The sequence below is a fragment of the Schistocerca serialis genome, chromosome 9, assembly GCF_023864345.2.
Source record: "Schistocerca serialis cubense isolate TAMUIC-IGC-003099 chromosome 9, iqSchSeri2.2, whole genome shotgun sequence".
NCBI classification, from domain to species: Eukaryota; Metazoa; Arthropoda; class Insecta; order Orthoptera; family Acrididae; genus Schistocerca; species Schistocerca serialis.
In genome coordinates this window covers 233005504-233293861 of record NC_064646.1, presented here as the reverse complement: position 1 = coordinate 233293861, position 288358 = coordinate 233005504, and the positions used below count along the sequence as shown (strand labels likewise).

The window sequence follows — 288358 nt, the reverse complement described above, 5'->3', positions numbered from 1 at the left end:
TCGTTTACACGTTATTTCTCTCTGAAAATGACGAACAAAGATTAATGTCTTGCATTTAATTCATATACCCATTAGATAAAAACTGGTTTATAGTAACATAATTGAGCATACAGCATAGCATGACAGAAAACGTAATATGTCAAAAAAATATGGACAGTGTTCATAAGCAAAAATGTACACAGTGTATCACAGTGCAGCAGCAAAAAATGTAAAATAGTCACTATGTTTAGCTATCATAGGGCAAAAATGTCAAAGTCAACTGGTGTGTGTTATATCTTAACTATTTCATAGTGCATACAAACAAAACATGAAAACAAACATACATACATAAAAGATGGTAAAAATGCACGGTCTGATGTGTAACGACAAGAAAAGCGACCTGCTAACTTTACCTTGCCGGGCACTTGCCAAGAAGAAATACGATAATCATCAGTAAGTAGTCACATAAATATAATTGCATAAGTGGTCATAAAATGTGTAAATTCACCTCGAAAAATATGCACGGACTGATGTGTAACGACAAGAAAAGCGACCTGCTAACCTTACCTTGCCGGGCACTTGCCAAGAAAAAATGCGATACTCATCAGTAAGTAGTCATATAAATATAATTGCATAAGTGGTCATAAAATGTGTAAATTCATCTGGAAAAATATGCACGGTCTAACGTGTAACGACAAGAAAAGTGACCTGCTAACCTTACCTTGCCGGGCACTTGCCAAGAAAAAATACGACTATCATCAGTAAGTGTTCATGCGAATATAATTCCATAAGTGGTCATAAAAATTTAGGAAATGGCATTACAGTGTGAAATATCATAAAGTATCTTCATTCAATAAAAGGTTTGACGTTCGACACGTGATGGTTTCCTTTCGATTTTCTGGTTCTCAAAGTTTCGACGTATACAACATTAGGGTGAGGAATGCTGCGAATCCGATATGAACCTGCGTATAGAAGTTCAAATTTACAGCACCTACCTTTTATTTTGTTGGATAAATAGTGTGTACGTACTAATATCTTCAGTCCAATGTGGAAGTCACGGCGTATACAAACCTGTTTTTGCTGTCTTCTCCGGCGCTCTGCGGCACGTTTGATGTTGTTCAGCGCAATGTCAATTATTTCATGGTGTCGTAGTCGACGAGATGTAGGAAAGTTTACTAATTCTTTAATTTGTTAGGTGGTTCAGCATTTTTCAGTATAACAGACGGAGATAGCATAGTGGATTCATTTGGTACGGAATTAATTACATCCTGGAATGAGAGTATGTGTGTGTCCCAATCAATATGTCTTTTATGGCAGTATATTCCACACAGTTTACCAATTTATTTCATTAATCGTTCACAAGGGTTCGAAGAACCATGGTACCTGGATATATATATCGGAGAAATGTTTCTAGCTCGTAACATACGTGTCCATATAGCAGATCGAAATTGTGGTCCATTGTCGGAAATTACTTTCATCACATGCCCTACATGAAAGAAAAAATGTTTTACAAATGCTTTCGAAACAGTTTTAGCAGTAGCTTTGCGTAACGGAGTGAAGGTTACAAATTTTGAAGTGAGTTCAACAGTGACCAAGATGTAGCAAAAACCTCTATTAGTTCTGGGAATCGGACCAAAAATGTCTACAGCGGCCATGTGTTTTAATTTAACAGGTACAATGGAATATAATGGAGGAATATGTGAAGTCGTGTCTGACTTAGCTTTCTGGCAGATTTTACATGACGCTAAAACTCGTCGTATACGTTTCTCCATGTTCGTAAAATAACAGTATAAGACAACATTTTCTGGCTCCGTAATGTGTGTAACTTAAATGAGTATACCAGATTAATTTGTTAAGAAGCTCGTCAGGAATGCATAATAACCAATTGTTGCTATCAGGATAGAGAGCAGCGAAACAGAATGTCATTGCGTACAGTGTAATGGTTTCTAATCGTAACATTATTCCTATCTTGCCAGAGGTGTTTAATCTCTTTCCACACGTTGTCTTTATTCTGCTCTTGTGCTATGTCCTGTAATGACGACGAAATGAAATTTTTAAATGCAACTTGTTGAATGTACATGACGCTAAAATTTGCTTTGCAGAAGTTGGTTGCGATGTCTTGCTGATTGTTGCCGAGAGAACGAGATAGTGCGTCTGCTACAACATTTTGTGTGCCGGGAATGTGAACTATTGTAAAATTAAATTCCTGTAAATAAAGTTTCCATCTACCTAATCTGTCGTGTGTAAATTTAGCCGAAAGTAAAAATTGTATCGCTCTGTGGTCTGTGTAAACCGTGGTATGTCTTCCATAAAGAAAATGCCGACATCTCGTAAAAGACCATACAATTCATAAAGTCTCAAGTTCAGTAACAGAATAATTTCGTTCAGCAGGTGACAGAATGCGACTTGCAAATGCGATGTTTTTAATTACTGTAGAACCATCTTCTTCAATTTCCTGGAAAATATGTACGCCTAAAGCGGTGTTAGAACTGTCGGTGGCAATGGAAAAATTTCTGGTAAGATCTGGGTGCGATAAAAGTGGTGCATTCAACAAGGCGTGTTTCAAATAACATTCTCGTGAACAAGATTCTGCGTGTCAAAATTATTGCTTGCGTTACTGGAATATGCAACCTGTACTGTATCTGGTCAAATTCTATCTGGCGTGTTATTATTTTCAGGAGGATGCTGTGGCATTTCAACTATTTGTACTGTTATGTTATTTCTTCCTGACGTATTACGTTCTGGATGATACCTACTGTCTGGTTCATTCATGATAATATGTTGTTGCTGATGTTCTCGCTGCTGATAAGACCTACTGTTATTATACGTACGCTGAAAATTGTGCTCATTAATTTTACGTCTGTCATGATAGTCATTTTTATACGGCGCATTTGCGATAGGGATTGAAATAATGTGTTTTCTGTACGTAGTTATTTCTTGTTGCTGTGCGTTACTATTTGTTGGAGCTGAGACTATACGTGCACGCGGCGAAACATTAAAGCTTGGTTGACCTTGTAGACTACATTGTTGGTTAGGTATGCTAACCGGCTGGCTTTCGTGCTGTTGCGGTGAAAAACCTCTATTGTTATTAAAAGTATCTTTGCGACTGCGGAAAATTTTGACGATTGCTAAAAATGCTATACATACTGATGATTAAAAAATTTTTTTTACTTTTTGTTTGATATTAAGGTTCTCGTGGTTGTCATTTCTGGAGTGTCTAAAGAAAAATTGTCACTTTCGGTAAATACTTGTCTTATCGGGTTTTCTTTAGTCATTTTTCTTAATTCTAGGTAGAGCAATAGTTAAAGAGCTGTTTTGATAGATATAAAGACTAGTAGAAGAGAAGGCAGCAGTGCAGAAAACTAAAGATGAAACAGCACTACTACAGCTCGGGGCCCTATGCACGCTACGGCACATATTCATTAAAGCGTAATGAGTCCCCTGAGGTCAATTACGCGCTGCAAATAAACTTCAGCTTTTGTGTTACAGGCAATGGCGGTAAAAATTCAGAAATAAATTTCTGTATCCATGCTAATTGTTGTTTCTTTATTACAGGCAATGCCATTGAAAGTACAAAAATAAATTGTCGTATACAGTTCAAATCGTGTATCTGTGCTCTGTCATTATTAAATTATTTAGATTTTTTTACACATACAAATGGCTTATAATCAGCGTTATCGTCTCTGAATTTGAGAACACATTCAGGTTCGTGTGAGAATTTGTTTGTCTGTGACTGTTCGGAATCTAACTCACGCACTCTTTGTAGATTACCTAAATTATACTGACTGTGTGAGTGTGAGAAATATTCGGAATTCGCCGTATGCTGTGACGTGTTATTAACTGAAATATTTTTTATCTCAGTTACTTCTTGCTGTAAACTTGACAATTTTCTACGTAATGGGTTATTGGACGAATCGATCTCATTGATTGTCTGCTGTAAATTTTGAAATTCAGGTGTTTGGTTAAACAAAATCGGTGCAGTATCGTCTGATTTGTTGTCATTATTACTTTCGATAACATCAATACGACTGGCCAATTCATCATATTTTTCAGTCAGTATTTTTACCTGATCATCGTTTTTAGTGTCAGAAGTATGAATCTGTTTTTGTAATTTACGTGTGGTTTCGTTCAATTTTTTAACGTCAGCTTTGATGACATTTGAATTCTGTGTTAGTTCTAATTGTTCGAATCTGTCTGTCACTGTCTGAATATCTGCTGTGTGTGTGTCTGTTTTCGATTTAAGATCGGAAATTTCATCACGTAATTCTGTATTCAACTGCTTGATGGTATTAATTTCGTCGGACACTGTAGCAATATTGTTGTCTACGTATGTTTTTGCTTTCGCAAACAATTTACGTTTGTCTTCCTGTCTCTGTGCAGTAATTGTTTCCATGACTGATCCTGTATAAATTTACGGAAACGCGTATCACTGTTTTGTAGGTGGTGATTAAAACGTTCGTCAATTTGACTATTCTGTTGGTCGAATTTCGCGTCTACTTTTGCATCCAGTGTGCGCGAAAGTTCTGCTGTCATTAATTTAAACTCGTCGCGTAACTGTGTTGCTTTTTCAGAGCATTGTTTGCCGACTGCACTAATTTCGTCTCTAAGTGTTTCTGTTGCAGCTGTTTGCATACCCCTTAATTCTTGAGCAACAGATCTAATTTCATCACTACTTTTTCTAGCACAAATCTCAATTTCCACACGTAATTGTTCCTCAGTATCGTGACACTGCGCGGCAACGGCTCTAATCTATTCACTCAGCTGTCTGTAATTTTTCATTAAGGTGTTTGTTCTGTTCACTAAGTTGTTTGTGATTGTTATCTTGCCTCTCATTCTGTTGTTTGGAATTGTTATCTAGTTGTTGTTTGAAATCTTCTTTAAGGTCGTCTTGTTTTTCATTAATTTCATTAACTCGTTGTAGCAATAGTGCCATAATTTGATCCAAACCAAAATTACCTACTCTAATTTCTGTGCTGTTTGATGGCGTATCAGCATTTGTCACGTTTTGTGAAACCATTTGGTCATTCTGCGATTCTTGAAAATGTTTGCTAATCGGATGAATACTGTTGGTCACTAAATCGGAATTAAATAAATCCGACGCTTTCTGATTACACTGTTCGTTTTCATTAGACAAATTTGTCTGTTCATTACTTAAATCCTGCAAACCGGGTGTGTTAAGCTGGGCAGCGCTCATTGCAACAGAACGCCCCGCGTCATCAATTGTCGTTAGATTAACAGACGACACAATTGAATTTGTCTGTTCATCACTAGGATCAAAATCAACATTAGTGGTCTGTACACACTGATTGTCTGCAAATGGAGGATTGTCATCATTATACTGCATGTCGCAAGTACTATCGGTCAAGTTGTTTAACTCGGTTATTTCACTTACTATACCTCGCGATGTACTATTAACAGTTTTTCGCGGCATTTTTACACTAATCACAATTATTCACAAATGAAACAAAGACAATGCAAAATCCAACAAACACTATTACAACAAAGAGCAACAAATTGCCGATGATCTGTGGAAAAAAAAAATTGACAAAGTTAGTAAAAGCGTCGCGCCAAATGATAATTATATTTAAGTAAATAAGAGCAGATATCTGACTACTTTTCAGAAGATTCACAAAGAAAAACGATCCTGGTCCGGATGTCGCCAAGTGTAACCTCCCCGCAAAATTTTGAAAGGAAGTGTAACCTCCCCGCAAAAATGAAAAAGACAATGATAATGAGCTAAGCGTAACCTCCTTGCAAAATTAAAGAATATTAATGGCCCAAATGTAAACTCTTCACAAACATTAACGAATGAACATTGCTCATAAAACCCACAATAATGTTAATTAAATGATGAAGCATGAACTGAATGTAACATGTGAACAGAAATAATTAAACCTGAAAATTTTATAAGGGCAACTGCGCTGACCTTCGGCCCTGTGAAATAATTAAACCTGATAAATTCTTACCTCTGTAAAACTGCATCTACATCTGCTCTTATTTTTTCGGCACAGCTCCGTGTAATGCTAGCCCATATTTAATTTTGATTCTTGGAGGGAATGCATAGGAAGTATCATTTAACTTGAAACGAATCTTTTTATTTAAAACAGTTACTTTATAAGAAAATTATTATTGGGGCAATTCTTGAACAAATTAATTACAATTAACATATGTTATTAGCTGAGCGCAATGCTGCTTCATTACCTTCGATAACAATATACCTCGTCCTGAATCGTGACCAGAGATGCAAGGAGAGCACGCCGCCGACGCATGCCGACGGCCGCTCAGTACAACCGTCCACTCGCCACACACTACTTTCGACTGACTACTACTGCAGACAGAGTGCAACTCGCAACTGCACCACACTACTACTGCCGACAGAGTGCAACTCGCAACTGACTACTCCCTCTGCCGACTCGCCACACACTACTGAACTCTCACGCGGTCAAGCGCAGACTGGCAACGATAAATAACTCTCTGGTCAGAGATTCTGTCATGCCTCGCCATCGCTGGTAATGAATACATATGAAACGTACGCGTTTCAAACATAATGTTGCTAAGAATGCACTACCTGATCTCGACTTGGAGACTTCACATTAGTATGTTCCAGATGTATGTATCTGGACTCAGTTTGTGTGCAAGTCCACTAATGTTTCCTATGGTTGTAGTGGTAGTAGTATTAGAGCTGTAATAGTAGGTTTATTGATCCGTGGATCACTATTACAGGGATGTAGGAATTGTCGTGGTGTTAAAATTTAAGAGCAAAAAACTATAATTCATCTACGTGCTCACAGGTTGGTTTGACAAAGATGTGGGAGGTAGACGCCAGCTGCCTTATAGAAGGAACCATCCCAGTATTTGCTTAAGTGAAACAGGGCAACCACGGAAAATCTAAAACAGAACGTCTGCTTAGGGATTACAATCTCCACTCTCTCGAATACCTTGTTTGTCTGTTAAAAATAGTGCAGTTCAGTTCAGTTAATCCCTAATGTATAGTGCAGTTTTTTATGCTTCTTGAGAATAAAGGTACTTTGCAATGTGAAAATTTATTTCCACACCTTTCACATTTTTTTGAGAACTAGTACAATGTATATAGTCACTGTTTTCGTTACTTTAAAGTATTTACGTAACCAGTGGTATTACAGAAAAAAATTTTCTTGGTTGTAGAAACCTATATTTTTTGTAAGAATTGTTAGATAATACCGTTACTACGACATTTATAACTACACGTTCTTAATTCTGTCACGCTGTATGTTGTTAAGGATCATTGCTGATTAAAACATCTTACTGAAATTTGTCTTTTTATGAAATGTAGCTAATGAAACTAAAGCGCTCTGGTTAATTTTTAAATTGGTGAGTGTTGGAGCGTTTATTAATTTTTTAAATTTTTTAATGAGAAGATGAAATTGCCAGTTGCTTACAATCTCTTTACGCCTTCTCAAAAAAAAAAAAAAAAAAAAAAAAAAAAAAACTGATCTCAAATATGGCAACAATGCTAATGAAGTTTATGCAGAAATGTCCGCAGAGGCTAGGGGGCATCATGTTGGAAGGCAGCATTGTTTGCTCCATGCAAATAGCACATCCCGGCACGTGTAGGCCACTTGAGATTACCTCCCGTCCAGGACGTGATTTGCTAATCTCTGACGGAGCAGCAAATGCAGGGACTGGCGCTGCTTCATTAATCACGACAGGTTTAGAACAAGGCACGTGGTCGCGTCATCGACCGTCGAGAAATGTACTGTGTGCTGGTCCTTCGCTTCGCTTCTCGTTAGTTGCCTTTGACAGCACCAGCTGCCATCAATCAAGTTCGCTTTCGAAGCAAGGGGTTTGGACGTCTGACCATTCGAACAACCGCGGTGCAATCAGTGCAGCCATAGTCTAGCAGCGTACATTGTGCACTTTAGCCAACGGCATCTCATTTGGCTCTCTGATTACTCAGGCGAGGTTGCTACTGACGAGCCGGAAACAGCTGCATCATGAAGCGGGAGGTGGAATTAATAATTTAGATTTTAATTAAATGGCGTACGTTAAAACTATGATGTTTCGTTACAAGAAAAACCGTTGGAAGGATGCCGGGACATTGTGCTAAACACGGCACCAGAGAGACATCGACTCAAGAAATTTTCATCTTGAGGTTTTTGTCGGAAAGTTCTGTTGCATAAAGGGAAAGCCGAAGCACTTTATGTTGACAGACTCATAAGATTTCCATAAAAGTTAACTCGTATATCAATCGGTGAAGCAAGTGTTTTTGTCGTCTCCAATTCATCGTACTTTATCTTTCAGTTTCTCAATCAGTCATGCAGATTTCTTTCTTCCGTGCAATCTGTATAAATCAGCCTGAATATAATCTCTCTTTGTCGTAACTCTTTTCATAGCGGAATGTAAACTGTGTTTAATTTACACCATAGCTACGACTGTTTTTCACTGTTTATGCTATAGTTACTGCTGATATATCATATATTAGATCTAAGTCTTTCTATAACATGTATGTCGTTATCATTATAACGTAAAATATGTCGATAGCCTGGTTAGATGTGAGGTAGGGCTTATTAATCTAAGGTTGCTAACATCAATAAATAAATAAATAAACATTGGCACCAACGTTTCTTTAGCATTTAAAATATATATATAAAAATTTCCCCTGAACGAAACACATATTTTTCTAGTTTACTTTTTCACATCGCTACTTCCGTGTTGGTATAGCATCGTCAATGGGTTTCCTTGTACGAGTGTGTTACGTAGCAGGAAATTTGGCTGTTAGCGATGCTGTCTTCCATTAGGATGAGATTTTAATACAGTTTAAAATCTGCAGTACGTTTTCTAAGCTACAATTATAGTTGTTCTTTCTTTTTATGTCAATTTTTGACCATATAGCTTTTATGAAAGTTATGGGTTTCAGTTTATCAAATTTTGCCATCCTACACTAAAAAATAGTTAGTTAGTTACTTAGTTGGTTGCGTATTTGCGTGTTCCATTGATCAATAGCACGGTACGGTAGCCGTTATGATGCGGAACGTGTCAAATGCACAAGAAATGCACATATGAAACAAGATTTTTTAAATATATATATATATATATAATATAGAGTTAAAGATTAATATTTCTATTATTTACCTCATTCCCTTAAGTGGCACAAAATACACATACTATATTTATAGATTTATTTATTCCTATTCAAGAAGTTATCTACGGTATAGAAGGAATTGTCAAGGAGATATGATTTCTATTTATTTTTGAAGCTATTACTGCTGTCTGTCAGACATTTTGTTTCATCTGGTAATTTGTCGAAAATTTTTATAGCAGCATATTTTACCCCTTTCTGTGCAAAAGATAGGTTGAGTAAAGGATAGTATAAGTCTCTGTTTTCTGGTATTATTATAATGAATGTCACTGTTGTTTTTAAACTGGTCCATGTTGTTGAGAGTGAGTAAATGTACTGTGAGGCTGTCGAAAGAATTCCCAATCTCTTAAAAAGATGCTTACAAGATGTACGACTATGAACCCCACACATTATTCTAACCACTTTCTTTTGAGCAGTAAATACTTCTTGTCTAAATGTTGAGTTACTCCAAAATATTATTCCGTATGACATCATAGAGTGAAAGCATGCCAAGTATGTTAGCTTACTAATTTCTGTATCCTCAAAATTGGCAATTATTCTGATTTGCAAAAGTTGCTGAACCTAGTCGCTTTAGAAGATCCAAAATATGAATTTTCCCACCAAGCAATACTGCTAGCATGTTTACTACATAAGCATCTGAAGCGTTTACCATCTGCAACGCCTTACAAAAAGAAAGAGGCACCCATAGGAGACACAATGGGTGTCCCATGACGTGTCAGTGTAACATAATACACGTACACACCATCGGTGAATATGTACACTACCGCTCATTAATTTCAGTACACACAATAAATGACATCTAGATAAGGTCTAATACCATGGGTACGGTTGAGGAGTTTTGTTTGTTGTCATCGAAATACAGTCGTATCCAACAAACAATGCTGTGCAAATAAACGTTAAGTACCTATCTAATATGTTTGTTTACCAATTTGCCAACGGACGCCGCATTTGGCGCACCTGTATTGTTCCCTGTAGTGATGTGATGTCCGCAGCGAACGGCAAGGATTGCTACGATACATAAGATGTGGTTCCTACACGTCCGTTCCTTCGTGACATTGAAGTGTGCCCGTGGCTAGTACGGCTCCTCGAGTGGAGATATCCAGAGAAAAATATGCTGTCATTGTAACACTTAGCCAAGCTGGTTTATCTATTCGCCAGATTGCGAAACAGTGTAATGCGTCTATAGAGGGAGTGCAATACGCCCTTCACCGCCAGAGGACAACAGGTAGCAATAAGGACATACCACGTCCAGGACAACCTCGTAAAACCACTAAAAGTGATGATAAATGAATCAGAATTACCAGTAAGAGAAATAGATTCAAAACAGCCCCCCAAATTAGTGTAGAATTGGTGGAAATGAACACAACAACAATCTGTGTTGCAACAGTAAAAAGGAGACTGACTGAAGCCGGCATGATAGAATATGTACCAGCAAGAAAACCCATTCTAAGGCACATAAATAAACAGAAGAGACTTTAATGAGCTAGAAAACATCGCAACTGGCCATCGGAAGAGTGGACGAAGGTGCTATTCACCGATGAATCGAAGTTCGAGATGTCGGTACCAGAAGGGGAATATTTGATCGCCGATTGTGACAGAAAAGGGTAGCCCAGCAATGTGTTCTACGTACATTTAAACACGGTGGAGGTTCAATTACAGTTTGTGTATGTTTTGTCGGAGATAGAGCTGGCAAACTTGGGAATATAGAAGGACTAATGGATCAAAACCAGTACCACCGCATACTTCACTTTCATGCAATACGAAGTGGTTTGCGCTTAATAGGGAAAGGGTTCACCTTGCAACAGGAAATGACCCAAAACATCGGTCAGCATACTGTAAGAACCACATTGCATCAAAGGAAAAACAGAAAGTGCTGAATTATATGGCCGTCCCAAAGCCCCGATTGTAATACCATTGAAATGGTCTGGGATGAAGTTGACAGCTGATATATCTCTGGGATATTGTTTAGGATGTGTGGAATCATATAGATTCACGATGCCTACAAAAGTTGATTGACCGCATGCCTCGAGTTTGTGAGGCAGTCTTTAAATCAAAAGGAGGATACTTTGATGAAATTAAAATATAATGACTGTGATTGTATTATATGTGGAAGTTAATGAAATTATATTTTGTGGGAAATAACGCTTGATTTGTGTTGTAAATCTGAAATACCAAGGCGTACTGAAATTAATGAGCGGTGGAGTCAGTGATTAGAATGGCAGTTCTCCATGACAGATAGGACGGCCACCAGAGTGCACTGGTGTTTTCAGAATGAGATTTTCAATCTGCAGCGGAGAGCATTGGTTTTGCTTGTGCTTAGTGTTGTTACAGACCTGGTATGGCATGTAAGGGCCATGAAAGATGTCAGATGTTGAATGGTCACTGTGAAGCACACAGAGACACCTCATACTCGTATGAGACAGCGTCATCAGCATGACACAGTGATCGATTGGTCGAATCCGCTTACGTGCTTAACAAGTAATTTCCAACAAACTTTAAAGATAATTTCAAATCTATTCTTATTTACATGCTTAACTCAACACATTTAATACAGCAACTCGTATGTGAAGAAATCAGAAATTTCGAACTCTTTTGTTTATGGGATTTCTATTCTTTAGGAATCAAGTGTTTACTGGTAATCAGTATTGTGCAACTCTCTTCATTTTTGCATAGCTGTTGCATCTGTTATATGTTGTTAAGCCTAGGTGTTTCTCTACAATTTTTACCTCGCACACTCTTCCATGACGCAGTTATGAAACTCAAGGTCGCTTACGATGTGTCCTATCAGTCTGTTGCTCTCTGTCATCAAGGTGTGTCATACAACTGTTTTCTGCTTGATTCTGGTCAGTACCTCATCACTAGGTATCCACTGTACCTGTCTCATCTTCAGAGTTCTTGTGTCTGAGCAAATTTCAAACCCTTGTATTCTATTCGTTTGCGTAATGTATATGATCCACCTTTCATATCCATATATCGGTGCATATCGGAGAATTACTTTTATAAGATAATTTTATAGTCATATTTAAGCTAAGTTCACAATTTTTTGACATAAGCCTTTGTTGCCATTTCAGACAACATTTCCGATTCTCTTTAGCTCTGTCGTCGTTAATTACAGCAACAGAAATATTATTGCGTCACGCACATGCACTACACCATAAAGTACTGAATAAGATACTCTAAATATGCCGTAAAGAAATATATCTGTATAATGATTTCAGTTATCGTAGCCTACGTTATCGTAACTTACGTTATTTTTCGTTGTAAGCTATTTTCGTCCGTTATTAAAAACTGACAGTTGTCTGTGCAGAGACAATATGCCATAGTCGTGGCTGCGAGTAAAAAACGCTATCCCTAGCTGACGGCACGCTGAAGATCTATAACTGATGTGTTGCTTTTACGACTTCTAAAGTAAAGTAGTGGAAAATAGTATGTAATTTTATTGAAACGGTATCATTCTTATGAGGTATTATTTATCGCGAGTACACTCTATATGCCAAACTCTCTGAACAAAGTATTTATTTACGAAAGCAAAGGAATAAAATTATTAAAGAGTTAAATTATTTCCAAAAATTTATGGCTGTAAATCTTCCAAAATCTTCGAGACACCCTGAGCGTAAAGGAAATTTTTCCTTATCAATAAAATGTAAAACTACTACAAAAGACAAAGAAGAAGTTACAGAGATTAAGGATGGGTCTATTATTCTAGCATAAAAATTGTTAATTGGCTTTAAATACATATATCGTAGAGACTGAGAGTCAGAGTTATCTTATTACATTAAACGAACAAGTCTTTCCACACAAATCACATTTGCTGACTATCTCCCGTAACACTGTTAAATGAGTTGGTCTTCAGTTGGTTTGTTCATATCGTCAGTAACTTCATAGTGAAATGAAAGACGAATTATCGAGGTTTGGAACTCTTTTATTTTCATAGAACTAAGAATTAAATATCGACCGAATTTCTCTTTGTGTGTCTGTGAAATTGGTAGATAGAATTTACTGTAGACAGTACATTTGTAAATATTACCGTCATGCCACGTAAAGTTATTCATACAAAGATGAGATTGCTGGAAACCCTTATTTGTATGTCCACGGAAGTATCCTGCTCTTTTTTATGGAAGTGCGTGTACCCTATGGTGGATGAGTTTATTATTCTTTATAACATAACCTGAGACCAAACTACACCGCTTCCGTAAACATAGCCGGCTGCTATGGCCGAGCGGCTCTAAACTCTTCAGTCCGGAACAGCACTGCTGCTACGGTCGCAGGTTCAAATCCTGCCTTGGGCATGGATATGTGTGATGTCCTTAGGTTAGTTAGATTTAAGTAGTTCTAAGTCTAGGGGACTGATGACCTCAGATGTTAAGTCCCATAGTGCTTAGAGCTATTTGAACCATCTTAAGCGTAAACATATGATACGCAGTATCAGCAGGTAAGTGAGATATGTTTATACTTTATTAACAAACGTCCGTCAACTGGCTGTCTGTGTGTATCTAGCGCTTGTATGCAAGCTAAACTTATTTCAGAGCAATAGTTCCATTTTCGGAGATCTCAAATTTCATTATAATCTGTCAAAGCTGTCAGTCACGGGGAGTATGTATTGCCAAAAACATTAAACAAACTACAATGCTATTAAATAACAGAATTACAGTTCAAAATATTTTAAAAATTTTCCATACCTTTGCTTCAATGTTTCACGTTTATCTTACCAGTTTCTGTTCTTTCTAATAATAAGTGGTCACCGTTTCGTACAACGTACATTATTTTATTTATAATATAAAATATTGTTCGCATTTATAAGAAATTTGTAGTTTCTTATCAGCAGTCTTGTTTTGTTAACGTTATTTTTTTCATAGAATGGAGCTCCTTTCAAAGAATATTTTTGGAAGAAGACAACCAAGTGCATCTATCGCGTTGATAAGAACATAAATTCCTCCAAAGTCAATAAAAATTGCCTTACTGTTAATAAATACACTAGAGTTCCATTTCTAGCTGATACGTAATAGTATATGTTAACTTGTTTAAGAAACAGGACAGTGTGTACTTCACCACCAAGTTGATCTTTATACATAATAAGAAATCTCCTTCCGACAAACTTCTCAAATCTGGAGTATACAAAATACGGCGCACTGTATGTCCGAGCTTTTATACAGAACAGTCACGGAGGGCAGTCAGGAGCCGCTTTCGTGAGCACTTGCTCAACCAAGACGGCATGAATTCATAAAAATCAACGTTTGCTGAGCATCTCAAAATCGAGAGACGCACTCTTCCTCCTCAAATCTTGCTTATTATGGGGTTTTGCACATACTGGTAGTCGACAAGGGATACAAAGTGACCATCATAGAAGAATCAGAAATACATGAACAGTCCTCTCAACATTGAAAATATTTCTGTAATGATCAACTTGCATTAAGAAATACACACTATTTAGATTGCAGAGAATCCCTTATAAAATCCGAAAAAGAAACCATACCTTTTATATATTAGAATTATATGCCATATGTTTCAAATGTATTACGTATTACTTCTTTATATACGTTAGTTATACTTTCATAGGCTTTTATAAATGTTCCTTACTGTTGGCAAAACTGCTTGACCGGTAGACTTTTGTGATTCAGTTACTGTAAATTATCTATCGGTCAATCTGTGTTTACAATAATCACATACGGAATGTAGACTTTTGAACATATCAAGGCGTTATGCTTCTATGGAAATGAACGAGCGTTTGGCGTCATTGGCCGGGGAAGCCCCTTGCGGGGCAGGTCTGGCCCCCTTGGTGCAGGTCTTACTTATTACATTCGACGCCACATTTGGTGACCTGCGCGCCGGATGGGGATGAAATGATGACGGAGACAACAAAACACCCAGTCCCTGAGCGGAGAAAATCCCCGACCCTGCCGGGAATCAAACCTGAGCCCGCAGGACGGCAATCCGTCACGCTGAACCTTCAGCTATCGGGGCGGACTATGCTTCTATGAAGAAGTTATTGACACTTGCTAAACCAATACTAAGAAAGTTTCTGTCGTATATGTCCTACGATTTACATAAATGTATAATCAATTTCAATGGTGCTATAATCAAGATTTGTGATATCCCGAATTCTGTAGGCTTCTGAAGACAGGATATTAATTTGTGAAATCAATAAAGGAAAATAAAATTTCATCTTATACTCCAGAAGTTGATAAAACACATTGCAGATAAAAACAGAAAAAAGTTTCAATCTATTGCCGGCGTTTAATAGCACTGTAGCTTCTTCCACATTAAAGTTCCATGTCCTTCCAGATTATTCATCAACTTAATCTTCCATACATGCTACCTAATGCAGTTAACAGGTTATTGTGATGACCGCAAATATTTAGTACTTTAGGTTCATTAAAACATCGAAGCATAGAAAGATGATGGCCTTTATGTTTGTATATGTTTTATATGGTCAGTGCACCATACATGAATGTGTATGTGTATGTGTATGTGTATGTAAAAGTGTGTCTAGTGAATACGTAAATGTTTCTTTCTCACGCCAAAAAGAATATATTTTTGTGTCGCACGATCAACATACTTTGTAGAATATAGAGTAACGCTGAATTGCACTCAGCTAAGTATCAGATCTTGTCTGCAGTCCTTTAACAATAGTAGGAATATTTCTTGGAGTATAGTAACATTTATAGTATAAATCATCTCACATTTAGTCAAGTGGTATTCAAAAATAAATTGTTCTAACACAGCGACCGCAAGCGGTATTGTAAGAAGTTTCTGCTCGGTTCATACACCACACTAAGACGTTTTCAACCTTCCCCGTCTACCTACGACATTTCGGTCACCCTCGATGGGTTAGTAGGTGTTCGTTAATAATGGCCAATAATTTTGTGGTCAGAGTAGACGGTGTTTCACAATAGTTCACGGATTAAAGTTACATGACTTAGTTTAATTAATCATCAATGTAGAGTATCGCAATGAGCTATGAGTTATACTTGAACCACAAAACGTTTCTGGAAATCGCTTATTAATTTTTCGACATGAAACAACCATTGTCAGTCTGCGCTAATAATTTTAGAAATTATATATTTGAGATGCTGTGAATGGTGCTACTTGCTACACTTGCGTCCGTATAGATGATAATTTGATAAGAATGTGTCATACAATTAATGTTACATGATTCACCATTATCCTTTGTAAGTTGCTAAGATTTTGTAATTTGCTACGCCTCTGTTTCAGACATGTTGGAAATATCTTAAGTATTACAAAATTCGTTTACGCAAGAAACGAAAGAGAAGTATGCATTTGGGTATCCGTAAGTGCTGGCGGTGAGACAGTGGCGCGGATTTCGTTTTTCATTAAATTCTTCCACAGCTCGCGCAGAAGCTTTACGCATACAGACACCATATATCTGAGTGCTATACGAAACTGGAAGGTCTTACGGAAAGATTTTTATGTTAAAAGAAACGTTATATCTTAATGAATTTCATCTCTAACTTGTGCTCTTTCGAGGCTTTGTGACGTAAATGGCGCTTAGTATCCGACACAACTACTTTTGATCATCGAGTGATATTATGCACCGTGTAGTTTCTAAATCTCATGCAATCTAACCGAGCGAATATCAGCAGTGGATGAGCGAATTGGTGCAGTGGTTAACAGCAGAATCCGCAACATAGAGGTCGCCGGTTCAAATCCCTCTTCAGTCATCCAAATTAAGATTTTACCTGAATTCCCTAAACTCCGATAGCCAATGCTGGGATGGTTCCGTTGGAACGGGAACGAACAGTTTGCTTCCACATTCTTCACGAATCCAAGATTGTTTTCCATATCTAATGATCTCGTCTTCCATGTAAAATTAATTCCTTATCTACTTTTTCCGTGCACCGCTGTATCACATTCTCTCTCCTGGTGGACCGCCACCCAAATACCCTAAACACACCTACTGTAATGTTGCAAACAGAAAGCGTAAACATAAATAGTTCAAAGATAGCCACGCGCGAGATGTGGCTGACAAGTTACTGTGTAGTGGCCTGGTTGGTCAGGTAAGGAAGAGCCGCGTAGAGGTAAGGTGGCACGCAGTAAGCCGAGCGAGGAATTGGGTTGGTATCCCAACGTATGTTTAGATGGGCCATAAAAACTGCACACTGCCGACAATATATCAAGCCAATTTTGTAGGGCAACATAGCGGGCTCAAGAACTGCAGCCCATGTACGACAATGACCGGCCACTGTTACCCGAAGGTGTTGGCGGCAATGGATTTCCAGACCAAATTGTTTGCAAAATGTACGAACCAGAGCTACTGGAAGAAAATGCGGCTCTTCTGCTTTTAAAGCCCGAGATCAATAAAGTTATTAAAAAGAAAAACAAGAGAAATCAGGCATTATGGATGCGTCCTTTTTTAACTAGGCAGAACGATTCAGATTTAGAAAATTTAACTCTGAAATTGATGCTGGTTCGTACTTCTTTCAGAATTTTACTAGAATGTCGAAAAATGATTTCTCGTCCGAGCAACTGATTCCGTGAACTGCTAAAGCTGATACAAACATTAGAGACTATATACTAGTTGCAAAAAAAATGGTGCTGAGCACTATGGGACTTAACTTCTTAGGTCATCAGTCCCCTAGAACTTGGAACCACATAAACTTAACTAACCTAAGAATAACACACACCCATTCCCGATGCAGGATTCGAACCTGCGACCGCAGGGGTCGCGCGGTTCCACATTGTAGCGCCTAGAACCGCTCGGCCACCCCGGCCGGCTGCTAGTTACTACATGACCTGCAATCACATTTCGAATTTTAGCAGCTGCTTATTCATACAGAAGCCTGATGTACTAGAAGCATGTACTGCAATGTTTTTATAGAACAACTGAAATATTTCGTTAATGAAACCTTCAAATAAGAAAAGAGTTTTTATTTTTACTTTATTTTTGTTCATCTGCAGAGATATGGTTTACACTATCAATTCCTGCTTCAGGTACGTATCCAGATAGCACGAAAATTATGGCATCAAAAGCACACCATGCGGATGAAGAACCATCTGCGCTTCAGTTCCTCTTATGCAAATATTTTGGCTCGCATTTGGCATAGGTTCGAAGACTTGGGGAATTTTTTATGTTCTTCGTCAAGCTTGATTTCGAACTCACCGGCGACAGTATCCGTTTCTGCTTTGCGATCTTTGTGGACAATACTTTCGATGACCCATAGCTCTGATGGTATATCTATTGCATTTATAAAAATTATGGTTTTCTAATTTGTCCATTTCTCCATTGCTACTGTATACTCGATAACCTTTTGGCAACAAACTATGAAACAAAACAATCTTTCGAACAAAAGCAAAACGGTGTTACTTTCACTCATTTGTCAGACACTTGACTGCAGCACTGTCGGCGATAGTAGTTTGGAACAAAGACGAGATCGAGAGGGAAACATTACAGACAAGCATAGAGAGAAAGAGAGATCCAGATTGCCCTGAAAGACGAAATATTCTTTACTCTTGGTGGACTACAAAGCAACCGCTCGGCAATACGTCGACAGCTACCTGCAACAACAACAGCACTGCCCATCCACACTGCAGAATGGCTGTTTGCAGTCATATTGCCGCAATGTTGACGACGAAGATATTGCGGTCAAATATTTCCTTAAAATATGGTTCATCTAACGCACGTTAAAGTATCAATCTCAGTAAGCGGAAGCTTTCTTGATTCCCCGGCGATGGGAGAAGGTGGGAGGGGTAAAACTGTGCCGCCGCGTGGTTATGGACACTATGCGGCGTGATGAGATTCTGATTGTGTTAAAAATTAAAGCTCATATAGTACTGAAAAAGAAAACTCTTCCTGATGTTCCGCAAAATCATAGTTATTTGGACTCTTACCGGCTTTCAGCTTTTAAGGCTATCTTCAGAGGGCACCTGAATGTCAAACACCGATAAACATGAAGTGCGACGTACACAGGTATTACTTGTACAAAAAATACAAAAATGACAGAGTGTTTCATAGGGAAACATTGCAATAACTGCATTAACTAAAAAAGGCGGCCGGCCGCAGTTACCGCGCGGTTCTGGGCACTTCAGTCCCGAACCGCGTGACTGCTACGGTCGCAGGTTCGAATCCTGCCTCGTGCATAGATGTGTGTGATGTTCTTAGTTAGGTTTAAGTAGCTCTAAGTTCTAGGGGACTGATGACCTCAGATTTGAGTCCCATAGTACTCAGAGCCATTTTTAAAAAAGGCGTAAACATAGATTTATGTGGAGACTCATTAACAAATGATGAGAAATAAAATGAATTTACAGTTTCAATCTATTGTTTGTAGCTAAAACCTAATTTAAGAAATGTGAAAATTGAAACTGAGTCATGGTTTTCCGCTAAAACATTATCAGCAAAAGTTGAATCATTTTCCCTTAAACGCCAGCTTCTGTCATGTTCGCCACAGCCTAATTGCCACAGCTCTGCCTGACTGACGAATATACTTTTTTTCACACTGGACTTGCGAGTGATTCTGTGTACACCACTCTGTGCCAAGGGTTGCAGTTTGCCTTTCCTGTTGTATAAAAACTCTTATATGTTATTGGTATTATAAGATGCAAGTCTGTAGTTGCGAGACATTAACGTTTCTGCAAAGTTGTGTGAAATGTTGGCAATATATGGAATTTAGCACCAGGCTTTCTAATGACTGAATGACTGCTGTGGGGCAGCGTACAGTAGTAGTGTAATTTTATTCATTTCGTTTTTCTACTGATAAGATAATCCCTGAAACCTCCCAGCGCCCATACAGGCACAAACATGCAACTTTCCATTCAGTGCTGCATCGCTTCATATCTGTTCCATTATGCGAAATCAGCCCTTCAAACAGGACAACAAACTATCAACCACATCGCTTCCTGCAATGGATATAGCTTTTCGCTGATTGATAGCATTGTATGAAAAAACGAAATGCATAAAATTACACCTCTTCTGACACGCTGGCCAGCTGCAATCTGTCCGTATTTTCAAAGCCTGGTGCAAAACCGGATATTTTGCCAACATTTTAACGTTTCAGATAATCTTGCGAAAGAGATAAAGTCCCGCATCTACAGACTTGCATTTTATAATACCAATAGCATATCAAAATTTTTATTCAATAGTAAAGACAAATTGTAACCCATGTCACAGAGTGGTGTATACAGAATCACTTGCAAGCAGCGTGAAAAAGTGAATACTGATCAGTCAGGCAGAGCTGTGGCAATTAAGCTACATGAACATGACAGAAGCTGGCGATTAGAGGAAAAAGATTAGACCTTTGCTGATAATGTTTTAATAGAAACCCATTCAATTGAAGTAAAATGAGTAGTTTTACATTCGCTCAAGAAAAGCGGAAAGATGACCCTACTGGAAGCACTGGAAATCAACAAAAGGTTTAGGGAAGTCACAGAAACCCTTAATCTAGATGGAAGTTTGAACCATTGTCCTTTCGAATGTTACCCAGCGTCCTCATTCTTTCTGCTTGTATTGGGTGGCGACTTCTTCATTCTCTCTGCCAATATTGTTTGGTTATCACTCGTAGGAGCCTAGCGGGACATGTTGTATTGCCCAACTTTAACCTCCAGAGGCGATGACTCGCTTCTACCGATTCATCGACTTCCTGAATAAGCGTTCTTTTGTTCTGAATATACTTTCTTGTGAAACGCTGTTTGGGTTTGAGATTGACGCTCACCTTCACTTTGTATGTCATTTTGCTAGGAGTCGCAAGGGCTACTCATTACTCCCAGTGGAGTCGTTGTGCAGCAATCCTCCTTCATTGGAGAAATCTGATCTGCGAATTTGGATCAGTGTACGTTTCTGGACACAATTATCGCAACATGGAAATAATTATTGTAACATATGTTTTACAAATTCTTACAAAAATAAAATTTTTGCATGAACCAGACGGTCCACTGGCTGTTCCTTATTACTAAATGTCATTTTCTATAGCTAGCTGCAACTGACGGCAACTGGTGCACTGGTAGTTCCACATCGGGCAACTCCCTGCTTGAGGCAGACATGGATTAAACGCAGCAAGGTCAAAACCACTTCCGTAACAGAAACCGATCCGTTTATGGTCATATTTCCATTGTGCTGCTTAGTGTGTTACTGCAGCACGTGCTGGTACATTTGCTCAGAAGTAATACATTTCTGTGCAGCTATCATTTCATCCACTGAATGGATGACGTATGATTTTATGATGTCATTTGAGTAGACTAGGTTTCGAACTGACGATACGTCTAATAGTATTCCCGGCCAATAAATCGAGGGCTACTGCAGATTCATTATAGCTGTACCAATGATAGTAGATGGGAAACGAAGTGTAGTCCTCGCCATATCACAGGTTGTAACATCAATTAATATCTCACCACCTTGCTATTTTAGCCTTGTTACTACCTTTGTCAACCTTATTCGTATCAGTTCGCAGTCACTACCTCCAGAGTAGGCACAAAGTACAACCAGTGCGTTCGGACCATTTGGAAGTACGCATGTGAACACCTCTTCGACATACCGCTGCATCCGATATTCCTAAGAATAACAGTCAATCGCATGTTTGTGTGTCAGTCTGGACCATCTTGGTTGGATTATGGTAATACTTATTCTTTGCCATAATTGGAACTCATATGTCTACATCAAACATGTAGCTTACTTTCTCCTTGTAGACTAACTATACTTATTCTGTCTTCGCCTACAAGTATTCACCCACAGCTTCGTACTTTACTGGATAGGGTTACATCGTAATACACATGTTCTTTTCACTGGCACTAAAAACTGGGAATCGAAAGAATAAGTGAAGTCTAGCTCTGTCTGGGTTTATTTAGACTGTTGAATGTGGTAAAACAATGACAAGCTCTGTTCCATAGGTTTCACTAAGTACTGTAATTCTGCTGTTAGTTCTTCCTGCTCCTTCCACAGGCCAGCTAGGAAATGTCTTAGCGGTGACAGTGCAGGACACAATTGGTTCAAATGACTCTGAGCACTGTGGGACTTAACTTCTGAGGTCATCAGTCTCCTAGAACTTACAAATACTTAAACCTAACTACCCTAAGCACATTACACACATCCATGCCCGAGGCAGGATTCGAACCTGCGACTTTAGCGGTCGCACGGTTCTAGACTGTAGCGCGCAGGACACAATTCTCCATGCACGCTGTGGTGTTCCATCTCTAGTAATGCTGTCATATCCACTCTTTGCAATTCACTAGAAAATGCAAATGCCTTGCAGTGGCAATACTAACATAAAGTAATTTAGTAAGGTTTGTGTTGTGTCTAAATCTTGGTTGACTATGTCCATGGGTGTCTACATATATCCTGTTAGTTCAAAAGTTAGTTCCTGTACAGCCCAAGTATTGTTCGAGATGCCTTGCTCTAGGACTGTAGTGTGGTACGCCACTCCACAGTTGCCTTTTTGCAGTTCATTACCTCATCCACATTCTACAGTGTGCTTTGTAATTCCTGGATATCATCAGTATCCGTCGTTCTGAATACCACTTTCAGTCATTTCTCATCTGCATCTAGCAATCTCCTCTTTTCACACAATAGTGTGTATGATGCTATATCTGTACTTGGCACAACAGCTCCTGTAACTTCTCATATGAGAGCCTGAATTGCTGGTTCTCCTTTTGCATCTCCTTTAATACTAACTTCTACCTGACTTGAAGGTGCAATCCAGCGAACGTCTCCTCCAAACTCCAATCTTAATTCTTTAGTTTTCCTGTGTTCCAAGTATACCTAAACGTCTATTAGAGATTGGTTAACATGACACCATTCAGCTGGGAAAACAGCAGTCCTCCTTTGAGTTGTAGATACCGCGTTGCATCCACTACTGCTCCCCCTAGGAGATTAGCACTATCGGAATTAAATAACAGCCCACATCGTTGTTCTCAGTGGTAGCGCCACCTGGGGGAAAGAAATCTGTATCCCTCTCCTTTTCCCTTCCTCGAGGATGTATGTAAATGATTATCATCCTCAACCAGTGCGCCCCACTACTACAGTATGCCTGTATTCGAATTATACTGTACACCAGTCACATTACAAGAAATCGTAACAATTGATGTGAAATAAATCAACCTATACTGATAAATTGTAACTCCATAAACTAGATAATGATGTAGCCATACGATGTCTCACGACGTATACTTTCTAAAAGTAGATACTGAATGGCACAAGATGTGGGCGTATGGCACCTCGCGTAAATTCTGCGTGTCTCCTTCCATCTTTCGCTTTCGTCTTAGGTAATTGCACTGACACTTCATGTAACGTTAACTATATTCGCAATTGCGAATATGGACGACCATCAGCTGTAGAACAGAATGACAGCAATGAAAATAAAAGCTGTAACACAGCCTAAGTGTTTAGTGGAAGTTCGAATTGGTAACTGCAACTTAATTTCACAGGCGATATTATTTCTATAAAATTGTATGCGCCCTGGTACTTTGTAAGATATTTCTTTATTTAGCCTTTTGGTGTACAGGGACTTGCTAGCATGACCTGTTGGCCAATCCTGTACTCAGATAATAAAGCATTACGTTGCCCCGTTCTTTCATGTTGCTTGAGGACTTCAGCTATTGCCATTTTTTTTCACCCACTTCCGTACATCTTGTGGTGTTTTTGCAAAATGTCATACTGTTTACTTATTTTTACCTGTCTTATGTTCAGTAACTGTCATGCCCTTGTTAGTTATTTGGGCCACAGTGTAGATAAATGTTTCAGACGTTTTAGTGGCAATTAGCGTAATAACTTAATATTTCACTGAGCTTATGGTAAACATGCTCGGTTCTCCCATTTGCCTGAGGACGACAAGGGCTGGTTCTTCGCTTGCAGATTCGTAATATATGATAAAATTGTTTAATTAATTCAGACATTAAGTTTATTTCTTTGTCCATAATTATTGTGCTAGTTATACCACACTTAACATTGAATGCGCTAGAGTACTCTCTTGTTGATTTTGGGCGGAAATCATTGCAGAATGTTGAGAAAAGTGGTCTTAACAGGTAGCGGTTACCCATTGGTGTCCAGTCAAACAGACCTAAAATGTCCAGTCCCACCATTTGAAATGCCTTCAATAATTTTTAGGCAGTATTCATGTCACACAATTCTTCACATGCTAGTGGATGTCCTACCTTCGTGTCCTCCACCAAATCCGTTCTGCTATTTTACAATCCATTGTCTGTTGTCCTCCATGTCCCATTAACATGTCATTGTGAGCCTCTTTTACTACTTCTTCCTTCAGTGCTGCTGCTACCATTGTATGTGGTCCAAACCTTATCATATTATACATTATCCCATCGTGCTTAATGAACTATGGTTGCCTTTTAAATTGCTGGCAGTCTGCAGCGGTGTCCAATGCAAAGTAACACTTTTCAGTACTGAATGTTAAGTGTGCCGAACAGTATTCTTAAACATGGTTTCGAGCTGGTGTGTCTGCTCCTTCAGATCCTTATAGAAAACGATGATTTCGTCTAAACAGACCATACAGTGGCGCAGTTTCAATCCTTTCAACACTCTCTGGTAATCAGTCAGATGTGGGTGGTGCATTCTTAAGTCCAAAAGATAGCCACTAATATTGGTAATACCCCCTTGGGACAGGAAAGCTGGTCTTTGGCTAATCCTCTGGCACTACTTCTTACTTTTCTGATCTGTTGTTGAAAAAACCTATCGTTGACCCAGCTTGTCGAATGGTTCTTTGATAATCAGTGTCAGATACACATATGCCACAGGTCTGGCATTTAAGTATAGATAGTCGCAACACAATCTGTATATCCTCGTTCTGTCCAATGATTTTATTGGCACAATGACGAAACGTGCTCCAAATCAGGATCTTTCATTGCATCACGAGGATTCCTGATAATGGTCCAGGAGGACTGATCTTTCGATATGTCTACCCTATATTTTTCTTTCAAATGCTATACTTTCTCAAGTCCTACAGATGCACTGAAAGTTTGCTCATGGCAAAAGTCTGCACTTGACCTAGCTAAATCGTCCTCATCCCTGACTTCCAAATTGGATAAAAACAACCCCTCTGCCAAACCATTTTGTTGGTGCAATATTTATCCACACTGACTAGGACCATGTATACGCCATTCATTTCCTGCATTTGTACTACACTCCTGCCTATGAACCAGTACGACCTATGCAAGTCATCATTTGGTCCTAATGGCTCTGTAACACGCAATACACCACTCAGTAGATCAGTAACCTCCCTTAACCAGAGTAGTTTTCTGTGCCTTTTGGCACTTTACCGTGCGAACCTAGCCTTAACGATTGTGTACGCATTTTAAGCAGTTTCACCTTCATGTTAGGAGAACCTTGAGCCCGATTATCATTTGCAGTGGTCTCTGCCCGTCAGGAAGATGTCCCAGCGAGTTTCAAAGTTGTAATAGAAGATCAATCTCTGCATTTTGCTGAATCAAGAAATCTATATCCATGATAGCACAAAACTTCCATATGATCTCGAAAATGTCTTGCTCCAGTACAGAAACTAAGCTACGTTGATAACAATAATGCCACTTCATTGTCGCATACTCCACATTATCTATAACGTGGGTCATTCAGATTCTTCTTAAAGAAGAGGACAGGACTCGCTACCAACACATGAGCCCCTATTAAGAACCTATGTTGCGCAGGTCCTTCCAGTTCCATAAATCGCATCTTCAGGTTTCTTGGCATATGAAGTCTTCCTACCATTGATGTGACCAAGAATGGAGGAAGTCTCAAAAATGGAAAGTCCACCTATCTCACTTGTACTGCCGAAGCTGTACCCAGAGATAGCAAGAGGAGCGTCCTCTCACTGGATGACAGCAATAGATGCTGCGGATACGTCTGACAACACACAGTTGGGGTAGGGAAGCGACCCCAGGGCGGGGAAGTATTAGGCTGTTCGTAGATCGGCACAAGGTGCCACTTCCCCACCGGGGCATAGACAGTAGAATTGGTGGCTGGGACCTCTTTGCAGGCTTCTGTTTACAACAGTCATTTATTGATTTTAGTACAGAGGTGAGATTACAGCAAGAAGCAGGTTATTATTGCCCGGTGATCACATCTGCTGGCTGGGCGTCAGTGAAGCCATTCGCGAAGTGTGTCTGACACAGCTCGAGAAGCCTTGCTAACTCATGTTCACCACATACCACACGAGGACAGACGGTCATCAAACTGTAACATCCAGCACCGTTGAAGTGACATTTCCTGTTCTGGGCGATTATCAACGACGATAAAAGCCTTCAGGAACCAACGTACATCAACAGCGAGACTGGACCGCCACAAGCCGATGCACGAACATGTGTCCCAAAAGGGAAGCGGCCTCCAGCAGGAGGCAGATTTTATTTTAATTTCCAAGGTTTGTGCATAAGGCGTTATCTTATTGACACATCATTTATTTCCCTATCGTCTTCTGTTCTTGAAGTGTCCTGAATTTGGTATTTGATTCTAAGGAAACCATTTTTACAGATGAATCAGACAACTAAGTAAGTTTTTACGCACAAAAGAGTTGGGCCTTGAAAGGATAAAAATGTGGACGCTTCTTTTGCCTTCCTAGCGTCTTATGTTCACAGAATGTCATAAATATAACATCTGATGTAAATAAAGCCTTATTAAGAGTTAGGTGTAAAACGTGTGTAAATTTCACGCACAAAATAAACATTCGAATATAGTAATTTTAGACTCTTCTGCCTACAGCTGTTTCTCAAATGTTAAGGAAATTTTTCTTAATTTGCAGTCATTACTTTCAAGTTTTTTTCTTTTCCTTTTTTTCGAATGCAGACCTGACATTGGTCAATTTTATACACCATTTGTCGAATTACCACTCTTCATTTGGCTGTTGAAATTCCGACAAAAACCTATTGACAGTCGTGTTTTTGCTACGTTCCAACATTGTACGAAGAACTGAGAGTTCCGAAAAGGCACTCTATACTGTATTCGTTGTGAAATTAAATATGGAAGAAGGAAAAACCGACACTTCAAGCCCCTACTTATGTTAGGACAACGTCGTCGTAAAATTCTTTGAAATTTTCACGGTAGAGCTAGCCTTTTGACGTAAATTTTACTCACTGAGAAAAAAAAAAAAACCACCTGATTACTTCTGCCACATGACATGTAGTCCACTGTTGGCACGTGCGTTCACCGGGTGATAGTGAGGACAGGAAGGCTTTTCGTACTGCCGCACTGAGGTGTTCCATGAGGTTTGTCCCCACGAGGGAGGTGAAGCCCGCGACCTCGCGCCACGATCCGACAATAACCCGACGCCGTAAAGCGGCAGTTGCTGCCGCGAAGACAGCGCTCCCCCCTAGTGCGGTGCTAAAACATTTACGCGCACGAAAAGCCGCTCGGCAGGAGGTTTAGTACCGTTTAACCTGCGCGAGGCGTGCTGCGTGCGGAATTCGCGACTCTTCGCGGTTCTCCAGCCGCTCGCGAGGGGCTTTGCTGCCGCCGTTCGGCTTTCCGCGGAGAACGGCGCCATAAAGGCGGAGCCGCGCCACCGCTCGTGGCGGTCGCGGTCCCACACTGGGTTCGCCCGCTGTGCTCACCGCTGTAGGTGGCGCCGTGACCTGCGGCAATAGGGACGAACGTTCTTTTGAGTTACAGCCGCTGTCTGGGATGCCTATGGCGCATACCAATGAGGCTTGTAGTGCCGGCAAAAGGCACACTTTTGTTTATTTCGCCTTCTTTACCGGCGCTAAACTTTTTATGTTAACCATCTTCTTACAAAGTAATGGCATCGTTTGTAGCGGCGTACCACGGAAGCAGTTACCGATTTCCTAGCGTAAGATCAAGAGCTATTATAGATAGTGCATTAGAGTAAATGTAAAACAAACTTTATTGTCTGTCTAGGTTTCATATATAATTAAAGTTATCGCCGGCTCCGTTCCTCAAAAACTATCTTCAGATATGCCGTTTTCCTAGATTGCTCCACAGATGAAGATGGCACTGCAATTTTTCTTGTAAATCGTTGCTCAACGTCGGAAAGGCCACTGCATCCGACGGGATACCGATACGATACTGTACAGAGTACGCAAAAGAACTTCCCCTCTTATAGCAGGGGTGTACCGTAGCTCTCTGCAGTATCGAAGCGTTCCTGAATATTGCAAAAAATACCGTTTCAATGGAGGGTCCTCTAACGGACCCACAAAACTCACGTCCGTCAGTAGAATTTCAAATGGTTCAAATGGCTCTGAGCACTATGGGAATTAACATCTGAAGTCATCAGTCCCCTAGAACTTAGAACCACTTAAACCTAACTAACCTAAGGGCATCACACACATCCATGCCCGAGGCAGTATTCGAACCTGTGACCGTAGGGGTCGCGCAGTTCCTGACTGAAGCGCTTAGAACCGCTCGGTCACAGCGGCCGGCTGTAGAATCTCTGAACATGTTTTACGTTCGATTATTACGACATTTCCGGAGACTAAAAATCTCCTCTGCTGGAATCAAAATGGGCTGCGGAAACAAGATAGTGTGACAACAGCTCGCTCTGTCCGTTCACGAGACTAATAGGGCTGTAGGTAACAGTAGCAAAGTGGATGCCATGTCACTTGACTTCCGCAAGGCATTCGATACAGTTTCGAAAAAAAAATGGCTCTGAGCACTATGGGACTCAACTGCTGAGGTCATTAGTCCCCTAGAACTTAGAACTAGTTAAACCTAACTAACCTAAGGACATCACAAACATCCATGCCCGAGGCAGGATTCGAACCTGCGACCGTAGCGGTCTTGCGGTTCCAGACTGCAGCGCCTTTAACCGGACGGCCACTTCGGCCGGCGATACAGTTTCGCACTGACCTCTAGAGAACAAAATATGATCTTACAGGATGTCAGACCAGCTATGTGATTGTATTCAAGGCTTTCTGGCATACTGGATACGGCATGCCATTCTCAATGCAGAGAACTCTTCTGAGGCTGAAAGAGAGCTCTGGAGTACCGCTAGGGAGTGTTATAGGTCCATTACTTTTCACTATATACAATAGACAGCAAAGGAAGTTCCGTGAGTCTACAACGGGCGATGCTGTTGTATGCAGAGTAGTCGCAATGCAGGAAGAGCTGCATACGACTGACGCTTGGTGCAGGAAGTGGCAGTTGGACCTCAACACAAACAAATGTAATGTATTGTCTATAAAAATGACTAAAAGACTCACTCTTAAGCGATTGCGGAAAAATCGCTGGAAGCTGTTAGTTTAATAAGACGTCTAGGAGTATCTACGGGGCGATTTAAAGTGGAGCTACCATAGAAAACTAACTGCAGGAAAGGCAGATGCCAGACTGACAATGACAGGAAGAGGCCAAGAGAAATGTAGTCCACTACCAAAGGATGCGGTTTACAAAATTCTCGTTAGACCATTACTTACATTGCTCGTCAGTATGGGATCCGCGCCAGACAGGATTGATAGAGGAAATAGAGAAGATTCAAATAAGAGCAGTGTGTTTAGTTGCAGATTCAGTTAGTAAGCATGAAAGCGTCACGGCGATTATGAACTATCTCCTGGCAGACGGCAGCTAGAGAGGAGTTCCGCATTATGTTGTGTTATGTTGTGGTTTACTGTTAAAGTTCTGACAGCGTACGTTTCCAGAAGAGTCAATAAGACTTTGAAGACAGAGAGACTGGAGCCCACACGCAGACTTACCAAGAATCTACATCTACATCCACGTGATTACTCTGCTATTCACAATAAAGTGCCTGGCAGAGGGTTCAATTAACCACCTTCAAGCTGTGTCTCTACCGTTCCACTCTCGAACAGCACCCGGGAAAAACGAGCACTTCATTTTTTCTGTGCGAGCCCTGATTTCTCTTATTTTATCGTGATGATTTTATCGTGATCTATGTAGGTGGGTGCCAACAGAATGTTTTCGCAATCGGAGGAAAAAACTGGTTATTGAAATTTCATGAGAAGATCCCGTCGCAACGAAAAACACCTTTGTTTTAAAGATTACCATTCCAATTTACGTTTCATGTCTGTGACACTGTGTGCCCTATTTTGCGATAATACAAAACGAGCTGCCCTTCTTTGTACTTTTTCAGTGTCATGCGTCAGTCCCACCTGATGCGGGTCCCACACCGCACAGCAGTACTCCAGAATAGGGCGGACTAGCGTGGTGTAAGCAGTCTCTTTAGTAGATCTGTTGCACCTTCTAAGTGTTCTGCCAATGAATCGCAGCCTTGGTTTACTCGACCCACAACATTATCTATGTGATCTTTCCAATTTAGGTTATTTGTAATTGTAATCCCTAAGTATTTGGTTGAATTTATAGCTTTCAGATTTGTGTGACTTACTGCGTGATAGAAATTTAGCTGATTTCTTTTAGTACTCATGTGAATAACTTCACACGTTTCCTTATTCAGGGTCTATTGCCACTTTTGGCACCATACAGATATCTTTTCAAAATCATTTTGCAAGTAGTTTTGATCATCTGATGACTTTACAAGACGGAACAATAGTGGGCCTATAACACTTCCTTGGGGAACGCCGCATATGACTTCTGTTTTACTCGATGACTTTCCGTCTATTACTACGATTACTTTCCGTCTGTTACTACGAACTGTGACCATTGTGACAGGAAATCTTGAATCCAGTCGCACAACTGAGGCGAAATTCCGGAGGCACCCAGTTTGGTTAGAAGACGCTTGTGAGGAACGGTGTCGAAAGCCTTCTGGAAATCTAAAAATATGGAATCAATTTGACAGCCCCTGTCGATAGCTAGTTGTGTTTCCAAAGAACGATATTTTCTGGAACCGTGCTGACTATATGTCCATAAATCGTTTTCTTCGAGGTACTTCATAATGTTTGAATACAGTATATGTTCCAAAACCATAGTGAAAATCGACGTTAGTGATACAGGCCTGTAATTCAGCGAATTACTCCTACTACCATTTTTGGGCATTGGTGTGACTTGAACAATTTTCCAGTCTTTGAGTACGGATCTTTCTGTGAGCGAATGGTTGTACATAATTTCTAAATATGGAGCTATTTTATCAGCAATTTCTGAGAGGAACCTGACTGGTATACAATCTGGACCGGAGGCCTTGCATTTATTAAGTAATTTAAGCTGCTTCGTTACTCCGATGATATCTACTTCTATGTTTCTCATCTTGGCAGTTGTTCTTGATTGGAATTCATGAATAATTACTTCGTCTTCTTTGGTGAAGGAGTTTCGGAAAACCGTGTTTAATAACTCTGCTTTCGTGGCACTGTCATCAGTGACTTCACCGTTGTTATCGCGCAGTAAAGGTATTTGATTGCTCTTACCACTGGTGTGCTTTATGTATGACCAGAATCTCTTTGGGATTTCTGCCAGATTTCGAGACAGAATTTCGTTGTAGAGGTTATTAAAAGTATCTCGCATTGAAGTACGCGCCATATTTCGAACTTCTCTAAAACTTTGCCAATCTAGGAGATTTTGCGTTCTTTTAAATTTGGCATGTTTTTTTCGTTGCTTCTGCAACAACGATGTGACCCGTTTTGTGTACCATGGGGCATCAGTACCATCACTTATTAATTCATGTGGTATATATCTCTCAATTGTTGTCGATACTATCTCTTTGAAAACATTCCACAACTTTTCTTCACTTACATGATTAGATCGGAAAGAGTGAAGATTGCCTCTTAAAATGATGTTAAGATAATTTTATCAGCTTTTTAAAGTAGATGTACTTTGCGCTTCTTTTTGATGGTTGTGGGTGTTAAGGTATTCAGCCTAGCAGCAACGGCCTTGTGGTCGCTAGTCCCTCTATTCGTCACGATACTCATTATTTATCCAGGATTATTTGTTGGTAAAAGGTCAAGTATGCTTTCGCCACCATTTACGCTTCAGGTGGGCTCATGACCTAATTGTTCAAAATAATTTTCTGAGAAAGCATTCTGTACAATTTCGGATGACGTTTATTGCCTGCCGCCGGCTTTAAACGTATAATTTTTCCGGCATATCGAGGGTAGATTAAAGTCACCACCGTCTATAACTGTATGAGCTTGGTACTTATTTGAAATGAGACTCAAGTTTTCTTTGAACTATTCAGCAACTATATCTTCTGAGTCAGTGGCTCGGTAAAACGATCCAATTAGTAGTTTAGTCCGATTGTCATGTATAACCTCTACCCATACTATTTCACACGAACTATCTACTTCAATTTCGCTACAAGGCAAACTACCTCTGACAACAATAAATACTCCACCACCAACTGTTTCTTATCTGACTTTTCTGAACATTGTTAGATCATTTGAAAAACTTTCGGTTGTTCCTCACGCTTAAATCAATACTCGATGTTAACAAATATCTCTTTATCAGAAACGGTTTCCTTGCCATTGCCAGTCTACATTTTATATCTTCTCTACTTCGACCATCATCAGTTATTTTGCTCCCCAAATAGCAAAACTCCTTTACTACATTAACTGTCTCATTTCCTAATCTACTTCCCTCAGCATCACCCGATTTAATTCGACTACATTCCATGATCCTCGTTTTGCTTTTGTTGATGTTCATCTCATATCCTCCTTTCAAGACACTGTCCATTCCGTTCAACTGCTCTTCCAAGTCCTTTGCTGTCTCTGATAGAATTACAATGTCATCAGCGAACCTCAAAGTTCTTATTTCTTCTCCATCGATTTTAATACCTACTACGATTTTTTCTTTTGTTTCCTGTACTGCTTGCTCAATATAGAGATTGAATAACATCGGGGACAGGCTACAACCCTGTCTCACTCCCTTCCCAACCGCTGCTTTCCTTTCATGCCCCTCGACTCTTATAAGTGCCATCTGGTTTCTGTACAAATTGTAAAGAGCCTTTTGCTCCGTGTATTTTACCCCTTCCACCTTTAGAATTTGAAAGAGAGTATTCCAGTCAACATTGTCAAAAGCTTTCTCTAAGTCTATAAATGCTAGAAACGTAGGTTTGCCTTTCCTTAATCTTTCTTCTAAGATAAGTCGTAAGGTCAGTATTGCCTCACGTGTTCCAATATTTCTACGGAACCCAAACTGATCTTCCCCGAGGTCGGCTTCTACCAGTTTTTCCATTCGTCTGTAAAGAATGGTTAGTATTTTGCAGCTGTGACTTATTAAACTGATAGTTCGGTAATTTTCACATCTGTCAACACCTGCTTTCTTTGGGATTGGAATTATTATATTCTTCTTGAAGTCTGAGGGTATTTCGCCTGTCTCATACATCTTGCTCGCCAGATGGTACAGTTTTGTCACGACTGGCTCTCCCAAGGCCATCAGTAGTTCTAATGGAAAGTTGTCTACTCATGGGGCCTTGTTTCGACTTAGGTCTTTCAGTGCTCTGTCAAACTCTTCACGCAGTATCGTATCTCCCATTTCCTCTTTATCTACATCTTCTTCCATATCCATAATATTGTCCTCAAGTACATCGCCTTTGTATAGACCCTCTATATACTCCTTCCACCTTTCTGCTTTCCCTTCTTTGCTTAGAACTTGGTTTCCATCTGAGCTCTTGATATTCATACAAGTGGTTCTCTTTTCTCCAAAGATCTCTTTAATTTTCCTGTAGGCAGTATCTGTCTTACCCCTAGTGAGATTAGCCTCTACAACCTCACATTTGTCCTCTAGCCATCCCTGCTTAGCCATTTTGCACTTCCTGTCGATCTCATTTTTGATACGTCTGTATTCCTTTTTGCCTGCTTCATTTACTGCATTTTTATATTTTCTCATTTCATCAATTAAGTTCAATATTTCGTCTGTTACCCAAGGAGTTCTACTAGCTCTCGTCTTTTTACCTACTTGATCCTCTGCTGCCTTCACTACTTCATCCCTCAGAGCTACCCATTCTTCTTCTACTGTACTTCTTTCCCCCATTCCTGTCAATTGTTCCCTTATGCTCTCCCTGAAACTCTGTACAACCTCTGGTTCTTTCAGTTTATCCAGATCTCATCTCCTTTAATTCCCACCTTTTTGCAGTTTCTTCAGTTTTAATCTACATTTCATAACCAATAGATTGTGGTCAGAGTCCACATCTGCCCCTGGAAATGTCTTACAATTTAAAACCTGGTTCCTAAATCTCTGTGATTTCGTGAAAGTGTTACAGTTCAGGGTGAAGAAATAATAACTTGGCCGTTTGCCGATGACACAATACCTCTGTGTCAGCAAAGATCTTGGATGAGCAGTTGACTGGAATGGATAGGGAGAACAAATAATTACTTTGCGATTTGCCGAAGACATTGTAATTTTGTAAATGTCCGAGAAGGACTTGGATAAGCAGCTGAATGAAACGCATAGACCGTTAAAAAGAGATTATAAGATGAGCATCAAAAGAAGCAAAACAGGGTAATAGAATTTAGTCAAATTAAATCAGCAAACCTAAGGCTGTGAAATGAGCCAATAAAAACAGTCAACGAGTTTAATTTGCAGGGTTACAAAACAAGTAAGAATGGACGAAGTATAAGCGATATAAATTATATACTGGCTACGGGAAGGAAAGAATTTTTGAAAAAGATGATTTTGTTCATACGAAATATTACATTAATATGGAAGTCTTTTCTGAAGATGTTTGTCGTGAGTGAAGCACAGTAAGGAACAGAAACGTGAATGGTAATAACAGAAGGCAAGAGGAGAATCAGAGCTTTTGCCAACTGCCTCAAACTAATTCAAATAGTTGAAATGGCTCTGAGCACTATGGGACTTAACATCTGAGGTCATCAGTCCCCTATAACTTAGAACTACTTAAACCTAACTAACCTAACACATCCATGCCCAAGGCAGGATTCGAACTCGCGACCGTAGCGGTCACGCGGTTCCAGACTGAAGCGCCTAGAACCGCACGGCCACACCGGCCGACCTCAAACTAGCCTTCAGTCGGAAGAAAACAACAAAAGAAACAGAGCAAACCCCACATTTTTATTTTTGTTTCTTTTTTTAGTCAGCAGTATTATGACATACACCCTACATCCACAATTTTTTGTGAGATAAATTCCAATCTCTGTCTTCATCTGAAGTTTTTACCCTCTGCTGCTCTTTCTATTGCCATCCAAGTTATTCCTTGCTCTCTTAACACATGTCTAAACCTCCTGTCTCTTTTTCTCGACAGTTTTCCTCCACATACTCTTTCCTTCGTTGATTCTGCAGAGAATGTCCTCACTTTTTTTCTTATCGGTCCACCTACTTTTTAACATCATTTCGGGGTAAATGCGCAGGAAACAGTGGCGTTTTGTAGTACATTTGTTTCGGGACGCTTTCCTCAACTTATCATCAATATCGTGGACTTACAGATTTGTGTCGTGTGTGTTCCCTATGTGCCTATGGTATCAGCGCCTGTTTTGTGTAGTGCCACGTTGTGTGGCACCACGTTCTCAAATTATCCTTAATTTATGAGCATGAGTGTAGTCTCTTGTTGGGAGAAATGTGTTCGTCATCAGGGTGAGTATGTCGAGAGATTGATATGTAGACATGAAGAATGAACGCCTGGAATGTTAATAAAGTTCGTGTTATGTAAGAACCGTTAAGAGCCTTCAAATAAAAATTCGGAGGCGTTACTTCTCAGCACGCCCTCGTATCTGTGCCGCCAGCCCTGAACGCGACTAGCCGCCTCTCGTGCACACATCACCGCTCCCCCACGTGCTATTCCACCGCTCTTGCACCGTCTCCGCGAGAGACTTAGGCATTCATGCAACGCAATGAAGCGGGTTGCGAGCGGCAGGCATTTGCATGCGTTTCCTCCGCAAGTGGGGTGGCGCTAGGCATTCGCGCGCACGTCCCTGCAGAATACTGGTTAATAAACATCAGACGCGTAGCAGGGGTCTTCTCATATCAGCAAACGAGCGCCAACTTGGTAGACGGGCGCACACCTAAAGTGACTATCTGAGAGTGGAGGATGTCTCTTGACAGCGGGTGTCTACGTTCATAATCCCCAACCTAATCTGGGTTTGAGGGCGAGCATTGTTACTTAAATCCATCCTGCTTTCTAGATCAGCTGCAGCATGTCCGAAGTAAGAGCATCTGCCTCTATATTGCGTCAACGTTCTATCCTCTCGTGTATCATCTTTGAGATCTCTTCGTAGTACGTACGTAGCGGTCGTAGAGTATTCCTAGAAACCTGTATGAGGCTGAATGAATACCTGCCGGAGCTTACAGTTTTCCTGTACGTTCTACAGAAACTCTACAGATATCGGATGATTTTTCAGTATGAAAGACTGTTTCCTTTGTCAGGTTCAGTTTATACGAATTCCAGACTGATGAGCGGTGCTCAAGAATAGATAGTGTAGCTTCGCCCTTTCTGTGGAAGCTGTACTTGAAAGTAATCCCTAGTGTTTGGTACATATTATACGATGGCACGTAAGTACACCAAACAAAAAATTATCCACTTCAGTAGATACCACACTAATACCATGCAAGAGCACTGTAACCTGGATGTGAGTCTATTCAACCAGGAAGAGAGTTCTTCAGCTACAGCATACCCACATAAAATCATTCATATGTGATTAGATGCCCGTAGAGTTAGCCAGTTTCATACATGTTGATTGATAACGTTGAACCTGCTCTACCAAACAGTCACATACAATTTATTTGGAATTATGAACTGGTGATTAGACAGGCCAGTCGTGGTGTGATAAGACTCCTGAACGTTTGTCCCACCAGGTACGTATTGTAGTATAGTGTTTTGCGAACTGATATGACATAGCGTTGAGTGCGCAAATTTTTTTCATTTGTAATTAAATGTGTTTTTAAACACACTATCGTGTGTGCCAAAGACTATATGTAACTACGGCACAGCTTTTGTAAGCGTTCCGTGTGCTATGCGTCTACTCTTGTTTATTGTATCTGTTTAATTTTTTGTAAAGAAGTTCGACCTCGATTGATTCTTGGATAGGGTAAAGACGCGATATAGTCGAATCTCTAGTACCGACAGAGGGTTAATGAATTTTTATGCACGAGTCTAGCTTCCGCTATTAGCTTCAATCACTGACCCACATAGCACTAAGCGGATCCCCTCGACTGGTTAACAGTCTTTCTAGTATTAAGGCGACTGTGGATATCTGCGAGTAACTCTTTAGTACATGGTCGTACCATACCGTCACAGACTTTGCTGAAATTAATTACAAGTAAAGACACAGAGATAGTATAGTATGTAAGCAGCCTGTAACGGAAAAAGTTAAATTTCCATTTCCATAGTGTGTTGTCAGTATCTTTTGAAAGTTACTGATGATTATTCAGTCTAAGTGTGGGGAGAGAGATGATATAAGATGATTGTAAAAGTGTGCTATGATTAGTATTTGAAAATATTGTTCCATTGTTAAATACTTACGTATTTAAAAGTCGTATTTGTGAGCTCTTGTCTTTCCTGAAGGGTTAGCGTTAGCAGGTGCCTTCGTCGTTTTCGTTTCTGGAACGCCTTATCTTTGGAACAACGAGTACTGCAGATAGACTCTAGTGGGGAAAAATAAGCCAGCTAACAGTTGTTGAGTTGGTTCACGTAATGGTGCTCTATCGTGATTCTAATATTCCGTGCTAACACTGTCGCAATTTATGGAGGATGGCGACAATTAGTCCTTTGGCAGAGATAAGCTCTCTCAGGCAAGTTGTGGCCGTGATTGAAGGATATTTCCTATCAGAATAAAGATTCTGTCAGAACTGCACCATCTTTCTTAAAAAATGGTTCCAAAAGGTAGACAATATGTCATATTTGGTCTCCCTAAATTATTTCGGACATGAGGAGATCGCAGAAGCTAACTGCACCATATTTTCAGATATTGCACGCATGGCGTGGCCTGCTCGCTCTCCCAATTTGAATCCCACACAGAATGTCTGGGATGCACTAGGGAGATGGTTTGTATCATTTCAGCATCCACATGGGACTTAACATCTGAGGTCATCAGTACCCTAGAACTTAGAACTACTTAAACCTAACTAACCTAAGGTCATCACACACATCCATGCCCGAGGCAGGATTCGAACCTGCGACCGTAGCGGTCGCGCGGTTCCAGACTGAAGCGCCTAGAACCGCTCGGCCACACCGGCCGGCTTTCAGCATCCACCTACCACTTTCCAAGACTGCGAGAAGTTCTGCATGGAGAATGGGAGTTATTGCCTCAACATGAGACTGACGACATACTTCATGGCGTGCCCCACCGTTGTCGAGCCTGTGTTGCTGGCAGAGAAGGTCACGTCCTATTGTTTGGTTTGTATTATATTGTGTGGAACTGGGGACGTAGAAACGATGGAGAGGCGTCGCCCCAGCCGTAGTCCTTAGTGGTTCGTAACCCCACAACAGACTACAGCAGTCCACTCACCCCACCGCCGCCCCACACCGAACCCAGGGTTATTGTGCGGTTCAGCCCACAGTGTGCAAACACAGCCTACGCCAATATGAGGTCACCACAAATTTGCACAGTGCATTATTGAGTACCTAGATTCATGGCTTCGGCTACCATCAGATCTTACCAACTGAAATCGGAGCTCATCTGACCATGCCTTGGATTTCGAGTGTCTGGGGTCAAAAGGACGTGGTCAGTAGCCCAGGAGAGGGGCTGCAGGTGAAGTAGTGCTGTTAGAAAGGCAGTTGCGTGGTCTTCTGCTGCTATAGCCCATTAACGCCAAATTTTGCCGCTCTGTCCCAATGGATAAGTTCGTCGTACGTCCCTCATTGATTCCTGTTGCTACGTCGCGTAGTGTTGCATGTCTGCTAGCACCGACGAACTGACCATAACCGCGAACGACTGTGGCCCTGTGACATGGCCGATTGTGATCCATAAAAAATACCATAATTATCTGGGATCATGAAGCCGAAGCCGGTCGGAGTGGCCGTGCGGTTCTGGGCGCTTCAGTCTGGAACCGAGCGACCGCTACGGTCGCAGGTACGAATCCTGCCTCGGGCATGGATATGTGTGATGTCCTTAGGTTAGTTAGGTTCAAGTAGTTCTAAGTTCTAGGCGACTGATGACCTCAGAAGTTAAGTCGCATAGTGCTCAGAGCCCATTTGAGCCATGAAGCCGAACATAAGCATTTCCAGTAACTTACAGGTTTATTTGGAGCAGAGGTCAAAGTCATTTGCATGTAAACACACACGACAGCATTATGGAACAATCACCAGCTTGGACAGTGCCTTGTTGGCAACTGGGGGCAGTGGCGTCGACGGGTCTGCGCCACCCTCGAACCCTACCATCAGGTCTTACTGATCTGATCAGACCATGGTTTTATAGTCATGTAGGCAGGGAACGATATGGTCAGGAAGCCGAGGAGGAGCGCTGTAGGCGATGTCGTGCTGTTAGCCAAGGAACACACGTCGGTCGTCAACTGCCATAGCCCATTTAAGCTAAATTTCGCCGCACTTTCGTCGTACGTCCGATATTGTTATCTACGGAAATTTCACGCAGCGCTGCTTATCTGTTAGCACTAATAACTTTACGTATCTGCCGTTCCTCTTTGTCATAAGGTGAAGGTCGTCAGCCACTGCGTTGTCCGTGCAGAAAGGTAATGCCTGAAATTTGCTATTCTCGACACACTCTTGACACTGTGGATCTCTGAATATTGATTTTCCTAACGATTTCCGCGGTGGAATGTCCCATGCGTCTAGGTCCAACTACCATGCTGCATTCAGAGTCTGTTAATTCCAGTCGTGCGGCTATAATCACGTCGGAAATTTTTTTCACACGAATCACGTGGTACAAATGACAGCTCGACCAATGCATTGCCAGCCAGGGTGTCCGAGCGGTTCTAGGCGCTACGGTCTGAAACCGCGAGACCTTTACGTTCGCAGGTTCGAATCCTGCCTCAGGCATGGATGTGTGTGATGTCCTTAGGTTAGTTAGGTTTAAGCAGCTCTAAGTTCTAGTGGACTGATGACCTCAAAAGTTAAGTCCCATAGTGCTCAGAGCCATTTGAACCATTTTGAACCAATGCATTGTCCTTTTATACCATGTGCATTCGATACTATCCCCAATTGTTTATCTGCATATCGGTGTCTGATCAGTTTTGTCACCTGACTGTAAACCACAATAGGATAGTCTTCACTGTGTTGTTACTTGGTAGTGCTGCCATCATGGACGCTTTTATTTCCAATCTGTTAATACCCGGCAACCACTATAAGTACGCGGAACTTTGTTGCTGAGGCGGCGTTGCGGGCAAAGTTGTAGCTGGGGCGTTATTGGGCGGTAGCAGCGGCGCGAAGTGGCCCGGGGCTGTGACCGCAGCCAACAACCGGCAGCCGGCAGCGCCTGGGCGCGCGCCAAACTAATTACACCGGCGCGATATCCGGCGGAGCCGGGCCGGCCGCAGCCGACGGCTACGTTGCTTGTGCCCCTCTTCTTCTTCTTCTTCTTCTTCTGCTTCTGCTTCTGCTTCCCTCGTTCTTTGTGCTTTGTTGTTTGCGATGGGACAGCTGCTGGCAGCGAAACTGTTTGCGGTCGTGTGTCGCCAACCGAGCGGTAATCCTCCGCTCGTCGTCAACGAAGATCCGCCCAAGTGGCACTAATGTCACGGAGCTGCGGCCTGCCAGTCTGGGCTGTGCTGTGTCTCATGGAAACTTCCTGTGTCTGAACACATAACGTCTAAAATGACACATGTCGTTGTTTGCTCACCCGAAAAACAACGACATTTGTATATTTCTTACATACTTAGAACGTCTCTTGATGCGTCTTCCCGAACTCTTCAAGCCGGGACGACCTTAACTACTCACTCATTTTTTATTAAGTAGTTGCCAACTTACAAGTTATCTCAAAAAATGGTTCAAATGGCTCTGAGCACTATGGGACTCAACTGCTGAGGTCATTAGTCCCCTAGAACTTAGAACTAGTTAAACCTAACTAACCTAAGGACATCACAAACATCCATGCCCGAGGCAGGATTCGAACCTGCGACCGTAGCGGTCTTGCGGTTCCAGACTGCAGCGCCTTTAACCGCACGGCCACTTCGGCCGGCTACAAGTTATCTGTTACGTCTTCTATCACCTTAAGACGTATCTAGTACATCTACATACATACTCCGCAAGCCACCATGTGGTGTGTGGCAGAGTGAAACGTTACAAGCCATTTCCTTTCCTGCTCCACTTGCAAACAGTGTGAGGGAAAGACGAATGTCTGTATGCCGTCGTATGAGAACTAATATCTCTAATCTTGTCTTCATGGCCCTTGTCGACTTGTGAGGTTTATATGGCACAATATTTTAATTGATTTTATATTGCTTATTTTTGCGAACACGGCAGATCAACTACGATTCTCACTATAGTTTCTGCAGTTGAAAGAATTTTAAATTTATGCACTTTGACCTATTATGTGGGGATACACACAATACTGAACGATTTCCTGCTGAGGACGTACGATATTTAATTTTCAAACTATTATTATACAACACTGATCTGACTTGTTAGATATGGAACATGGTATCATTACTGTAACTAATTATGGAATGAAAAAGCGCTATTCGGTATTTTCATCTCTTGAATGTGCCGAAAATTACTCTTATTACCCGTACGGAAGTTCCAGTATGTTATGTTCACTAAACGTAACAGGTGCAGTGGATTTTTTAAAATATATGAACACTCTTAACTGCCACGACTAACATGAGAGCATGAAACTAAAAAAAATGAAATTTGATTTTTATGTTATTAGCTAGAATAGGTTTTGCAGAGCAGTCTTTGATCATAAACAAGTAAAATTTTATCACTCATGAATTATTTACGTAACTGATAACATAATAGCAGCTGCCCATGTCCACCGGAAAATCACATAATAAAATCCACAATTTCCCTCTGAAGTCTCCAGGAAGCTGAAAGAGATAATTTTAATGTACCGTTACCTGCCAGCTGTATTGCGGGAAAACTGCTTTCATTCAATTTAATTAGAATTTGCCACGGCAGCGGTCAACACGATCGCTGCACGGCTCTGCGTCACGAAAGATTCCTAACATGCTGAAAACAGCTGAGAATGTGGAATGAAATCTTGGGCAAACTAGTAATAAATTAGTATAGGAAGTAATTTTAACGACTTCTGTACTCAGAAAATCAACATAAATTGAAAGTACACACCTTTTACAAATATCAGCCTCCAATGCTGTCTTTCTCGATCAAAAGACAAACGAAGACTACCTTAGCATTCAAGCGAGCGTCATAGGTTCTTACACCTTTAACGGCTACAAGAATACAGAGACAATAACGTTTTAACCTCCTCTATTTATAGGCAATTTAATATGCGTCTTTGTAATTATTTTTAATTCTCATTCTCTTCTTTGATACATACATTCGCCGACCACAGATGTTATTTGTGAAATATAGATACATAAATATTGCACAAACATAAAAATGAAAAATTGTTATTTCCTTTTATACATAATCTGCAACCATTCATACAGTAATGAAATAATAATAATAATAATAATAATAATAATAATACAGATAAATGTTTATTTTTATTATATTTATTTATATTATGACGATTTTATAAATGTCTTGCCAGAAGACGTCACACCCTTAAGTTAAAATAATTTAGCAGCAGCAGAATGGTTCTGCAGTCAGCCTCAAAATACGGCTTTCTAAATTTCCTCAGTATTGTTCCTCGAAAAGAAAGTAACCTTCCCTCTAGTGATTCCCATTTTTGAGTTCCTGAAGCATCTCCGAAATGTTTGCGTGTTGTTGTAACAAATCGAGCAGCCTGCTTCTATGTCTAACTTTACTCCGACCTGCTGCGGATCCCCAACACTCGAACAGTCCTCACAAGTAGGTTGCAGTAGTGTCCTACGTGCGGTCTCCTTTACAGATGAACCACAGTTCCCTAAAATTTTCCCAATAAACTGAAGTCGATTATTCGCTTTTCCTACCACTATGCTTACACGCTCATTCCATTTCATATCGCTTTGCTGCGTTACGCCCAGGTATTTAATCGACGTAGATGTGTCAAGCAGCACCCTGTTAGTGCTGAACTCTAACGCTATGGTTTTGTTTTTCCTACTCATCTGCATTAACTTACATTCATCTACATTTACAACTAGTTGCTATTCATCACACCCACTATATATTTTTTGTCTAAGGCATCTTTTACTGTCGCCAGCAACAAACAGCCACAAATTGGTGCTTACCCTTGTGACCTGCACACCCACCGTCGTCGCGACTGCACAGATATCGCTCGCCGCCCCCCCCCCCCCCCCCCTCCTCGCCCTCCCCCGGTAGCGGAGCTGATCTCAAAACTTTATGTATATATTGTCCCGGCTACATAAGAACCATTCTCTCCCGTGTGGGTGGGGCATATAACATCTCTGAATCTCGTTGTGACTCTAATTGTGTGATCTAGCAGATGAAAATCGAAATCGATCTCGTTTCCAATTTCCAGAGATATTTCATACACTTCCAAAGACGACGGATCCAAAGAGAGTGATTTTAATTATTACACGGGAATAACGTATCATTCGGGTTCAAGTCTATTTTTTCAACTTTTTTTTCCCAAATAATTTGATTTAGTTACCTTCGTAGTCAATATGCCTTCGTTAAGTCCTATTATCTGTTAGTAACAGGTTGATCAGCTTTTCTCAATGACCCTTGAATATTCACAGACATAATTGTCTATATAACAGCTGACTTTTGGGATTTAAAAAACACGGAGAATTCTCGTATATATTCTGTTTTATTGACACAATTCACTTCTTAAATTAGTGAGAGATGACACTGGGGAATCAATGAAGAAGGTGTTGATCCTAGTGTAAGTTGTTTCAGTATAATAAAAAACAACGGGACCTTGTCATTCGGTTTGTGAGGGATTTTAAGATCAGCATCCAGGCATCTATTTCCTCAAGCAGTACGATGCAGTTCCCAATAAGGGTCTAAAATCACCATTGATGATTAGAAGATCTCCTAGCGTTCTCAAGAAAAAAACAGTTTTGTATTTTTTTAACATTTTAGTGGATAGATGAATGCGTCATCTATCTAAGATTCACAAGGATAATGTTCCCTTGAGACCTAATGTCAGTGCAATTGGTTCTCCTACTGACAAGCTGGCCAAATACCCAACAACCGGTGTGAACATCACATCACATCAAAAACTCCCAGACGTTCAGTGAGAAAATCAAACAGATTAATGTCGGTCCAAATGACATTTTAGCAGCTTGGATGGGATATCGCTGTTCATAAAAGTTCCTGTGGAGGACATTTCGAAAATGCTGGCGGATCTTTTTCCTCCCGAAACTATAAACTTGTTCCTGCATGTGATGACGACCACCTACTTCTTGTATGGTAATAAAATTTTGTGAAATGACGGACGGTATGACGATGGGCTCTCCGTTGTCTCCATCACTGGCTAACTTTTTTACGGAGAATTTAGAGGAACGTGCATTAAATTCGGCTCCCCTCCGTCCACCCTCATTTTATCGTTATGTTGACGATACATTTATGATCTGGCCACACGGAGCAGAAGCTTTCGAATAATTCATGAAACACATGAACGGCATACATTCGAACATCCGGTTCACTGTCGAGATGGAGAAGGTAGGAAGGCTGCCATTCTTAGACGTTTTACTGCAACGATAGGCAAACGGGCGTCTCGCCCTCAGTGTATACCGTAAGCTGACGCATACCGATTTATACCTGAATGCACAGAGTTTCCATCATCCTGCTCAGAAGAGAGACGTTTTGAACAAATTAGTGTATAGAGCAAAAACTATCTCTGACGAGGACCACTTAAAGTCCGAAATTTACCGTCTGAAGTACGTGTTCCGATAAAATTGGTATGGTGCACGTGATATAAAGGCAGCGTTCACCAAAAAAATTGAAACATGAAAATGCTGCACACTCACAGAATGAAACACTGATTGCTATATCCAGCAACATAGGAAGAGTCCTGGGTAAACGGGGTATAAGACCGATTTTTCGTCCTACGAAATTAAGGAGATAATGCGCCCTGTTAAGGACAGTCTCGCCCTCAGGGTCCCTGGAATTTATATTATCCCCTGTGGGTGTGGAAGCAAACATACAGGTAAGACCATTAGTACCGTTTCCGACCGCTGCGCCGAACACCAACGCCATATTAAATATAGAGAACTGGAGAAATCGGCAGCTGCGGAGCACAGCCTCGCGAACAAACATAAAATATTGTTCGATGCAACAAAAACTCTGTCGCATGCCGCCACATACTGGGATTCTGTTATTAAGGAGGCTGTTTGAAGTAAGACTGTGATAGCGGATACTATCCTAGAGGAGCATGGAAACGTGTGCTCAATGCAGAGAAGCAGCAGAGACATTCCTTCGAAGGTTTACGTTTAAACGGAAGTAGTGTTTCCACCAGCGCATACATTGGCACCGTCTGCGGCTTCAGTACGTAATCGCCGACCAATCACAGGCCGACCAATCAGAAGCCGACCAATCAGAAGCCGTCCACGAGCTATAAAAGGCTACCACAACAGCAGTGAAGACAGTCAGTTGCTCCTGACGATGACGATGGAGGCTATCGTCTGAAGTCTGAGATTTTATCCCGAACTTTCGCGGCAAGAAAACCGAGAATGTTTTACTTATTAGCTTTTTTTACGGTAGTTTTCCCACGTTTGTAAGAGATGAAATTTTATTTTTATTTTTGTTCTTGTGAAGTAGCCATAGATGCCTGAAGGCAAGCAATCAATTGACACTCCTCCAGTACCACCTGCCGACCTGCACGCGCCTAGGGCTACTGCGCAATTTCTCTCTGTAGAACCACATTTTTTTAAATCTCAATAAATGTGGGCGGGTACCACCGAGGGTGCGGGGTCTTAGAGGGACCCTTTGCTGTTTTATTATGCATGTGTCAATGTCTCAGCCCCTCCGTGAAGCAGGAGAACGTGAAACAGGAGGGCTGGGAACGCATAAACATCCTTTACTGCTTGGGAGCACGTTCAAATTTCATAGGATGGTTTTCTGCCGTGCCTGAAGGTTGCAACCTGTAGATCGGAGTAAGGACTGCGGTTCTGCTCTCACAAAGGGATGTGATGACGCCTAATGCGGGTGCAGCCCCACAGTGTCATTACAGAGGTATTGGAACGTCCGAGACTGTCATCAGCGTCAAATGTTCTCAAGGACGTCGACCAGTTGCTCATCACACTGAGAACTGCCGTTTTCGCCCACGAAATGTGGCGGAATCGACGCTCCGAAGAAATGGTCGATTTCACTGACGCTCTTTGTTCCATGCCCTGAGGCATCTTCGTGTCGGCGGTGAGCGGCTGTTTGCCTGTAATCTTTTACCAGGCCACCCATAAGGAAATCGGTTGGTTTCAACGATGTATGACGCCTTTAGACCTTCACGGCAGAGACTTCAAAAGGACTGACTTGTGCGTAAGAAGGAGAGTGAGGATCTTCCCATCGTGCGACACGTCCACGGTGCCGTTCCGCAGAATTGTGAGAAATTTGGTGCCAATCTGACTTCATTAACCTACCTTACACGCAAATGGACCTCTGAGCACTGGTCTTTTTCCCACATGTGTTGACATCGTGCTGTTTGAAACGTCGTCAAGCCCGAGGGTGTCATTGCAGGGCGCCACGCTTTTGCAACATGACAGAGGGAGATTGTACGCATGTTTGAGCCAATTTTCAAGCTTCTACTTAGCAATGGGAGTCGATTGTGAGGGTCTGAGAAACTTATCATTCCATTGTGTAGCTCAGTGTATTTTAATATATTGTACGTTTATTTTAAAAGTGCTACAAGTCCATTATTTTGAAACAACTAGATATCACATAAAATAATTTTACACTAAAATAATCATTAATTAGGTAGTAACTCACCTATTCAGAAAGCTTTCTCGTTGTCGTGTCGCAGTTGTTCATTGCGCCTGAGTTATAGGCAATACTTAACACGCTGTTGAGTTGCTTGTAGAATAATTGGTAGAGTCGAGCGTGAACCACCGGTGGTACACACTGCCCTAATGGAGGCTCTAGGGTATGCCACAGGTGGTACCTGCCAACGTGAACGTGTTAATAAATTGGTTCTCCTCTTCCGTTAAACCGTAAAATGCAAACAGAACCTTTAAAGGCTACTGGATATTTGCAATGCAATATACCAACTATACATATACTTCTTTGAATGCGTTGTATCCGGTAGATGCAATGTCACACACAAGTGCTGCGTGATCGGTAACAGACGTGTATTTTAAAAGGCATGTAGCTGCCACTCTTTATGGCGTTAGTGATTGTCCTTAGAATATGGTTAAAACAAATATGTGGTTGTTCCCTATAGTAGAGAACTGTGAATACTGAAACAGCTATATCGTATTTTAAAAAATGTGTCCCACGTAGATCGTGCATACATAATGTTACAGGTATAAGTGCAGATAATTTTATTTATACATTATCACCCCCATCACAATAGAAAACTGGGATTCCTGCCTCCATAGTTTTTCTTTAGAGATTGTAACTAATATGTGTTCATATTTGACTGAAATCGTTCCAGGGGATTATGATGAGCTTTTTAACGATGGCGAAGCCGACGTACGCACATGTAAAACGTATTTCATATATATTTAAAATATTTCACAATCACTGTACACTATTTCACCCGCATCTACAGCGAATTTCGCCCTGAAGTGTCATTTACACGCAGCTGAATGTTTACGGCACTGTATCTTCTCAACTACATGTCGCCCAATGATATAATTTTGGGGGTACATCCAATGTTATATGTTTCTGCCGTCTAAGAAATGTGCTGTGAATAGAGCTAATAGTAAAGACGTAATAAATTAAAAAGATCAAGCTTCATTGGGCTATTTTACTGCGTGAACAGCGAAAATCTAGTAAGAGATAAACTTTTTTCCTTTCGTTATTTTGTGGGGATTGTCAGTGAGACAGAGTTTCGTAAAGGTTTGAAGTTATGTTTAATGTTTATTGCAAGACAGTAAGTGCTCTCATTCTCGAATACGGAAGAATAAAAAATGTCTATATGAGCTTTTTCATCCCCACCCCTTTCGTAGGTAGGTGGTTCTTAACGCTACAGCGATTCTTTCCAGACAGTAAGTGATACGTATACCAAGTTTGGTTGAAATCTCTCCATTGGTTTACGAAAGTAAGTGGAACACTCATACAAATAAATCTACGTCCATTTTAATGATATGCATTGACTTGGGTAGCTCCCTCAACATTATCACCGCCACCCCATGATATGTATGGATTTGGATAGCTTTCCTCTTATCAACTTCTAGCAGTTTCGCTGAAATGCTAATGATCTGCATACAGCCTTGATGGAATGCCAGTTGTAATGGCCAGCAGTGCAGTAAAGTTGAGAGAGTTGTAGGGATAGGCAAATGTCAAAAGAGGAAAAGATTGCTTGAAGCCCACTGTAAGACTGATCGTCTTTCAGTAGAAAGATGAAACATAAACTGTTACTAGGAGCCAGGTAAGTAAATTAGTATTAGTTTACTTCTTCATATTCTTCTTCTGTGGCTCTACAGTCCACAGTGAACCCCCTCTTCAACAATTCTGAACTTCTTGTTAAACGATCTAGCGATCAACCTTTACATACCTTACCGTCCATTTTCTACAGGTTCTCGATGACTCCATCTATCCATCTGGTTCTAGACTTACCCCGTCCTCTTTGACAGCATGTATTTCCGTATAATACCCTCTTAGCTACTTCAGTAGAATTCATCTATTCCGCGTAACCCACTCATCTTAATCTGTTTGATTTCACTTTCCTTTTGATAGGGAGACCTTTATATGCAGTGTACAGCTAAGAACTGTACGTCATCCTCCAGTTTCCTCTTTTACAGGCTGAGTCAATTATTCTTCTACGTACGTTTCTCATAAAGGCTGCTAGAATTCCAGTTTCTTATAATATTAATGACCAAGTTTACGATCATGTATATGTTCTGGTTTCATAAGTGTTTTATAAATAGTTAATTTGGTGATACGGGTTAGAACCATTGAAAATAGTTCTTTAATGTTAAATACAATTTGTACATAAACCAGATGGCAGTTATAAGAGTGGAGGGGCATGTAAAATAAGCAGTTGATGATAAGGGAGTGAGACTTGGTTGTAGCCTTTCCCTGATGATATTCTATCACTATACTGAGCAAGCAGTAAAGGAAACAAAAGAAAAATTTGGAGTAGGAATTAAAATCTATGTAGAAGAAATAAAAACTTTCATGCTTGCCGACGACATTGTAATTCTGTCAGAGGCAGCAAAGGAACTGGAAGAGAAGTTGAACGGAATGGACGTGTCTTTATAGGAGGATGTAAGATGAACATCAACAAAAGTAAAAGGTGGATAATGGATTGTAGTCGAATTAAATCAGGTGATACTGAGGGAATTTCTTTAGGAAATGAGACACTTAAAGTAGTAGATAAATTTTGATATATGGGGAGCAAAATAACTGATGAGGTCAAAGTACAGAGGATATTAAAATGTAGACTGGCTGTGGCAAAAAACAGCGTTTCTGGATAAGAGAAATTAATTAATATAGAGTTTAATTAAAGTGTCAGAAAGTCTTTTCTGGTAATATTTGTATATAGTGTAGCCATGTATGGAGGTGAAACATGGACGATAAATAGTTTAGACAAGAAGAGAATAGAAACTTTCGAAATGTGGTGCTCAAGAACAATGCTGAAAATTAGATGGGTAGATCACGTAACTAACAAGGAGGTATTGAATAGCATTGGGTAGGAGAGGAATTTGTGACAAAACTTGATTAGAAGAAGCGATCGCTTGATAAGACACATTCTGAGGCATCAAAGGATCACCACTGTAGTGTTGGAGGGAAGCGTGGAGGGTAAAAATTGTAGAGGGAGACCTAGAGATGAAAACACTAAAGAGATACAAAAGAATGTTGGCTGCAGTAGTTACTCGGAGGTGAAGAAGCTTGCACAGGATAGAGTAGCATGGAGAGCTGCATATAACCAGTCTCTGGACTGAAGACCACAGCAACAATGCGGAATAAGCTTTGTTGGCCATCTCTGTTTAGTTGTGTAGACGTTATTTGAGGAGGTGATATTCGAGCCCTGGTTTTTAAACAGCTCAACTCTCTGGAACCAGTAATTGCCGTATCGTAATGAGGGTAGCATTTTCTCGTTGCCAATTTTCCCCGCAGCCATATATATTGTTTTCTCCTAGTGGACTTTCAGCCCCAGTTTCCTAATGGCCTGCTTAAATGACATGAATGAGTTGTCCATTGCCTTCCGAATTGTTGCTACTATATCTACACCAGTTATACAAAAAGGAGGGTGACTGATTTTATTCATGGCAAGTAAGCGACATCAGTGCAGTAACTAGGGTGGCAACTTGAACTAACATCAGTTAACAACAGATGTTGATTCGGCCAGTCAGTTGTGAGCAGGTATTGTTAATTAGCGGACGCGTGTCCGTTGTGTCTCAACGATCTTACATCGCCAATCGCAATGGACTAACAATTCATAATGCAGTATTCAAAATATTTTCCAAAATGTTTTTTAGAAGAGAAAAGTGTGTGCAAAGATTTTCACGGATGTCTAGACCTCCGAATGAAATCAAAGATGAGTGGTTGCATGAAAAGACTTTACTCCAATGCAAAATGCGAACAATTCCCTTCTGGAAAAAATCGTCACAGATGAGGATACTTAGTGTTATCAATAATAACCTGCCACAAAAATGGAAAGTGGTGAGATTCACATGAAGGGTCAACGGTCAACGCTTTGACGTAACCAGCCTTCAAGCCAATGTGTCGTTCGAGATGAACACTCCAAAGAAGGACTTCTCTGACTTAGCGTGTGTTATACTGTACTGGTAACGAACTAATGAACATTTCTGACAGTTTCGTATGCCCGTAAGTACGTTCTGTGCGCTGAACATAGCCTAATTAGTGGGGAGGGGGGAAGGGGCGGCGAGAGTGTAGAATAACTGGAGCATAAAAACCACCACTTTTTTCTCGGTCCTTAGTAATCCAGTCTCGTAGCTTTTTGAGTGTGTGGCGTGAGTCATCGGCATGACCGACTATCTGCAGTGGTTTGTAAAATATCGTATTCCTCCTCAGATGCTTTCGATCTGTTATAAGCTACTCCAAGGCAACACTACCTGTAAAAAGGAGACGCGACAGCACACCTCCTTGCCTTACAACATTTTTGATATCCACTAGCTGAGACACTATTCATTCTACTACTCCGTACCTCATCAATTGTCATCCTCAGAAGTCTTAATTTTCCAGGAGTTCCTAGTTCTGTAAATGTACGGTACAACTGCTCTCTCTGTATTGTGTCATATACTGCTTTCTAGACAATGAACAGCTGTTGTATGCTACTCCTGAATTCAACTTTCTCTTCCAAGTTTGATCTGGTGTGAAGACTTGACCTGCAGCTGATATAAACGCGAGAATGCGACAATGGTATGAGCTAGACCCTCTAGATGAACAATCTGTCGCTGAATACTTCATAGCTATTCTGCTACATACACTACGGTGACGAGTCATGGGATACCGCCTAATATCGTGTCCGGACCTCCTTTCGCCCGACGCAGTGCAGCAACTCGACGTGGCATGGATTTAACAAGTCGCTGGAAGTCCCCAGCAGAAATATTGAGCCAAGCTGCCTCTGTAGCCATCCATAAGTGCGAAAATGTTGTCCGTGTAGAATGTTGGGCACGTACTGAGCTCTCGATTATGTCCCATAAATGTTCGATGGAACTCGTGTAGAGCGATCTGTGTGGCCAAATCATTCGCTAGAATAGTCAAGACAGTTATTCAAACCAGTCTAGAAAAGTTGTCGCCCGCTGTCACGGCACGCTGTCATCCATAAAAATTACATCGTTGTTTGGGAACACAAAGTGATGATGATTTATGGTGGAGGGTGCTAAACAGCTAGGTCATCAGCGCCCGGAACACGAAGTCCATGAACGGCTGAAGATGGTGTTCAAGTAGCCGAACACTATAATTTACAGTCAATGATTGGTTCATTGGGACCAGAGGACTCATTCCATTCCAGATAAACACATTATGGAGCTACCACGAGCTTGCACAGGGCCTTGATAACAACTTCAGTCTACGGCTACTTGGGGTCAGCTCCACTTTCGAATCCTATCATCAACTCTTAACAATTGAAATCATGATTTATCTGACCAGTGCACGGTTTTTCAGTCCTCTACGGTCCAACCGGTATTGTCACGAGCCCAGGAGAGGCATAGCAGGCGATATCCTGCTGTTACCGAAGGCACTCAGATCGGTCGTCTGTTGCCATAGCACCAAATTTCGCCGCACTGTTCTAACGGACATGTTTGTCGTACGTCCCACATTTATTTCTGCGGTTACGTCAAGCAGTGTGACAGAGACAACTCTAAGCAAACGCCGCTGCTCCCCCTCATTAAGTAAAGGTCCTCCGCCACTGCGTCGTCTATGGTGAGAGGTAATACCTGATATTTTGTGTTCTCGACATACTTTTCGCACTGAAGATTTCGGAATACTGAATTCCCTATCGATTTCCGATACAGAATGTTCCATGCCCCTAGCTCCTACTACCATTCCGAATTCAGAGGCTGCGCTCATAAACAAGTCGAAAACCTTTTCACGGGACACACCTGAGTACCAACGACAGCTCCACCAATGCAGTGCCCTTTTATACCTTTCTACACGCGATACTGCCGCCATCTGTGTATGTGCATACCGCTTTTCCGTAACTTCTATCACCTCAGTAAATCACCTTTCTTGTAAACAGCGCAAAAAGTTCTTCGATCACACAAGAACAACTGCAAATGGTTCTCTGCTTCCCAAGCTGCAGGTGTCGGGTGTCCCTGAATACATTAGAGGCATTCAGGCGCACCTGGCTCTAGCGCTTTGTGGTAACCGTCGCCGCCTCTCGGCGGTGTCGCTAAGAGGCCCTGAGAGCTGCGACGGGAGTGAATGGGCCGGGACGGCGCCACTGATTAATGACGGCCGAGGAGGCGATGCCGGGGCACAGTGTTTGGCGCCGCCTGCCCTCCTCTCTCCTGCCTCGGGGTCGCCAACCACCCGAGGGCCGCGCCCGGGGATCCACTCGGTGACTAATGGACGCGCCGGCGCCGGCGCCCGTTTTAATTGCCCACAGCCTCATCGGTCTCGCCCACTGCACCCACCGGGCCCCTGTACTCCAGGCGCGTTAGCAGCTGTGTCCACACGCGTCTCTCATGTTGCAAACATCTCGATTACGTGAACAGCAAGGGAGCTATAACGAGGAGTAACTAAAGGCTATTAGGCAAAAGCGTAGACTATTCTACAAAAGAACTTTCTTCCCCGAAGACTTGCGTCTTACTTCAGTACGGTTAAACTATTCAAATTATAGACTTGAAAGCCTAATGCTTTCCACCTTTGAAGATACAGAATTTTCATTATCATTATCATCATCATCATCATCATCATCATCGCCTTCCTTTCAAGGATTAGGACTGTTGCCTGTTCCAAACGTGAAACGAAAATTATTCCCAAGTTCTTCGAGGTCTCCCAATATCTCTTTTCCCACTCGGCTTGTAGTTCAAAATCTTCTGGGGTATTCTGAGACTTTGCGTTCTCATCAAATGTTGTCTCCAATCCACACGGTATTTTTTATGTTTAATTTATGTTGAAAATATTTAATTCTATTCTAATATGTTCACTTCTAATCATGTCTCTTCTTGTGCTGCTCTCCGTCTTCCTTAGAAACTTCATGTCTGCTGTTTGAATCTCATCTTTCGGAAATTTGTGGTAAGGTCTTGTGCAAACAAACTGCAGAGATCAACGTTCCCTAAGCTTATGCACTATTTAATCTAACTGAAATTAACTTACACTAAGGACAGCACACACACCCTTGCCCCCCTCCGGGAGGGGGAGCCGCCTGGACCGTGACAAGACACCCATGACCGCGCGGCTACCCCGCGCGGCCGAATTTCATTTTCACGTGTTTTTCTTATTTTTATGCGGTAACCCAGCTTTCGCTTCCGTGGGATAACAATGGAACTGCCATCATTCTGCAGAATTTCATGATGGTCCCTTTTTGTTCTTTATGGCCCCGTGCTATCGGTACCACAGACAACTCGGAATTTTTCATTTTATTTTCGGTATCAGACTGAAAATAAAAGCGTGTAGCACAGTCTAAATAAGAGGTTTGGGTGACTTCTTCTAAAACTTACTTTTCCAAACGAATTTTTGATCCGACTGGATATTTTCCTCGGATTGCCTTTATTTTTGATTTATTGCTAGAAATTTTAAAGTTGTGTATTTCGTTCACCTGGTATGCTGATCGTTGGAGATCACCTTCGTTCTTTTGAGTAATAACTATATCATCTGCAAACAGAAGCACATTCTGGTATTCCTCATTCGATATCTAAATTCCTTGGCTTCCTTTTCTGTAACATTTACGAAGAATGAAGTCAGCGCAAATATTAAGAAGTGTACGCGATAGTCCACACCCTTATCTGACGCCTTAATTAATAATTATTTCTTGTAACCGATTCCTGCCTGTGTGTATTAAAATGGCGTATTTTTGTAAAGACTGCATTTCTGTATTAAAATTTCTCCTTTTTTTTAGTACAGCCGTATTGTCTGCACATCAGCGACCTAACCTAAATTAGTTTCATTTTCTAGAAGTAATAACTTCTGTGACATTCTTCATAATTTTATTTATTGTGTCTGAGTATAGTTTTTAGCCAGTGTTATGAAGGCTAATGACACGATAGTTTTTACAGTTTTTACGTTTCCCTTTTTTTAAAAGGGTGTCTGTACCAAAGATATGGAATCTTCACTTCGCCCATCATTCATTTATTAACTGCTCCAGTCTTTCATGTATTGATATCCCTCCACACTTAATTAGTTCTGTGTTTATTCCAACTGCTCCAATAGCTGTTCTGTTCATCATACCTTTCAAATCCTCTTGTTGCTTCTACTTAGTAACTGGACCTATTGTTCCCATGTAAGTACTTTCTGCAATGTTATCTTTGGTGTTCTGTGTACACCAGAAGCCAGTATACTGAGTTAGCCGTCGTTCTTTGGAAACAATGTTCTGTGAGGAGGGTCTCTTTCTTCCTGGCTCAGGACTTTCATGACTCGTTATGCACATTGCTGTCTAACGTATACATCGGTTCTAAGTGACTTATGAATGTGCCCCACGAGTCTACGAGTCTTTATGTGCTTCGCGCGCTATTTGTTTCGCAGCGTCCCGTTTTATTTTGTGTGTTTTCCACCTCTCTAAGGCTTGTAGGAACTACAAATATGATATTTGTTTTTGTTTAATGGATTGTTTAATTTCTGTATTCCAAATTCTGACTCGCTTTTCCCCATCCGTTTACTTCCTTTTACCAAGTGATTCTGAGGCTGCTTCGATGATGCAAATCTTAATATTATTCCATTCTACACTCCTGGAAATGGAAAAAAGAACACATTGACACCGGTGTGTCAGACCCACCATACTTGCTCCGGACACTGCGAGAGGGCTGTACAAGCAATGATCACACGCACGGCACAGCGGACACACCAGGAACCGCGGTGTTGGCCGTCGAATGGCGCTAGCTGCGCAGCATTTGTGCACCGCCACCGTCAGTGTCAGCCAGTTTGCCGTGGCATACGGAGCTCCATCGCAGTCTTTAACACTGGTAGCATGCCGCGACAGCGTGGACGTGAACCGTATGTGCAGTTGACGGACTTTGAGCGAGGGCGTATAGTGGGCATTCGGGAGGCCGGGTGGACGTACCGCCGAATTGCTCAACACGTGGGGCGTGAGGTCTCCACAGTACATCGATGTTGTCGCCAGTGGTCGGCGGAAGGTGCACGTGCCCGTCGACCTGGGACCGGACCGCAGCGACGCACGGATGCACGCCAAGACCGTAGGATCCTACGCAGTGCCGTAGGGGACCGCACCGCCACTTCCCAGCAAATTAGCGACACTGTTGCTCCTGGGGTATCGGCGAGGACCATTCGCAACCGTCTCCATGAAGCTGGGCTACGGTCCCTCACACCGTTAGGCCGTCTTCCGCTCACGCCCCAACATCGTGCAGCCCGCCTCCAGTGGTGTCGCGACAGGCGTGAATGGAGGGACGAATGGAGACGTGTCGTCCTCAGCGATGAAAGTCGCTTCTGCCTTGGTGCCAATGATGGTCGTATGCGTGTTTGGCGCCGTGCAGGTGAGCGCCACAATCAGGACTGCATACGACCGAGGCACACAGGGCCAACACCCGGCATCATGGTGTGGGGAGCGATCTTCTACACTGGCCGTACACCACTGGTGATCGTCGAGGGGACACTGAATAGTGCACGGTACATCCAAACCGTCATCGAACCCATCGTTCTACCATTCCTAGACCGGCAAGGGAACTTGCTGTTCCAACAGGACAATGCACGTCCGCATGTATCCCGTGCCACCCAACGTGCTCTAGAAGGTGTAAGTCAACTACCCTGGCCAGCAAGATCTCCGGATCTGTCCCCCATTGAGCATGTTTGGGACTGGATGAAGCGTCGTCTCACGCGGTCTGCACGTCCAGCACGAACGCTGGTCCAACTGAGGCGCCAGGTGGAAATGGCATGGCAAGCCGTTCCACAGGACTACATCCAGCATCTCTACGATCGTCTCCATGGGAGAATAGCAGCCTGCATTGCTGCGAAAGGTGGATGTACACTGTACTAGTGCCGACATTGTGCATGCTCTGTTGCCTGTGTCTATGTGCCTGTGGTTCTGTCAGTGTGATCATGTGATGTATCTGACCCCAGGAATGTGTCAATAAAGTTTCCCCTTCCTGGGACAATGAATTCACGGTGTTCTTATTTCAATTTCCAGGAGTGTATATCGATGTCTTTATTGACAGGTAGTGTAGCAAGCTTTTCTTAGAATCTGCACTGATAAAGTTTTGTAGTACAAAATTCAGACAGAAGATATACTTCGAACAACTCATGTTCTGGCTTCTTTTGGGCGCCTTTGTTTTCTTCCATTTTAATAGTAGCTTTATCTTATTGCCCAAAAGGAAATGGTCGCTACGTACGTTGCTTTCTCTACTAAGAAGTATATCTTGCACAGGATTCGTCATTTTATCATTGATACAGAACAGTATCAAAACCGATCAGTGTCTCTTCAAAATTCGTTCATAAAAAGACGTGTTGCAGGTAAAGGTTTTCGAGTCTAAAACCACTGAAGAATAAAGGCGAAACGTTAGAATCTATTTATCAGTTGCGTAATAATTGTCTAACGTAATTAGTTTGACTTAACTTTCTTCACGAAGTCCATTGTAGTCTCCTCACCTGGTAAAGTCTGTTCTCTTGACGTATCCGTCATTCCTGTTGGTTCTTGATGGATATTTCGGTTCAACTTTACTGCTGGTTTCTCATGTGGGTAACGAAAATGTTCTAAACGTATTTCTTCTACATTTCGTCAGTATAATATTTATAAACGCAACTCGACGAGTACATATAACAGTCAAACACCAGGTTTCTCTTCCTGCGAAGTAGATTCAGCAACATTCTCTTGAAACAGTACAAAGCTCAAAAGTGCATCAAAGACGCAAAACTAGCAATAAAAAATAATCATTTTCAAAGATAGATTTTCTACATTCGGAGGAATTTGTAAGTGATTAATATTTCATGTTACAAACGTATTCAAGATACTTTCCAAAAAATTTGCCGGCCGGTGTGGCCGTGCGGTTAAGCGCTTCAGTTTGGAACCGCGTGACCACTACGGTCGCAGGTTCGAATCCTGCCTCGGGCATGGATGTGTGTGATGTCCTTAGGTTAGTTAGGTTTAAGTAGTTCTAAGTTCTAGGGGACTGATGACCTGAGAAGTTAAGTCCCATAGTGCTCAGAGCCATTTGAACCAAAAAATTACAAAAATAGTAATGACATATTAATATCTTTATATGTCTCCAAAATTTAGAAAAATATGGTTATCATGAATTTGTGATATTTTCTGTGTTTACAGTTTCATAACAGAGTATACAGAAGATCGTGCGTTATTATTTGCTTGCTAAAGGGCAAGAAGTAATTATTTTTATGATGTCCGAAACATGTCTGTGTACCGTGTGGTTAGCGCCTCCCGTCGGGTAGACTGGTCGCCTAGTGCAAATCTTTTGAGTTGACGTTACTTCGGCGACTTGCGCGTCGTTGGGGACGATATGATGATGTTGAAGACAACTCAGCACCAAGTACCCTGACGTAGAAAATCTCCGCCCCAGCCGGGAACCGTATTAGGGCCCCTTAGCACAGCATTCGACCGCGCTGATCTCTCAGCTATCGAGGCGAATATCGAGTTATGTAGTTGTGTAAGTGTATCGGGTACTCTGAATAAGAGTGTGCATGGAGCAAAAGATTTGTTTTTGTGTTTCAACTGATCTCTTCTTTTTGCTGTATCGACAAGTACAGCATGTAGTGAAAATGAGCCACTGACTCGTTTCATTACAAGGTACTGAACTTCTCATTCTTTTTCAATATTAGTAACAGCCCTGCACCTTCCCAGTTTATTGACATGCATCTTAGAACTTAACAGCAAATCCTTGCTATTAGTATTAAGATTTCAGAAACATAGTACTGAAGGTCCACAGAACTTAACTTCAAAACAAGAGAAAGCTATATAATAAACAAGGGTTGCAAAATGCACACCTTAAATTAAGTGCTTTGACCACGTGTTTAGTAGTAGAGATGTGTTTGACAGAAGAGATGAAGAACAAGTGCCCGTAACCCTTAAGGTACGCGCTACAGAGCCCATTTTTACTGGTTTCTTTTTTCATTTTTTAGTGCGTAGTGCCACGTCTCAAAATATAGAAAGCAAAGAGCTTGCTGTAGAAGACATGTGTTTCACAGTACCGAAGATGAAGAAGTGCTCATAGTCTCTAAGATATGCATCTTAGAACCTGTGTTAACGAGATTTTTGTTTGATTTCAATAGTCGTTTCTGTCATCTCAAATATTGGCCATTTCACATGGGACACCCTGTATATCCAGGCTGCAGAAATTCTGGGGGCTCCGGCAACCGAAAATCCAGCGCCTATGATTAAAATACCTACCAGCACTAGCCGACGGGTGTGGATAGGTAAATGTTACGTTACAGCCCCATTCTCTTGTCAGAGATTTATGAAGTCCTGCAAGGCCATCACAAAGGTATTACACATATTCGGAATGTTTTAAGAAAGCGCGTAATTCCACGCACTCCAATTGGTATAACCACTAGCCAGAGTGAACTCGAATCTAAGGATTTCAGAAACAAAATTATCGGTCCCGAATACAGTCTAATCTAAATAAGGAATCATAGACAACCCACTGCCGACACTGCCGAGAATGGCAATGAGAGCTCACTCGACTACATCTTTTGTATGGAATTATTAGTAATTAAAAACATTAAAGTTGGTACTGATATTTCACGGCAAAAATTACACTGACTGAATGATGTAATTGCATGAAATGAATCTGGTTAACTCTGAACTAATACGGCCGCCAATTCGTCTGAGCAAACTTCACCAGCAAAATCAACTGATTACTAGAACGTCGTTCGTAATCAATGATCGCGTGTACAAGTCAGTTATATTATTTTTAGGTATGCCTGCCGATGCAGATATTCCCTGCCATTACTGAAGATAGCATGCCTGAATCACTCAGTTAAATTTTAAAAGAGCATTCTTAATATGACAAAACTTACCGTAATTCTTGTAACATTGAAATGACTTGGAATTCGACAGTGGATACACGTATCAGAACACCATAAAACTTTCAAACTACTGAAACTCATTATGAAACGAAGTTGAAACACTGCACACCAAGCGCGCAACACACAGTAACACATAAGTATAACCCAAATGCATTCAGTATTGGTTATTTCCGGAAATCAAATTAAATTGAATTCACTGTCTGACAACAGTAAATAAATAAACAAGTAAATGAAGTACTCAGAGCAGCTGATTGGATGTCGTTGTAACTTCGTACATGTACACACCATCGCGAGAAAGTAAACGACTGCAATTCTCTATGACGGTAGAACGGCAACCAGACTGAATGGCCTTGTTCGCGGTTAGTATTTTCACCAGAGATGGTAGGGTGCGTGAACAGCTTCAGAGGTCGAGTGATGAGTGCAAAGGTCACGGAGATCGCGTACACACGTGTGTGACAGCGTCATCAGTACCTGACACAGTTTGCGAGGCGCCGCATTGTAGGTCTCTATTTGGCCGGCTGGTCAAATCTCTACCCAGATTAGTGGGGCATTCTGATATGACAATGACCCGATTTAGGGCTGCGTGGGAAGTTGGTAGCAGGCCTACTCGTCAAGAATCAGATTGACCACGTTTCACCATCACAATAGAGGACTGGCATACTGTGTACGATAGTAACCCCTTCACATCTGGGCTTGCATCCGAGGACAACTAATAGACATTCTTTTTCATGCTACACCATTGGTCGGAGAAAATTAGCAGCCAAACTAAGGGATTATTATCCCTCGCATAGGCTGTCGTCAGTAGAACAATACAAACGGCGGCGTCTGGAGCGCTATTGTGACGCACAAGCATCGACAGTTCATGAGTGGCGTTGTGTTGATTTCAGCGATGAATCGCTGGGAATACACTACATGATTACTGCAGCCGAATGTGGCGACGACCTGGGCCGAGTCCCATTCTTCCAACATTTTGGATAGGTACAGCACAGTTACGTCTGGCGCCTTGATGTGAGGAGCCATCGGGTATCCTTCAGCTCACTCCTGGTAGTGTTTGAGGGAACTCTAACAGCGCAGCTGTCATGCGACATAACCATGACTCCATTTTTCAACAGGATATTCTCGTCTACACATACTAAGTGTCTCTATGAACTGTTTGTATGGTGCTGAGGTACTTCTGTGGTCAGTTAAGTCCCCAGGTCTTTCCCCAGTAGAGCGTCTACGGGAGCAGGCGTCAGCTCTGTCTCAGTGACAATATTCGAGATATCAAAGCCCAGTTCAAGGGTTAAGAGTTGAGGATACAACGGTTTTGTGTCACCCTCCTCAGCCAAATCAGCGCATGCATCCACACCAGACGGGTGCAACTTCATACTAACAGGTGGCAATATACCGCCACGTGCTTTGTAAATTTAGTTTGATTTTGTAATCACTAAAATGAGATTTCTTAATGTCTCAGCCCCTGTAGTTTTAATTCGTTGCCTCTCCTTCTTGTGGGTGCTTAACATTTCTTTCCGGAAGTTTAATTACTTCAGATAAAAGAATATTACGCTAAAGGCTTGCCATTGTGCAAACTGGCTGTTAGTTACTGTACGAAGGACGGAACTTTAATAGTGGCTACTATTTATTTACAAAAAAAAAGGGTCAAAAGGTTCTAAGCACTATGGGACTAAACATCTGAGGTTATCAGTCCCCTAGACTTAGAACTAATTAAACCTAACTAACTTAAGGACATCACACACATCCATGCCCGAGGCAGGATTCGAACCTGCGACCGTAGCAGCAGCGCAGTTCCGGACTGAAGCGCCTAGAACCACTCGGCCACAGCGGCCGGCATTTATTTACAGCTCGTATAAAATAGATACGTGTTTCAAAGTTTTACTGACCTTCAAGGTAGTCACCAGCATTGTATATAACCCTTTGCCAGCGATGTGGAAGTCGTAGAATACTCTTAACAGTGTCAAGTGTGATGACAGTTCGAGCGACGTTGTCTATTTATTTATTTATTTTATTTATTTATTTATTTATTGTTCCGTGGGACCACATTTAGGAGAAGTCTCCATGGTCATGGAACGAGTCAATACATGAAATTGTAACACGATTGTAGAAACAGATAAAATGAAATATAAGAAACATATTCAGGCGACAAGTCGTTAGTTTAAATAAAGAAAATCAAAAATGTACACTGGAATTTGCTTAATTTTGTATCTCTTCCAGGAGCTCCTCGACAGAATAGAAGGAGTGAACCATGAGGAAACTCTTCAGTTTAGACTTAAAAGTGTTTGGGCTACTGCTAAGATTTTTGAGTTCTTGTGGTAGCTTATTGAAAATGGATGCAGCAGAATACTGCACTCCTTTCTGCACAAGAGTCAAGGAAGTGCATTCCACATGCAGATTTGATTTCTGCCGAGTATTAACTGAGTGAAAGCTGCTAACTCTTGGGAATAAGCTAATATTGCTAACAACAAACGACATTAAAGAAAATACATACTGTGAGGGCAATGTCAAAATTCCCAGACTATTGAATAGGGGTCGACAAGAGGTTTTCGAACTTACACCATACATAGCTCGAACAGCACGTTTTTGAGCCAAAAATACCCTTTTTGAATCAGAAGAATTACCCCAAAAAATAATACCATATGACATAAGCGTATGAAAATATGCGAAGTATACTACTTTTCGTGTTGAAATGTCACTTATTTCAGATACTGTTCTAATGGTAAATAAAGCGGCATTTAGTTTCTGAACAAGATCCTGAACATGGGCTTTCCACAACAGCTTACTATCTATCTGTACGCCTAGGAACTTGAACTGTTCCGTCTCGCTTATAACATGCCCATCCTGTCTGATTAAAATGTCAGTTCTTGTTGAATTGTGGGTTAGAAACTGTAAAAACTGAGTCTTACTGTGATTTAGCATCAAATTATTTTCCACAAGCCACGAACTTATATCATGAACTACATTATTTGATAATGTTTCAATATTACACACAAGATCCTTCACTACCAAGGTGGTGTTATCAGCAAACAGAAATATTTTTGAATCACCTGTAATACTAGAAGGCATATCATTTACATAAATAAGGAACAGCAGTGGCCCCAGCACCGACCCTTGGGGAACGCCCCATTTAACAGTGCCCCATTGGGACTGAACATCATTACCACTCTCAATATTGCGGAGGATTACCTTCTGCTTTCTGTTCTTAAAGTAGGAGGCGAACCAATTGTAAGCTACTCCCCTTACTCCATAATGTTCCAACTTCTGCAGTAATATTTTGTGGTCAACACAGTCAAAAGCCTTCGTTAAATCAAAGAAAACACCTAACGTTCGCAACCTTTTATTTAATCCGTCCAAAACCTCACAGAGAAAAGAGACTATAGCATTTTCAGTTGTTAAACCGTTTCTAAAACCAAACTGTACATTTGACAGCAAATTATGTGAATTTAAATGCTGCAGTAACCTTGTATATACAACCCTCTCAATAACTTTAGCAAACACTGATGGCATAGAAATAGGTCTATAATTGTCAACATTATCCCTGTCTCCCTTTTTATAAAGTGGCTTCACTACCGAGTACTTTAATCGGTCAGGAAACCGACCACTCCTAAAGGAAAAGTTACAGATATGGCTAAGTACTGAGCTAACATACGTGGAACAATACTTCAGTATTCTGCTAGATACCCCGTCATATCCATGAGAGTTCTTGGTCTTTAGTGATTTAATTATTAACTCAATCTCCCTCTTGTCAGTATCATGGAGGAGCATTTCAGGTAACAGTCTCGGAACACTTTTTTCTAAGAGCGCTATATGATTCCCTGTTGGGACTAGGTTTCTATTTAGTTCACCTGCTATATTCAGAAAGTGATTATTAAGTACTGTACATATATGCGACTTATCAGTAACACGGACATCCCCACTACGCACTGATTCTATATTCTCGACCTGTCTCTGCAGACCAGCCACTTCCTTTACGACTGACCATATGGTTTTAATTTTATCCTGAGACTTAGCTATTCTATCTGCATACCACATACTTTTTGCCTTCCTAATAACTTTTTTAAGCACCTTACAATACTGTTTGTAATGGGCTGCTGCATTTAGATTTTGACTGATTCTAACGTTTTGATATAATTGCCACTTTGTTCTACAAGATATTCTTATCCCTTTAGTCAGCCACCCAGGCTGCCTGTTTGTGCTAGTACCCTGTTTTGAACGTTCTAACGGAAAGCAACTTTCAAAGAGCACGAGAAAAGTCTTGAGGAAAGCATTATATTTATCGTCTACTGTATCAGCACTATAAACATCTTGCCACTCTTGTTCCTTGATAAGGTTTACAAAAGTCTGTACAGCAACTGGATCAGCTTTCCTAAAACGTTGGTAACTATATTTAACATGTGTTGCAGCACAAAAAACTTTTAGACTTAAAATTTGTGCATCATGATCTGAAAGGCCATTCACCTTTTTGCTAACAGAATGCCCTTCTAATAATGACAAATGAACAAAAATATTGTCTATGGTTGTTCTACTGTTCCCTTGCACTCTCGTTGGAAAGAATACGGTTTGCATAAGATTATATGAATTAAGGAGGTCTACCAGCATCCTTTTCCTTGCACAATCACTTATACAATTAATATTGAAGTCACCACATATAACTAACTTTTTGTATTTCCTATAAAGTGAACCAAGAACCTCCTCTAGCTTTAGCAAAAATGTTGTGAAATCGGAGTCTGGGGATCTATAAATAACAACAGTAAGAAGTTTAGCTCCACTAAATTTAACCACACCTGCACAACATTCAAACACCTTTTCAGTGCAGTACTTTGAAACATCAATTGACTCAAATGGGATACCGTTTTTCACATACATGGCTACTCCCCCACACCGCAAAGAGCTCCTAGAAAAGCTGCCAGCCAACCTGTATCCTGGTAAAGGAAGCCTCTGAATTATCTCCTTATTTAAGAAGTGTTCAGATATACCAATAATTTCAGAGTCAACATCTATAAGCAGTTCACTAACTTTATCTCTAATACCTCGTATATTTTGATGAAATATACTAATTCCCTCATTAATCGGATACCCAAGCTTTGTAGAGAGTGGTTTCTTTGTTAGAGAGACTTCCCTTAAGCAGGAATACCTATCAGCTGACTTCAATCTAAAAAAGGTACAGCTCTAACACCCACAACTACCGGAATTTTCCCATGAGTGATCCCACCACCCCCACCTATGCTGTCACCTATAAGTTTTGCCAACCTCCCCTTCCCATACCTGTTGAGGTGCAGGCCATGTCTAGTGAAACCCGTCCTACTGATAGACTCCACCGACACCACTGAAATGTGACTCCTGCCTTCTGTCATCAGCGCACCCCCAAGTCTCATGTTATTACGCCTGACGGCTGTATTAAGATGAGGCCGATCGTGACGCTGAAACAGTTCCACGAAATGCACATTCGTGTTGCCAGTCTGAGTGGCTATCTTTTCCAGGTCACCATCTATGTCATACTCCCCATCCCTATCAATACTATTACCAGCCCCACCCACAATCACTACCTGATCCTCTTTAGTAAAATCCCTACATAACCCCCCTATGTTAAAAGTCACCTGAGCCAATCCTGCATTAGGCTTCACAATGCTGGTGACCTGGTACTCACTCCCCAAAACTTCCTGCAACTGCTGGCCTACACCTCTACCATGAGAACTACCTAACAGCAGAACCTTCTTCTTTCTCTTAGACTTTGCAACTGTCCTAGCCACCGTAACTGCTGAGGTCTGCTGCATACTTCCTACATCTACAGCTACTAGAGATTCCTCTCCACTAGACTCTGACAGTTGGTCATATCTATTACAAACACCAATAGTAAAACTATCTGAAAATCTCCTTCTCCTAGCAGATCTCTTGCCAACAGCCAGCTCCCATTCCCCAACCCCCTTCTCCCTCCTCATCCTATCTAGCTCCTCCTGTGCGTTTTTCAACTGCACCTGAAGGGCACAGATCTTACGCTCCTGCTCCTCTATCAACTTACTCTTGCTACATAACCTGCAGTTCCAGGAGAGGATCTCACCAGAATGCCCACTGGCTTCCCCACTGCATTCCCCCCAGTGAAAATACTTCGAACAAGTCTCACACCGCAATCCACTACTCACGAACCTGCGGCAAAGCCCACACTTCTCACTCATGGTAAAATTTTACAATTATTGAAACAAGAAAACAACTTTATCTAAGTTCCGCTACTACAATAAGAAGATGTTAATTACTGACTACAATAATGACAAACTTGCTCTACAAGGGAAGTAACTGCTATTATTGACAGTATTAATCAACAACAAATGAGAATATAACAAAATACTAACACAGAAAGAAAATCAAACGTCTAATGACAGTAACGAAACTGAAAGCAGTTCGCAAAAATTTCTTCTGAAGTTATTTCACCGGAAAACACCAAGAACACCGGTTGAAGACTACTAAAGTTCCTAAATAAACTACTATACACAAACAATTAATTAGTACTTAGCTTTCGATGCGCCGCTACAGCTGCAACTGGTCAGCGCGGAATGTAAACACGGGTAAGAGGTTAAGTTGCTGGATACGAAACACTCACAAATATCAGGCCACAACACAAGAAATGCAGAGGTGAATGAAGAAACCACTAATAAGTCACTTATATAGTAAATATTATCACAAAAACAGTTAAAATATATATCTGAAACCTAAAAATAGATGAAAACTTAGAGAGCGATCTCACACGCAGTCACGCGCTTATGACGTCACACCAAAGATCCTTCAATTCTATTGCCCGACGAATTTGTAGCAGTTCTGAAGCGAATGCCGTGAAGTGTTTCCTTCAGTTTAGAAATCGAGTTGAACTCGGGAGGGTTTAAGACATGGGAGTTCAGTAGGTGGTATAGCACTTAGCAACCCCATCAGTCAAACAAATCAGTAACAGCTTGCACTGTACGTGATTGAGCACTGTCCTGCAAAATGATGGTCAGGTCCTGCAGAAACTGTCATCACTTCTGCCTATAAGTGTCCATTTTTGGAACACAACCTACGACAAGCTTTGTTACATTCTGCAACATATATATGAGACTCTATCGTGCCATTAGGGACCTTGGAACCGTGGAACGTATACCACGTAATAATGACATAGACAGTAATGTGAATGACGACATGCAAGACATACTGGTACAAGGCACAAATGATTTAACTAATACGCGCAGTCCTCAATCAGCACTAACACTTTATTATACTCCAGTAAAAATAATAGAATAACACAGTTAAATCGGATGCATGTATGCACAGTCTGATTCAGCAACTGTTTACTTAGTGACTCATTCAAAGTTCCAACAATGGAATGAGCAAAGTTTACCTGTAGGTCCAATATCGGAAGCGTGATTTTAGCTGAAATTTATTATTGACACTGAATACGGGGAAATTCTTTGTGAGACAAGATCCAACTGGGGAGTTACTGTTAATGAATGCCGAACTCCACAAGGACACTGTCGTTGGTGAGTGGTGGCTATACTCAGTGACAGCTTAGCTGTTCGATGAACGTTCGGAAGGGAGAGTCCTGGACGGGATTGATCAGTGAAAAGTGGAGGTTGCACGTAACGATGGCTTGGCGGCTGGAGGACACGTTGCAGGCTAAAGTCCCACGAGGCTATGGTCGATGGTGATCGATAGCTGCATACTGCAATAGCCTGGCTGGTCGTAGAACGTAAAGATGATAGAACGAAGCGTCGAAGCTTACGGTGTTCGTGGGTGCCCGTGCAGAGCGACAGCTTCACTGCTCTGGTCTGTGAAGATTAGACCCAGCTGTAGTAGCTCCATGAACGGAATTGGTTTGTTAGCCGCCAGCATCTGTTGTAAGAACTCTCATGTGAATGACTACTTGTTCTGGGCCCATGCGGCCAAAACGGTTTCGAGCCACTGTCACATCCGAACGCCCCAAAAATCTGGACATTGCACGATTCGACCAGTCGGCCAAATGGAGATTCACAATGAGCCCTCTTTCTGTCTCTGCAAGGTGCTGATAACTCTTGTAAGGTACCCCTTCTGCTGAAGCCACATTTTATTCCCTTATTTTTCAGTTTTACAGTTTTGCGTCGCATTTGCATGTATCATGTAGCTTTCAGTGGGTAAAGAGGTACTGCAGAGCGCACACAGTCGCAAGTAAGATTTCAGTTCCCACGACGGCTGAAGGAGCCGGTGGACCGTATGGCGTTGCCAGTGTACGGTGGTGTGAGGCGCCGTGGGTAGAAATGAGAACACACTCTGTATCACGAGTTTGAGTAAGACGTACACGTTGTGCAACATAGTGGCCGTTCGCTGACGGGAGCCTACGGATTTAGAACACGCTCTCACGACATAGTTTCCAGTTAATCGTTATTAAATGCGACGATATTATCAGTTTATGGCATTGGTATTAAGTAAATGAATGCATCATTCTGGCATCCATTTTGAATGTTATTCCGAATAACATAGGCTCCCGCTTCTTCACTTGGATCGGAGGACCTAGAATTTACACTTTACAGAGAACCCGACGGCGCTGATACTGCTTCTGCGGGGGACATAAACTTCAAGAACTTCTCAGCGTGGAAATAATCTTACAAAACCACTCTTTAAGGAAGTACAAGGACGGATTATCTTAATCACCGTACAACTCAGATGCAAAAATGGCCAGACAGAGACATTTCTGAAGGTTTGGTACACGTGGGGGGCTCTTGCACTCCGTCTCACACGAGTAAGCGGCGTCATCGCGTTCTTCGCAGTGATCACTCAACATCTGAGTCCTTTCACGCACCTTATACAGGCTACAAGTCCTGATAACAATGCTACACGCACGCGCGCACACACACACACACACACACACACACACACAGGCAGCCGTTGACCTGTCGTAGTGAATTTCACCTCTTAATCGTTTACATACCTGCCGGTTGTGTGTACATGTAAGAAATCATGCCTCATGTATATGCGATTTTCCACTCAAAGTTTTCATCGATATTTACACTTAAGAACATCATTTTGTAACCTGTGAATTATTTTGTGTTGGTTTATTAATTTCAGTAGAGGCACAATATTTTTAACTGTAAAAAGAAAACCTCATGAGCTATGTTTTCTTTAAAATTTGAAGCTAACCTGTTTGTGCAAAACCAGTCAGTAACTTTCACATTACGTCATTTGCTGTTTTCTCTTTTTACGCTTCTTTGCTCTCCTTCTCAACGATCACCTGCAATTCTACCTCCTGATGGAAATTTCTACATTGGCACACGACCTTATAGTACATCGGTTCAAAAAGACGTAAAGGCTAAGCAATAGCTGTATTGCTTTCCATTCGTTTTGTCTACTAGTATTTGTGTAGTAGAGGTGAAAAACATTTAATGGGGACTGGACTTATAGGTCATTAGAGACGCACGAATTCATTTATGTTAGGAAGGCGAATAGAAGTGATGTGAGCCTTGCAGCATCTTGCTCCCCTTCCTTCCGATAAAGAATTGAGACTCCCACCTATTCCTTGCATCACTCGGTACGAGAAATAACCGAAAGGGCTTACGACATCGGAAAGAGCGCCACAAAAAAATCCTACTACACTACGAAGTTCACAGAAAATCTGTGTCGCAATTGCAGACGTACCACTTCGGATAACAGATAGGTATTCATTATAGTGAACGCTTCAGTAAGACACGAGATGACGGCAAGATTGCGGCTTGGCTTAACACGACTGAAGGAAAAACCTCGTGGCAGTGTCGCTGCTGGAGAAGCGAAGCGGCAACATCCCAGCACAAAACAAGACAGAGGAGAAAGCCCGAAAGAGGGAGTGAGGCAAGGCAGAGACGTCATCTGAAAGGAGACACTTTAATTAAACTGGGTGGCAGTGTGTGCGACTGCAGGCTACAGCTGAGCCCTGCCGGCACTCTAGTCATCTGGAACAGCCCTAGGAGTTTCGTATGAAATGTGCAACAGACGGCAGCTAGACACTTTACGGGGGTCTGCTTCAGATCTGAGACGACGACAGCCGTTTGTCACAGAGAGGCAGCTAGAGAAAATTTGGGACGAGTGTTTCATTAAGAAGACATTTTTGCAGTTTCAGTTTCACTTCTGGTTGACATCGGAGTCTTTATTGACAGGGTGCTGTGTGGTTTCTGAATTAAGACAACAAAAACTAATAAACTGAGAATGACAGGTAGGAATTTCAGCTGCATTTCGTAAATGCTGAACCGTTATAAGTGTTTTACGTCAGTTAATATGAGTAGCCGCAAAGGCAAATTTATGCTCGCACAACCTTCGAACCAACAAAGACATGTGCCCTACGCTCTCTCTCTCTCTCTCTCATACACATGCACGCACGCACGCACGCACACACACACACACACACACACACACACACACACACACGAGTGGCCGGGAACCATTGAGGAAATCATGTATCAAATAATAATACGCCAGTGAGGGACCGTTGCGTAAGGCCGTAAATCGCTCCTATAGAAATCTTGAACGATTGTTCATAAATTCCTACAGGTGATGGGTCACGGATGGTCCGTGACAGACAGTCTTTCATATGAGCTAAACAGGTCTTTTAATGTCGTAAACTATTGATGGGTGAACGGTAAAGTTGCATATTCAAATTACGGATTTTCTTTGTGAACTTGGATGTTCTTAAAAATTTACATGAGGAGAATAATATTACTGCTACACTTTAGTAAAGGAAGTTTCACACAACTGGGTAAATGTTAAGAAAAGAGAGAGTAGCAGATATGTCTACAGTTAGTTAATGCGCTCACGCAGGGTTGCAATGAATTATGAAGGCCCTGGCAAGTTGCCGCTTACCGCAACTTGGCCATATGTAGCACACGAGCAGCATCAGCCCACTCTGCTGCACTTGCTTATTCTATGCGAACCCAGCTCCACTTTCCAGAGGAGATGCTGCATATGAGACAGCACCCTTTCAAGGTGGCTCGGCAAGCGGTCCGTAAGGCAACATACATTCTTGCAGCTAAAGGAACAGCCACTGAGGCGGAAACCCGTAGTGGCTGTGGCTGGGGAAGTTACTAGCGAGCGATGAGGAGACGCGTCCAGGTGAATTTCTGTGGTGAATTAAAACTGAGCAGGGTCGCAGTGTCGGAATACTGATCTCTGGCAAAGTGCCACGGACGACGTAACGAGTTTTGGTCAGAAACGCGGTTTCAGAATTACACGAATTATCTTAAGCTATAGGCAGTTATAAAATTTAACGCAAGTACGCACCGTTGAAGCACTAAAAGGTGCCACATAGGTACCTGCTTTAATAACAAAGCACTTAAATTATACTGCTGAAATTTGATGACATATCTCGGTGCCAGACAGCGTTTCATTTCTCTACAATTTTGGTACACGCGAGACGCAGACATACGGTTATTGTAACTAACCAGCAAGGTGATGCTGTATTGCCTGAGTAAAACATCAATATTTCCAGAACAACGTCCAACGAGTTTAAATAGTAAGGGCGTAATCATCCCAAGCTTCACTCCAATCAGCTAATTCCAATCCGATCGAATGTGGTGAAAAATATCCATAATATGTGCCCGCCGAAGTAATTCCGGAGCACATCGAAAGACATCCAGCGGTAGTCGGCGAAGAAAGACAGTTATAGGACAATGGTGAGAGGTCAGTAGCTGCTTGGAACCGACTCCATGTCAAGGGGCTAATCCAAATCTCTTTTGTCACTGCCCGGGTGTGCGGTGCCTCCTGCGTTGTGTTCAGTGTCCATACCTCCGGTTTGGCAACGTGTACCACTAAGAGCTCGTGATACGAGAGAGAGAATATAAAAGGCTCACTGACGCTAGTAAACGTTAGACACCATTAAAAACAAAACAGATAGTAAAGGATTTTGTAATGGTCCAGTCGAAACTAAATAAAAAATTGATAATACTTATTCTAACGATAGAGTAACTGTACAGTACGTGACAGTTTTCTATACTTTCCTAATTTTATGTGATAGTGGTCTCGTAATTTGTAAACCGAAATTAGATACAAAGTTAGAAATTAATGGACTCGTAAGGTAACAAAATTCTTGGTTATGGGGCTTATTACGGAATAAAGACGTAAACTAGAGTGATGAACGAACAAGTTCATCGTCCTAGAAAATGAAGATTGTGTTGAAGTAGACGAAAGTGGAAATTATTTAACAAAGGTACTTACAGAAACAAGAAAAATATGTGGTAGTTTAAAAAAGAAGGTACTGCCCAGTGGGTCAGAAAACTACTACACATAATGAATACGTAGAATTAAATACAATTGTGTTAAAAATATAGTAGAAACTTAAGTTGGTAAGGTCCAAGGTCCAAATGAAACTAAGAACGAACTTGACTGTATTTTATTTTCGCCAGTTGTCGCAGAAGCATCCATGAGAGATAAAACTGCACACATCTTGGATGGTTACTTTAAAATTTTGTATTCAAGAGATAATAAACAACATAGATAGTTAATAATGACAACAGTAACACTCTGGAAGTAATACTTATTAAGCCACTAATAATTTTAAGTAAGAAAAACTACTAAGGATGGCGATGCTTCAATACGGACGTTTAAAGCTGGAGCAAGAGTCGGTTCCTCAAAACTGGATGAAAGCTGTAATTGTTATTTATCAAGAAAGGTGGGAACACGCTATTACCTGTCGATGAGTATCGTCAGCGTAATGTACAACGTATTCAGTAAAGTGTCATAGAATGAATTCAGAACATCGTTGTACTTCGGTTAAGAAACAAGTTGGCTTTAGAACTGAATGCGGCGCAGTGGACCACTTGCAACCCCAAACTAGATTCTCGAACAGAGTAATGAAACTTGCTTTTTAGAATATTTTTGACTCAGGTTGAAGCCAGTCTGTACTTAAACCTCTTGGAAAGCGAAGCACTGATTCATCCGTTTGGTACAATAGTGAAAAATACTCGTATCAGTCATGAAGCTTCCATTAGAGAGCATAAGAATATTATCTTATTCAGAGTCTGGAGTCAAGCAAAGAGAAGACGTATTACAAAAATTATTGTCAGCAGCTCTGATGAGATCCTTCTGATCCTGATTCAGGGATATATACACAGACAAAGAAAGTGAAGCACCCAGTGGACACGGTCGGGAATTAATGTAATTTTGTAGACATACACACGCTTGTTATCTCAGAGCTTCTGTACTGGTAGATAAGTTGATGCGGTTTTCCCTTATGGAATGACTGATTTACGAGAAAGGTTCATGCAGACTGGCTGAACTAAAATGAAGTCTCCTCATGCTGTGAAAATGACACCATTGCTATCTAGCGGTGAATGGTAGAAACTCCTTTGGAATAACAGTAGCTGGAGCGGTGCTCCATACCAATGTAACGTGGCAGACATTGCATTGTGCCACCACTACGTGGCGAAGGATGTTCCTCACCGACGTTATGTGACAGAGGGTACTAGGTACCAACACTGTGTGGAGGAGGGTGCTTCTTACAAATTCAACGCGGAAGAGGGCGCTTCGTACTGATGCTGTGTAGGAGACGTTGTTTCGTAAAAATGTTGCATGGTTGAGGGAGCTTCCCCGTGCCAACTGGGAAGCCTACCGGGATAACATTGATACCCAGGTCAAACGCCACCCCCTCGGCTACCAGCACCCTGATGACATCACCCATGCCGCTTCCTTTCTCCACTGGAGTTCGTCAGAGACCGTTGAGCGCACATCACCACCAAAGCCATCCAGCTCCACTGTCCTACCTTACCACAACAGGCCGTACTCCTCCACGAATCCCGTCGCGTTTATCGCTCCTTCCTCCGTACCTGGAACCGGGACACACTACTCTGCCACCAGCAACTCCAACGCCATATTAGAATCTTGCTTGCGGCCAAAAAACGCCGGGCCTGGCGACAGACATGCACCCGTCTTAATGCTCACTGCCTATCAACTCCTCCAAGTACTGGTCAGCCTTCCACCACCTTTCTTGCACGAAACCTTATCCCCACTATCCTCTCCTATACGATGACTACCCTTTCCCGGATGATACCAGTGAGGCCAATCATTTTGCCTCCCACCTGCCTGACATCCCTTCTATCCCTGACGATTCCTGGTTCCATTACTCCCTCTTCCCTGAGATCCAGAACTGCACTGACACCTCTCTTGCTCCACTGTTTCCTCGTTTCCAGTACTTGGAGGGCACACCACCATCCGATCTCAACAACCCCATCGTCACACAAGACATTGTCTTCACACTACGCACCAAACGCAACATGGCTCCCGGTCACGATCGTATTACACACCGCCACCTTAAAGAAGCCCCCTCTTCTTCCTTACAGTCCTAGCTACCCTCTATAATGTTATTCTCTTCACTGGCTTCTACCTCGACCTTCAGCAAGGTCCTGGAGTCCATCGCTACCCACTGCATTCACCACCACCTCCACCAGCACCGCCTCCTTCCCTTGACCCAATGTGGCTTTCGACCTTCCTTCTCTGCCGATGATCTCCTGCTCCACCTGACATACCTCCTTTCCACTCACCTCAATTCCCGTCGCTCCGCCATCTTTGTGTTCCTTGACCTTGAAAGCACCTATGACCGTGTTTGGCATCCCAGCTTCCTCTTCAAACTCCAGATTTACACCCTCCCCAACAACTATGTTCGCCTGATAACCTCCTTCCTCTCTCACCGCCCCTCCTATGCTACCATCCACATCTCCAACTCTTACACATTCTACCTCTCTGCAGACATGCCCCAAGGCTCCATCCTTTCCCCTCTCTTCTACATTTTATACATGGCGGACATGCCACACCCTCCACCACCCGTCCATCGCCTGCAATATGCCGATCACACTGCCTTCCTTGCTCTTGCCCCCTCTCTCCAGCGTTGCCAGCGAATCCTCAGACCCACCTTGACCTGTTCACCGCATGGTGCAACCAGTGGCTCCTTAAGACCTATCCCTCCAAGACCCAGGCTGCATCACCCCCTCTTTCTGCCTCCTAGATCTCTACCTTACCATCTATGGCCGGCCTATTGCCCTCTCTCCCACACTCAAGTGCCTTGGCATCACCCTCGACCACCGCCTTTCCTGCCCCCTCCCCCCTCCCACATCTCTTCACAGTCCAGGCCAAGCCACATACCTGTATCCATCTCGTCAAACTCCTCTCTGGTGAAACATGGGGATTAGACCCACCCTAGCCCACTGCCACGCCTGTGCCACAGTGTCCCACCTGGTGTCTATCTCCATAAAATCCATACCCTCGCCCAAGGTGGCTTCCGCCAACTCCCCCTCTCAGATGATGTCCTTGTGCCTTCCATCTACCCCTCCTACAAGATCTAATCCCTCCTCCTTCCCCCCACCCCCCTCAAGGCTCCCTCTCTCCCTCCCTCTCCCCCTTCCTTTCTTCCTCCGTTTCCCCTGCTGAACACCTTCTTTCCCCTTTTCGTCCCCCAGGCTTCTAGCTCATTTCCTTCTCCTCTTCACTGCCCTCTCCTACCCCCCTCCTGGATTTCACCCTACCGCCTCTTCCCGTCCCTTTTCTTACTCTCCCCCCACCTCCCTTCACCTGGTGGTAGGTCTCCTTCAGTGCAGTGATTTTTGTTTCCGTTGTGGTGTCAGTGTTACTCCACTGCTATGTCCAGTGCTACGTTCTACCAGCACCAACAGTGTCCCACTGGTGTTACTTTGTTTTTCGTGTCGACTCACAGTGTTCATTCTTCGCTTGTATGTGTGGCTCTCGTCTATGTTGTTTTTAAATCTACAGTTTATACTCATCTATTTATTGTTCTTGTTTTTTTCTCATCACTTTATGCCATTCTCTGTTATATGCTCTTTTGTCTCATGTGACTATGTTGTTTCTGTAACTCTCTTGGTTGAAGAGCGGTGTATTGTGCCGCTGCCAGCCCGCCCCATTTTGGGGAGTGAAATAACAATAAAGAAAAAAAAGAGGGAGCTTCGTACCTGAAATATGTGTCAGTACTAGTTTCGTACTGATGTTGTGTGGCAGAGGGCGCTCTGTACCAATATAGCACGGTAAAGCTTGCTTAGTACCAATGCTGTGTGGCAGAGGACACTTCATTTCACTGTAACCTGTCAGAGGGTGCACACCACTGATGTTGGGTGGCAGAGGGTGCTTCACAGCGGAGTAATGTGTCAGTTGGTGCTTCTTACCAGTTTTACTTGGCAGAGGAGGCTACATAACACACTGCATGACAGGGGATTTTTTTTTTTACCAAATTTGCTTGGCACAGGCTGCTTCGTGCTGATATTGCATGGCAGAAGGTGCTTTGTATAATGCTGCAGGTGGAGGGCGGGTGCTCCATATCGAATGCACGTGGCGAAAGGTAGTTCATGCCTGGGTTGCATGGCAGTGGGAGCTTTGTAGCGATTTTAAGTTGCAGAGGATGCCAGGTACGAACACTGCTTGGCCGAGGGTACTGCAGAGGCTACTTCTTACTAATTTTACGTAGCAGAGGGTGCTTCGTACCAATGTTGCGTGGCAGAGGGTGCTTTGTAACTATGTTGATAGTAGAGGAATGCTTCGTGCCTACGTTGGATGACGAGGGTGCTTCTTACCGTTCTTGCGTCGCCGAGCTTTCATCTCACCATTTGGAGAGACAGAGTGCTTAGTAGCGATTTTGTGTGGTAGTGAGTGCTTTGCAGCGATACTACAATGCAAAGAGTGCTTCAAATAAATACTAAACCGTGCAGGGTTCCTCTTACCAATTTTACGTAGCAAAGGGTGCTTCACACCAATGCTCCTTGGCGAAATGTGCTTCTTACAAATTTTACGTGACAGCAGCTGCTTCATACCAATGTTGTGTGACAGAGGGTTCTTCATAGGGATGTTACGTCCTAGAGAGTGCTTCGATCCGGTTTTGCGTTGTTTAGTATGCTTGTTACCACTTTCGCTCGGCAGAGGGTGTTGTGTGGTATTGTTTCATGGCAATTAGCTATCTTAGCTATTGAGGCATTTCGGTATTTTGGGTGTTCATGATAAGTGGAACACCCTGTCTGCTGATTTTTAATGTGGTCATATGACGTTTGGTTTTTTTTTCTGAGTGATTAACAGGAATACCATGACAGTGTAATATTCTTGGTGTTAAATATTGTATTTCGAGTTCCCGAATAGGAGAAAGTGCATAATCTGTTGTACACTGTAGGGTGGTTGCAGTGTGTTCACCTTCGTCGTTGTACCTTGAGTTTATTACGTTGAGTGAAATGTGTGTTGACTGCTAGTTACACGCAAAATGAGCGGGCTGACGGCGAAAATGTATCCTGTGTTCAGCAGTCTAGCCATCCAGGCAACTCAGATAATCGAGCCTGCTGACCGGTCTCCGGGCGGGCGAGTGGCTCAGACGATGACTCTATCGCATCGTACTGCATCTGCAGCAGCAATTTGGGCAGCTGTCAGCACCACAGTGATACAACGAACTGTTACAAACCTGTTAGTTCGATAACAGGTCCGGGTCACAGGCCCTGTAGCGTACATTCCACTGACGCCGAACCATCGGCATTTCCATCTTCTGTGGTTTCGAGCGAAAGCTTATTGGCGGACTAGATGGAGGTCTGTTGTGTTTTCTGTTGAAAGCTGGTTCTGTCTCGGTGCCACTGATAGCTGTGTGTTGGTTAGAAAGAGACCAGCTTTGAGCCTGCCACCAATCTGTCTTGGTGCTAGACACACTGGACCTACACCTGGAGTTTCTTATGACAGAAGTAGCGCTCTCATGGCTATCGCTCGGGTCCGACTGCAGAATTGTACGTCACTCTGGCAGTACGGCGTGTTGCACTGCCGTTCATAAAGAGCAATTCCCCGCTGATACAACCCATCACTCACTACGGAGTGTCGACGTGTTGCCTTGGCCTCCTCGCTCACCAGATCTGATCTCCAATGGAGCACGTACGGGACATCATCGGACAACACCAGCGTCATCCAAAACCAGCATTAACTGACCATGCAGTGACTGATCAAGTGAAACAGCCATGAAACTCCATCCCACTAACTGACGTCTGGCACCAGTACAACACGAAGCATGTATGTTTGCTGCTTGCATTCAACAGTCTGGCGGTTACACCGGTTATTAAGGTTCCAGCATTTCGCATTTACACTGGCTTATCTAGCGCTTACATTAAATTGTGATCTTGCAATGGAAATCAATTACATATTTTATTTAGACAAATGTATTCCCAAAATGTCATTAATCCAAATTAATTCATTTTTTATAGTTGCTTTTCTCTTCTTTGTGCTTGAATTCCTTGGTGGTCAAGTTTCATGCTGACAAAACCCAATCTACAAATGTGATATCCGGGGTATGCCGAAGAAGTGTTATAATACTATTACTATTTATAATATATAAAAATGGTCTACTAGGAAACACTGAGCCTTGGTGAGGATGCCCACGTATGGTTCTACTATCTGTAGGAATCTGGCAGTTGACCATGAACGTACACTACTGGCCATTAAAATTGCTACACCACGAAGATGACGTGCTACGGACGCGAAATTTAGCCGACAGGAAGAAGATTCTGTGATACGCAAATGATTAGCTTCTCAGAGCATTCACACAAGGTTCGCGCCGGTGGCGACACCTGCAACGTGCTGACATGAGGAAAGTTTCCAACCGATTTCACATACACAAACAGCAGTTGACCGGCGTTGCCTGGTGTAACGTTGTTGTGATGCCTCGTGTAAGGAGGAGAAATGCGTAACATCACGTTTCTGAGTTTGATAAAGGTCAGATTGTAGCCTATCGCGATTGCGGTTTATCGTATCGCGACATTACTGCTCACGTTGGTCGAGATCCAATGACTGTTAGCAGAATATGGAATCGGTGGGTTCAGGAGGGTTATACGGATCGCCGTGCTCGATCCCAACGGCCTCGTATTACTAGCAATCGAGATGGCAGGCATTTTATCCGCCAGGTTGTAACGGATGGTGCAGCCACGTCTCGATCCCTGAGTCAACAGAAGGGGACGTTTGCAAGACAACAACCATCTACACGAACAGTTTGACTACGTCTGCAGCAGCATGGACTATCAGGTTGGAGACCATAGTTGCGGTTACCCTTGACGCTGCATCAGAGACTGGAGCGCCTGCGATGGTGTACTCAACGACGATCCTGGGTGCTCGAATGGCAAAACGTCATTTTTCGGATGAATCTAGATTCTGTTTACAGCATTACGATGGTCGCATCCGTGTTTGGCGTCAGCGCGGTGAACGCACATTGGAAGCGTGTATTCGTCGTCGCCATACTGGCGTATCACCCTGCGTGATGGTATGGGATGCCATTGGTTACACGTCTCGGTGACCTCTTGTTCGCACTGACTACTCTTTGATCAGTGGACGTTATATGTCTGATGTGTTGCGTCTCGTGGCTCTACCCTTCATTCGATCCCTGCGAAACCCTACATTTCAGCAGCATAATGCAACCACCTAATGTTGCAGGTCCGTCCTGTACGGGCCTGGCCGGCACATTCTCCAGATCTCTCACCAACTGAAAACGTCTGGTCAATGGTGGCCGAGCAACTGGATCGTCACAATACGCCAGTCACTACTCTTGATGAACTGTGGTATCGTGTTGAAGCTGCATGGGCAACTGTACCTGTACACGCCATCCAAGCTCTGTTTGACTCAATGCCCAGGCGTATCAAGGCCGTTACTACGGGCGGAGGTGGTTGTTCTGTGTACTGATTTCTCAGGATATATGCACCCAAATTGCGTGAAAATGTAATCACATGTCAGGTCTAGTATAATATATTTGTCCAATGAGTACCCGTTTATCATCTGCATTTCTTCTTGGTGTAGCAATTTTAATGGCCAGTAGTGTAGTATCGCAAGTAGCCACGTGATGTGAACAGGAGGCAGCGTTACTGAGCGCTGGCTCGGGCTGTTGCAGGCTACGGGTCGATCGCGCCGCGGACGGCGCTGGGCAAGGCGCTGACGATGGGCTACGCGGTGCTGGGCATCCCGCTGATGCTGGTCTACCTGTCGTCGGTGGGCGCGCTGCTGTCGCGATGCGTGCGCGGCGCCCTGGCGCGGACCCTCTGCTGCTGCCTCTGCTCCAACTGCGGCTACTGCTGCTACGACGAGGCGCGCATGCAGGAGAAGGAGCGCCGCATGCGCAAGAAGCGCATGCAGCAGATGGAGCTCATACAGGTGCGCGCCTACTCCGCTCGTTACTCTGCCCTGTTCTTTTCTTCCAATTTTCCTATCTCCCTTTCCTCCTTCCATCTGTCCTTCAATCCACGTTTCCGAAAGTCACTCAGAGAAAACTGAAGCTGCTCTCTATAAGGATATTACACCGATTTTACAAGTTGGCTAGGAAACGGGGTTCCTTTAGTCGGAAGCTGCTGAACGTTCATTCAAGATCTTGGATTATTGGCTCAAAGTGCATTGTAATTCTCTTCTGAACAGTTTAACATGCCTTGGTACTCAAAAGATATATACTGATCAAACTTCAAGCCAATTGATCTGTAAATGTATTAATTTTTCAAAACCAGAACACGCAGAACTGAGAACGAGCAGAAATAACATTAATGTAGAACATAATAATGCAGTCAAAGGGAACTATCAACCTACAGTTACATATTACAAGAGAAAAATGTCGTTGAATTCCTTGGACATCGAACAATATAAGACATTACAACATTAAAACAAATCTCGATGGATCCCCAACCCGTAATACATAGTTATTAAAGGAAATGCTAAACTGTTCAGAAATTTTTATCATTGGGGGGGGGGGGGGGGAGGGGTAGGACGTCAAACGGTCCGATTTGGAGCAGGAGAGGCACCACAGGACATTTTAATTTCCACTGTCTTTACTTTTACAAGTAAATTCATAAAACTTTGTCAGCGTGACCAGGAAGGATTCAGGATTCAAACTCGTAGCAGCGGAAGTTCAAAAACATAACAAAATAATTTATTTTACGTGTGAAATTTCATCATTTTTTCACTTACTATTGGCTGCATTTGTTGCTATAGGTACACTTTTCTTCATAAGTAAGAGAGACTGCTCGATGAATTTTGCACAGTATACAAACCATACGTACAGGTGTCTGAAGCTCTAGAATCTATTTAATTTATGAAAAAATGAATGAGCTGTTACGTTTTAAACTTTATGTTTGGAAAAAAATCAATTTTTTTAGTTATTTATCTCAATTTTTACCACAGTTTGTAATAGATTTGGAAAATTCTAGAGTTTCACACACCTGGAAGTATGGTTTGTATGCTGTGCAAAATTCAACAAAGAATCTCTCTTAGTTGTGAAGAAAGATGTAACTATAACAACAAATGCAGCCAACATTAAGTGAAAAAATGATGAAATTTAATATTAAAAAAATTATTTTCTTATGTTTAAGCACTTCCACTGCTATGAGTGTGAATCCTGAATCCTTCCTGGTCATGTTGACAAAGTCTTATGAATTTATTTGTAAAAGTATAGACAATAGAAAATAAAATGTCCTGTGGTGCCTCTCCTGCTCCAAGTCGGCCCGTTTGACATCTTATCCCCCTTAACAAACGTCAATAGGTGACAGTGTAAGATTAGCTGTAACCAACTGTTTAGCAGTACATTACAAGAGATAATACGAGTAAAAAAGCCTAACTTGTAGTCTAAGAACGATACGCTGGCATCAAAAACCAATTACAGATCACTGGCAATTGGTCACAGTAAGCCTAAGTATCAAAGCAATAAAATACACTCGAAAATTTAATAGTGGAAAAATTTGTGTACTACCGTACCTGGACATCCAGCTCAAACTTTACAGGATCGGAGTCAGGATACGCAACATCCCGCCAGCTGATCAAGATCTAACATGCTCCAGGCCACTTTCACTTACAAAACACTTCTGTGCTGGCATGTAGAACTAGTGCACAGAGTATTATCACTTTTCTACAACAAAAGAGTATTAACAGTCTTCTACAACAAACAGAAAAGTGACATTGGTTAACTCAGATAACGTACACTTCAATAGGTGCGCCTAATTAGCAGTTTCAACGTGCACAATGGACAAAAACACAGAAGTTCAAAACTGTTCTCCTAAAAATGTCACACTGGGCGGAGAAATATGTCAGCTCTCCCAAAATAATTTCTTTCACCATTTCAACACCTAGCGAAGAAGCAACTACTTGAACAGAGTCTAACGTGAGATTATCACTATCAATTAAAGCTTTCAAATGCCCACAAGGACTTGAATTCAGAATCCAACGTGACTAATTAGCTGCGACGCTAGCACAGTCTCCCAAAATTCAAAGTTGCAGTTCACCGTGGAAACAGGCATCCCCAAACGCCTCGCACCTCACAGGACGTCCACACACTGTTTTTCATCGAAATGAGCCCTCTAATCCATTTCGCTGTCCTCGAGGACTCCAGTAGTCTTCACCGGCGTCCCGTGACTGCATACAGCCACAGCCACTACTCACCAACCTCCAGCTGTGTCTGCCACCGTCTTTCGTCCTGGGCGCTGCATAAGACCTTTCCCTCGCCACAGAACATGCTCCCTGCAGTAGTCCACCAGTCGTTGGAGTCGGTTGCATCCACGGCGAAATCGACGAGAACACATCAACAACTGTTTCAAAAAAATGACTCTGAGCACTATGGGACTTAACATCTATGGTCATCATTCCTCTAGAACTTAGAACTACTTAAACCTAAATAACCTAAGGACAGCACACAACACCCAGCCATCACGAGGCAGAGAAAATCCCTGACGCCGCCGGGAATCTAACCCGGGAACCCGGGCGTGGGAAGCGAGAACACTACCGCACGACCACGAGATGCGGGCACAACTGTTTCAGTTAAGAATCAGCGAAATATAGCAGGAGGGAGGTTGTTCCATCCTGTCACGGTCGCCAACTGTAACTCAAATCCAAATATATTTTGTTGATCTGTAGTTGAAAATGTTTTCTTTGCAGCAATTGGATGTGGGTAAGGGATGGTTATCAAAGACAACAGACTTCATACGAAATCTGTCTTAGCTGAAACTAAATCGTGTTTCTTTCTTGTATGATTATGAAACTTCTTCAGTTTTAGGTGAGAAAGTTGCTTTGAAAGGATAATAAGTCATACCATTTACTTCGTTTATTGAGTTCCTAAGTAACACACTAACTAGGTCAATCATTCTCATGTGAACAGTTAAATTAACTCCAATTTCGCGCTGAAGTTTGCATTGCAGTACTGCCTTTCCACATTTAATCTGTCACGCTATATCAGTTCACATATGCCTCAGTAGGTGCTCAAATAAAAATATAGTCCACCAACGAATGTTACTGCCTAATAATGACGGTAGGGATTTATCCATTTATTTCGTGTGTAATTTTCCGCACCAACCGGAAATACTCTCTGGATAAAAATTCGAGGTCAAGAACGCTAAAATTCCTTCACTGATTACTAGTTTCAGCTCACTGTAGAGTCATTTTCAGATATTTAGTAGTTTTGTAATGTCCATTAGCTTTACTTGGTATATTTAGCGATATTCACCTTGGATTATTAACCATACGTTTTAAGATAGCAGGTAGCCTGTGTTCCGATTTGACAATGTCAGTAACAACGTAAATACGTCAAGTCAGGCTAAAGGCCACTGCAGGAAACAGTGAGAGATCTGAGGATGGCTTGTCAGTGAGCTAAAACTAGTAATCAATGAAAGAAATTTAGCAATCTTGACCTAGGATCTTTATCCATACATAGTAACACGGTAGACCTCCTGCCTTCCGATTTGACAGTGTCAAATAACAGCGTAACCATTCTTATTTCCCTAACATTGGAAGGACAATTTCGAAAGTCATGTGTTGCAAAAATATGCCGATTTGTCGTACACTTTTACTGCGACTCGACTGCATACAATCGTTCCGCTCGAAAGCTGAGGAACGAGTGGCCTCGCCTTGCATGAAAAGACATCAATAGTAGTGCTTTGCAGATTCAATGAAACAGTAGAAGAGTGCGCTCTGCCGAACGAAGGCGCACTCATCTATGACTGTTCAAGAGAACCAGCGATGCGTAAGGCTACGATAGACTAATTCCTACCTTTGTCGATATTAGTATCATTTATGAACTATACAGTCCTCTCTTTAGCAAACACTGCGTCTTCTGACACAATTATAACCTGTTGGGATTGATTTGATTAGTCCCACGTTGGGAGCCAAATATGTGGTGTAGAGTTTATTAAGCATGGTTCCAGTTATTATTTTATTTACTATAATTTAATTATATATAAGTGTTTCATTTCCTACTTAATCGCAATCAAAGAGGTTGGGTTTACGAGATACAAGAATATAGACAGATTAACCCTTTAAATGCATACGGCGTATGTATCCGTCCACGCCATGCTTACTGCCAGTCTGTTTGACGGATGTATCCGTCCGAAGCTTTCTGTGGCTCGTAGCTAATGGTCATGACGAATTTCAGGATGGGAGGCGTTATAATATAATTTGATGATGTTGGATTGTACGTCTTGTCCGTCAAGATGACGTCTTCTCAGTCAGTTATAAGCTATGGCGCTTTACATTGTTTGTGGAAGTAAGGAGTTAAATTATTGCAGTCTGTCCTGAAGATTAGGTAACTTTGTAGGCTGCCGGTCTTAAGCCTCGACTTAACTTGGCGCTTTAATGCCTGATCCCGGAGCGGAGCAGCACTAAACAGACGAAGAGCCGCTGCCAGTATCCGAAGGCGGATGCTGCACATGGCTGAAACTGCTGCTAGGGTGTCCGCATCCGTCGCTATCTGAAACCAGAGGGACGAAAAACTTGGTTTCTCCACTCTACCTAGCGTCCCTATCTGAAACCAGAGGGACGAAAAACATGGTTTCTCCACCCTACCTAGCGTCCCTGTAGCGGAAACAGAGCCTGATTTACATCATCCAGTCAGAACGCTTAACCAGGGGTCACCCTATGAGTGGAGCGAAGATGGGACCTTAGAAATCACCTCTGAATAGAATTTTGAGAATAAGCAACAGGACGTGCCCATGCTGGGAGAGACAACCTGTCACTTCCTTTTATTCAGAGAACCTGAAACGTCACCGACGATAAATCTCTCCTCCAAATCAGGAGGAAAGTACCTGGGCCTGGCAGATACCAGCCCGGCGCCAAAATGTCCCTTCCACCATTTGGAGAGCGGCGATCATTCCCCTTCTCAAGAGTTAGGTGAGTAACGAACGAGGTAAGTACTTCCGCAGGACAACAAAGGGCCGCCCGGTGGCATCGCCCACGCTGGACCACCTCCACGATGCCAGCGAGGGTGACGGTCCGACTGTTCTCATGACTTTCTCCTTCCAGAGAAGTCTATCTACAAGCAGAAACTTACTGAGTTTAATAAAGATTTAAAATTGGTAATTGTCTCAGCAGGAAAATGCAATCAGGTTACTGGCGGAAGTTAGTACGTGAAAGAAGTTGTTATTGTCCTTCTGCTATTATTTTTGTTACTTTCAAGGTCCATGCTCATTCTTTTTTTTCGTCAGAGTGGCAGAAATTAATATCACACAAAACAAATCAGCCACGTACCTCGCATATATGCTACTACTTCTCTAAGTGCTTTGGACTTTTCTCATGAACTGCTCTGGGAAGATTGTGCTATCTACCTGGACAAATCGTACATTAGTCCTTACTTGATTGACAATCTAAGAAGTAAAAACACTAACACTATTGGCACAACGCGTTGAAGCAGATTGGAGGTCCTTGACGTCATTAAAATGACTAACTGGCTATTTAATTGAGCAAAAAACAGATAAATTTTGATAAAATGGAAGGAGTAGATTGTCAGCACTTTGCATGATGATAGATTTCAAGAAGTAGATTTAAAGAACACAATCGCTAAAAGCCAAGTATCGTGATGTGTTACAACAAGAATAGAATATGGGAGGTGTGGATGGGAGTGATTCCCAGTTTCAGAGCCATGTAATGGTCAGGAGTAGACTGAAATGTATTATCAGAGGAATTTTGGCCATTAAGTGGATGGTACATGCTTCTGTGTATACGTTTTGCGCAAAAAATATGGCGGCGAAAGAAGCAGATTGAAGCACCTGGCTGTGTCCTTGCCATGACAAGGTTCATCAGTTGAATGCCCTCTTTGAACACCAAAAGCTACTCGAGTTACAATCATGCATTTCCAATAAATTATGCCAAGCTCAACGAAGAAAAGGTCAATGTGAAGATGTGGAACATGTGCGAAAGGAGGTCTTCGAAAACAGACGTCTTATTTGTGTGCAGAATGCCAAATGCCACTCTGAGCAGCATCATGTTTTAAAATATTCCGCAATTCAAGCCTGTACATATGTGCAAATAACATTTTATTCTCTCCATGAATACGTACTATTCGATTTGAATCTACTTTAGATCTGGTCCGTAAACGAAAATCAACTGCGAAGTGATTTAATGAGTGAGCGATGAACTTGGAGCCAAACTGCGCAATCTAGAGCTGGGAGAAATTTTCTAATGAGGCAGAGGATCGCCTACAAAAAATATCCACTTTAGGGCTTAAAAGTCAATAGTTAAGCCGGCCGCGGTGGTCTCGCGGTTCTAGGCGCTCAGTCTGGAACCGTACGACTGCTACGGTCGCAGGTTCGAATCCTGCCTCGGGCATGGATGTGTGTGATGTCCGTAGGTTAGTTAGGTTTAAGTAGTTCTAAGTTCTAGGGGACTGATGACCACAGATGTTAAGTCCCATAGTGCTCAGAGCCATTTGAACCATTTGAATTTGCAATAGTTAAAAAAAGTTTCGCCCACGGACTGTGCTTGTTCGTGATATACGTTAGATGTTGGTAATACATCGTTGTGTTAAGGTAAAGGTAGCCGTGGGAGTATGCGTCGGCTAATGAATCAGTATTAACTAGATGCGCCTTTATGTCGCTGACATATTAGTTAATAGCTTATTACCTTCTCAGTATGCTTTTGACGAATTTCAACGCTTCGCTAGTGATTCAAACTGCCTAGCCACGAAATTAAGTCCACCCGCTGAATAGCGTGTTTAGTAATCAATACATCAGCATTTCTGAGTGACAAGGCTTCCACAAGTCCTTGGTAGGTTTCTGGGATATGTGACACCAATGTCTACGCAGAGGTTCCATAATTTATGTGCTGGTGTTGTACGGACGCGTAACTGGCGGCCGATAGCGCCTGAGTTGTGTTTTATCCGTTCCACTTCAGGTGAAATTGGTGGGCAAGACACCAACTTCAGCACACTATCGTGCTACTCAAATCACTGTAGCTCGAAGTCGTCCTTGTGGCATGGACAGTTATCATGCTGTAAGATGTAATCGCTATGGATGAAGACATGAAGAACGCAGGTGGTCCGCAGTAATTTTAACGTAGTTAACGACTTTTTGGTGCCTTCGATTCCTACCACGGTGCCACGGAACCCGGGTGAACGCCCCATAGCATAATACTGCGCCCACCGGCCAGCGTCCGAAAAAAAGTGCATGTTCCGAACAGGCTGAAAACGGCGAACGACCTAATGAAACAAGAAACCTAATTCATCTAACCAGGCGACAAGTTTCCATTGAACCATTGTATAGTCTCCATGATCACAGAAGTCGTCGATGAAGATGTCTTTGAGGCAACAAGGAAAATAGAAATGGTCGTCTGATGCCGAGGCCCATGTTCAACAATGTCCGCCGAACAGGGCGTCCTGAAAACTGGTGCCTGCATCAAAAATGTAGTCTGCCGTCACGTCTGCGACAGATCACCGCCTGTTCTGCATTACAGAGTGGACAAGCGTCTGACCTTGTCGCCCACCTGTGGTTTCACAGATCTTTCAGCCCTATTTGTAGATGCTCACGACAGTAAGTTGCGTATAACCGACCAGCTTCGCCATTTCCGACATCCTTGTTCGCAGGCGTTGGGCCAACATAACCCATCGACCTGGCGTAACACGAAACGTGATTCATCTGACCAGGTAACCCGTTTGCATTGGTCCGCTGTCAGAATTCCGTGATTCTATGCCCACTGCAGTCGCGATTATCAAAGTCGATTATGTTACTGAATATCCCAGATTGTAGCCCATATCGTTGCTAGAATGACTGCGAATTCATCTCTGCTGCACTTACATACTTTCTTTACCTGCCACGTGGTCGCAACGCCAACCGATGTCATTCAGTCTCGATGTGGACAAGTGAGCAACAATCGTAAGATCCGAGGTCATCAGTGTGTGTGTGTGTGTGTGTGTGTGTGTGTGTGTGTGTGTGTGTGTGTGTATGTGTGTGCGAGTGCGATATCTTACTCGTAACAATGCAATACCAGCCGATACTGAACTTCTACATTTACAATTGTACAAGTACTCAGTAAAGCATTATGACGTACACTGAGATGGCAAAAATCAAGGTGTAATTAGTAATACCGCGTCGCCCCTCCTTTACCCGGCGTACTCCATCAACGGGGCGCGGCAAGGACTCAACAAGTCAAAATGCTGCCTCTCTGTGAAGGGTTGATTGTGCAGGATTTTGTGCACGAACTGACCTCTCGATTAGGTCATTTATGTTCGGTGGGATTCTTGTCGGGCAATCTGGGAAGCCAAACGACTCGCTCGCATTATCCAGAATGTTCTTAAATCCAATCGCGAACAGTCATGGCCCGGTGGGATTGCTCATTGTCATTCATAAAAATTCCCTCGTTGTTTGGGAACATGAAGTCCTATAACGGCGGCAAATGGTCTCCAAGTAGCCGATCATTACCATTTGCAGTCATTTATTGATTCAGCCTGACCAGAGGACGCACACCATTGCATATAAACGAAGCCCACATCATTATGGAGCTACCACCAGCTAGCACAGTGCCTAGTTGAGAACTTGGGTCCATGGATTCGTGGGGTCTACACCACACTCGAACCATACCGTCGATTGAAATCAGAACTCATCTGACCAGGGCACGGTTTTCCATTCTCCTAGGGTTCCAAAACTATGATGACGAGCCCAGGAGAAGCACTGCAGTCGCCTTGCTGTTTGCAAAGGCCCTCGCGTCGGTCGTCTGCTGGCGTAGCCCATTAACACCAAATTTCACAGCACTGTCCTAACGGATGCGTTCGTTATACGTCTCATGTTGATTTCTGTGGTTATTTCACGCAGTGTTGCTTGTCTGTTACCACTGACATCTCTACGCAAACGCTGCTGCTCTCGGTCGTTAAATCAAGGTGCCGGTCACTGCGCTGTCCGTGTTGAGAGGTAATGGCAGAAGTTTGGTATTCTCGGCACACTACAGACATTGTGGTTCTCAGAATACAGCATTACCTATCTATTTCCGAAACCGAATGTCCCTTGCATTTAGCCGTAAGTGTCATTCCGTGTTCAAAGTCAGTTAGTTCCCGTTGTGCGGCCACAATCACGTCGCAAACCTTTTCAGATGAATCACCTGAGTAGAAATGAAAGCTCCGCCAGTGCACAGTGCTTTTACACCATGTGTATGCGACACTACCATCATTTGCATATGTGCATTTATCTATACCATGACGTTTGTCACCTTAGGGTATATTTCACAGGGTTCTTAGCATGGGACCAAATGTTAGGGTTTCTTCCCATTCCAATTGCGTATGCAGCGAGGGATGAACTCCAATCACGTACAGAATGATTACTTAAATGCATACATGCCTCTGTAGGTGCTATAAGTAGCCTTATCTTCTCCTCATTATCTTCATGGGAAACGTGCACAGCCGGCCGGAGTGGCCGTGCGATTCTAGGCGCTACAGTCTGGAGCCGCGAGACCGTTACGGTCGCAGGTTCGAACCCTGCCTCGGGCATGGATGTGTGTGATGTCCTTGGGTTAGTTAGGTTTAAGTAGTTCTGAGTTCTAGGGGACTGATGACCTCAGAAGTTAAGTCGCATAGTGCTCAGAGCCATTTGAATTTGAAGCTTGCCCAGGGCGTTGCACTATGTTTCAACTTCTACGTAGCGGCCCTAGAAGGCCTAAGGGGCCGCCTGATCGCCGTGTCATCCTCTGGCTATGGTGTCATTGGATGCGAAATAGTGGGTCACGTGGTCAGCACACTGCATTACCGGTCGTTGTCTAATTTTTTGACATTGGAACCTTTACTGTTTGGTTAAGTATCTCCTCATTTGGCATCACAAGGCTGAGAGCTGCTCATTGCAGTCCCCATACTAAAATACAGAAATCCTGGGCTTTACCTAGAATTTAACCCGGATCCTCAGCTTGGCAGTCAGACTTGTCGACCGCTCGGGTATGGAGATGGAGAATGTCACTAGATTAGCGATACGCAGACAAAAGCATGCCCTACCAACATGTTCCAAAACTCTGCGCAGCGGATCATACCTCGGGTTCTAATGGAGATAGAGAGGTAGGGTCAAGGGCTTTCGATAGTCCTTGGGCTAGGGACGAATTGTATACCCAGCAGAATGATAGTCTTCCTGTACATATCCTACACTACAGGTCAAAATTTGATTATTACACACTTCCTCCAGCCTAGGCACATGGAGAAAATCGGTTGGTTCTCTTTGCATTAGATGTGTGCTGCAGTCGGCCTTAAGGTATGGTAACTTGCCAGTGAACCGCTGGAATAACAGTAATAATTTTCATAATGTTTATGGGGGTCTAACTACATAATGTGAACTCTGAATACAAAGAAATTTTAGGACAATGAAAGTGTTTTGACGATGAAGATTTTGTTATAAGAATAATCAGAATAGCTTCTATATAAACTTAATTATATAAACATTTATGTCAGTCAATAATTTAAAATTTTTCGTACCGGTCTATGGACTGATTAAATACTTTTCCCAGATGCTTAAAACTTTGTGCACGCATTTATGACATTGTTATCTAAAAAATAGACTACAATCAAATGATTTTTATCCTATAAATTAGACAATCAAAATTAAGTTATATTTCTTATAATTAATAAGGCTATAATTTTCCTCCTGATGATAGTAAGCTGGTGTCTGTAGTCTGCTTGTCTCCAAATGGTACCCTGAAATGTCACAAAAATTTCAGACCTCTAGCTCAAATATTTTTTTCTTGCATAAAATAAACGTTTCAGAAAATACGATTCTTTGGAAATTCAGTTTAAAGGTTACTCTCCTCTGTTGTTCTTAAAGCCCTCCACTTGCATATTATTCTTGGTTTATGTGTTCCTCATCTTCTCTCTTCCTTTTCGTGCCCCTCTTTGCCATTCTAGCCTCTTCAGTTGCCCTGTAGTCTGCTTGTCTCCAAATGGTACCCTGAAATGTCACAAAAATTTCAGACCTTTAGCTCAAATATTTTTTTCTTGCATAAAATAAACGTTTCAGAAAATACGATTCTTTGGAAATTCAGTTTAAAGGTTACTCACCTCTGTTGTTCTTAAAGCCCTCCACTTGCATATTATTCTTGGTTTATGTGTTCCTCATCTTCTCTCTTCCTTTTCGTGCCCCTCTTTGCCATTCTAGCCTCTTCAGTTGCCTCCAGAACCCGTTTACCGAGCGGAACTTTTCGGTTCACGGCTTCTACAGTTGCATAATATTCTTGGTTTGTGTATTTGTCGGAAAATTTTCATTTTGCGGCTTCTCCATTCGCATAAGATTCTTGGTTTGTCTTCCTCATCTTCTCTCTTCCATTTGTTGCTGCTCGTAACCGTTTTGCTTTTTCCGATGCCTTAGAACGCGGGACCACTAGCTAGCTGTCCCCCTATAACGGGACAAGTCCAAACAAGTGACAGCGAGAGAATCGCATAAATTAAACACATCGCGAACGCTTAAATTACCCTAACTCCTCGCTGCTTTCACAAGCTTCAATATTTGACACCGCCAAGCGACCACCGACATTAGTACGTGATATCAATTTCAACTTGTACACGCTTACTTTCCCAGGGAAAAACGCTCTCAACAACGGAAATCCAAACCGATAAACGGATTAGAGGAGCTCAGAGAAAAGCCGTTTTTCGTCTCATGTAACTACAAATTAACACTTTCCGTTACTTTCCTTCACTGTGAAACCTCGTTTCTTTCCGCGTCTCACGCTTCTGAGTCAACGCAAATAATAATGATGCCATTTGACATCCGACCGCAGCGGAAACATGGTCGTTGCCGCATACCGACATATATTTAAATTTGTTTTTAAAGATGTTCCCGATGTCTGAATCGATTCATTTAACTACCATTGAGTTCGCAAAACTCTAAATGTGGATTTAAGATGGAAAAAAATTCAAATGTTTTAAGCAGATTCACTAGCAATTGACCTTAAGGGGCCTACGAAGGCACCTTTAGATCATGGACGTTACCGAATATGAACCAAAATAAGCATTTTTGCAAATTTTTTCGCGGTCTCCAGTGGATATTTAAGTAAGTAGCCGCAGAAAATGTCTAACATTTTAACGAGTATTCTCTAGCCATTTATCTAGAAGCATCCTCTTCCCGCTTTCGAAAATCATTATCCGTTATTGAGAAACACCCCAAAAACATGGTTTATGTGTACCAAATCCGAGCAGCGGCATTTAAGATGCGTACAATACGCACATAATACATAAATGAACTGACGGGTATACTTCTGAATGAGTGAATGAATGATGCATTTCCGAAAACATAGCGGGTATAACTCCTCAAAATAACGCCTGAAGTTTAAAAAATGACAGGTACTCAAATGATACATGTTGTTGTTGTTGTGGTCTTCAGTCCTGAGACTGGTTTGCTGCAGCTCTCCATGCTACTCTATCCTGTACAAGCTTATTCATCTCCCAGTACGCACTGCAGCATACATCCTTCTGAATCTGCTTAGTGTATTCAACTCTTGGTCACCCTCTACGATTTTTACCCTCCTCTCTGCCCTCCAATACTAAATTGGTGATCCCTTGGTGCCTCAGAACATGTCCTACCAACCGATCCCTTCTTCTAGTCAAGTTGTGCCACAAACACCTCTTCTCCCCAATTCTATTCAATACCTCCTCATTAGTTATGTGATTCATCCATCAAATCTTCAGCATTCTTCTGTAGCACCACATTTCGAAAGCTTCTATTCTCTTCTTGTCCAAACTATTTATCGTCCATGTTTCACTTCCATACATGGCTACACTCCATACAAATACTTTCAGAAACGACTTCCTACCACTTAAATCTATACATGATGTTAACAAATTTCTCTTCATCAGAAACGCTTTACTTGCCATTGCCAGTCTCCATTTTATATCCTCTCTACTTCGACCATCATTAGTTATTTTGCTCCCCAAATAGCAAAACTCCTTTACTACATTAACTGTCTCATTTCCTAATCTAATTCCCTCAGCATCACCCGACTTAATTCGACTACATTCCATGATGCTCGTTTTGCTTTTGTTGACGTTCATCTTATATCCTCCTTTCAAGACACTGTCCATTCTGTTCAACTGCTCTTCCAAGTCCTTTGTAGTCTCTGACAGAATTACAATGTCTTCGGCGAACCTCAAAGTTTTTATTTCTTCTCCATGGATTTTAATACCTACTCCGAATTTTTCTTTTGTTTCTTTTACTGCTTGCTCAATATACAGATTGAACAACATCGGGGAGAGGCTACAATCTTGTCTCAATCCCTTCCCAACCACTGCTTCCCTTTCATGTCCCTCGACTCTTATAACTGCCATCTGGTTTTTGTACAAATTGTAAATAGCATTTCGCTCCCTGTATTTTACACCTGCTACCTTCAGAATTTGAGAGTATTCCAGTCAACATTGTCAAAAACTTTCTCTAATTCTACAAATGCTAGAAACGTAGGTTTGCCTTTTCTTAATCTAGCTTCTAATTGCAGCCGTGACTTATTAAACTGATAGTTCGGTAATTTTCACATTTGCCAACGCCTGCGTCCTTTGGAATTGGAATTATTATATTCTTCGTGAAGTCTGAGGCTATTTCGCCTGTCTCATACTTTTGCTCACCAGATGGTAGAGTTTTGTCAGGACTGGCTCTCCTAAGGCTGTGAGTAGTTCTAATAGAATGTTGTCTACTCCCAGGGCCTTGTTTCGACTTAGGTCTTTCAGTGCTCTATGAAACTCTTCGCGCAGTATGATATCTCCCATTTCATCTTCATCTACATCCTCTTCCATTTCTATAACATTGCCCTCAAGCACATCGCCCTTGTATAGACCCTCTATATACTCCTTCCACCTTTCTGCTTTCCCTTCATTGCTTAGAACTGAGCTTCCATCTGAGCTCTTGATATTCATACAAGTGGTTCTCCTTTCTCCAAAGATCTCTTTAATTTTCCTGTAGGCAGTATCTATCTTACCCCTAGTGAGATAAGCCTCTACATCGTTACATTTGTCCTCTAGCGATCCCTGTTTAGCCATTTTGCACTTCCTGTCGATCTCATTTTTGTGACGTTTGTATTCCTTTTTGCCTGCTTCATTTACTGCATTTTTCTATTTTCTCCTTTTGTCAACTAAATTCAATATTTCTTCTGTCACCCAAGGATTTCTACTAGCCTTCGTCTTTTTACCTACGTGATCCTCTGCTGCCTTCACTACTTCATCTTTCAAAGCTACCCATTCTTCTTCTACTGTATTTCTTTCCCCCATTCTTGTCAATTGTTCCCTTATGCTGTCTCTGAAACTCTGTACAACCTCTGGTTCTTTCAGTTTATCCAGGTCCCATCTCCTTAAATTCCAACCTTTTTGCAGTTTCTTCAGTTTTAATCTGCAGTTCATAACCAATAGATTGTGGTCGGAGTCCACATCTGCCCCTGGAAATGTCTTACAATTTAAAACCTGGTTCCTAAATCTCTGTCTTACCATTATATAAACTATCTGAAACCTTTTAGTATCTCTAGGGTTCTTCAATGTATACAACATTCTTTCATGATTTTTGAACCAAGTGTTAGCTATGATTAAGTTGTGCTCTGTGCAAAATTCTATCAGGCGGCTTCCTCTTTCATTTCTTAGCCCCAATCCATAGTCACCTACTACGTTTCCTTCTCTTCCTTTTCCTACTGTCGAATTACAATTACCCATGACTATTAAATTTTCGTCTCCCTTCACTATCTGAATAATTCCTTCTATGTCATCATACATTTCCTCAATTTCTTCCTCATCTGCAGAGCTAGTAAGCATATAATCTTGTACTACTGTCGTAGGCGTGGGCTTCGTGTCTAAAAAAAATGATACATTTACTTGAGTTTTGCAGGTATAATTCGTCAAAATTATACCCCTTGGCGTCAAAGAATGTGTAATGAAAGGTATAGCCGTGATGAATTTAGGTATTTTGTGGGTAAATCCATAAAAATCTTTCCTTAGCCATCAAAAAAATGAAACTGATGGCTATACCCATGGTGAAGTTGCGTAAATTCTGCGGGTAAAATTCGTCAAAATTGTATACGTAGGCTTTAAAAGTTTTTAATATTACCGGGTACACCCGCCATGAACTCTATGAATTTCTTACGATATGACCATTAATTATATCCGTAACGGGAAGTTTTAGTCTTTTACCCGTAATGGAAAGTTTTTAAGTGTAATAGCACTTTCATTAACAAGCGCTGTTGTGGTACCGAGGTAATCGATTTTTGGAAGTACGATAATGTTACGCTACTGTACTCCCTGAACCAACCACGTACTGGCCACTTGCTAGGCAAATCTGTTTCATTCAGCATCTCTCTGTCCTTAATCATATGCTTTGTCTTACGCATGTTATGCTGAAGACCAAAGGGTCTTCCTTAGGAGCTGCTTGCTGTATGGTAGTTGTATACCACGGAAGGTGCCTCCCCGCCTGAACTGTTCTGTTAGGTATGTATCTACCCAGTACATGGTCAACAAGTCGTTTCAACACGGGCCATCGTTATTCCACCTCCTCCTGCCCAGAGGTAAATGTTTGGAGTTTCACTTCGACGTGTTCTAAGATTGCCTCTTTTGTCTATCTTACTGAACACTTAAATCGTTTTTTTTGTTGTTTTTTTTATGCCCTTTGTACTGTAGTAATCATTGTTGCTACAACTGCCTCACGGTCAGTCACAACAAAAAAAAAATGGTTCAAATGGCTCTGAGCACTATGGGACTTAACATGTGTAGTCAACAGTCCCCTACAACTTAGAACTACGTGAACCTAACTAACCTAAGGACATCACACACATCCATGCCCGAGGCAGGATTCGAACCTGCGACCGTAGCGGTCATGCAGTGCCAGACTGAAGCGCCTAGAACCGCACGGCTACCCCGGCCGGCTCAGTCACAACAGTTTCATTATGAACATCCTCAATTAAGTCGTGTATATTTGTTGACATTTGGTCTAGTATATTTCCATCAAGAGTCGACTTCCGAATTATAGGTTGTAGGTAGTTTTCAGAGGAAGCAATATTAATTTTTCGCAAGTTATCTTACTACGACAGCCACTTACAAATTTGTAAGTATCCAAAAATCGACTTTTTTGGTGATGCAAGTCTTCTCCAACGATTACTGTATGACTGAAGCCGTTTTCGGTAAAATTTTCAAGTACTTCTGGGGTTGAGTCTGGTGTTGAAGAGAAAGAGTCAATCCACTCTTGATACAGAATTTAGCCCAGAAAATCTCGCAAGCGGTTTCCTTTTCTGTACCGGTGGGTTTAAGTTTCTTGTTTACAGCGACCAAGGTCGTTCGCTCCCTATATAAGTGGGCAGAGCACGCCAGCGGAACCATTCCGCTGTGAGCTCTATCAGCAACAACATTGGAGCACTATGCTTCGTCCACGTGTGTATCGTCAACGCCGCCACCGCATACCTGTCTACAAACACATAATAAGCCTCTAAAATAAACTTGGCTCAAATGGAACTGCACAAAGTGTCATATTAAATGGACCTACTTTTTGTAGGTTCCTCATGAATATATTACATTTGAATATTGGTTGTTTGTGTGATGATCATGATATGCGCCATGTAAGAAGGAAAAACGTCCACAGGCACGTGTCGTAATTCGACAGTGTCCGGCCTGTCGACAATGCCTTTCGACGTTCCGCAATACTGCTGCTCGCTTTGGACGGATCTGCGACTTGAATCTTAAATGTAATCGGTGTAAAGCCTAGGGCATGGAGCATGAAAAGGGCAAGTCGTTATATAGTCACACACTACCTACATAATTTTTAGAAATTATTATAAGAATAATACTTAGCTGTAATGTGTAGCATTTAGTACAACTTAGGATCATTGTGTTTCCCAAGAACGAACTAATGTGGAAGGACGGCTGACCTACGATTTCCGGAGTGTGATCTTTGGAACAGTTACGCGAAATTCAAGTTTTTTGCTGTAGAAAAGAGCTACATTGAAAGAATTACTTTGATGTGAAATATGACGCAAAACATATTTTATGTGACTAAATTATGATGTATCGGACATTGTTATTTCCAAGAGCATCTTTTAATTCTGGTGTTACGTGTGACTGGGAGACCACCACGGGTGACACTGCTTTATCTTTCTGCAAGCAGATACGAACTGCGACGAGAGATGTTCATGCAGCCAGCGATGCACTAGTGAATGTAAAGCTTGCATTAGGGCTGTCTGACATCACAGTCTGGGCGGATGGACTCCTTGCTTTATACGAAATGTTTAGATTATTGGAAGGTGCAATGGGTCATCATTCGGTACGGCACAATTAGAGGTATCTGGATTATGACGCCGGGAAGCATTCGAACGTGATTTTCACGTTGCCTTGGGGAAGGATGGTGTGGACGAAACTGCCAACCAAGAGCCAGTGTTGCAACACATATGCACCATCTTGAAATACTTGAAAAAGAAGATCATATTCTGCTTTCAGCTTATATATACCATCTTTACAACGGTTTATTGTCTGTTGGTCAGATTCTAAGACGTAACCGCGCATTTCGGGAAAGGTTACTACCTGCAGGCTGTTGGTACGATGCCGAATCCTACTCTGTAACAGATTTCCTTCCTGAGAAGCCCTCAGCTCTAAAAACTATGTTAGCTACTGCAATGGAAGAATTTCTTAATGGGTTAACAGCAGACATGTGTGAGAAATTAATTGTGTAGAGACAAAATATATTTTGCATGAATAATCGACCACTAGAAGTGTAAAATGTACAACACAAGTATTTATGAAAGAAATGTGTATATGCAGCTACTTTTCGTAAGTTGTACTGTTATTTTTGTACCTGTTTCCAAGTCATGGTCTGCAGCTGAAGTAATCAGCAGGGTTTCAGAGAAAGCCAATTGTCATTTGAAATTCAGTACTTCTGTTCTCACAATTTCTTTCTCTTGAACATTTTTAATTTTTGAGAAAAATTCATGGTTCTTCGTTTATTTTCCTTCATCTTCTCATTGGCTTTACTAGCAAGGAATACTGAAACCAAAAGAAATTAGTGTCAAAAATTTAGTAATGAAACTCTAAGACAATGTGTAGTGTAATTGAATAAGACAAAAAATTGTTCCAACAAATAAAAAATACAGATGACAGGCTATTAAAGTGTATTTTGGATCATCATGGTAAAACAGAAGTTTACAGAACCTAAAAAAGTGGGGTGGCTCAGTGGTTAGCACACTGGAGGACAACGATTCAAACCAGTGTGTTACCATCCTGATTTTGGTTCTCCGTAATTTCCCTAAACCGCTTTAGGTAAATGCCGGAATGGTTCCTGTGAAACGGCATGGCCGACTTACTTCCCTATTCTCCCCCAATACAATCGGAGCGATGACCTCGCTGTTTAGTTCGCTCCCCCGAACCAACCATCCAATGACGGCTGATTGGAAACGTTCTGTATAAGAAGCGTTACAACTGCAAGAGTCTTCATAGTCAAAGATCAATTAATATTCGCTAATTTCGCACAGTAACGTAGGTACCAAATAACACAACAAATCTGTTCAAAAAATGTTAACATATAACATTCACTAAAATGATACCCTGATGCTTGAGTCTAGCTACGGAAATCCGGTTCCTATCAGATACGCCGCCAATGAGGCAAGGCATGTATAGATCATATGTTGCATACTGAAGAACATCGTTGCCGTGAAAACTAACTGCACACCATATTGCAGCAACCTAAGAAATGAGCTGTCGCATGACATTGCCTATTGGAATTACACGGAATACATGACGACCATACTAGGGTTATGACACAGGCGCCTAATTTTGGAAGTGCGTCATTAAAGAATCTATCGAGATTCGAGAAAGTAAATCACTGATAAGTTATGATTGTGGCTACATCCTTAATAAATCTTCAGAATCCCCCAATTAGTTTCATTAAGATAAGAAAGAAGATAATCCACAACGAACTGACTTCGAGAGGAAACGTAGATACAGCAAAGGTGCTGCCAATACGCATACCTGGGCGCGAACCTACGATGGCACCGGGACGCTCCCTTAGTGGTCACTTCATCAGTGCATCTCATGACGACTACATGATCACTTGCGGATTATATAGGCCCGGCGGACACAGGCATCCGGTCGTTAATCCATTAACTATTTGGTCATTAAGTACGACGAGAGGTGCTGAAGAATCAGATACCGTCATCTTATAATGATTAACTGTATTGAAAACGGAGTACCAGCTCCAGAGAGTAGAATCATTGGTGCTTAAATTATATTTCCGGCATTTGGCTGTGCAAACTTCTTTACTTTTTGTTAGTATCATGATTTAGGCCTTGCACCATTATCTAGTACGACAACTTTGGGTATAATTAAACTCTGTTAAGTGGTGGACCATGCTGCTGGTAGAGTGTCTTGCGTACCTCAGCGATACAGATAGCCATACCGTAATACAACCACAGCGGAGGGTTATTTGTTGAGATGCCAGACAAACATGTGGTTCCTGAAGAGGGACAGCAGCTTTATCAGTAGTTTCAGGGGCAGCAGCCTGAATGATTGAGTGATCTTTCCTTGTAACATCAACCAAAATGGCTTTACTGTGCTGGTACCGCGAACGGCTGAAAGTAAAGGGAAACTACAGCCGTGATTTTCCCCAGAGCATGAATCTGTACTACGAGGGCTATTCGGAAAGTAAATAACGATAGTTCGCGAAATAGAAACCACAGTGAAAATCAAAATCGTTTATTTGCAACAGTTGGGTACAACTTCCAGCTACTTATCTCCATAACCGCCGATCCAACTTAGACGTTTGTTGTAGCGTTGTACCAACTTTCCAAAACCCTCGTAATAGAAGGTAACCGCCAGTGGTTTCCGCGTATCCTCAATGCTGGCCTACAGCTCGTTGTCTGTGCCAAAATGTTGTCTTCGTTGCCAGTGGTTCATGTGAGCAGAGATGAAACTCAGAGGGAGACCATTACGGGCTGTATTGTAGGTAATCAAACGTTTCAAATTGAAAACGATGCAGGAACATCTTCACTGCCCCTGCAGCATGCGGCTGAGAAATGTTTTGAAGAGGAAAACGCACGACAGTTATGTAAAGTTGGCTGCATAGCTTCAGGTGAAATTTCTCACCAGGTCCTCGTACTTGGCGGGAAACACTATTGTTCTAGGTATGTGTTCAAATGTGTGTGAAGTATTATGGGACTTAACTGCTAAGGTCATCAGTCCCTAAGCTTACCCACTACTTAACCTAAATTATCCTAAGGACAAACACACACACCATGTCCGAGGGAGGATTCGAACCTCCGCCGGGACCAGCCGCACAGTCCATGACTGCAGCGCTTTAGACTGCTCGGCTAATCCCGCGCGGCGTTCTAGGTATCGCTATGTGCTCCCTGTGTGCTCAGAACTAAAACGAACGACGTAGCGCGATCGACGGGCATACTGGAGACACTGCCCAACGCACCTGTGCAAAATTTCATCGAATTTTCACTGTGGTGTCCAAATCGCGAGCGATCGTACTTTACTTTCCGAATAACCCTCGTAAAATGAGTAGAATCATTGGTGCTTAAATTATACGAGGCATCAGTTGGTAGGACACATTGTGAGACATCAAGGTGTCACTTGTTCAGTCTGAAGGTGTGATGGGAGGGGGGGGGGGTTTAGAAGTTGTAGAGGGATACCAAGAGATGAATATAATAAGCAGATCCAGAAGGAGGTTGCAGTAGTTACTCACAGGCGAAGAAGCTTGCACAAGACAGAGTAGCATGGAGAGCTGCATCCTATCAGTCTTCGGACTGACGACCGCAACAACAACGAAATCTAATTATTCGCAACTTTGTTGTACTTGATAATGGCTTAGAATTAGTTAATGCATGAACCGGTAGTAAACCACAAAAAAATATTTTTTCCATCAATACATATCAAAATGGACTTGAACAGTTTGTAAGTGCTCTTCCTCAAAATTGACCTTCTTTTGAGTATTCCTACATGAAAATCCCTTTCATCAGTCACGAAAAACTGAAAGCTTATCATTTTACTAGTTCTCAAATTGTACGAGTTTGAGACTACAACGAATGATAGCGAAATAGAGGCATAGACTTCTTTCACAAGTGTTGCTGAAAATTTCCTAGGTAATAAAGAAACATTGAAATTACAAGAACTTTTTCAGAACAATGTTGGACAATTTCAAGAATTTGGGTGGCACATCAGTATAAAAATGCACTTCCTACACTCACTCACAGATTATTTCCCTGAAAATCTGCGATCTTATAGTGAAGGGCATGGAGAACTCTTCCACCAGCACATCAGAAGATGGAGAAAAGGCATCAGTGAAGACGTAATGAGATTTTGATATCCGACTATTGTTCGATGTTGAAGAGGAACAGGAAAAATGAAGTTTCAGTGAGGGTGTCATATGTTAGTAACACGTAAAAAATTAAAGCAACGTTTACGAAAATTTAGACGTGAGTGGAAATTCTATAAAATAGATATGATTCAATTATTAAAATCTTTAAAATATGATATATTATTTTTGAAAAAACCAGACGTGCCAGATATTTTATGAATCAGCATTATAAAATGATTCTGCAACACCTTTTTTGAGAAATGACCAGAAAAAGTTTTAAAAATGCCGGTTTATATAATCAGGTTTGTGTAATCATGGATTATAGTGAAAATTTGAATATAAAGGTAAAAATAAACAGTATCTTTTATTGTGAAGACTGTGTGAAACTTGAAACAATTACACCATTTTATTGAGTTACATAGCTCACTGAAACAATAAAATGAGGTTGTTGTCCTATCTTTAATTAAATTTTTCTAATTTTAACGGCTCAGACGGTTCAATAAGCGGCCTGGAATCCCCATCTGTTCATTGTTTTTGTATGGAAAATGGGATTCTGAATTAAAATTTTCTCGTTAGTATTCACACTAATTAATGGCAGTAGGTATTTGAATAAATGATCACTGGAATGTATGCCTCATTCGCCGATGTGTGCCCGGAGAGCTTCGGAAGCGTCAACAATCTTAAAGAAATTGCCGATCCCTGATGAAATACGAGTATAGTTTCGACATATTATCCACGAACAAATTAAAACTATATTGCCATGGGTATACGTTGGAATAATGAGTGGACTAATGAGTGGAAGGAATTATGGTTTTAGTTCTAAAAAACCCACACAGTGTATTCGTCAAAAACCTTAGACTCCTAACTTTGCTGGATGTGACTATATCATCATGGTACGTATGCTAACCCAAAGGCTCGGGAATGTAATGCACGTAGTAACTGGTCCTTAGGAAACTAGCATGGGCAAGGATAGAAATAATACAGATAGTGTGTGATCATAGGGACGTGATCGGGAATAGCAGATGTTCTCAAATTACAATGCGCCATAATGTCACAATACTTTCAAAGGTCGTTTTGCAGAGTAAACTATCCTTACTTATTCGTAACGTATGGAGGCAATGAGTTTTTCACAACGCTTTAGCAAATTGAAACCGAAATTATTAAGCCAAGTTTCATCCTGAAACGTAAGAAATGGTCAGCTAACGAGAACATTTAACTAAAATAGTTCGTAAGATGATGATGTTCAATGTTTTGTTTTCTTTTCTTTTAGGGTGCAGAAACAACTTGAGTCAGTAACGCGCCCTTGTCAGCACCGTAGAACCTGAAGACGAAAAAGGACTTAAAAATCGACTACACGTTAATCCCAATCGACAACTACAAACAGGGACTTGGAGAAAGGTCCATAAAATCCGACATAGATACAACGGACGTCGTGAACTAAATATTAAATGTCCTTCGCCATGTTGCTACGACGGATAAATATTAAAACTCTGAAACAACAAGTAAGAGGAGTAAAAATAACTGCTCAAAATACTATATGTAGAGCGTATGCAGATGACGTGGTTATCGTGGTTACCAATGAAAATGGTGCAGAGAAGGCCCTACAAATCATTGGCCAATACGAACGGGCGTCAGGAACAAAGCTAAATAAATCGAAATTAAATCTCATGAATATTGGACTCGGAATTCATATGCAAAACTCAGAACAGTTAAAAGCCGTTTGCCATATGAAAATATTAGATACCGATTACAGATCCAACGTAAAACCCACCATTGCTGGTAATTGCAAAATTATTCGTAAGTGTACGAGCAAATGTACAAGAACATAATATGCATACACTCGACGAATTTCAGAGGGAATCCCTGAAAAATACTAACATCGTTGCAAAAATCAAGTGCGTGATGCAAGTGATACCTATTTGTCTAGGCTATCAGAATTATGTCGGCCTTAGGCCACATTGTATCCCATGGTAACATATTCAAAGATAAATTCGACACTAACTTTCCCTGCAGAATGCGCTGGAATAAAACACTTGGATGTTAGCATAAATTAAAAAGCCTTATTTGTGTATATAATGGACGAATTATGGGGAAAAAAATCATTCATCAGCTTGATATATCACTTACGTAACGAAATTACTTCGGTCAATGTGAACCCTCCTATAAACGTGTGACATACCCCAACCGTACTTCATCATCTGACAAAAAAAATTGATCGAATTCAGTTACGTATGGAGATACATTCAGGAGATGATTATGACGAATACAAGGGAAATATATCTTAAATATATGGAAAACAAAAGTAAAAATTCGATAGAAATAAAATTTCCATCCTGTGACTGGAAAAATGCCAGTTATCGGAATTTACCATCAAACGTGAAGGTAACCTGGTATAAAGAAGTTCTTACAAAAGTATCGACTAACTCAAGACTTCACGATATCCACCTAGCAAAATCCCATCGTGTTCGTCTCGTAATTTAATCGACACCGAAGATCACAAATTTGAGTTTAAAAAGAAAGATATTTTGTATGTTGTAGATAGAGGTTAGCGAGTATAAAAAGAATCGTCCTATATATATTACACCAGGAGATGTTCTAACCGAGATGATGTCCCATACCGGGTCACAAAAGGCAATGATGTGAACTGGATCAAAGAACATACTGAACACCACATTCTGACAGAAGAAATTAAAAGGAAGGACGATTTCTGGGTGTATCTCATTGCACAACCTCATAACCTAAGGGAAACCCAAAACTATAAGGAAAAGTTTGTAGGTTTCTTAAAACCTCCGATTATGAACATTAGAAAGTAACTCACTGACATCGAGCAAAAAGTTTGAATAACAGTTAATTTGGAAAGATTCAACAGTTATCCAAGAACATGACAGTTCATCGCCAATGGATGTACATTAAAAATTGATAACTTTATACACATAGATTCCGATGAAATGAACAGAAAGTGTATATCCAAAACTATCCATACATAACTAAATTGTGATACGTTACAGCGCGCACAATTCATAAACGGATTTTGTTCGTGTGATGCTGTGAAATACTTGTGTAACTTAAATTTGTTAAAGAAAGTTTTGGTAGGAAAACCATCTTTCTCCAGTTCGAGAATGCCCTCAGTTTATATGACCTCGAGGTCGGCGGGAGGTTGAAACCACATGTCCAGCTTTAATCTTACGTCTCTGGAGGAGTGTAATGTCTGATATCCTTTAATTCGCAGCGATAGACTCATTCACATGGAGGTTAGATTAACTCTCAATGACGAAACGCCTGTCAGAGCAGGCGCACGGATCTGATGATAAAGCGCATGTTTCAGTGTTCCATTGTTCAAGAATGGAACATAACTTCACACACACAGCCAGTTTTTACAGAATATGATGATTTTCGATTAATATCTCTTAACTGTCCATTTTTTACCTTTATTGATAAAGCGGTGAATGAAGCTTTACCACAGTCAACGGGCTCATATTTCCAGTTGCATAAATAATAATCGTTTCGAGTGTACTTTTCCCAGGACTACTGCCAAACTCTAGCAGTGGAAACTCTTACCCCTTGTCTAACTAGCCATAATTTCTTCATACAACGTAGTTTTAAACAGGCTCCACAATTCATGATAAAGACGAGGCAGTAGCACCGGAAATAATTCAGACGCAAAAGTCACACGATCATTACATTCTGAGATATAAATGTTAAATATCAGTTAATTAAGAATGATTCTCTTAGCAAATTCGTACATTTTCTTGCCAAGCTGAGCAGTCAAAACTTCTCTCTTAGTTCAGCGCAATGGTATCACTGTCACCGTCTTGTCAGCAATGTATAAATTCCGGGACTAAAACGTCGCTAGGTGACACATAACATTAGGCGTACCCTAGGATCCGTATTAGGTCCTATACTCTTTTTATTGCACAATAACGTGTCATCCATACTGTTCACACCAAATGTATACTGGTGATCTCCAATTATAACTAAGTGCAAAACCAATCACTTTGAGAACTTGCATAAAAAGTTCTCGGTTTACTTGCCGCGTCAAATTTGGATAAAATCCCAAGCTTTCGATGACTACCTCCGTCATCTTCGTCAAGGGTAAAACTGATTGTCGTAGACCGGTGAGGCTTCCGCTTTTATAAGCAGTGGACGGCTTCTCATTGGCTGGATGACGTCACGGTGAAACCGATGCGTACTGAGGCGGCGGCCTCAATATCCTTAGATTTTGTTTGCGCGCTTTATCCAGCGTTGCTTGCAGCGCCATCCATCGCAACAGGCGGAGAACTGCGAGGAATGTAAGAAGTCTCCCTCTGTGCTCTTTCTATATCAATTGCGCGCTTCCATGCATTGCTGAGTGCATAACCGGAATCTCTATTGAAATTATTTTCACAGAGTCTAATTTCAACTGCTTCCCTGATGACAGAGTCCCAATAGTTTGAAGCGTGAGCAAGTAGTCTTGTTTCATCGAATAAAATCTTATGTTTATTTAACAAACTGTGCTCAGCCGCCGTTGATTTTTCTAGATACCTGTATTTCAGGTGACGCTGATGTTCCACACTGCGATCGGCGACAGTTCTAATAGACTGGCCCACATAACGTTTGCACACTCGCAAGGAATGCTGTAAATTCCCGGTACTCTGAGGCCAAGATTATCTTTCACGGGTCGCAGCATTTCCTTAATCTTCCTGGGTGGCCGGAAGACTGGTCTGATTCCTTGCCGGCTCAGGACTCTGCCGATCTTGCTGGTAGTTGCACCGCAGAATGGTAGCCGCAGAATGGTCCTCTTGATCTGTTCGAACAGCGTCCTTTCTTGGTTTCTTCGCCAGAGTAGATCTGCCAAGATCTGCCAAGTAAAATTTAATTGGTTACCAGCGATATTATCAAAATAGGCCACAATATACAGTTAGTGTTTATTCCATGTGCTAGCAGCCTGTCCCATTTTACAATTCAAAACGAGGAAAAGATCTTGTCAGGCAGAGACAACACGCAAAATACTTCGCAATTCAATTCAACAAAAACTTGTTAAAGTGAATCATTACCTAAACAACGGGTTATAGCTACAATATGTGGAGTTAACAGCACCAATATATATTTCAGCCGTCAAGCAGAAGAACAAATTGGTTAAGAACTGTGGCGTTTTTGAGCTTGAACGTGCTTGTTCTTCCTCAGTGGTGGGACTCATTACACCAACAGTAAGGACACATACATACACCAGACACTTAAGAAAAGACTGCAATGCAAGAATCTGAAGAGATTGTAATTACGCGATGTTAATCAATGGAGCGAATTATTGTAATAATACAGGGATACGAATGATGCTTCACACACAATAGCCGCACTGGTTCTACATAAGCACAGACTGCCCATCGGTGAGTTCGAATTCAAAGTCGTTTAAGATCATATCATCGTCCTTGGACTCTCACGTAGTGCGACCCACATCGATTTTCAGACAAACTAAGCACCACAATATTAATTAATAAGCATTCTACATCAAAACGGCGAGCAAAACATAACTGTAGCGTTTTAACGAGACAATAAGACAATCGGAAGCCTCTTATATGGCCTGCAGAGCGTGTAGCACAACTATGACGCACGTGGTTCGTCACAAAATGAAAGTATCATTAAACTGAACAATTAAGTGACCAGTCTGCATTAAAATAATATGGAAAACATATCAGTAGCATTCTGACGAGCATTAGAGACAAGACAAAAACATTTATTCGCCATGCAGCACATTTTGCTGACTTGAGTTCCACGTGGTTCGTCATACAAGGAAAGTATAACCAAATTCAACAATTACATCAGCAAACACATCTGTAATATTTTAAAGAGAGAAGGAGACATTATGAGTGTACATATTCTGCCTGCACCACATCTAACTGAACTACAACCAACGTGATTCATCTCGCAAAGAAAGTACCACCAGACTGAACAATCAGCTCAGCAGTATGTGTCATAATAATAAGCAAAACATATTCTGCATCGCATGAAAGAAACGAAAATCCCGTTGAAGGATTCATACAACAACCTGAGATACTGGCAGCAGACGTATCAACGTCTAATGGAACAGGCAGATTATCACTGTACACGATCAGCATGTTCGCGCCGTATGTCTGCTTCCGCTTGCAGTAAACTAATAGCCCATCCAGACTGCTCCCGGTCCCCTCTCTACCTGTGTCGTTATAGCACAGAGAAGTTCACGATTACCATCATTGTCATGTTTGTCTGAGTTAAGTCTTGCCAACTTCTCTGCCCAACGACAGTGTCTGCAGAAAACAGAACTAGAGATACAGCACTCATTTATTTTCAGAATGCTGGCGGGACTTTTAAAGCCAGCACAGAGAGGATTCTAACTCAACGGACGACGGACCCTATCGACCTACCACTACTATTGTGATTTAGTCTGCTTTTACCTAAATAACAGAAAACCCTGTTGCCACGTATAACCCTCTTACTAAATTTAATTTTGTTTCCAAGTAAAGTACACTATGTAAGGATAGTCCTGTTAATAGGAAAAGCTAATCCATACCGTTACCCCTTTCACAGGATTTGACAGTGTGTTGTGTCTAATGGATAAGTATATCAGATTATTCAGTTCTTTTCCTAACATCTTACCCAGTTGTTGGATAGAAATGCAGAATGGATAGTATAAGTATTATACTGAAGGAACAATAACTCAGTTCCAAGTTCATTTAATGGTTTAAAACATGTGCTAACGGTCGCCAGCCTATCCAAGCAATGAAACAGTGAAGTACTGGGAAAGCAGAAGTATGAATTTGGCCCACTTTCTTGCTACTTTTTAACTTGCATCTTCGAATAAATATTACTCCACGTAAACAATGTTGGTGCAGACACTGGAATTTCTTTTTGACTACTACACCTTCATAAATTACGTTTTTAAAAGAGAAAAAGCCCAATAGATAACTTCAAGGAAGCTAAAAAAAATTGGCTTGTGGGGACCTCCAGAAAAGTATTTTTCGTAACCAACAAACTTAAATACTAAAATACTTAGATACTAAAGCACGCACCTTTTATGCTGAACATTTAACTTCAAAGAAACCTCTTTCTTATTAGTATTTACTTTTAAAAGCTATTGCTATTTGAAATAACTCTGTATAGTCATTCCACAAATACTAGTAACTTTGTTTCACTCTGACTGAATTTTACGTAAGCAAACTTTTACTACAACACTTTGCAATAGTTAAGAAAACTTTTACGACAAGAATAATTTGACTTTATTTCTCTGTAATGTACTAAGGCATGGACGTGTTATTACTCTAACTATATTTTTCATTATGCCTTTCAGTGACACAACTAAGACAACTTTTCACACAAAAATAATTTAAATTCTGCCTCTTTATATTAACTTAGCACTTCATAAGTGTGTAAAATAGGATATTCGGATTAATAAACCATCAGGAAGGAACCCTATAAAGGTGTATAATTAGAATGAAATAACAGGGTGAACTAGTTTCTTTAAAGTTCAGGAATGATTATTCACAAATAAAACGCAGCTTAAATTAATGGTTCACGCTGTACAATAGTAAAATACCAAACAAATCTGTAGGCTTGAGTGTGGCGAACAATTACGGTAGCTACACTACCCACTGTACGACCTGCAAGTATGTTGCTGTATAGGCTCGGTTTCTCTTCTTGGCTTCGTTCAGTTTTACGCAGCCGGCCGCGGTGGTCTCGCGGTTCTAGGCGCGCAGTCCGGAACCGTGCGAATGCTACGGTCGCAGGTTCGAATCCTGCCTCGGGCATGGATGTGTGTGATGTCCTTAGGTTAGTTAGGTTTAAGTAGTTCTGAGTTCTAGGGGACTGATGACCACAGCAGTTGAGTCCCATAGCGCTCAGAGCCATTTGAACCATCAGTTATACACACAGTAGCCCAACAACTCTCAGCCATGCCGTAGACCGTCTGCAGTCAACATCCGAGGAATTTTTGTGCAAATTTGGGGCATAGCTTCTCCTGTTCCACAAGGCTGTTGCCTCAATCACTGCTGCTCACAAACTGTGTAACTTACTTCCCGCACTAGCTCTAGGTATCGCACAAATTCGCCCTTGCCACCTTTTCCACTTCCCAGAGCCACTTTCGTTTTAAACGAAAGCGCACTGGCATCTACGTAACACTAATTTCTTACATTGTTTCTGAGCGTGACCATTTTAACAAGTGTCAAATTTACAACAACATGAACAGTTTATACTCACAAATATATTTAAATATAAAATTCATCGCAAAATTATTTAACGTAATAGACAATTTACATAGTATTATACATAATTATTCACATACAATACAAATAACTTCAGCCTTTACTATAACACACTTTGCTTTACATACATAGAAAATATAGTACCAATATGCGTAAATTTTAAAGCAAAAATTTAGATGAACCATAACGAAACAGTGTTATAACCCCATGCGCATGATACAAAGAAAAGTAAAAAAAAAAGAAACAAAGAAAAATTAAAATGGAAACATCACTGTAATCGATCAGTGAATTTAAGTCCTTATATTTTAATTTTAAGATTACAGAAATTATATATGTAGCAAACTGAAGTGATTTTAAGTTACTGATACGTTCATGAACATGCTGTGTACACAATTCTGAAAATTAGAGCATGTACTGACTGAAAGTAAGTGAATGTCAGTCCAATGTCATATTCACTCTTTCGACCTCTGACTAAACATCTACTTCCACCAGTTACTACTCAGCGTACTTTCAGATTGAACGATTAATACATACCGATATACAAATAATACTCAGTGATAAAAATTACTGGTCACCGAAATGAAACACAGCATTAAACAATGGTGACTATAGTTTCAGGCCAAAGCTGTCTGCGAGAAGAATCTACAAATTAGCAGCTATAATTCCAGCAACCTGTACTGATTCAGTACTACGAGACGCGAAGCTCAGATATGGGCCCACTGATCTGAGATTTAAAATACGAACTACAAAGACGAAAGCTAGCCCACTTTATTTAACTATAAGTAACCAGAAAAAAGAATTTAGAATCGCATTTCATTCAGTTTATAACACATCAATAATTTGGGAGCCATGTCGGTTTCATGAAAAAATTACAGCATAATATTTGAAATTCTTCTACAATCGTTTGAAATACATGTTTTGTGATACTTGCATGGAAAACATGTGTCTTGCGCGCATGGAAGAAATTCGGATGGCTTACCTTCCGGCTGCTGTTGTTTTTCCACGCTCTTGCTGTATTTCACGGATTTCTCCAGATTTTCCTGACTGGAGACGGACACGTTCATGTTGGTCGTCAGTCAACTCGACACAATCTGTTGCGCAGCAACGGCATGGATCGCTGCAGGGGCGCCTGTATTGTTGAGAGCTGCGTCATTTTACTCGAAGAATATATGCGGCAACTCATGACAGCAAAGTTTAGTAAATTATCCATCGATGATAGCAGGAGCGTAACTATGCTGGAACGAGGGGGCGATGCGCGCGAGGGTAAGTTGGTTCTGGAAAGAAAGAAAAGAGAAAAAAATTGAATGGGAAGAATAAGTGGAAAAATTAGTAAAAGAGAAGTATTTCGCTATGTTTAAATAATGAAAGATTATTTCGGATATCATTCTGATGTAAGGAATGTGAATCATTTACCTCCTTTGTCCAGGTCCCAGATTATTATGTAATGGGGTATGAGTGTCGATTAACTGAAAATATCGAACAAAAGAGACCAGGTATCAGATAATCTTTCGGACAAAGCTATGGAGGAGAATCTGTGATATGTGGCGTACACAAAGATAAGCAAAAAACAGTCAAGTAACAATATAAATTTAGTCGTTATAGGCGCTGTAGAATCTAAGGGGCTAAGCATGTAACAACTTAGAACATCTACAACAACTTTGGTCATAGCATGCTACGATGTTTAGATTTATAAAACATTTCTGTAAGTTTTTTTCAAGGTAACGTTAAAGGAACCGAATATAACACGTTGGACTGGCAGATAAGACACAATCTGGCCAATTAATGAGAGATTAGTTCACGTTCTTAGGGCTGTGACAGGCATTGTCCTTCAGTATAAGAAATACGAAGACGTGCTGAAAAGTAGTGCCTCCGGATTTTTTATCTGAGAACTCTTGAAGCTTTTTAAGTAAAATAAACATTATTAACATTCTAAATCTCTATTATTCATATTTATATATTTGAAGCCCTTTGCCGCTCGAGGTTTCCCAACTGTAGCGTGTAACACGGCGGTGTGTAATTATCTATGACAGTGTGAGATATATAGCGTGCTGTAATCGATTATCGAATTCGCATAGTTTGGCCGCACATGGAGCACCCTTTCCCTCAGTATAACAGTGCCAGGCCCCAAACGAGCACTGCGACATCTGCAAATTTCGACGCCCTTGGTTCAGTGTCATCGACTATCCTTCATACAGTCCCGACTTGCCCCATCTGATCATCTGTTTCAAAAACTTAAAGAACGCCACCTACGATTTCATTTCGATAGTGATGGAACGATTCAAATAGAGTGAGGTTGTTACTCCGTCAACAAATTCAAATATTCCACTGTGTCGGCATTGGAAGGAACATGTTCTTCAACAGGATTACTATGCTCAGAAATAAATATGTAGACACGAAGAGTGAAGATGTAGAATGTCGATAACGTTTGTTTTGTTTAGAAAAGGTTTAAGAATTTTCACAAATAAGATTCGGAAACATTACTTTTCTGTACATCTCCGTACAAAAAACGAATCGTAGCAATAGATCATAAAAAGAAAGAATTAATACTATAGCTAAGGCCTTGCAGTCTTAGTGTGTGAATGTTGCAGCTGCAGATGATTTTGTACGAACAGTGCTGCCAGAAATTAATGTGGAAGATTAGGGTTTAACGTCACATCGGCGGCGAGGTCACTGAGACAGAGCGCAGTGTCTGGTAGAGGAAATCACGGAAAACCTCAGTGGTGGTGGATCGACAGAAATGTGGTTCGCCGTCGTCCCCCTCCCCCTCCCCATGACTGCGCGGCCACTCCGCGCGGTTTTTACAGATTGACAGTGCGGTCAGACAACCTGATGAATTTTGCTTGACGAAACACTGAGAATTTGTAGAAGATGGACCGTTGGGCGTAAATTGTTCAAAAACGAATTAAATCAACAGAAAAGCACTTTGAAGAGTTTTTCGTGGACAAGAGGCCGATAGGGCTAGTAAGTGGACTTCAAGAAACATTTTTTTTTACTACATTTATTCGCAACTACATAACTGGTTGTCAGGAATGATTTATATTATATATGCAATCGTAGCAATGCAGTCTGTTTTCATATCTACCACTTGTGTCGAAGATCTTAAAAATGAAGCACTCAAGTTTGTAAACGACATTTTATCATCACATTTCTCCTCTGTTTCTAACATAGACGCTCGTGTGGGGGACCCCAGTCCGATTCCCCGTACTGGCACGAAATTTTCGTTGGTGGGAGAACTGGACCAGAGTGCCCTCAGCCTGGTGATGCCAGTTGAGAAGCTGCCTAACTGAGAGGTAGCGGCACCAACGTCGAAACGTCAACAACTGCCGGAAGAGCGGTTTGTTGACATCATGCCCCTCCATACCGCATCCGATGATGAATGACTGATGTTGGCACGCCGGACGGTCGATTATCGAGTGGTGTTCAGGACCTGATCCGCGGGTTTCCTTTCCTTTGTGGCATAACTAATGTTCATAAGAACTTTATTTTAAACACAAATATAAAAAAAAGTCTGGTTTGGAGCTTTTAGCAGAGTCGATGTCAAGTTTCCCACACAAATGCCCAACCGTCCAGATTATCTAACAAAAAGTACGGCTGTTACAGATGCACAGTGGTAGTGTTCTTCATTGCACAATGGCGCAGAGACAACAAAATGTGGTTTAAATGGCTCTGAGCCCAATGGGACTCAACATCTAAGGTCATCAGCACCAAGCACTAAGAACTATTAAAACCTAACTAACCTAAGTACATCACACACATCCATGCCCGAGGCAGGATTCTAACCTGCGACCGTAGCGGTCGCGCGGTTCCAGACTGTAGCGCCTAGAGCCGCTCGGCCATTCCGGCCGGCGCAGAGACAACATTTGGATGACTGGACACGGGAAACAATCATGGTCCCTGAAGTTTGTTGTTGCTTGCAGCATTGTTTCACGTGTATGGGTTGCATTCAAAACTACAGACATCGCTGCCTAGAGGAGAAGAGTTAAACGACACGGTCAGCTATAGCAGCAGATGATAGCTACCCTGAGAAGCAGGAAAGAAGAGACCCACATTAAAAAGTGGGTGCAATTCTAATCCCATTTAACAGGACTGCAAGTCATACAGTCTCACTCTCGGCAGGGGCGCTGCAGCTACTAAGAGGTGGTGTCTTTGTGCGAAGATTAGTGTGCTGTGTTGTGTTGCGCCCACATGACGGCAGCACCGTCTGCAATGATGCCAATATCGCATGAACTGGACTGACGAGGAGTGATGTCGCGTAGTTTGTAACCTCCCCCTCACTTATCGACCTTAATGACAGTGAAAAATTAAACCGCGTGCACCTAATGGAAATTTGGTTAATGCAATCGTCACCGAAGTTAATCTGTCGATAAAGAGGGAGGAAAGGGTTATATCTAAATGAAAGGAAAAATGAAATGGTGGAAATTAATTTTGAAAAAGGGCGAAGTTAATGAAGAAAGTATATGTGCGGTCGTTACGTTAACAATCAACTGGCGTTAATTACGTATTTGAGGTCTGGGAAAAATTACGGTCGACAGTCCTATGGACAACTACTATAATAACTGAAAAAGAAAGGTTAATGCACATATAATCAGCACTAAAAGCGTGGCTACCCAAGGTTGACACGTGTTGTGTGAAAACTGAATGTTTCTCAGAAGTAATAAATTTCGCTACACTCTGAGTTAATTTAGCAAAAGAATTAATAAAACCGGAAAACTGAAATTTAATTTAGTGACTGAAATTAATAGTGGACTTTGCTTCTGAAGCACTACGAAATAAAATAAAATAAGGTTAGTGTTGGGCTACCTGAACAATCATCTCTAAAGCTACTTGAATCTACGCAATTTAGATATAAGAGATTGGACTTTGAACTTGAATTAAATTATTTTGAATAATTAACAATAGTAAAATTTAGTACATTCAAAGCTGAGCTGCAGTCACAGGTAAGCTTAAATATGGTACTAAACTCGCACTCTTAATTTGTGCTTGTGTAATCTAAATATTGTAGCCAGCTATGAATACTTTAACTGAACTTTGAAATTAAAGCAGTGAAATGGAATGATATTACTTTAATGCTGGCGTTTGAATTTCAACGACACTTGGGTTCATTTCGGAAAAGAAAGGAACCCTGCTTGGTAATGCAATTGGAACAATGAGCAACAAAGGTTCATGCTAAGTTGCTTAGTGATGCAAATGGAACAGTTTGAAAAGCTGAGGTTTCCCATTCAATTCTAAAACTTTACGTGCTTTCAGTCTTCCTTGTTGGTTGATTGAAGGTTTGAAGTCGTCGATCGAGGAGGTGGCGACAGTCACTCATTGTCGGCCGTCGCTGTTGCAGAAGCTGGATGTTGGCGCGCCTTCTTCTCGGCACGGTCACCAGACGAAACGGGCTCTTGATGTGTGCCAACTAATGTTTCCCGTCCGCGAAACCGTGCCAGAAACTATCATAGCGAGTCAAGCGCAATTATATGCTGCCAAACCCCGAAAGCGCGGCAACTCGCGGGAGCGTCACTCAACACACCTGCTCCACCGCCCTACTCCAGCCAGACTCTTTGCCCGCGCTCCATGCGGCAGAGTTAACACTACCCAAGATCCTAAACACTTTGGTTCTCCACACGACCTATCGATGTAATCGTTCGATAGCATAGTTTTCCCTAGGCAAGACCCAGCTTAAATATACAAATAATATTAACAAAACAAACCAATTATACGTAGACATAAACGCATATATATATATATATATATATATATATATATATATATATATATATAAAAAGACACAGAAATGTCATATCTTCAGGTAAAAAAAAATAAGGAAAAAATTTATGGTACAATAGATGGAAATAGGAGGATATGCATTTCCGGCGTTACAACTTTTCTCAAATGAGAGCAGATTCTGTCTGAGTAGAGGTTCCACGGTGGTGGACACACTTATTGCACTCAGGAACATTGTGAAACATCATAGTTTTGGTAGTCTTGGTGTTATGGCGTGTGAAGGCATAAGCTTGCATTGACGTACTGACCACCAAATCTTTGAACACGGTGCACTCACCTGTCAACATTGTTATGACTCTGTACTTCTATCTCATGTGCGCCCTTTTCAGGTTTGCATTCGACCCTGTCTTCTTTTTTATGGATGACAGTGTGCGACCACATCGAACAGAGCGGGCGGAGGAGCTCTGGGAGCGTGATGATATTCGGTGGAAGGACTGACTCTCCTGTTATCCCTACATAAATCCCACGGAGCACCTGTGGGAGGACTTGGGCAGACGAACTGCAGCACCACCGTATGCACCACCGTCCATCCATCAGTTCTCAACAGCGCTGCGGCAGGTTGGAACGCGCTACCCCAAAATCTCGTTAGCAACCTTTTGGGCAGCATGGCAGTACGTTGCAGAGCAGGCATTGCCGTCCGTTGTTTCTCATGCCCTCTATTAAGAACTACTGGCCACATTTTGTTATGTCCAGTGCACTATCATGTAACTGTTGTCTTTGGTTAAAAGCCAGTGATCTCGTAGAGGATAGTATAAGAAGCGTACAGTTTTGCGGACATTAAGAAAACCGTCTTTGGACTGTTTTAAAGAGTCGTCGTGTAGGATTCTTTCTAAGTGTTTGCCGAGAAGCTCTCGAAGTTTGTGTCCCTGGCAGTAGCAGTATCAGCGCCGTCGCGTTCTCTGTGAAGTGTCATTCGGAATGACGTTCAAAAGCGGTGTCATTATGATGTATTTATTTACTGACAACCGAACTGATAATATAGTGACACTTAATAACGATTAAATGAAAACTAAAAATTTCATGAGAGCATGTTCTTACGATGCAACTAGATCGGAAGGCACCCTGTGAGCGAGTAGCGACTATGGCGCGCAGCCTGTCTCGTACTTACACTCGTGATATTTCGTAGCCATTCGTACATTTTCGTTAGCATAACATTTTTCGTTTATTTATGAAGTTCATCGTTTCCTGGCGTTTTAATAATGTTTTACTAACAGATATTTATTAGGTTAAAATTACTCGTTTCACGCCAGAATAACTCTGCTTTCGCTACGCTCGAGAGGCGTTTGAATAGTCCGTGCAAAACTAAAAACTACTTACATGTTTGTGGTAAACCTTTTTTATTTTTCGACAGTCTCGGCTTTTAGACTTATACACTTCGTCCAACGCTGTTGTAACTTTTTGATCTCTTCCGAAATAAGGAATTGTCCAAGTCTGCAAAGTAGTTTGAATAATATCTTTGTCCCGGTAGCCATTTCTTCAAATTGGGTGACAAATAGCAGCCCGAGGGAGTCACGTTTGGAGAATAGGGGGGATGTGAAACGAGTTAAGATCCTATTTTCATTAATTTTGTGACCACAACTGCTGAGCTGCGTGCTGGTGCACTGTCGTGACGGAAAAGGACTTTTTGCGGTCCAATCGCCAATGTTTTTTTTAAATCTTTTTTTTTTTTTTTTTTTTTTTTGCAGTTCGGTTTGCAAAGGGTCCAATAAAGATGAATAATATGACCTGTAATAGTTTTACCCTTTTCGATGAGCATTATCCCTTGCGAATCCCAAAAGACAGTCGCCATAGCCTTTCCGGCCAAAGGAATGGTCTTCGCATTTTTAGGTGCAGATTCTGCCTTGATATCCCATTGTTTAGATTGTTCTTTGGTATAATAATGTATACATGTTTCATCCACAGTGACGAAACGATGCTTAAAGTCCTGCGAATTCTTCATGAACAGCTGCGAACCATCTTTGCAACACTTCACACCATTCCGTTCTTGGTCAAGTGTGAGCAATCGTGGAACCCACGTTGCGGATAGCTTTCTCATGTCCAAATGTTTATGCAAAATATTATGTACCTGTTTATTCGATATGCCCACATCACTATCAAATCTCTCGCACCTTATCTCTTCTGTCATCCATCACCATATCTTGGATTTCATCAATGATATCTGCAGTCGTAACCTCCACAGGGCGCCCATAACGTTCAGCATCACTTCTGCCCATATGACCACTCCGAAAATTTTGAAACCACTTATAAACTGTTCTAATCGAAGATGCAGAGTCACCGTAATGTTTATCCAGCTTGTCTTTATCTCCTGAGGCGTTTTGCCTTTCATAAAGTAATGTTTAATCACCACACGCTTTTCTTTTTCGTCCATTTTTTGACAGTCACTCGACTTCCTTGATTCACACGAATGCCAAACACAAAGAAATAGACCAATATGGCTGAAACTTGGTGTGCATTCTTTCCAAAGATGCTAATAACTAAACATGACCTCGATACGGGCCGGTGGTGCCATCTCTCGGACTTTGCACGGACTTTTCAACCACCCCTCGTACCTCGCTGCTGACGTAACTGGCGCTTTCATGTATAAATACAGTGCCTCACACCACAGTTCAATGGCAAAGTCATATGGCACACCTGCTCATTCAGTCCGTGTGGGAACTGAGATATTACTTCCTACTGTGTGCTACATGATATTTGCACACACGATACAAAACGGTAAAACTGGAGAATATGGAACTAAAACATAGCTTGAACTGAAGAGGTGCCTCGCAGCTACTTTAGCAGGCCTTTCAATGTATTGTCCTGTTTTCATCGACCTACACTCCTGGAAATTGAAATAAGAACACCGTGAATTCATTGCCCCAGGAAGGGGAAACTTTATTGACACATTCCTGGGGTCAGATACATCACATGATCACACTGACAGAACCACAGGCACATAGACACAGGCAACAGAGCATGCACAATGTCGGCACTAGTACAGTGTATATCCACCTTTCGCAGCAATGCAGGCTGCTATTCTCCCATGGAGACGATCGTAGAGATGCTGCGTGTAGTCCTGTGGAACGGCTTGCCATGCCATTTCCACCTGGCGCCTCAGTTGGACCAGCGTTCGTGCTGGACGTGCAGACCGCGTGAGACGACGCTTCATCCAGTCCCAAACATGCTCAATGGGGGACAGATCCGGAGATCTTGCTGGCCAGGGTAGTTGACTTACACCTTCTAGAGCACGTTGGGTGGCACGGGATACATGCGGACGTGCATTGTCCTGTTGGAACAGCAAGTTCCCTTGCCGGTCTAGGAATGGTAGAACGATGGGTTCGACCATCATTGGCACCAAGGCAGAAGCGACTCGCAATGCTGAAGACGACACGTCTCCATTCGTCCCCCCATTCACGCCTGTCGCGACACCACTGGAGGCGGGCTGCACGATGTTGGGGCGTGAGCGGAAAACGGCCTAACGGTGTGCGGGACCGTAGCCCAGCTTCATGGAGACGGTTGCGAATGGTCCTCGCCGATACCCCAGGAGCAACAGTGTCCCTAATTTGCTGGGAAGTGGCGGTGCGGTCCCCTACGGCACTGCGTAGGATCCTACGGTCTTGGCGTGCATCCGTGCGTCGCTGCGGTCCGGTCCCAGGTCGACGGGCACGTGCACCTTCCGCCGACCACTGGCGACAACATCGATGTACTGTGGAGACCTCACGCCCCACGTGTTGAGCAATTCGGCGGTACGTCCACCCGGCCTCCCGCATGCCCACTATACGCCCTCGCTCAAAGTCCGTCAACTGCACATACGGTTCACGTCCACGCTGTCGCGGCATGCTACCAGTGTTAAAGACTGCGATGGAGCTCCGTATGCCACGGCAAACTGGCTGACACTGACGGCGGCGGTGCACAAATGCTGCGCAGCTAGCGCCATTCGACGGTCAACACCGCGGTTCCTGGTGTGTCCGCTGTGCCGTGCGTGTGATCATTGCTTGTACAGCCCTCTCGCAGTGTCCGGAGCAAGTATGGTGGCTCTGACACACCGGTGTCAATGTGTTCTTTTTTCCATTTCCAGGAGTGTATGTTGCTAGGCAATGACACATCATGCTAAAGTAATTTCCACACATCTATTTTAACGCAGAAACAAAAATGCTCAGATCCCTACGTAACTGTCCTGCAGAGAACGAGCTGCTGAAATTAGGCTCGCGCAATAGGAAGGAAGACTTCAGTTTAACTTCTCGTGGGCATCTTTGTCCTCACAGACGGATCACTGATTAAGGAAGTATGGGGGGAAGAAATCTACCGTGGTCCTCTAAGGAACCATCCCAGCATTCGGCTGAATCGATTTAGGGCAGTTAGGGAAAATCTAAATCAGGATGGCCGGTGCAACATTGTAACTGATTCCCTCCAGAATGCGAATAGAGTGCCCTAACCACTCCGACACGTCGCCCGGTGGAGGCTCGCTAGCACGTGCTGAGGCACACAATCTTAACTCGCTCCATTCGCGAACGGGGCGGGAATAGAATTTAACGTACGATTCAGTAAAAAGTACCACCTGCCACGCAGTTTACAGTGGATAGCAGATCAAAGATCAGGCTGTATGAGCGTAAATTTATGCATATAAAAAAGACAGAGAAATACTGATTTTTCTAAAGTAACTGACCACTTTGTACATACAAGAACGACGAAATATTGATTTCAGTAAATTAGTTAGGCTGGTGTACACGTTCATGGAGTTTTTTTTATAATTTTAACAAACATAGCAGCTACGCATAACAGGGACTTCAGTCATCAATAATATATTCTCCTTCACTATTTACCGCAGTAATTTCTAGATTCGGTAGCTGTAGAAATCAAGTAGTTTTGAGGAGGAGAACTCGTCGAGCCACGTTCGGACCGCATTTTCATCCGGAAAGGAAGTTCCTTGAAAGCTGTTCGATACAGAGCCAAAATGGAGAAAATCTGAGGGCCCAGGATCAGGTGAAAAAGGTGCGTGTGGAATGACTTGCCAGCACAGCTGCTATATCGTGTTTCTTCTCAGTCTAGCGGAATGCAGGCGAGCGGTATCGTGGAGTAGAATCACTTCACGCAGTCTTCCTGGTCGTTGTTCTTGATTTGGGTCTGCAAGACGTCTCAGCTTTTGACAATAAACGTCAGCAGTTACTTACACCTCAGTGAAGCAACTAGCAGTACACCACACCTTCTCTGTCCCACCAGGTGCATAACTTTACGTTTTGTGAATGCGCGCAGGTCTTTGTAAGGGGAGTTGCGGCTTTGTTTGGGCTCGACCATTCCTTTCCTTTCCTTATCTTAGCATATAAAACAATTTCTTGTCACCAGTGACGACACAGGATACGAATGGTCGGTGTTGTTCACGAGCCAATTAGTGACAAGAAAGCAGAGATGTATATATGTCTACCTGATGATTTTTGTGATTTTGGGTTAGAGCATGCACCCGATTTAAGAACCTTCCCCCATTGTAGGCAAATGCTACTCGATGGTCGAATGATCACAGTTTATCACATTTGCCAGTTTGCAAGCACAGTGACGTGGATCGTTGGAGTTCAATGCATTTAAACAATCTCCAACTAACCCCGAAAATCTTCCTGAATGAAAGGCACTTATGTCAAAGCGATCCTCCTTAAAACGAGGAAATCGTTTTCTTGCCGTGCTGTGCCCAATGGCATTTTCGGCATACAAGGCACAAATGTTTCCGGCTGCCTCCGCTGCCGTGTCACCCTTCCATTGAACTCAGCGGGAGAATATGACGGAAATTTTCTGATTTCTCCTCTTATCAATCCGTTTTCTAGCGTCCACACCTCCACTCACTATCTCAAAAAGACAATATATCAATATGTTAACTGAAACAGCAATACTACAAATGTATAGCAACCGGAATGCGAAAATGAAAAACAAAAATGCTACGAACTTATGCACTATTAGTTTTATGGGCATAAAGCCCTGATTCAGGGCAAGTCTCTTCCCTAAGAGTTTCGTTTCACAATGGTAGAGACTACATCGAAGGCTATAAAGATTTCGACAGTAGTTTTAAACTTAAACAAGCTCAGCAAATCGATGTATTATTTTAAGCTCGCATTTCTCGCGCCGTTTTGTATTATTAAACTTACATAGTCGGGAATAGTTAGTGCTGTTAGGACTGAAGTGAGACAAGTTGCTAGCCTCTGTGTTACATACGCAGAGGTGACAAAAGACATGGGATAGCTACAGGCCCGTTTACAGATGTCTTTAGTATCACGAACACAAGGTATAAAAGGGCAGTGTGTTGCCGGAGCTGTCATTTGTACACAGGTGATTCTAGTGAGAAGAATTCCGACGTGATTATGCTCGCACGACAGCAATTAACAGACTTTGAATGCGGGATGGTTGCTGAAACAAGACGCATGCGAATTCCATTTCGGAAAACATTAGGGAATTCAATATTCAGAGAACCACAGTGTCAGGAGTGTGACGAAAATACCGAATTTTGGGCATTGCCTCTCACCGTGGACAACGCAGTGGCCGACGGCCTTCAGTTAATAGCGGCGTTTTCGTAGTTGTAAGTGCTAACAGACAAGTAACAATGCGTGAAATAATCGCAGAGATCAATGAGGGACGTACGGCGAACGTTCCCGTTAGGACAGTGCGGCGAAATTTGGCGTCAGTGCCAGAAGACGACCGACGCGATTGTCTTGGCTAAGAGCACGACATCGACTGCATCGCCTGTCCTGGGGCCCTATTCTGTATAGTTCATACCGATCAGTGCAGTAGGTTAGCCTCGGTAGTGACGTCATATTCTGTACTTTGTCCGAAGTTACTATTCTGAGACCTGTTACCAGCTGGTCCTCCTGCCGATTTTTCGACAACTATACCAAGAGGTTATGGATTTCGGTATGGCCCTCTTGGTCGGTTCGGTGTGATTTGTTTGCACGTAGCATCTGTTAGTTCAAACATATTGAACGGTTTTAGCGTCGGATTTGGTGATTGTGTTACTGAAGAATCACCAAGATGTGTCCAGGTGGAATGTTAGTTCACAATAGACAATTTTCCTTTATAAAAAAAAACAGTCTGGGTCAATATTCTCAGAAAATACCTGTTATTTTTACGTAATTTTTTAAAATATCATTAAATTTCGAAAGGTCGCCTCTGCTTACGTGTATCACGTTAGTGTCAGCTGAAATTACTACTGACTACGTGTACTTTTTTCCGCAGATGGTTTACTTATTAGTTATCGAACGCGTTTAAGACTTGTAAGTAACAATGCAAACGAATTTTGTGAAGCCTGATAGAGGTAACCTCCCAAAATTTGATGGATTTACGGCTTACTCCCGCACCATTCGGTAACGAAGTTAATTAAAGTGTTGCAAGCTAGAGGGTTGTGGTAGTACAGTCAATAATGCAACGAGTTGCCATCTCAAAGGATGTGCGTCTGCATGCCGCTGAGTAGCAAAGTATTTCTTTTTCCTCTTTGTGTTTGTAACACATTCTGAGACTTCATTAATCGTCAAAGTTAAGCATTTGTCTGACATATTCGTTGTTATTTACACGCAAGAGCACGCTTTCTCAGTAATTAGCATCTTCGATTTCGTGACTTCCATTTGATTAAGAAATGAAAGTTGAAATTGCAGTGTGTGAAACAGCTGACAGTGACATATTTTTTTTGTAAGAAATAATTTATCATTTTTTTATGAATACTTAGCGATTTCCGACTGTGGTCAGAAAGGAATCTAAGAGCACATCTTAAATTACTGCGATAAAACTAGCAGAAATTGTCTTTACCTTGTCACAGGAATTTACTCTCGATCGGGCCCTTCAACAACAGTATACATAGATGAAAGATTCCTGCCACAACATTTTTAGACTGTACCACAATATATATGAAACATTTTGATCCATCAGATGCATGTTATAAACTACGAGGGTAATCCCAAAAGTAAGGTCTCCTAATTTTTATAAGTACATAGACCTGCTTATTTCTACAATAGTTTACATCAGTTTACATCTGGAATATTTAGCTAATTCTCGACATAATCACCATTTCTGTCGGTGTATTTTTCTAGACGCTGTGGCAGTTTTTCTGTGCTCATGTCATACCAGTTCGCCGCTATGCTGTTCAGAAATTAATGAACCTCTTTTTTCACCTCGCCGTCGGAGCTGAATCGTTATCTGGCCAAACGCTCTTTTAACCTGTTCCCTAGGAACAGGTGATAGTCACTGGGCACCAAGTCAGGACTATATGGTAGGTGGGTGATTATGTTCCACTGAAACTGTTGCAGGAGAGCAACGGTTTGCCGAGGGAAGTGTGGACGAGCGTTGTCGTGGAGAAAGTGTACGCCCTTGCTGAACATTACCCTTCGCTTCTGAATTTCCCATTTGAGTTTTTTCAGAGTCTCACAGTACCGTTCAGCGTTAATTGTGGTCCCAGGGGGCATAAAGCACCCTTTCCGATCCCAAAAAACGGTTGTCATGACTTTACCGGTAGGCTGTGTTTGTTAGAATTACCGCGGCTTTGGCGAAGAAGGATGCGGCCACTGGCGTGATTGTTGCTTGGTCTCAAGTGTAAAGTGGTATGCCCAGATTTCATCACCCGTGACAATCTAGTCCAGAAACTTGTACTGTTCGGCTGCAAGGCGGTGAAGAAATGCGCGGGAAGCATCAACTCGCTGCTGCATGTGATTCTCAGTCAGCATGCGTGGCACCCATCTTGCGCACACCTTCCGATAGTTCAATGTTTCCGTTAAAACCTCAGGAACCAAAGTGGAGAGATCATCCAGGGAGATCCGCCGATCTTCACGCTTGCTTTGCTCAACCTTCAACACTGTCTCCTCAGAAATTGACGGTCTCCCGCTCCTTTGCTCGTCGTCAATTTCGGTCCGACCGGCTGCAAACTTTGTACACCACGTACGAACGTTTTTGACATCCATGCACGACTTACCATACACTTCCGTGAATTGGCGATGGATTTCAATCGGCGCAGTGCCCTTTGCCCTCAAAAACCGAGTAACTGCGCGCAATTCACACTTGGCGGTAACATCGGACGTGAGCTCCATTCTCAACGGCTGCCAAGCCAAGACTGAGTGCCTCAGCGGGGCGTGCGCATGTTTACGCACAGCGCGTCAAGCACTCTTCGTAACAGTGTGACCAAATGCCACACAAACAGCGTTCTGTACTTATAAAATAAATAGGAAACCTTACTTTTGGGATTACCCTCGTACAACGAATTTACATAGCTGCACTCGCCACACGCTCTGGGAGAAGACTTTTTTTTTTTTTTTAATTTTTGTTTTTATGAACCAAATAGGGAAGTAGGATATTTAATCATTTGGATCTCTAGGAGCGAGGTACAACCACATTCTGTGCATGTTCTTATTCTTTTGCACTCTCTTATACAATTTTTAGGACTTGTGGAAGTGTGTCCCATCTATGCAACTAACTGAAGGCAGTTTGTTTATTGCCATACATGTTTCGCTTCTTTAATTTGTGAAGCATCTTCACGAATAAAAGAAGCGAAACTCGTATAACAAACTGCCTTCAATTAGTTGCATAGACCGAACGTACCTCCATGAATTTTGAAGCAACTGAGGAACGACGGAAAACAGAAAAAATGACGAATTTTTCAGTGTTACTATAGATGTAGAAAGTGGTATTACATTCCAGTCCTAACTCATATTCTGAAACGTAAATTCCAAAACAAGACGTCGATGTAAATGAGAATAAAATGACATAATGTGACATTAATGAGTGTTTCCAGAACACAGTCAATATTTTATCGTTATCATGCATTCACAGAAGCATGTGATCGAGAAATTTGAACAGTATTACAAATGGTTCAAATGGCTCTGAGCACTATGTGACTTAACTTCTGAGGTCATCAGTCGCCTAGAACTTAGAACTAATTAAACCTAACTAACCTAAGGGCATCACACACATCCATGCCCGAGGCAGAATTCGAACCTTCGACCGTAGCGGTTGCTCGGTTCCAGACTGTAGCGCCTAGAACCGCACGGCCACTCCGGCCGGCGAATAGTATTACCCACTCTGACCACACTTTTAGGTACTGTGAAGAGTAGTGTGCCTGTGTCGTCTGCTAGCCGCTTCGGGTTCGTGCCACTGTGGCAATGCAGTGCGCATGCGCGAATCTGAGGCAGATTGCTTTTGATTGGTTGGAGCGGGAACTGGCAACAGCTTTTCGGTTCGCTAGTACCATTTGGCATCACCTCCGAAATGAATTCAGAATAATGTTGGGGCTATCCTTCGAAAACAAGACCATTCGGTGCGCTCACGTACCGAACCGATCGGCCAAATGACGGAAAGATACAGAATAGGGCTCTGGGCTTGTGGCTATTTCATTTAGGCCGTAGATGGTTGGAAAACCGTGGCCTAGTGAGCTGGGTCCAGATTTCCACGGCTAAGAGGTGATGGTAAAGTTCGAGTGTGGTGCAAATCCCACGAAGCCATGGACCAAAGTTGGCAACAAGCCTCTGTGCAAGTTTGGGTGATTTCACAACAGTGTGAGCTGTGTTTACGTGGAATGGACTGCGCCCCTGGTCCAAGTGAATCGATCATTGACTGGAAACAGTTAAGTTCAGCAACTCGGAGATCATTTGCATCCATTCATGGACTTAAAGCTCCCAAACCACAATGGAATTTTTATAGATGACAACGAGCTGTCTCACTGGGCCACAGTTGTACGCAATGGCTTTGAAGAAAATTCTGGTCAGTTCGAGCGAATGATAGCCGCATTTTGTATCTCCTGTTATCACTGTTATTATTATTATTATTATTTCTGTATTCATTGTTAAGCGACTCTCGAGGCTGTGCACAGAGTGACACTGCTTAAAAGTGGATGACTGGTAACGAGTGATTTGCAGTGATGATGCAAGTTATATTCTGTGTAAATCTAGTGTTTGGCCTGCACATCATTACCTGTCATCACTTGTAGTGCCAGCTGTGAAGTATGGGGTAGGTAGTGCTGCGCTATCGGGGAGTTTTCGTGGTTACATCCTGGTGCTCTGTGATTAAGAAAATGTTAAGAGCGGAATGTTATAAACAATTTTAGAGCTTTTTGTACTGCGTACAGTAGAGGAACATTCGGCGGCGATGATTATACCAGCGTAAGAATGCATCCTCTCATAAAACAAGATTTCTGAGGCAGTGCTTTGTGGAAAATAAAATTCCTGAAATGAAGTGGCCTGTGCAAGGTCCCGAGTGGAACACCTTTCGGATGTGTTAGAATGTCAACTTTGCTCCAGATCCCATCGTGCAACATCACTACCTTGTTTTGTTTCGTCTCTTGAGGAAGAATGGGCTACCACATTGAGACACCTCATTGAAAATGTCTCCAGCGGGGATCAAGGGGTCAGTAAAGGTGGAGATTGGACACACCTCGTGTTAATATCCACTAATACCTGTCCAGATACTTTTGGTGAGTTGGTGTGTGTGTAATACCCTGTCGGATACAAGGCTGGTTCAAATGGCTCTGAGCACTATGGGACTCAATTTCTGAGGTCATTAGTCCCCTAGAACTTAGAACTTGTTAAACCTAACTAACCTATGGACATCACATACATCCATGCCCGAGGCAGGATTCGAACCTGCGACCGTAGCGGTCTCGCGGTTCCAGACTGCAGCGCCTAGAACCGCACGGCCACTTAGGCCGGCCGGATATAAGGAAGGGCCTGTAGAATATATTAAGAACAGGTTTAATAAGTATTAAAAATAGTGCTCAGTCATTATACTAAGGTTACAGTATATCGGAACTTCGTAAACGCCAGCGAATGCAATATTTCCAGATCGGTTCACGTACGAAGATGGCTAGAAGCAGTTGCCATCGGAAACTCAAGGCAAAAAATCTCCACCCTTTCAGAGAGAGGAAATGGAAAAGTTATACGCGTAAAAACGATTGTTACAGGCATAGGGAGAACAGAGTGACAGTTCCAGCATGAGTATCGTATGCACGGCTAGACACGTACATCAGCATAATTGTTTATTTACGACCAAGCGTTGCACAGACAGGACTGAGACGGCAACACAGGTTTGGAACTAAGAAATTCATGTGCGGTTGTCGATAGCCGTGGGCGGTGGCGGTTGGTGCTAGTTTTGGGGCTGAATTAAGCATGGGGTCGAGCCATAAACTGGGGGCCGTTACGTATGCATCAGCCTCTGCCTGACGTGACTCCTTAAGTACACAATACTGGCGCGTAAACTTCTGCAAGCATAGGAATGCGAAATGTTGCCCGGGGACGTGCGTGGTGACGGAACAGTGTTTTGTGCAGCTACGTTCTGCTTATCAGCATCCACCGTCGGCAATGACCAGAAACCCGTGAGCGGGTTGATCACTGAAATGTATTTTGAGGAGCAATAGCATTCTTGCAAAAAAGCAGTTATGTGAAGACACTCTTATGGTACATGCTTCAATGTCTTTCTAGTCCCTTTACCAGTTAGTGGCTGCTTTGAGAGACTGAATAACGTTGGTACGGTTGTTACAGTTGAGAATGTTATCGAACCAGTCTCTAACCCCTGATCATGTACTGTACAACGCTGAGACTGAAATCGTGCATCATGTGAAATGTTACGTTTAGAACCAGTAGCACAAGACTTAGAAGGTGATTTACCTTTCTTAAATTTAGCTCAAGCACTGAAGGAGAAATAACTGAGATTAGCGTCCATTTATGGAGCGTTTGTGTGATACGTTCCACAGATGAGCGGTTTAGTCGTCGTATCACTCTGAGATAGGGAACTCTGGTTCGAAAAGATCTGATTCAGAAGTTATAAGCAAAATGAGAAAATACCTAATCTGCCTTTTGTCTGCAGTCAATTAAAAGGTCTAAGTGGAAACAATTATGAAATAATTCGTTTCCTGTACGACTTACGCAAGGTACTACAGTTGTTTGAAGTGGAATTCCGCAACTTCTACACGAGCGGGACAATGTTATCCAACGAATTCAACCCATCAAATACGATACCTAAGGTAGCGAGAGATTTAACATGAAGTCCCGCTTCGGCTTCGGAAGCTTTCTCGTACACAATACTTTTGAAACATAGCTAAGCTTGTATATCCGTGACGTTTGAATCTTGTCCACAGAACGTACGAACAGCTAACCAAAGAAAGGGAACAAATCCACTTTTACAAGTTTTATAGGAGTGAAAATAGTTTGCTTTACACAAAACCTCTAAAGCAAAATTAATCATTTTTTTTCTAAAAATACGTGGTTGTACGGTGCTTTAGATTATGTAATTTCTATCCAATTTCGTATTATTGGTAGGTCAAAAACCTCTTTTTTCAACTAGACATTTTCCGCTTTTGCTGTACACTGTGGAGAATATAAATTAAAAGTCTTTTATACTAACCTAAGGACAACCATCACACGCATCCATGCTCGAGGCAGGATTCGAACCTGCGACAGTAGCAGCAGCGCAGTTCCGGACTGAAGCGCCTAGAACCGCTTGGCCACAGCGGCCGGCGCGGCGCCCCCGTTGCGTCCAGTGTGGGGTGTTCACGGCGAGCGATGGGTCACACCCGGCAGATAAAAATTTATTTTACGTATTTTTATATTATTATTTCACATAATTTTCTGAAAGCAAATACATTTTAAGCACCATTACACCAGAATAAGGTTATGGACATAAACATTCTCTTCAGTTTCATCCCACTCCCTATTTCTCTCTCTGTCTCTCTCTGTCCCTGTTTGTCCGTCTATCTGTCTCTGTCTCTCTCTATTCCTTTATTTCTCTCCTTGTGGTCGGATATGTCAATATTTCATTCCAAAATTTCATCTTTTGCTCAGGAAGGAAAGCTAAACGTTTTTTAATATCATCCACCTCTAACATGTTTATGGATGGTTTGGATTTGCAGGAAAGCTCCTTGGGTAGTTGCACTATAAGCTGACAGACCGTTGATGTTTATCTTACATTGAGCTCCCTGTGGTGTATTTTTGCTTAAACTAAATTCATGATACTTTAATAGAGCAACAAGCCACCTTTGCTGCTATGCAACACCTTTTCCGTAAAATCATTAGTAAGGCGGCTTTTTTGTCGGATTTTAGCAAACATATAGTGTAATCTATGTTCATGAGAACAACATTAAATCTGTCTTTCTGCTTCGAAGAATCGAATTTGAAGTCCACCACCACATAAACAATGTAATATCGTTCCTTTTTTCCGACTTTGCACCAGAGATACCAAAATCTCTACCATCGGGCACGAAGTAAGCAGTCAAACAAAGCTCTTGCCAGAGGCGCTTTACTGATTGTGGAACAAGCTGCAGTAAATGAAGCGGCTGCCGAACTGAGCTTCTTTGTTACAATATCACGAATTCTGAAAATTTTGGACTTGTTTCCTTCCTGCAGTTAGTTATTCATATACTTCGGTGGCTTCATACAGGTTAAAAGAGGCCGTGTTTTAGCCAAGCGAAAAATCATTGAAACAGTCTACCATAAACTGCGAACAGGGCTGCAGCCTAAAATCATCTTGGCTGTCAATTCTTACTAGTGGGTGGCCCAAAATGCTGCCGGTTGTGACCAATCGCTCGCCGTGAATACCCCACACTGGAGGCAACTGGGGGCGCCAGGCCGGCCGCTGTGGCCAAGCGGTTCTAGGCTCTTCAGTCCGGAACTGCGCTGCTGCTACTGTCGCAGGTTCGAATCCTGCTTCGGGCATGGATGTGTGTGATGGATGTCCTTAGGTCTAGGGGACTGATGACCTCAGATGTTTAGTCCCATAGTGCTTAGAGCCATTTTGGGGGAGCCCGCAGATCTCAGGTGGCATTAGTCATCACGTAAGCAGCAAGGATTCGCCGATGGGAACAAATGTCAAATATTCAAAGCAAAACGTCTGCATCCTTTTGCACTGATCCTGTCAACCATCCAGGTCATACTTTGCGAGGACGACCAGGCGTTTTCAGAAAATATATATGAAACATCATACACAACCACAAAATCCATCCACATCGCAGCGTGCAATAGCAGCCGAAATGTCGGTAATTTGTCACATACACAGTCCAAAATAAACCTGAAGCACCCAGAAGGGAAGCAGAAAACGAAACTTCACGGGATGAGACAGGGTATGATTTTATAAAATCGAGTCGAATTTGCAAAGAAATTGGCCATATGAGCCCACTTATAAGACTGGCGTCGTACTCTCTCTGAACTCGACGCAAGTACTGATTCTGTTGGGTAGGAGTTTAAGAAGTCAGTATGTCCCCTCTTGAGACATGCCGATGAACAAATTTTGTAACTGGTACTTCATAATCTGGATACTGACACTGGGATAGAGCTGCCGTCCGAGCTGGTCGCACAAACGTTCTGTCGGGGACAAATCTGGGCGTCTGGCTGCCCACAGACCTTCCTCAGCATCACGTAAACAGATCTTAGAGACAAGTGCCACATGTGAGAGCGCGCTCTAAAATAATGGTTCAAATGGCTCTGAGCACTATGGGACTTAACTTCTGAAGTCATCAGTCCCCTAGAACTTAGAACTACTTAGACCTAACTAACCTAAGGACATCACACACATCCATTCCCGAGGCTGGATTCGAACCTGCGGCCGTAGCGGTCGCGCGGTTCCAGACGGTAGCGCCTACAGCCACGCGCCCACTCCAGCCGGCAGCGCGCTGTAAAGTTGAAAAATGGCGCCATGATACCGTCGCATGAGAGATAACATATGAAGACGCAGGATGTGCGCGACGTACCACAGTACCGTCAGGTTCCATCAGGCACGACCGACCGTGAACTACAGTCATCATATTCCATGGCACCCACACAACATGATGCCAGGAGGAACCACACTCCGCTTTTCCCAAACACTGGGACAATGGCATCTCTCAGGAGGCCGCCGTTGTACTCGCGAACGATGGTCAGGCACGGTAGCGCAGAATGGCGATACATTGCTAAACACAATGCGGCGCTATTCGGCAGCAGTCCATGCTTCTCGGTGACGGCACCTATCCAAACTCAGCAGTTTGTGTTGTGGCCGGTAATTCTGTAGTCTGGCTTGCTGCTATCCAAAAAATCGTGTGGGATAACACATAATGTTTCAGTAAGTCCTTTACCTGTTGTAGGATAACAGGCCCAGATGTTACGCGGTTACGATGCGCTCGTTGCACAATACGGCTGTTCTTCGTTGCGGTGGTCAGATGTGGTCGACCGGAACTTTGTATGCTTGCCCGGCGTTCCCATACCTTCGGTCACATACGGCCATTGTCACATCTGAATGCCCAACAGATGTGGATATTGCACCAATTGTTGAGCCGGTCAAATGAGACACAAAATGAAGCTCGTTTCAGACACTGTCACGTGTTGATAGCGCTGTCTTAGACGAATATAAAGGCATCTCCACGTCCTTAACAATGATCACTCAACATCTGTTGCTGTTTACACCGCTTATACAGTCCACTAGGGCTGATAACAACATAAATACCCTCCGTTGGCTACTGCATCCTTCACAGAAAGTCTTGTCTGTAATCATTGGAAAGGCTATCAGCAACAAAGGTTTCACAGCCTTTAGTGAAACATGTTCCTATTGCTTCATTCAAAAAATACAGCCAACTGATAGTGCATACATTTGGTTGTTTTACGACATGGCTCCATATCGGTTTAGGCACTTGTTGCTTCTTGGGATGAATCTGAGTATATTCTCATGTCAAAAATCCTGTTCTTGCATGTTCACCCACCAAGTCGCGAAGTGTTTCATCTCCTCGTCTCTAATGAATCGTCGGCCTGGAGTTAATATCTCTTGGAGTGGGATCCAGGTAGTGGGGAAGGTTTCGATTATATTCAGGCAAAACTGCTCCAACAGTTTCGCTATCCTCTTGGCTGAGTCGCGCGTTGCAGTAAAGGAAGATGACGGCCTCCGTGAGGAGTCGTGTCCGTATCCATCTGATCGCTTCGCGCAAGTCATGTCAAGATCTCCCAGTAACGGTCAGCGGTCATTGTTTTCCATCTTGCCAAACACTCCACGAGTATAACAACCGCTCTCTCCCAAACATGGTGATAATCTCCTTCCCAGCTGATGGCATCACATTAAACATCTTCGTCTTTGGAAAGTATGCGTCTGTCTGCTCCGTTGAAGGCCGCTTACAGCTGAGGGTGTGATGCTGAAACCACATTACATCACCCATAACAATGCGGCAGACAATGTTCTCTTCTATGGATAACGGTTGAAAAAGTTGCAGACTTGCCGCATGCTCTTCTTCTTGTGTTGTTTGGACGGATTTCGTGGAACCCACCGGAACAAACTTTACGATACTGCAGAATATTGTGAACAGTATTTCGCAAGCTTCCGAACATTTGCCGTCATTTGCCGTAACGTGATCCTCCTTTTGTCCTGGATCAGCTCCTCCACGCCAACTATGTTCAGATCTTTCGATGCCGTGATGGGTCGGCCACTGGGATACTCACCTGTGACGTCCGCTATACCAGCCGCAAACCTTCGACGTCATACTGCAGCATGCTGACGAGACCTTACCACCTCTCCGTATACTTCTACCTGTTGCCAGTGTATTTCAACCGGGCCACAAAAATCGTATTAGTGAACGGAATTCTTCCCGAGAACAATTTTCCAACCGTGTCGCCATCTATATTTACCTCCAACTGGCGCTATAGGTGGTGTGTTGCTGAAACACTGCACAGTTATCGACCTCATGTATCACAATTAGCACACCCTACGAATATCTCCATAAGAGACGAAACTTCATATATATTGGCCTTGTAACCTTAGTTTTCGATCACCCCTCGTTCACGGCTGTGTTGTGTACATGCTGCACTGACACCCGACCATGCCTTCTGGGTGTGTCACTTTCGGTGTCATGTAGTGAATGACGCGACATAACACTCAGAAAATTTTTATTGAAAAAGTGATAGACTGAAACTTCCTGGCAGTTTATAACTGTGTGCCGGACCGAGACTCGAACTCGGGACCTTTGCCTTTCGCGAGCAAGTGCTCTAGCAACTGAGCTACCCAAACACGGCTCACGCCCCGTCCTCACAGCTTTACTTCTGCCAGTACTTCGTCTCCTACCTTCCAAACCTTCTGCAAGGTTCGCAGGGGAGCTTCTGTGAAGTTTGGAAGGTAGGAGACGAGGTACTGGCGGAATTAAAGCTGTGAGGACGGGGCGTGATTCGTGCTTGGGTAGCTCAGTCGGTAGAGCACTTTCCCACGAAAGGCAAAGGTCCCGAGTTCGAGTCTCGGTCCGGCACACAGTTTTAATCTGCCTGGAAGTTTCATATCAGCGCACACTCCGCTGTAGAGTGAAAATTTCATTCTACAAAGTGATAGACTGTCTACAGCAGTAGGACCTCAGCTTTAGAATGGTACCTGTTCGACGCCTGTTCATGCGCAGTTGCAAGAGAGGGCCGTGTGGCTGTTGCAGCAGCAGCAGCAGCAGCAACTGGAGCCGTTCTACGTGCGCTCGTCGTCGTCGGTGACGGCGTTCACCACGTCGGCCAGCAGCACGCACAACAACCTGCACTCGCCCGCTCGCGACGGCGACTTAGTCAAGGGCCCGCACCACGACTACGCCGCGGGACTCGACGCGGCGCTAGACGGGCCAACCGACGTGAGTACTCGGCTGACTCCGGCATGCCGAAGCTCCCTCTTGTAACACCTCCGTTTATTATCCCGACCTGATGTGATCGAATAGCAGTCCAATATTTATTTTTAACATGACCGTGAACCTAATGGGGCTGGTATTGGGAATTTACTGCTACGGAAGTTGTTACTTTCCAGTTCGTTCTGATCAATACTATAATACTGAATGTCTGGTAATGAGGAACACCAACACAGTTTTACTAGTTACGAACTTATATTCTTCTCAAAACACAAAAAAGGAGATAGCCACTGCCTTCGTCATACATATCTAATTACGGCTAATCTCAGCACAGGCTGTCTTCATTTTCCATTATCGTCACACGCTAATCCATCACTGCATCCAACACTGCAATCCAAGGTTAGGCCGGTGCGGTAGACGCGACCAAATATCGGCACTAGTAACGTCACTCATCACTTTCATAATGACACTTCTTCACTTTCCCGGCATTAATCTATTACATAGGGGTCTAGCCACGGCGATGGCCACACCCTTCTCCGTTAAAGACCCTATTTCAACAATGGCCTTCACACACACACCATTCCCGCCAACCACACTGGTGCATCTCCACTCGACCTCGCAACACGTCACAATCGATTGTTCGCCCTATCGACCTGTGCCGAGTGCAAAGTTATAGTAAGGGCCTACGGACCCCTTACACTCTCTGCGCTGCTCTCCAGACCCTGCCGGGCCAGCCACAGTGCCGCCATGGTATCTCGAATGTAAACGATTTGCCTTCGACGACGTTACTCGTTCAGGCGTAATACTATAGCGCTACACTATGTGATCAAAAGGATCCGGACACCCTCAGAAACACACATTTTCGTATTAGGTGCATTCTGCTGCCACCCACTGCCAGGTACTCCTTATCAGCGAGATCATCAGTCATTATCGTCAGGGAGCAGAATGGAGCGCTCAGCGGAACTCACGGACTTCGAACGTTCAAATGATTCAAATGGCTCTGAGCACTATGGGACTTAACATCTGAGGTCATCAGTCCCCTAGAACTTAGAACTACTTAAACCTAACTAACCTAAGCACATCACATACACCCATGCCCGAGGCAGGATTCGAACCTGCGACCGTAGCAGTCACGCGGTTCCGGCTTCGAACGTGGTCAGGCGATTGGGTGTCACTTGTGCCATACGACTGCACGCGAGATTTCCACACTACTGAACATCCCTAGGTCCACTGTTTCCGATGTTATAGTGAAGTGGAAACGTGAAGGGACATGCACAGCACAAAAACTTGGATTTCATGGTCGAGCGGCTGCTAATAAGCCCTGCATCACGCCGGTAAATGCCAAACGACGCCTTCCTTGGTGTAAGGAGCGTAAACATTGGACGACTGAACAGTGGAAAAACGTTGTGTGGAGTGGCGAAAGACGCTACCCAATATGGCGGTCCAATGGCAGCGTGTGGGTATGGCGAATGCCCGGTGAACGTTATCTGTTTGCGTGTGTAGTGCCAACAGTAAAATTAGAAGGCGGTGGTGTTACGGCGTGCTCGTGTTTTCATGAAGGGGCTTGCACCCCTTGTTCTCTTGCCTGGGAAAATCACAGCACATGCCTACATTGAACTTTTAAGCATCCTCTAGCATCCCACTGTTGAAGAGCAATTCTGGGATGGCAGTTGCATCTTTCAAAACGTTCGAGCACCTGTTAATAATGCATGGTCTGTAGCGGAGTGGTTACACGACAATAACATCCCGCTAATGGACTGGCCTGCACAGAGTCCTGACCTGAATCCTACAGAACACCTTTCAGATGTTTTGGAACGTCGACTTCGTGCCAGGCCTCACCGACCGACATCGATACCTCTACTCAGTAGAGCACTCGCTAAAGATTGGGCTGCCATTACCCAAGAAATCTTCCACCACTTGTTTGATCGTATGCCTGCGAGAATGGAAGCTGTCATCAAGGCTAAGGCTCGGCCAACACCATATTGAATTTCAGAATCACCGATGGAGGGTGCTAGGAACTTATGTCATTTTCAGCCAGGTGTCCTGATACTTTTGATCACATAGTGTATATGCGATAGTGGCATTATGTAATGAACTAGCTGTCAAACTTGATATCTACAATTGTCAGATAGTGAAAAACCTTGTAACCTCCCCACAAAAAATATTAAATAAATATTATGGATAGTGATTCTATTTTTAGTGTAACCTCAGAACAAAATTGGTTCCCATTTATAACCTCCCTACGGAAATTCATTCACATTTAACCTCCACACAAAATTTGTTTCCCATTTAATGTGCCCACAAAATTCTCTTCTCACCTAATGTAAGCTCGAAACAGAAAAATTCCTAAACCTCGTAATAAAAAATTAATTCAGTAACTTGGTACATTTTGGACGAGAGCAGTGCTGCGTCATGGCCCTGTAAGATCATTCTGAATAATAAAAAAGGCAAAAATTCTCACCTCAATAAAAACGGCGAATATATCTGCTCTTACCTAAAATTTTTCCGGCACAGCTCTGTGCAATGCTGGCCGATAGATTTGTCATTTATGAAAGGAAGCAACTGATTTTTCTTTTGCAACAATAGGAATGATCATGGATTGAAGAAATTAGTAAATTATTTATATTGAAATGAATGTTTGTTAGAAATTACTTTATATGACAACGGTTATTATTAGGACATTTTTTTAAAACATTTACATGGGAGTTCAGATACATTACTAGATATGCGCGAGGCTGCTTTTTACCTTATACAGTAATACTCAGGCTCCGGCATCGCTGCACCGCGACCAGCCCAGCCAACACGATACACCAGACCAGAACAGACTGCAGACGAGCGCAGACTAGACACAACTTACTGCTACAGCTACACAGTACCTACTCAGTCAACACTGCTCTTTGGTCAGCGATTCTCTTATACCTTGCATATCGCAGGCAGCGCATGTGCAATACATCGAAATTACATCTGCTCGGACCTCTTACATAACCCTCCACTTGGGAGGGGGGGCAAAAATTAAGCAGTGATGGTGAGTCAATTGGACTTGCCATGAGCAACAAATTTTTTTTAATTAACTAAGTCTACAGTCACAGAGTATATACATATATATATATATATATGAGTGCAGAACATGAAATGAAATAGAGTGCACATGTACTGAGTACAGAACATGTCAAGAAATCACAAAATGTATACGCAATGAGTACAAAACATATTAACAAATGGCATAAAGTGCATACACACTGTAGTACAGAACATATCAAGCAATGACAAAATGTATACGCAATGAGTACAAATCATATTAACAAATTACATAAAGTGCACACGCACTGTATATATTTCTACCATTTTACAAGAACTAGTATACGCAGTGAGTACAAAACATATTAACAAATGACATAAAGTGCACAGGCACTGTAGTAATTTTTTACCATTTTACAAGAACTAGGATAGGAAAGGGAAGGATTGCATCATGGTTGTAGCACAGTAGGTTGCACGTAGCTGTACTGAAAGTCCGTACCTTTCTACATAAGCACAACACCAAGTGAGACAATCTGAAGTTCTCTTCCCTGAAGTATTAATCAGTGTATCCAAGACACTGAAATGTCATATTAATATTCAATGTTATCATTTGGTAGTACATTAGGTACACCAAACAGTGGAAGCATAATAACATCTCCATTGTTCAAGGTGGTGGACACTATGATGTGTCAACACCACATTCTTTCACCAACGTAGAATTAGTGCAGAAACCAAATATAGTGCTCCATGATCATAAGGATAAACAGGACAAACGGATAATGCAGTAATTTCTGGTAATTAGGTCAGAAGGTGAAGGACATTAAGTCTTATGCTAGTCATCATTGAGAATTACACTAGTCTATCACCCAATTTGAGTAATTGGTAGCACTCATTGCCTAGCTACTAAACATTTCTGTACTATGTATGAAGTATTACAGAATATTATTCATAAGTCATCTGATTACAGTGAACATTGGCACTCATTGGCCAGTTACAAACCATTTTTATGCATTATTCAAAAGTGATTATTCAAAGCAAGAGTTAATTAATTGTATACCATTTACATAATTCATCTAGTTATAGTAATCATTGCCACTCATTGGCCAGTTACAACCCATCAGAAGTCATCATTCAAAACAGGAGATAATCAGTGTAGCATCAAGCTACTGGCATTGATATATAATAGCATGTAAGTGACATAATACAAATTTAGAATATAAGAAACAGTGGCATTCGTTGGCCAGTTACTAAACATATAGCATGTATTGAATATTACAAAACATTTTTCACCATTCAAGTGACATACGACATATTTAAAATAATTATTGGCACTCATTGGCCAGTTACAAACCATCAGAAGTCATCATTCAAAACCGGAGCTAATGAGTGTAGCATGAAGGTATTGGTATTCATATATGTAAGTGACACACATTTTTCATCATTCAAGTGACATACGACATATTTAAAGTAATTATCAGCACTCATTGGCCAGTTACAAACCATCAGAAGTCATCATTCAAAATGAGAGTCAATTATTACCATAGCATTTATAGAGTGTATCAAAAATATTATTTACAGAAATTATTGGCATAGCATGTATGCATTATTACAAAATATCATTCACTATTACTCAGAACTCATCATTCAAGTGACATAGGACATATTGAAAATGTAACACACTGTAACTATTACTCAAGGTCTGTGGTTAGAAAACATTACTCAGAACTCATCACTCAAGTGACATAGGACATATTGAAAATGTAACACACTGTAACTATTACTCAAGGTCTGTGATTAGAAAACATCATTCAGTATTACTCAGAACTCTCTTAAACTGGTAGCATTATTTGGCACTGGTAATACATTTTATTTTTTTGTGCTAGCAATGCATTGCGTTGGGATCGATAATTAATTGCTGGGGCATAACAATATTTGCTTTTGACTTATTGCTGCAAATGAGGATAGGTGGCCGGCCGCAGTGGTCTCGCGGTTAAGGCGCTCAGTCCGGAACTGCGCGACTGCTACGGTCGCAGGTTCGAATCCTGCCTCGGGCATGGATGTGTGTGATGTCCTTAGGTTAGTTAGGTTTAAGTAGTTCTACGTTCTAGGGGACTGATGACCACAGATGTTAAGTCCCATAGTGCTCAGAGCCATTTGAACATTTTTTTGAGGATAGGTAACGTCATTCGTCATGAGTCAGCTGTAGCAGGGTTATGAAACAAGTAGAGTATATGTGATCACATTCATGAATGGCACACACAAAAGGGTAAAGAAATGCAAGTATTAGAACAGGTTTAATGACTAACTGCTTATAGCACATCAATTTCATGAATAGCTTCTCCTAGAAAAAATACAAAATGGGTTGTTAAGCTGAAAGAAGAAACGCATATTATGCTGAAAAGTAGTGAACTTCGAATTAACAGGTAATGAAACGTGTACTCAATATGTATGTACTCTAGCTGTCCTTTCCAAAACATTTAGTCGTTATACCATGCGACATAAGACATACTGTCAAAACAAACTGCAACAAATACTTAAATAAGTACATAGCATTTCTTAACTAACTATAAACATATAAACTTCATCATTATTCTCATCTGCAATGAAAAACTTCATTATTCATATTACCATAACTTCATTACTATCATCACCTGCAAAGAAAAACTTCATTATTCATATTAGCATATTCTTCATATAACTAGTCATCACCATTCATAATCATCTGCAAAAAAGACACTTCATTATTCATTATTCATATTACCATTTACTTCATACAACTATTCATAGTATAGAGTTTCATATTTCTAGCATATTTCATCACTAAAACTAAGATGTGTAGTTCTATCTGACAGCCTGCATCAATTGCCTCGTATTCTGTAAGAAAAATAATTAGTTAAGACTGCTATCATAAGATGTGTATAGTATATTCTTGTTAATGCTTGTTAATTCTGCTCCATTTACTCTTCATGACTTGGTATTACATCTTCTTTCGTTCATTCCGAAGGTGAAATTCCCATTTCATAGTAATCCACTGTGTTTTGATTAATTTATTTCTTTTACACGTTATTGCTTTCTGAAAATGATGAATAAGGATTAATATCTTGCATTTAAATCATATACCCATTAAATAAAAACTGGTTCCTAGTGATATAATTAAGCATACAGCATAGCATGACAGAAAACGTATTATGTCAAAAATATAGACAGTGTTCAGGTGCAAAATGTACACAGAGTATCATAGTGTAGTAGTAGAAAAAAATGTAAAATTGTCACGATGTTGAGATATGATAAGGCAAAATGTCAAAGTCAACTGGTGTTTGTTACATCTTAAAGATTTCGTAGTGCATACAAACAAAACAGGAAAACAATCATACATACATGAAAAATGGAAAATGTGAACCGTCTGATATATAACGACAAGAACTGACTTTCTTTGTGTTCAGCTTGTATGTTGTGTAGTTGATAGAGGCGAGAGCTGAAGACTTTAATGGAGAAAGAATTTGATAAAATTAATATGTCACTAGATAGAATTGCATAATTGGTCATAAAATATGTAAGTTTATCTGAAAAAATGTGGACGGTCTGATGTGCAACGACAAGAAAAGCGACGTGCTAACCTTACCTTGCCGGGCACTTGCCAAGAAAAAATATGATAATCATCAGTAAGTAGTCACATAAATATAATTGCATCATTGGTCATATAAAAATCATGAAATGGCATTACATTGTGATAAATCATATAGTATGTTCATTCAATGAAGGGTTTAATATTGGAGACATGGTGATTGCCTTTGCTTTTTATGGTTCTCAGAGTTTCGACGAGTACTACATTGGGGTGAGGAATGCTGCGAATTCGATATGGTTCAGCGTATAGAAGTTCAAATTTACTGCATCTATTCTTTCCTCTGTTGGATAGATAGTGTGTATGTACTAATATCTTCTGTCCAATGTGAAAGTCACTGCGGGTACAAACCTGTTTTTGCTGTCTACTCCGGCGCTCTGCGGCACGTTTGATGTTGATCAGCGCAATGTCAATTATTTCATGGTGTCGTAGTCGACGAGATGTAGGAAAGGATACTAATTCTTTAATTTTGTCAGGTGGTTCAACATTTTTCAGTATAGCAGCCGGAGATAGCATAGTAGATTCATTTGGTACGGAATTAATTACATCCTGGAATGAGAGTATGTGTGTGTCCCAATCAATATGTCTTTTATGGCAGTATATTCTACACAGTTTACCAATTTCTTTCATTAGTCGTTCACAAGGGTTCGAAGAAGCGTGATACTTGGATATATAGATCGGAGAAATGATTTTCGTTCGTAACATACGCGTCCATATAGCAGATCGAAACTGCGGTCCATTGTCGGAAATTACTTTCAATACATGCCCTACATGAAATAGAAAATGTTTTACAAATGCTTTCGAAACAGTTTTAGCAGTAGCTTTGCGTAATGGAGTGAAGGTAACAAATTTCGAAGTGAGTTAACAGCGACAAAGATGTAGCAAAAACCTCTATCAGTTCTGGGAATCCGACCAAAAATGTCTACAGTGGCCATGTGTTTCAATTTAACAGGTACAATGGGATGTAATGGAGGAATATGTGAAGTCGTGTCTGACTTAGCTTTCTGGCAGATTTTACATGACGCTAAAACTCGTCGAATACGTTTCTCCATATTGGCAAAATAACAGTTCTGTCTCAGTATAAGAAAACATTTTCTGGCTCCGTAATGTGCTTAACTTAAATGAGTATACCAAAATAATTTGTTAGCTAGCTCGTCAGGAATACATAGTAACCAGTTGTTGCTGTCAGGGTGAGAGCGCAGAAACAGAATATTATTGCATACAGTGTAATGGTTTCTAATGGTAACATTATTCCTATCTTGCCAAAGGTGTTTAATTTCTATCCATACGTTGCCTTTACTCTGCTCTTGAGCTATGTCTCGTAATGACGACGAAATGAAATTTTCAAATTCAACTTGTTGAATATACATGACGCTGAAATTTGCTTTGCAGAAGTTGGTTGCGATGTCCTGCTGATTGTTGCTGAGAGAACGGGATAGTGCGTCTGCTACAATATTTTGTGTACCGGGAATGTGAACAATTGTAAAATTAAATCCCTGTAAATAAAGTTTCCATCTGCTTAATCTGTCGTGTGTAAACTTAGAGGAAAGTAAAAACTGTATAGCTCTATGATCTGTGTAAACGGTAGTGTGTCTTCCATAAAGAAAATGCCTAAATCTCGTAAATGCCCATACAACACATAATGTTTCACGTTCTGTAACAGAATAATTGCGTTCAGCAGGTGACAGAATGCGACTCGCAAAGGCGATGTTTTTGATTACTGTACAACCATCTTCTTCAATTACCTGAAAAATGTGTTCGCCTAAAGTGGTGTTAGAACTGTCGGTGGCAATGGAAAAATTTCTAGCAAGATCTGGATGTGATAAAAGTGGTGCATTCAACAAAGCTTGTTTCAGATTGACAAATTCAGAATGTGCTTGGCTATCAGAGGACCAAATAGTGTTTTTACCCTTCAATTGACATAATCTAGGGGTGTCTAAAGCAGAGTAATGAATAAATTTACGAAAAAAGTTAATTAAACCCAAAAAGCAGCGTAGTTGTTTCTTCGTCGTAGGAACAGTAATGCTACGTAAAGCTTGAATTTTTTCCGGGTCAGGCGCAATGCCTTCTGCTGAAATTACATGTCCAAGAAATTGTATAGAAGTCTTGCCAAAGTGCGATTTACTGAGATTAACTGTGAGTCCTTGTGCACGAAAAGTTCGTAACAGTTGTTCAAGAATCAGATTGTGTTCAGACCAGTTAGCTTCTGCAATAAGAATGTCGTCTATGTACGTTGTGATTCTGTCTTTAAGTTCTGTCGGAAGTATTGTATTCAAACCGCGATTAAAAGCTGCTGAAGAAATACTTAAACAGAACGGTAATTTACAAAATTGATAACAGTCGCCAAAACAGATAAAAGCCGTGTACTTTCTGCAGTTCGGATGGAGTTGAATTTGCCAAAATTCCGATTTCAAATCTATTGTGGAATAAATAGCAGTACCATGAAATTTCTGTAGAAGTTCTTCTAGTGTCTGTGGGCGATCTGTTTCATTAATAATAATGTCGTTGATGTGACGCAAATCAAGTACGAGACGAAGTGAACCATCCTTTTTCTTAACAATATGGAGTGGGTTTATGTACGGACTAACTGCCGGTTCAATAATACCTTGGTCAAGCATAGCTTGCAATTCTTTCTTAACTTGTTCTGTGTGAATGTATGGAATAGGATAATGTTTGGCTTTAAATGTATCGTGCTGTTTAACTTGAAATTCATACATAAAACCGGACATAGTACCAGGGACGTTGTCAAAAACTGGAGCTTGCTGTAAAAGAATTTTGCGTAGTTGCGTGCGTTCGTCGTCTGTATTTGCACTGCTCTGTTTAACTTTATCAGAAATCATCTGTATAACGTCATAGTCGGCTTCGTCTGGAGTATTATAGTTGTGTACGTACGTATCTGTGAACAATGTGGAATGACAGTCTGTGTTACGTGATGCAGAAATGACCTCTGTACGATTAATTGTTTGTTATTCTGCAGATAAAGAGTGCTGAAATTCTAAAGCCAGTTGTACATTTTCATCCTTTAACATTAAATAGGAATTTTGAAAGTCAATAATTGCGTCGTGTTGTACCAGAAAATTCGAACGTAAAATAACGTCTGTCGTCAATAAGGGAACAACCCAAAAATTTGAGTGAAATGTATGACCTGCAATACCAAATGATAAATGCGTCTGTAATTTTACATCTACTCCTTTACCAGATACTGCTCCTTTTACTTTAGTTTTGCCTAATGGTAACGTAGGATAGGTATTCTTTTTGTTCCATTCGTTGAAAGTTTCTTCATTTATGACTGACATAGGTGATCCAGAATCGATTACTGCAGAAAATTTGGATGATCCAATTTTTACTTCAATGACAGGGTGGGAAATGGTTTTTTGAATAACTGGTTTTTCCTGCAAAAGAGTGTCTTGGATGTCGTCAAAAGTAATAACATTTTCGTGAACAAGATTCTGTGTGTCAAAAGTATGGCTTGCGTTGCTGGAAGATGCAACCTGTACTGTATCTTGTCAATTTCTATCTGACGTGCTGTTATTTCCGGGAGGATGCTGTGGCATTTCGACTATTTGTACTGTTCTGTTATTTCGTCCTGACGTATTACGTTCGGGATGATAGCTACTGTCTGGTTCATTCATGATAATCTGTTGTTGCGGATGATTCTGCTGCTGGTAAGACCGACTGTTATTAAACGAACGCTGAAAATTGTGCTCATTACTTTTACGTCTGTCATGATAGTCATTTCTATACGGTGCGTTGCGATATGAGTTGAAATGGTGTGTTTCCTGCACGTACTGATTTCCTTGTTGCTGTGCGTTATTATTTGGCGGAACGGCGCTATACGTGTAGGCGGCGAAACATTAAAGCTTGGTTGACCTTGCAGACTGCATTGTTGGTTTGGTATGGTAACCGGTTGGTTTTGTTGCTGTTGTTGGGAAAAACCTCTATTGTTACCAAAATATGGTTCCTGTGGCTGATAATTTTTACGATACTGATAATTAAAGTTTTGTCTGTTATTAGAGTTCTGGTGGTTGTCGTTCCTGAATCGTCTATTACCTTTGCTATTGAAATAGCGTGGCTGATCGTAATTGCTGTATGCTTGTTGACCTTGGTTATTATATGAAAATTTTTGTTTATGAAGGAATAATCTGATTGCTGAACTTCCAACAGCTGTAACAGATCTCTGAATGCCGAAATATTTTCTTCCTGCTGACCTGTTAAAAGTGGTACTCTTAAAGATGCATAATTGGATAAGTGCAGATTCACTGTATGGCTCACTTAAGTACTGGTTTTGTTGGACCATGTGTTCAAAAAATTGCGTGACAGTGGAAAAATTTGAGTTTTCATAATTCGGTAAACTAATTAATTGATCCTTGATTCCGCGCTGTGTCGTCTTCGACCAATACGCTTACAGATAAGCATTCTGAAGTTCTTCTACCGAATTGCATTGTCTCACGATCGGTCTCATACGAGTTGCCGGTTCGCCTTCCAAAAAACTGCAAATAAATTCAAGTTTGTGTGTTACGGGCCAAGTCGGTGGAAAAGCAAAGCCAAATTGTTGTATCCAATCCAATGGGTGAATCTGTGTTCTGAAATTTTTAAATACCTTAAATTTTCTCACGGATAGAAAGTGCTTCTAATCAAAATTATCGTCTCTGTATGTCTGAACAGGTTCAGGATTGTATGATAATCTGTTTGTCTGTGACAGTTCGGAATCTAACTCACGTACTCTCTGTAAATTACGTAAATTATACTGGCTGTGTGAGTCTGTCAAATGTTCGGAAAGTGGGGAATGCTGTGATGTGTTAAAGGCTCAAATATTTTTCATCTCCGTCTCCTCTTGCTGTAAAGATGACAATTTTCTACGTAATGTATTATTGGACGAACCTATCTCACTGATCGTCTGCTGTAAATTTTGGAATTCGGGTGTTTGATTAAACGAAACAGGTGACGTATCGTCTGATTTGGTGTCATTTTTACTTTCGATAACGTCAACACGACTGGCCAATTCATCATATTTTTCAGTCAGTGCTTTTACCTAATCATCGTTTTTAGTAACACAAGCATTAATTTGTTTTTGTATTTCACGTGTGATTTTGTTCAATTTTTTAACGTCTGCTTTGATGGCATCGGGATCCTGTATTAGTTCTAATTGTTCAAGTCTGTCGGTCACTGTCTGAAAGTCTACTGTGTGTGTGTCTGTTTTTGTTTTAAGATCACAGATTTCATCATGTAATTCGGTGTTCAACTGTTTGATAGTATTAATTTCGTCTGATACTGTAGCAATATTGTTGTCTACGTATGTTTTTGCTTTCGTAAACAATTTACTCCTATCTTCCTGTCTCTGTGTAGTAATTGTTTCCATGACTTGTCGCTTTACTTTATTCTGTTCCTGTATAAATTTACGGTAACGCGTTTCACTGCGTTGTAGGTGGTGATTAAAACGTTCGTCAATTTGGCTGTTCTGTTGGTCAAATTTCGTATCTACTTTCGCGTCCAGTGTGTGTGAAAGTTCTGCTGACATTAATTTAAACTCGTCGCGTAACTGTGTTGCGTTTTCAGAGCATTGTTTAGCGACTGCACTAATTTCGTCTCTAAGCATTTTAGTTGTGGCTGCATGTGTATTACTTTATTCTTGTGCCACAGATCTAATTTCTTCACTACTGTTCCTAGCACAAGCCTTAATTTCCTCACGTAATTGTTCTTTAGTATCATGACATTGCACGGCAACGGCTGTAATCTGTTCACTAAGCTGTTTGGAATTGTTATCTAGGTTTTCATTAAGTTGTTTAAAGTTGTTGTCTTCTCTTTCATTAATTTGTTGTTTGAGATTTTCATTAAGTTGTTTGTTCGATTCATTGAGTCTTTTGTAATTGTCGTCTTGTTCTTTCTTCCACTGTTTGGAATTGTTGTCTAATTTTTTATTAAGTTGTAGCAATAGTGCCATAACTTGATCCCAGCCAAAATTAGCGACTCTATTTTCTATGCTGTGTGTTGGTGTATCTGCATTTGTCACGTTTTCTGTAACCATTTGGTCATTCTGTAATTCTTGAAAAGGTTTGCCAATTGAATGTGCACTGTTGGTCACTACACCGGAATCAAATAAACTTGACGTGTTTTGTGAATATTGTTCACCTTCGTTAGAAACAGTTATCTGTTCACTACATAAATTTTGCAAATGAGGCGTGTCAAACTGGGCAGCGTCCATTGTATCAGAACGTGCCGCGTCATCAATTGTTACATTTATTGTGGACATAGTTGAATTTGTTTGCTCATCATTAGAATAAAAATCATTACTAGTTATTGGTACGCACTGATTGTCTGTAAATGGAGGACTATCATTAAGACACTGAGTGTCGGGTATTATCGGTCAAATTATTCGAGTCGGCTATTTCACTCATTGCACATCGCGATGTACCGTTAACAGGTTTTCGCGGCATTTTTCACAAATCAAAATTAAGCACAAAATGAAGCAAAGACAAAGCAAAAATGGAACAAACACAATTACAACAAAGAGTAACGAATTGCCGATGATCTGTGAAAGAAAGAGTGACAAATTAGTAAATGCGTTGCGCCAGATGCAAACTACATTTAAGTAAATAAGAGCAGATGTATGACTACTTCTCAGAAATTCACAAAGAAATACGATCCTGACCGGTTGTCGCCAAGTGTAACCTCCCCACAAAATATATTAAATAAATATTATGGATTGTGATCCTATTTTTAGTATAACCTCATAACAAAATTGGTTTCCATTTATAACCTCCCTACGGAAATTCTTTCACATTTAACCTCCACACAAAATTTGTTTCTCATTTAATGTGCCCACAAAATTCTTTTCTCATCTAATGTAAACTCGAAACAGAAAAATTCCTAAACCTCGTAATTAAAAATAAATTCAGTAATCTGGTAAATTTTGGACGACAGCTGTGCTGCGTCATGGCCCTGTAAGATCATTCTGAATAAAAAAAGGCAAAAATTCTTACCTCAATAAAAACGGCGAATATATCTGCTCATACCTAAAATTTTTCGGGCACAGCTCTGTGCAATACTGGCCGATAGATTTGTCATTTATGAAAGGAAGCAACTGATTTTTTTTTGCAACAATAGGAATGATCATGGATTGAAGAAATTAGTAAATTATTTAAATTGAAATGAATGTTTGTTAGAAATTACTTTATATGACAACGGTTATTATTAGGACATTTTTTTAAAACATTTACATGGGAGTTCAGATACATTACTAGATATGCACGAGGCTGCTTTTTACCTTATACAATAATACTAAGGCTCCGGCATCGCTGCACCGCGACCAGCCCAGCCAACACGATACACCAGACCAGAGCAGACTGCAGACGAGCGCAGACTAGACACAACTTACTGCTACAGCTACACAGTACCTACTCAGTCAACACTGCTCTCTGGTCAGCGATTCTCTTATACCTTGCATATCGCAGGCAGCGCATGTGCAATACATCGAAATTACATCTGCTCGGACCTCTTGCAACCTATTATAATATACATAGGAAAGCACTCCGTCTTGAGGCCACTCGTGGCCTACCGGGACCATCCGACCGCCTTGTCATCCTCGGTGGAGGATGTGGATAGGAGGGGCATGTGGTCAGCACACCGCTCTCCCGCTCGTATGAAGGTATTCTTAACCGAAGCCGCTACTCTTCGGTCGAGTAGCTCCGCAATTGGCATCACGAGGCTGAGTGCACCCCGAAAAATGGCAACAGCGCATGGCAGCCTGGATGGTCACCCATCCAAGTGCCGACCACGCCCGACATCACTTTACTGCGGTGATTTCACGGGAATCGGTGTATCCACTGCGGCAAGGCCGTTGCCACATTATAATATACATGTAACAGAAAATTATAGAACAACTTTAAAACGTTGCGGAAAAGATATTACGATAATGATGCACTCAGAGTTGACATACGTCCGTCTATAACCTCAGAACATGTAGTGATGAAGGCAGTAAAGCCGAAATAAGCTTATATACTAAAATAAAATATCAAGCAGCACACTGTTTTCAATTCCCTGCATGATACCCTACTGTAATGAATGCAGCTTCACCAATACTCGGTGAGAATAATCTTTCGCGCTGCCAATCTTCTTCGATACACTGATAATCTCTAATCCGTCTGCCGCTACGACCTAGTATGCTTATGAATACGATAGCATAGTTCATTGAATTTCATCCAAATGAAGGTACTTTATTACGATCATTTACGATTTTGACATTGTAATATCTCTTATGTCTCCGGTACTAATAAACGATATTTCATTGAAAGCTCTCATTCTCAGTTTACCCTCTACATTATAAACGGCAATCAATTGATCACCGAACACCCTTCACAATGGGAGAATGGAACGATTTCAGTGAAAGCTTACTACCACCCGATTTAAGACATTTACCGCACTGTGAAACCTGATCATCAATTCCTGTTTCATAGAAATCAGATGGCCGTTGACATATCCACAACCGCTTTCACTCTTGCACTTCTTCGTCCAACTGAAACCGACGCCCACACGTGTCACTTTCATGTCACCGAAGACGTGAAAATAACGCAGTGAAAGATACGGTCTGTAATAAGGATTTTCTAGTATTTCGCAACAAATTCGCTGAAGTGGAGCTTTCGTCCGAGTGACAGTACGTGGGCAGACGTTATCGTGCAACAGAATGATTCTTTTCGGCGGAATGCCTGGGCGATTTGATTATAATGGACGTCTCAGTTTCTGCAGTGTCTTCATAGCGCTGCGCATTGATTGCCGTTCCGCACTCGAGGAAATCGACGAGCAGAGGGCCTCTGCTGTCGCACAAGTAGGTCATCGTGACCTTAGCGCAACTTGTGTGAACAGCTCTGGATGCCGTTGGTCGGGGACCAGTGGGATGTCTCCACTGTTAGCTTTGCCATTTGCCCTCTTACTGTGGGAATGCTGTTGGGCGGAATCTTCCTGTTGCACGATAGCCGCCACCGTCAAGCTGCCAATCGGACGGAGGCCAGGCTTCAGTTATTTGGTTGGGGAACAGCGCAGCATACTTCGCAGGATCTTCCACTGTCTACTTATAACATCTTTGGTAACCTGAAGAAAGACATGCGTTGTTTCAGTCGGATGAAGTGCAAGAGTGGGTACGGTTATGGTCCCGTTAGTGGCAGACCGCATTCTACGAAACGGGAATGACCGTCTCGTTTCCCCGTGGTGTAAGCATCTTAAACCGGGTAGTGATTACTTTTGACTGTAACCATTCCATGGTGCCGTTGTGGCGGGTGTTGTGTTTTCATTTGACTTCCCATCACACAGCAACCGTGCCTTACCTTTCTTCTTGATTATATCATCAAAGTCAGCCGCCGTCGTTCCCTGATACACTGATAATGGCTAAGCCATCTAGGTTTACCAGTGCGAACAGTATAATCCCCAATCGAGTGTGATGAAGATACGCCATGTCTTTTTGGCCAAACATTTCAACAAAGTCATCTCTTAACAACAAATAATATTGAGCTAATAAAGACCATCAAAACGAATACAGGGATTAGAAAAGAGAGGGTTGTCGTAACGAGACTGAATACCTTAGCCCCCAAATCCAAAAATAAATGAAAAATAAATCTGATCGAAAAACCACATAAAAATTTGCTTGACGCCTTCCTGAGAGGCAATCTCTACTCTTTCCTAATTAACAATGTAAGTCTACTCAGATGTGACTTAAATTCAAATTCAAAAAAATAGTATCGACAGGAGTTGAGAGATCTACGCCAAATTAATTAACAAACGACGGAGCTGATCCCCCTTGGTACACTAAACGAGTTAGAACTCTGTTGCACAAACAACGAAAAAAGTAGGCATAATATAAAAGAATGCAAAATCCACAAGACTGGCGATATATTGCGGAACCTCGAAATTTAGCTCGAACTTGAATGCGAGATGGTTACAATACTTTTCATAACGAGACTTTGTCTCGAAATCTCACAGTTAATCCAAAGAGATTCAGGTCGTATGTAAAGTATCCTAGCGGCAAGACACAGCACTACCTCCACTGCATAAGTGGCAATACTACCGATGAAATCGTCACTATGACACCGATATTAAACTTAATCTTCCCAATTCTTTCATCAAAGAAGACGAACTAAACATTCCAGAATTCGAATCAAGAACAACTGCCAACATCATTAACTTAGAATTAGATATCCTCGGAGTAGTGAAGCAACTTACATCACTTAATGAAAGCAAGTGTTCCGGTACAGGATGTATATTAATTAGATTCCTTTCAGAGCATGCTGATGCAATAGTTCCATACTTAAAAATTGTATACAACCGCTCGCTCTACAAAAGATTCGTACCAAAAGACTGGAAAGTTGCTCAGGCCGTACCAGTATTTAACAAAGGCAAAAGGAATAATACACTAAATTACAGACCCATATAATTGACGTCGATATGCAGCAGGATTTTGGAACATATATTATGAATTACCCCGAAGAGAACTATCTGTTGACACACAGGCAACATGGATTTAGAAAACATTGTTCTTGTGAAACACAATTAGCTGTTTACTCACACTTAGTGTTGAATGATATTCTCAAGGAATTTTAAATTGATTGTGTATTTTTAGATTTCCGGAAGGATTTTGACACTGTTCCTCACAAACGGCTTGTAATCAAATTGCATGCTTATAGAATATCGTCTCAGTTATGCGACTGGATTCGTGATTTTTGTCAGAGAGGTCACAGTTTGGGTAAATGACGGAAAGTCATCGAGTAAAACCAAATTGATTTGTGGAGTTCTAGGCCCTTTGTTATTCCTTATCTGTACAAACGGCTTAGAAGTCAGTGTGGGCAGCAGTCTAAGTTTGTTCCATGCTGTCGTTAATCGCCTAGTAACCTGATCCCGAAGATCAAATCAAATTGCAAAACTATCTAGGAAAGGTATCTGCATGATGCGGAAATCGGCAATTGACCCTAAATAATGAAAAGTGTGAGGTCTTCCACGTGAGTGCCAGAAGGAATCCGCGAAACTTCACTTACACGATAAATCAAACACAAAGGGTCTAAATTAAACTAAAAACTTAGCAATCACAATTACGAATAACTTAAATTGGAAAGAACACATAGAAGACATTGTATGGGAGGCGTACCAAAGACTCATATTTATTGGCAGAACACTTATAAGATGCAACAGATGTACTAAATAGACCGCCTACTCTATGCTTGTCCATAATCTCTTGGGGTGCTGCAGCACGGTGTGGGATTAAAAGGGGTGCATCGAGAAAATTCAAAGAAGATTACCACGTTTTTTATTATCGAGAAGCGGGCCAGAGAAGTTCACGGACATGATACAGTATTTGGGGTGGACATTCTTAAATCAAAAGCCTTTCTCGTTGCGACGGGATCTTCTCACGAAATTTCAGCCAACAAGTTTCTCCTCCGAATACGAAAATACTTTGTTGACCCCAAACTACATAGAGAGAAATGATGATCACAATAAAATAACGGAAATCAGAGCTCGTATGGAAAGCTGCAGGTGTTCGTTTTTTTTTCGAGCACTGCTCGAGAGCGGAATAATAGAGCATTCTTGTGAAGGTGGTTAGATGAACCCTCTGGCAGGCACTTAAGCGACATTGTTCGTGAAATTCATTGAATTTTGACATCTTCTGTGTTCTACTCGATAGTGTACTTGGGCTTTTCCTGACCATTTTGGTATATAATACGTTAACATCAGACAGTTGTTAGACCTTCAAATAATATTTTGAATGTTGACGTGTGACTGTTGAATATCGCGGCGACGCATATACTGTCATAGTTGGGCAGACATATCTTGGGAACTACTCAGTCTAGAAGGGTGTGAATTGCTTTGTTTTGTGCGTACTGCTTCGTCCCAGAAGTGGCACTACGAATAAACAAATCAGTCCTTTATTTCTGATAGTAGTTTTCGTTGAAAGTAGTTTGATTACCGGCTATTTTTGTAGTAAGCTAACTTCTATTGCTTTTACAGGGATATTATGATAAGCCCACTAGCGGTAACTGTGACAATTCAGAGAAGAAGAAAAGAGCTGTGTGGAGCACTTTCTTTTAATCGAATATCAACCGATGACAAGCCATGTCATGCTTTTTGTCCACCTCCACCAAACACTTGGTGTAAATATAGGCAAGCTGAATTTTCTGCCACCCTGCATGAGTTTACACATAAACATTCTCTTACTTTGGCAGTAATGGAAGCAATCAAACCTATTTACAGATTTGAGAAATCCTGAGCTACTGAAGAAGAGCTTACATAGGAAGACCCAGAATGTGAATGAGTCCTCCAAAAATCTTGTGTGGTGCTGTGTACCTAAAAATGTATTTGTTGGCCATACGACTCTAAAGTTAGCAGCGTCTGATGCTGTAATAACTTTTAATGGTGGGAACTATGAAAGAATTAAGATTCGGGAGAAGTTAGGTGTATGATTTGGACAGAACACAGCTAAAGGACTGCGGGAACTGGATGTGCTTCGTGTACGTGAAGCAGAGTTAGCTGCTCAGCAAACGACAAAATAAGCAAGAAAGAAAAGCACTGGGCTGTTGTGACATTGAAGAACACACAGACTATGGGCCAGCGCAATTCTAGTGCATAAAAGACGCAGAAATGTAAGTCTGTATAAGAATTTGTAATAAAAAATTTTAAACCTCAATATCTCTGAACTACATTTTCTGCAATAAATAACCCGCTATCTAAAAAAGTAATGATGGTAGAGACATGAAATTGTCACAGCATGCCAAGTGCTAGGTTCAACACTTATGGAACTGGAATAATTAAAATATGCTGAGTTGTTTTGTTTTTATGTTCATTTATTTACAAAATTCTGTCAAAAAAATTGCGTGCCTTTTTCGAAAAAAAAAGATAACATGCCCCTCAATACAATTTTAGTAATAATTCTAGGTCAGTGTATCTAGAAAGGTGCAGTCAATAATTTTGGAAAATTGTTACTTCCCAAATTATGGGTCGCACAATCCGATAATTTAACATCGTTGGCGGCATGGGACATATAATGTCACCTTAAATGTGATTTGAAGAGTATCCATGTGGACGTAGCTACAGATGTCATCATCGTCATCAGCAAATACCTGACGTAGAGTTTCGTCTACCGAGCTACTCTTCTTAATTAAATATGCTGGTCACCATCTACCTGTGCCTTCGTGCAGTCCTGCAGTCGATCTACGTACCGCAGCCGTTGTCTACTATTTATAAGCAAATGACTCCCATGGCTAATGTTGTCAGGGCAATTATCTAGAAAATATGGACTTACGAACTAGTGGTTTAAAAATTAGGGGTGCTAAGATCTAAAAGTTCCACAAAAACAGGACATAATATATTCCGAACAATTTTGTTTTACACTGATACAACTATAGTGAACAGCACTGTTTCATTTATAAAAAAATACCAACATTAGACTGATTGCAAGACCCCGTCTCGAGATAACAAACCCTTTTGCCATTTCGCTTAATCGTGTCAACGTGGCCGACAAGAAAACAAATCGTTTTCCATGAAATACCTAACGGAATTTTTCACGCAATGGATCATCTGATAAAAAATAAAGCCCTCGTAACTTAGTTATGTGTGACTGTTATTACTAAACCAAAACGTTAATGTTTGGGATACGTTATCTGTCTACTGAATTCATAGTTTTGGTCCAGATTATACTCAATTTTACTTGCTGTTTGCGAGTACACAGACGCAGGAATCATGTATTAATGTTATTAATACAATACAAGGAAATCAAAAGAAAATATATGTAGTTAACATGAAGGCAATCTAACTGAATCTTAGGTCTGCCTGACAAGCCCACAAGAAATGTCTAAGGCAAGAGTGACGATCAAATCAAATGTCGCTCCTCCCGCCCCCCCCCCCCCCCCAAGCTGCATAATCACTGTAGGTGCATAATGATTACTCTTACCGTACTGGGAAGTAAAGCATGTGTTCCACACGCAAATATCGAAACGCACTCAGTGATGGATAAGCTCAAGGCCACAAGACCAGAAAGCGAGTCGCATTAACTAACCAAGTTTAAAATTAATGGATAGAAATTTGCAAGGCCACAAGACCGGAAATCAAGTCACAGTGACTAATTAAGTTTAAAGATAATAGATCGATATTTGCTAACCATTTGATAGCCTAAGTGACATGCTATTCTCACGAGAATCTACGGTTGCGATCGACTAGACGTGCGTCCACTGCAGCCTGATGGCAGAAAAGGCCCATCAGAAATAGAGTGGCAAGCTGATTCTCGAATACACGCCCGCAGCTCTCGTCTCCATCACGCTCCACTGAGTCTCCCTCCTCTTCCCCTGAACAAATGTGATCATTCAAAATTTTCATCCCTCTCTTCGCCACAGAGTCTCTCGCTGTTTTCTGCGCAAGCTCTACTCCACCTTTGAGAAGCCATGGCTGAACAATGTCCAATAAAACTCTTAGAAACAGAGCTCATACATCCCTCCTAGCACATATTTTTTAAACCACCAAATAAGGTGCTCCCCTGCATCGTGCTGGATAAATTTGCTGCTTGCATGGCTTAGCGACCCGATGGCGCCAGTGCAGCTTTCCCTCACCGTCTTTTACTAGGATGGCTGTCTCGGAAGGCCTGCCAGCGAAACGCACTATCAAGAAGTTTTTTAGCTTAGATACAGCAGTTTGTAAAAGAATTTATTTTGAATTGACTGGATGCATAGCACTGTTCCCAAAATGAACTTTTTAGGAAGTCAGTCCTGCCATGCTGGCTGCAACACGCCATTCCAAAGACATGGAGCTGCTCGAGACTGCCCGGCACCACAGTGCCAAAGCGGCATCCCTTACAGAGACCACCTGTGGAAGTGGTTGAGCAATGCCCTCCACTTGGATGGGACCCGCGTAAGGCCGCTATCACACACTGACCACTCGTCTGATACCTGCCGAGCAGGATTGTCCGAACCCGTTCTCCTGCGTGTGGGCGATGGGTAAACCCGTCCAGTAACGGCCTGACCATTGCGCTGACTCGCTCAACGAACCACACACCGACCCATCTGACTGTGGGTAGCCGCTTTGCAGACTCCAACTGCCTGCTCTGAGTAGGGGCTGGCAGGTAACGGTCGGGCTAGCAGGTAGAGGTCTGCCGTGAAATAGACACACCAGGAATAACAATCCGATCGCTACAAAATCGCCCATACACAGATGAACGGGTGAGGCACACCTGCGTGGTAGAGAGGGTAGAGGGGATTGGCCGACTAATCGGCCTGCGTATGGGAGGAAATTCTGGCAATGGGCGGCGCTGTAAGCGTCTTGACGGGAATGAGGTCGGCTACCAATGACAAATACAGCGCTCTATCAAAGCTGTGATTTGAGTTTCGCATTACGCCATGTGTATTGTTCAATTTGCTTGACTGTTCGGCTGTCAACAGTCATGGCACTGTTAGTTAACTAAGCCTATCTACCATGGCATGGTCGAACTACATCGGATGGGAAAAACCGGATTTTAATTGGCCTGGTGACTAATACGGCGTAAAAAGCAACAAAGCATCTGGCTGTCACTTTCGTGAGGCTGTCGCTAGACATGTTCAGTATGCAGTCCATCGTTTTCTGTCACAAGTTGGAATCGGGAAGCAGTATGTTCCAGAACAGATCGGAGTGTCTCGGGAGTCACGTTCAGAATGCGATGAGCAGTGCATATCTTCCATTCAGCTCAGTTCGTAATCTGAGAACCCAACACAGCTAGAAGCCACACAGCCGGAAGGCCACGCTGTAGGGAAAGGACGGCTGATACGTCTACCATTTCCGAACTGCCTGTGCAGCAGCCATTTCACTGGCTGCGCATTGTGCAGAGGAGCGCCATCTTGTATAAAAATGATCCTACCCACACATACACGCTGTTGGAAGGATGGAATGACGTTGATGCGCAAAAGATTCGCAGAACGCTCACCAGTGAGGGTACAGGTAACCGGACCCGCAGGACCCATCTCCTCGAAAAAATACGGCTCTATGATAAACAATGGCGCAAACCCGTACCACACAGTCAACTTTGGAGAATGAAATGGCGTTGGCTGATGTGTGTGCGGATTTTCCGTTGCCCATATTCTGCAGTTCTCCATACTGACAAGTGCTTCGATATGGAAATAGGCTTCGTCTGGACACAGAGCGTTCCATGGCCATTCATTGTCATCTTCCACTGCGAGCAAGAAATTCCAGAGATAACGTTTGTCTTGCCGGAGCCTCAGCAGAAAGCAATTCCTGAAAATGGATGATTTTGTATGGATACCAATGAAGGCTTAGTTGTTTTGGGGGAGGAGACCAAACGGCGAGGTCATCGGTCTCGTCGGATTACGGAAGGATGGGTAAGGAAGTCGGCCGTGTCCTTTTCAAGGGAACCATCCCGGCATTTGCCTGAGGTGATTTTTATGGAAATCACGGAAAACCTAAATGAGCATGGCCGGACGCGGGATTGACCAATGAAGGATGTTTCGTAGGATATTATGCACCGTTCTCGCAGGCATGTCCGACCTTTAGACTAGCCTCGTGGTATGAGGAGTCTTGTCACGGTCCACCCGGTTACCCCCGTCGGAGGTTCGAGTCCTCCCTCGGGCATGGGTGCGTGTGTTGTCCTTAGGGTAAGTTAGTTTAAGCTACATTACGTAGTGTATAAGCATAGGGACCGATGACATTAGCAGTTTGGTCACATAAGACGTTACCACAAATTTTTCCGACCCTCAGGGAATTCCGCGTGCTCGGTATGTTTGCACGTCACTGCTCCACAGTCCTGCAATGCTGTGACCACCTCGTCGACAGAAGTTAGATCAACTGCTTTCTTCCCTCTGCTACAATGCACTTCAAACCTATCTTTTGGAATTTTTGAATCGGTTTACAAAGGAAACTCGCCATGGCTCTCTCCTCTCCCCCCATTGAGATTTAGATTGTCCAGTGGACAACCCATCAAAATCTGAACACAGATCAAGCATGAAAACAGAAATAATGTATACTGAAGTGTGAAAAAAGAAGCAAAATCGAAACAGTGAACGTTCAAGGCCCAAGATGTGCAACTTCGAGCGAAGGTGAAAAGCGTCGGCGTCGTGTGGTCAAGGTGTTGGACTATAGATCGGGAAATCCGTGATTAAATTTCATTCGTGCTCTATTATTATTTTTTTTTCGCAAATTTCCGTCACGTCACTGACGTCTCTGTTCTACTTCAGTAGTCTTGACAATTGTCGTACAATACACTGAATAGCATATGAGTCATGTGGTAAGAATATATTACCGTCGCAAGTAAATGGGATGAATAGTGAAAGTAGGCGAGCTACTGTATAGACCTCTCACAGAGATGACAACAACAAATAAACAGGTATGAACTATGTTACAACTAAGTTATTCAAGTTCCAATGCGGAACGCAAGAGCCATAAGATGTAGTACTTGTGTGGAATAAATAGGATGTACGTACATCTGGCCGTCCCTTCCTTACACCATGCAAGCGGACGTTAAACCACGACACTGACACGTCAGTGACGGAACGGATAGTTTATAATTTACTGAAAATAAAAAATTAGGAACGAGGGTGATTTGAAGACGGATATCGCCCTGCCCTTCGCAGTCGAACACCGTGACCACATGACCACGACGCCGTGACTATTTATGTTTACTCGATTTAGCACATCTTGAGCATGGAGTGTTCACTGTTTGATTTTACTTCTTTTTTCACAGTTCAGTACACCTTATTCCAGTTTTCATGCTTCACGTGTGTTCAGTTTCTGGCGGGCCGTCCTCTGGGCCGTTTTATCACTAAATCCGAGGGGAGTGTTCAGAAATGTTCAAATGTGTGTGAAACCTTATGGGACTTTACTGCTAAGGTTATCAGTTCCTAAGCTGACACACTACTTAACCTAAATTATTCTAAGCACAAACACACACACCCATGCCCGAGGGAGGACTCGAACCTCCGCCGGGACCAGCCGCACAGTCCATGACTGCAGCGCCTGAGACCGCTCGACTAATCCCGTGCGGCTGAGGGGAGTGCGATCTGGTGTTTTCCTCGTTATCAGACATCAGACCAATGCCTTTTTCGCTACTCTCGAGTTTCCGGAACGTCTGCAGGGCTACTGGCGCACAGTCACCGTTCTTGCAAAAAGAGCTTGACCAGCAGCGCGCGATCTTTCGAGGAGACAATCATGCTGGGCACCTCGAACGCCAATTGAGTAACAGACACGGGTTGTGCGTTTGTGTATATTCTGACGCTTACAGTGCTATCTATTGGTCAAATGGTCGCTATTTTTTTATTCCATGGCCTTTCCCTCTGCGACAATAATGTGTTGTTAAAATTTGACGCCATTCTGAGCACTGGTTCTCTTGTTGCAACTGGAAATTTAATTGCGGACACCTTTTATCTAACTAGCATGTAGCTTCATTCAAATTGATTGATTTACTGTGTTTAGAAATAGATACATGTTCTATAAATTTATTTCTGGTTGTATCTCACCTGACAGAATGAATTGAGAACTTTGGCGGGAGTTGTGAACACAACTTAAGATCACCTGCATCCCGATATTGTTCCTCACTACAACCTAAAACCAGTGTTTCAGCTCGACTGGCGGTTATCGCCCTGGAATGGAAGTAATGGAAGTGCTAAGAGCGGTCACGGCCACTCAGAGGGGGGCAGAAGTTGAAAAATTTAAAAAAAAAAAACAGCTGCATACCGGTAATAATAGAACAGTGTCACGCGCCTGAGTCTTTTTCGAGGCATGCAGTCCTGGCCTGACGACACGCGTTTGGTTCCTGTCGCACCGGATGTTAATTTGCTTGATTACCACCACCAGCGCGTTCGGGAACGCAGTTAAGAACATCAGTCTACTCGTCCATTTTTGAAGTGAATGCGTATTACACTTCTAATTATTAACAGTGCCCAGAAATCTCGACATGTGGGGTTCCTCGTGTATTTTGCAAGGGACTGATCAAAAATCGGAACATCGCCCGTAAAAAAGGACGCCTGGCAACACTATTCGTTGTTTTTTACAGTTTGAGGACGGGCGACGGCAGGGTATTAGCAACCAGTTCAGACCACAGAGAAAGGTTTTATGCTCCACGATCCGAAAGGATACTCAGCAGACTGTCCATAGGTAATATAATACCTTACGTTATGACGAATGCAGTAACTTAAAGTAGTACTAACTTTCTGGTACCTTCTATTTAAAATTTAAAATCATAGTACCACGGATAAATGAACACTGACATAAATGTTTAAACCGACTGCATAATTAAGGGAAACATGAGAACCACTTTCTACGGCATGAGTATCCAATACGTAGTTACTGGCGCTTTGTTTTCAACTGAAATGCTGCAGCGTGTTAGAGCGAGGCGTTGCACCCGTAGATAGCACTCATGGTAAGTGTGCGTATGTTTACAAACAACGTCCGATCGGTACACGAACATTCTCAATAGCACAATAACATCTCATACCTGCAAGAAACACTGGGGTGATGCAACACTTTTGTTGTGTGTGCAATAATTAGTGCTCAACTCGCACATTTACGAATAAAATTTAAATATTTTCTTGTCTAATCTTCGTGTGCAGGTAACGATACAGCAGAATTCCACATCGGCGATATTATTGAAACAAAATTTTGTTAGACTTCACCTCCACATATCAGAGGGAACTAAATTAATACGTTAAAAAAATATGACTCAAGCAGTCCTCTGAAGGGTCTCGAAAACGCACGTGGGCGAGGAGCTGCTGACCTCAAAGCGTGGCATTCCACGTTCCAAAAAAATGGTTCAAATGGCTCTGAGCACTATGGGACTCAACTGCTGTGATCATAAGCCCCCTAGAACTGAGAACTACTTAAACCTAACTAACCTAAGGACATCACACACAGCCATGCCCGAGGCAGGATTCGAACCTGCGACCGTAGCGGTCGTGCGGTTCCAGACTGTAGCGCCTTTAACCGCTCGGCCACTCCGGCCGCTCCACGTTCCATTACACTGTGGAGCACGAAATGAAGAATCTGACATTTCTCATTTTGTCCTCGTGGGTCGAATCGTGGCCACCGAGACGCGACATCGTTTTTACCTCACAAGAAGGACTGAGGAACTGCCATATCGTATTGAATTAAACTATGTATTTGGTGGGTTTTCTTTATTACAGAGTACGTCGTATGAATCTAAGCTGTTTGAAAACATCGGTAAATTGCGCCTCTCTCGAAAATGCATCATTTTAGCTACGATTTCGTATAATAAAGTTACGTGTAACTACTTACTGGTAGATAAGGGCTTTTTGTACCTGATGTTTTTCATTTTAAAGCTTGTGTGCTATGAAAGTTTACCCTTGGCTACAGTACAAAGATGGTACAAACTCGTGCAATTTGTAGTAGTTAAATATTAAATAATGATAGTTCTAGATACAGTCTTCAGACAGTATATGCTATACAGGGTAAAGCGAAATTCGCGCACTCGGGCCTCGCAGAAGACCTCTCGCATGCCAGCAATACAAAAATGTCTTTCACAAAAGCCGGTCGTGGTGGCCGAGCGGTTCTCGGCGCTTCAGTCCGGAACCGCGCGGCTCCTACGGTCGCAGGTTGGAATCCTGCCTTGGGCACGGATATGTGTGATGTCCTTAGGTTACCTAGGTTTAAGTAGTTCTAAGTTCTAGAGGACTGATAACCTAAGATGTTTAGTCCCATTGTGCTCATAGCCATCTGAACCACTTGAATCTCTCACAAAATTCCGTCTGGCGAGTACATCCGGCGTAAAAAGGACGTTAAACAGCGTCAGTCTGGCAACACTGTAGATACATGTGTGCTAACTACTTCTCTCAGTACACCGTAGGTGTTCTATACAGTTGGTGTAGTGCATAGAGTTTTTGGTTAGCATGCAGGAGGTCGTTAATTCGATCCTGGGATGAGACATACGTTTCTTATTTGGTAGATGTAGTCCAGGTGGTACGGTGCCTGGCTCTTAATCGTCAATAGTGATTGCACCGCGTCCACTAGAAAATACTTGCACTTACATGCTACAATCGTAGAAATGGAAGATTGGTCAGCTTGGAAGAAGTTCTTTCCACGTCGTGTTCGTGAATTTATTCTCACCAGTTCATCTACTAGATGCGAAATCTGTTTTCTTTTTACGTTCATCCAATCCTCCCAGAGATTAGTACCAACTATTATTCTTGCCGCGTTCAGATGCATTACACTTCGTTAGGGACTTACGTTACCAGTGAGACTAGCAGGGTACTTTGTGAATAATGTCCAAACTCGGTTACTATTTTATGTGTTATCACCATAGTCTCACTAATTATGCCTTCCAATATTGAGTCTAGTAACCGCATGCTGTTTAGTATGTATCTCAATGCATTATTATTATTATTATTATTATTCTATCGATGGGTTCAAAATGGCTCTGAGCACTATGGGACTTAACTTCTGAGGCCATCAGTCCCCTAGAACATAGAACTACTTAAACCTAACTAACCTAAGGACATCACATACATCCGTGCCCGAGGCAGGATTCGAACGTGCGACCTTAGTGGTCGCGCGGCTCCAGACTGTAGCGCCTAGAACCGCTGGGCCACTCCGGTCGGCTCCATCGATGGGATTGTGGAGACATCACGGCCATTACCGTTAGGAAAACAATGTAATTCGAAACCGAACATTTTACAATTAGCGGTGTCGGTACGAATCATATAGAACGATATCTGTCAGAGGGCTAATGCGCGTTAGGTGGAACAGCGCGCAGGACTGACGCCGTGTTTATACTGTATGCGTCGTCCGCCAGACAGGGACTAGTTGCGAGCGGAGTAGCGCGCCCGTGACAGGCTCCAACGTACATGCATACACGTATCGAATTGTTTCATTGTAAACCTCCCAGTCAGTGTTACAGACGTATAGCATACACAAACGGTGAACTTGCGGATATGCTTCTGGTCCTTTGTGCATCTGGTAACCGGGCTGGTGGTGCCGCTCGTGATTGTGCTGCTAGATATCCTCGTCGACGCCATCCAGATAAAAATGTGTTTCATCCTCTGAACCTGTGCCTTTTGGAGTCAGGTTCTCTCCTTCCACCATCGCGTAACAGTGATCGCCAACGGACTCGCCGTACTCCGGCTACTAAGGAAGCTAATCTGGAGCTCATACCCCAAGAACCTCCACGAAGTACACGTAGCCTAGCAAGGCAGCTGGTGTCTTGCAACGCACAGTCGTTAACGTGCTACACGAGCATGCTCTGCACCCCTATCATTATGCTTTCACGCAACACCTGCATCCTGCAGATCGCCACCAGCGTGAATGGTTCCAATAACAACAGGGGGCCAACGATGACTTTGTGAACACCGTAATATTGTCGGATGAAGCAGCATTCACTCGTGAGGGTATCTTCAATAAGAACGATGCCCACCATTGGTGTGAGGTTAACCCGCACGTCACCTGCGACCGTGGATTTCAAGTTCGCTTTGGTATCAACGTCTGGGTTGGAATATTCGGCGAGAGGTGTTTGGGCCCCTACATGTTGCCTGACCGGCTGACTGCACGGAGATATCATGCATTACTCTCAAACTAACTTCCTGGTGTGCTGGAAGATGTTCCACTACATGTTCGGCAGAGGATATGGTTCCAACATGATAGTACACTTCCACACTCCGGATTTAACGTGCGACAGTATTTGCGCAAAATATTTCCATGGAATTGGCTCCGACGTGGAGGTCCATTTGTATGGCCACCGCATTCACCTGACCTAAAACCCCTGGAATTCTCCCTGTGTGACACCTGAAGGGGCACATGTACTCTACTTCGTCGACGAATGTGGAAGAATTGGTAGCGCGTGGTCATGCTGCTCTTGTTACTGTGGACGCAGCTTTGCTGCGAAGAGTCCAGAGCTATATGATCCGACGGTGATGCGCAATGTTTAGACGTGCAGGGAGGTCGCTTTGAGCATCTGTTATTGTGAGAGCAACGTGTCCTGTTGTAAGGGTCATGCAGTGATTAATAGGGACATTACTATCGTCACTGGTTGCTAATGAGCGACATTTGAGCGCTCATATTACATGTAGTACAAATGACAAGTAGGTGTTGTGTTATTATACTGTGCTCTCATTTTTAGCATCTAGAAATTGATATTGTTTTTGTAGTTATTCTGTCCTACAAGACGTCATTTGTTTCAACTGTCTATTTCGTGTGTGTGTAACCACGTATTTATTACGTTCAGCGTTACAAAATTCTGTAAATTTAGAACCATGTGACCTAATAAACGGTGTATATTAGAGTATGAAATGTCAGAATGAAATTAGCAAAAAAAAGCACCCCAACCAAGGATAGAACCTTCGACCTCCTGCATGCTAACCCAAAACTACCCTCTGCACCAACTGTACAGCACGAAGAACTTTGGCTGACAGAGGTAGTTACCACACATGTGGTTACAATGTTGTCATATTGCCACTGTTTAATGTCCTTTTTCTGCCGGATGTACTCACTGGACAAAACATAGTGACAGACATTTTTTATATCGCTGGCATGTGAGAAGTCGTGCTGCGAAGCCCGAGTACCCGATACACCCTGTCTATTCTGGTGTACCCGCCGGTCTGAAGCCGTACATTAGTTGACAGCTTCGCGAGATATAGAAAGTTCGCCTCCACTTCGTCCCAAATTTTTTCTTGGTCAATTTTTTTATTAATGTAATAGTATTATTGCCTACAATAGTCTATGTTATTTGTTATGAATACTGTATTTGGTGCAATTCTTTCTGCAAAGTCCTACGACTGGTAAGTTTCCCCACTGTCCAAAAATGTCAACGTAAATGACACTTTATGTCGGAAACGAAACACAAGTTACATGCTGGAAGTTCTTGATATAATGAATCTTCGTGTAAAATACATAAACCTATCACAATGTCACAAATTTCCAGTCAACCGGTTGCAAATAGGATTTAAAATGCATGACCAGTTAAAGAATTTTCTGTTTGCAACCGGTTGGCTGGAAATTTGTGTCATTGTAATTAATTATAGTTGCCGATCACAGCCTTGTTCAAAAAATTTATATACCTAACACTTGGTTTTATGGGCTACCACATGTTTATATTCAGTAGGTAAATATCATTTTCAATGATGCTGAGCAACTTACAAAATTTGCCTCTTCCACTCAAACGAAATTACTGAAAGAAATCTCGATCTTGAAATCTATCTGATGAATACGTTACTTCTGAGTGACGGCAGTCGATACAACATCTAGAATATCGATATTATGAATGCGCAAACTGACATTAGACTCAATGCTTTAACTACATCCAATTCAAAACCGTAAATGAGGTGAGGATTCGAGAAAATAATTACTTCTATTAGTGTGTAGGCGAAATGGTTGTACAGTATTTTTCATCGACGAGTCCAGAACCTTCTTCGCTATTTCCTTAGTTTTTCTTCGACAGCCGCTAACAGAGTTAACGTGCGTCAGTTTTCGTAAAGAAATTGTGTGATTTTCAGGCCAGAGGCCACGGACTGCCGCTGAGAGCGCTGAGGTCAAAAATCACGACGTGGAGCACGTTCCGTGGCATGTAACAGGGCACTCCAGAGGTTGCAGGAACCACGACGGACACCACATCCTGCCTGCTGCGCGATGAACGTATGAATGTATGAGGATGGCTTTAGTGCCGCTGAGCAGGGACCCCCAAGCTACGGGTCTCGCGCAGTCATAAGGTGGCCCTGCTTGTGAGACAGTGTGGTTGTTGCAAACAGCAGTAAAATTGTATATGCTACAAGGGAAATAGTGCTTAGTTTAGATGCAGATGTGCCCCAGATGGTGGCCCCGCGTTGCTGTAGTTGTGCTTCTTCTGGACGTGCGTGCGGTGCGTGTGCGCAGGCGCGCAGCGGGTCGTCGTCGCCGGTGCAGCCGTCGCAGCGGGCGCACTGCGGCAGCATCCTGGCGCCCGTGGCGCTCTGCCTGCTGCTGATGGTGTGCTACATCTGCGCCGGCGCCGCCGTGCTCAACCGCCTCGAGCACTGGTCCTTCCTGGACGGCTCCTACTTCTGCTTCATGAGCCTCAGCACCATCGGCTTCGGAGACCTCCTGCCCGGCGTCTCGCCGCCGCGCGCCGCCAACATCACAGCCTACGGTGGGTGCTCGTTTCCATTCCTTCATCTACCGAGGCAGTGTTAGCATGGGAAGAAAACATTGTGTGACAGAGGTATACAACAGTCACCATCGTTAACTGGTACTCATAGTATACACATTTTGCCCTAATTTGTCTCATCTGTAGTATTTACACGACTGCAAAATGTGAGTTTTGGATTAAAACTGCAGTGACATGCAGCGCCCTCATTGGTACGGCATAGGAGCTGGCGAGTCTGCCAGATCTTGCGTGTCTGTGGTAAGCAGTTTTCATGTGTGCTTTACAGTAATGAGCCGAAACATTATGAGCACCTGCTTAATAGCATGTTTGTCCATCTTTCGAACGGAATGCACCAATAATTGTGCGTACAGGCATCCGACAGTTTGTTTGTAATATTGTGGAGATGTGTGGCATTAGATGTCTACGCACAGGTCATGTATTTCGCGTAGATAATGGGTCATTGATCCGCGTACGCGGTGATGGCACCCGGCAGCAACCTCGATGGGTTCCATAGAATTTACATCATGCGAATTTGGTCGTCGAGACGTCAGGGTGAGTTCACTGTAATGCTTCTCAAACCGCCGTAGCACGGTTCTCGCTCCGAGATACGGGCTGTTATACTGCTTGAAAACGACATCGCCGTCGGGGAAAATATAAAGCATGAAGGGATAAAAGTGGCTCTCAGCTGTCAGCATGTCTTCGTTTGCTAGCAGAGGTCTCATGCAAGCGCAGGAGAATGTCTCCCATAGCTTGCGTCCGTGACGCGCTGCACTTTTCGAGCCGCCGTTCATCTCAATGACGCAGTTAGTAAAACCACTATTGACCTAGTGTAGCAAAACTGTGATCCACCCGAAGAGCCAATACGTTCCCATTGGTCGACGGTTGAATCCCAATAGTCCCGTGCCTACTGCAAAGTTAACTGACGAAGTTGTTGGGTCAACACGTGAACACGTGGGCGTGATCTGCTCCGTTGCTCCATGTCCATCAATGTACGATGAACGGTTTGCTCCAAAACACTTGTACGTCCACCAGGATTATGCTCTTTCAGGAAAGATGCCAGAGATCACCATTATCCTACTTTACAGAGCAAACAAGCCTCCGAACCCCACCTTGTGAAGAGTCGTTCAAAATATTACCTAGGGAGCATTGTACACGCGATGTTGGATTTTACAAACCCTGTTCAACATAATGAAGCATTTATGTCCCCCACCGGCGCATGTGTGGAATACCATGCCCCTGTGTTCGTGACAAATGCTACCCACACAAAACAAATTGTCAAGACATGGTGTCATCTTACGTAACGTAAGATCATACGAGCGATGACTATTCAGGTACCTTTAATCGGAACTTGAGAGGTTTCAGAACGTAAATATTCTTTCAGCTGAAGACCTGAGGGAAAACCACAACTGTAGTCGGCAACTACATACGCTACTGTACGATAAAGTTCAAACAGTGAACCATAGTTGGAAGGACCCCTATTGCAAAAGGCCCTTGTGGCTGTATAAAGCAGTGGTGGTCTCGAGCACGTTCAAATGAGAAAGCTTGAAGAAACGCCGTCAATAAATTGGCTTCGCACGGTTTATCACCAGCGGGAATTCATTCAGTGTTGATAAAGCCATCTTGTTAATTTTCAATAGTTAATAAATGGGTGGGTAGCCTCAGTCATACCATACCTCACTTAAACGACGTGAAGAAAGACCCAAACCTGCAGATACCGTTGATAATAGCGAGGAAACGCTCAACATAACATAAGACGATCGAGAGTTAATGATGTGTGAAGTAGCAGGCCCCAGCGGCATATCGAGGAAATGCGATTTTACATGAAGAATTTGTGCTACTTGTTGATTGTATTTGTCGACTGCTAACAAAAATAAATACGAGGAGGAATTAGGACAGTTTTTGAAAGAATACTATTGATCATTCGCGCCGGATTCCTTGTGGGAGAGTACGTGGGTTTACCATTCCATACCAGAGATTAAACAGCAGTCATGAGCAGTGACGGAAGCCTGTTGCTTTGAACTAAATAAGCTGACGTGTCTTTCATCTGTCAAATGGATGACCAGTCTTTTCTGGGGTTATCGATTCTCTTACGTGAAATGAAAAATAATTGTCGAACCCAATGACTGCCGGGGCAGCTGGATGAAAACATACATAAAAAGAGGACTTGATTACAGTGCACTTACTCCCCAAGGGCCTTTGGCAGTAGGTTCAAATGGTTCAAATGGCTCTGAGCACTATGGGACTTAACTTCTGTGGTCATCAGTCCCCTAGAACTTAGAACTACTTAAACCTAACTAACCTAAGGACATCACACACATCCATATCCGAGGCAGGATTCGAACCTGCGACCGTAGTAGTCCCGCGGTTCCGGACTGCGCGCCTAGAACCACTAGACCACCGCGGCCGGCGTGGCAGTAGGAAACGTGAAGGATTTGACTCCGAACTGCTGAAACATCCGTACTTATAACGGAACTTTCAAAGCCAGCCCGAGGCATTTTCACATTGTCGCTGTGAAGTATGGGTTGAATGTAGAGGAGCAGCCAGTGTCTGCCATGTGCATGGATGTTGTAAAGTCCGACGCTACGATCTGATAAACAACTCACCTTCCCTCCACCAAACATTGTGTAGAAGGTTAGATATAACATAGGAAATGAATGCTGTATGATGATCTGAAGTTACACGTCATCTCTATTCTTCCAATAGATGTTCAAAGATAGGAAATTCGGTTTCTTCCTCGATCTTGAACCGAACTACGTATTTTCAGGTCTAGCGCCACAATGGCGTCATTACGTTACCTTGAGAATCGAGGCAGAGTGAAACCCTATGAAATAAACACAACACAGTCCAGGATATACTTTACTATTTTTCCTCAGTTCATTTGCGGTAGAGGATAAGTTAGCTGCTCTCGAACAGTTAGTTAAATTTTGGTGCTATTTGTTTTTACAGATACAATACTTCAAAAATCACTCTTACGTATAGAATTTTCCATGAATCCAAGCATCCCCGTTTGTCCTATGATGCAACCTTCCAACATTTCCCTTCACACGTATGTGGGAAGGAAGCCAATTGTCTCTACAATGTTTACTTTTATTTGTTTCAAATGGTATCACACGTGAAAACCAGTCGTTGCTCATTTCATGACTTGGTACGGCACTGGAAGCTCTAGTCGCATACTGTCTTAAACGAGGATCCATCTTAGAATACCACACTACACAATACTGCTCGAAGTTATCTCACCGGTTGATTGTTGGCCCTACTGTCATTGCTGGACGTTCATACCTCTCCTTTTCTTATTCCGTTTCCAGTGACCACTTTTATTTGTAGTCAGTGACCACGCCATCAGATTTGATGTCGTCGTAACTGATGGAATCATTCATAATTTCCATGCATCGGTCGCTCGTCAGTTCTCGTTAGCCGCTTGTCTACCGAGAAGTGGGACGATCACCGCCTCTCTCAAGAACGCTACTTGCCATTTTAGCGTATGTTTTCTTCAGGTCCACTTATAACGAATATCAATGAGAAGAAACAATCTACTTCTTGAATGTTATAATCATCCACTTGATGATTTGGAGAGACTTAAGACCCAAGCAGTGAGTTAGTTCGTCTCAAGGAGATTTTAACGCACTTACATGTCGTAGACAAAGGTGTAACTCGTACTCTTGAATGTCACAGGCCACATTAAAACAGAACGTATCTGCTCGCAAGCTTACTGAATGGAAGAGAACTAGCTAAATTGTCTCAATCTAGGGAAAATGTAGAGGAATTCGAGTCTCTGGTCTCGTTTGCGTTGCCAAGAATACCTCTACTAGGAGGATAATGCGCTTCCGTTTCCTTCTCAAAATCGTTGATCAGTTTCTCACAGACTGTCAGTCTTTCTTTTCTCAGGAGTGGGATCGTCTTCCAGGGCAGCTCTTAAACTCTTTTATTAAGAGTATGCTGTAACGTTGGGATGAGTAGCAGCCGGGAATAACCATATCCCACGTAAAATGTTCTATTGTTGAAACTTCCTGGATATTAAAACTATGTCCCGGACCGAGACTCGAACTCGGGACCTTTCGCGGGCAAGTGCTCTAACATCTGAGCTACCCCAGCACGACTCACGCCCCGCTCCGCTGCAGAGTGAAAATCTCATTCTGGAAACATCCCCCCAGGCTGTGGCTAAGCCATGTCTCCGCAATATCCTTTCTTTCAGGAGTGCTAGTTCTGCAAGATTCGCAGGAGAGCTTCTGTAAAGTTTGGAAGGTAGGAGACGAGGTACTAGCAGAAGTAAAGCTGTGAGAACGGGCTGTGAGTCGTGCTTGGGTAGCTCAGATGGTAGAGCACTTGCCTGCGAAAGGCAAAGGTCCCGAGTTCGAGCCTAGGTCCGGCACACAGTTTTTATCTGCCAGGAAGTTTCACATCAGCGCACACTCCACTGCAAAGTGAAAATCTCATTCTGTTCTATTGTTGCTTGAAAGGTTGTTCTCTGTTATTACTTGATTTTGGATGTGTACCTTCGGTTCCACATCCAATTTTATTACAGGTTTTACGTACTGTATAGGCCATATATCTTAAGATTAACTTCTCAGCGTCCTACACCCCTTACAACATCTTGTTCACGAAGTATGATCCGGTTCGACGATTGCCATTAACTTCTGGACCATACCATTAAAATCAGGCTCACATCCGAGGAAGGAGACAGGAGTTGTGGGAGACAAAATAGCCTCTCGCCAAAGAACGTATCAGGAGTGAAAATGCCATTTCTTCACATAAAGCGGTTTCACTACTATTGTGTTCTCTGTATTCTGCTGTATGCCCTAGACTTGCTCCAAGTGCCACATCACGATAATAACGTTTCAAACATTCATTACGAGGTGGCCAGGGTCGTCATGATCGAGGTCCTAGTGTCACGCGTCATGTTTCATTTATTTGACGCAGAGTTTATGATGTAAGCATAGTGCATGTGAGGTTTTGTTGTATCAATGAAACAATTTTAGGTATGGAAGGAAGACTTCGCAACTATACAGAAACAAAGAAAACTTAGTAAGCCCTTTGTTCCGCGAGATTTACGTTAGATTGCTTTGAACCTATTCCATGTTATTATAATACACACGACTTCTGTGATTTCAAAAATGCTTCTAAAACAATGTTGTCTAGCTGATGTGTAATGTCTCCTCATGCAGTATGATCGAAGTGATTCATACTCATCCATCTCAAACAGCTGTTACAAATTCTTAATTTCAAACAAAAGAATGGAAAAATGTCATTGTATTCGAGAAAGACGATGACTGATGTAGTCCATGCCGTACTCCATCTGCAAGAGGTACCATGTCTATCAGGTGTGAAACAGATTGACCTGTTGATGATGCCATTTCTGCCTCGACAGCATAGTAAACATTGCATCAGATACAAGAATGGAGTTATGTATGAAACAGAAGTAAATATTGAGATAATTTTTTACTGAATTAATTTTTTTTACTCTTTTGTAAAAAATAAAGAGCAGTAAGAGCAGCCTTTGTTTACTACAGTTCTGTCAGTTAAAACTTCACTGTGGCATTTCTGTACTTTATTATCAGTGTTATTGTCATTTTAAACATAAACTTTCTTGTTGGAACTTAGAATCAGTCAATTTCTTGTATTGTTGCTAGAACATTCTTAATAACGTATTTATTTTTCAAATTTCATTATTTTTGCAATGACAATGTGAGCAACATAATCTTGAGGTATCAGAATACGTTCTCAGTTTTTTGGTTTCAGAAAAGTTACATGAATTAAGAGATAGGTTGCGTTTTGATTCTCTTGACAAATGAGAAACCTGACACATCATTAGACATTTCAACTCATCATTTAACTAAAGAGGTTTACATTTTTAAGTAAACTAATATCCTACTTTCTAGATAAGCTTTTGAAATAACTAAAAATTCCAAAAACATGCAAGAATTCTAGAAAGAAACATTCTGAGTTTATCTTTGGATAATTTCCAGTTTCTTCCCTGAAGGTTACCCCACATGTATGGGCTTCACCACTCACTATCACAACATGGCTGCTTCTATATCTTAGTTACTATAATTTATGGTCTGAAAGTGACATCACAATAATATATGGTTGCCTTAACGTGTTCCATATCTTAAGTCATAACTAAAAATGTCATATATAGCTTATGATATCGCTATTGCACTACCTTAAAGGTGTCTGAAACCACAGGATTATAGTAGACTTTTAAATAGTAGCAGATTGTTAAATAAAAATCTAAATATGAACATTTCCACAGCAAACTGTGCGTGTAGAAACAGACATCCCCCACCCCCGCCCCCCCCCACCCCACACACATGACATCGCTATGCTAAACCAATATCTCACCTTCAGACATTTTCCCATACTAATACCTCTATCACCACCACTGGTATATGATAGCAACAAAAACTACATTGTTATCTTTATTGTAGGAAATGGCATTGCCGGAGTGGATACACCGGTTCCCCTCAGATCACCGAAGATAAGAGCTGTCGGGGATTGGCCAGCACTTGGATGGGTGACCATCCAGGCCGCCATGCATTGTTGCCTCTTTTCGGGGTGCACTCAGCCTTGTGATGCCAGTTGAGGAGCTACTCGACCGAATAGTAGCGGCTCTGGTCAAAGAAAACCATCAAAACGACCCAGAGAGCGGTGTGCTGACCACACGCCCCTCCTCTCCACATCCCCATGTGAGGATGACACGGCGGTCGGATGGTCCCGATGGGCAACGTGTGGCCTAAGACGGATTGCTTTATCTTTATTGTAAACAAGCAAATATGTGGGATGATATCTTCAATGGACTTCTCTGGCTATGCTGTGCTGATGTCACCCACACAGACATCACTTTGTTTACAGTCAGGGAGCCATTACTACCACTGCCACTGCTGTGCGCGGTATGACAGCCATCAGCTACCACATCCATCACGTCCGCCCTTGTTGGTTTTAATAGGCAGAATTCTGGGAGAGGGGGGAACAGCCAAGGGCTATTGAAGAAACAGGTCATCACCCCACACAATGACAGTGGGAACAATACATATTTGTTCCAGTCCGCCATGCAGGCCGCTACACGGACCAGCCCCATTTTGGGAGTAATATAAAATGTGTAACAGAACTAATGCAAGAAATTGCTTCCATCTTAGCGGTATCTTGTATACACTCATTATTCAGTATTTTATCAGAAGTATCTTAACAACTACCAGTGGACATTAATAAAGGGTGTACCTACTAGTCAAATTGCACACTTTATTCAAAATAAAAAAATTATTATGGGTAGTACAAAGAAAAAGTGGTGGAAAAACGTGATTTTATAAACAAATTCGTTGCTTACACATGGGTTTTATGACCACTTGTCTGTTACACAGGTCAGTCTCAGAGTTGTTGAGACATGAATATACAATCCACAGACAGATGTCTCACATTTGCTGTAAATGAGATTTCATGGAAGAATGACAACATAGTTCTTGTGAAACTCTGTTGGGTAATTTTAGCGAACTGGTATTCGAGATACACTACATGATAATTCTGCCTTCACCATCGTATATCTTGGATAGAGGCCATAGGAATAAGATAAGCATGATTGGAGTGCATGCATACAATCACTACTCCGTGTGTAGATCAGAAAAACCACTAGAACCTTTACCAAGCAGCCTCCATCAATAAAGTGATCTGAAGTACATATGTCGACGTACATGGAGTAAAAAGGGTTTCTGATGCTTTTACGTCTGCATTTCGTAACAGTAATGCACACAGAACAATGGGAGATGTAAAGACTTATATGTTTAATACACACATTTCTTATTTTCCCCACATTATTCAAAAGTGGAATGACCTTGATATTTGATTATTCGTAGTATAGTGCATATAATTTCCCTATAGCAGGAACTTAGAAGTAATTTCCTTAATTGGGGCCATCTCAAGTCTATTCAAGACATCAGCTGAGTTTTTAAAGACCTGTAGAGTAACAAGATGCAGAATGTCATATCCATCAAATGCAAATACAGAATAAGTACCCTTTTCAAAAGCAAATGCAAGTAAGTATTATGTAATATTTTTGGCAGCAAATACACACCGAAACACATCATTTACACTAAGCCTATTAACCTCTTAATGTACTGTACTATGTTTCCCTATATTCTTGCCATTAACAAATATTCCATTAAAACTACACTCATTGTGACAAACAGCATCAGCAACGTTCTTCTTCCTGATGATTAATGCAACTGCTTATTGTTGTTAGCACTTGTTTTCCTGTAACTGTTACATCCCAATCTAACGAATGACATACAGTGCACTAACCAATCATTGTTTTTCTATAGTAGTAAACTCCTTCCAAACTACAAACCTACCAGGTACCTATGACTCCTGCATAACAATGACAGCAAAGAACCGATATATATTACAAAAGCTCATTGACACTTGATAGTAGCTATTGAGCTGGGCAGATGCAACGCTTGCAGTAATTTCTGGCTGTTATAGCCAGCGCAGCAGGGGCAAGAGTGGTGGCAGTAGCAGTACTGGCCTTATCTCTTTATGTGTTGTGTATATGGGCGGTGTCAGCATGGCACAGATGGAGCAGACCACATAAGATACCCTCCCACACTTTTGCCTATTTATGATTATGATGCATTATTGTTCTTGTCCTAACCCAGTGGTGATGGTAGTATCACAAGTCTGAGAAACGTTAAATGTGGGATATTAGTGTACTTTAGTGATGTCTTTTGTACATTAGTCGTGTGTGTGTGTGTGTGTGTGTGTGTGTGTGTGTGTGTGTGTGTGTGTGTGCGCATGTCTTTTATGTGTTAGTCGTGTGTTGTGCGTGTGTGCGCGCGCATTTTCTTTAACAGGCATACTTGTTTGAACAAACGCTCCTACATATATTTCTTTATAACTTCCTGCCAATATTCACAAGTCTAGTATAACAGCGTCAGAATCCTCTATGGCAGCCTCACAGTGATATCACAGTGTGTACGTAAGTTTCGTGGTTATAAAGTACGGTAATTAATGTAAGGATACATATCGATGCATCTATACTTGTGTATGACATCAATTTTTGACTAAATAACATTAATTAAAATATAGAGAGAACAGTGTTATTATTACGTTCATAAATTACATTAATTCCAATAAGGTGTGCCATAAATTATAACTGTTAGGATAACACTGTTCTACCAAAAAAACCTTTTTTTCTATTCCTGATAAAAAGTATTGTGATCCTAGTTGTAATTTGAGTGCTGAATTGAAAACTGTTTTTGGTTTTTTTCTGTCAGGGATAGTTTATGAGTAATCGCAATTTTATTTCTCTTTTCAGTTTCTGATGTAGTGCAGCAAACGTGAGGTGAAATTAGACAAACAAATGCACACCTTTATGACGTTATAAGTTCATCACATTAATGGAGGGTGGGATCTAACATATAACACAGTAACCTTTCTGTATACACTATGAAGCATTTATTTGACATGAGAAATCACAGAAAATTGACAAACAATGAGCCACTGCCTTGTAATGCACATCACTTTTTTCTCTTGTATTGTGAATCTTTCTTCTCTCGAATGATATTCCAGCAATAATCTGCTAACATAGAAGGTACCCACTTCCCTTCATAGTGCCTTTCTATGGTAGAAATGTCTTCATGGAATCTTTCCGTATGTTCATCCGATACGTCACTACAACTCTCTGTGAAGTAGTCCAGATGAGAGTCCATCATATGTACCTTTCAAAGACATATTGCACCCCAAATCCTGATACGCTTTGATCATATCCTTCACCATTGCTTTGTAGTTAGTAGCTCTTCTTCTTCCGAGGAAGTTTTCCGACATCATCTTGAAACAGTCCCATGCGGTTTTTTCTTTATCAGTTAAACATGCTTCAAAATTTGCATCTTTCTGCAGCTCTCTGATTTGTGGGTCCACAAATACACCTTCCTTTATTTTTGCAGCTGAAAGACGGGATAATTTGGTAGCTAGATATGCAAACCCACAGCCTGTTGGATCTTTCTGCAGCTCTCTGATTTGTGGGTCCACAAATACACCTTCCTTTATTTTTGCAGCTGAAAGACGGGATAGTTTGGTAGCTAGATATGCAAACCCACAGCCTGTTGGATCCATGGCCTTCACGAATTGTTTCATCAGGCCAAGTTTGATGTGAAGCGGTGGAAGTAGTATATATTCAGGAGCTACCAGACTTCCACGTTGTACATTCTTTTCGCCAACTTTCCCTCTTCGCCTAGGCCATTTCTTTTTCACGTAGTGAGAATTTTGGTCTCGACTATCCCACTCGCAAAGAAAACAGGCATACTTTGTGTAGCCTTGTTGCATTCCCAGTTCCATAGCAATTACCTTGAAATCTGCACATATTTTCCATTTGTGTTCATTGTATTTTAATGAATTTAGCATCCTTTGTACGAATTCGTAATTCTCTTTTGTCAAACTAGCGGAAGATACTGGAACAGAGGGCATTTTATTTCCGTTATGGAGCAAAACACCCTTCAGACTTGTTTTCGATGCATCTATGAAAAGTCTCCACTCCAGTGAAATATAAGTGGAGTTCAGCACTTTCATCAGGCCTGCAACGTCATTGCAAAATGTCAGTGCTTCGTCACTTGAAAAATAAGAAATAAAGGCATGTTCTCTGTGCCTGAACACACTGATTTTAGTACTTTGGTGCAGTAGATTATACTCTTGTAATCTTGAACCAAGCAGCTGCGCCTTTTGTTTACTCAGTCCTAGATCACGTACTAAATCATTTAAATCTGCCTGTGTTAACAAATGTGGCGATGACTCACTTGTGCAGTGATATAAAGTATCATCATCTGTGATTTCTTCAGTACTACTTATTTCACTGTCACTCAGAATTTGACCTCGAGCTCTTGAAGGTACTGGAAGGTTGTCGGAATGCTGAACTGGCATTCTCGCTGAAGGCAGATCTGGGTAAACAATGTGCCTCTTCGTCTTTTTGCTTGTAGAACCCTGAATTTTTGTTAGACAGAAATAACAATCAGTAATATGGTGCTTAGGTTCCCTCCACACCATGGGAACAGCAAACAACGCCACATTCTCTTTACCTTTCCACCACTGAATTAGTTTGCAGTAACATGTAGCACATCAGAAATGTGGTGCCCATTCTTTATCTTGGTCTCCTACCTCTACTCCAAAGTAATGTTTGTAACCTTTCTTTATGATTGAAGAAATTTTCTTCCTATTTCTGGCAAAAGTTAACTTCCCACAGATGTAGCAGAAGTTTTCCGGCTTATATTGACATCCACGATGACGTGGCATTTCTGCAAATTTAAAAATACCACTTTGGTAATACACCTGTATTAAATTAATAGTAGGGAACTAGAGGAACGCTGATGTGTAAAAACAAGCAGTCGTTTTACCTTCAGCACCAGGCTCAATCAGTTTACACACAGGAACTAAAAAATTCAACCGTGCTCGGAGATATGACAGACAGTTACTTGTCAGCCAAAACACCCACTTGTTAAGACTGACACAAATTGCGGCTAACACCACTGTTGTAAACTCGATGCACTGCCCCTATGAGGCGTGAAGCTTTACTGCTGAGGCAGCGACCGGCTGTCGCCGTTCGAGTTAATGAGATGTTTCAGGTGATCTTAATGACATAGGTGTGGCAGCGGTAACCTAATGATGTCTGATTCTTCCCACCTGCTGTTGCACAAGAAATTATCTCGTTCTGTCACTACTGGATGCGGCAATATAACCGTATTTGTCTATAACGTCTCTGTGTTTGCCATGAATTGTGAATATACATATATATACGTATTACATAAAAAGTATCCCTGACAACGATATTTTGTTTACATATTTGAATTTCCCACGGTAAAATGGTCTAGAAGCACATACTTTAATATCAGAAATAGAACCCATGTCGAACAGTGTAATTAGACATCTGACAGACATGCAGGCAGTTCTCTTATTCCTTAGGCCATGGGATGATGCACAGTTGAATTCCCCGCCATATTTAGTGACCTATTTCGCCTAGAGAGGTAGAAAATAGTGGTTGGAGGGGAGATGGGTGAGGGTAGGGGTTATTTGTTAACATAAGGAGATCTTGCAATAATGGTGACAGGTCTCACACATACCCTACCCCACTACTGACCTCTGTTGGCAAAAGTAGTGCCAAGTGAACTATTAAAAACGGTTAGTGCACGTCACTGACTGATGTCATGTTAACTATGAGGCTGCAAATTTTGTGATAGTTTGTTTACTATGACAGACCTCGAATAAATTGCGTGGCAACTCCAAATTTCAGTTTTCCAACTGGCAGAATTTCAAATTCTTTATTTCTCGAAACTGTAAGTTCTTGCGGGTTATGTACAAACTCATTTGTTGTGATGCAATATTACAAATGTCTCACGATATCTGTACAGTGAATATGACACCATAATCAAGTTCGATCAGTCAATAAACAGAGCTCTGTCAGATTCTTAAGTGCCAACAGTAATTATGAATATTATACCATGATATGAATAACACAGAGATTTATATATTTTGTCGATGCTTTAATGTTGTTTACTAATTTTTGAATCTGCCTAATGGTGTAATTTATTTAAAAGTAGTGTAGTGGCATGACGTCTACGCAAAACATGCTGTGTTATTAAACGATATAAACCACACATGTGGAAAACTGGCATATCATTTTCGCTGTAGTATTATGTTTAAAGTACTAAGGATTATCTGAAGTAATAATTATCATTGGTATTATAAAATTATACAGGGAGGATCTGAAACGAATGTAGAAAATGAAAGGGCTGGTAGAGTGGGCCATAACAAGCATATTTCACAAAGCAGTCCACGTCCTCATCTCGTAGGGAACGGCACTAGGCGTCATTGAACAGTGCTGCACGCCGCCAGGAGAATAGGCACACAAAATACCATCCGAACCGTCATGGTAGCATGTCTGCAGGGCAATGATGTCAATGTGTTTCTGACATAAGACTAAAGGGACGTCGGGTTAAAGCTTTATAATCTTTATTTGCTAACGCTGTAGTCGATATAGTTGTGGACATTCCAGGAGGGGCAACACTACGGGTTTTCCGCCTCTTAGAGGAACGTGAACGCATTGCTTTTGGTTGTGCCAATACCTGTTTGATAGGTGCTGCATAGAGGGCAGCACCTATGCACACTGCGGAGTTCGGTTCACTCTGCGTCATTTTCTCATCAAACGCGGACCCTCTTGTGTTTGTTACTGTGTGGAGCAGACAGAAAATGGAGCGCTATTCTTGGGAGGAAGGGGCAGATTTGTACTGTGCTTCTGCGGCGGCAAATGGAACTGCTCAGGCAGCGCAAAGTTTGTATGTTCAGCGGTTTCCGAATCGTCGAGTGCCAGATCCAAGCAAATTTACTGCCATCCACAGCACCCTACAGGAGACACGTTCACTTGAGGTATTTTATCCAACAGCACGTTCTCGTAATGGCTCATGTGGATTTAAGGCCTACTTCGAAGCCCGGTGTATTCATTTAGTGTTACAAGTGCGAAGGCCTGACGGACACGGTATTCAGCGCACAGAACGTAACCAGAGCTGAAGAGGAGACGTTGGCACTGCTGGAAACACACTCTCAACAAGCTTCCGGTATTTGGCACTGGAAATTGATGTAAGCCACTCCAAAACTTTGCATGTGTGACGTGAAGATGATTTACATCCCTTCCACCCTCAGAGGGTTCACGCCCCTGACCCATACGATTTTCCACATCGAACTGAATTCTACCAGTGTTTTTTGCAACCAGACCTTCTGAACCATATACTTTTTACAGATGAGTCGTAGTTTACACGAGAGCGTATGTTCAACAGCCACAGTCAACACCTGTGGACACAGGAAAAGTCTGCACGCAGCCTTAGTACGTGGTCACCAAGATGGCTTGGGTGTCAACATTTGGGCTGCCTTGGTATGTAATACTCTGATCGGTCTATACACGTTCCCCTGGTGAGTGAATGCAGGCAGATACTTACTCTTTTACGAGAAACTCTGGCAGAGATGGAATATTTTTCACTGAATGTGCGACAACAAATGTGATACCAACACGATGGTGCACCTACGCATGTGCAGTGTAAATGCGTTTGGATGAAACCGTTGGTGAGAACTGGATAGGGCGCGATGGGCCGGTGGCATGGTCTGCACTTCCCTTTGTCTGGACAACCATTGGTTTCTTCATCTGGGATGACCTGAAATCTGTGGTCTATGAAACTCCCATTGAGACTGATGAGGAACATATGGTGTGCATTTTTGCAACCTCCGATGCAATTTCCACTTTGCCAGGAGTGTTTGCAAGAGTGAGACAGTCACTACAGCATCGTGGCACGGCGTTCATTCACGTAGGAAGGAGTAATTTCGAGCACATTTTGTAACTGTTTTCAAATAAATGTTGTAAAACTTTACCCCGATTTCTCGTTTATCTTGATGCCACAAATATATTGAAACCGATGCCATGCAGACCTGCTATCGTGGCTGCTCGGGATGGCATGTTGTGTGCCTACCTTCTCGGCGGCCTGTGACGCTGTTCAACGGCGCCTAGCGCCGTACGCTAAGGGATCAATCGAGGGAGCGATGCCACGCAGGACGGAACGAAGTGAGCGCCGCCTTGGCCGTGAAGGAGTTGGCCAATCGCTATCCAGTGGTCCTTGCCCGCTGCCGGCCCCATCGGCCGCGCTCCACTTACAACGGCGGACGGACCACAGCTTATAACAAGCCGGCCATCGGACCGGTACCCGAAGAAGCAGCTGTCACGGTGGATAACGGAGCGCCAGGGCCCCGCTTTAAGGAGGTCATCCCTCGCCTCTAAGACATTGGTCGTGGTCAGGAAACCGGCAGGCGGAATCAAGCAGAATCGTTACACTACAACCCAGAAGACTCCGTGATGAACGTGCTAAAGGACTCGCCGCCAGACGTGAAACAATGCCACATACTGCTGAGGAGAGGACATCACACCTAACTCAGCAGAATCGCCAGATTGGCACAGTTCGTCAGATTATGAGCCACCGAACGCGTCCTGACAACGACGATGCTCAACCACTAAATCAGGATGAGGCTCAAGAGTTTCAACTCGTTTTCCATCAACTATCAGGAACAAATCGTAAAAATTTGCAATAAGTGGAGGACATAGCGAAACGACAGCACCCTCTGCGCACTTCAAACAAATGCTCATAGATACAGCCGGACGATAATCAGATGGAGGTGTCAACAGAGCAGAGCGTAGCTGGAACAAACAACGAATCAAGCCTTCTAGCATCACCAGCGAGGATACCACGTACTAATATCCATTACTAATGTCAGTACCTACACCTGAACGATGAACTGAAGAAACATGTCGAAGGACCAATAAGGGTGATTTATAAGGGCGATACAATCAAGTATCACTTCTCATCATAGGCTGACCAGAAGAACGGAATGCGGTATTTCAGGGATTTGAAAATTCCGCTTTTTACACTCCAATCGCCAGCCGACAAGTCTCTCAGACCTATCATCAAGTACTTTCCCGCGGAAATCACAGAAGAGGAGATGGCACAAGCTCTTTGCAACATTGGTTTCCAAAAATCCTCAGACCAGCAATTTAAATGGAGAGACGAGAAAACCAGCAAACTAATACCAAAGCCAGTCTACTATGTGACCCTACCGGTAGGTTCAGCCAGCGAGTCAGTATATGACGTCAAACATCTTCTGGATGCCAAAGTGGTAATTGAAACAGACGAATTAGGCTGGGTAACCTTTCACTCTGTATATTCATCTTTAAGGGCGTTTGCAGTAAGAAGGCGGAACTCGAGGACTTTTAAGAACGACATTCTATTCCTGGCGGAAGCGCAACTCCCCCCTAACCAATCTTTCAACTTCAACATGGTGGGCTACTGAACGGACAGAGCAAATGTCGAGCGGCTGACACGGCCATATATCAGCCAATCAGGCACACACGTTTCTCTCGGACTGCCACAGTTTATAGCTCTGAAAGCAGTTGCAGTTAATATCTCCACTCGTTCTGGCATCGTTATATTTGTTCAGGCGTGTCCTATCCTTCAGAAGCCGGGGTGGCCGAGTGGTTCTAGGCGCTACAGTCTGGAACCGCGCGATCGCTACGGTCGCAGGTTCGAGTCCTGTCTCGGGCATGGATGTGTGTGATGTCCTTAGGGTAGTTGAGTTTAAGTAGTTGTAAGTTCTAGGGGACCGATGACCTCAGAAGTTAAGTCGCATAGTGCTCAGAGCCATTTTAACCATTTGAACCTTCAGAAGCCGTTTATCGAGGATGACCTTCTGCTGCTATTTGCTCCACATGACTGAATTCTACTCTCTGGGCACCTCAGTGCCAAGCACTTCGCATTGAATTCAGGCTGTACCAACCCACGTGGGAGCGAGCTGTACAGCTTGGAGGAACGACTCGAAGCCATCACAATTGGGCCGAACAATCCAACTCAAGTCCTAAACAATTCAGACCACAGATCTGACGTGTTGGACATAGCTACAGTGAAAAATCTAAGATTCGATTTGCGCCTTCATATCATTAACTATTTGATGTCCGACCACAATCCAGTGGTCGGTATCATCACAGAGGCGCTGGAATATCTACGCCCTCCGGTACAACAGGCCATGAATTGGAAACAGTACCAGACATTCCATAGCAGCAACGTTCGTCCCACAACTGATGTATTAACAACAGTCTAGATAGAGGAGGCTGTTTCTGCATTGACTGCAGAGATCCGAAGAGTATACTGTCAGGCTATGCTCACAACTGAGCGGTCCACATTCTACAGCAAAGGGTTTACACCTCTGCTCCAGGACGTGAAGAACCTTAAAAACAGTGAGTGAAAACACTGGCAGCGGTACAGTAACCCTGAGGACATCCGAAAACTACAACGTCTGTTTCGGGAGTTACATTAAAGGCCCGTTGAATTCCGCCAAGAAAAGTGAGAATATAAGATGGCTGTTGTCAAATTATGCCCAGGGATGAATAGGGCCATTGAGCAGGGCAGAACTTTTTGCACGACGTACGCATCTGATGATGTCTTAACACATGAGGACGTCACTGAAGAGGAGGAGATAAGAATACGACACTAGGCAGAAGACATCCGACAGATGGCATGAAGAACTGAACCCCTCCAAACGATACCGCCCGAGGTCCGCTCGATTATACGACGACTCAGCAACCACTCCAGTGACTTCACCCAGCGATCACCGAAGGGGCTGTGCAAAACCCAGACCAGTTCACCTTCCAGCCATGCCTGTCGGCCGTACTCCAGCTTCTCCAGGTTACAGAGTACATCGCATATAATATGGACCATGAGAACTATACAGTGGCAGTATTTCTCGATGTTAAAATGGCATAGGATCAAGTATGGAAAAAGAAGCTGCACCAACCTGCATGAGGTCCCCTTCATCCAAGACTACTGCACAAAGATTATCGACGGCTATCTTGAAGATAGGCGCTGCTTCATCCGAACTGATGAGGAGCGGGCCAATATTTAACAACTGTCCCCGATTCTATTCATCTTGCCCATGAACGACCTGCTGTTACTTCCACTAGTCGTCCTAGCAGAATCTGCGGACGATACACTGCTCCTTATCAGCACCTACTGAGCTGCTGCAGCGAAACGGGGCCTCCAACTTTAGCTTACACTTATTCAGTTACGGACGGCAGCGAACCGCGTTACTCTGAATGTAGAGACTAGAGACCATCTCTCACTACACAATATCTCACTCCCTTGGGCAAATCAGGGAAAATACCTGGGAGTGATATTGGACCGGAAGCTCCTCTTCAAGGGCAACGTTCAGGGAGAACGCAACAGTGCCATGCACCTGCTTCACCAATTATATACACTTCTGTCAGCATCTGAACGTGAGGACCAAACTACAACTCTACAGAGCAATGATCCTGCAGTCAAATTACATCTTCACCCTTGTCATATAGGAAGTCCAACCACGAGGTGGTAGACTTCTGTGACACTACAAAAAAAAATAAACCTGTTGCTTGTTATGTGAAATATCCTTATGACCCACTCTAACAGCCCTCTCATTTTCTACATTAATTTCAGATGCGCCCTGTATGTGTTTTATTGCCATTTTTATTAATACATAGGTATTTGTGTCACATTAAAACTGAGAGAGATGGGGAGGAAGCCATGGAGAAACTGTCACATAAACAAACCAAAGATCTGCGTCCCATCACAATCGAGAACTCTAATCTTATATTCTAAGACTGACATTGGAAGGGATGCAGAACGGGGTAGAGAACAATGTAAATGTGTTGTTAACAGTTAAGAATATTAAAGGACAACGTCCATTGTGGTACATCTTGATTATAAGAAACGCTCTCAATAGCATTTACTTAAAGTTGATGTTGCTATCACTTTCGTTCTGTTGACCATCACAGCTAACTTTTCAGGCAGCGGCAACGGATTTCGACGTAATATCGAATTTGACTATTTGCGTGATTGATTTCACTCGATATTAATTCCAAGTTCACACAGTAGCTGTCTGAAACGTTGCCTGATGATGGTCTATCGTTCTCGCTTCTCGCGCAAGCGGTCCAGGGGTTCGATCTCTGACGGGGTCAGGGATTTTCTCTGCCTCGAGATTACTAGGTGTTGTGTGTCCTTCATCGTCATTGACTTGCAAGTAACGGAAGTGGCGTCAACTAAAAAGGACTTGAAATGCGACGGCCGAACTGCCCCGCATGGGGCCTCCCTGCCAACAACGCCACAGGGTCATCTTATTTTTGTCATGGTTAAAATAAAAGTTTTCTGGGTTTGGTACCAAGTCATAGTACAAATAGCTGTCACCAATGACACCGACGTTTCGGCCATGATTGCGATGGCTCTCTTCTGGGGCTAAGCAAATAACGCTTACACTGAGACTGTTTTCACAGTCGGCATATGACAATCACTGTATTTCCGTAGAAGTTTTGTCTAAAATATGAACTACTTCTGTTTATAAATCCATGTAGTTTTTCATTACACTGCATGTCTGGCGGGAGTAGAAAAACAGTGCTGTACCGGTAACTGTGCACACGACAGGCGGACGCGACGCCAACGGCACCATCTGGTTCTGCTCCATCTACATCCTGACGGGCATGGCGCTGACGGCCATGTGCTTCAACATCCTGCACGACGAGATCGTGCACCGGCTGCGGCACCACATGGGGCAGATAGCGCGGGAGGCGGCGGCGGCGGTGGTGGGTGGCGGCGGCGGGGCCGGCCGCAGCCCGGGCGCGGGGGCGGAGGACGGCGGGGGCGGAGGCCCGGGGGCGGCGGCTGCCGTCAACGGCGCCACGCCCTCCTGACACGCGCAGCTCCACCGGCCCGCCTACCGCCGCAACCTCACACAGGTATCGTAAAAAAAGTTATTACAAGCACAAAAATATGAAAAGGAAGGTATCGACACTAAGACGTATCAGTACGTGCCTTTGATAATATGGTTCTATCAGCTCCAACGTGTCCATCTCTGTATCTAAAGTGTATCTATCATGGAGAAAGATATAGGATTAACACAAATTATGAACAGAGTAATATAGTCTTTAAAGAAGCAACATTTTTACCAACGGGGAAATGCTCCAACTGGAGCATAGTAAATTCGAATTTATTTATTTATTTTTTATTTATTTATTTATTGTTCCGTGGGACCAAATTAAGAAGAAGTCTCCATGGTCATGGAACGAGTCAATACATGAAATTATAACACGATAGTAGAAACAGATAAAATGAAATATAAGAAACATATTCAGGCGACAAGTCGTAACTTTAAATAAAGAAAATCAGCAATGTAACACTGGAATATGGTTAATTTTTCAGCCCTTCCAGGAGCTCCTCGACAGAATAGAAGGAGTGAGCCATGAGGAAAATTCTTCAGTTTGGACTTAAAAGTGTTTGGGTTACTGCTAAGATTTTTTAGTTCTTGTGGTAGCTTAAGGAAAATGGATGCAGCAGAATACTGCACTTCTTTCTGCACAAGAGTCAAGGAAGTGCTTTCCACATGCAGATTTGATTTCTGCCTGGTATTAACTGAGTGAAAGCTGCGAACTCTTGGGAATAAGCTAATACTGCTAACAACAAACGACATTAAAGAAAATATATACTGTGAGGGCAATGTCAGAATTCCCAGACTATTGAATAGCGGTCGACAAGAGGTTCTCGAACTTACACCACATATAGCTCGAACAGCCCGTTTTTGAGCCAAAATACCCTTTTTGAATCACAAGAAATACCCCAAAAAATAATACCATAAGACATAAGCGTATGAAAATATGCGCATTAGACTACTTTTCGTGTTGAACTGTCACTTATTTCAAATTCTGTTCTAATGGTAAATAAAGCAGCATTTAGTTTCTGAACAAGATCCTGAACATGGGCTTTCCACAACAGCTTACTATCTATCCGAACGCCTAGGAACTTGAACTGTTCCGTCTCGCGTATAATATGTTTCTGTTTATTTAGTTTGAAAGACTCTGACTGAATGCTGGGATGCCAGCTGCCTCATTCTATCTTAGTGGCCACCTTTAAAAATTTTCTCAAAAGATTTCGCATGTGAACATGTTTGCTATTTTTGTAACATGCAAGTCACCTCAAACTACCTGAAGCTTTCTTAATAACTCACCCACACCCACTAGTCCATAGCTGTAAGTCGCTCATATCCATCCGCTTCCAGTTACCCCTTCTCACTGACTCATTCAGCTCAACTCATTGTCATAATCTCTTTGCGTGTCTCTATCACTGCCTCGTGTCTCATAGCCGTGGTATTTTTCGTCTGGCCCTAACACTACTGCCTCCTTCCGCTGTCACTGTCTTCCTCTTGCCCTCTCTCACCGGGAGTATTTCACCCATTCCTTCCTACTGCTGCTATCTCCTCTCCCTTTCACTATCTCTCGCTTCCTCGTTGTCATTGCCATGGACTCTGTTTGTCATTATCACTGTCTCTCTCCCACTTCCACTTTCTCCTTCGCTTTATCGGCCTCCAGTGTTCTTTTCCTACCACTATTCTGTCAGTGTCAGCTATGTATCACTGCCACTATGTCCCTCTGTTTCTCTCTCACTAATGTCTCCTTTGCTCTTTCTACACTGAAGAGACAAAGAAACTGGTACACCTACCTAATATCGTGTATGGCCCCAGCGAGCACGCAGAAGTGCCGCAACACGACCTGATATGGACTCGAGTAATGTCTGATGTATTGATGGAGGTACCTGACACCATGAATCCTACAGACCAGTCTATAAATCCGTAAAGGCCCGAGGTGGTAGAGATCTCTTCTAAACAGCAAGTTGCAGAGCATCCGAAATATGGTCAGTACCGTTCCTGTCTGGGGAGTTTAGTGGCCAGCGGAAGTGTTTAAATTCAGAAGAGTGTTCCTGGAACCACTCTGTAGTAATTCTGGACGTGTGGGGTGTCGCATTGCACTGCTGGAATTGCCCAACGCCGTCGGAATTCGCAATAGACATGAATGGATGCCGGTGATCAAACAGGATGCATGCGTACGTGTCACCTGTCAGAGTCCCGCCTTGACGTACCAGCGGTCCCATATCACCCCAACTGCACACGCCCTACATAATTACAGAGCCTCCAGCAGCTTGAACAGTTCACTGCAGACATATAGGGTCCATGGATTCATGAGGTTGTCTTCATATCCGTACACGTCCATCCGCTCGATACAATTTGAAACGAGACTCTTCCGACCAGGCAACATGTTTCCAGTCATCAACAGTCCAAAGTCTGTGTTGGCGAGCCCAGGCTAGGCGTAAATCTTTGTTTCGTTCAGTCATCAATGGTACATGAGTGGGATTTCGGCTCTAACGCCCATGTAGATGATGTTTTGTTGAATGGTTCGCACGCTGACACTTGTTGATGACTTAACAATAAAGTCTGCTTCAATTTGCAGAAGGGTTGCACTTCTTTCACGTTGAACGATTCTCTTCAGTCGTCGTAGTTCCCATTCTTGCAGGATCTTTTTTCGGCTGTAGCGACGGCGGTGATTTGATGTTTTACCGGATTCCTGATGTTCACGGTACACTCGTGAAATGGTCGTACGGGAAAATCCCCACTTCATCGCTACCTCGGAGATACTGTGTTTCATCGCTCGTGTGCCGACTATAACACCACGTTCAAACTCACTTAAATCTTGTTAATCAGCCATTATAACAGCAGTAACGTATCTAACAACTGCACCAGACACTTGTTGTGTTATATAGCCGTTGCCACCCGCAGCGCCAGATTCTACCTCTTTATATACATTTATATTTGAATACGCATGCCTATACCAGTTTCTTTGTCGTTTCAGTGTATAAAACAACAACTGTCTACTATCTTCCAGTATTGATTACTTTTCATTCTCTTTGCCACTGCCGCGTTCTTTTTCTCTCTCAGTATAAAACTGCGCGAATATTATTGCATGGCAAAGCTTTTGGGGAAATTTTTATAGGTGCAGAGGCACGTAGAACGAGGTTGCTGGTAACTCATTGTTCGAAGTTTTTAAAACAAGAACCTATTAGAGTTTCTTGCCCTCCGATAGGAGTATTTTTCGGGTGGTTGACTTATTTTCCCTGTTGAAGTGGAGCATGTTATTCATATGAAAAGAAATTTATTGATCTGTAAAATTTAGGTAGTTTATTTGTGTGAAACTGAAATAACACAAAACCAATCTTAGCCTCAGACCATATTTTACGGGCAGGAAAATTTTGCATGTGCTTCAATAGTACAACATGGGATTCGCAGATGATAGAGGAGGTACTTTATAACATATTTCTATGTGCTACGTCACTTTACAAACATCAAGTATTCGCGTCACACAGGATTTTATGGGCGTATTTTACGTATATAAGTAGGGTATATTTAAACCTTGTATCGCGCAAACAGATAAAAATATGAAGACAATTTTTAACGCTATTCGCGATCGGTATCTGAATAATACATCGTAACAAGTACAGTTACTCGTTGTTCATAGCTCTCTTGGAATCCTCGACTAGTTTGAACTCCGCTGCTGACGACGAAAATATAGTAAATATTTCTTCGGGTTTACCGAGGAACTGCCCACGGAGTAACGCAGCCTCTGTAAGTCCTGTAAGTCCCATCACGCCTAAAGTAGACGACGTCAAATTCAAAAAGAACCATTTGCCTAAAAAGGAAGTGAGGATATGTGTAACATTCACACTTTGACCCTGTACTGTAGCACTGTGACACTACGCTGAGGTGACAAGTCGTGGAATAGCGATAGATAGTTTCACGTAGACAAGGTACAAAAGGGCAGTGCATTGGAGGAGCCGTCATTTGTACTCAGATAATCCATGTTAAAAAAGTTTCAACGTGATTATGGCCGCACGATGGAAGCTGACAGACTTTGAACACGGAACGGTAGTTACAACTACATTCCAGGGACATTCCATTCCAGTATCGGTAGGGAATTTAATATTCCGAGATACACAGAGTCAAGAGTGTGCTGAGAGTACCAGATTTCAGCCATTACCTGTCACCACGGACAACGAAGTGGCCAACGACCTTCCCCTAACGACCGAGAGCAACGGTGCCTGCGTAGAACGGTTAGTGCTGATAAACGAGCAACACTGCGTGACATAATGGGAGAAATCAATGTGGGACAAACGACGGCGAAATTTATCTTTAATGGGATATGGGAGCAGACGACCGACTTGAGTGCCTTCACTGACAGTACATGGCCTGCAGCCGTCTCCTAGGCTCGTGACCATATCGGTTGGACCCTAGACGACTGGAAAACCGTGGCGTAGTAAATTCAGGACAGTGAATCCTATCGAACATTTACAAGACATAACCAATAGGACAGTTCGTGGACAACATTCTTCACTGGCAACACTTTTCCAATTATGGGCCTCTATAGTAGGAGCATCGCTCAGTTTTTCTGTAGGGACTATCGATTTGTTGAGTTTATGCCCCCGTCGATTGACTGCCCTTCTACAGGCAATGGATATTAGGAGGTATCCCATGACTTTCGTTACTTTAGTGTAAGTCGATCCTTCTGTTGGGTATGCTAACAGTCCCTAGCCAAGGGGCTATCCAGAATCCTTGAACCTGTCTTTTTATCGCCAACAGAACATGAGGTATGAGCACCAGAAAATTCTGCTTTTATGCTCGGCTCAAGAATGGTTCAAAAGGCTCTGAGCACTATGGGACTTAATAGATGTGGTCATCAATCGCCTAGAATTTAGAACTACTTTTAACCTAACTAACCTAAAGACAACACACACATCCATGCCCCATGCAGGATTCGAACCTGCCACCGTGGAGGACGCGAGGTTCCAGACTGAAGCGCCTAAAACCGCTCGGCCACCCCGGCTGGCTTCTGCTCGGCGTTTTGGAACACATTGATAAGCATGCTGTGGTATGCATACCGATTTTCACCACATATCAGAAACTTTATACAATTTTTTTTCCTTTCCATACTGGCTGGCTGGTGCAACAAGCGTTCTGAATTATTTCGACGTGGAGAACAGCCTGGATTGGAAAGTTATTTAATTTCTCCCTCTTTTGGTATTATCTGGCTGTCTATTAAACAAGGAAACGTTCCTTGTGCTGTTGCAGTTGTTCCTGTTACGTCCGTACTTGCTACGGGAATAGGACGACGGATTCCGACATATGCAGGACACCTTCTTTTTCAGCACTTTTTGTGCTATCTTCAGTGGGTTATTTTTTATTTTCTAAATAAAATTGTTGTTACGTATTAACATTTAGCGAAACTTTTGGTACATAATATTTTTAATTGTGAATGAATAATTGTTGTTAAATATTATACATCATTTGTTCGTAGTTCACAATTAAGATATGCTTAACGACCTGCTGCGCCGTGTGTTGTTTATAATATTATGTCAAAGTTCTATTTATGGCTTAATTGGCAAAAAGAGTTGGTGCATGCATTAGTTTGCATAACTTACATGATACGATTGGACATTTTTTTGGTACCTATTCTGCTACTCAATCTGCAACTTCTCATCTGCAAATAGCAAAACTAAATTTTTATTTTTCTGTTTATTATGCACTTACAAACGGAAATGAGATTATATCACGTTTTTGTGTGTAAGTTACGGTTTTTTATAGTGTGGTGAAAAGGTTGGTTTCGTGACCTGTGGTCGCTTGACACTGCACTTTCTCCGATTTTTCAAAACATTCCATTTCCTATAAGGAAACGTGCCATTCAGAGCAAAGAGAGGGAGGGGCTTGGTTCTATCTTATACGACTACACGAATAAATAAACTAAAACATATGAGGGTTGGAACTGAAATAGTGGCAACCATTTATTCACAACCGATAGAAAAGAGTTACTTGTTTGCGCCTGTTACTGTCCTTCAAAGTAGTCACCAGCGTTGTGTAGAACCCGTTGCCAGAGACGTGGAAGGCTTAGTATACCATTAGGAAATGGTGCGAATGGAGCGGTCTACTGCCTGTAAAATCTCTGTAACAATTCCGAAGCGAATTCCATGAGGTGGTTTCTTCGTCTTTGGAATCAAATCAAAGTCACAAGGACTTACGTCCGGAGAGTATGGTGGATGGTACAGTACTTCCCAGTCTCATCGATCGAACGGAGCAGCCACAGCTTGAGCTGTAAGCGCCCACGCATTGTCATGCGAAGTGATGGGTCGGTTGCACAGAAAGTGTCGCCGCTTCTTTCACAAAGCTGGTCACAAGTGATGCTCCAAAAACGAACAGTAATACTGTGCATTGACGGTGTGCCGTGGAGGAATATAATGCGTTAGGATAACACCATCGCAGTCGTACACGAGAATCACCATAGCTTTCACCATACTGCAGGTCTGACACACTTTCGACTTTCGCGTAGACCCATAATGACGCCATTCATTGGATTGGCGTTTCAGTTTTGGCTCATACGATGTGGCCCATGTCTCATCCAGTGTTACGATACGGCATAAGAAAGCCTCTCCTTCGCACTCATAGCGCTCAAAGTGCGTCTGAGCAGCGTCGTAACGCATCCTTTTCTGTATTTCCGTCAATTCATGCGGAACCCATCGTGGTGCAATTTTTCGCATGCTCAGGCATTCCTTCAGGATGCGAAGCACAGTCATATGATGTTTCGTGGGTGAACTCACGAATCGTATGGCGTCGATCACTGTCCACTAACGCAGCAACAGCATGCACTTCTTCTTCAGAGACGCTAGGACGACCTGCCCGTTTCATGTCTGCCACAGTTTGCCGACCTTCGTTCAAGGCTTTTACCCAACGTGCCACTGTTCTGTACGGCAATGCGGATTCCCCGCACGCCTCTTGAAGACCTTGATGAAAGTGTCGTGCTGTATGACCTCTGGCACATTCAATCTTGATACAACTCCGTTGTCCCTGTTTCGAAACAGTGACACCGTTACATTAGACCGCTCGCTTACAAGTGACTGCCTTTCCCTCGATTGTGTGCACGCCGGTGACGTGGGACGGCGAGTCAATTTGCTCCGAGATAAGGTACGTGCGTCAGCCACGTCTGCTATCAGCGACAATAGTAGCTTTCATTGCATAGTGCCTCCACAGCAGTGTTGCCACTATTTAAGTTCCGACCTACGTATACTAAAACGTACACAAAAGTAACTGGAAATAAAACCGCTTCCGTCATAGTGTCATACGGAATGAGAGGCGGACCTAATTAAATGGCCGGCCGACGTGGCCGTGCGGTTAAAGGCGCTGCAGTCTGGAACCGCAAGACCGCTACGGTCGCAGGTTCGAATCCTGCCTCGGGCATGGATGTTTGTGCTGTCCTTAGGTTAGTTAGGTTTAACTAGTTCTAAGTTCTAGGGGACTAATGACCTTAGCAGTTGAGTCCCATAGTGCTCAGAGCCATTTTTGAACCTAATTAAATGAAAGATATTGCGACAATAAGTTCCTAAAAATCGTACGTTACTATAACCACACCATCAGACTGCGCCGTAGCAGCACAGCGTAGGACCACGCTTACAAACGTACAAAGGCGCTATCAGCTGTGCACGGGATAATAGGTCCGTTTAGCGCTCACACGAAAGACTATGACAGACTAGAAAGCGCAAACAGCGCTGTTATGGCAAAAGAGAATCAGGTGTCTCGCAAACCAGCCTTAAGGCGCGTACACGAACATAAAGCTAAGTAAAACAAATAGAGTATAATGTATATATGCAAAACATAAGAAGAATATAACATATCGTAAGCATACAGCTTACCCAAAGCCAAATATAGGGTAAAGTTGCTCAAATGGTTCAAATGGCTCTGAGTACAATGGGACTTAATATCTGAGGCCATCAGTCCCCTAGAACTTAGAACTACTTAAACTTGACTAACCTAAGGACATCACATACAGCCATGCCCGAAGCAGGATTCGAACCTGTGACCGTAGCAGTCGCGCGGTTCCAGACTGAAGCGCCTAGAACCGTTCAGCCACCCGGCTTAAAGTTGCTCAAGTTGTAAGCCTTAATGGGAAAGTACGGTATATTGTATGGTAATTCAAATAGCATAATTTTTTTGCGTACACTGGACCTTTATTTTTTAAGCTATTAACTAGCTTTCACATATGTACAAAAATCCATTCACAAAATGAGTTTTGAAGCTTTTCCAAATCTCAAGCTTCGGTAACCTAAATCGTACTTAGGATAAGAATTCTGCGTACACGTGATAAAATCATGTGTAGGAAACAAAATATCATCGTTAACAAAATTGAGTGCTCAAATCTGATAACGAAAATCAATTGGTCTGAACATAGATATCACAGAAATATTTCTTACTGCTAATTTCCACGCCTGGGCATGGATCATGTATCCATCCTTTTACGTTCATACACTGAATCGCGTCTTCTTCTTGGTCTTCCTTACACAGCTCACATAACCGATTCATTCTATCCTTCATTTTTTATACTTTTTAAAGTTCTCATCTATCCGTCCTTTTTATAGGTTTGACTACGAGTTTTCTTTCATTTTATGAATCTTTTCTTTTGCTTTTATCCTTTTTGTAATGATTGGACGTTAATTCCGTTGTTGGGTTATGTCGTTTCGTATTTTTCTTGATAACTGTTGTTGTATATGGGATAGGACATAAAGTGTACAAGTAAGACTTCGTATGTTGACTGTTAATTTCGGCAACTATTGTAGTAATGTTTTCGGGTCCACATTCTTGAGACGTTGTAGAACGTTCATAGTGATCATTAAGCGGTGTTGCTACGTTACGTGGGCTTCCAGAATTTCGAGTTGTTACTTCAGTTCCGATGATTCTTGGTCCGATTCATCAACAATATGTACATTATTACCTACAAAGTCCTCTTCTTGAAGACATTTCTATGAAATGACCACAAGACTGTTGCCTTAAAACCTGTTAGTACTAAGCCCACGCAAACTGATCTGGGATGTGCCCTACCCAGGACTGTGCAATATTAGCTTTTTCTGCAATACTGCCAACATGTGAAAGTAGTCACGAAAGTACTGCTTCATTTTTATATATTTAATGACCAATCTGTCCAGTGAATGTAGACGATGAGTCGTGTGAGCGGGAAAAATTGAATGATTACACTATGATCACAAGCCACCTGAATTGCCTCTAAACTTTTGGTGTCTGTACGGCGTCCATCTACCAAAAGCAAAATTTGTTTCTAGTCCCTTTTTACTACTTCTGTACACTGTATGAAATTGTTTAGCCATCGGACGAACAATCCTGACGTTATCTATCCGTTTCTTTAGGATCCAAATGCTTTGTTTGTTGGAGATCCTCTTTTTAAGACATCATTAATACTGCTGCATCGGAGGTATGAATTCGCCTTCTGAATTGATTGCACATACACGTTGGGTTGTAGTCCTCCTCCTCCGCTTGTGACTGCCCCCACGTGGAGTTTGCCTTTTCGGGCAATTACTTGACACGGATTGTGAACTGTGGATAATACTGTTTCATCCAGTATTTCGTCAGCAGCAAGCTTACGTCCATCTAGTACTTCCCCGTATTTATCGAATAATTCATTAATACACTCTTTATGAAATCCCTTCCTTCGTGCCATCGATATTACTTCTGGGACTCGCAAGCACAAAGTGAGATAATTTTTCATAAACCAGTGCTACCATTTTACCGGCTACCTTTTTTTCTATATTGAAGCTATGCGGTGGATAATATTTATTAGAAAACTGTAGGTGAGTTTCCTTACTTCAGTAATAATTATTCCAAAGAAATGGGCTCTAAATCAATTACATGTTGTTCTAATTCATCTTTAGTCTCTGTTGTCAGAGCCTTAGATCTTCCAAATCGTGACGTTTTCTTTATATCATTCAAATGACGGCGCAGTATAGGCATGGGTATATGTTTCACGGCTTCATTAAATTCAAATTCACCATTCTGATGTTTCTATAATGCTTCTTTCATATACTTCTGCTTCCTCTTATTGCAAGCTCTCTTCGTCCTCTTATTGCAAGCTCTCTTCGTAATACTGATCACCTGAAACAAACAATTTTTTTTGCGATGTAATTTGCTGACTTCTATGTCGTACAAGTAGGTTAACGAATTCTCCACGGTTACGATTTAGGCACTAAAACCTCTACCACTTCAAACCAGAACTACATGCAGAACCTCGAAGATTCGTAACGTTTGATTATGCTTATATCAGTGGCAGAGTACCACGAAAGTAGGCATGACACAAAACAATGACTTTATCATCATATTCGTCTCTGAATTTTCTCTTCAAATGAGCGAATAAAATTTCTAAAAACTGTCAAATTAACTTTTTTGTTAATTATTTTTCTGCCACGACAGCCAGCGCTCCAATTACGGGTTCTTGCTTACTTACGTACGACTATTTACTTCAATTTTACACTATTTGATTTCGCATCTTCTAAACTTGGAATCAGATATTATTAAAGTACGACCTAGGCTGTGGTATGACTAAAGGAACTTCACTCTATTTTAAAACGCTGATATATGAGCAATAGATGAAGGTAAAGTGATGGTAGCATGACACATAGCAAATCAAGAACGTATATACGTGGTGTCTGTTCTTTCGGACATGTCTGAAAGAACAGATACAGCACACACAAGGCAAGATGCACACCAGGCCCGAACTCTTACGGGAGTCGGCGGAGTGACGCGAGTAATAGAGATATGGGCAAGGGACAGTACATTAGCAGTGTGTAGATAAATTGAGAATTTGGGCCTGATGGGAGGTGTGCTATGATAGTCCGTGCAGTTGGGATGACTTCTTTGTCCGGATGGCTCAGTGTTAATAGCATCTACATAGCAATCAGCAGAAACGGGTTCGAATGCTGGTCCGGCACGATATTTCAACTGTCGCCTTTGATTCCAATCAATGACCACTCGCAGCAGGTCGGTAATTCCTTGTGTCTGAATATGATATATTTTCTTTAATCTGCTCCATCTCTCATTCTGTATCACTCTATGAAGGATGTGTTTTGTATACAGGTACTTTTGCGAAAGTCCTAATATATGTTATAGTTTATTTATTTGCGAATTGCACATGATAGGACTCTATCCTTCCCTATATTTGTTCTTAACGGGTTTTTGACTGACGACGTCATCCCGCTAGGCTCCTGTGATTTATTTGAACATTTTGTGCGCCAGCAGAAGCTCAGGAATTACAGAACAAATTATTACATAAACGACTGAAAGGCTCTCAAATCTACATTTTTGTAACTGACAACATTTTTGCATCCATGTCATTATCTGTTTCTATAACAAATATGTGATGTTCTGTCCCCTATATTCATTAGACTTCCCATTCCATTAATCAGACCTTGTAATTCTTCTTCACTTTCATTGAGGATACCAATGTTAACAGCCAATCAGCGAATCGTGACATCGATATCCCTTCATCCTGAATTTTCATATCACTCTTTAACCTTTCTTTTATGTCCCTCATTGGTTCTTCGACGTAGACGTACAACAGCAGGGGCGAAAAACTGCATCCCTCTCCTATGCATTTTTTAATCCGTGAACTTCATTCTTGGTCTTCCATTCTTACGCTTTCTCCAGGTCGAGAAATGTTATGAACGTGTCTTGATTTTTCTCTGTATATATCCACCGCATAGTTCATGTCTTTGATTACAGTTTTGTGAAGGCTCGATCATAACTTACGTGACACAGCTGACATTGCTTGAAGCTTTGACAGTAACTGGCTGCTAGTTCCAGTCGGTAGCGTGAGTAGCGTATGGTGTAATTTTGTCCTACGCCTACAGGTGACAGCTCAGAAACCAGTTGCAAGTTTCATAGAATGCAGATAACCAGTGGATGCATCTAAACCGAACACCCATGTCATTGCATCTCAGCTGTCTCGTTTGCGTCACGATCGTTTACACGACAGAGGCTACAACTGCTCCCAATTGCAGACACAGGAGAGCTGTGTGACTTATTAATGTTGGCCTCTATTTGCAGGAGACGCTGTGCAGCGGCGGGACGCCCACGTCACTGTTCGCTCCGGGGGCGGACCTGGTGGAGACAGGGTCGGTGGCGCCGCCGCCGCTGCTGCTGGAGATGACGCCGACGCTGGCGGCGCGCGCTCACCAGCCGCCGCCTCCGCTGGCGCCCGTGCCGCCCCCGCTGGCGCCAGTGCCGCCCCCCGTGCTGCCGCCCCCGCACCAGCAGCCGCCGCCTCCCCCGCCTCTCCCGCCCCCGATGCTGCCGTCGGTGCCAGCGGACCCTGCCCCGACACCTGTCACCAGCACGCAGCAGCAGCAGACCAGTCAGCAGCAGCAACATCAGTTGTCTCAACAGCAGCAGCTGCAGCAGCCGGCGCCCGTGCTGGGGGGAGTGTACACAGTGCGCGAGGAGGACGAGTCGCAGGCGGACACTGCGGAAATGTGAGGGCGACCTGACGGCTGGGCGGTCACGCAAATGTAAGTCGCAACTGGGCAGGGGGCCGGAGACAGCGTGACCGCGCTTATGGCCACTGACTGCACCGTGTTACTCAAGCCGCGAGTGTGACTTCTTACCCAGGGCACCTCGGCAATTACGACGCTCTCTTGACCAGAACCAGTCCCAAGTGTATTATCGTGCTCAAGCGACCGTGCAGCCGTCGATGAAAGACTGAAACAATCACATTTCCCCATGACTCATTTATATAACGAGTGGATGAAAGACTGAACTGTGTAGCAATTGTAACAGGTGTACGACATAACTAACTCTCGCTCACAAACTAGTGAAAGTATACGTCGAATTGTAAACTTAAAATACGATACCTGAGGTTCATTCGGCGTAAATGAGTGTCTACATACTTTGAGGCGCCCAGCCTGGTTCATAAGGTCATTTTTATGTACGATGTTTCCACGAATGATGTAGTTTGGCTTGACTTCAAGCCCCGAGCCCACTTGGAACCATTAGTCACAGCACATTAATGAAGACAACTAGGTTTGGCATCGAATTATCGTGGAGTGAATCGTCAAACCGCACGCACTCTAAAAAACATACCACTGTACTAGACATAGTTTGATAAATACTCGTTATGGATTTCAAAAGGAAAAGGAATATTCTGTGAAACTGAAATAAGTCCTGATTCTTCTATGAGGAAGAGCGTAACTACTCTCGAATCCCCAAGTAATCTTAACTAATCAATGCAAGGCAGAGGAAAATTTTTCACACTGTATGGTGTTACAAGCAACAGTGGTAGTCATCGGAATGTTGTGACACGGTGGCTAGGGCTAAGATTCTAGGAATAAATCTATGACCTAATTCATGAAACAAATGATTAGACGTAAATAACATTCTCGATTCAGTACTATAGGCTCGACCTTTAACACCGTTCTGGTACACAGAATTGCATAAAAGAAACAACTACAGAAAAGACACAACTACAGAACGGTAATTTCTCGCAGCAGTCACTAGATTTAAGAAGTTTCGTTAAGCTGCAGTATCTAACTGTCGAACTGTCGGTTCTGTTCAGAACACCAGAACCGAACGACGACAAGCAGTGCGTTTGTAAAGAAAGAGTCGGTATTATTTGTTCACTCACTTGATTGCAAAAGAGAACTTCTGACTGCAAACAACAGTAGTTACTACAGGATGTTGCCAACCCAGTTTGGAAAACATTTCTCGTTTTTCAGATGAGTTAAACAATAATGCATTATTCTAGAACTGCCATCTGGAGCTATCCCAATGTCACTCTCATAGCCTTCTTGGAAACGAGAACAGACTGTCGAAACGGACAGTAGGAATATTTTGTCACTCGCCCTCAGCTGTATGCTCCTTAGCTAAGAACGTGCTCAAAGGAACATTCAGCGCTCAACAAGCAATGACATGCAATCGACGCTACTTCTTCCTCTCCCCGTAAGACACCAAACATATGCACAACTGAATGGTGAATATCTGTAGGTCAGGTTTAATTCCACAAATGGGCAACTAATGGTACACAGAGTTGTCGCAGTTGCCAAAGGGATAGGAGTGGGCTATGTTTAATCGATCTAGAGTAAATTGTGAAGAAGGGGAACAATGTTTCCTCCCGATCCTGCAGAGTCGCAGAATACGTCGGAATGGTCACTGGCGCAACTCGAGGAGGAAACGAGGTTGAAATGCAATGAAACGAAATTTAACTTACGGCTAGCGTCGATGTGATGTGCTACACAGTTGTAATGGGAGAGACTGCACCTACACAAATTTGGGAATCTAAATGATGGAAATCTTAAATCTAAGATGATGTTTGGTTCAGTATTCTGGTACGCTGGTACTCGTAGTTCAAAAAATAAGCAATCTAGCATTTAATCGTATTATGTAAGTTTCCGTCTACAGCTAATACGTATTAAGTTCTACAGCACATTACATAAAGCTATTAGCTGAGGATTTGTCCATGTATCGAAATGACGTATTCACGGGAAGTTTCGAAAATTAAGCAAAAGAAAATATTTCCTGAGTTGAGCATGTGAGACGTACAGACGACACCAACAATTTAACCCTCCTACCACCAAAAAATTTTCGTATGACCGTGAACCACTGCGGTCATAGTGACCTCAAGTAATTTACAAGGGGTATATTGGCATCATTTTATTGAACTAACATAAGAACGTGTTAGAGCTGTCACCGTAACAGTTTTCATTCCGTTTCGGAATCGTTACATTCAAAAAAGAAAGTTTAGGTTCATATTTACCTCAGTGGTAGTCAGTCAAAAAAACCGTAATTAAATTATAATGTGTTGTAAATGTAAAACTGAACGAAATATCATTGGACGCAACTGACTCAGAGGGCGAAATTCATATATTTTGAAAACAGTGGGTTTTAAAAGAAAGGAGACGTGAACTTTCAAAGGGATTGTGGGGGCATATTGACCCCAGTGGTGTTAGGAAGGGTACGACAACAGTTGAGGCATAGAAACCCCCCCCCCCTGGATAAAAAATAGATAGAAATAATATTTTCATAGTCCCACACAACAATCATATTCTAGTTTCGTAAATGATGCAAGCAAGGAACAAACAAAAACTTGAATTGTGGTCAAATTGACCTCAGTGATCCTCTGTGCAAATACGATGAATAAATTTTAATGTGTTGTAAATATGAAAATTAACAGAACGTCCTTGGGTACATTTGATTCAGAGGGAAAAACTCATAAATTTTTAAGATAATAATATTGAAAACAATGGAGGTATACATTTCCAATGTGCTGTGGGGTCATATTGATCCCAGTGGTACTCAGAAGGTTACACAACAAGGCGACACACTAAAATCAGTATATCTCAGCATTATGCAACGTAATGCAAACGAAGTACATGTGTTACCATTATAGATGAGCGAAGAGCATCTACTATGTACCTAAATTCGTTTAAAATTGTTGGAAGGGGGTTAAAATCAAATTATTTTTTTAAGCTAATGAATGAGCTACTCACCATAAAAATTTTCTGTGAGCGGCAGACAAAGTGTCGCAGGAATCCACTTTGTTACCACCGGTACACGTTTCCTGCAGGTGTAGTGACTAACATCGCTCTCAGTTCACATAACCTATTGCCGTTTATGTTGCAAACTGTAATTTTGCTATCGACGTCAGACGATACCATGCGTTTTATTTCGAACGAGGTGCTGAACGTACATCTGGAAAAAAGTTATATTTTCTCTTATGGTATGGCTATGGCTACTACGTAAAGAGAACGTTGCCATAGACACTACCTCACCGTTACTAGGGCACGGCAACGGCAAGGAGCTGAGAACTAAGAACAAATTCAGATCGCCATTCTTGTTTCAGTGAAACCAGATGCTGTAGACAAGTGTAAGAAGGAGAAGTAAGTCCTAAATACTAAAAAAGGTAACATCGTAAGCAACGTTCTCTGAATGTAAAATAATTACAGGTAATATACTTTTTTGTGATTTATTAGTCTCCATTTCAGAAGTGATGACGAAGCTATAACTGACACGTGATTTAGACAACGTAACAGCTGTTCATTGAGCATGTTCTGTTTCTCCATCTGAAACGTATAAGACGTGTACACAAAGAAACGCAATCAAATGGGAAATACGTTTACTTTCATTCGAGGGAATTGCACATAATTATTCGTAATGGGCATTATCAGTTTCGACCTCAAGTTGATAAGGTGACGCGTCAGTCATGTTATTGGGACAAGAAAGGTGTGATACAATGCGTGTCAATAGTGTTTATACAGTTCAAGCAGAACGGTCAGGTAATACACGCCCTCTAGAAGCTCTGTGGAGATTATTATCAACAAGGGCAGTGAAACTGACACGCGATGTCCAAGCATTTTAATTTCTAATTCTAGGTTTACATGTATGAAACCAATAATCATTGTAATATAAATGTGACGAAAGTCAATGCCTGAATGCAGAACTGTTGATTATAGTAATCATTATATATTTCATGTGTACTACTTTTCCTATCAAACGAGTTGTGGTCGCGTATTTTCTGCGGTGTTTTATTTCAATCAACGAATATGTCGCTCAGCTCTTTACATCTCAAAATCTTCTGAAATTTTCCATGTTACAATAAAACAATTGTCCTCACTCACTTCGCAATCCCAAAAAATGTCTCTGTCACAATACTTTTTGAAACTGTTCAAACAGACTGTTCTACCACCTAACACAGTAATTAGTCTCTCGCATATGTTCGCAGCAAGAAGTGAAAAAGAATAATAACAAAGGAAAGGGATTCATATCAAGTTCTGATAGCATCTGAATGATTACTGGTATTAAGCAAATTTTAATATTTTGCCCATCCCGTAAGGTACAAACCTTGCAACAGTTTTTTCGACTTTTTTGGTGTTTGCCACTATGATTTTATAACCGTACCAATCCCTCAATTTCTCCGTATCAACGACACATAGTATCCAATGTAATACAAGACTGCATATTTCTATCTTTACCATCGGATATGGTCTTCCCTCCTCTGATACCTCAAACATTGTCTAAACAGGATGTTTCAGTAAATTACCCTGAATTTCGTCCCGAATTACATAAGAGTCTTACACAAGCATATTTACCAAACAAGATAAAAACTCTAGACTTCATTATTAATCTTCAAATTTAATTTTTTAACTGCACTCAGTGGCTACACAATGCAAAATGTTCATGAGCCTTAAAGAATCTAAAATATAGAGATTAAGTTTTTTACCGACATGTATTGACTTTGTTCGAAATTCGGAGGTAAAAGCATCTAAGTGGTACTACGTTCCTTAGTAGTAAGATTCTGTTTAGCGAGGATACAATTCGCAACATGATGTGAATTCAGATAACTGATTAAACAACGTGTGGATCACGTCTGCCATCGGATAGTACGCTTCCCCTCTCATATCAGCACAGCACGAGTAATTGAGTTCCAAGACGATGGATAACAATTTACACTTGCTAATGACAGTAAAAACTGTTGGAATACTCATCTCTGGTTCTCACGCTTAGCATAAAGCCGTTTTAGATAGTATGATAGTTAATGGAGATTAATGTACCTGCCAGTGGGATTCCCAACCACACTAACAGTCCGAAGCTACATGGTATCATGCCACCCATCCAAACCCTGTGGAATTATAGTTTCTCTTCTTGCACCATCGTTCACAGAGTCGGGAAAGCTCGGTTAGGAGGCTCCCTCGACCACCACGATTCGTATTAGCCATATCGTCCTGTGCTTAGCCATTAGGTGCACTGTGGTGACATAATCTAACCATATTTGCCACGTACAGGCTGAAAATTATTTAAATAGACAAACTCTGGGAGAGTCCATGGGACCATCCAAACATTTTTTCTAATGCGTTTTTTCTGTGAGGACCAAAAATTTCACGAGTTTTAATTCTGTCTTAGCAAAAGACAACAACATTAACACAGCACAGTTACTTCATTAAGTTACAATAGCGGTTCACAAATGCCTGGCAAAAGGACGTTACACCGGTGGGTCATGTTCTGTCTAACACAGTCAAAGACTGCAGAAGTGTCTTTAATTCCTACTGCTGCTGCTCCTATCTGGGCAATCAGATTCCCTTCTGATTCAACAGAGGTGTCGAATCAGGGTAGCGAGTAGGCCATGGTACAGGACCACTGCTGGCAATACACTTTTATGGAAACTTTCGGTTGAAGAATCCCTCGATTCTGCAATGTGTTGGCGCTCCGTCACGATGGAACCACATGCGCTGTCTTGTACCGAGTACCACGTTATCCAGCAACTCTGGCAATGCTCTGGCGAGGAAATTATTATAATGTCTGTCATTTAATGGCCGAGGTAGGAGATATGGCCTAGTTAATAATTCGGCAACTACATTGGCTCTCACACCCACGTAGAACCGCAACTGATGTGCGCGAGTAAATGTGGCATGCGGATTAACCTCACTCAAGACATGTAAACTGTGGATGTTAAAGACTCCATTACTCTTGAACGTTGTTTCATCTGCAAACAGCACAGAGGGTGAAAGTGTAGGATGCATCTGATACTGTTCCAAATACCACAGCGAAAACTGTGCTCCGAGTGAATAATCATCTGGTTCCAGAATGGGCACCGCTGTGAGTGGAATGGGTTAACAATTGTTCATGAAGGACGTTTCCTATATTTGTTTGATTCGTCCTCATGTTATGCGCAATTGTACGAGTGCTGAGAGAGATTACGCCCTCTACCGCATTATTTAATGCTCACAGATAATTATGACAACAGAGAAAATAGCTTGTTTTGGTGGCCCGAGCAACCTCCCAAACTTTGTCGGTTTAAAATATTTTCACCCTCTATATGGTTTGAAACAGTCTCTGCAACAACAGCCTATGGGTGATGGATCACGTCATAGGGAACAACTTGTGTTACAGACGAGATGTTCACTGACGATTTCCAGTGGCGTCAAACGACGTTTAGCATTCGCCGGTCCTAGGACGACGAGATTTCATCGAACTAGCTGAATGTACTGAACAGGTGTGCTGCATAATACCTAACTCACTAAAGTGATAAAGTGATTTTCAACAAGACAACCATAAGAGCGAGAGCCTACACTAAGAAAAAGATATTTCTGAAGTAAATCAGGCACTTAAATTTTATCTTTCACCCCGAGCAGATTACTGTATGATAGGCAACATACATCGCATATGAACTTTGCTAAGGACAAAACCAGACTAAATAGCTTTTAGAGTGGCAGGTAAGCGTTAGCGAACATTTTGCCTCTAACAAAAGCTGTTCTGCATCCTTAGACTGCTCTTTCACCCTTAGACGTAAGTCACAAAGCCTTTCAAACACATATATATGCTGGCAGAATGTGTTGTGCGTGGACATCCTGTTAGGTTGCCACAGCTCACTGCAGGTGAATATGTATTGCATATCCGGTTCACGCCCACACATAGTGTTCAGAGACAATAATGTTCTCTCACAGATGTAGTGGATGACCTGCATATATACAGCACACACTGTTTTCTATAAACGAATTTGTCATCATGGAGCAGCAACATCCTGCTAACATTGATCACTTTCTATCCTTCCGATGACCCTACACACCAAAGATTCCCGAAAATCATGCTGATGAGACATTGCAGGTCTTCCGTTAGTTCCAAAATATTCCATTCCATTGAAAAAATAGTAAGTCTTTTGAGCACCAATACTTGAACATACCTCCTTTTTCATACTCACGTTACCTAGGTATCAGTCATGATACGTGCTAATGTATTTATTTTTTCACTTCAGGGAATGCTAAGAGATCGTACGCCGATGCTGAGCTCCCATAACTTACTGGCGCGTAAGGGGCGAGGGGGGAGATTATCGCTAACATCTCGCAGGGAGTACTTAAGCTTAGCCCAAGTGTTTCCGTGAGCAGGCATTCTCGTGGTCGGTGCGGCGCGGCTGGTGTTTGGGGAGCTTCGCTAATATCGTCGTTGCGGAGCAGGTGAGTCCGCTGGTACACGCCATTATGCGCAAAGTTGGGCCGCAATCTCTGGCCGCGCCCGTGTCGGCTCCCCACGGGAGCACTGGAGGACGCCCGCGCCGTTTCTGGGCTCGGGTCTGCTGTGTGGTGTGGTGGCCACTTGTATTCAGCATTTGTATTAGACGTAGCCGGCAAAGAATACCACCAAGTGTTAATTTTGCTGAAATCACGTATACAGTACGTCCACGATGTCAGGGGCCTCTCGCCGTTTAATATGCAGAGACAGTCACAGAAAGCTACAATTTTTCATAAAGCCAGAAAACAATTTTAAAAATTATGCGTACGTAGTATCTCATTACGTCTCTTTTTGTTTCATTTAACAGTTTAAAATTTTATTTGTTAAATTTCTGTCATAGGTACGTTCAAAAATCTTTAGCTTATGTGAGTGGTATCGGACTAAGCTGCTAATGTAATCTTTTAAAAAAAAAACTTGTTGTTATTTTGGTCTGCAGTCCGAATACTGCTTTGATGCAACTCTCCATTTTACTCTATCCTGTGAAATTCTCTTCATCTCTGGATAACTACTACAACTTACGTCTTTCTGAATCTGCTTACTGTACTCGTCTGTTGTTCTCCCTCTAGGATTTTTACCCCTCACACTTCTCTACAATATTAAATTGGTACCCTTGATGTTTCAGAATGTGTACTATCAAACGATCCCTTCTTCTATCCCGGTTGTGCCACAAATATTATTTCTCTCCAATTCTACTCTGTACCAGTTATATCTATTCATCCAATCTTCAGCGCTCTTCCGTAGCACTGCATTTCAAAAGCTTCTATTCTCTTCTCATCTAAGCTGCTTATCGTCCATATTTCACTTCCATACATGGCTACACACAACGTAAATTATTTTACGTAAGATTTCCTGACACTTAAATCTAGCCGGCCGAATTGGCCGTGCGGTTCTAGGTGCTGCAGTCTGGAACCGCGAGACCACTACGGTCGCAGGTTCGAATCCTGCCTCGGGCATGGATGTGTGTGATGCCCTTAGGTTAGTTACGTTTAACTAGTTCTAAGTTCTAGGGACCTGAGAAGTTGAGTTCCATAGTGCTCAGAGCCATTTGAACCATTTTTGAACTTAAATCTATACTCGATATCCACAAATTGGTTCTCATCAGAAACGCTTGCCTTGCCCTTGCAGCTATACATTTTATATCCTCTCTGCTTCGGCCATCGTCTTTTATTTTACTGCCCAAATAGTTATACTCATCTACAGCTTTAAGTGTCTCGTTTCCTAATCAAATTCCCTCAGCACCACCTTATTCAATTCAGCTACCTTTCAATATCGCTGTCTTGCTTTTGTTGATGTTAATCTTACATCCATCTTCAATACATTGTCCATTCCTTTCAACAGCCCTTCCATGTCCTTTACTAACTCTGGCAGAATTACAATTTCATCGGCAAACTTCCGAGTTTTTAATTCTTCTCCCCGAACTTTAATTCCTTTTCCAAATTTTTCTTAAATTGGTACATTTCATAACATTAGACGACTCTCATTAGTATAATTAACGTTACATACCTCCGTCGTGAATGTTAACGTACATTTCTGCAGTGCTCACACGTACAAGAGCCCCAACTGTTGTTGTTGCGTAGACAGAACAGTAATACTTATTCAGGATCCAGTAAAATCTCAAAGATAGGAAGATCCACGTCGTCATCGTGTCGTAGTAAATTCGTTAGAGGTCACTAGTGATTATACGTGATATTCTTGCACGCTGCACAGCTCTGCATTCTTCATGCTCTGCTATTCATTAAATAGTATTAATCCAGGTATAAATTTGACGAGACCAAATGCAATCTGCTAAACAGTTACAATGTAACAATGAAAACTGTCAAATATCAGGAATTATTGAAAGTCCAGTTTCATAATGTGATGAAACATTTTAGGTGGCTGTAAGTTGTGATCAAAACCTATTTCTAAAATATAAAAATATAAATATGGCATATAGTCAGTAATGAACATACAAACGTGTTACAATACACCGTGCTAACGGCACGTTATTTTTGTGTACAGGATAATAGACTTACATTCATTATTAAAAAATAAATAAAATTTAAAAAACTGCTGTATAAAAAATTACAATGTAAAAACGCATAGTTCATTTCATGTATAGAAGGGTAATAGTTCACCATACCCGTATCAGATCCATTCACAAAAGTGTAGATTAGTTAATTTCTTTTTTGAAAAGGGTAAAGTCGTCTATGGATTTATATTCAGACTGCGAATGGTTACTTTGCCCTTTTCAAAAACGAAATTTAGTTCAAGCTACACTTTCGTGGCTGCATATGTTTAATTTATGGTGAATATAAGAAATAGATAGTACAGCTTTATATTACAGTTTTCTGTGTCGCAATTATTTAAAATTAAAAAATATTTAATAGTAAATGTACTTCTGTTATCCCATGCACAAAAGCGTAATGTGCCACTAGCGTGGCGCATTGTAACAAATCAGTCTATTCCTTAATGACTAAGTGACATATTCATTTTTTTGTGTTTTATACTTACGTTTTGATCACGATATGGCGTCTGACTTTTAGTGCTTCCTGACTTTTGACACTTTTAATTATTACGTTATAATTGTTTAGCGTATTGTATTAGGTACCATCAAATTTATACTATTTAATGAATATTGGATGATTACCACTGTAAAAGCATGAAACATGTAAGGCTTCGATGCGCGTAAGTGCATCATATATAGCCACTAGCGGCCTCTAGTGTACTTCCACATATTCACAACATGGACCTTCAGTACACTTTTGGAGCTCCCTTACATTTGTTTTCTTTGTGAAGTTACTGAATCCTGAAGAAGCATGCTATTCTGTCCAGGCAGAAACACCAGTTGTGGCTATTGTCTATGTGTCCATTGGTGAAAGGGAATGTAATGTTCATTACACTAAAGAGTGTTGTCCAATTTTCTGGAATGTAAAATATTTTAAATAGCAGTGTGTTTGTAGTCTATGGCTTGAGAGTGGAAAATGCAGTCGGATAATAGTGAGCACAAGAGATTTTTAAATGGAACAGTGACAGAAACTGAAAAATATAATTTATTTCATATTTTATTTCCTATGGTTGAATGCCTTTGGCTTTAGTACCATATAACTTTTTTTTGTTTATGATTAACAACGGTGTCGCCATATTATTATCACAAATATTTACTGTTTACGTCGGTCTTCAGTAGGTGGGATTCTGGGTATTTACAATATGTTCTGAATTAATAAAGAACCAAGACATGAGATATATGTTTCAATGACCTTAATTACTGGTGATTAATTTCAAACTGACAGTTTGTAAACGTTCCGAGTATGCACTGTTTCACAGCATCTTCGTATGTATTATTGTAAAGTACGTCACATTATTTTCGTGTAAGTTATGCTTCTTGTAATGGCGGGTATTAGTTATTGGCAATGCTAGTTACAAAAGACCGTCTGCCCGGTCGTAACTATAAACTGGAACTGAACTTGTCTGGTATGGTTTCTGCCTTCAGAAAGAGGGAGACATAAAAACACACAGAGAGTAAAATAAATCTTTGCTGTACTTCATCGTAGTTGGTAACATGTATTTAATATTACGTATCGATGTGAATCTTGGTACGTTGGAGGCAAAAAATATAATTTAGAGACAACTAGGCTGAAAATCGGCCTGTGCACCACTGTGCGTTTTTGTCCTCATGTAGTCACAATCCACTCCTCTTTACGCCGGACTGTACCATAGAAGCGGACGTTTGCTTCAGTTAGCCGAGCGTTCTAGGATTATTTTCGTACACTTTTCCTTTGTAACGTCGCCATAGATAAAAATCCTACCCAGACAAACCCGGCGGAGAAGGTGGCCACAAACCTTTGATAATTGTGTATTCTACTGTGAACGTTTCATAATTCAAAAGACCAATTAACGAGACGTGTGACATTAGCAAGCCTTTAACGTTTCTTCAGGTGAAGGAGGGAAGTTGTCGAAAGTCTGAAGATAAGCGTCTTATTATACAGCGTTTGCAAGGATCACCGTGCTGACAATTCGGCTACCACAAACGGAACACCAGTCTCCGATTCTATTTTTAGTGCGCAGAAGAATTTGCTGCACAATGACAATGCTTTCGATGGTCCAGAGGAGACTATTTCACCTCTTACAAGGAGCGGAGTGTGAAACTAGGCTCCATCAATCATAAAACACATCTTCGGTTCAGATTCACCATCTATAATGTCTTTTCAAGCAAATATTCCCTATACTTAACTCTCTTTCCCTTGGTATTACTGGATACCAGTTCCGTTGTTGGCAGTAACGCCACGACGCGTGAAACGAGATAAACTTTCAAATGTTTGGACTTAGGTACAGAAGGACAACATGAAAGTTTAGTACTCAGTTGTTGCGTAAAGCGCTAGATAAAATTTATTCCGATGATCAGTAATTTTCCACAAAATGTATACAACTGCCTCCAGTGTTTAAATTAAAGGTACTTGTGATTAGCATCAGAATTAGAGACGTCTCACGTGGATCGCCGCTTTGTTATCAACTCCAAAACAGTACACTTCTTTGCTGGAATACTAATGTTTGAGAGCATCTAGTAAAACATTTAACGAGGCTTCTCAAATTAAAAAGTACGAATATAGACTTCTGCTATACAATTCCGTGCATTTACGCAGTACGTAACACCTAACCTATGGAGCAAAAAAAAGAACAGCACTGTGAGCGGTTGTGGCTTACAGCTCCCAGGAGTATGTCGGTAGAGCATTAGTTTGTCGTATCAACGGCCCCTCATTCGAGTCCTGGTCGTGCTAGATTTTGTACTATAGTATGTGTAAATCTTTTAAGTGGAACAACTGTTCGTGACGTGTACAAGAACTGTTCGGAGTTCATAGCAATGTTCTATTAGCAGTACACTTTTACTACGTTTATTTGAAAGCAGCACTCGAATACACTACATTTTTAGTTTCACAGAATGAACACACCCATTCGGAACAGAACAATAAACAAACAATTAATGAGTCTCTTACTTGTAGTATTGTTGTTGCTGTTATTGTTGTTATTACTGCTCTTAATGCTTCTGCTCATGTGATGTAATTTTTCTTCAGTCTTCCATTCCAATTGTTTATGTTTATTCTATGAAAATACAAATATACTCTACAGGTATGCTGCTTTCAAGTAAACGAACGGACTGCCAATAGAAGATCGCTATAAGCTCCGAGGAACACATTGCACAATGGAAAAGTTTCACACGTACCACAGTACACAGTCTGGTGCGGTCAAGGCTCGAACCCAAGACGCTTGATGGAACTAATTTACGTGCTACCGACTTACCTGAGGACGTTGTATGTGACAGGCTCTTACAGTTATCCTTTTTATATGCTACATAGGTGTTGCTCATTACTTACTATTTTACTCATCTGGACGACAGCACATAGCAAAAAAACTATATCGGAGTTTTGATTGATACTGTGTCGACATACAACGTTTGGTATCGATTTGACTGTCTGACATTCGGAGGTTTCAGTCTCAGAGAATGAGGAAAAGACACCTGTGTACTTTGGGGCAACAACAAACAACTGAAGGGTGTTAGAACTTACCAGGTCCATCACGTGATGGACAGTGCGGCGAGCGAGAAACAGTAAGACCACAACGTGTTGCTTTCGGAGTGGAGCCCATTTTGTCTTGGACGTCGTACTGACAACACAATAATGTGGCGGCGTTTTTACTTTCGACCTGTCTTCAGCTTCCGACAGGCGAGCTTTTCATCAGTTAAAGACTTCATCGGTCAAAGACTTCGTCAGCCTAAACGTGCTGAAAATTAACTCACAAATGCGGACTTCCGCAGCTTAAAAACTATAACACTATCTTCCACGGATGAAGGAGTTGATCACGAAATTGGAGAATGTGAGGACTATCGGATTTAGCCCTATATACAAACTAGCGTATTACGAGCGAGCCTGTAATTCATTTAAAATAATTTTATGATCTCAGAATGTCTGTAGTAACGACTTCTCTTGTGTTGACCGAATTACATAATTACTGTCAAAAAATAGGGCAGAGCTCGTCCCTTTATCTGTCGAAAACGGATATCAGAGGCAACACGTAGTCTTTAAGCCCATCATGAGATCTGCCGATTCTATCACTAGCTCCTACAATGCTGTGAGAGGTATTTTTCCACCGGCTAACTCTTTGTGATAACTAATTCAATTTATTGTTTTCTCCCCTTCTTTTCACTTAGCAGTTAGTTACTTCCCGCAAGGTACCCCCAAATGAAATTATTTGTTCTGGAATAAAACACTGCCGTTGTGTAAAAAAATACTCATTATTTCCTCCTTGTCAGCTACAATGTATTTACGTTCATTCTGTGAATGTCAGTTCTTATTAGATTACTACGAAGATACGATTACAACAAAACTGAGTCATTAAAGAAAGATTGCCGACAGATACGGTATTTTCTCATCAAGGGAAGATGGAGCTGATTCGGAACAACAAGGTCTTGATTATTCATACTACTTTCATGTGTACGACAGGCTTCTCATTTTCGGAGTACACGTATTTCTATCGAACTAATATAAACGATAATATAATACAGTAATAACGTCCATTCTTATCTTCTGTTGTTTCGTAAAACTAGGTGGTTTAAATAAACACGTTTTCAACGAAAAGGGGCTCACAGTGATACAAGTCGTGGTACAGATAGAGTGAAACTTGTACAAAAAATGAATGAGGTAAAGACAAAGGCCTTGGATGCCAGCACACACAGTCAACAACGACTGTCACACATACAGCGGGTGAAGTTTCATTGTTCCTCAGACTTTTGGTGCGCAATAAGCGTCCTATCCCTTACCAGATATCCTTCTTTCCGTATAGTAGACCGATTATTGAGTTGGGATATCCTTTGACCGCCTATTATTTCTCTATATATCTGGAGAAGGCCGAAGCTTTGCTGTGATCGGAAGAGAAAACTGGGAAAAAGCCGGAGAATGTTCTTTTCTGCCGAGTTTCTTGAGCAGAAGTGATGACCTTCATTCATTACCTTCATTTGTGTTCTTGTACTTAAAGAGAAGGGATCAAATTAGTTATGGTAAACTTTTGTTGTGGTAGCCGTAGGTATTAAACGTCTAGCGGAACGTAGCAGTCTGGGTTACAGTACGGAGGAGTCGCATGAGTTGTAATTCAGAGATCTCTTTGAAACTGTCGTTAGCGCTAGCGTAGTCAAATTGCTCAGAACGTTTGCGTGTCGTATGCGCAGCGGAGGTTTTCTTCTTTTTTGTCGAGACTCGGCACTTTACCGCTAAAGTTCCCTTTTTATCTGTACTAGCATCCAGGAAGGGCTCATTTCCGTATGCGTACTTATATAAGGTATAAGTGAAGTTTTTTAGGGCCTTCATGCCCTAAGACGGTTTGCAGCCAAACTGCGGGAAACAGCGAGCGACTCTGCCGTAACAGCCCCCAGCGTCGATAGCAGCACAACTGAGACAATACTGGACGTCAGCCGAATCACGGAGGTGTCAGCTCAGTAGAGGGAAAACATCTCTGTTTCCCTTAGGGCTACACGCCATTCCAATTTCTTTGCCTTGACCCTTTCTCCTCTTCATTTCCGTTTCCCTCTGCCGCTATAGCTGCAAGCTTAGTCTCTTCGCGTGGAAGAAGTGTCCTCCAGTAAAGCGAACGTTGAGGCAATATTGACGATAGGAGAAACCGACAGTCGCGATACAGGGGGAGAGAGGGGGTGGGAGCAGGAGACAGAAGAGGGGAAAAGAGAGGGAGTGGATGACGTAGAACATGCGTATATTCCAGTCGGGAACTTTTGGTGGTTCTGTCTTTTACAACTGCTACCACCATAATGCGGAGAAAGATGATGGAAGGAATAAGGCTGCTCTGCGACTGTTTACAAAATAAGCCGAATTTTCCTGGAAGTAGAAAAAATAGGAAATATTACAACGAATACCAATAGATGGGCAACCTAAATACATTAATTGTGTCTTACGGCAATGTGGTACAGAGTTTATGTTTGCAAACAATATAGGCTGCATTATCTGGAACCTTAAACTTGGGACATTTGTGTATGATGTAGTACTTTGTGTGAACATGATTACACAAGAACATTTCTAGCCATTCCAGTAAGTAAACTAGATGTAAAATGGAGCTATAATTGATATTCTTTAATAGGTCGTTAACGCTCCAGTATATAAAAAAGAAAGGGATTTTGGCAAGTGATTTTGTACAAAGGCGGCATGGCTACTCTTAGTAAGGACGACATTGACTCAGCTCTTGAAAAGAGAAATACCACAGTGTGCGTTTCCCTTTCGTCATGCGATTTTTAACTGACGAAAACGTCTTTGACTTAATTACGAGCCGATTGCCTATTAGGTACCGCTCGAAATACTAACTTGTTTTGTACAACTTCAGCCCCTATTTCAAAGTCATCGAGGTGGGGCAACAGTTAAAACACCAATTTTGCATTGCGGTTGATCCAACTGCAGGTTTTCCGCAGTTTTCCTCAATAATTTACGACGAGTGTGGAAACATCACGGATAATATACGGAACTTCTTGTCAAATCTGTACTTATGTTTGTTCCTAACGACATCATGGGCAGGGAGAGACTAAGCCCTCATTTTCCATTTTTCTTTATTTCTCATTTCGTTAGCTACTGAATGCGACTCAATCATTTATGAAACATAGTAAGGTATTCTATTTACGTACACGTACTGCCAGATAAAACCGTTGCAGTACCGATTAAATTTCACTTGGTGTTCACGCTGTGATCTTCTGCTCTTCTCCCTTAAATGTAGAATTAGAAAACATTTCTGAAAATAATAATAATTAAAATGGAGAAATATGTCTAAAATTTAGAAAAGACTAACGATAAAAATTTAAAAATCGTTCAGTTCGTATAATATTGTTCTTCTGTCTCCTCTTAGACTCGTAACGGCTCTAAAATTTTCTTTTATGTGGTCTTCAGTCCAAAGACTGGTTTCAAGCGACTCTTCACGATAGTCAGTCCTATCTTCTTTTCTTTCGTTAGGCGACATTTTATCGCGAAAGTGTAAGACGGAACACTGAATATCTACAGCAACCTACATTCATTCGAACTTCCTGGCTGCATTTACTACCACCCTTTCGTTACCAGAGTGACGATTCCTTGACGCCTGAACCTGTGTCGTATCAATTCATTTCTTCTTTAAGCCAAGTTGTTCCATAAATTTGTTATTTTACCAGCTCGATTCATTTCTCTTTATAAGTTACTCTACCCACTCATCTAAGTTTCAGCATTCTTCTGTAGCACAGCGTCAGCAAAGATATTTTCAGTCTGCTCATAGGTGTCCAATATTAACCGTATCCTGGTGAAGAAATGTCGGAGTATGAGCAATTTACTGAGTATCTCCATACGATTCCCATATTTAATAAATGTTTGGTGTAAACAAGTGGTGGTACTATTTTCACAGCCAAAGATAAGGATCCTCCACTCATTATCCCTGGCGATCGTAATTTTTTTTCTCTTTGCTGACGATCTGCTGATGCCTCAAGAATCTGGTGTAGCAAGTAATACATTGAAGAAGTAATATCTTCACTTTTAACACATTTTCCTACCACGCACTGCTGCCTTACTTACTGCAGAAGGTAAAATTAAAATGTTAAACTGACAAAGTGTACGTTAGATAAATATTCTTATTATGCTTAACAAGCGAAAAGTTTACCTGAAAGCACGGAAGAAAAACTTATTAGCAGTAACGCCATCTTGTAGGTACATACAATAACAATTTGAATGTTAAAATAAGCCTGAATTCCTCAACAGGTGTGTACAGTGTGGGAGCTTAATTACTTGCTATTTCTGTCACTTCAGCCGGCAGCTCTGTCTTTCCAACAGCTGTCTTTAGAAATTTTTTTCACATACGAAGGGCTATCCCATTTTTCCAAAACGTTGGTCGTCGCCCTCATTTTCTTATTATTGGATTAATATTAGAGCTCATTTTTATCAGCAGTCTTTCTCCTTCCTAATCAAATACTCATATCACAGTGATGGCCTTCGTTGTAATTTTTAGATCGTAGTTTATTTCATGTAAGTATAATTTTATAATTTCTTATTTCTTTATCCCTAAGTCCTCGTAATATTGGAGCTGACATGTAGATCTAACGCAGTTCATTGTAGCGCTTCTAGTTTACTCTCTTATTCGCAATGTAATTCAGTGACAACCTATTGCTGACCTTTCGCTATTCCTCGATTTCTCATTGCTAAGTATTTGACGAACAGCTTGTTTTGTTTAGAAAGTTGGATTACCTGCTGTTTCATCAACTAAATATGTTCTTGATGAGTTATGTATAATACTAGTTGAGTCAGAGTACGAGCCATTCCCATCTTCTCCAGCAGTATCTACCCCATAACAGAAACGAAACACAGTGCTAAGATAATCAAGCTCTAAATGAAGGAAGAATGCACTGAGGAAATGTGTTACAAGGTAGTTTGCTAAAGAGACACACAGTACTTACTAAAGTTTCCTCTCAGTACTTGATACAATAGGCAATTACATCGCCCTGTGGGTAATTAGTGGAATAAGAAAGTTCAGGCTGTGTTGAGTGATGGTTTAAGTATTTCGAATACACGGGGCGCATACAATAGCAATAGGCCTATATGAACATTAAGTGACAGACACGGATAAGAAGCGAACAAGTTGATAAAGTTATAGGGAAGGTTTCACAGAGCTTATTAATGGCAAAGGACTGAATTCTTTTAAAAGCACTTTTCCGGGATCTGGAGCATATCAATATATTTAGTTACATCGTAGATCATTGCACATTTTCAGAGCTGCAGCATTTTCAAGTTATAATTATAGTCTCTTAGTTTCAAACAATTAGAATGATTTGATACATTGTCAATGAAACCTGCAGCAGTAGAAATGCCCTATTAAAAATTATAATTAAAAATATTCTAGAGTGCGGAAAATAATTTGATTTTATTTAAAAGGGAAGCAGGTTTGATCTGTGTGAGATCATCTTCGAACCAGTTATTCCGTGATGGTACGGAGCAGGAACCGCTCTGGGAAGGCGTGAAGATCAACTTCTCCAAACGGTCAACACATTTTTAATTGTAATATATGTTAATTATTTCATTTACGAGTCCTCGTGCAGAGGGATCGTGTTCAGTTATCTGATATGTAGTAGATTCAATTTAAATGAAGCCATTTAATATAATAAACAAGTCTCAAAACACATAAAACTCAGTTTCTTGGAGAAATACAATATTACACGCTTTGTTTTGTATGCTGTGATCTACGAATGACATTTAAAAAATATCTAGTGGTGACGCTGACAAATATGAATTATGGAGCATAATTTGCTTTGTTTATTGTTCACTGAGACTATACTAATATCTATCAATACACATAACATTATAATTTCATACCTTAACATCAATACAACAAATGTTTCCTTAATGTAGTTTCAAGATCCCCTTGAGGTGGCAATGATTGGCAGAAGGAAACTGAGGGCATTATACGCCGTTCAGACCAGATTAATCACATTAAAAATAATTTTTGTTGAGACATTCTACTACACTGTTTAAACAGTCAATTTTTGATCATTTAAATTTGGTGTTTTCTTTTCGCAACTGACTGGATTAGTAATTCTCCTGAAGGTGACATCGTAAAATAATACATACAGAGGATCGTACTCAAACGTCACTGAACACTACACGTCATCTGAATAATTCTGAACTGAACTGGTCTCCCGCTAATGATTGTAAAATGATGCTGACATTTCTAACGAAAAAGCTAACCTCGAAATATATATATGAAAACCTCTAATTGGGACCTAATGTTCCTCCTTGTTACTATCACCTAAAAGGAAATTTCGGCAGAGTAGTTTAATGGTAGTTGCTGGTTTGATATCACTTACGATTTAAAAAATCAAAACTATGTGGTTTGTACTGAACTGAAAGACGCTGTAGCCTTCAATAGGCGTTGTAAAGACTGGGATTATGTTGTTAGTGAAAACAAGTATTTATGTCACAGACATTTTTGTACACAATTGGATTAGTGTATGTCTTGTATATAATACTGATACTTTTAATTTTAGACTATTGTTGTTAGTGTACATTTCTTTCTTTTTGTGTGCATTAATGGTGTATGAAGGATTTAACACTGATGACAGAGACAGAATTCTTCGTGAGACGAACTGCCTTTCATGATATTGTAAGCAGTGTTGTGGTTACGTGTGTGAAGACTCTCACTGATCGTGATGTATTACTGGTGAATTACATGGAATTTCTGTAAATACATAGTCTGAATGATCTTAGTGTGGAAGACAATCATGGAAGACGCTGCATGGAATGTGAATGTTGTAATACTATTTTTCATCCATTCGAGGTATGTGATTCCTATGTACTACAATAATCATGGAAACATTTTGAATTTGTTTTTCTTTTATTTCCTTCATGATAAAATACGTATTTTGCGATACCTGCGTATTCATCTGTATCTAAACTCTGTTATTTTTGTGTTTGAAGGACAAAGTCTTTTTTATCATAAGTTTCATTTAAAAAGTTAATATTCACAAGTTTCAAGTAATATTACACGCACCAGTGCTTAAACATTAACACATTTTTTGCTGCTGTCGATATTGGTAATTGACAGTCTCAAGCTGCCATCTACATATTTCAGTCCCCTGAAAAAAGTTATGTTTTTTATACTGACTTCTAAGAGCTTGATTTCTACCCGATACCACAGAATTTGATCCGTAATTCCTTCTCACATTTTGGCAGCAGAGGTCAACACAAGGTAAGAGTTAACTTTAATTTTTCTATTAGTAGGTTTTACAAAGCTGACGAATCCCGATTCAGTGTCATGTATCGACACAATTTGTATCGTTAAGCCGAGATATTGTGTATGCTTCAACAATAGTTCTTAGTCACGAACATTGACGGTAGTTACTTTTACGTCTGTAATACCGACTTTTACGTCTGCAATACCGATTGCCGACGGTGGTTATTACAGGTATCATATAGGTGGGCAATGTATGACTGCTCAAACAAGACAATGAGATTAAATGACAAATTCGTCTATTACAGGCAATCCAACATAAATTTTTCCCGAAATTATTGTAGACCACACGAAATCGCCAACTGAAAGGTTCACAGATCCTCTTCCTACACGAATTATATTCCGTAAGACTACCCATGGAATCCTCCCTGGCGTGGCAGAGTATGAACAACGCCCCTCTCACTACTTTTCGGGTTCACGACATACTGATTTTTCCCTGGCCCAAGTACCTCTATAGTCCATCTTTGAATTTGGAGCAGTACTGCAGATAACAGCTTTTTGTACCTTACTACCGAGGACTTGTTACCATTGCCTTCATCAGAAAAATGAGACCCATGGCTTATCACTCTTTGCTGTCTACCAATCAAGTTTAACACAATCAACCTCGTGCAGAGTACACCTGGTACAATAAATTGTGTTTCGTAACGGGTATCCCATGATAATGATCAGCGTTATTGCAAACTCATCTTAAAGCAGGTTCTCCATACATAATGTTCCACTATATACCTGCTGTACCAGACGAATATGATTGGGAAGTAGAGCGCTCTGCTTTTATGACAGTAGGTTGTGCTAATACAATCTATTATTTGTTCTCTCAGTTTAATTTGTCATAAGGACGCCATTTTCAGTTTTCGACCTTCAAGCGTCGTCAGAGTTTACCCGACACCTGACGCTAAAATCTGATCCAGTTCGACCAGAGCGGCTTTGGTATCGGTGACGATGGAAATAGTGGAGTAGCTGATGGTGGAAGACAAAGGGAAGGTACAAAAGACTTGATTTTATAGCAGAGAGAGTGACTAATATGATCAACTGAACGCTTTTAACTTCCTTCTAACTCCAACTATCGTCACCACTGGTTGAAAACATTTAAAGCACTCAACAAATAACAAGATTTGAGGAATGATTTAAAGACTTGAGCACAAATGCATCCAGTGATCCCTATTAAGTAATGTTTACAGGAAAACTAAATTCTGACCCGATAAAAAGTAAACTACAATACAAACAACAGGTTCAATGGGCACAACAATTTCAACTATAACCACGGGTTACTTATGAAAAACCAGGTCGATAACAGAGTTAGGAATTACTATGCACCCTCCTATCTGTAAGGGCTACTACGAATTAATAAACGCAATAGCGACCGCTCAATGAACTATGCAGAATCTGACGCCTAATTTTGAGCACTCGAGCGATTTAATTAATTTTAATGATAACAGAGCCACTTACAACAAAGGCAGTAGCGTTTATCTTATATAACTTACAAATATCGCTTGATAATTCACTTATGCTAAATGACAGTCTTCTTCTTCATGTGCCGTCTCCTCTAAGAAGGTTGGCTGTCATCATGGCAATTTCTGATCTTGATTTGGCTGATCTAAGGAGTTCTGACGTTGAACAGTTGTACCAATTTTTTAAATTGTCAATCCAGGATGTCCGTCTTCTACCCCTCGTTCTCTTCCCACAAATTTTCCCTTCTAGTATTATTTGCAATATTTTGTAGTTTACTCCCCTAATAACATGGCCTAAATATTGTAGCTTCCTTACTTTAATAATTTTAATTAATTCTTTTTCCTTTCCCATTCTTCTTAGGACATCTTGATTAGTAATCCTCGACACCCAACTAATTCTAAGTATTCTTCTATATGCCCACATTTCAAAAGCTTCTAAACTGTTCATGTCCTTCTTTTTCAATGTCCACGCTTCCATTCCGTATAATAATTTTGAGAATACATAGCATCTTAGCAACCTCATTTTTTTGTTTAAACAAATGTCTCTCGAACAGAATGCATTTTTCATCTTATTAAAGATACTTCTGGCCTGTCCTATTCTCGATTTAATTTCTTCTGAGCTTTCAATCTCCTCATTTACAATTGTTCCGAGATATTTAAATTTACGTACTTGATCGACTCTCTCCCTATTGATTGTAAGATTTTCTTGTTGGTGTGTTTTAGATATCACCATGAACTTAGTCTTGCTTACGTTAAGAGTCAAGCCAAATTCTTCACTTTTTTCTGCGACTTTGTCAAGAAGTAATTGTAGATCTTTGAGGTTTCCAGCTAGTAGTGCAGTGTCATCAGCAAACCTAACATTGTTAATGTTTAGCCCATTCACTTTAATGCCAGCTATTTCATCTGATAGAGCTGCCTGGATTATGTCTTCTGAATACATATTAAACAATAAGGGTGAGAGAACGCAACCTTGTCTCACACCCCTCTTTATTTCTATATCATTCGATAACTCATTTTCTACCTTCACGGTTGCGGTTTGATTGTAGTAGAGGTTATATATAATGCGGATGTCTTTCTTATCAAGTGTTTTCTTTTCTAACAATTCTATGAGATGATCATGACGAACTTTGTCAAATGCTTTATTATAATCCAGGAAGCACACATATAGTGGCTGGTTAACCTCCATACATCGTTGCGCTAATATGTTAAAAGCAAACAATGCTTCTCTTGTACCGAGGGAACTTCTAAAACCGAATTGTGTTTCACTTATACCTTCTTCTACTTTTTTGTATATTCGTTGGTGTATAACTTTTAGAAATATCTTTAAGGTGTGACTCATTAAGCTTATTGTACGGTGATCATTACAAGTTTTGGCGTTAGCCTTTTTGGGTAATGTAACAAAGGTAGATGTCAACCAATCACTAGGAATAATTCCCGAATTATAAATATCATTAAACAATTGTACAAATATATCTATATGGTCTATTCCTATGAGTTTCAGGATGTCATTTGGTATCTTATCCGGTCCAGGGGCTTTTCCTGTCTTTGATTTGTTGATAACATGTAATATTTCTTCTTTCGATATGCTTGGTCCTCGTTCTCCGATCATGTTATCATAAAATTTTTGATCTTTTCTTGTATCTTCAAATAGTTCTTTGACATATTCTGTCCACCTGTCCAGTTTACTTTTAACATCAGGAATTATTTTGTCATTTTTATCTAACAATAAACTTGTACTTTTCTTTTTATTAAGTCCAGCTAAATCTTTAACTTTTTTGTGTAAGTTGAAACTATCATGTCTTGTTTCATAACTCTCAATTTCAGAGCATTGTTCCTTGTACCATTCTTCTTTTGCTCGCCGTGTTTCTTTTCGTATTTCTGCATGTAATCTTTTATACTCACTTTCATCTCTATTTTTAAGTATTCTTCTTTGTTCCATCAAATGACAGTAGCCGTAGCGTAATCTAGGTTTTTCACTTTTAACCGGGGTGTTAGGCCTTTTAGAACTAGACAGGCATTAGCCTCATCAACACTGACCGTCGAAGACAAGCATACGGCTATGGCCTTGCTAGCAGTCAGCGCATTAGAGCTAATTTACCACCGATATAATCGGAAACACTCTACGTCTAGCTTCTTGCGGTTAACAGCTCAAGCAACACACTGAGCTAAGCAGATGAATCGCGATAACGAAACACGATCTTCCTTACAACCACTCTTGAACAATTGACAGAAATCAACGTTTAATGTCAAAACACTACGAAAATACTGAAACGACACACTGCTCAAGAAGACGACAGCTTCAGAGACGGACAGTATGTGCACTAAGCACGTCCAACGAGATTGTGAAAAGTTCATGAAACACGGCCACCTAGTTTAAAACTTTCTCCGTCATGGGTTTCGTAAATTACATGTCCTCGCACAGTCCACACATGTACACATATGCTAAAACGAGACCGATAGGTTCTTACCTCCCGAATGACGAGGAGAATTCATTCCCTGACAATAAACTCACTAAGAGAAACACATAACGACTGATATGGGTAACCAGTACAGGATTTCAATGAGATTTCACAACGTGAAATACCTGCTTAAACAATTTGATATAAGACATTATATGGATTACGGATGCATGTGCCATGGTTCAATAAAGCAAAACAGACTTGAGAAACACAAGTGCCAGTATAAGGCTGTCACAGTCTGCACTGTAGTATTCAGATCGACACAAAGTAACGCTTTGCTAGTGAATGTAAATGAAATTCCATTAGAAATACACAGGAAGCACATCACAGTCAGATCCCTCTTCAAAAGTTTTCAATTTATAGATGATAATTTATTGCTAAAGATTAGAGATCAGAAGTTTTCAGCTCATAAATGACTATTTATTGGTAGAGATTAGAGATCTCACTACAAAGTGTCACGCAGGCAGGTATTGGATTAAGAGGGAACTACCACCCTTAGCAGAATTTTACTTCGATACTTTGTCTTTCTGTGAATACGATGGCGCTTTCAATATTACAAGTCGCTTCTGCTAGCCCTACGCTAACACCTTACAGAAACTGAAAATAAATGCGTGCCTTTCATTCAGCCAATCTTCACCGAATGATCAAATTTTAACTGACAATCTAGCAACATGGCCATCATCATAAGAGATCTAATCAGATGGGTCTGAACAAAAGAAAGGAACGGGAAAGGCGTTCATGGATGGCAAGACGAATCGAGGAGCTAAATTTAGGCTCCGGATAGTTGCGTGCATACTCACTGCAGAACTCATATGATTTTATACTGACTTAAATGGACAAAGGAAGTGCAAGGATCAGCAATGATAATTATTCCAGACTTACGGTCTGCACTCATTGTGTTAAGATGCTACACGTCACAAGTTTTTTAGTATATCGGGTTATAAAAGCAGTGAGGGAGTTTCCCCATGTAAATAACACGACCATCATGTAATAAGTGAATGCGCAGAACTGAATAAAATGAAATGAAAAAGTAGATAAATTAGATACTCTGGCCAAGGAAGCTGTATGCACTGGTTCAGTGGCGAATCAGCCGACGATATTCTTCATACAATAAGGACTATAATTAGGGGCCCATGGAATGAAAGTATCCAATAGTTTCATGAAATTAAAGGGAGACACTACAGCGCAGTGGTGCCTTATCTTCCGTAACGTCCTTGGCACCAAAGTTCCAGATACAAGAGAGACTTTATAGTGACAATGGCACGATTTCACTTCAGTCACTGGAGATTCCAGCAACATATTCACCGTCCGAACATGGTCACTTCTTCATCATGTGAACGCGGCAAAGAGGAATACGTTAATCACAACTGCTGCAGATGTTACAGAACTTCTCAAGAAACTACGGAACTATTACTACCTCTCGATATAAGTTGCCTACAGAAATTAAAACGTTTTAGCAACATAAAACACAAAGTGTACAAGCTCCTATACTATTTTGCAGCAGAGAGTCAAATAATAATATAGAAGAAGAGGAGATTTTGATATTGTGATGTAGTAAATATATTGATTTACTTAGATTATTTACGTAAGTTCAATTTAAATGAATTTAATAGATAATAGATGTTTTTTTATGATGTAAGACTGGCTGTGTGGGTGATGCCCAAAAATAATTAATATATTTAAAAAGTGATAGCACTCAACACAAGACCGTTGAAGTGATAATAACTGACGCCCCAGTCACTTTGCACTCGAGAAAAGCACTAAATGTCCCGAACCATCAACCACAAGTCATTGCAGAAATCTCGCAAAGCGAGCCAGGATCAATTTCCCAAGATATGATGCCTCAACCGACCAAGAACGCATAAGAAGACCGAACTCACCGCTAAACCACTTCATTTGCACCCTGGTCCTGCAGCAGGAAGCAAACAGTAAATTTCAACTGGTGGAATACGACCAACACCACAATTCCGAAGGGGATTGCTAAGCTGTCCGACAATTGAAACACCTCCAAAACACTTCCACTTTACGAGAATACTGAATAGTGAATACACATGACAGACCAATGGCAATCTGTCACATAAACATCTACGTAACATGACTTCTCGCCTCAGTGATTAAAGGAGGAAGATAAACTACCACCACAACCGCTGGAGGAGGTCCACAATGCTAGCGAGTTCCGCTGCACTGCACGTCACGTGAGTAGAGACTGCGTGTCCGGCCGCTCGAAACAGAGCACTGAGTGCTATAGAAGGGGAATTTTAAAATCCTCGAAAGCAAGGACCACTTCGCTCACTGTTATAAACAAGCTTCTGTCATTTATTTAACGTGTGTTTGTATTTCTCCGCTATACAACAGAAGCTACGCGGTGGGTCATATTTACTGCTGATAGTCAACAATAAGAAACGTAAAGATAAAACTGAGTCCTTCTTATAATTTATGCGAGCGATACTGTGCCGCAAAAGTGCAATATCCCAATAGCTTTGGTACTCTGATTTTCCATCGTAACTCCACAGAACTGAAAACGTGTTTTATATTCTTCTTGTACTATACTACAGAAAAGAGAAAAATCTTCTTGTACTACACTACAGATAAGAGAAAAATCTGTAACTGTGGCAAACCTGCTTCAGTCTATGTAGGACGACGAGCAGTAGAATTAATGTGGCGTGTGTACATGAGAGTAGAGCTGGAAATATGATGTGGATGGAGAAACCAGTGTGAAGAGGGTTTCAAAAAGAAACGAAAGTATAGATAAGCGTACTTCCTTTTGTGTCCTCGTTGCCACTGTAGAGTCTTCTACCATAGGAATCAAGGGAGAGGATGTTGTTTGGTGGCCGGATGCTCTCTCTACAACACAGCTGCACACATGTATTAAAAGGGTTCTTTATTTACTTAAACAGGAAGCTGCTTATCGTAAGAGAGTCCTTGTGTTGTGGTAAAAGCTCTTCCATAATAGTCCACAGAAGCCTCACTGCTTTTCAAGGACAAGTCCCGCTATGTACTCTAATCTGATCGCAATGTACTGACAGACGGCAACTAGAATAGCGGCTCAGCTAGTGACTGAGCGACTGCGGTAGTGTCTGATACGGAGAGCTAGCCCTCCGGTCCACAGCAGCGATAAAAATACTGGGCGTTGGCGGCTTGTTGCTTCTCCTCTCTCCTGATAGGTGCACTTGATCCAGCGCCTGCTTTCGATCTTCTTGCTACCCCTTTGCCGACTGGACCTGATAGAACTTCCCATCTGTCGCAAGTTAATCACACGGTGTGGATGAGATGGTCATTACACCTTGATGAATTCGTACTGATGCTCGGTTTATAGCCTCTGATTCATACAAAACACCAGAAACAGAAATAAAAAATTTCATACCTTTTTTGTTTTCTGCATTTACCTCTACATTCCAACTACCTGATTCTGTTGAAGCAAATTAGAAGAATCTACCCTCAGCAGTGGAATGTTCAGAACTGTGAACGAGAAGAGGACTCAAAATAGAGTTTTGATATGCTGAAGCAGGCAACAATTCTTGATGAACAATTTAAATGTGAGGTGTAACGAAGTGTGACTCAACCAATTTCAGGAGAGAAAACCTTCATGAAAATATTTGCTGTTATCAGCATTTTTATTTTCTAACAAAGCGCACACAATAAATTTATTATTTTAAAAGATTTATTTCTGCATATAACACAAAAAATATTTTCACATTCTGACTAATGGTGCTTACATGCTTCACTAGATAATATATCCTTAAATCTGAAGGCTGTACAGTTAGGATCGATCGATATGCTTGGTGCATTCTAACGAACAATTGTCAAGGTGAATTTACGATTTTAGGATTTGCCTGTGCATGCAAACCTTAAATCGCTGTGGGTTATTTAGCTGTGTGACAATCTGACATCCAAAATACTGCACCGTCCGGACAGTGTCACCAACTTGAATACCCGAGCGAAATTTAACATCAGTCTGAGTGATGGTGAGAAGAAATAATCTAGTTTATTTCCAGATAATTAAGTTGACCTTCACTAACAACTTCATCAAGATACATTTTGTCAAAAGAAACAATTTGTATTCTGACAGGAAAATCGATTTTCTTACATCTTGTGAATAGTTTATGAAACGCCAGGTGCTTTCACTTCGCTCTCAGACTTGAATGACAGAACGAATCTGGAAATAATTCCCTACATTGAGTAAACTCTCCATATGGCTTCACAGGAATTCTCAATTGTGCATGTTATGTTACGTATGCTATGCTATGTTAACCTGGGACCTAGAAACGACGGAGAGGCTCCGTCCCCGCCGCAGCCGCAGTGGTCCGCAACTCCACGACGACTACCGCAGTCCAATTCACCCCTCCGCCGCCCCACACCGAACCCAGGGTTACTGTGTGGTTCGGCCCCCGATGGACCCCCCCCCCCCCCCCCCAGGGAACGTCTCACACCAGACGAGTGTAGCCCCCCAATGTTTGCGTGGTAGAGCAATGGTGGTGTACCCGTGCGTGGAGAACTTGTTTGCGCAGCAATCGCCGACATAGTGTAGCTAAGGCGGAATAAAGGGAACCAGCCTGCATTCGCTGATGCAAATGGAAAACCGCCTAAAAACCATCCACAGACTGGCCGGCTCACCGGACCTCGACACTAATCCGGCGCTCCTTCCTGCCCGGAAAGCCGTGCGTTAGACCGCACGGCCAACCGGGCGGGCAAGTATACATGTTACTATCGTTAATTGAAATTGTTACCTCTACGTTCTAGTAAATGATAAATATTATTACAGAACATTCATCTGTATACTCCAAAGCAAACAAAAATCTAACCATAACAGTAGTACACATTTTTGTCATTTATAACGAGTGGAAGAAAATGTTGCTGACATCCTAGGTAGACAGAGGTACCGATGGAAATAAGACCAAAGATACTTCTTTTCTTTATGTAAAACTAACTTTTTGGAAGCAGGATGAAGATGGGTTTGTCGGACCTAATTTCTTTGTTCCAGTCACACTTGATGTCTACGGCTCGTCTTGATATCATTTGGCCTAACAATATATCTGCCTTTCCGAAAACTGGGCAATACAGAAGGGACCTTTAGTATGTGATGAAAAAAAAAACGGATAAATTCATGGATTTATAACAATAGGTAAGTTTTAGGCGGGTAATTCTAGAATATTGGATGTATTTGTCTGTAGCATGTTAGCAATGTTAATGAACAGTGCTCTTTGTACGACTACCGCAGCATCTACTACGTCATGAGAATCGTTTCTTCGGGATGGTGTATCAACAACTATGAATAAAACGCCCAAATGGACAGAAATAAAACCACGAGGAACAGTGTGCCTTATGATTCAGTGCTTCTGCAGCCTGAGAATGATGAGTGGCCAATTATGTGATACAACACAGCAATAAATGCGCTAATAGTTGTTGACAGGAGATCAGAATTCAACAAGTGCCACGGAGAACTAAGGGTTCCTTCACAACAAAAATTGCAGAAAATGATAGTTTGCTTAGGTTAAACTTACACAAAATGTCAATCGCGAAATATTCACTAGATGATGAAATAAGGTTTCATCGTAAAATAGTACAAAGAATTTTTATTATTACCTGCGACACAGTTTTCGGCAATACTCATTATTACAGCTCGGACATTCGTCTTTCTAAGCTATTATTCATTTCGTTTTCTATTTTCGGGCGTTATATTGTGTGCAGCCACATAAAATTCTGCATTAAATATCGATCCACACTGGCATACCTTCACCTTGACCATTACCACTTCGTCATTCGTGAATCATTAATAATCAGATTATCAATCTTTTAAGATTTAGGAAACTAATGCTAACTATGCTAAAATAAAAAAATTAAGGAATAGATTCTTGTCAACTACGAAATCAAACATACTTACTGTTACGATTAACGTTACTGCAGAAACTTGAGAGGAATAGAGGATGACCGTGAGTCCTCCTCGCTACTGCTGTAATATTAGCAGGGTACGAGCAACCAGTCACTCGCTAATCTACTAACAACACTGGTCCCTTCACTTTAACCTGCTTCCCACCGGTGGATTCGGTGCTACCTGGGTAGGTTCCATCTACGCAACTTCGTTTCCACCGCGTGGCCAATCGAAATTAAATACAAACGCACAATGAATGCTTGACAGTCCTAAGTTTGGTGTCATATATTATATAGTTTCCTAAAAAATTTGATGGCGTAAATAAAATAATAAATGTGGCGTGGAAGACTTTAGTTGCTACAATATTTATCGAGGAAGAACTATAAACGAAAATTTTTTATTCAATACTTATAAATCTATTAAGCATTGGTGTGTTTGGACTATACAGGTAATCCCACAGTTTTGTGAACGTCATGGGAAAACATAAACGTCACTCACACATGAGACTACTATTACTAATACAACATATGCCTCCTTTATCAAATTCATCTCCTGCAAGTCGGCTTCGCTTGAGTTGTAAGCTAGATGAGTTACACTTAACACCAGATACTGACAGCTATAGAAAGTAATAGATAAATAATATTAGACTGGCTTGGTAAGTTAGGTATTAAGTTAGGTATTAACGAATGCAGAGGTGCCCATGACACGACCACCATCACCTTGATGGTGTTGGCGGTGATGGCGTCAATTGCTGCTAAAACAGCTGTCCCACCATTAATCACTAAAAGAGGGCGATACTTCGCTACCTTTTATAGTAAAAGACACACATACGCTACCCAAAACTATCACACACATTTCTTTTCAATGATTAACAAAAAATGGTTCAAATGGCTCTGAGCACTATGGGACTTAACATCTATGGTCATCAGTCCCCTAGGACTTAGAACTACTTAAACCTAACTAACCTAAGGACATCACACAACATCCAGTCATCACGAGGCAGAGAAAATCCCTGACCCCGCCGGGAATCGAACCCGGGAACCCGGGCGTGGGAGACGAGAACAAATGATTAACACTTCCATTCCCAGATGAAGAAAGAAACAACTGAGTCACTCAAATGCGCACACTGTGAGGTGCCAAAAGTCATGATACAGAGATATAGACTTACACAGATGGCGGTAGCATCGCGTACAGGAGGTGTAAAAGGGCATTGAAATGGAGGAGCTGGAATTTGTACACGGGTGATTCATGTGAAAAGGTATCCGGCGTGATTATGGCCACAGGACCGGATAGTTGGAGATAGAAGCATGGAACATTCCATTCCGGAAATCGTCCGGGACTTCAGTATTCTGAGATCCTCAGTGTGAAGAGTGTGTCGAGAATACCAAATTTCAGGCATTTCTCTCACCACAGACAACGCAGTGGCCGACGGCCTTCACCTAACGACCGAGTGCAATGACGTCTGCGTAGAGGTGTCAGTGTTAACAGAAAAACAAACTGCGAGAAATAAACGCAGAGATCGATACGGGACGTATGATGAACGTATCCGTTAAGAACGTGCTGTGATTTTTGGCGTTAATGGGCTATGGCAGTAGAAGAGCGACGCGATTGCCTTTGCTAACAACACGCCTCTACTGGACTAGTGACTATGTCAGTTGGACGCTAGACGACTGAAAAATCGTACCCTGGTCAGATGAGCCCTGATTTCAGTTGGTAAGAGCTGATGGTAGCGTTCGAGTGTGTTGCAGACTCCACGAAACCGTGGACCAAAGTTGTCAACAAGGCACTGTACAAGCTGACGGTGACTCCAAAATGGTGTAGAGAGTATTTACATGGAATGGACAGGGGCCCTGGTCAAGCTGAACCGATCATTGACTGGAAATAGTTACGTTCGGTTATTCATTCATGGCCTCCGTGTTCCCAAAAAACGATGGAATTTTTATGGATGGCAATGTGCTATGTAACTCGTGCACAGTTGTTCGTGATTGGTTTGAAGGACATCCTGCAAAATTCGCGCGAATTATTTGCCGACTCGACCGTCCGACATTTATGGAACATCTCAAGAGATCAGTTTGTGTACAATTCTGCAAAAGCATGACTTCCGTAATTATGAATGACTACAGATTCAGCATGGCTCAATACCTTTCGAAGGGGACTTTCAACGACTTGTTGAGCCCATTCCACGTAGATCTGCTGCACAACGCCCGACTAAACAAGGTCCGACACGATATTGAGACGTTCGCATTGACTGTAGTCACCTCAGTGTAGATAGTCACTAATTGTGTACGGCACTTGAAATTTCCACGTTCCTCAAAAGAAAATATAGGTCTCAATAAAATTGTATAATCAAACAGATATTGCGAAGAAAATTGTACGCTGCCAGAAGCCATGTTCCTTAACAATGTAGCTGGAGGGCAATCTGGTATGTGTTAATTCCGTTTGCTTGGTGCTATGAACATTCAAAAAGACTGCATTCTAGAGTTCCACGCTCTCTGTAATGGCGTCGTCCTCTTTGTGTAGACTCCCCGCTTAATTTAAGTGGGACACAGACTATGGAGCTGTGATGTCGCAGGATAAGGATCAACAGTTCGGAGTGCTGCCGGCACGGTCGCCAGCTCGCCACACAAACGGACGTAGTCGGCAGCAGCGGCTGCAGCAGGTGGCTCCGCGCGGCGGCCTAACAAGGCAATCAGGCGGTGTTTGTCGGCGGCGCCCAGCCGCGGGCAATTACGGCGATTATCCGCGCAGGCCGGCCGGTGATTAGCGGAGAGCGCCGTAGCTGCCGCCTGTCCCGCTCCACCTCACCTCACCTGTCCTCCAAAACACCAGCCGGGATTAACCTCGGGACCATGAGAGAGGACCCGCGGAGCGTTAGTAACAGCACAGCTTACTTGCTACTTCGTAGGAACAGCGCGCGGCATCACACATCTACCTCCCGCACGAGGGACTAGTCTGAGCATACCACGTTCCCTGAATGTATCTTTAACAATGCGACGGGGGATGTTGAAAACTGTGGCCGATCCAGCGCACAAATGTATACGACCAAGTCCAGTTCTTACACTGAAGTATATATATCTGCATCCAGTATCTGCAAACCACTATGATGTTGCAATTTGGCATTCCCTCTGGCCCCTTCAAAGATTTATTAAGGGCCATAAAACCAGCCTGACTTGCATTTCTTAACTATAAATCTGCATACATCCAAATTAATGTCGTTTCGCTACTTCATCACACTGTCATGTAAAGTAGGTATGTAAAATGATCTAGAGTAGGATGTATGCATAGCGTAATTCTGTTCATTTCACGACGGAGACGAGAGGGAAGTTTTGAGCTGTGAGGAGGACTACCACTTACAACAGCAGCAAATGGACTGAAGGGGTAAGGGGAAACATCCGGTCACTGGTATTTGTGGATAGAGTCCCGAGCCATGGCTGGCGGCTTTCTCTTTTGATGTCGTATCTCAGGGCCAGAGCAATGGACGCTCTTGTTTTTACAATGGCTAGGGGCAGTTTTCTCAGAAAAGACTCATGTTTTGGGGAGGAACGCGCCAGCTCAGCGTAACGCCTGTGCTAGTGTTTGGAACGTTTCGGAGAAATAGCCGCCGAGCTCGACGGTATAGCCGACAGAATGGGTCCACACATAGGAACCCCCTACCGCATTCTGTCGGTGCCCGTTGCCAGAAAGATAGTCCCGGTGGAGGCTATGATAGGCTACTCGACTGTTTCTTCAGCATACATTTGCTGTCATCATCACGAATTGGGAGGAGAAATGGTATTGGCTCTTAGGTTGACGGAGTGAGGTAATGAGTGTCTATACGAATTTGTTGTAAGGCCATAATTGGCGAAAGCTTTGTTTATTGGCGACAGTTGGCCAAGTTGTGGCACAAATGGTGCAGCCGCTCCCTCATGGCGAGGTGGCAGAGAATTTGAGGAGTTGGTTCCTGATGGCCGCAAGGGTCTCTCGTGTACTTTGCCGCCCTTGCAGCAGAGTTATTTCCTTCGCAGTTTCACTTATCCAGCCAGCCGGACGAGCGATTAGTTTTTTTCGAATTCCAAGATGAAGCCCATCTCTATGTAGGCGGCCACGAGTAGCAGCCGTCATCAGCTCGCCGTCTTGCGCTGTACTGTCGGTTATATACGCAGCTCCGGCCTGTAGGTATTCAACTGACCTTTCAGCCGCCCAAAATTCGAACTGAGGCTTCTCAGCGGAGGCATCCGTAGAACCACTTTGCCTCCTTAGGTGACACAGAACTACATCCGATTACACATTTGTTTATCGATGTTATACATTTGACGTGTTGTCTTTGCTCTGACTCTGAGGTGACAAGCACATGAGATTCCTTTCAGTGTTGTTTGTACTAGGTTCTTGCCAACACCTCTATCATTTAAAGAAAGTAAATATAAATTTTTAGGACTCGATATATCTATTGAACAGTCACACACATCGGAATTCCTTCCCATCACCAGTTTTTGAGGGAAACATTGATCGATTAATTTAACAAATAAACTAGCCACCACACGTAGAATTTATATCAGGGCCATTACAAAATTGCGTTACACGTGTGGTGCAGATTCAGATAAACCCACATGGGTGGGATTTTCATAACGCTGTCATTCTGTCCTCTAACTTGCATATCAGTTAAGGGCCCCCCTATACCAAAGATGAGGTTAGTTACCAAGGCGCACGGCAGAGGATATATCCTATTGTTCCTGGTATTCCAGCAGTAGGGGGGCCTATAAAGGTGTCAGAAAGTCTGCATTGCAGCCATATTTCATCCGTTCTTCCTTCTCCTATGGCATCATAGATGGTGTCATGAAACATTAACCGATTTCTCCCATCACTTGGAAGTAGTCCAGTTGCCCTACGTATAAAATCGTCCAATCCACCTCAGAACCAGCTGAGTATTCCATATTTTGTAGTTGTGGCGAAAGCATGGAACCATTTACAACAGAAATCAAGAAACACGGTAGTAAGATAGACACCTCTATCTACCCCAACTGGGAAGTAGATAAAGGTATTTATTTAAATGTAGTTCGCAAAGCATTGGAGGGACCTGCATGTTGACAATATCTTGCCCACCTAGCCACTGATGTGACAGCATATGCCAGTCAACAGCCACTCCACAACATGCTGGACCAGACTGAGGGGGACAACATTATGTTAGCCATGAGCCCAGCCAGCCAGTGGCAGTGCCTTGCAGCTGGCCAAATTCTTAGGCATATTACAGTGCATCCTCAAAATCCTACCATACCACATTCTCAACAAAGTATGGGTAGTTTAATGTATCCTCACAGTCACATGTGTGGCATTAGTAGTCAATCACACAACTGGCACTAGTGCGTGTCAGAGCTAGCAATATGTTAGTGTCACTATGCCATGTCATCAGATAGGAATGAAGGTAATTGTGTCATGTAGTGTATGCTACAGCTAGTACTTCCCACTACAGCTGGCTATAAGATTTCACACTTAGCCCAGCTCTAATTTTAGTATCTCAGAAAGTTATCTTCTGCTTACGGTGTATCGTTGAGACAGCTGATATTACTGCGATATGTGTGACTGCTAGATCCTATAGCACCCTTCCTCCTCCATGACAGCCCAGGGAATGCCCGAAACTATTTCTTAATGTGAACTTTCCTCGCCATTGCGAGCTAACATCCCAACAGATGTTCGGCATCACATGCGTTTCCTCTTCGTCGAAATGTCTTGGCTCAACCTCGTCTAGGGGTTGAACTGCACGTGTCGCATTACACGCCCTAAATTAGACACTTGTGAACCTTTGGTGAAATTGTCTGGCTGATTCAACTTTTCGGATATGTAGGAAGTAATACGTCTTGTAATAACTGTAATAGCAATATCGGGAACTAAATTAACGACCTATAAATGATGTAGGCCACACAGTTGCGATTTGGTTAGAATAATGTTTACACAGAAGGCAAACTAATAGAGAAAGTGGTCGTATTTTGAATTACTATTACACTCGAGTGCATATCCATTTGAGACAGTTGGATCATTCACAGTCTCCCCGCGAATTACAAGTTCGATACTCCAACTCGTTACTATGCGAAAAGTTAATAGTTCACACCAGGCGCGCGGCTGCTCAGAGACTAAGTCACGTGATAGCACACAACGCGACATTTTCTAAGTCGTTTCACTTCCTAGCTGGCTAAAAACCGACTGTCTGCTTTCACGTCTCAATCCGAACTGTATTCTTTGGTGTCTCCAGCCGAACTGTCCGTTTTCGCGTCTCGATCCGAAATGTCTACTTTGGTGTCTCCACCAGAACTGCCCTTTGCCGTGTCCGACCGCAATTACCGCGCGCCGAACATCTTCGCTCAGCTTACTAGCAGAGTTCCCTTTCCTGAAGCCGTCCATCTGATTGGCTACAGCTTATTTTACATTGCATTGCATTTTAACATATTTTAATAATCAAAGCTGGACCACTTTCACGCTCTAAATAAAGTAATAATAATATCCATTACATAATAAACGTTAAATTCTTTTACATAAGACCAATAAAATATTTTTCTTAGCTTAGAATGTCACGGCCAGTAGTCTTGCACCAATGTGCTTTCCGGTAAATAAATAAAGGACAAAAGTAACTTTTATGCACTAAACTTTACAACAAATATTGTGTCACCTAATGATTCAATAAGGTGTCATGCTGTCATCGTTCAATGCGTTTTATGTGGAGGAAATGATGATTTGTTGCTTATCTGAAAAAATTTATAACTTAAATTTCCTATATCTTTAAAAGAAATAAAGTTACAAAGTTGATAATTACAACATTTGTCATATTAATGATGTACTTCTATATGAAATGTTGGTCGTTAAATCGTCAATAGCGTTCAGATATTAGTCTTCAGGTCTTTGTTACAAAACTTGTCAATTTCGTTTTAACAGTAAATCCTAAACTATTATAAAATGGCTGGCTCTGAGCACTAGGCGACTTAACTTCTGAGGTCATTAGTCGCCTAGAACTTAGAACTAATTAAACCTAACTAACCTAAGGACATCACACACATCCATGCCCGAGGCGGGATTCGAACCTCCGACCGTAGCGGTCGCTCGGCTCCAGACTGTAGCGCCTAGAACGGCACGACCATTCCGGCCGGCTAAACTATTATAGATATGATCAATATTCAAATATTATTGGAATCAACATGAAATTTTATGAAGGATGGTACAGTAAAATTACTGTGGCTTCATTCCCTGCTCTACTACAGAGTTAAATAGTTTCCATTAATGTTTCCCTTTATGGCAGACCCTAGGTCCGGTATATTATATACTGCTACGTCTCCTTGGCTTCTGCTGGATATCCCTATGACGTAGGTTCTCTTCTGTCTCACTTGCTCACTACAGTGCTTAGGCCTCAATAGACCATAAACGTCTGTGAGTTTCTCCGTCTCTTGGTGAATCTGTGCCCTTTGTGGCACGCGGTCCTGGACGACAGTGTTTGTCTCACAATTCCTGTAGGCTGACTCTTTCGGCCATATATTTAAATGAGAGCGCGATACTCGTTAACTCACACCATTTAGAATAACATGATTGCTACGAACTCCTCAATCCAACGAGATATCCGCCTTGGTTTTCCTTTTTTTTACTTGTGACAACAGCGTGGAACTGTACAGAATGCTGACCATCATACACATTTGTATCTACCTCCATCTCGGGTCCTGAACGAACACGGCTGTAATCGCAACGGTAAGAACAACATATTACTTTTAGGAACTCTTCAGTCCAGTCATAAATGTGGCGTGATATTTTATATTCTTCTCGTGCAGTGACATTGTGGAACTGTGTTGAACAGTGACCAGAATTCGAGTGTCTAGTGTTTTCTCGATCTCATGGACATTCAGAGTGAGTTAACTTTTACTCGATGATTGTCTATGGGATACGTATTGATATTCTGCCCCACACAAGATCATAATACGTAGGCGCTAGACGTATTCAGAAATACGGCAATCAGATATGGTCTGTAATGTTGACTCATAGTTGTTCGCATCAGCACAATGACAATTATTGAAAATCGGATGACTGCTTAGTAATATGTTGATTCATCTATTTTGCACACAGTACTTGCTCTGATTTTGCTTGGAAAGGAGACGCTCTTGATAGTTCGAAAAGGACCGAAACGTGTAACATTTGGAATGATAAACTATTCTTTGTCTTTCCTGCTCATATGAAAAGGTTTCCAGCTGAATACGTCGTATTAATACAAGAGTAGAGTCCAGAACTGTCGACGAAAATGTGATGATGATTTGACACCCTCCAACAGTGCTTAGATTCAAAGGTTAAAGTAAAGTCAACAGAGCAGTACGCACTTTGGGCACTGAGGGCCAGACGTTTTCCTCACACCATAGACGAAGGTACTTACAGAGAATATTTAATGTATGGAACCACATATTTGATCTCCCACTGCTCCACCCGGGAGTGGAATACGATAGCGAATGACTGTCACTGATACAAAGTACCCCTCTACTATGTGCTGTATAGTGGCTTGTAGAATTTGAAATAGAATCTTATGGATAAAATAAGAAAAAGACTTAAGTTTGAAGCCCTTTAAGGAGGCTACTAAGTCGCTTGTCAAAACATCGTGACCACGGCGGAATCGTTAGAACAGATATTAGATACATACACTCCTGGAAATGGAAAAAAGCACACATTGACACCGGTGTGTCAGACCCACCATACTTGCTCCGGACACTGCGAGACGGCTGTACAAGCAATGATCACACGCACGGCACACCGGACACACCAGGAACCGCGGTGTTGGCCGTCGAATGGCGCTAGCTGCGCAGCATTTGTGCACCGCCGCCGTCAGTGTCAGCCAGTTTGCCGTGGCATACGGAGCTCCATCGCAGTCTTTAACACTGGTAGCATGCCGCGACAGCGTGGACGTGAACCGTATGTGCAGTTGACGGATTTTGAGCGAGGGCGTATAGTGGGCATGCGGGAGGCCGGGTGGACGTACCGCCGAATTGCTCAACACGTGGGGCGTGAGGTCTTCACAGTACATCGATGTTGTCAACAGTGGTCGGCGGAACGTGCACGTGCCCGTCGACCTGGGACCGGACCGCAGCGACCCACGGATGCACGCCAAGACTGTAGGATCCTACGCAGTGCCGTAGGGGACCGCACCGCCACTTCCCAGCAAATTAGGGACACTGTTGCTCCTGGGGTATCGGTGAGGACCATTCGCAACCGTCTCCATGAAGCTGGGCTACGGTCCCGCACACCATTAGGCCGTCTTCCGCTCACGCCCCAACATCGTGCAGCCCGCCTCCAGTGGTGTCGCGAAGGCGTGAATGGAGGGACGAATGGAGACGTGTCGTCTTCAGCGATGAGAGTCGCTTCTGCCTTGGTGCCAATGATGGTCGTATGCGTGTTTGGCGCCGTGCAGGTGAGCGCCACAATCAGGACTGCATACGACCGAGGCACACAGGGCCAACACCCGGCATCATGGTGTGGGGAGCGATCTCCTACACTGGCCGTACACCACTGGTGATCGTCGAGTGCACGGTACATCCAAACCGTCATCGAACCCATCGTTCTACCATTCCTAGACCGGCAAGGGAACTTGCTATTCCAACAGGACAATGCACGTCCGCATGTATCCCGTGCCACCTAACGTGCTCTAGAAGGTGTAAGTCAACTACCCTGGCCAGCAAGATCTCCGGATCTGTCCCCCATTGAGCATGTTTGGGACTGGATGAAGCGTCGTCTCACGCGGTCTGCACGTCCAGCACGAACGCTGGTCCAACTGAGGCGCCAGGTGGAAATGGCATGGCAAGCCGTTCCACAGGACTACATCCAGCATCTCTACGATCGTCTCCATGGGAGAATAGCAGCCTGCATTGCTGCGAAAGGTGGATATACACTGTACTAGTGCCGACATTGTGCATGCTCTGTTGCCTGTGTCGATGTGCCTGTGGTTCTGTCAGTGTGATCATGTGATGTATCTGACCCCAGGAATGTGTCAATAAAGTTTCCCCTTCCTGGGACAATGAATTCACGGTGTTCTTATTTCAATTTCCAGGAGTGTATAATCAGTCAATTATGCTGAGAAAATACTGTAAATCATGATATATACGTCTTTATCGTGGACACATGAGCGAAATAGAAATAAGGGTAGTAAAAATATATGTGGAAGAGGGAGTAGCCTCGAAAAATAAGAAAATCTCATATATTTAATGGTCTTACGATTTTAATTGGGGATATACCTTTCAAATATTTATAAATATCGAGAATGGTGCTTCGCCTCAGCTTTACAGAATTTACATAAATATCATATTCGAACCAATGTCTACAGTAAGATATCTTCTTGACATTTGTAGCAGACTTGATGTTTCTTGTACTTACAGAAACTGGTTATTATCAATACGTGTCTCACTGACCAGTAAAATAAAAGTAGTTCTTGACAGCAATAGACAGATGCAGGGCAACAGCGGTAGAAATCTGAACATAACAGTTTGCTGCTGATATTGTACCAAGATCATGAAGAGAACGCTATCTTATCATTTCACTCTCTCTACTTTTCACAGTAGCGTATTCCCTGCATATTATGCATACATAGCTGCAACACTTTGCACCCAATCGCAGTCCAAATAATGTAGTGAGCAGGAGGAAACTCATGACTGCCGGCCTAAGTGGCCGAGCGGTTCCAGGCGCTACAGTCTGGAACCGCACGACCGCTGCGGTCGCAGGTTCGAATCCTGCCTCGGGCATGGCTGTGTGTGGTGTCCCTAGGTTAGTTAGGTTTAAGTAGTTCTAAGTTCTAGGGGACTGATGACCTCAGATGTTAAGTCCCACAGTGCTCAGAGCCATTTTTTGAAACTTACGACTGCATGTATTAGACCGTTGTTACAATGAGCTATATTCGCCCCCAAGCAAATGGAACATCATTTGGCCCTTGTACCACAGACATCCATGCTGCAAACTACAGTACATACATAGAGCTCATATTATTCTCTTTCCTCTGTAACTGCAACGGTAATAATATTATAGAATATTATATAAATGTCACATCAACCATCAGCTATTTCGTTTGTATCTCTCTCTCTCTCTCTCTCTCTCTCTCTCTCTGTCTCCCTCTCTCTCTGTCTCCCTCTCTCTCTGTCTCCCTCTCTCTCTGTCTTGAAGTAATTGTTAGTCAAGTGTGCGCATAGCGTTGACAGACTCATTCAGAATCGCTCTAGCTGTGAAACTGAACGACTCAGATAAAGTCCAAAATGATGCAAGTATACCAGATGTGGCAGAGAAGATTGTTGTTGGAGTCTGGTGCACCTTTTCACGCTACGGCATTCCCTACAAGTGGTCTATACATAACTGCAACACGCATTACCCTACAAGGCACAGTTAATGTAGCAGGTCGCAGGGCTGTCATGACTGCATGTATTAGACTGTCATTACAGTGAACTATACACACCCTGGAACCAATGTAGCCCGAATCGGCCCTTGTACCACAGACACTCATCCCATTGCAAGTATAATACATGTATAGCGCAAATTTCACTGTTTTTCATATGTAGTTGCAATGGCATTGTACAGCTTTACGTGGAGAAGTCTCTAAAACAGGCTATAATCAACATGCAGATCAGCAGTATTTGAGGTATGAACTTAATGATATGCTGTCTCATCACCTATTATCTTCTTTGTTTGAGAGACTCAAACACCAATAGGGGATGAAACATTATTTTCAAATTTTTTCTCGAAATCAAGAAATTTTTCACTGAAACAGGTATTCTAGCTGTTTGTATCCAAACTAAAGGAAGCACAGTCTACACAGTCCCATTTCACCATAACTTGCAACCTGGTAGAAGTAGCACAAAAGCCTCGTACCTCTTTGTATTCTAAATAGTTGTTGACATGGCACAGTAACTTTTTTGATCGATGAACGTGCTGCACTGCTACATATTACTTTAGCGGCGACAGGTGCAACAGATTTCCGACCAAAGAAGACTTGCGGATCGGTGGGACATATCCACTGAGGGGTGTCTGTCTCCTAGAAGCGCGAAAGGTATCAGTAATGTGTGTTGTGAGAAGACGAAGTGTCATCCCATGCCGATGATAACGGTTGATGGTAATGTCTTCTGTCTCTGTAAACCCGTAGCCACATTATACATGTGCGATCGGTAGTCGTACATGTCAGTTGAATGGAATCTTGAATAGGTTAACTTCATGTAACACTGGGAGGAATGTTATGGTGGGATTTGAATCACCCAAATGCTATTGTTCTTTCATGTGCACTCTACAGAAAGATTTTGAGGCATTCCAAAATCACCCTGCTCAAACGTTTTAAGTCTTTAGTCAATGAATATTTAACGAATAATATTCAGTATGTTGTAACAGTTGCCTACAGTCAACATCTTCTCTGGTTAAAATTAGGTGCAGATTTGACCCTGCAACTGTCTGTGGGTGTGCCATCGGTGATAACCCACTACAACAGACCTACTAGACTTGATCAAAGGCAAAATAAGTGACAATAGTCAAGAGCTACCTGAGGCACATAGGGATACTGTATCTAGTCTTACAGCAACATAAAACTTCATGAGGATACTGCGTATACTAAATCTAATATAGTAAGAAAAACTAAAAACCAGAAATCAACAGAGCACACAGACGCCCTGATATAACTGATATGGGGGAGCAGATTGTATGACTTTTCCCATTCAGTGGAGTTGTTTCCAGACTTTGAGAATCAACTACCTGTATCTCCAACATCTGTCATAACACAGTGCGCCGATGAACGCAATGTCTTTCTCTCCAAAATTAAACGAGTTGTTATAGGATTCTCATCACACAGAGTGTTCTATGCAGTGTTAATACTGAAAATTCACACTTTAGTGCCATGAAAGGAGTGCTGTCAGATTGTTATTAATATCAGTTGTGCCAGAATTCAGCACAATTATCTGAACTCCTCATCTCTATCGCTGGTGTTGTTACTGGGTTACCACACAATATTTGTGGGGGATCACGTAAGAACAGTGAAAATATACATCGATGATAGGAATTACATGCAGCGCTCTCTCTTTCCGGAAACCACTCTCAGTAACGTGATGTATGCCGTATAGAAATATGTAACTGTGGTGGCGTGAGAGATTAGCAGATGTCGGTTTAGCACGACGTTCCTTAGCCAAATCACTTTTTAAATTGGATAATTTTATTATGAAGTTGCACCGTCAGCGACATGTAAGCGCACTGTTAGTCTGATACTATATACTCTAGCAGTCGCCGTCAAGGTATTTGTCTGGACAAAAAAACCACCTCATTCAGAGGTAATGTACCTCGATTTGTAAAGCAGATATAATTTTTAACGTGGATACTTGTATGCACCTGCAGAACCAAGACCGTTTGGACAGCAACATACAGTAGTTGTTGGGATCGGGTTTTTTAACATCTGGCGGATTATAAGACGATTATACCTCTCTTTCTAAGACACGGTGGTAGCACTCGCAATAGAAAATTTATGAGACATGTCCACCCATGATTGATGGTCTCTCAGTATTATTTCGTAGCACCAGCGATCAGTTTTTGACGAAGTATTACACTTAGTAGAAGGGGGAGCGTAATAGGTTAGCATTTGAGCATCAGGCTTATAACGTATGTGTTTGTGTTCCGACATGTGCAAAGGAAATGACTATGCCCAGTCGTACGGAAGGTGTGGGTTAGATGTGGAGTAATGTGATAGCAAGAGAAGTGTATGTCAAGTTATTGGAACGGGTACCATTATTTCTGTTTCCAGAGCCACAGCTGTCAGCAGGGTGTATTTCCGATACATTGCTCATTGTTGAGTGTCATTTAACTGAGACCGCAATGGTATCATTTAGTTGTAAGTACAGGGATAAAATGTATATGTGAACGATTTCGTAGAATCATTCTGCCTATATGCACTTCGCCTGCAGTGACAGTGACCTGTGCAGGAACGATTCACATTTCCTGTTAACGTCAGGAGCCGCCAAATGCAAAGGCCTGTTGGAATGCGGGAGTGTAGCTGAGTTAACTTTGTCACCCTCTAGACGGCAGAATAGCTAACTAATACTTAGTATGTGTTGAGCAACTTTTGTGATCGCGTGGAAATTTGAGAAAATTGAATGTGGACGTGTGTTTGCACAGGACCATTATGCCCTCCCATGTAAATTGTTTGGTTGGCTGCTTCTGCACATTTCACACCTTCATTTAGTTGAGGAAACGTGGATTGTTGTACATCTAGCAGGTGAAAGACATGTTTGATGGTCCTCTAGACATGAGAAACACATCAGTTGACTTTGTAAATTATACTGATGCTTTGGAATCTGTTACATCATGGACATCGGTATTCCTAATTGCTATTATCAGTTTCTTCTATTTGTTTCGAGTTCTCACGTAAAGGTCTTCACAGATGGGGTAATCACTCAAGTTTCGGGTTTGTAGAGAAATAATGGCCAGTCTAAATATTCAGAATTATGTTGCACGAGCGATCAGTAGGATATTGCTGTGTGCTTGATATCGAGAAATACCGCGAAAATGGTATGACATTCTAACAAGTCATGTGAAATTAGACAAATTCTTGTAATCCCAGAGTCTTGAGACAGGTGTAGAAATGCGAGCAAGCAGGTCTGGTCCCGACACAGTAACACGTTTGTGCCGAGGGGGGAACCGATTCGGAATTTGTAGAAAATTTCTGAGAGTGACTTCGATCCACTGTGGGTGCTCTTGTCACACGTTGGGGTTGGATGCCCACCCGACCTCGAAGGTAAAAATCTAGTGCTGTCTGTATTCACAATATATGTAGGAATTCTGTAAAAGGGCTGACTATGTATGGCGCAGAATATGAACTGCGTGTTTGCTACATCGACACGGTTGGAGATCGGTTGCGTGCTCCAGTATTCAATCTCCTGTCCTCAGTGGGAGAGCACTGTAATTGAGTAAGAGTCTTTCCATATTTGACTATATGTAGGGGCACTTTGCAGTGCTTAATTGTCGGCGCAATACGGTGATCTGTAGAAAATACATTCATTATGCTCTATTAATTCACAAGAAATCCTTAGTACAGGGATGTAGGAGTGTCTACAAACTGAGTCAAACAAGAATGGAGGTAAGAAATGTACAGAAAGTTCTGAGACAGTAATTATTCAAAGAAAAGTTGATGCAGACCATCCATCTCTGGCAGGGTTGCCTTCACTCATCTGCTACTGTGCTATTAGGAAATCTCCACTGGGGTCGCCACAAGTCTGGATCTAGTACGCAGTACTGTCACCAGAGGCCACTGTTCTCTCTTCTGTGACAAAACCTGTAGCTGTAAGATACAGAAAATTTGGGACATTTTTCTGATCTGTATGATAGTGCTTCAAATTCTCCTGGTGTGATTTTTCTGATTTCCCCCTGTCTGTGCTTCGACAGTGGTGTATTTCCAAACAATGAGAATACTTTTATATTAATCGTGACTTTGCATGAGTGCACAGGCTCTTTAGCGGTGTGAAAGTTTGACGTTTCTGAGACGTATATTGGCAGCAGGATGAACATTTAACCGTGAACCTTTACCCGCACTCGGTATGCGTGCACGCTAGACAGAGCTCGTAAGTTCCATTAGGATCGCAAGGAACAATGTACCCTGAGCTGTTCTGAAAACAATTTCTACAACATGTGTGAGGGTGAGTCACTAGAAAATTAGGTCTTCACTGGACTGCAGGAAGAGAGAGTGGATTCACACACCAACAGTGGCGAACACACACACGAGCAGGCCAGAGGATGAGCTGGCAATTATTTAGATAGACATACATGTGACGTCAGTATAACTGTTGAAGAACTTTCACATGCCATTGGCAGAGCTCCTGCGCTGGCTCACGGTGCCTGGCCCCAATAGCCGCAGTTGATGATAGTTCGGAAGCGTTCATTACATGCACTGCGTGTTTGTGTACTGGATTTTTTCCCTGCTATTTAGGCGCTGTGAACATTAGACATGAAATATGGTTTGAAGATTTAGTAGTTGTTTTGGTGTTTGTTGCATTATTTTGTGAACGGGTGTACAGCGCATGATTTCGAATGTTGATGATTAGCAAGCGTGTTTGGGAATTCTCTTAGATGGAGTCAATGCACACGCACCCTTGGAGTGTCTGCACTCTGCAAATAGGTCCTCGCTCACGTGAGGATGCATCAGCAATGGTGCCTAGGTGATCACGTATTTTGAGAGGAATTTCTGGGGTGTCAAGTACGAAAGGAGTGCAGCTGCCTCATGCTTGCAGCTCCTGTGAGTCATTTCGCAGGGATTGACATTGCATCTCGACTTCTTGGAGCATGTGTGGTCCAGTGGACAGGGGGCGCAGGCAGTGCCTGCGCTTGTACGTTGCATTATTTTGCAAGCAGTACTGTAGGCTGCACTATGTGTTATTTGTACAGCTAACGGATACTGAGCAAATCTACTTATCAGTGTGCTGCATTATTTAGTAGCAGTTTGCAAATCTGTACCGAAATTATTTTGCAAGTTTAAGAGTTGTTTGTAGTGCATTATTTAGGACTAGTTCATAGGTCTGTAGGCTCTGTGGTGTGACCCCAAGCATGACAGAGCGTGTGTTTAGTATCTGTGTGGTAAATAATCTTTCAAAACCTATCCCTAAATAAATTATTGCAAAATAAATAAAGTACACTCCTTCCTCTCTCCAGCAGCCCAGCGCTTTTGAGTCATTTTCCCCTCCAGACAGTCATCTTGCATTTTGTCACAGAAGAGACAACAGCGCCCTCTGATGACAGTACTGTGTACTAGGTCCAGACCTTGTGATGACCACAGTTATTCCCGTGCTTTTCCCCCACCGTCTTGGTTTACATCACAGCACCATCTGGTGGCGGTATGGTATATTAGGCCTGGATCTCGTAGCGAACACACTGTTTGCTATTATCTTGGATAGCGACATCACTGCCAGCATCTTGGATTATGTCACAGAATGGACGACAGCGCCCTCTGGTGGCAATACTGTGTACTACATCAGTTGGACTCCAGACCTCATGGTTAATACACTGGATGGGGATACTACCTCTAATTGTTTAAATAAATAGTGCATACAAAATAACAAAAACTTATGTACACCACAGGTTGAGTCCTCTCCCCTCCATTTCCTAGGAAGAGGTGGTGGTCGGGTGACTGGTTAGTGAAGGTAGCTTCAACACTCTTTCTTTCCTGCCATTTTCTTAATAGAGATAGCATGACTGGCCTATCTGCAAGACATCCCGCCAATATCTAGGAAGAGGTGGTGGTTGGATGACTTAGGTTAGTGGATGTACCCCAATTGACCTATCTTCCCACCATTTTTCTTTGGTTAGTAGATGGTTGTTGCATTATCGTGATGGAATTTGAATTTCTCGTCAGGGGGTGCATGGTAGGGGGGTGTGGCATAGGATATGGCTCTTTTCCCACCTCAGAGGTTAATTAATTGATCAATTAAATGGAGTAGTCAATCAAATTGATAAGAGTGACAGTAGGGCCTATTCCAATAACTGAGACCTGAAAGTGTACCTGTAGCAGCGAGAAGGGATGGGGTTGGGAAGGGGGAGGGGGCAGGGGGGGGGGGACAATAGGTCAAGTGCCTGTCAATCAAAAGGAAATAGCGGTGACATGGAAAATCACTTAGCGGAACAATAGGTTAAGTACCTGTCAATCAAAGGAGTTTTGCCCTTGAGTGCATACCTGCCCCTGATGTAGGCAACCTGCACTACCAACATGCACTTGCACCCCCATGGCCCTACTACTACCGTTTATCGCCACAAATGAAGAAACCATTGAGTGTTCATATAAAATGATACTCTTAGACATATGATTAATTACTGATGAAGTGGCACATCATCTGAAAATTAGTTAGGTCTCTGTGTACAAAGTCAACCTGAACAGAGTCGGGTTTCATGAAGTTTGTGCAAGATGGGTCCCAAAACAACTCACGCAGCTGCATAAACAAACACACTTGGACTTCTGCTAAAAACATTTGCATCACTATGGTAACAAAGGGGACAACTTCTTCGACAGGTTCATTACTGGTGACGAAAGATGGATCAACCATTACGGGCCAGAGAGTAAACAGCAGAATATGGAATGTAAACATCCAAATTCGCCATCCAAGAAAAAGTTCACGACCGCACCATCCACAGGAAAAGTAATGCTTACAGTTTTTTGAGATGCAGAATGTCCAAGACTGGAAAATTAAGGGGGATGGGCTCAACAATAAACAGTATACGTTTATGTGAGACGCTTACTGCCAGGCTAAAGCATGCAATTCGAGGCAAACGCAGAGGATTGCTGTCAAAATGTTTTGTGTTGTTGTACGACAACGCCAGTGCGCATACTGCTGCCCACACTGCTAAAACACTCCAGAAACTCAAATATGAAGTACTGGATCATCCTTCATACTGTCCCAATCTGGCCCCTAACGATTATCACTTATTTGGTCCACTCAAACAGGCGTTAAGGGGCCGTCGATTTACCTTGCACGAAGCAGTGAAAGAAGTGGAGCATTCCTGGCTCGTGGCTCAACTGAGAACCTTCTTTTATGAGGGCATCAGGAAGCTTGTACAGTGATGGACCAAGTGCTCTGAAACACAAGGAGACTATGTCGAAAACTGATGTACGCAAGGAGACTATGTCGAAAACTCTTGTAAGTTTTCTATTTGCTTACAATAAAATTTTATTGGTACTTTGCTGATAATTATTGACTTATCCTCATACAAATTGGAGGACAAATGAAAAAGAAATCCACAATATAATAACAAGTATGAAGACATAACAACACAAACACAAGAACGTAGAATTTGCAACACTCAGAAAACTTATGAGAAAACATCAAAATGAAAGTGTTTTCGTTTCAATTACAAAATTAAGGTCAGACCCACCAAACAGATTCTAGACAGAAATAAAAAACGATCTGAAAAATATAGAAATCATACTGGACAACATGTCGAAAAGGAAGCTGACATAGATTAATCTCACTGCACCTGTCCTCTGAATCCAACCAAAGATCCACAAACCGATTATTCATGGGAGGCCAATGCTGGATTTCAGAAAATCTTCCGCTTGCAAGCTTGCATGATATATGTTAAAGTTACTGTCTGAAAATTTCAAAGAACAAGAAGACAGAACCATTAAAAACACTATGCAGTTAATACAACAAACAAAATACATAAAAATCCCAGACACAGCAACACTCCTCGCATTTGATATAGAAAGCATGTTTTCCAACATACCAGTAACAGAAGCAATGGACATCATAGATAAGGACCTGAAAACCTACAGTCAACTCCCTTATGAACAAATTAAGGGAATACAGACAATAATAAAGCTAGAAACAGAACAATATTGCTTCGAATTCCATTATGAATTTCATTTAAGAGAAGAGGGATTAGTAATGGGGTCCCCAGTTTCAGTAGCCTTAGCAAATATTTTTGTAAGCAACATTGAATAGACCATTTAATAAAATTAGTAGCAAAAAATTATAACATGTGTTTATTGATTCAGGTAAATGGATGACATACTGTGCTTAGCAGATAACACACAAACAAAAACTGAAGACCTACATACTGACAGCAACGTGGTACATAAAAAATTAAAATTCGCAATGAAGAGTACAGAATAACCAAATCAACTTTCTGATACAACAATCAAAAAACAAAACAATAAGAGTATGTTTGAAATATAATGTAAATCCACACAGTGGACATTAACCTCTCCCAATCCTCGAACTACCCACTCTCACAAAAGCAGGCAGCACTTTGACATGTGCTCCATAGACTCAATACAGTGCCACTCACCAAAGAAAACTACCAAAAAGAACTTCACATAATAGTGCAGATAGCACAAAACAATGGTTACAATAGCACTACAGTCACAATGCTAAACAACAAAATTAAAAGTAAAATAAAAGCAGAAAGCACCAAACCCCAGACAACAACACAACAAAACCAAACCCAAAACTCAGTACCATAAAAACTACACAAACCACCAGAAAAATTTGAAAAGCAACACAAGATGGTCACAATGACATACAAATACAAACACACACATGAAACCACTAACATTTTCAAAAGATTGGGAATAAACGTAGACAATTCTATACAAAAATGCACCACAAAACTGACAAGAAACAGACAAACACCAGGAAGCAGATGTGTATCACCAACAGTGTAGCACTTGTAGTGGCAGATACATAGGACAAACAGGTAGAACATTTTATGTCACATACAAAGAATTCACAGGAACCTGGAAGTATGGGACGAACCGCTCCAGGCCGGCCGGAGTGACCGAGGGGTTCTAGGTGCTACAGTCTGGAACCGCACGACTGCTACGGTCGCAGGTTCGAATCCTGCCTCGGGCATGGATGTGTGTCATGTCCTAAGGTTAGTTAGGTTTAAGTTGTTCTAGGTGACTGATGAGCACAGCAGTTAAGTCCCATAGTGCTCAGAGCCATTTTGAATTTGAACGGGTCCACAATTGCAGAACACCTAAGAGAACATAACCACAAACGAACCACTAGAGAAGAAAACATGAAAATAATCAGAATCAACAATATAAAACACATAATAGCACTGCAAGAAAGTTACCTCACAAAGAATATCAAAGCAGAAGGGAAAATGCCATTGAATGGTCAAGTACATATGCCAAACAATTCATTGTTTACGCTAATAGACGGAATAACACTCCCAAATGGGATAATCACAATAATAATAATAATAATAATAATTCCACCCAAAGCCTTTTCATTCACTTGTCAATGAACCCCTCCACAAAACATTTAAACCAAAACTGAAAACAGTGGATCACTAAAGATTTCAACCACTTGCTAACAGCTATTACATTCATAGTTAACACTCTGCAATTCAAACCATCAATTCCACCAATCCTCGCCCACTACCCCAACCCCCCACAAGAAAAGACCATATACACGTTCTTAAGCTCACTCTCACTCTCTCTCTCTCTCTCTCTCTCTCTCTCTCTCTCTTAAATCTTAAATTCACACACACACACACACACACACACACACACACAGACACACCGCTATAAGCATCATGAATAGATGTGCTCAATATATACTTTGTTAATTTGGCATCATGTAGGTAAACAAACCAAACTGGAGGAAACACATAATGAAATCTTAATACACTCCTGGAAATTGAAATAAGAACACCGTGAATTCATTGTCCCAGGAAGGGGAAACTTTATTGACACATTCCTGGGGCCAGATACATCACATGATCACACTGACAGAACCACAGGCACATAGACACAGGCAACAGAGCATGCACAATGTCGGCACTAGTACAGTGTATATCCGCCTTTCGCAGCAATGCAGGCTGCTATTCTCCCATGGAGACGATCGTAGAGATGCTGAATGTAGTCCTGTGGAACGGCTTGCCGTGCCATTTCCACCAGGCGCCTCATTTGGACCAGCGTTCGTGCTGGACGTGCAGACCGCGTGAGACGACGCTTCATCCAGTCCCAAACATGCTCAATGGGGGACAGATCCGGAGATCTTGCTGGCCAGGGTAGGTGACTTACACCTTCTAGAGCACGTTGGGTGGCACGGGATACATGCGGACGTGCATTGTCCTGTTGGAACAGCAAGTTCCCTTGCCGGTCTAGGAATGGTAGAACGATGGGTTCGATGACGGTTTGGATGTACCGTGCACTATTCAGTGTCCCCCCGACGATCACCTGTGGTGTACGGCCAGTGTAGGAGATCGCTCCCCACACCATGATGCCGGGTGTTGGCCCTGTGTGCCTCGGTCGTATGCAGTCCTGATTGTGGCGCTCACCTGCACGGCGCCAAACACGCATACGACCATCATTGGCACCAAGGCAGAAGCGACTCTCATCGCTGAAGACGACACGTCTCCATTCGTCCCTCCATTCACGCCTGTCGCGACACCACTGGAGGCGGGCTGCACGATGTTGGGGCGTGAGCGGAAGACGGCCTAATGGTGTGCGGGACCGTAGCCCAGCTTCATGGAGACGGTTGCGAATGGTCCTCGCCGATACCCCAGGAGCAACAGTGTCCCTAATTTGCTGGGAAGTGGCGGTGCAGTCCCCTACGGCACTGCGTAGGATCCTACGGTCTTGGCGTGCATCCGTGCGTCGCTGCGGTCCGGTCCCAGGTCGACGGGCACGTGCACCTTCCGCCGACCACTGGCGACAACATCGATGTACTGTGGAGACCTCACGCCCCACGTGTTGAGCAATTCGGCGGTACGTCCACCCGACCTCCCGCATGCCCACTATACGCCCTCGCTCAAAGTCCGTCAACTGCACATACGGTTCACGTCCACGCTGTCGCGGCATGCTACCAGTGTTAAAGACTGCGATGGAGCTCCGTATGCCACGGCAAACTGGCTGACACTGACGGCGGCGGTGCACAAATGCTGCGCAGCTAGCGCCATTCGACGGCCAACACCGCGGTTCCTGGTGTGTCCGCTGAGCCGTGCGTGTGATCATTGCTTGTACAGCCCTCTCGCAGTGTCCGGAGCAAGTATGGTGGGTCTGACACACCGGTGTCAATGTGTTCTTTTTTCCATTTCCAGGAGTGTATTTACGTTGTTAAAAGCTCAGTGTTCGAACAAACAGCTGTAACAAGTGGCAAGAGAATAACAATGCACCACAAAGAGGTAGGAGAAACATGATGAACAGTATGAAAGAAAAACTTCAGAATAAAAAATTGTGCTCATATTTCGGAAATAAAGTGGTAGTGGGACCTCCAGACCAGGTGAGAGGAAACGCAGCTGCCAGGAAACTATAAGTAATTACTTATTTACATAAATTAGTGCGACGTGAACTATTTGATAATCCAAAAGTAACAAAACTCTATCGTTCCATATCTGACTGAAGATGCGTTAGAGTAAGAAAAAGGCGCAACACATCTGGGAAAAATAAATTAAGCAGCAGCAAAGAAAGGCGGTTTTACTTGCAAAACAAGTACATCTACATCCATTTTCCGCAAGCCACCTGACAGTGTGTGGCGGAGGGTACCTTGAGTACCTCTATCGGTTCTTCCTTCTATTCCAGTCTCGTATTGTTCGTGGAAAGAAGGATTGTCGGTATCCCTCTGTGTGGACTCTAATCTCTCTGATTTTATCCGCATGGTCTCTTCGCGATATATACGTAGGAGCGAGCAATATACTCCTCGGTGAAGGCATGTTCTCGGAACTTGAACAAAAGCCCGTACCGAGCTACTGAGCGTCTCTCCTGCCAAGTCTTTCGCTAGAGTTTATCATCTCCGTAACGCTTTCGCGATTACTAAACGATCCTGTAACGAAGCGCGCTGCTCTCCGTTGGATCTTCTCTATCTCTTCTATCAACCCTGTCTGGTACGGATCCCACACTGCTCAACAGTATTCAAGCAGTGGGCGAACAGGATTACTGTAACCTGCTTCCTTTGCTTTCGGATTGCATTTCCTTAGGATTCTTCCAATGAATCTCAGTCTGGCATCTGCTTTACCGACTGTCAACTTTATATGATCCTTCAATTTTAAAACACTCCTAATGCGGACTCCCAGATAATTTATGGAATTAACTGCTTCCAGTTGCTGACCTGCTATATTGTAGCTAAATGATAAAGGATCTTTCTTTCTATGTAATGCAGTACATTACACTTGTCTACACCGAGACTCAATTGCCATTCCCTGCACCATGCGTCCATTCGCTGCAAATTCTACTGCATTTGAGTAAAATTTTCCAGTGTTACTGCCTCCCGATATACCACAGCATCATCCGCAAAAAGTCTCAGGGAACTTCCGATGTCATCCACAAGGTCATTAATGTATACTGTGAATAGCAACGGTCCTACGACACTCCCCTGCGGCACACCTGAAATCACTCTTACTTCGGAAGACTTCTCTCCATTGAGAAAGACATGCTTGCGTTCTGTTATCTAGCAAGTCTTCAATCCAATCACACAATTGGTCTGATAGTCCATATGCTCTTACTTTGTTGATTAAACAACTGTGGGGAACTGTATCGGACGCCTTGCGGAAGTCAAGAAACACGGCATCAACCTGTGAACCCGTGTCTATGGCCCTCTGAGTCTCGTGGACGAATAGCGCGAGCTGGGTTTCACACGATCGCCTTTTTCGAAACCCATGCTGATTCCTAAAGAGTATATTTCTAGTCTCCAGAAAAGTCATTGTACTCGAACATAATACGTGTTCCAAAATTCTACAACTGATAGACGTTAGAGATATAGGTCTATAGTTTTGCACATCTGTTCGACGTCCCTTCTTGAAAACGGGGATGACCTGTGACCTTTTCCAATCCTTTGGAACGCTACGCTCTTCTAGAGACCTACGGTACACCGCTGCAAGAATGGGGGCAAGTTCCCTCGCGTACTCTGTGTAAAATCGAACTGGTATCCCATCAGGTTCAGAGGCCTTTCCTCTTTTGAGCGATTTTAATTTTTTTCTCTATTCCTCTGTCGTCTATTTGAATATCTACCATTTTGTCATCTGTGCGACGGTCTAGAGAAGGAACTACAACATGTTTAACATGGCAGATGATAACACCACATGTTCTGTGCTATGACATTGGTGCTGATGATAGAATTGGAGAAACTCAAAGTGCAGAAACAATCCTGTGTGTCCTCCTCCAATATACCATCGCAATAGTTCTGTCTGCTGCCCCAGTATATCACACAGTTAATCATGGAGTCTGTATGAGTGCTCTGTTGATTTCTGATTTTTAGTTTTCCTTCCTGTCTTACATTTAGCATATGATGTTTCCCCATGAAGTACTAGTGTAGCTATAAGGATAGTGGAGTATCTCTACATGCCTGTGATGGATTTGTGGTGATTGACTACAACTTTGAAAACTTTGCTTTCCATTAACTTTATTAGGTCTGATTTTTTTGTCTATTAACGGTGGCAAACCCACTAACAGTTGCAGGATCAAGTCTTTGTCTCAGTGATAACCAGAAATTACGCTCTAGAGAAGAGGCTGACTAAAGGCAATAACATATTATATTCAAATAGTTATTATTACCAAAAATAAAGACTTAACATGTTTTGAATACAATGCTTTTAAAATGCCTTAGACTCATTCTGTATCTTCACATAAACGGAAAATAGTATTTGAGTGCGTAAGTAGATTGTTTCTACGTTAGTATGTTGTCAGCGCTATGTAGCTCTCTGCATTAACAACTCTGACAGCGCTGTGTGTAATCTGTGAGGGACTCTGTGGCTGCTGACACTAGCAGTTGGAAGTTAAAAGTCAGCAGTAATACCAGTTAGAAGTTAACAGCCAGCGGTGATGGCAGTTGGTGGTGACCAGCCTGCAGTGATGGAAACTGGAGGTGAGAGTGAGTAGCCAGCAGTGATGGAGGTTAGAGGTTTGAAGTGTTAGCGCGAGCAAACGATCTGGACGTGTGTCCATCATGGAAATGTAATTTGTTGATGATTATATAATTTCTGGAACTGGATGTCATGGAGGATTATATAATTTCTGAACTGGTCGTCACATTATTAAGGTAAATACATTGTTTGCTCCGCAACAGAATCTTTCCTTTGCTAACCACTTGCCTATTAGTAGTTAGCGTCTTCAGTACTTAGAAACTTCTATTTAGTTGGCTTTATTGGAGCTTGCTGCAATGGAGTAGCTCGTGTAACGAAGATTTTTGTGAGGTAAGTGACTTATGCAATGCATAGGTTATTGTCAGGATTTCTACTAATTCTACGCCATTCTTTTGTATTAATTATTTGAAGTCAGGTTATCATCATTTGAGCAGTCAAATTGTGTTACGCTAGGATACTGTTGCTCAGTGTTGAGATGATAAAGACAAGCGAAGTGACAGTACGTTCAATTTCACTCAGCTATATAAGCAGATTCAGAATTAAATAAATGAGTTACACCTTCTCAGTTATTTCAGTCTAAGTAAGTAAGATAATTATATAAGATGTTTCAAGTGTTTTAGACCGCACCCTTAGTTCTCTTTCTGCCCTGTATGATGTTTCCCATTGTCGATTCCATTTTACTGGCGTGAATGACAACCGATCTCGTGTCTTCAACGTGGCTACAACATTCCAGGTCCAGAGAAGATCTGAGTTACGCTTTTTCACCCAAACTGGATGAGACTTCGCCTTTTCGCATAATGCATGATTGGTCGCTCTGGATTTCCAGGAAACAGACACCATTCAATGGATATCTCCTGCAGAATTGCACATCTTCTTAGGTCACAAACCTGTGACACTTGTCACTGTCTTTGCAATATTTGCAAGGATAGGCTTTCACTTTCCTTCCGCCAAACTGAAGATTTTAATCTCAGTAATGCGAGTACAAGGACTATCATTGCTTCAGTTTGGGTCCAAACCGCTGGAAAACCTATTTCAACGAATAATTCCTTGATTTTAAGACAAAACTGGTATATCAAGTCGCATCCCCTATTGAGGTTGGAGTCTGTCTATACTATGAAGCTAATGGTTGATGTGACGGCATACTGTTAAACTAAGATCTCAAATGCTGCTGCCCAGCATGTTTATAATAGTCTGTTGTTGACATGTCTCTGCATAAAGTTATACAATACCACTCCGCTTACATAGGAAAGAGATTAAAATGTTCTCTGTGTATGGACTGCATTGCTAGTACAATTGATGTCTGCATACAAGGGCCATATCATACGACATTGGTCTGAGGGTGTATATAGTTCACTGTAATGACAATCTGATACATGTAGTCATGTGAGTCCTACTACCTGCTACATTAATTGTATCATAGAGGGTGAAGGTTGTTGCAGTTATGTATGGATGAATTGCAGGGAATGCCCTAACGTAAAAAGGCGTACCATACTCAAGCAAGAATCATCTTCGCCACGTTTAGTATACTTGCAGCGTTTTTGACTTAAGCTGAAACGTTCATCTTCATGGTTGTAGCTATTCTGAGTGAGTGACGGGAATTGGTGAGAGCCTGTCAGCACTGTACACACACTTGACTGACAGTTATTGCAAGAGAGAGATCGGGTGACCTTGTGTTCTGTTTATGCCATCAGTAAAACGTCAGCACCATACCGTCAAGTTCAGAACTCTGACAATGGTACTGTGCGTACGTCTATCTGTATCAAGGAGTTCGTTGTCAGTGAGGTGCATATTTATAAAAGTCAGGTTTTGTTAGTACAACCGATAATTAAGCGTGAAAAATGATAAGATAGAGGCTTTCCTTATGGTCTGGTAAAAACCAAGGCCAGCATGAAGTACTGTATGCTGACTGGTTGAGATGTAGTACCATTCAGCAAACTTCCAGAGATTTGAAAAGTATATCACCAAATGAATATGAAAAAAATTTACTTTATCGTATGAATCTAAGGACTATTGAATGGCTTTAAGTGATTGCCTTATTCGTGTATATAGTTCTGCAGTCTCCTCTTGCGCGCATACACAAAGATTCAAAACGAAAATTTTTCATCTGAATATATTTCATTTAAAAAAGCTGAAGAAAGATCTAACAATTCAACATTTACAAGTGTCAGTCACTTTCGGCCTACCAAGGGCTTGTCCAATCCATGTAACACAGAACTACGATGCCGGATAGTGCGCACAAAAGGTGAATGAATGCGGCATTAAGCCGCTGAATGATACCACATCTCAACCAGTCAGCATACAGTACTTCATACTGGCCTTGGTTTTTACCAGTCTCTACAGAAAACCTCTACCTTATCATTTTTCACGGTTAATTATCGCTTGTACTTCAAAAACCTGGCCTTTATTAATATGCATCTCACTGACAACAAACTCCTTGACACAAATAGACATATGCACAATACCATTGTCAGAGTTCTGTACTTAACGGTATGGTGCTGATATTTTACTGACGGCATAAACAGAACACAAGGTCACCCAATCTCTCTCTTGCAATAACTGTCAGTCAACACCGTGCACTTTTAAGAACAGCCACTGAGGAAATGCATACAACTATAGGTCTACATCGCTAACATTAGTTGGCTGCGGAATTTTTGAATACGTCTTATGCTCCTGTATTTCAGCTTTCTGGGGCAGAATATCAACAGGCATATCACAAACAAGAATCATGTGAAAGCCAAATCACTCTGTTCATACACGAGACGTAGAAGGCATTCGATACCGTGTTCTTTGCCTTCTGGTCAGCTTTCGCCACAGGAACAAAACATGGAATAGGGAAACTAATCGGTTGTTGGATTGAAGATGCAGCGTTGTTCTTACTGGCGACGAAAGTTCAGATTTAAAGGTAGATTCTGGCAGTCCTCTACGACGGGCTACCGCATCCAGCAGTCACACCTCTGGCGCAGTCATCAGAGCGGTACCAGCTTTTTCACGCCACACTACTCAGCATATTACAACACTGTGCAGGTCTAATTGTAGAACAGGGCTAAGTTTAAAATAATGTAACTGGCTGTTCTGGGACTCATTGTCTACAGTGAACAATAGGCAACTAACCAGTGGTCAAATTCCTAAAAGATGATACGTCATAGCGACGCAAAGAACTGCTAGCTCTGATATGCACTTGTGAAAGTTGTGTGATTGACCACAAGCCCCAAGTAGATGATGTGTTGGGGGCAATCAGCGAGACAGTGCAATGCGTTGTCAACATGCTGAAATCTCCAGTGAGGTGTGGAATATATTAAAATATACAAGCGTTTCTTTCCTTCCGACCCCGTTCTCTCAGTTGTGGCTGTCACTAGTGTTCGACAACCATACGGATAGTAGCAGTGAGCTATAAAGTTTTACATTTAGGAAGTGCTCTAATTCTGTCAGCCAGAGTGCTTTCCATCCTTTTAAACTTAGAATGAATGGGATATTGAACTTCTTGTCATTTTAAACTTAGTATAAGTAAAGTTTTTCAATTTCCCAACGGTTAATAAATTTTTTTGATTATCTCACAATCATAAACTCAAGGTAACTGCGCTGGAGGGATCTGTTTGAACTGTGATGCGAGAGGAGTGTGGGAAATGGTTTATACTTTTGATAGCTAAATGATTTTTTTTAATTTCCCGCAATTTTATACTTAGGGTAGATTATAAACGTAGAGCATATGAAATCAGACAACCACACAGGCTCTAATTGCCTTCCCAGGTCCTCCAGCTTGGATTAGGCTGTCGTGTAGGCTGTCATGTAGACTGTCCAAATATGCCCAGGTCGCCTTCTTTGATTATGATTTCATATAGAGTGTCTTAGTTTTGCAATCTTGGATCGCCATAATGTATTTTTGAATTTCACAGATTGGGGCAAGTGGCCTAATTCTGTAGTGGTATCAGAAGTGAGAGGAGAAAACACGTAGTACAAATTGGCATTTTGAATTTCCTGGCACTTTTGGAAGTTTTTTTCTCTTTTATATATAGGGCAACTAAGCTATGTCGGAGAGATGGTTATGTTGCTATATGTAATCGAAGGTGCTGCGGCTGGAGGAATCTGGCCACAATCAGTCTGTTCCACTACTCTTCTAGCTCCACTGGATACAACTTCTTTCCACGCCATTGACATATTTAGCATGGGAAGATTGCTTATACGCCACTGTGCATGCGGTAATTAGTCCTATCTTTTTCTCTCGATCTGTATGGGAGAGAGACATGGAGATTTATCATATATTCCTACATTCATCACTCGTAATTTTGTCTTGAAAGTTTGCAAGCAGGGTTTCTTGGGAGACGCAGCGTCTGTTCTCAGGTGACTACCATTTCATTTTCTTCAATATGTCCACGACGCTCTTTCAAGGGTAATTTCTACTACAAATTTTAAATACCTTCAGTAGCCCTTGTTACTGATATTTGGTACAGGTCTCATAAACCGAGGAATATTCTAGGATGGGTAACATGAGTGTTCTCTCCCACAGGCTGATTATATTTCCCTAGAATTCTACCAATCGACTTAAAATCTGCTACCTGCTTTACTTATGAAAGAATCTATGTGATTGTTCTGTTTCATATCCCCATAACTTTTTGCATCCAAGTATTTGTATCAGCTGAGCCATTTAACTCATTAAGATTGTAGTCGTAGTATGATACGTGTTTCCATTTTGTTAAATAAACTATATTATACTTCCTACTTCTAAAGTAAGTTTCCAACCTATGCAGGACTTTGAAATTTCGCCAACATGCTACAGAATATTTGAAATCCTTTATCACATAGTACTTCATTATAGAAGACCACATCATCAACAAGGCCATTAATATAAAAGATGAACAGAGAGAGTCACAGTACACATTCCACTATCGCGCCTGCACACAGCAACTTTTACACTGTTATTTCTACATCTGGTAATCACTCTGCATCTGAGGTAACATATACCATCCTCCCTACTAGAATATCTTCAATCCAGTCATAAATTTCGCTTGATATCCAATATGATAGCTCTTTCGACATGTATAGGTGGGTAAATAAATCAAATGCTTTCCAGAAGTCAAGAATTACTGTACATACCTTGCTCCGAAGATATGTGAGAAAAGTGCGAAATGGTTTCCAATAACCTATGTTTTCGAAATCCATGCTGGTTGGCATGGAGAAGATAATTCTGTTCCATATACTTCATTATGGTTCAAATGATTCAAATGGCTCTGAGCACTACGGGACTTAACATCTGAGATCATCAGTCCCCTAGAATTTACAACTAGTTAAACCTAACTAACCTAAGTACATCACACACATCCATGCCCGAGGCAGGATTCGAACCTGCGACCGTAGTGGTCGCGCGGTTCCAGACTGAAGCGCCTTTAACCGCTCGGCCACCAGCAGCCGGCACTTCATTATGTTAGAGCTCAGAATACGTTGTAAGATTATGTAACAAATGGATGCTAAGGATACTGGACGGTAGTTTTGCAGATTCCATCTGCTATCGTTCTTTGGGTAGACGGGTGTGAGCTTTGCTTTCCTTGATCTTGTGAACATGATTTTTTTTCCTGGGATCTACGGTATATAATGGGTAAAGGATGATCTAACTCAGCTGTAAATTCGGTATAGAATCTAACAAGGATTCCATTGGGTCCTGGAGCTTCGTTAATCTTAGCGACTTTACCTGCTCTTCAACACTACTGACGCAGTTTTCAGATTCACTTTTCGTTGCAGTGCTGTGAGAATTAAATCGAGAGAATACTTTTGGATACTACTCTGTAAAGTAACATTTTCAAACGGAGTTCGGGACTTTGGCTTTTGCTTTGGTACCTCTATTTTAGTTCCTGTCTCGTTCATGAGAGACTGGACACTCGCGTTGGTACCACCGACAGCATTGACATATGGCGTTGATATCAATAAAATTTTGTCTTTCTTGTGTGGGTGTGTACCGCACCGTAAAGTTAGAGCCCATTTCTACTGCAAAACTTCGTTAAGTGTGTGGCATTAAAAGTAGTTGTGACATGTGTATGTATGTGTGTGTGTGTGTGTGTGGAAATACGCGTTGTCATAAAATTTATAGATTCGGGAAATTTGTTGCCGAACAAAACTTGTCCCAAAGTCGGCCTCCTTAGCTGGGTGGTCAACGAATCCCAGTACCAATCAGCAGGCGTGGTCTCGATTTGCGGCAGGGTCGGAGATTTTTCCCACTCAGGGATTGGGTGTTCTGTCGTCTTCATCATCATCGCCACGCGATTCGGCGGCCGAACTACCCCAGTTTCGTCTGCCGGCTAATAATGCCATAGGATCATTTCATTTCATTTGTCCAAAACTGTTGCCGCAAATATCAAACGAACTATAAGCGGAGAAGGTGTGGGTACCTCAGTTCACATATAGCCAAACGATCTAAAAGAGATCGAGGTGAAGTGCATCAAAAAATTGAAAGCAAATCTACACATTCTAACATACCACCCACCCAACAATATGTCATAGTGAGTACGAAGTATTCGCAATTCAGCTTTCCCAATTCCTACAGTGAATCGTCGAAGTGCTGTTAATCAGTTAGAAAATTCTATACGACGGAAACAAAACGCAACACCCAGAAGGAATTCTGCAAGATATACGAAAGTTGGTAGGCGCGTTACTACATCTTAAACATGACGTCATTAAAATTTCACGCCAGTAGCGTAAGAGTGGCCTTAGAAACGCCACTGTGAGGTTACAAATCAGGTTCGTGTAAGTACACGCTGTAAGGGTCGTGAGCGTTAGCTACCTTTGAGACTGGACGTGGTGAGTTGACGTTAGTCAAGGATGCCTTTAAGGCGTCAAAGCTGCCATTATTAACACCTCACCGAATTTGAATGGAGTCGTGTAATAGGTATACAAGAAGCTGGACGTTCCTATTGCGATATAGCACAAAGGCTTGACAGGAATGTAGCCACTGAACGTGAATGGTAGCAGCAGTGTGATGAGAACGTACGATCGCAAAAATAGCAGGTTCAGGACGGCCACGTGGCACTACCGAGAGGGAAGAACAACGTGTTCGACGTATGGCTCTGGCGTATCGCGCTGCATCTGCGGCAGCATCGTAAGCAGCAGCTGGCACCACGGCGACTCAACCAATCGTTACAAATCGGTTACTTGAAGGAGAGCTCTGAGCTAGACTCCTCCGTAGTGTACATTCCACTGATCCCAAACCACCGGCCAGAGTGGCCGAGCGGTTCTAGGCGCTACAATCTGGAACCGCGCGAGTGCTACGGTCGCAGGTTCGAATCCTGCCTCGGGCTTGGATGTGTGTGATGTCATTAGGTTAGTTAGGCTAAAGTAGTTCTACGTTCTAGGGGACTGATGACCTCAGAATTTAAGTCCTATAGTGCTGAGAGCCATTTGAACCATTTGATTCCAAACCACGGTTATTTTCTACTTCAGTGATGTCAAGGGAGAGCTCGTTGGAAGGCAGGGTGGGGGTCTGTCGTGCTTTCAGATGACGGCTGGTGCTGCCTCGGTGCTAGTGGTGGCAGTGTGTTACTTTGAAGGAGGCCAGTTGAGGGCCTGAAACCAACCTCTCTGAGTACTTGACTCAATGGACTATACCTGGAGCTATAGTCTGGGGTGCGGTTTCGTATGACAGCAGGATGTCATACTACTGTTGCAACCCAACATGCTTTACAGAGCTCGATCACGACACCTGTCTCCAATCGATCACATATGGAACATCAATGGACGACTGCTCCAACGTCATCCAAAAACTGTGTTAACCGTCTCTGTGTTGGCCGACCAAGTACAACAAGCATGGAACCCCACCTCACAAACATGATATCCGGTACCTGTACAATATAAAGCACGCACGTCTGCATGCTTGCATTCAACATTCTTGCGGCTACACCGCTTTTCAATGTACCAGCAGTTCACATTTGCAGTGGCTTATCTCGCCATTCCACTAACCTGTGAACGTACAGTGTTAATCACATTAATATTTTACCTAGACAGACGTATTCCCCAAATTTCATTGCTTCTAATTAATTATTTTTTGGTGCTCCGATTTTTTTCCCGTCAGTGTATGTACTACGAGAATCGCATGACGAGTGCCTAGTGTCAAGTTAGCATTTGAGTTTGGATTCTGAGAATCTGTAACCAGAAACTTCATTTAAAATGGACAACCATCGAACAACCCACATCATCGCCAACTGTCATTCCACAGGTCGAGCAAGGACCGGGAGCTCGAGCCGCATCACCCAGCATCCCCGACGCCGTGCGCTCGTGAAGGCTGAGGTGAGCGCTTTGTTCCAGTCACACCACACGTTCGGGCTCATTATACAGACTACCAATGACGCTGTCATTGCAACAATATTGTCCAAAATAAAGGAGGCTCTGGAGATGAGTGCAAACGATATCTGTGTCTTGGTAAAATCTTTAAAAGAAACTAACATTGGGCCACGATTGCAGGAACAGAGGCTGATCGAGAAAGCTGACGAACTTGAAAAAATACCAGAGATCCGATAATTTCAGACTGTTCTGGATTCCTGAAGACAACAGAGAGAATACGGACAACTAAGTGATCAATCTCGCCCGAGTGGATCAACGCTGAATGACAGACATAGAAGACATAGGGTGTTAGACGCCAGGATCTTCAAAACCTTGGACCATAATAGTGAAGTATGTGTTATACATGAAAACACCTGAATGCCTACCATGTGAAGAAGAAACTCATGAATTCATGACAATATGCGAGGATCTCATCTCTGAAATAATAAAGATTGTAAACAGTGAGAGCTTGAGATTTGGGCTATGAAACTTGTGGAGAAACGATGACAGGAAAATGGTGAAGACCGAAAACGGGAACAGATCAGTCTGCAATGCAGATGAACTCAAATTTCTGTGCTTTAGGACCTTACACGTCAGCTCTTGCTGCCTCTAGTTTGCGTGTCTGTTTTTGTCTCCTTATTTTGTAAAGAAACTATCTATTTTGAAACACCCTGCTTAAGTCCGTTTCCTATTATTATTAATCGTGTGCTTTGGTTCACGTTTAGTACGAATTATGAATTTTCTCTTCAATTTTCATTCTTACAACACTAATATAGTTCGTTATTGCTCTATTACTTCACTTTCCAACAATGTTCAGATTCAAACGATTAAATTACTGTGTTACTTCCATTTTTATTTGGGAGTTTGTCATATCACTGTTGTTGCTGGTTATTAGAACCGCTGACAGTATACTTCGTGTTTATTCAATTTACCTTGCTTACAGTACTGTTTCACACAGATTATTCTAGCTCTGTTAGCGAGCTTCTGTACCCAACACCAGCTGGCTATTTAATGACCGCTAACAAAACATACCGGCCTCGGCCGCGAGGCTTCCCTTCTACCTGAAGAAACCGGTCGCTTCAACTATCGGAAATGTGTTCTCTCTTACCGCAGAATGCCGTGCTATGCACTGTTCCCCCATTCTCGCTGGCCCAGAATCGCTAATTGCACCAGTAGTGTCCTCACTAGCATTGCTCTCAAACGCATGAGCTTCATTATGTACATGCAAATATCCAGTTTATGTCAGCTCATCTCGACGAGTTCCATCATATATTTCAAGACATGGTCATCCATGTAATACATCTGTCTGAGACGTGGCTCAAAACAAGAATTTCCACAATTTCAATAGGTGTAGATGACTACTTATTTCTAAGACATGACACAGGTAACAGATGATGGGATGGATTAGATTTATCACATACTGCATTACGCACATCCCACAACAATGGACATAAGCAAGTGGAACATATTTGATAGAAATCAAATCCCTTAACGGAAAGTGCTTGATATATGTCCTCCAAATATCTCCTACAGTAGGCAGGTATGCTAGCTTCGAAATTGCTTTTTCATGTCTCGAATCGACATACGAGATTACAATAATGGTATATGGTAGTATAATAAATTTTATATAAAATAGCCCTTAAGTCAAATTTAAGTGGGTCCTTTCTCCTCCAAATGTGTCACTATTTCACCTTGATCCTGCCCATCATACGAACAGTAGTCACACTTTCATATATATATTTGCAACGAAATCTCCAAGCAACGAAATCTCCAAACAGAGTAATTCGTATCGATCAGATATATGCCCATGACTTAATTTTCATAATGTACTCGTTAGAATGTCCCAGGAAGAAACAGGAAGCGACTACATAACGGGACTTCAAACGCATTAATTTATCTGAACATGTAACTAAGACGCAAGAGCTAGTTTGCGGGATGTCTTCTACATGCATCTCAGGCATAAAAGAAAATCTAAATGAATTTTCTCACTTAGTTTATTATACTTCCCTAAGGAGTAGAAAAATTAGTAGGTAACCAGCACTTGGCTAGCTGAAGAACTAAAACGCCTGATGAATTTCAGAGAGGTGGAACATCGGGCATGGAAACTATGCTGATGCCTAAAAACTAGCCATCATGCGTATTAGATCGCCATCCATCGGACTTGATGGCACCACAGTCCAAATGATGAAGCTCATTATTAACCCACTACTGTCCCACTACAACAGGTATCTTCACCAAAAATATTTTCACTACGGCCTGGATACAGGGACTACTTAAGTCATTACCGTCCGCAGCTCGTGGTCGCGCGTTCTCGCATCCCACGCCCGGGTTCCCGGGTTCGATTCCCGTCGAGGTCAGGGATTTTCTCTGCCTCGTGATGACTGGGTGTTGTGTGATGTCCTTAGGTTAGTTAGGTTTAAGTAGTTCTAAGTTCTAGGGGACTGATGACCATAGATGTTAAGTCTCATAATGCTCAGAGCCATTTAAGCCATTTTTAGTTATTACCAAACCAGGACGTTGCCGCAGCACCCTCTGATTACAGACCTATTTGCCTTCATTATAAACTGCCCTAGGCATTGGAATGTATAGTCCCCTACCAGCTGACAAACGACCTAACTACAAACAATCTACTAGATGAATACAGTAAGGCCTCCGAAAGCATCGCAGCACAACATCAGCCTTAATAATGGTAACAAATAACCTCAAGCTCGCCATCGATGCACAGAAGGCTACAATCATGTGCTTCTTAGACTTCAGCAAAGCTTTTGTCACTGTCGACTTAGGTATTTTACGTGCGAAACTTAGCTTCCTAAATTTTTCGCCAAGTGCAGTGCAATGGTTTCGCTCAAACCTGACGTCTCGCCAGCAACATCATGTCTGGCACTACACAGTCACAATTTTGGCAGATAGTATCGTGAGTTACCCAGGATTGGATGTTAGGTCCTGCACTTTTTTCACTCTATGTGAATGATGTGTCATCCGTTCTGTCCTACTGAAAATACCACATGTACGCTGATGCCCTCAAATTGTGTCTCGGTGCAAAACCAACAAACTTGAAGACAGTTATAAAGAATTTTCGTACCCACCTGCGCGCTCTATCGAAATGGGTGCAGGATATAGGGTTGAAGCTCAGCCCATCCATAACCCAAGCGATAATGGTTGCTAGTCCTGAACTCATTAGACCGAAATAATGTGAGTCCCTGTCTACTTTAAACACAATTGGAACAAATATAACTTATCTCCTTCAGAAAAAAGACTAGGAATAATAATAGACGACAACATGTAAACAGGACCGAGAGCGTAAGCGCAGTGCGCAACAAGGCGTCAGCATTTCTTCATGCACTATAAAAATACAGCAAACTAATCTCTCTTGACCTGAAAAAGAATCTTGTACAAACACATATACCTCCAGTTAGTGATTACAGAAGTGTTATCCTGCAATACCTTTCTGAGAGAAGCTCACGGTGCCCGCAAATAGTTACGAGTGCCTGTGGTCGTTGTGTCTGTGATGTCTGTCTCTTTGATCATGTATCTTCACCACATGCGCTGCTATCCTAGTGCTGAAATTTCCATACTCTCTCTCTTCTCGATTGTCTTGTCAACGAACACTGTCCTTCATACCCGTCCTCGACCTTAAAGCTCTTATTTGGACAACACGACAGAAACACCCGTTCCAATCAGAGCAAAATCATTTCCGTCCCATTCCATCGTTGAGAAACTTCTTTAAGTTCTTCTCAGTTCAGTAACCCGACTGTAGAATAACCTCCCGCATTATATTACACAACTGAATAATATCTCCAGCTTCATATGACAGATAATGACATAACAATAAAAGCAAAAATTAGGGTTACCATTATCCCTGGACGTACTAGTAACCCTCATACAACGTTCTTGGTAACCAGATCTTCCTCCTTTCCCAGTATTCTTAGCTTATGCAGTCTCCTTAAATTTCCTCTCCCGATATCTCAATAAATCAAAAACCATCTATAACATACACCTATGAATTGTTTTTATATCTACCACTTTTATCATTGTGATTATTACTGTATAATTATTATTATTATTATTATAATTATTATTTCTATTATCACTGCTAGTGGCGGCAGCTGCAGCAGTATGACTACTGCGAGCATTAACTTTATTTGTTCATAGTCGGTATTATTTACCCGCATTGCCACTTCAGAGATTAAGATAATTATAATAGTATTTGTGATATTAAAATTGTTATTTCTTAGGAAAATACAATGTGAAATAATTAATGTTTGTGTAAAGTACTGGTCCGACGTAATAGATGGCCTGATGCACCTAAGGAGATCGGGTTAGATAAATAAATAAAGAAAAATAAATATTCCATTCGCGTGTGTTACGCAGTAAACAAATTACTCGTGTTATCATTCCATATCAGACAGAATGTGTCTAAATTTACTGACGTAGTAATTACGCCAGATTCTGTAGGAATAAATAACACTTATCGCCTCGATAAGGAACTTGGGTTCCAGGAACCTTGTGAACTAGGATTCTACTTTGCTATTTTGTTTTTGCAGTTGCTCCCACTGCAATTTGATGAGCCTTTCTTACACTCTCATGATGACAACAGGTAGATTCCAAGATCTATCAACAATACCCAAGACTAGGTCGTACCACAAAGCTCATTCCTTAACATTCTTCACGTATTTCTCTCTGTGTTGTACCAGTGTTTCCCATGGCTACATTTCCGTAGTAAGATCGCTCTCGACCGAGTAGTGGCAGATAACCAACTATAGGTCCGCTGTTCACACGAAAGGAATAACGGAATGGACAGTCAACATCACGAAGAAACCAATGTACGAAAAGTATATTAACAACAGCGGCTGGTGACCGATGTAAATCATCAGTATCTATGTATGTCATGTAACTAATTATCATGTACCCTCTTGTAGGTTTAATGGATTATTATTTGTCACTAATTGATGAATTATAGACCTGTTTCATTTTTATGAGATGTAATGAGTTGAGGAAAACGGATGCCTGTCCTGGCTGTCAGCATTAACAACAGATGCGGTCTTCATCACAAAACAAGACACCTCGACCACAATGCACCAGATGCACACAGTCAGCTAAAACACGAGTATATGTAAAGAAAGCCAAGACCGGCCTTTGGCTGAAACAATTTATGAGTTATTCGAAATGTAATCAGAAGTAAGTGATAACACGTGAATGAACAGAAACGACAATGTGCCGATAAAACTAATTGTGCTATGAGAAGTGTAGTGATGATACCTGTAGATACAAAAGTGAACTGCAATGCACCAAGGTTAATGCAAGAAAAGTAACCACCCAAAATACACTCCCGGAAATGGAAAAAAGAACACATTGACACCGGTGTGTCAGACCCGCCATACTTGCTCCGGACACTGCGAGAGGGCTGTACAAGCAATGATCACACGCACGGCACAGCGGACACACCAGGAACCGCGGTGTTGGCCGTCGAATAGCGCTAGCTGCGCAGCATTTGTACACCGCCGCCGTCAGTGTCAGCCAGTTTGCCGTGGCATACGGAGCTCCATCGCAGTCTTTAACACTGGTAGCATGCCGCGACAGCGTGGACGTGAACCGTATGTGCAGTTGACGGACTTTGAGCGAGGGCGTATAGTGGGCATGCGGGAGGCCGGGTGGACGTACCGCCGAATTGCTCAACACGTGGGGCGTGAGGTCTCCACAGTACATCGATGTTGTCGCCAGTGGTCGGCGGAAGGTGCACGTGCCCGTCGACCTGGGACCGGACCGCAGCGACGCACGGATGCACGCCAAGACCGTAGGATCCTACGCAGTGCCGTAGGGGACCGCACCGCCACTTCCCAGCAAATTAGGGACACTGTTGCTCCTGGGGTATCGGCGAGGACCATTCGCAACCGTCTCCATGAAGCTGGGCTACGGTCCCGCACACCGTTAGGCCGTCTTCCGCTCACGCCCCAACATCGTGCAGCCCGCCTCCAGTGGTGTCGCGACAGGCGTGAATGGAGGGACGAATGGAGACGTGTCGTCTTCAGCGATGAGAGTCGCTTCTGCCTTGGTGCCAATGATGGTCGTATGCGTGTTTGGCGCCGTGCAGGTGAGCGCCACAATCAGGACTGCATACGACCGAGGCACACAGGGCCAACACCCGGCATCATGGTGTGGGGAGCGATCTCCTACACTGGCCGTACACCACAGGTGATCGTCGAGGGGACACTGAATAGTGCACGGTACATCCAAGCCCTCATCGAACCCATCGTTCTACCATTCCTAGACCGGCAAGGGAACTTGCTGTTCCAACAGGACAATGCACGTCCGCATGTATCCCGTGCCACCCAACGTGCTCTAGAAGGTGTAAGTCAACTACCCTGGCCAGCAAGATCTGCGGATCTGTCCCCCATTGAGCATGTTTGGGACTGGATGAAGCGTCGTCTCACGCGGTCTGCACGTCCAGCACGAACGCTGGTCCAACTGAGGCGCCAGGTGGAAATGGCATGGCAAGCCGTTCCACAGGACTACATCCAGCATCTCTACGATCGTCTCCATGGGAGAATGGCAGCCTGCATTGCTGCGAGAGGTGGATATACACTGTACTAGTGCCGACATTGTGCATGCTCTGTTGCCTGTGTCTATGTGCCTGTGGTTCTGTCAGTGTGATCATGTGATGTATCTGACCCCAGGAATGTGTCAATAAAGTTTCCCCTTCCTGGGACAATGAATTCACGGTGTTCTTATTTCAATTTACAGGAGTGTACGTTATTCAAACATCACAGGACATCGAAACATTTTAAATACCTTAAAGATACGTTTAGGTTGTACCATGCAAACCGAAGCACAGACCAAAGAAGTGCTATCATGGACGTAAATTCGCAGAATTTGATTTTTTTAGAATTCATTATTTTTAAAGCAACTACGAAGATGTGTAATAATTATGTTAATAGGGGGTACAGAATGACTGATACCGAAGATTAGTCAACGTTGGGCAAATTGTTGTCACTGGATTGTGATTGAGAGAAGGCAAATAAACTGCAGTGGGGGGAGGGGGGGGGGGGAAGTGGGTAGGAACGGAGAAAATACTGCATAGTGCTCCTGGTGGCATTACATGAGCCACCTGAGAAAGCCACTGGTGGGCACCAGAAATAACATATGAATAGGTAGAGAAACAGAGGGTTCTGGACGACCCAGAACACAGGGAAGAAATTTCCTACCCTGTGTCAAAGTAACAAATCGGCAATCGGGAAGGGATGGGGGAGGTGAGCGATTGCGTGTCGATCGTACGTCCCATCTATCACGGCAGAATATGCAGTATCAGTTACTATGTGGCACTGTGTACAGTTTGGTAAATGTCTGTCACTGTTCTGGCGCCATATAAGAGTGTGAAACAGTTGTAATCTATATACGGCGCAGATGGATGGTAAGTGATTGTATTAGGCAAACCACCACAAAATAAATTACTACATTGAAATCTGGTATTCCTTCGAAAAATGTGCAGGTCATCATTCAACCACTACCTGCTATCAAACTTCACACCATTCTACGCCACTGCAACAATTCATCCAGATCCTGAGTCCGGCGAATCCACGACCAGCGTCTCCACTATGCACACGGGACATCATAATCATCTGACAGACGCACGTCAGTGATTTCAGGTATTGCCGGGAGATGCGACGGATGTGCGTGTTTCCATCAGGGACCTGGCCGAGTTCAGACGATCTGTTCTGCGACCGGGTGTACTAACACAATGAGAATGTTGACATTTTATATAGCATTTATTAACATTATGAGTCAATTGCCTGTCTCTGCATCAGGCACTGATCTGCTGCTAATCTCTCAAATATCCATAAAAGCCTCCTAATAGTGTGGTCTGCTGAGCAAAACTATAACATCTGCTAGATCCAGTTAGAGCCCCTGACGTTGTTTGCTATGTCAGATGCTCCATTCACTTCTAATAATGCCTCTTCAGTAAAACGAGGTGCCGAGTGCTGTTTGCTGTGACGTCTTCAACTTGTGGATGGCCATTGATCCACTGTAGGAAATAAATACCCTACCTGGCGAGTAGATCAGCAAATCTTATCTCTTTAATGTAGCAATCATAGGCCGGTTATCGAATACAGCTGTTAACTCCCTCAGGGATTTTCTTTGGAGAACTCTACAATTTTGTATATCGATTTTATTTAGGTCTAGCTTAGTTGATCGGTACAGAATCTAGCTCACTTTCCTTCCTGTCGTAACGTCTTCCCTCTACTGCCATGAACTTATAGTCGATATTGGTTTCCACAAGGCGCGCAATCTGCTCAAAAGTACCCAGACGCCCCTATGCAATGCGTAACTGACCATTAGGTGTCAAGAGAAGAGAACGAGTTAGAATAAAATGAGACGGGGAGTATTTCGTTATCTACAGGAAGCTGTAACAGCAGAATGGGTCCCTGAGAAGAGCTCACTGACTTTTAATGTGGACTAGTCATTGGATGTCACCTCAGCACTATATCCATCAGGGACATTTCAACTCATCTAAAACTGCCTGAATTGTGACGATGTGACCGTGAAGTGGAAACGTGAAAGAAAGATCACAAGCAGACCTTACCTTCTGATGGACAGGGACCATCGACCAATGCCGAGGCTGGTTGTAAAAACGGTATGAAATCAGAGGAAGAAATTACTTTTGTTTTTCAAGTGCTACCAACAATTCAGCAAGTGTTTACGGACATAAAAAAAGAAAGGCGTACGATAGTCTAGCAGCTGCTCATGAGCCACATATTTCAGTTAACTGCTAAGCCCCGCATGAGGTGGTGTGAAGATAAATACCACGAGGCAGTGGACGAATGTAAACGAGTGATATCGAGTGATGAATAACGCTATACCCTGTGGCAGTCCGATGGAAGGGTTTCGGTTTGGCAAATGCCTTGCATTTGCCTGTGCCTTCCCTGGCATACAGTATCCGGAACCTAGGAAAGAGAGAGAGAGTAGTCTGTGAAGTTAATCCGCCTCATGAACCTGGGCATCGTCGGTTAGCTGCAGCTGAGCCTCGCTGCCAGTGACAAAGTCGGGTGCGCTGCTGGCAGCAAATGTGTATCCTCAGGACTGTTGGCTGCGTAGTAGTCATGCTGGCCTGCAAAAGGATACAGCCTACGAATTTTTTCTATATATGCATGCACGCATGCAGCTTCAATTCGTTACTGTATCGCATTGTGACACCATTATCACTATGGACTCTGTAGATAATGTTTTTAAGCTGGTGTGTCATCTCAGCTGGTACTCAAGATTTTTACCCATGTTGGTAGATGGTTTTGAGTACTTGACCATTGATTTTGAGGAGCGCCGTTTTCGAGTGCTGTGTCTGTAAGGTCTATGGGATACGAATGGGTTTCGCAATGACATTAGTGTACGATACTGTCTTCGATATGATTTCTCTGCTGGGGATTTTATATCATGTGTAGTGGCTCCGTTCTGTGAAATAAATATTAATAAAGCAATGTCCGCGTTATATTTCCGTGTTAATTTTCTCATTTTAGATTTGAATAGTCTCACCAACCTTTCAGCGAGTCCATTTCCTTCCGAGTGGAAAAGTGCGGTTCTGAAATGTGAGATACCGTTTCGATCACTGAACAGTTTGAACTCCTGCAATGAAAATTAAGTGCCGATGTCTGTATCTACAGATTTCGGCAACCCCCTTGTATTGAGAAAATTCTCGATAAAGCTTAAATTGTTCTCACAGAAGTAATAGGCAGCATTTGTAATTCAAATAAAATTTAGAATATTATTCTACAGCAGTCAGCCTGAAACTTCCCCAAAATTTTCCAGCGTAATTTAGGTGCGAGACCAAGTTTGTGATTCCTGTGACCACGTAAAATATTACCGTCGGTGAGCATGTCGTTAAGTGGCAGGTTTTCAGCATCAGCTTTATGTTACTATCCTTATTTATCCAATAACAATGCTATGAAAAAGGGTGTTCGGTACATCCGATGCCACAGTGACACTTAATCAACATTTGTAGTACTTTTAGTTTTAGTATCTCTGAAATCACTACAAGTTTCTTTCCTGATTCTCAGTGTACCAGAATGACATCCCTGTAGACAATGACAGCCTATCTCTTCTGCCAATACGATTTTATTTCCGGATAGGTGATTTACTTTTTATCTGAAGACCATTGTGATTGGGTGAATTGTGCTTTGTTGTGTAACAATGAATCCTTTGGCACAAGTTCCGCTATATACTTGACATTTAAAAAAAACTTTTCATCTGTGTCTTGACTTGATATCCAACGTGAAACATGTTTCAGCAGAAGAATCTAAATTTTTACCCTGACCTACTGCCAACTGCGATACAGCGTGTGAGACTAAGGTTGGATGCTAAGCATACTCATATGACGATAATAAGAGCGGTGACCTAATCAATAACAGGTAGTTCCACACTTCAAATCATGCAAAACAGGTTAATGAAAATTTGTGCAACGGAAACTGCTGCAATCTGGAATGACAATAAAGTTGTCTCTAACAGTCATGATAGCATAGTTCCTAAGCTCACAGAAACATATTAAAGAAGGGTTTCCTATAACTACTGAACGACATTTATGGTCACACTCGCGTTATATTTTTCACAAAAATGCAATGGTCCCACAATAAACGTGGACTGAACTTGAGGCCAGAAAAGAAAGCACAATAATTCAGTGAGATTCACAAAATGATAAGTAAGACCCACTTATGAGTTGATGGAAATAGGATTCCAAATAAAGTAATTAAAAGTCCTTGCGTAAACGCCAGTGATTGTGCACGCAACTAACCAAAATAAATGAAGACCAGACCAGAAATAACAGACCAAGAAAGTTATATGGAAGCACCAGTTCCCGCGACTAGGCGCGTAGCGAGTCAAGTGAGTGGACAAAATGAACTCAGATATACCAAACCAATCTCGAAAGGAGCAAGTCCGCGCCCACTGATCGATACAACTGCTGCACATTCTCGCCATACTCACGTAGTCGCACCACAGCAAGTGGCTGAAGTGGTGGCCGCAGACTTTGAATCTAACCACAGTACCTGCACCCACTTTGCGACAATGGACAAATTCTGCAAGACGGATGCGATGATGACTGTCAGGCTTCCAGAGAAGAACATTCCCGCTGAGCTCCCAAAGTTGAAGTGATCTTGGTACCTGCCCAAGACGTAATGTTCTCTCCTCACTATTACAGAAGTTGTGCTCGTTTTCGCAGCATCAGAAAGTCTCTAGCTGATTATGGCACAGATTGTGAGCACCAAGCAGTGAAAAATTCAGAAATATCTTACAAAATCCACTTCTATTATGTATTTTGACGCCATTAACCAGCGACATTAGCTGCCTCCAAATGCGGGGGCACATGTTGGGTGTCCTCTCCCACCAAGACGGTGATTTTCCATCCTGGCCAATGAAAGTTAAGGCACCTAGACACATGAAAGTCCTTCCTCCGGCTACGAAAATAATTTTCTGAATCAATCTGAGTTCATTTTACCTGTTTGTTTGAGAACAGCTGGCTGCCTCCTTTCATGTTATGACATTGTTATTTGCTTTCAATGTGTGTCACATTTTCTCCGCCCCTTAGTTCCTGATCTGTCTATAATTTATTGTTAAGGCTTGTCGCAGCAAAGGCGTTTCGCCAGCCTCTCCCACCCAAGGCGACCGTCTCTTCGCTCAGGGCTTTCAAAAAGAAACACATTTATGACCCCCTGGGAAAATATCCCAGACAGCTTGGCTATCTTGCTGGCAGAATGGAAGGACTCCAGAATGTAAAATGACAGAACAAAACTGAAGGAATTCGCAAACACAGGAACAATTCTTACTTGGATGCATACTGAAGTGCATTCCTCATGTTACCCTGACTTTATGGCGTCTCCTATTGCAAATAATTGAATCATATTTAGAATGCGGGTCAGTTTGCCAAAAACTGCCAAGTAACATACGTCTACACCCATGTTTTGAGATGTAGAGCTGAAAAATAATTCATGATCACAATTTGATAATAGCTGTGACCTAACTAGAAGTAAAGAATTATTCTGCAAGGAACATTGTATATGAGGTTATGCTGAACAGTAATGCTTACAGTTTTGTTACGCGAATATCCTTAACGCTTTTTAAAGGGAACAAATGTTATTAATATTCTACAACTTTGTTCTTCATATCTACATATTTATTTCCCAACATAGTCACCCAGGCGACGAACACATTTCTCCCAGCGAGTAACCATTTTGTTGACACCATCCCTAGTCATGTCTGACTTTACTAATGGAGCCACAACATTGCCTGTGCTTGCTCCGTTCCACTATTATCAAAGAGAAGTCTTCAAGGTATTCCTTAAGTTTCGGAAACAGTTGAATATTGATTGGAGCCAAGTCGGGGCTAAATGGAGGATGATCAATAACAGTGACACGAAGGCGCCGGATTGTTGCACATCTCGCAGCGCTCTCATGTAGTATGGCATTGTTATGCTAAACGAGAGGGTGCTCCATACGTGGACGAACTCTTCGAATTCTAAACTCAATAACAGCATGCTGTTCCTCGCGCAGCGGTATAGTTACGGTACACATCGCCATGTTACACGGTACGATTCGGTGCTCTTACACAAGAGAGGGTTGAAAATATATAGTCACCAAGAATAAATAACTAGAATTTTAATAATGTTTGTCTTAATGAAAGACTTTTAAGAGCTCTCACCTAAAATATTCGGATCCATTACGTTTCAGAACACTCGCGTAGCTAGCAACGGCTTGTGACTGTTAAGTAGAATAAATATTAGGAGATAAAAGTAAGCATGGAATTTTTTGACAGAAAAGCTAACAGAGAGAACTTTCTTTTCAGTTTGATCTTATTCATTTGAGGTATTGTGAGAGGAACGGGCATTTCTAAACCAGCTTGTCTACATCTCAGGTGCGCACCGATTATGTCTTTAGGAAGCATTTGCTGCAATAATTAATATTTTTATATATGATTCAGGAGATCCCGGGTTCGAGTCCCTGTCGGGGCACACATTTTCATCTGTTCCCGTTCATGTATATCAATTCCTGTATGCAGATTTCATTGTAAATTAATATTTTATTTGGATCATTTGTTGTGAGACATTTGGCGTCTAGAAAATATTCCTTTAAATTGTCAAATTAATGTTGGGAATCAAAGTTCAAAATCTTTTGTCCCCATTCGTAACTATCTGTGAAGTGGTTCACCTATGGATACTGCACATGGAATGGGCATCCTATAGTCACTGACATGTCCTAGAAAATAATGAAATATATCCTTGAGAGCCGGAAGGTTCTTAATTGCTTCAGTGAGGTGTGGTGGTGTCCTCATGCCTTATTGTGACAGACTGTGTCCTATGTATTTAACGTCTTGCAGGAAGAGTATAACCGTTCCCTTGATGCACTTCCAATATGGTGTTTACAAAATCTTATATATAGATTGAAAATTATGCAGTAGATCTCCAGAAGTTTTCCCTGCGACAGTATCATTGAGATAGTTCACAGAATTATGTGCCTTCCTAATCAAATGTTCTAAGAGTTTCTGTGACAACCTTGGGGCGCTGGCTATCAAATGACAACCTCTTGTGTTAATGATGAGTGTGTCGAGTGCTTATGACCCAGAACTGCTGCGTTTTCTCTTCCAGATATATTTGTAAGTAGGCCTCAGTAAAATCTAGATTTGCGATATACACGCCACCAGATAATTTAAACATTAATTCTTCCAGTTAGCTAATAGGATATGAATCTTCACTGCCTGACGAAAAAAGTAAAGCACCCAAAAGACATTATCAGATGTAACTAAGTACACATACACTACTTCAGTGGTCACACAACTGATTAGAGTTGAAATTCTCTGTGACTCCTAGAAGGGCCATCCTAGTACATTACTGTTGTTCACTTTTAGTGTTGTTAGTAGAATCTGTAGGGTATATAAGGGTTGTGATCAGAGTCATATGCTGACTTATCGCTGTGAGTTGACATGTATGTGAGACAGCGATATCAGTACCTGATAGCACTTTAAACGATTCTTGTTATGGGTCTCCATTTGGAAAGAGGGTCAAACCACACAATATCCAAATTTTGCGGGCCTGCAGATGTGATAGTGGTCTGACATGGGGCTGCATGGGAAACTTAGTACAGGCGTACACTAAATCTAGGTTCCAATTGACTACATGTCACCACCAACAGGGTGGCTCGCCATGTGTTGCACCAAACTTATCGTGAACCCTTCTCACCAGCATGTGACTTCCTACAACAAGTAATGCACCTCCTGCAAAATTCTGTGGCATTCTGCACCATTGATTGGAGACTAGCAACATCTAGACTAGGGAATTACCGTCACATTCTTAGGCTGCTGTTAACACAACAGAAACTGCCACGTTTGGAGTGGTGCCTTGTGTTGGAAGCACTGACTGCTGATGAATGACGTTGCATTGTGTTCAGTGATGAATCGCGATTCCGCACTGCTCTGGATGCCTATCTCCAGCGAGTATAATAGCAACCTAGAGATTCCATATTTCCAACATTTTGGAGAAGCAAAAGAATGTTTATCTAGCTGACTTGGTATGGGGAGCCATTGAATTCGTCGTGAGGTCACAGCTTTTGGCGATTGAGGGAATTCTGACACCATAAAGGTACATCATGGACATCCTGCGTCCTCATGCTACAGTATCGAGGTACCATAATTCAAGGTAAAAATGCTCGTGCACACAAGGCACATGTCTCAGTTATCTGTCTGCATGATGTTGACATACTTCAATGGCAAGCAAGTTCACCAGGTATGTTCCTATATGCCACGTGTGGAACCATGTTGGGCCTCACCTACCATTATTCAGGATACCAAGGACCAGTTACAACAGCTGTGGGCCGGCTTGCCTCATGACAGGACACAACGTGTTTGTGACAATCATACTGCCCGAATGGAATTCGTGTACTAGATCACTCACGCAGTAGATCGTACCAAGTCCTACTGATAAATGAGGTACTGCCAAGTTCCTTGAAAATTTGACTAGCTTCACATACCATATCTACTAGTGAAGTTTCCTCCTCTCCTTCTGGATGGTTCTTATTGTTATCAGACAGTGTATCATCGACTGTTGCCGTAAAAACACTGCATATCCTCAGTGATCTTTTACGTTTTGTACCACCACCATAGGTGTTGCACATTGGCTACTGTCGATCGCCTGCATAATGCCTTTGTGTTCGAGGTAGTACAGTTTGTTTTATTTCGTCGTTTAAAATGTATGAAAATTGCGTGCTTTACACTATTTTCAGAAGAACGTTCGGCTTCAAACTCATGTGCTTTGTACTGTTTGATGCTAAGTCTTGCTTCAAAAATATAGTACTATATTTTTCATACAGTTTGAAAAAATTTTCGTTGGGAACGCTAGTATGAACCTGATGCGCTCCTTCATGATTTGTGAAGTCTAGTTCACTGAAAAAATCCGGATCGAATACATCTGTCACGCAGTGGTAATTTGCTATTATTCTGCCCTGAAGAACGGTAAGTGGTTTCAGTGCAACATCCTTTATAAACTTCTTTGCTATTTGGTATAGGCCCACTATCAATAGCAAACTTATTTAAAAAGAAAAATATCTCAATCAGCTTTTCCACAAATAAATTACAACAAAAAGTGATCCATGATGTAAATACCTCCAAGAGTTCCTACAGTAAATCAGGAATATACAAGCTCAAATGTAATACATGCCCAAAATTCTACACTGAACAGACAGGCAGAAGTTTTGAAGTTAGATACAAGGAACACATTGATGCTTTAAGGCTTGGAAAATTGAACAAATATGCATTTGCAAACAATATTGCTGAAGACAACCATTCAGTGAGAAACATTGAGAACAACTTAAAAATCTTACGTCTATCAGACAAAAGAGCCACTATGAATATATTGGAAGAAATATAATATTCCTACACCTATCTGCAGATCAAGTAGCAAATTTACATGATATTACAATTCTCATGATGCTAAATGTAAATAATGTAATGTCTTACCGATATACATAAAAAAATCTATGACATGGAACATCTTTATCATAATTGTAACAGCATTCGCTCTAATATTCACAAAATCAGTGTTTCTCTGTACTACTGTAAAAGGCGTTTCAGTTGCATAAATGAATACTCCATATCTATGATGCATATATAATATAACAATTATCTTTCTAGGGCTAAACGGTCTGTAAAAATAAAAATTCGTCAGCAATGCAAGAAGTCATTCTTTTCATCTGTTAACGTAATGCTATTCTGCACGTACACACAGACAGACAGACAGACACACACACACACACACACACACACACACACACACACACACACACACACACACACACACACACACACGACAGTAGAAATGGGGCTTCAAACACGATTATCAACTCTAAAGTAAGTACCCTAATGCTATTTTAATCGGTAAATATATGTGGCCAGCTAAACAGCCAGGTAACCTTGCTATGGTATAGGAGAACGTGTATAAAACATACCTTCCATGAATAGTTAAAAACCACCAATTGCTTATGCAATGTAATTAGCGAATTAATTATACACTGTTGCTGAAGACGAATTTAAATTTATATACTATTCTACAAAACTTCATAATGCGAATTAAAATCAACTGCTCCTTTGTGCTCTGTTTGCTTGCCATCATCAACACATGGTTGCCCTTGTAAGCGCTCATAATTCGATTAATGAACCATAGTGGAAGGCGGAACAGAGCTGCAAATGAGTTATTATCCACATCTACGAGGGGTGTTCAATACGTAATGCAACATCTACATTTATGAAAGATTTGTATCCCACCTGGAAGGTGGCGCATGGGTCTGCTCCTGAAAACTGAAGGTTAGGCCGAAAGTAGGAAGCGAAAAGGAGCAGGTGAGGTAAAATTCTTGGTACTGAAATTAAAGAAAAAGTGGTTTTACTCCTTCTCAACACAATAATAACGGTAATACATAATATCGTGAATACCTACCTTTGCACTGAGGAGCACGTAGGTGCGAAGCCGGATGTATCAAAGCACACAAAAGTAACACAAACAAAATCTGTAGTGGCTCGCACACTACGAAAATGAAACAATGTTGGTTGGTCGTCTGCTCGGAATCAAATGGGCTGAATCCGGAGCGGCGCTCGTAGAGCTGCACAGTGTCGGGCTAGAGGGCGCTGTGGACAGTGTTGATCGTTCGCTCTCGTGGTGCCAACCTACAAGAGGGAACCTACGTTATGGCATGGTAGCTATCGATAACACAGGAAGCAGGTTGGTTTTATTCAGGATTCCAAGGTACCATACTATTCTTCACTCTCAAGGCTACAAAACTCTGTTTTCCAACACAATCTCAGTTCAATATGACGGCATAATGGAACTTTCCTCGGAGGACATGAATGCCCGCACAGTGCCACTTTAATCGTCGACTCGGAGCCAACGTCTTGCTGCATCAGTAACCTCCCCATCAGCCAAATACTGCTTCCCGCAGAGTGTATGCTTCATTAAACCAAACACATTGTGTGAGACCCGTCATTTTCATGAAGAAGGAGGAGTTCGTTTGCATTTTGTGGAGGCGAATACGCTAAAGCCGTTTCTTCAGTTTCCTGAGTGCAGGACAATACAGAATTGATTTAATCGTCTTGAGGGAGCATATCAAACAGTATAACCCCTTGACATCTTGGATATTCGGGAATCCAGCTGGATGTTCGCGTCGTTCTCGCACGATATTTCAACAGCGTGCCTCGCTGTCTTCTTCAGGTGCTACCTGAGATTGTTCCTTTGGTCGATCGAGTCCAGTATTTATGCCTGGGAGGAGTTGGGCGTTCCCTAATCGGTCCGCCCCGGGTCGAGTGTTCCATCTGTGGTCCGCGCCCGCCAGACTCGGCTTCAACGGACCCCTCCAGTCGCAGATGTTCCGACTGCCGTCGGAGCCCGTTCTGGCTGTCCTCAACGGATGTGGTTATCATCTGAGGTGTGTCTGACCCGGTCTGAGATGTTGGGTACTCTATCTCCTGACTGTTACTACTACAGGAGATAGAGCACCCAACATCTCAGACCGGGTCTGACACACCTCAGATGATAACCACATCCGTTGAGGACGGCCAGAACGGGCTCCGACGGCAGTCGGAACATCTGCGACTGGAGGGGTCCGTTGAAGCCGAGCCTGGCGGGCGCGTACCACAGATGGAACACTCGACCCGGCGCGGACCGATTAGGGAACGCCCAGCTCCTCCCAGGCATAAATAATGGACTCGATCGACCAAAGGACCAGTCTCAGGTAGCACCTGAAGAAGACAGCGAGGCACGTTGTTGAAATATCGTGCGAGAACGACGCGAACATCCGGCTGGATTCCCGAATTTGGAAGATATCAACAGATCGCCGGGAAAGCATGAAGAATTACATCAGAATAACCCCTTCATAATCTCAGAAGATAGTGGTCATGGTTTTACCAGCTGAGGGAGCGCCTACGAACATTTTCTTCAGAGGAGAGGTGGTGTCGTGCCACTTCATGGATTGTGTTTTCAGTTCGAAGTGATGAGCTCATGTTTCATCGTCTGTGACGATGTTCAACAAAAAATTGTGACCATCAGCCTCGAAACGTGCAAGCAATTCTGCAAAAATTGTCCCTCGTTTCTCTTTATGGTATTCTGTTAGACGGCAAGGAATCCAGTGGAACACACATTTGAGCACCTAAGCTACTGGACGAGTGACAGTACTACCAACAGATATGTCCAGCTGTGCAGCAAGGTGTTTGCTTGTGATCCGTAGATCACCTCGAATGAGAGTATCCCCATATTCCAAAACTGCATGAGTCACAGCTGTGTACGGCCAGCCGGCATGTGGGACACCGGACAGGCTTGACCGACCTTGTGATTATGACAGACGCCATCAACAACGACTCACCATGCTTTTGTTCACTGCAGATCTATGTAGATACTCTGGAATCGGCTACGAATATCTTCGATGCTCTGGTTTTCAGCCAAAAGAAACTCAATTACAGTTTTCTGCTTGGAACGCTCCTCCGCTACATACACTGTTTCGAAGGCTATGTATGGCGCCCGCCACCTACTGGACCTCCTGAAGCTACAGGCGCTTAGACGAGAATATTCCACAATGTCCCACAACCAGTTCCACATATTTTCAATTGAAATTGGCCGAGAAAAAAAATTTTTGCATTACTTGTCGAACATATTGAAAAACTGAAAACCCGCCTCGATTGCGAAAAAAGCACCTAGTATTAAGTGTTAACCCAGGTTTCGGCGTAGATAACTACACCTTCTTCAGAACAACAATGAAACCCACAAGTGCCTAGGAAGACCTTTGTCAAAGATTAAAAGAACACCATAGATATACTTTTATAAACGACAAAGAAAAGGAAAACACAAACAATATATATGTACAAAGTAAAAAAAAAAAGGTTGAAACGGCTCTGAGCTCTATGGGACTTAACATCTTAGGTCATCAGTCCCCTAGAACATAGAACTACTTAAACTTAACTAACCTAAGGACATCACACACATCCATTCCCGAGGCAGGATTCGAACCTGCGACCGTAGCAGTCCCGCGGTTCCGGACTGCAGCGCCGAGAACCGCACGGTGTACAAAGTCAAAACCACTACTCAACTTAATGGTTTACGCTCCACCTCACACCGGCCTATGTTCGATGGGCCATGACCTGCCATAAACTGCAGCTACAAACGGTCGCTCACTTACAAGCCTGACCCGCTATCTATGCACATGCGCAAGACAAGGGAAGTTACTTCATTGCGCACGTGCATAGAAATACGAAAAAGTTTATACATGGGTCGTGGCTAAATAGCCCATATATTTTCAACCGTGGATCAACGTATATCAAAAAATGAAATGGATAGAACAAGAGATGAGCTAAGTAGGAGATGAAACCTAAAAATAACCTCACACGGTTGCTTATGCTAGTAAAGAAACTTACATATGACGCTACCTATGACAACAGGAGGAACTCTTAAAAACTATACCTCGAGCCAGTAGTTAGCCGGGGGGGGGGGGGGGGGGGGGCTGAGGGGAAGTAATCTAAAGACGTCGTGGTAATAAAGATATAGGGATAAAACGTGAGGTGTTTAGTGGGCTAACACGGCCTCACGTTTTATCAAATGGCTCTGAGCACTATGGGACTTAACATCTATGGTCATCAGTCCCCTAGAACGTAGAACTAATTAAACCTAACTAACCTGAGGACATCACACACATCCATGCCCGAGGCAGGATTCGAACCTGCGACCGTAGCAGTCACGCGGCTGCGGACCGAGCGCCTAGAACCGCTAGACCACCACGGTCGGCCACGTTTTATCCCTATATCCTTATTACTTGGCACAGTCTCCTGTGTTTCACTTCACTCTTTATCAGATTCAAAAGAAACTCCTCATCTCGTAACTTTGTATGGCATTTCCCACGTGGGAGGTCGATCTTTACGTCCTGTTTCCACATGAATTCCATGCCTATGAAACAAGTCACAGTTACATTTTTCACGATGAGAAACATGCATTGATCTGCTCCATTCTGGAATTCTACACCTATCCGTGTCTGTAACGCAACAGTTTGGCCTCTGGCGCCATGCATCGGTATCTAAAATGAATGTCGTAGGAATACCTCTCACAACTGCTGGAACAAAGGCTTGTGCGTACACCGAGGGACTTTGAATATTATTGTCTATCTCGATAAATGAGTCTTGATGGATGTAGGTCTCAGCATTTTATCGGAGCATGTTTATCTGCTCATTCAAACTCTTGCCCCAATTCCGTCGCTCGACTGCCATAATGGAGCTCTACACTGTCGCGTTTAGTTTCAAGCGCCGGACGTTGTCGTTGATGGCGCTTCAATCATCTCGACTATCGGGACGTCCTGATTATTGTTATTCCTGTTTTGGTTTACATACGTACCTGGCCCTTGATTATTTTGCGACCACTGATTATTGTAGCCTTAACTCCTACAGTCGTTTTGTGGGTTCCCGTTTCGATTATTTTGATACCTGGGATGGTACCGATTATTATTTCCTCTCTGTGTTTGGAAGAATGTCCGTCCGCTTTGTGGACCAACATTGTTGTCCTCATGATTTGCATGTACACTGCGACCCGCTGTTACGGTTATCATTGTGGTCGTGTCCATTCTTATTCGTGGACTGCGATTCATTGTAGCCCACGCTGCTTTCCGCATCTTCTTGTATTAGGTCAATAGTATCGAGCACTGACAAAAAGTGTCCATGAGAAAAAATGTTCGAGATCAAAATCAGGGACTGTCATTAACTTTCAGTATCTTTTCCCCTATGTGCGCAGGCAGTTTGTCTTTCCCAGTATTTCGTTAAATTAATATACTGAAGTTGAATTAATTTTTTTAAATACTTCCGCAATCCACCCTGCTTTGGGTTATAAATTTCAGGGCTAATGACTCGTTTGCTACGGCGTTCTTGTACGCCCACTGATCAGTACCTAGCAAGAGAAGCCTAAAAATGGCTCTGAGCACTATGGGACTTAACTGCTGGGGTCATCAGTCCCCTAGAACTTAGAACTACTTAAACCTAACTAACCTAAGGACATCACACACATCCATGCCCGAGGCAGGATTCGAACCTGCGACTGCTACGGTCGCAGGTTCGAATCCTGCCTCGGGCATGGATGTGTGTGATGTCTTTAGGTTAGTTAGGTTTAAGTAGTTCTAAGTTCTAGCGGACTGATGACCTAAGATGTTAAGTCCCATAGTGCTCAGAGCCATTTGAACCATTTTTTTTCTCTTCTTGTCTAAACAATTTATCGTCCATCTTTCACTTCCATATAGGGCTACAATGCACACAAATACTTTCAGAAAAGACTTCCTCACAATTAAGTCTACACTTGATGTTAACAAATTTCTCTCCTTCAGAAAGGCTTTCTTTGCCATTGCCAGTCTACATCTTAAATCATCTCTACTTCGACCATTATCAGTCACACAAGCTGCAACATCGTCGCGAAAAAACACAGTGACCCGTATATGTAATAAGTTTCCTTTAATTTACGTCTATGGTCACAATATTTTTTTGTTTAACAGTTTACCGGTTTCGGTCTTTCATGACCATCATCAGATCTGCAGCAAAAATGGGAAAAATATAAATACACTCGCAAACTGTATACAGCTTACGAGCAATGCATAGAGCATATTGAAAAGTAGTACTGACAAAATTTACATTTGTGCGCTTTAAATATGAAGAGGCATACCTGTTTCATAAAAACAAAGTCCTAATGTACTGCAGCCACAGTGGCATCGTCAAATGTTAAATGCGTAATCAACACCAGCATCGTCACATACATATAAATCACCTCACATGCACGATTCATGTTGTCAGTAAAACTACTGTTTAAAAGAAGCTGCCGTACAGTAACCACAAGATATTTGTGTTGTAAGTTGACCAGATGTCGCAAATGTCGACATACACAAGTTTTCAATAATTAATTGAAACAGCGAAAAGAAAAGGGGGATACGATAGTTAAAGTCTGCAATAAGCTTATAAAGTATAAAAGGTGTTACAGTAATAAAAAGCAGTAAAAAGAGGAACACGACAAAAATAATATTGTTAAAAAGACGAAGAGTTAAAAAACAGTGGTTGACATACGCTCTAGTGCCAATATTCTAGATAATGACATAAATATTAAACACCGTTGATATTGAACCGGGTAATATTAAACAACATAAAACAAATCGCTAAAGGAGCCACAAATGAAAGAAAATATAGTTCTGGACATAATCAGCGCCCTCCGTTAGCGCTAACGCCAGAATTCCGCACAGGCGGGAAGTAGTTGGAGGAACGTGACCGGCAGAGGGCCCTTCGTACCCTGCGGCACTCCGTTGCAAGAAAAGAATGATAAAATTCCGTGACAATGGATGATCTACATTAACTGATTAATGCAGTCTATGTAAGGAATAAAGACCGAAACCGGTAATCTGTTAAACAAAAAAGATTGTGACCATAGACGTAAATTAAAGGAAACATTATCGGTTATTTTGCTCCCCAAATAGAAAAACTCATCTTCTACTTTAAGTGTCTCATTTCCTAATCTAATTCACTCAGCATCACCTGATATCATTCTACTACATTCCGTTATCCTTGTTTTGCTTTTGTTGATGTTTATCTTATACCCTCAAAGTTTTTTTTTCTTCTCCATGGATTTTAATTCCTACTCCGAATTTTTCTTTTCTTTCCATTACTGCTTGCTCAATGTACAGGTTGAATAACGTAGGGGATAGGCTACAACTCTGTCTCACTCCCTTCCCCACCACAGCTTCGCTTTCATGCCCCTCGACACATATAACTGCCATCTGGTTTCTGTACAAACTGTAAATAGCCTTTCGCTCCCTGTGTTTTACCCCTGCCACCTTTGCTATTTGAAAGAGAGTATTCCACTCAACATTGTCAAAAGCTTACTCTAAGTCTACAAATGCTAGAAACGTAGGTTTGCCTTTCCTTAATCTATCTTCTATGATAAGTTTTAGGGTCAGCATTGTATGACGTGTTCCAACACTCCTGCGGAATCCAAACTGATTTTCCTGGAGGTTGGCATCTACCAGCTTTTCCATTCCTCTGTAAAGAATTCGTGTTAGTATTTTGCAGCCATGACTTATAAACTGATAATTCTGTAATTTTCACACCTGTCAACACTTGCTTTCTTTGGGATTTTAATTACTATATTCTTCGTGAGGTCTGAAGGTATTTTGCCTTTCTCATATATCTTGTTCACCAGATGGAAGAGTTTTGTCATGGCTCGCCCTCTTAATGCTATCAGTAGCTCTGTTGTCTACTCCTGGGGCCTTGTTTCGACTTAGGTCTTTCAGTGCTCTGTCAAACTCTTCACGCAATATCATATCTCCCATTTCATCTTCATCTACGTCATCTTCCATTTCCGTAATATTACCCTCAAGTACATCGCCCTTGTAAAAACCTTCTATATACTCCTTCCACCTTCATGCTTTCCCTTCTTTGCTTGTACTGGTTTTCCATCTGAGCTCTTGATATTCATACAAGTGGTTCTCTTTTCTCCAAAGGTCCCATTAATTTTCATGTAGGCAGTATCTATCTTAGCCCTAGTGAGATATGCCTCTACATCCTTACATTTGTCTTCTAGCCATCCCTGCTTAGCCATTTTGTACTTCCTGTCGATCTCATTTTTGAGACGTTTGTATTCTTTTTTGCTTGCTTCATTTGCTGCATTTTTATATTTTCTCCTTTCATCAGTAAAATTCAATCTCTTCTGTTACCCAAGGATTTCTACTAGCCCTCGCCTTTTTACCTACTTGTTTCTCTGCTACCTTCACTATTTTATCTCTCAAAGCCACCAATTCTTCTTCTACGGTATTTATAGTTCTTTCAGTTTATCCAGGTCTCATCTCCTTAAATTTCCACGTTTTTGCAGTTTCTTGAGTTATAGTCTACAGCTCATAGCCATCAAATTATGTTCAGAGTCCACATCTGCCCCTGAAAAAGTCTTACAATTTAAAATCTATCTGAGACCTTCGAGTGTCTTCAGGCCTCTTCCACGAATGCAACCTTCTTTCATGATTCGTAAACCAAGTGTTAGCAATGATTAAGTTACGCTCTCTGCTTCCACTTTCATTCCTTAAACCCATTCCATATTCACCCACTACTTTTCCTTCTCTTCCTTTTCCTACTGTCGAATTCCAGTCCCCAATGACTATTAAATTTTCGTCCCCATTCAGTATCTGAATAATTTCATTTATCTTATCGTACATTTCTTCAATCTCTTCGCCATCTGCGGAGCTAGTTGGCATGTAACCTTGTACTACTGTAGTAGACGTGGGCTTTGTGTCTGTCTTGGCTACAATAATGCGTCCACTATGATGTTCGTAGTAGCTTACCCGCGTTCCTATTTTTTTACTCGTTATTAAACTTACTTCTGAGTTACCTCTATTTGATTTTGTGTTTATAACCCTGTATTCACCTGACCAGAAGTCTTGTTCCTCCTGCCACCCAACTTCACCAATTCCTACTATATCTAACTTTAATCTACCCATTTACATTTTTAAATTTTCTATCCTACTTGCCCGACAAAGGGATCTGTCATTCCACGCTACGATCTGTAGAACACCAGTTCTGTTACTCCTGATAACGCCGTCCTCCTGAGTAGTCCCTGCCCGGAGATCCGAATGGTGGACTATTTTGCCTCCGTAATATTTTACCCAGGAGGACGCCATCATCATTCAACCATACAGTAAATCTGCATGTTTGTTATAACACGCTTTCTTCTTGATAGATCTCAGTTAAGGCTGCACCAGCCCCCTAACTCATTATGCAATTATTGTACTGCGGGGTTTACAGACTGCTACGCTTCAAAGTGTGACCATGGGCTTTGTGGACTTGCATTGTATGCATCCTGCATTTGCTATCGATAGTCGGTGTTTCTCGTGACGGCTGTGGTATTGTTTCCATCGCACGGCGCACTTCTTTCACGTGTTAGCGAACTTCCTCTCCCCACTATGGAAGATCGTGATGTATCGTTTGCATTATGTAGTCTGTTTCCGGGCGGAGTGTATGTTTTGCCGTGCCGAGTTCGGTCATCACTTCGCTCCCAGCGCGTCGTATGGCGCCTTTCAACTCCGAATTTGTTTTATCGGTAAGCATTTTGTCTTTCTGCTCAAGCGTCTTGGTGAATTCAGTATTTCATTTTTCACCTTGCCCATTTTGTTGCTTTTTCAACACCTCTTCTTGTGGTTCTATGGACAGGCTGTCGACACGTATGTTAGTTCACGCTTCGTATCTTCCATTGCCTTCTGTGCTGACTGTATTGTTTCGACTTCGTTTGATAGTTGGAAAACGGTTGCTAGTAAATACATATATGCCTTCTTTAGGCTGGTAATTTCGGATACTATTGTTCCTAAACCAGCATTAAATTTGTTACTAATTCCTCATTTATCTGAGTGGAAATTTTAGTGACCAACTGTTTCTTACGTTCAGCCAAGGTATTCTTTATTTGAGATGTCAGTGCTACGTCTCTCTGAGCAAGAGTAGTATTAAGCGTGAAGCAAGCGTTTCATATAATTCATTTAATGTAGTATTTGGCAAGAGCTTCATTGTGTGCGTCAATCATCTCAGCAATTTTATTGAATAACAAAGACAAAGAATCTACGACGAGAGAAGGTATTTGCTCGCCACTTTCAATTGCTTGTACCTGTATATTAGCTTCTGCCTCCACATTTTGTCTATTGGATTTTGCCACCGTCGGATCGGTACTATTGTTACCACCATCAACGTTATTTTCAGAAACAATATCATTTGCAGAATCCTTGTATTCAGGTATTCGTATCTTTGTCACAACACAATTTGAAAACGTACTTCAAAATAAAATATCTTGACAACATACTGAATAAATAGCGTAAATTGACCAGAAACTACTTGTTGCCTCCCTGAAATGACAAGATGGATGATTCTAATTAAAGCAGTCCACCATCACTCATTTTCATCTTGCTGGCGCGTAACGCAAAAGTAGCCATCTTAGTATAGCGTTTAGCAACAATGCCTACTGCTATTGTTGCAAACTACGAAAAATGCAGAAAATTCCAAATTGACCAGGAATTACATGAGCTAAGCGTTTCAGACAACAAAAAACAGACGCTACTGGTAATATGTAGATTACAATACCTTTTTTCCGTATTTCTGCTTGGAGTCTGCCTTAATTTCTGTTACATCAGTAAATTTCATTCAGTTTCGTGTAGCCGTTATCAGTTACGTCTTGCTTCCACCAGTACAGTTGATTCATGAAAAATAGAACAAAAAAGCAATTTTTTGTTCGGGCAAGATGTTGGTAACGCCAATATAAAATTACTGATGCTCAAAAATGGTATTATACACTCATCCGCCGCCCGGTGTGGCCAAGCGGTTCTAGGCGCTTCAGTCTGGAACCGCGCGACCGCTACGGTCGCAGGTTCGAATCCTGCCTCGGGCATGGATGTGTGTGATGTCCTTAGGTTAGTTAGGTTTAAGTAGTTCTAAGTTCTAGGAGACTGATGACCTCAGATGTTAAGTCCCATAGTGCTCAGAGCCATCTTTACACTCATCCTCACAAATTAAGCATAATTGCAAAATGTGGTGCCACACAACGTGGCACTACACAAAACTGGCGCTAATAGCATTGGTACATAAGGAACGCACACGAGACAGATTTATATGTCCACAGTATTTGTGAAATGTTGAGAAAACTGTCTCGAAACGCCTGTGCTACAAAACGCCACTATCTCCTGCGCATGTACCCGGTAGGTTCATGAGAAAAAGTGTTCGAGATCAAAATCAGGGACTGTCATTAACTTTCACTTACTTTTCCCTTATGTGTGCAGGCAGTTTGTCTTTCCCAATATGGGATATGATCACCTTGCACACGTACACAGGCCGCACAACCGGTTGGCATACTCTGGATCAGGTGGTCGAGCAGCTATTTCGGTATAGCCTCCCATTCTTGCACCAGTGCCTGTCGGAGCTCCTTAAGTGTCCTAAGGGTGTGAAGACGTGCAGCGATACGTCGACCGAGAGCATCCCAGACATGCTCGTTGGGGTTTAGGCCTGGAGAACAGGCAGGCCACTCCATTCGCCTAATATCTTCTGTTTAAAGGTGCTCCTCCACGATCGCAGCTCGGTTGGGCCGTGCGTTATCATCCATCAGCAGGAAAGTGGGACCAACTGCACCCCTGAAAAGGCAGACATATTGGTGCAAAATGAAGTCCTGATACACATGACCTGTTACAGTTCCTCTGGCGAAGACTTGCAGGGGTATACGTGGACCTATCATAATCCCACCCCACACCATCAAACTAAGACC

General features: G+C 42.1%; 1 protein-coding gene across 1 annotated transcript; it reads left to right on the top strand.

The window, feature by feature from the left end:
• The first annotated feature begins 76711 nt into the window (after positions 1-76711).
• LOC126419510 (potassium channel subfamily K member 18-like) lies at positions 76712-196924 on the top strand. The gene is made up of 7 exons (XM_050086700.1): positions 76712-76838; positions 79358-79617; positions 133284-133469; positions 164917-165169; positions 184174-184331; positions 196496-196567; positions 196835-196924. Exons 1-7 carry the CDS (start codon positions 76712-76714, stop codon positions 196922-196924), a joined length of 1146 nt encoding a protein of 381 aa, XP_049942657.1.
• Positions 196925-288358: the final 91434 nt, after the last annotated feature.

Bases quoted from the DNA above. Each gene is read 5' to 3' on its own strand.
- LOC126419510 (XM_050086700.1), top strand. From the start codon at position 76,712: ATGAGCGGGCTGACGGCGAAAATGTATCCTGTGTTCAGCAGTCTAGCC. The intron at 76,839-79,357 runs GTACTGCATCTG...GGGCTGTTGCAG, and splicing joins GACGATGACTCTATCGCATC to GCTACGGGTCGATCGCGCCG. The intron at 133,470-164,916 runs GTGAGTACTCGG...GCGTGTGCGCAG, and splicing joins CGCTAGACGGGCCAACCGAC to GCGCGCAGCGGGTCGTCGTC.